This window comes from Cupressus sempervirens, chromosome 7 (genome assembly GCF_028749045.1).
Source record: "Cupressus sempervirens isolate cs-2001-9-10 chromosome 7, ASM2874904v1, whole genome shotgun sequence".
NCBI classification, from domain to species: domain Eukaryota; kingdom Viridiplantae; phylum Streptophyta; class Pinopsida; order Cupressales; family Cupressaceae; genus Cupressus; species Cupressus sempervirens.
In genome coordinates, this window is record NC_143124.1 from 814,692,235 (window position 1) to 814,980,592 (window position 288,358).

The 288,358-nt window shown below is 34.4% G+C and overlaps 1 protein-coding gene across 1 annotated transcript; it reads right to left on the reverse strand.

Annotated features, from left to right (window-relative positions):
• Positions 1-11,602: 11,602 nt before the first annotated feature.
• On the reverse strand, positions 11,603-141,184 carry LOC149549891 (fatty acid amide hydrolase-like). Its single transcript, XM_089794977.1, has 20 exons — positions 140,841-141,184; positions 104,533-104,642; positions 85,744-85,804; positions 85,466-85,653; positions 85,141-85,270; positions 82,874-82,951; positions 82,615-82,762; positions 82,278-82,390; positions 65,268-65,343; positions 65,062-65,133; positions 64,905-64,956; positions 61,486-61,557; positions 61,003-61,083; positions 60,639-60,742; positions 60,415-60,507; positions 40,788-40,856; positions 39,960-40,024; positions 39,699-39,760; positions 39,458-39,553; positions 11,603-12,085 (listed from the first exon to the last, which is right to left on the reverse strand). Exons 1-20 carry the CDS (start codon positions 140,941-140,943, stop codon positions 12,029-12,031), a joined length of 1,830 nt encoding a protein of 609 aa, XP_089651103.1. The 5' UTR covers positions 140,944-141,184; the 3' UTR covers positions 11,603-12,028.
• Positions 141,185-288,358: the final 147,174 nt, after the last annotated feature.

Consider the following 288,358-nt stretch of genomic DNA (forward strand, 5'->3'; position numbering starts at 1 on the left):
TGTTCAAAAAGAAGATCCCAGGCACTACAATTTTTATTCTGAAGTTTTTTAATATTTAATTTTTGAATGACTCAAATTTTGGCATCAATTGATAAAATATTTCAAAACAGGAAAAACACTTCCACTTTTTGGCCAAAAGTGAGACCCAACTTCTTGCACTGACCCATAGGGTTAGAGTTAGAGTTAGGATTAGAATTAGGGTTGGGGTTAGGATTAGAATTAGGATTAGAGTTAGAGTTATATATAGTGTTAGGGTTAGGGTTAGGGTTAGAGCTAGAGTTAGGGTTACAATTAGAGTTATAGTTATAGTTAGGGTTAGAGTTAGAGTTATAGTTAGGGTTAGAATTAGGGGTAGGGTTAGGGTTAAAATTTAAGATAGAGTTAGAGTTAGGGATAGAGTTAGAATTAGGGTTAAAATTAGGGTTAGGGTTAGGGTTAGACTCAGCGCTATAGTTAGAATTAGAGTTAGAATTAGGGTTAGAATTAGTGTTAGGGTTAGGCTTAGGGTGAGCATTATAGTTAGAGTTAGATTTAGAGTTAGGGTTACAATTAGAGTTATAGTCTAGGGTTAGGGTTAGGATTAGGGCTAGAATTTGGGATAGGGTTAGAATTAAGATTAGATTTAGGGTCATATAGGGTTATGGTTAGGGTTAGGATTAGGGTTAAGGTTAGGGTTAGGGGTAAAATTAGAGTTAGAGTGAGAGTTAGGGTTAGAATTAGGGTTAGGGTTGCAATTAGAGTTAGAGTGATTTTGAGTTAGAAATAGAGTTAGAGTTATGGTTTGTGTTATTATTGTAGTTAAGCTTATTTTTCGGATTACTCATCATATTATAGTTGACGTTAGTGCTATTATTACACTTTATCTTAGTGTTAGGGTAATTGTTAGGTTAAATTTTTATGTGGGTTAGTCCTATTATAATGCCCATTACTAGTGCTATTATGACACATGTTATTTAATCTCTCTCTCTCTCTCTCTCTCTCTCTCTCTCTCTCTCTCTCTCTCTCTCTCTCTCTCTCTCTCTCTCTCTGTGTGTGTGTGTGTGTGCGTGTGTGTGTGTGTGTGTGTGTGTGTGTGTGTTCATATTCTTACTTATAAAAAATATAATATTATTTATAGTTAGTAGTACATATGGTTAGGATAAGGTATATAATTTACTAAATCCTTAGTATAGTCACATATTGAGTAAGCATTAGATTTAGAATCCAAGGTTTACAATTTTATTTATATGACACTTATTGTTATGGTTAGGGTTAATAAATGGTTAAATGTTACACTAAAATAAGGGACATGGTTAAGGAAAGTATGAGATTTAGGTGTAGTGTTGGAGTATTTGGAGTACAACTATGATCAAATTTGGGATATATGTTTTAATTGACTAGTATAATGGAAAAAATTTAATTGTGTCTTGTTTATGAAAGGGAAATTATAAGTCCCAACACAACTATTTAGATGATGTAAAAAGTGTGAAAGAATAGATAAGAACCAATTTTATGGAAATTGTTTCTCCATGATGATGTAAGAACATTATATATTGTTGAATTTTTAATAATGCTAATGCAAGTTTTATTGCAATGATCAAGAAATATAATGAATAATATGTCTGTCATTAAGGACATATACTTAGACTTATGATTTTCTTTCTTAATTAACATATTTAGTAACCACGTCCATTGAAGAAATCTTTTGTACAAAAATAAATTTATTTTTTCTTGTTCTCTTCTTCATGAACATAGAACAATGGGGAAACAAAACTCCCAATACAACTAATTAGAAGTAAAATTCTGAAATCAAAGAAAAGAATGAACTGTATAAAAAAAATTCTTTGTAATGATTTAAATACATGTCACATTCTTCAATGATTAGGATTCCTTTGCGACCTTTATTTGAACAATTATTGTGAAAGACTTATTTCATCATTGAGGGAAACCCGTCCATGTTTGCAGATGTGTCACACATTAATTTATCTTCATCTTTCATCTGCATTACTTCCATTTCCTCAACACAGTCAATTGGTAATAAAGCATTCTCCACAACTTTAATTATAGTTGTACACGACCCTTTAATTATGTGTAGGAATTTGTCAAACTTAGTCTAAAAGAAATCATTTTAGGTCATTCAAGTAGTCAGGGTAGTATCAATAATGTCTAATTCTCTGTTCGAGACATCCATAACTCAATAGTAACCTGCAAACTTATAAACAAATATCAATATATAGAAATAAATAATGTTCAAAACAAGATAAATAAAAATGAAAACTATATCAAATGAAACATTTAGATTGTAATGCTTGAAATATCATGGCATTGCCTTCCTTGAAAACATAAATATTAATAAAAATCTATATATTAACCTGTAAACTTATAAACAAACATCAATATCTGGAAATGCATAATGTTCAAAATAAGATAAATAAAAATAAAGACAATATTAATATATGGTAAAAATCTTAACACAATCGAATCCAGAAACATACCAGTACAAAAATAAAGACTATATCAAATGAAACATTTAGATTACATAATGTTTGAAATATGGTGGCATTGCCTTCCACTTTTCAAACCTTACAAACATAAATATTAATAAAAATATATACATACTATGAAAAATATTTAAATAAAACACATACATAATATAATTAAATAATGAAAAAATATAAACTAAATATATGATTTGTCTATTTTATGTTAATTATTAACTTTAGTAAATACAAATTTTATTGATATGGCGGCCTTGCCATCCACATTATTAATAATATTTAATTGTGAAACATGAAAATATAAAAATTATTACGAGACATACATCTAAAACATACAAACCAAAAGCATTTTCAAATATGCAAATCTAAAACTAATATGAAACATGCAAATCTAAAGCTAAATTGAAATATGCACATTAAAAATGTGCAAATGAAAAGCATTATCAAATATATGGATCAAATAGATTTTGAATGCAATTTGAATTCTAAATCTAAATCAAACATGCAAGACTAAACTATTGAATACAATTCTAAATGAATACAATTATAAACCATTTTCAATGCAATTCTAAATCTAAGATGAAACTAATTGAAATTGAAATCTAAATCAAAGTAGAATATTATACCTAATTTTGAAACTAAATCTACATCTAAATCTAAAAACATAACTAAATCTAAATGCAAAACTAAATAAAAAATAAAAAATAGAAATAGAAATGTCACTTGCAAAAAAATTACTCAAAAACTTTAATCTACTCCTCTTCAAAAACTCCAATCTACTCCAATAATCTCCACCTCTTCCTCCCTTAAAAAACACAAAATGAAAATGAAATGAGTATTTTTTTTGTAACCTATGAGAGGCTCCTCAAAATCCCCAAGTCTCTTGACATTCTATGAAATTGTTTCAAATTCCCCCACTGGCCATAAAAAATAAGCAAAAATATAGTTAACAAAAAGAATATGTTTCATATTTAAAATTTTAAAGAAATTATTTCAACCCTATTTTTTTCAGATCTTATTTTTTTGGGTCCTTTTTTTCGGCCCTATTTTTTCAGGTCTATTTTTAGGGCCCTATTATTTCAGCCTCCATTTTGCTTCCTATTATTAATTTAAGATAAACTTATATTATGTAGTTGTTAGTAGAAATAGTTTTGAATTTACTCTAAAATTAATTGGTGCTTCATTTAAAAGTAAAATCTTTATTTATAAAATATTTTTATTTTTAATCATTTAAACACTTTTACTAAATGCAAATCAATTAACATTTCTTATTAAATAAAATTTAAATTTTAAAATATTTGAATGAATCATCAAAAATCTTTAAAATAAATTTTAAACTAAAGTCTAGATTTCAATAGAATCTTTTTATATTTTTTCTAAATAGTTTATGAATATTTCTATTCTTGTTTTATAGTTTGCATACGAGACATTCTATTTTTTTCTAATCAAAGGAAAAAAAACTTATTTTCTCAATATTATAGAAAAACCATATTTTATTTCCATTCAATCTTTTATATAAAAAAAACATGCAACTGAAATTCCATATTACATATTATTATGCATAATAGTATCATTTAATGATATATATTATTTTATAACAATTACCTTTATGTAGTATTTATAACAATTAAGAATTTATTTATTTTTAATGTATTTCCAAGTTCTTTATTATTTTTTATTTTTTGGTATGGTCATTTGCCACCCTATTATTTCAGGGCCTATTATTTTGGGACGATCATGTGTCACCCTATTATTTTGGGGCCTATTATTTCAAAAATAAATTTATGTTTTATTATTTAAAAGGTGTCACATGGCAATGGCAAAATAAAATGCATTTATAAAATACTTTTTAATTAAATTAGTGTGTAAGTGTTCTCATTTCTTTTTTATTGAGGAAGAATCTTATTTGACATATTCCTGTGCTAGGATTTGCATTTGTGCTCCCATTGTATAGAATTCCTCTTGGCATAATCATTTCACAGACGACAAGCAAAAAGAAGAAGAAGAAGTCGCAAGTTTGACAACACCAGAGAAAGGGTAGGTTGTCCCGTGTATTCTTCAGAATTCCATTTCTTTATGGTTGTTTCATTTGTCTCTTTGCTGAAATTACTACTTTTCAATTTCAATTTGTTTAAGCTATTAATCCTCCTCGTGAAGGAATTTTTGTGTTGCTTATATTTTCAATAAAAAATACTCCTGTTATCTTTTGATGGTTGTCCATATCCATCTCTAGAGCCCCCTTTATGACACATATAGGAAGGATGTTTGACAAAAAGTTGTATAACTTGGCTTTATTCCTACTTGTAGTTTGAAACTTTTTCTGGAGCATTTTGAACAAATTCATTATGTGCAGATCACATTTAAATGAGTTATTTTGTCAAACATTTCACTTCCCTTATCTGTATTAAAGTTTGTAGCTACGATAGAGATCTTTATCTTTTGAAATCTGGACGCTATTACTGTTATTGTCATCTTCAGTTGAAAAGGATACTTAAGTTTAATTTTTAATATTAAATGAAAATGACATGTGTCGTTCGCATGCATTGAGGCATGACTATTTGAAGGGTTATAATTAATTATAGGAGTTATGAGAATCTTAAGAGACCTTTTGGTTATAATGTGAAGAGTCACTCCTATTGTTATATATTTGCATCAAGCAAAGGGTATTGTACACTTGAACATTTCATTATCAATAAAGATATTTTTGTGTTGTGTTGCTGGGTTTTTCCCTTCATTCTTGAAGGGTTTTCCTAGGATATTTCTAGTGTTTTTGTTTCAATTTTACATCTTTCTTATTGCTAGTTATCTTCATGGATTTTTGGGCTAAAGATTTAACATGGTATTAGAGCCTAGTTCAGATAACAACATTAAAAGAGTTGAGAATGATATGGAAATGAAGGTAGTCTTGAATTTGTGTACAAAGATATCCACACTACATCTTGAGATGGAGGTCCAATGATTGAATTATAGTAGCAAGGTACATCGAGCGGATGGGGCTTTACAAGAGCTTGTTGATTTGATGCTATCAACAAAGTTGCTATTCTAGATTGTTGAAATTAGTCTCATCAAATCTCTTTTGTAGTCATCTTGTTGACCATAGATATCTACATGGAGTGTTGAATTTATTTTAAATATTTTTAGCTATTATGAAATCATATTTTGTCTAGACTAAAGTGTTGTTATTATATTATGAATGCTAACGAGGGTATTCAAGCTCCTTAAATTTTCTTTTTTTTTTTGGGCTAGGTAATAGTTGTCAAATCTTCATTGAAGAAGAATGAGTATTCTCTGCAATTATACTCTCTTCTAGCATGAAAGGTTACATGCACATACATTCTTTTCTCAATGGATTTTCTTCAAACGACAACGGTAAATCTTTATCGACAATGTGTCTCTTAGAAATTGGATCTCGCTCTCCATCTGTTTCAATCTTATTTATACGGCTCCCTCTTGGTGACAACAAGTGTTCTAATTTCATGCATTGTGAACTCTCCTCTCATTATCTCTGACAGATACATTCGACAAGCTTTAGTTATCATATTTATTCCAATCCTATTGTCACCTTTGTTAGTGTTCTTTATGATCTTAATTATTCTCGTCAATGAATCATTTTTATTTGTCAGTTACTTTGAAGCGGTAAAAGTATTTATTTAGAGAATGTAATTGACACCTGAGGGAGAAGCCAATCAGTTTTGAAAATGATCTTCAAGTAAGTGTAGGGGTCTGGTGTTGATACCTAAGGTGGAGGTTTAGCCACTTGAGAAAGGGAGTCAATATTCAAGAGAGTGCTCAAATAGTTGAATTTGTTTCCAGGAAAGGATGTTGCTTCATATTTCATTAGGATCATTATCTTCAACAATTTGGATTTATCATCCATCACTTTTATCAATTTATGTTTCCATCGATTAATTTTGTATGTTTTTATCTTTCAACAAGTGCATGTTCTTCATTACTATTTCATATTCCAGTGCCTGCAAGTTTTGAGCAATGAGTAGATTGATGGGACAATGATAAGACAAAAAAATCTTCATGGCTTTCTATCATTGAGTCCAACCTTCTGTACAACCTAAGTGATAGTGGATTCCTTTCTCGACATTCATATGGTGATTAGCAATGGGTCATTATGTGAATCAAGAAGACCAATGCTACCAACTATCTCTAATTGAGGCATTTCATATATGGACATGCTATGAGGAGTTGGATGCTACAATCACATGAAAAGTGATATAAGCATATCACAGTTCAACTTTGTTAGGGATGGCCATACGTGCTACCAGATTTCTTGCAAATTATAATTACTAAACGTGGACAACAATTTTGGTGCATCCAGGGATAAGTGCTATTTTGCTATGTCTATTGTGTATATTTTTCAAGAGATGAAATTATGTGTATTGTGTATATTTTTGATGAGATGAAATTATGTATATTGTGTAACTAGAATACTATTTAGAATTGATTTGTTTATTGAGAATAGTGAATGTTGTGTAATATTTTTTTATTCTTCCTAAAGCTATGAAAGTTGTCAGTAATAGAGGGAGGAAGATTTATGCTGAAGTGTCTTCTAGTTTGTAGCAAGAGGACTACAATGATTGTTGAATGGATCCTGTTTGACATCAACATAGAGATTATTATTACTCTTGTAGAGTTTATGATTTTTGTTTATATAACTGGAAATAATGTACTTATTGTATCAATATTTCTTATATGATAGATTGGTCTTAATCTCTCTTGGTTGCAGGATGCAACAAGATAGGGAATATAGCTCCAAAGGGATATGTTGAGTCTTAGAGGGAGATTCTAGCTTCAAAAGGAGGCATCATAATTAACAGGGAGTACTTATGGAATCCCCATCACTCTCATAGATGCTTGTGATGCTTGTGGTATTTATAAAATTTGAGACTTAAATAGAATCAAGTCATAGTTTGTTATTGTCTATTTTATTCTTGTGTGAATAAATGAGATTGTAAGATCAGTTATGATAACTCTTTCACTATGCGATAGTGAACATCATGTTGAGAGAGTCCATGATGTAGAACCTTTTATCTTCTTGATTTATTCATGTTATATATTATACATAACATACAATAAATTTCTATAATCAATGAGTTTGTATAATTTGTTCTCTATTTGACGGCACGTTTGAATTTTTTTATCAACATTTCAAATCACACCGTGGAGAGACCCAAATGATCAAACCATAGACATTTGCATTTTATCTATCAATTCCACAAAACATTTAAAAATAGATAATAATTTTTAAAAATAAAAGATATTAAGATTTGAAGATATATATACATTCTTCTCCTTCAGATTATAAATGATTTTATTTGAAAGTTTATAAAATTAACTTTTCTCATTTAAAATTAAATGCCATTATCATAGATTATTCAATGATATTTTCTTCATAATTATTAACTTTATAAATCAATTGACTTAATTAAACAAAATTTATTTTATTACTATACTTAAAAAAATTATAACAATATGAGTAACATAAATATTTGAAAATACAATATAAACATATTAGGTAATACAGTAAAAAAGTTTACGTAAATGAGATGACAGACGTATTGTGGGGACAATGAAGTGACTAGCATATTAACTGACATGGCAGAATGTGTCAGAAATGCATGGGGGCATGGGAAACAGACGGAAGGCCCACTGACAGAAAAGCTAAATGGCACGGTGCAAATAAGTTGCATTGTAGCTGGTGCCCGGTACACACATGGTGATGTTGTGGGAAGGACACACTCGACACATTTCATAATAATGTCAACAACAAAAAGGTAAGTAATGAATGATGCTAAATTTTGGGTTATTAAATCATTGTAAAGATATTATAACATAAGTTAATTAAAATAATATAAGATTAAAGGAGTAATCTCTTCTCCTTGAAATTAGGTTAAAAGGAATAAATATTTAAATTAAGGCAATTACTAAAGTAAGGATAATAATTCAAAAGAAAATAATAAAATAATGAGATCTCAAGATTATGTTAAATCAGTAAGAACTAGGTGGATAGGAGGGTAGGGTTGAGTCCTAAAACAAGAGAGGTAAATTTTGGCTCTTGAGTTTAGGTTTATCAAGCCATGGGACCCTACCACAATGTTCGAGTATTGAACTATGGTATAGCATCTAGGCACAGTGAGGGATGGGAAGCACCCATTTGAAAGTCGAGGACCAAGGTCTTGTCAAGTCTTTAATGTGGTTTACTTGTCCAATCCTTGGGTGACCTAGCCTACACATGCAATGTAGTAGATATGATATGAGTATATACATTAATGAAGGATTATTTTGATTAAAGAATGAAATGATAAAATTCTAAATTGATTCTTTGGGAAACAATAAAACAATATTATAGTAGGGACATTACATAATTTATTTCATCTTCATGTTCACTCTACTCAATTTACGTCTTACAAGATCCTGAGATTGGAATCAACCAACAATTCTCTTGTATTCACAATCGCACTATGGATGATGATGCAACTATAGTCATCTTTTCATGTCTTATTGTATACTAACCTATTCCTGTGGACACAATAAATTTGTTCGATAAATTCATTATGGTGAATTAGGGCACAACTCAATGCAACAATATTTTTTATGCATATCCTATCAAGCCACTAAGATGCACACATTTGAGTGGGGTATGAAACATTTATGTATATCCTATCCTACAGCAAATATTTGAGTTGTGTTTGAAACACGCATGGTTTTTAATAAGACCTCATTTCTTTGAGGTATTTTGTCAAACATATAAAATGCCTCAACTATGCTTCCACATTTTGCATTCATGTCTACCAAGTGTAGTTGCAACCACAACATTAAAAGAATTTTTGCTATCCTTCATACTTTTATTCACATCTACTCTCTATTGCAGAGCTTTGATTTCAACATAGGCTATGAGCATGAATAGAAACCCGTTCATTGTGTTTGGTAGGAAGGATTCCACTCTCCCACTTTTGTAATACATGTTTATTACTAGAGCATTCCCATTTATAATTTCTCATGTAAAATCCCTTCCACTATGGTTTGATGGATGCTAAGACCCTCTTCCAAAGCTCCCATTTTGTCAAAGGTAAACAAGAAGCTACAAAGATTGTTGAATTTGGCTTCCTAACAACCAATTGCATATGCTTGAAAGTTTCTAAAGTATTTTCAATGGTCCTATCATCTATATATTTTGTAATCAATATTCTGGGAGATAACATATCTTAGAGGACATACCTTGTTCTTGCATCAACATTTTGCACACACATCTACCAAGGTATATCCAATTGCAACAACCCCTTTCCTTTATGTTGTGATGGATATCCACACCCTTTCACATAACTCTCATTTTTGGCATAGGTGAGAAGTATGCTAGCAAAGATTGTTGAATATCCACTAGAATTTCCTTGATCGCCAAATACATGTGAAGCTTAAACATTTGATGACTTTATTATGAAAGTTACAAGTGTTGTGTATAATCCATGTGTGTAGACTATGCACTTAGGATCAGGACATGGCAATAGAAAATGGAAGATGCACCAATCCTATTGAGCACAATGAAATTGTTATCACAGAAATTGGCTTGACATCTATTGAATGGTATAGACTCTATGAAAGTGACATTAGGGTTGTAGGGGACAATATTGTTACAAACTGTCATGCAACTATCAAAGACCTTAGTCAAGTGTGCAAAGATGCACAAATCATTGAAAGTCACAATACTGGAGTGGTGCAAGAGTCTATGTACACATTGCAATCAACATATAGTGTATTGGAAGCCTATTATGAAACATTGTGATAGATACAATATGCACAATTGTACAAAGTGAGGTAACAATCAGAGCGAGAAATGTGAGATAACCCCCAAAATGCCCACAAATGATAAAAAGTGGACGGACTCACACACAACACTGGAGCATGTGCAAACCCTCACAACAATAGACTCGTACAAGCTTCCAATTATCAACACTTTTTACGAGTGCCTCCATATATATGTATGCAGGCAAACACGTCATCTAATTGAGTATACACATGATACAAGGATACCTCAACCACAAGAGGAAAAAAGGAACTTAAGAATCCAAGAACAAAAAACTAGATATTTTGCATTGTGGGAATCTCTTGGACTATTCATAATGGTACACAATCTAATGCCTCATCATACAGATAAGTCTAATTGTTAGCATAGAATTCCATTGACATTACCATTACACCTTAGTAGGTGCAAGCGCTCATTATATAGAATTTGATAGCAACAAAAAGTATTGTTAGTAATAAACTTATGTATAATGTTTGATATTTTTCTGTCCGGTGTTGGTATATACATTGGTACTATCTTTTGTTTTAAAAAAAAATCAGTTGATTGTTGTTGAGCACCTTTGTGGACTGATCTTATGATAGCTATTGTCTGTGCTACAAATTTTATTTGATCTTTGTACTTTTGGCCCTAAATCTCTTATATAAAAAAATGGAAAGTATTAGCTATTGCTGGACTTTTTCAATTACCAATGATGGAAAGTATTAGCTATTGCTGGACTTTTTCAATTGCCAATGATTCTACATGCGAACTCTTTGGTACTTTTTATTTGACAATCTACTCATATTCATTGAAAAGGTTATGTTAGTTAGACTCCATTGAAATTAATATATGGCACTTTGTGGGACTTGGACGATATAAATAATTCTCTATTAAACATGGGATTAAATATATAGTTTTCCTTGTGATACCTAGGAAGATACATAAATAATTAAATTGATGCATTTAGAAATGCAATCAACTTGTAGGTGCCACACTTTCTTAAATAATGGTCTTCAAACTCTACACTTAAAATCAGCAAGGATGATATTCAATAAAAGATACATTTTTTCTTCTATTGTGATATTTTTCAAAATTTTGACTAGAGAGCATAAAAACATTTATATTACAAATTAATTGTCTTTTACATGTATTTGTAATATAGGTGAAACTAGTCACAACAACCCTCATCTATTTTACAAATGGTCAATAATAAGTATATTTAGACAATTTATATTGTAAAGCTCAATAAAAGACTTGATCTCCTAAAAATTGCAATTTGTCTTCAACTTCTTTTCAAAATAGTAGTCAAATTATGCCAAACAATTGAAACAAGTTGAAAAAATAAAATATCACTTAATAATATATTCCATATCCCCAAAAAGGAGTTCAACAGTATTGGTTTGAGCTGCCTCAACCTTATCATATCTCCAATCAACTCATTAATAACTCTTGTTAGATAAGACCTTTCGTAATACCTCTAAATTGTTGTGAATACAATCTAAATAGCTTTTCCTTCATTGATAAATTTATTTTTCTTTCCAAATGCTTGGAAAACATGGAAACAATTAATACTGCAGCAGTGATTTCCAGTAAGACCTTTAATTTAATTCACATTTGAAGTGCAGTTCATCCATACATAGATGTTTGCAACAATGAAACTTGAGTCTATATCAACGTAGTCTCAACAGTACTATGAAAATGTGCAATAGAAAACTGATAAATATCAACGAAGACTAACAAGAATATCTAGTTTTTCTTTTTAATTAAGCAAATTGTAGAAGACTTGTGGCTTTCTCTGTTCTTGGTAGAAGAATCCCTGGAAACAAACATCAAATATGTTCATATCAAATATAGTTCGCCTCAAATGCTACTCTACATGAATAGCATTACAATGCTAAATCTACAACTAAAAACAAAGAGAATCCTTGATGTAAAATGAGTTTCTATGTTGATTTATTTTCTAATGGAATGTGAATGAATTGAATTAAAAGTGAGTAGATTAAAAAAATAAAATATACTTGAAATACATGTGCAAAATCTACAACTAAAAACAAAGAGAATCCTTTACGTAAAATGAGTTTCTCTGTTGATTTTTTTCTAAAGGAATATGAATGAATCAAATTAAAAGTGCGCAGATTAAAAAAAAAAGTATACTTGAAAAACATGTGCAAGAAAAAGCGTTTAACATGAGTTTGTGTCATTTGAACATATCGCGCAATGCTTAGTGCAGGGATTATTATCTAGAGAACATATACATCAATTTATTTAGAAAACTCAAAAACTATACACTCAAAATGTTGAGTTCATGTAAACAAGCTAAATTATAGAGATTACTGGAAGAAAAAAAAACCTAAGCAGCACCATTAAAGTTGTTCTTTGCCCTTTAAGAGGTGCAATATTTGAGCAGTGGAGTTTTAACTTCAGCCATGCATATTAATGTCAATGTTAGCACATTATGTATATGCCCTTGTTGGGCTATAAATCTTGTAAATAGGGAATGTTTGAGGATGGCCCCACTTTGTCATTCAACCTAATGGGTCAGGTTTAGCCCAGAACTCATGAGCTAAAATAAATAAATAACAAGTATATGTAGAGGAGAGGAGCCAATATACGCATGGGGTCCATTACATGTCCCATCAATGCACCTTAAACATGACTTGGTGTACACCTATTGGTCGTATCAGTTTTTGGGACTATTTTTGACACTGTCCATAAAATGCTTTCCTGTCTAGCATCATATTTGACCATTTTGACTCGAAATTTTGTTCTTAAATAGGTGACTTTACAAGTAAACTGCTATAAACAATTAACAGTAATTTGAAATTTCCACATAGGATTTTGAGCATTGCAAAGTTAGGGCAAGCATGTATTGGCTCCTCTCTCCAATACTTTAACAAAAAGTATACATGTACTTATTTGCGGCCATGGTTGACTAAAGCAGATAGTATCTGTGTCCACAATAGAAAAAGGTTGTGAAGGACTTCACAAAGAGAATGGAAATCTGAGAAAAATTGTGTTTTCTCCATTTTTCTTGAAAAAAGGCACACCAGGTTTGTTTCAAACCAAACTTATCCTCAATGTCTATGATGAATTTGTTCAGTAATCCTACCCCTTTAACAACAATACAGGGTCAAGAATAATCATGACTTTCCAACATGTCCCAAAAATGTCAAATATGGGTCATGAACAAACCTTAAATTGAATATGCATAAGGTCGTACATCAATTATATTTTACCTATTGAGTCAGGGTTTGGAGAATGTTGCATCAATTCCTCATTCAGTTGAATAGGAGAATTGAAGAACAATTGAACAATTGTTAAATCTGGTGTAACACAGGGACTTCTCCCCCTCCCCCCTTCACACACACATAAAACCCCCACACACTCAAGTCAAGGACTTGGAATTCCCAAGTTCCCCATGCACTCAGGTCAGGAACTTGGCTTTCCTGTAAAGTTTACTATTACACACAAACTACATATGCATATTTATGTATGTATAGACATGGTTTGACACTTGTTTTGATATCATGTTAATGTAGTCATCTTTATGATATTTTTATATTCATGTGGCCTCATGTTGCAATTTTGCAATGTTCAAGTATTTGGTATCATAGCTTATTAGTTCTTATACTATTATACATCATTTTATAACCAGCATTTCACATACTATATGTATAGTATATTTATATTACAACACCCCCAAGCCCTCACACCCTGACATCGCCCCCCTATTGTCCCCAGATTGAAGCTGTTTTTCCCCCATCCCAACATCTTGATGTCCCCAATGCTCGTGTTACACTGGTTAAATCTATATAGCAATCAATCAATGTAATTGTGTTAGCATTTTGGTTTGTCATTTTTGGGCCACAATCAGAACAAGGTGTTTCGAGGTAAAACCTCTCTTCTGAAACTCCTTTTATTCTTTAAAAAATCCTATTAACTACTAAAGTTGATTTCAGGTTTTTACTATAATTAAAAAAGCTGAACACTATTTTTTGAATTTCTGTGATAGGATTGAAGTAAAACAAGATTTCATTTCAACATACAAAGGATTTTTCTAATTTCCAAAATAAAAGTTACATGCATGAATTCCTGAAATTAGATTTATATTGTAATCCATTTTAGTACACAAGGTAGAAATCAGATCCCACTGAAACTGATTGCTCAAATAAAATGGATAACAAGATTTTGTGAGTTAAATATTGAAAGCCAAAGTAATGAGCAAAGAAGATTCAAAATGTGATAATTTCAGCACAAAACCCTTTAATCAGTACCAACTTTTATCTAACTTGCAAAACTTCCACACCAAACTTGGATCCAAAACTTGACTAATGAAAAGTTGCATAGTACATAACAAAGTTTTAAAAAAAATTAGAATTCCAATGCCATTCATAATCATTTTACAATTATTGCTTGGATACACAATTTATTGAAAAATGAAAGAAGACTTAAAAACACTCAAGTTGCATGCAAATATATCTTTCCTCCAAAAATAAATGTCTAAGACCAGCCTGATCTCATAAAACAATTGCGCATTTTGCCGTCACTTAACCTTTTTTCCTTAATCTCATTGGATTATTCATCATTTATTTGATTATTAAGATGTCTCCACTTTCTACAAATATTTTTTTTAAGGATAATGAAAATGTTATTAATGCCCTTGTTGATAAGCAAGCAATCCACACACCAGTCATCTTTTCCTTGTGGAAACCATTAGATGCAATCCAACTTCCTTAATTATTCTGTCAAATTCTTCTAATACTACATATATCATTTTCTCTTATGTTGTCATCATAATTCAAGCATGGTATAGACATGTTCAATATTGACTTCAACATCATAAGTTTCATAATATTGTCAATGTTGAAATTAAAAATCTTTCTTAATTGAAAGATATGGTCCTTTTTATCACATTTAAGAAAACCTACCTTGATCTACTCCTTAGTGTCTACAATGGACATATTGTGAAAATATGACCAGAAATGACTGTTGGTGGTTGCATTATCCAACATTTGATGCTTCAAATCCTTGATTGAGCTCCTTGCTAACCTTGATTTATTTAGAATTATGCAGGATTCATCAATGATGCATAGCTCTTGTTCATATAGTTTATTAAGCCAGACTGTAACAAATAAATTCCGCGGTGCATGGTGCCTTTTCTTTAGCTGAATCAAAATCTCTACCTAGGCTTCCACCAAATCCACTTGCCTTGTCACCACTCTTGGCCAAATTCCTAACCATGTGGATTGTTTTGACTTAGGACTCATGCTCATCATGAAGATGTCCGCATGGCACACATTCATCCCATGAATCTGCTGGCCCCACGAATTTGTAGTCTGACAGTGGTCATTAGAGGATAACATGTGTTGTTTTTGACAGTCTAAAGCCCCCTTCTATGACCTACCAATTTTGGTGTTCTTCCAAGCTTGCTTTATCTTCCTAAGTTGCTCCATTTTTGGTCCTCTTCACTTCTCTCACATCCTTTGGGCTGCTTTCTTGCTTCTCATTCATTCACAAAAGCTTCTAACTACTGATTTTCTCTATGTATTATTCACTGACTCACGCCTGTCACCATTAATTGAAGCTTTGTCTCTCCAAAGCACTCACACTTGCCTTCTTCCTTGTGACCTTCAACTCCTTCGCATTGACTGAGAGTTCTTTCCATGTTGCATCCATTCATTTTGATTAGTATTACTTCTTTTCTCATTTTTTTACACTCTTGTTATTGTGATATTGTGATATTTGTCGAGGTGGAAACACCAAAATGGTGATATGACCTCAACAGGCCTCTAAATCATAGCCCCCAAAAAAATTCCTTGATTGTCTCTTTACAAAGCTTATAGAAAGAGGAATTGAGAGCTCATCTAGTATGTTGAGTTATTATTTCTGATATTTCTCCCTAATAAAACCTTGTGTAGCTCTGAAAAATTAGACTTGGTCCATCTCATCTTTCCCAAGGACAAAATTGGTCTTGTAGAAGACTAGTTTCAGGAGTGAATATACAATGGCCGGTATTCGTTGGACATATCTTACAGGTATTTCATAATACATTTATAGTTTGGTTTTTTGAGTGCTACTCGAGTTTGAAAAGTTTTTTGAGACTTGTGTGTAGGTTTGGAGAGAATAATAGAATAGTGAGCTAGAGGCTTTCATTGACGATTGATTGTGAGAATATTTCTTCTTTTGTTGTCCTCATTAAATTTTTAATTGGTCTACTTCACCATACTCGTTGTCTTCATTTTATTTAGCATTCTAATGAAAATTTTCTGCAAATTTTGAACTTGAATCAGACGTAGATTGTACCTTTATTATGCTTGTTGTAGATAATCTTCAATGTTCAGTCTTGTTTAAATGAAGAAATATAATTCTGGAATTGCTTTTAATTTTTGCAAGTTGTCCTAAGGCAGTGTTGATTAAGGAGCAGACTTCTATGTTTTGTGTGTCTTTAAACCTTCAACAACACCCTACCTAAATACCATACCAAAGGGGCATTTCCCTAGAAGGGACATGACCCTATCTAGGTTGGCCTAGAATGTCTCCTTAAGATCGCTGCCTAGTCAAAGTAAATAACATGTAAACAAACTTAACTAAAACTTGTTAACATACTTAATTACTAGAAGGGACGTCAATCATGTCTAGAAGGAACAATATATATCCTAGGCATTTCATAAGGTATTTTAACAATGCCAAGGTCTGTGCGATCTGCACATTCAGACCAGTATGTGATTAGAGTTATAGTTTTGACACTCCCTCTTAACTTGACACTCATACTAGGAGATAACATATCTAGCATCATCAATTACGATGAATAAGCATAGAATGATACTTTATATCTATCTAAATCTTTTTCTTAGCATGTGGTATTATTGAACACATAATACAATGTCATATTACTAAACCTGTGATACGACATATCATTGATACTAGTAATACTAGTATTGCAAAAAATACAATACAAGATAAATTTGGAGAATAATTAAATCCTTCATTTATCCAAGTTGTGACTTATAGGTACTGGTATTCCTATATCACAACATGATCCTAAGTTAAGATCTACCAAAACACAAGATAAACTCCAAAGAACAATAAAATTCTTCTTTTATCCAAGTTGTGACTTATAGACATAGCAATGTCTACATCACAATGTGATCTTGAACTCATCCAGATCTTACATAGAAACTCTGTTGTTTAGCACATTATTTAAGAGATCATCATCTCTCATAATGCCTTTTATACTAGTACTCATTATCTTAGAGATCATCACCTCTTAAATAATGAATACAAATGGTGGAGCCCATAACAATCAATAGCTTGACAATAAATTATTTTATTAATAATTTAAAGAATACAAAATTTTATAATTCAACCATACCAAGTCTTTTCCTGAAGTGATCTATCTTCACTTGAGAGAGAGGTTTGGTAAGTATATCTGCTATCTGATTTGCAATACAAATGTATTCTAGTTTTATAGTATTCATGTCTACCATATCTCTAACATAATGGTAAGGAATTTCAATATGCTTGGACCTATCATGGAAAAATGGATTTACAGGAAGCTTGATGGCACTCTGATTATCACAATGAATAATTGTAGGATTCATGGCTTGACCAAATAATCCCACAAGTAACTTTTTAAGTCAAACTGCTTTCCGAGAGGTCGTCGTTGCTGCAATGTATTCGGCTTCTGTGGAACTCTGTGTTACTAAAGACTGCTTTCTACATATCCATGATATCATTGTTGATCCTAAACTGAAACAACATCCTGAAGTACTTTTTCTATCCTTAACACTTCCACCCCAATCTGAGTCTATGAATCCACGTAAATCTAAGTCAACTATCTCATATTTGAGCCCAAGGTTAAGAGTGTCTTTTAAGCATCTCATAATGTATTTGACTGCAACTAGGTGAATCTTCTTTGGCTCACACATAAACTGACTTAAGGCATTAACAGCATAGAAAATATCAAGTCTTGTATTTACCAAGTAGATAGAGGACCCAATCATCTGTTTGTAGGAAGTAGAATCTATGGAAGGTGATTCTGCTACTGCTTCTTTAAGTTTATGTAGATTAGTCTCCATTGGAGAAGACATAGACTTGCAATTCCACATTCTAAATCTCTTCAAGATAACTAGTGTATACTTCCCTTGATTAAGTATAAATTCTTGTCGTACTTCCAATCCTAGGAAGTAATGAAGGAGTCTCAAATCTTTCATCTCGAATTCTCTGATTAGATCTTCCATGCATTGATCCATGAGATAATCATCACCTATTATTAGTAAATCATCAACATACAATATCGAAATGACCATATCATCTTTATCTCTTTTATAATATAGATTTGGATTGGCTTCATTTTTGGAGAATCCAAAGCCAGTGAGATACTTATCAATTCTTTCATACCAAGCCCTTGGAGCTTGTTTAAGCCCATTAGGAGCTTTCTTGAGTCTGCAAACAAAAACTTTAGGATCATGAGTTTCAAATCCTTCAGGTTGTTCCAAATATACCTCTTTTGTAATCTTTCCATTCAGGAATGTTGTTTTTACATCCATCTAATGTACTTTCCATCCCTTTGATGTTGCAATTGTTAGGACTGCTCTTACAGAGGTGTATCAAACAACATGAGCAAAGGTTTCTTCATAATCAATCCCTTCTTTCTGAGAGAATCCCCTGGATATAAATTTGGCTTTATATTTTTCAATGCTATTGTCAACAGCATGCTTTATTTTAAATATCCACTTGAAATAGACAACATATTTTTCTTCAGGTCTAGGAACAATTTCCCAAACATCTTTTTTCATAATGGATTGGTATTCTTCCATCATAGCACCCTTCCAAGATGTATGTTTAATAGCATCTGAAACATTGGTTGGTTTTGATTTAGACAAATCATTCATTTTTGTTATATAACTAGAAAATTTTTGGGGTCTTTTGCTTTCTCTGATTGTTTCGGATGGTGCAGCAAAGTCTTGTGCTTCCTCTACTATCTTAATGGCCCAAAGTGGTCTTTTCTTAAAATTTTGAGTTTCTTCAAGATTAAGATTTTGAATTTCATCTTCAATTTCTTCAATGTTCTCCCTCTGAGACTCAAATTCAATATTTCTTATAGAACAAGGTAAGGGAGAAGGTTCTTCAGAACTTAGGACTCTTTTGAATGCCAAATCTTCTTCAAAAATTACATCCCTACTAAGTTCAATATTTTTCTGACTAGGTATGAAAATCCTATATGCTTTAGATGTTTCACTATACCCTACAAAAATACCTTTCCTCCCTGAGGGTTCTAACTTAGTTCTCTTTTCTTTTGAATCATGTATATATACTGGGCACCCAAAAATCTTAAGATGACTTATATTGGGTTTAACCTTAGTAAAGACTTCTTCAGGAGATTTATCTCTAAGGTAGGAGTGAGGACTCTGTTTTGAATATAAACAGCAGTACAAGAGGCTTTTACCCAAAGATAATATTCTAGATTTTGATCAAATATCATAACTCTTGCAACTTTTATAATTGTTCTATTCTTCCTTTCTGCTACCCCGTTTTGTTGCAGGTTATAAGGAACAATATACTCCCTCTTAATTCTTGTTTGTTTACAAAACCTTTTAAACAAATTTGAGGTGTATTCCCCTCCATTATCAATCCTAAGAGTTTTAATTTTGTCCTAATAAGTTTTTAGTTAAGGTTTTAAATTCTTTAAATCTCTTTAGGATTTTTTCTAATTCTTTTCATTTTAAGAAGTAAATCCAAGTTTCCCTAGAGAAGTCATCTATATAAAAGTATATAGTACCAAAATCCTCCAAGAGAAGGAACAGACATAGGTCCACATAAATCTAAGTGGATTAATTCCAAAACATTGTTAGTTTTTTTAGTGCTATCATGAAAGGGACTTTTAGTGTTCTTACCCAAAGTGCATCCTTTGCATATGCTTGAGTGATCTTTATTCAGTTTAGGGAAACCAGTAACCATCTTCTCCATAGTTGATAAGGTTTTGAAATTTAGATGTACTAACCATAGATGGAACACTTGCTAAGAACTCGGCAAGTTAAAACACTCCCCGAGTTAAAACACTCCCCGAGATTTTAAGCTCAGCGAGCTTTTCCCGATTTAACTCGCAGGAACAAAAACATGCCAGACTTGCAAAAAATTGTCAATTAATCGTCGATTACTCGACGAGTAATCGACGAGTTTTTCATTAAAACTTGCGGTTCATGTAACCCATGTGCTGTGATGGCATAATAGGGGAAAAAACACATTTCTTGCATTGTTTATTGCATTTGTGTTCTCTAGAGCCTTAAGGTGTGGAAAGAAGAAGGTTTGGAGGCATTCTTAGTTGATTGCAAGTGATTCAAGGTAGATTTGAGTGGATTTTAGAGGATTCTAACCGATTTTAGAAGACAAATCTCTTTCCAAGTATGTTCCTTTTATCATTGTTGAAAAACTTTTTATAGTTTTAACAAATGTTCTACTGTTTTTGTTGTTGTTTGTAAATGAATTCAAAACATTTAAAAGCATTTTAACTCTATGTTTGAATCATTTGCAAGCCATTTAGCTCTACGTTTCACAAATTTTTTTGAAGAATATGTAAGATTTTCTAAAAACAAACCCTAGTTGTTCTAAGTTCTAACTTTGTTTATTTCTTTTTCTATAAATTGTGTAGGGCAGTGGTCAAGCATTAAAAAAATTACAAATCTGCAAGAAGAGTGGCCACAAACACCATGCCCATCTAGATATATAGGTACTCGGCCTAAAAAAGGCATGGCAATATGCCTATGAAGCTCCAAAAGATGTTGGGAAGGTTATATGCATTCCATGTGAGAGACTTATTTTTGGAGGCATAAACCGCTTCAAATACCACCTTGCAAGCATAAAGAAACATAATTGAAATCCTTGTCTCAAAGTAACTAAAGAAGAAAAAAGATTCATCAATGTCCTAATTGCAGTTGTTGAAGAGAAAAAATTGAATAGGGAGAGGGCGAAATTAGCTATGAGGGCAGCCATTGCTGAATCTCAAGGAGCTCCTTTTGATATGCAAGAAGAAGAAGCACTTGAGAACATACAAGGATCTCTTCGTGGCCAACGGATCCGCAAACAAAATGCCTCTTTTTCCAGTTCCACTTCTTCTACATTTCCTAATTCTTCATCACCACCTGCATCAAGGATAGGGAGTTATTTTGTGCCCAAGAACACAGCTGGATCACAGCCATCATTAGAGGGCACTAGATGGTTCAAGGAGGTGCATGAGCAAACTAATATTGCAATAGCTGATTTTTGGTTTTTCAACAATATCTCAATGTATGCGGCTGATAGTCCCTGTTGGTTGAAGTTGGTGAATGCAATGTCAATATCAAGCAAAAGGTGCAAGCCGCTTACTCACAAGGATTTGAGTGGAAGGTTAGTATTTTACTATTTAGTAACTATAAATAATTGTGATTCACTTCAGTTCATTGTTATATTTTAAATCTTAATTGTTATTTCCTATTTTTTACTAGCACTTTGTTACACCTAAATTTTGTAGGTTGCTTGACCATGCGGTTGGTAGAGCAAGAGTATTGATAGAAGACCAAAAGAAAGAGTGGAAGAAATATGGTTGCACCATTTTCTCTGATCGATGGACAAATGGAAGAAGTAGAACCATTATTAATTTCTTGGTTTCTTGCAAAGATGATGTGGTGTTTTGGAAATCTATTGACACCTCCAACAAAGTGAAAAATGCACACACGTTGGCTTTAATGTTGGAGAATGTTGTCATGGAGGTGGGAGTAGAGAATATGGCACAAATCATCATAGATAATGTAGCAGCATATGTGGCAGCCGGTAAATTTAATTTTTTATGTTCAATAGGAATCATGAATGTAATGCTATGGTATTATTCAATTTAGATGTTTTACTAATCTTTTAGGTAGAATCCTCTAAGAGAGGCATCCAACACTTTTTTGGTCACCTTGTGCAACACGTCCTTGACCTTCTTTTGGAGGACATAGGAAAACTTGATTTGGTGAGTCCAGTTATGGGAGATGCTAGGCGAGTCACCAAATATATCTATAATCACCCAGGGGTTCTCAGTTTGATGAGAAAGACCACTAAAGGCAAATATTCAATGAGACCCGCTATGACAAGGTTTGCAACGGTGTTCTTGATATTGAAAAGTATTCTCGACCACATATTTGCTCTAAAACAAATGTTTGTGTGTGTTGATTGGTTTGCTTCATCTTACTCAAAGAAGACTGCCCGAAGGAGAAGCTGTGGCACAGATAGTCTTTGATGATAGTTTTTTTGCAAAGGCTAAGGAGATTGTGGAGGTAAGTTCAAGAATCAAAACATTATATTTTTAGTTGATTCAAGTTTCATTATTAATTCATAACTTACTATGTTATTAACTAATTTGTATTTTTCAAATTTCAAATGTAGATGTCTATGCCCGTGTTTAGAGTCTTGCGCATATGTGATGGGCAAAAATCCCCAATGGGAGGTCTTTATGAGGCTATGGATAAGGCCAACGAGGCTATTAGAAATTACGATCATGTGGACAGATTCAGATTTGACCCCATTTGGGAAATAATTGATAGGAGATGGAACAATATGCTTCACCAACCCATTCATGCAACAGGCTATTTCTTCAACCCCAAATTCAGGTATTATGATTGTCCTTGAAGTTGAGATTTTATTTTACTTTACTTTTTAAGGTTGTGTAGTTAGACTTGATATCATTTTCTATTTGTTTTAGGGTTGATGATTCCTACTCAGATCCTAATGGAGAGGTCATGGAAGGTCTCTCTAAATGCATTGAGAGAATGATATCCAATGAAGCAGAGAGAGACCTTGTTGTGACCAAACAACAAGTCTATGTGGAATAGAGGGGTAATTTGTTCTCTTCTATGCTAGCAAAGAAAGTAAGATCTACTCAAGCACCAGGTAAAAGCGTCAAACTTTAAAACTTTTGTAAATTGATAAGTTGTGTTTTCTAATTATCTTTTTTCATTGCTTTATAACTTTTTATATTTTGTTTTGCAGATGCTTGGTGGGCAAGTTGGGTGGAAATACCCCCAATTTAAAGAATTTTGCTCTCAGAGTCCTATGCCAACCTTGTAGCTCATCCCATTGTGAGCGCAATTGGAGCTTATTTGAGTCCATCCACACAAAGAAAAGAACCAGAATGACTCAAAAACGGCTTAATGACCTTGTTTATGTGCACTATAATCTTAAGTTGCACATAAAAAGGGCACAAAGTTCAGCACTACCTGGTCCACTTGATCTAGAAGAGATAGATCCTTATTCTCATTGGACAACACAGGAGCCAAGTCCATTGTTTTTACCAGATGAGATTGTTGATTTGGAGAAGCAAACCATGGAGGGGGATGCTGGATCAGATTTTCATGTCACAATGGATGACATTGAGGAAAAGGACAATGATGATTCAAGCTCAGAGGATGAGGCATTACCAGTGCCAAATATAGGAGGAGGTACATCCTCTTCTAAGACACCGAGCCAATCAATAGGGATGTCGAGCAAGGAGGCACAACCACAAACTTCATAGTCATGCAGTGCACGCCCTACCCAAGTGTGGGGCCCTTCTTCGAGGCCTAGACCCCCTTGCTTTTCTGCTAGTAGTAGTGCAGCTGGTAAGAGGAAGATGTAATTGTATTGAATCTTGATGTATTTAACTTTAGTATTTACTTCTAGTTTGACAGATTGAAACTATTTACTATTTTTTCTTCTCGCCATGAGCATTCTGCATGAGAATGCAATTTTATAGCGACTATGCATTTATATATATAAACTCTGCTTGTTTCTTTTGTGTTCTCTTTAATTAACTTATTAGATGCATCTTCTCATTAAATTTTGCAAAAAAATGTATTTTAAATTAAATTTCAGCCGTTTTTTTAGGTTCTCAAGTTTTTTTTTAAAATCACCGAGTTTTTCCTAATTAAACTTTTAGGGTGGTCCTAACCTTCTGTGCCATAATTGGTTTATATCAGCAGCTTCATGAATTAAGGCTTGAATAGGTCGACTAGGTTTTGAATTTAATCCATACAAACACCCTTTTCTTTGACCAATCAATTTTGCTTTCTTGAATGAGGAGTTCTTAGCCAAGGTTATGACTTTACCGTCCATGAATGCAACATTATGTCCATCATCTTCAAGTGTTGTAACCAAGATTAGATTCCTTTTTATTGCTGATACATAGAGTACTTTTTTGAGAAGAAGAGAACTACCTGACTTTAGTTTCAAGGTGCAATTTCCAATTCCTTTGACGGAATGTGTTCAATTATCACCAATGGTGACTTTTCCATTAACCTTTTCTTATATAGAGTCTAGTGCTTCTTTGTATCCTGTAATATGTCGAGATGATCCACTATCAATCACCCATGCTTTACTTGACACTTCATTTGATAGTGCCGAATACAATACATGATTCTCGGGATCATAGTTATCTTTTTCCCTAGTAATGTTTGTACAATTCACTTGTTTAGAATTCTTAGGGCAATTAGATCTGTAGTGTCCAAACTTTTCACAGTTGAAGCATTTTATTTTGGATAGATCTTTCTTAGGTTTGTCATTCTTTTGATTACCCCTTCTCTTCTTGTAATGCTTCTTCTTGCCTTTATAGGAATTTGTATTAAGAACATGAAGTTCTTCATCTTCCGTTTTCAATTTCCCTCCTCTCTTAAGTTTTATGGATTCTTCCTGAAGACAATCTCCCTTAAGTCTATTGAAGTCAGGAAGATTATCTCTGGCAATTACTCCTTGTGCGCATGTTTCCCATGAATTTGGTAATCCATCTATAGCCATCAGTGTTAGTTCTGTGTCATTAATGATGGTTCCTATACTTGCTAGTTCATCTCTTAGGTTGGCAACCCTTAGGAAGTAAGAATTCATCGATCCTCCCTTCTTTATTTGTATGTGATTTAGTTGCCTCTTTAGTGCGAGAACTCTAGTTGCATTGTTAACCTCATATGCATTTAGTAATGCATTCATCATATCAAATGTTGTTTGATATTTCGTTGGCATACTGTACCATTTTTCACTCCATCTAATATGATCTGAATGGCTTTCCTCTTTCCTTTACTTCAGATAGTTTTATGAGGTTCAACAGTAGGTTGTCTGGATGTTGAATCAACAAAATTGTTTTACATCATTTTCTTCAAGAATCATCATGATTCTTAATTTTCAATCGTCAAAGTGTTCTTTCCCATGAAACCTATCCTTGGGTCTGATTGTGTATGTGATTGAAGATAGGAGAATGATGCTAGATATCAAGTCTAATTATTTAATTTGCAGAGCTTAGGTTTGACTACCAGAGCTCAGATACCATGTAAAGTTTCTACAAATTCTGAACTTGAATCAGACTTAGATTGTACCTTTATTATGTTTGTTGTAGATAATCTTCAATGTTCAGTCTTGTTTTAGTGAAGAAATATAATTCTGGAATAGCTTTTAATTTCTGCAAGTTGTCTTAGGGTAGTGTTGATTAAGGAGCAGACTTCTATGTTTTGTGTGTCCTTAAACCTTCCACAACACCCTACCTAAATACCACACCAAAGGGGCATGTCCCTATCTAGGTCGGCCTAGAATGTCTCCTCAAGATTGTCGCAGTCAAGGTAAATAACATGTAAACAAACTTAGTTGAAACTAGTTAAGGTTAACATACTTAATTACTAGAAGGGACTCTGATCATCTCTAGAAGGAACAATGTATATTCTAGGCATTTCGTAAGTTATTTTAACAATGCCAAGGTATGTGGGATCTGCACATTCAGACCAGTATGTGATTAGAGTTATAGTTTTAACATCTAATTGTCTAGTTGTCCTTGTACCTTTTTGGTATAGTCTGTGTATTTCATTCGTATAGGTTATGTATACACTGTGCTATCAACCTAGACTCGCACATGGGACCTGGATAAAGAATGTGCCAAACTTGGTGATCTTGGCACGTCTCTAAATCTTATCCCCAAAGAAATGACTAGTGTGTTGCTTTTGAAAGAATAACAAATAATTGAGTTGGATGCTTCTATCAAAAGTCATTTGTCAGAATATTTCTTCCTCCTTTGTCTGCATTCCATAGTATATTGGCTTGTTTTATATTTCCTATTGTCATTTTTATTTCATTTATTATTTTGTCTACATGTCTAATCAACCTTGTACCGTTCTAGTTTAGTCTTTGTATCTTGCTCAAACGAGACATGCATAATGTGTTGTCATCCTTAATTTGCAGTACCACCTGTGACCTTACATTCACATCTGCATCTTGGACTAAGAGTATACAAAGTCTACTAGTCAGTCTTGATGACCTGCTAATTTGATTTATTTTTCAGTAAAATGTTTGTATCACTTCACATCTCTTAGTCTCTAGTATTTTCAAATTATCCGCATATAGTTAAACTATTTCTTCAAGTTTATTCTTCCTAGCTTACCAAAGCACTAGTTAATTGAGGTAGCGTTGGGCTATTTGCCTCTTCGGATAATATCCTCTCAAGAGCAACAAATACCTTTCTCTACATCTTGGTGAACCTGACGTGAAACAACCATTTCAATTTCGCAAGTTCCTCCTACATCGAGTAATTGTCCATACTTCAACATGGTCAACATCTCTCCAATCTCGCCTTTGAGCAAAAGGATTAAAAATATGGACATGACATGCACATCTCTAGCCTCACCATATTGCGTTGAGCCCTCACATATAGTCAACTATTTCTTCAAGTTTAATCTTCCTAGCTTACCAAAGTGCTAGTTAATTGAGGTTGCATTGGGCTATTTGCCTCTTGGGATAATATCCTCTCAAGAACAACAAATACCTTTCTCTACATTTTGGTGAATCTGACATGAAACAATGATTTCAATTTTGCAAATTCCTCCTACATCAAGTAATTGTCCATACTTCAACATGGTCAACATCTCTCCAATCTCACCTTTAGGCTAGAGGATTAAAAATATGGACATAACATACACACCTCTAGTCTCACCATATTGAGTTGAGCCCTCTCTTATGTACATCCTTGCTGAGGTCAATGGTAATGTTGTTAGAGGCGTTATGGTTGATCCTACATACAAAATCATTGTTATTAGAGAAGAGGCCCTCTTTATAAATGGATTATATCGAGTGAGATATGACAAGCGTTGGGCTACCATTTGCACGCATAATGGTCTTTCCATCCACCCTATGGAATCTATCACCTTAAAAGTCCTTGTGCAGCCAAGGAAAATTGCAACCATGTTTGTTATCATTCCCAAGTCAGATTTCTTTAGTGTGAAGCCAAGTGTTCTGTGGCTAGTTTCTATGGGATTAACCCCCTCAGTCATTCATAAGTGTTTGAAGTTCTCTTATGAGGGCAATGTGTACACTATCCAAGATACTAGGTACCAAGTCATGTGAATGCTTTCCCCTTATTCACTTCTAGCCTTCTTGTGTGAGGCCCTTGCCTCCCCATGAGAATCTACTATATAAGGCATATCCAAAAAATAAAACCACGAAATTAACAAATAAATCAATTCGACTTGTAGCACCTTTACCTACTCCTACTTCATAGCGTGTTTCAACTTTCACCCTCTTTGTTTTAGGAGTTAAGCATGTTCCCTAGTATAGCCCTCCATGTTGCCAAGGGCTGTGCAGTCTCCAATGTTGTCTTTTGTTTTCACATCTATGCTTGCCACAAACAAGGGACAGGCATTCGAGTTGCTGAAATCTAAGGCCCATCCTTCTTTTGAGTTGCCTATCCTTGCAAACATCCCTCACCCTACAATTTATGGCAAGGGTAAGTAGTCACTACGTGCTCACTCCTCTCCTTTGGTACTTATTTCTCAACCTTCAAGGGTACCTACAATTACTCTAATTGCTCCAAGTCCAAAATAAGGAAAATCATTTGTGGCTTAGTCTGCAATTACACTTCAATAGCACCTCCCAATTTCTTTCTTGGCTCTAGCTGCTAGTGAGATGCCTGAGCCTGCTTTAGCAGTTATCACTCTTTAGGCTCGCCCCCTCCCCCTATGATCAAGATTAGGAGGATGATAATATGATCATGGAAAAGCATTGAGAGAGTCCCTATTCTTATCATTAGATTAGAGCATGCATGTTTGTGTTTCCCACTGCTTGTTCTTCATATGTTGTGCTCTCCTAAAGGACCCAAGTTACTCTATAGGTACTTGGTTGCGAGGGATTTATCCATCCTACACTTCCTCTTTTTGTTTCATATTTCTTCTATTTGTTGTATCTTGCTTCTCAACATTCAAGGACAATGCAAAGTGTTGGCGTCATTTAGGCCTTCTTCTATGTAGACTTAAATTTCTATTTTATTTTTGTCTTCATTGCTCTTGTTCAAATCTAGAAACTTTACAACCATGATGAGTAACTCATCTATAGCTATACACCTTACCTAGTTTCACTACTATTGATTCTTCTAGCATTGAACAATCATATCCCCATATCCCATATGTGTTTTTGTTGATGTTGTAGTAATTATGTGCAATGATTAGTTGCAAGGTGGCATTCCATCAAAATATTTCATTATGTTGACATGTCATAGCATATCTTTCCTTATAAGGACTTGTGTTCCTCTATCGTGCAACACATTATATTGTGATGTAGGGCTGTCACATCTCCATTATCATAGATCTACATTTAAAATCTTATTTCATCTATTGCCCTTGTGGGTGCTAAACCACAATCATATTTTATATGTTGCCTTTGTTGGAGGCCAAACCACTACCCAAATCAAATCAAGCATGCATCTGGCTGTCCTACAACATGATTTATAGCAGCAATGTATTGCCCTATTGTATGGCTATCTAGCATAACAAAACTTGCTACCCATACTAGTGCAATCTTTAAATTTCAATGATTACTATCTCACAGTTTTGATGTGATGCCAATTGTTTTAAAAAAATTGTATCTAAATTTTTAATTTTCTCTTGTTCACCTAACATATTGTCATGACACAGCTTGGTGCTATCTTATGAAGCTTGGGTCTCTTCCTTTGGGACAACTCCACACGGATAGGGATTCAGCTTTCCCTTCATATCTCAGTATCATATTTTCTAACTCTTTTCTCTCTCTACTTTAATTTGCATCTCACATATGATATAGTCGCTGAAGTGAGAGCAACATGTAACGTCATAAATTCCACCTTGTGCAACTCCACATTTCATACACCTTCACTTTAGCTGAATCAAAGTCTCCACCTAAGTTTCCACCTCATCCACTTGTCTTGTCCCTTCTATCCAAATTCCTCACCATGTTGATTGTTCTGACTCAAGAGATATGCTCGGTGCAAAGACAACCACCTGGCATGTACACATAGCACAAGTCTGCAGTTCAAAGGTGGTCATTGAAGCATTGCACCTGTTGTTTTTGGCAGTGTAACACACCCTGTCACAATCCACTGACGTTGAAATTCTTACAAGCTTTCTTTATATTCGTCATTTTCTCCATTTTTTATCTTCGCTGCTCTCACATCCTCTTGACTGCTTTCTTGTATCTTTGTCATTCACACAGCTCCTTGCTACTTGTTTTATTTGTGTATCATTCATCAGCTCATCATGATTGCTATCCTTAGAGCTCCATCCCTCTGAAGCACTCACACTTGCCTTCTTTCCAGCAAGCTCAAACTTCTTAGCATCGAAGGGGAGTACTTTTCACCTTGCATGCATTTGTTTTAATTATCTTTGACATAGCACAACATTAGTATTGCTTCTTTTATCATTTATCTACAATTTTTTTATCAAACATCTATCCATCTTGGGTATTTGTGGAGGTGGAAACACCATAAAGGTGGTCTGATCTTGATAGGCCTCTAAATCACAGCCCCAACATTTTTTTCGTGAGAATATTTCTTCTTCCTTCCTCTTCAATGTTCATTAAATAGTATGTTGGTTTGTCTTATATTCTGTATTGTTGTCTTTATTTCATTCAGCATTCTGTCTAAGTGACTGATTGGCCTGGTACCTTTTTTTCTGGTCTTTGTACTTTGTCCATAGGGGACACATGAATGCCGCAATACCACTCTAAATCTGCATTGTTGTCGAAGACTCATGTGTGCATCTGAGGCAGACAATGTGCAGAGCCTACCAGCCAGTCTTGGGGGCCAGCTCTTTCAGTTTCTGTAGTTAAACCATTTTTATCACCTTGTATCTCTCAGCCTTTTAGAATTTTCAGTTTATACTCTTATCGTAAATGTTTTCTTCTCAGCTTTATCTTCCTAGTCATGAGTGCTAGTTAATTGAGGTAGCATTGAGCTATTTGCCCCTTGGGATTCTATCATCTCAAAGGCGGTGAATCCCCTTCTCAACACAGACTTTTTGTGACTTTTGCTACCATCAAATATCTGATATAGGCCTTTATTGCTTCCTTATCCTCATCATCTTTCTTGAATCATTCTTTTATTGTGCCTACGAAAATTGTAGTATATGTAAGTGTCCAATAAAATTTTGCTCCAATATCCACCAACAAAAGTAAAATTCACCAGCATCAACTAATTTTTTTCATCTTCTCATTTAAAAGGGATTACTCTTTCTGCATTCCTGAGCCTTGTTTGATTCTTGGGGGTTTTCCTAGAGGGTTCTTGAGTGAGCATAGAGATCACATTCCAACTCAGATAAAGCAGAAATTGAATATATTTATCCTATTATACTGGTCACTGAACCCTTGAGCATATTCATTTGATATGTTAGGAGTAAGTAGATTTTTTTTCATCTTCTCATTTAAAAAGAATTACTCTTTCTGCATTCCTGAGCCTTGTCTGCTTCTTGGGGTTTTTCCTAGAGGGTTATTGAGTGAGCACAGAGATCACATTAAAAATCAGATTTAAAGCAGAAATTGCATATATTTATCCTATTATACAGCTAACTGAACCCTTGGGCATATTCACTTGATATGTTAGGACTAAGTGGATTTCAAAGTCCCACTTCCAACCATCTATTATAATGAAGTGTGCTATTTTTTGGTGTTTTAAAACAACACAGTTTCAAATTACCCCAATGAGAACAAGGTACATCTAGGGGCAGCTACTTCCCATCTTCAACATACACTTTCAGACACCGGACCAACTATAAGGCCAAACCCTTCTTCTACTTCAGGCTTTGCAAAACCTAGGTGGATGTACCTCAAATTCACTTATATAGTACCAGTGCTAAAACATACACTTGAATCTTGATAAAGCAGATAAAAACCCTAAATCTTCTAACACTTATGTAGAGATCTCAAACATGAAATAGCTAATAACATGGCCAAAGAAATTGCTAAGCTAAGTGATGACATCCTTTTCAGTTCTTCAACATTAAAGGGAAAAACATTTGATTAATGATGTTGATTTCAGCAAAACATGTCATGAACAATATAACGCTCTAATCCTTCAAAATGATCAGTGCCTTATCTATTGGGCAGTCACACAAAATCCTTAACACACATCCCTGAAAGTCATTGACATATCCCATACATCAGGACTTCCTAATCTATCTATCCACCTTGTGAATCAGACATCTGCATCTTTCTAAATCTCATACTCGACCTATCCCTTCATGAGATCTGCAATCCTATGATGATAAATCAAGCATTTACATAACTCCTTGAGTCATAAGCAAAATAAACCAACATATACAACCAATAGATTTCAACTAAGTTTCATACACTTTGTCTACAAAACACAAAAGATCACAAACAACATGAATTGGAGACAAGATATCAGAATAAAGACTAACTCGCTGCTGCATTTTCATTCATTTCTTTGAAACAAATACAATAGGATGCATGAAAATGAAATGTAAAATAGCCTAACAGATCAGAACCATTTGTATGCTTATTTCTTGTTGTTCATTACAAGAGAAATTGCTGAAGAAAATGGTATCACTATCCTGAAACATATCAAAAACTAGAACCTATGGTCTCATAGTGAAAACTGCCAACCCTTACAATGGATGAGAAAGAGAAAGATATAGACCAGGAAAGAATTCTTGGATCTACTCTGCAACCGCCATGTGTCCACTTGGAAAACTTCTCCAAGAAATTAAAAACATCTATCTAATCTCTCCCAACAACTGGCAAATCAAATCCTCACTCATTTTGCTTCCAAAGTTGACAATATCTTCAGCACTTGATGGAAAATATAACTAATTTGGCAGGAAACAAGAATTACCAAATTTTCCACCAAATATACATCCAATTGCTAATTAGAAACCAAATACTTCAACTAGGATCAAAATATCACATACTGGAGCAATTAAACATGCCAAGTGTCACCACAACTAACATTTGCAACTGAAACACCGGTCAAAAACCATGGATTCATAGGAATTACAAATCCCACGGTAGCATGCACCAGTGACCACCCGTGCAAAAAAAAAACTCCAAAATCAAAAGTTCGTCTTTTGCCGATTCCAATGATACATTGGAGTCCATATTTTGGGCAAAAATTGCCCCCCTGATAGTCATTCAAAGTTTCAGGCTCCAACTACAGTTTTGCACATTACAATGCAAAATATTTTTAAAAATTTTAAAAACAAACACCGTAGTATAAACTATAGGTTTTACAATTATAACCTTGATTTTTAAATATGAATGCCCATTTCATTTTTTGAATAAAATATTAAAACAATTAATATTTCATTAACCCTAAGTCCACCTAAGTGCCAAATGTGTGCCACGTGGCACCATACTATTGGTCTGACCTCAACACCCCATCACCATGTGTCCTCGCCCGATTCACCCATGCTACCACATCAACGCCGAGTCAACATGCCACCTCAGTTGGTCGCCATGTCGCTATGCTTATCAGTCATGCATCTTCGTTTGGTGACATAATGACCATCATCCGATGGGGCCACGTGTCACCACCCTATTCCTCGGATTCCACGTCTTTCCTTGATTATCCTGCTCGTTCAAAATTTATCTGGTCTCCATCTCCGGTCGGCCACAGGTGGGGCCCCTGTGCATGAGCCTTGCCTTATAAAAAGCCCTGTCTTGTTAGACATTAAGTCTATTGTGTGGTTTTGTATTTAAATGCATAAAAACTAACCAGCACGGGCAATGTGGGAGTAAAGGCTTAGAAGAAACTCTTCTCCTCTCAGCGAATGTTCAGACGCTTCCTGTAGCTCATGTTTTCCCGCCTTGCGCAATGTGTGCTTACCTTTTGAAAAGGCACCTCACCTTTTATAGCAACATTTGTGATCTCCCCTGTAACGTCTTGAGGAGAAGGAAAAAGATTAGAGGTAGAGGCACCTTGTTGTCTGAGCAACAGAGAAATTATGACCAACGCCCCTCTTTTATCTCACTAGGCTAGTCAAATTCCCAATCTGGTACATTGACATACCTAACTCCGAATTGGTTGAGGGATCACTTACGCCTACCTAATCAATCGTTTGAGCCCATGGTGAATTCAACCTAGCATTTATCTCCCTCAATCCCTACTATCAATGGCGCACTGGCCAGTCAAAACATCCTATTTCTACTTCACTTAATACACATGCCCCTGTCGCTGCCTTTTCTTATATTCTAAGGCGGCTTTTCTCCTTGCTGGCCTGCGAGCTCTCGGCATGATATCTTCAATACACTCAGTCCATCACTTGATCAACAACAGCAGGTGGAGGGAAGCATCACAAATGTGAGATCTGTTGTTTGTTTCTTTTTTATAAAAACCCCTACCATCACACTTGACATCGCCCTTTTATTGTGGACTAGAACGATGGAGGAGGGGAAGGCCAGGTCCGTTGGATATTCCTGAGAAAGCTGGCACACAATGGGAAGAGGAGGAAAAAAAAAGTTAAAAAGCAATCACTACTTCTGCGTTAGGCGTCCTTGGCAGTGGTGTCTCAAAGGGAAAGACCCTTTAACTTGCGCATTCAGATTGAAAAGGCCAATGCAAGGTGTTATTCATAGAACATTGCTCCTCCACACTACCAAAACGCAAAACACAAGGTCTTCTCGTACAAAACTTGGTAGCTCTACATTATTGTTGGATTGAAAGCTTGAGAAAATCCCTGGCTGCTGCCCACAAGTGTGTCTTGACCAACTCTTTTTTAATTAAAAACAAGAGTTCTTTTAAGAAGTCCCTATCATCATTGACAAAGAGACAGCTTCCATGTCATTGTTGCACAAGGAAAACAGAAAAAGTACAGAAACATCCTGTAGTTGTGGCTCTGCAATTTTAGCCAAATGCAAAAGGTTGCGAGGCATTGATCGCTGGAGCTTATTATTTTTCTGACATCATGAGAATCAGTAGGTGTCACCAAATTCAACAGGACCTTAGCTGAATTTTTTCTCAATATCAAAGAGCCAAAAGACCTTATAATTTCAATAACTGATTCCACTATCTCTTTGATCGGAATTGGTGTTCCATTTGCATCCACCAGAGAACTTTCCCAATGGTTACAGTTAAATCCGCTAAAAAAAACCACAGCGTTGCTCTTCACTTTTTGCTCTGACCTGTTCACAGAATCAATAACCCAAGGAACTGCACCAAATTCTACAAAGTACCTTTTGGCCTTGTTATGGAAATGAAAGGTTTTCAAAGCTTTAAGAGATGCAAGCCTTGATTCAAGTTGCCTCAATTTTAGGATATCAACTAAAGCCTCCATTACATGGGCATCAATTAATGACTCTCTACGATTGTCATCAAGATCAAATTTTGCTAAAGCTTGTGCCATTTCCAAGAAGTGTGGCTTCGACATTTAATTTGTCGGATAACTTTCTGGACTTAGGACATAATGATTGCTTCATAATAGCTTGTGTCACTCCTTTCATTTGTTATAATAATCCAAGCTACTATTTTGACCTATCAACCTGACTTTTGACTATCCATATCAGTGTTGATGTTTTCCCCCAATTCCACATGTTGATGACACATAAAATAATTCATTTGACCTTTTAATGATTGTGCTCATATACAAAAACATCAACCCGGAAAGAATCATTATAACATCTTTTCAAAAACACCTTTATTCCCCATTATCTTATCAATCTAGCGGAATTAGTCAAGCCCCAAAGTGGGTCCGGCTAAAAAAAAAATTCAAAGTCAAACATCTGATCCTTCAAATTGGCCTATTGAATTCATCATCTTGATTAAAATCAAAATTTACTGTTGAACGATCATTTAAAATTTATTTACCATTTCTCGTAAGCTAAAAATTTCGTGCCAAGAGGTTCTTCGACTCGCCTTAAAAACTAACAAAAACACCTAACTGGGCTTTGAAATCAGACGCAATGGTTCTCTCTTTCACATTCTTCCATACTACCAAATCTCGTCTTATGACGAAATCTCAGTCAAAAGATATTGACTATCAAAGTTGCCCTCTCAAAACTGCCTACAAGCAAACGTGTTAGAAAATCATAAAAAGCATTCGGATTTGGCTTTTAAAACAAGGCAAGCTGACACTTGGGAAAACGAAAACTGAGGCGTTGGTTCACTGTCACGAGGAGAGTATAAATCTGGGATTTGAGCTCATGACGAATAACTGGACGCATTTGGCAAATGGTCAAAGTGGGCTACTCAGAATTTGCAAATTAAAACACTGGCAGAAAAGCGATTATTGCAAATGGAATGGACCTAGGAAAGTGTGCAAACAGATTCATAAAGATTTGAAAATTGGCACACTTAAAGAATTTTCAGATTATAACGCAACGGTTCAATCCATTCGTTCTCACCTATCACGGATTCAAAGATATGACATCACAAACAGGGGTACCAACAAATCTGCAATTATTGACAACGGTAAAAACTTTATAAATTGCATTTGGAATCACATTCAAAAACTAACCAAATGGATTCTTCATAATCTCAAAATTGAAACATAGCAAGTCTCTGACCTCCAGAATGCAATGCAAAAAGAATTTTCTCATTTCGGTCAATTGGGTCAAATTGATAACAAGTCAAACAGGACCTCCCAGAATTCTAAACAATTTCATCAGCATGACAACAATAAATGACCAACTTTGGGGGATTCAAAACCTAGTCAAAACATGTCGAAATGACAGAAAATCTGAAACAGAGGTTCTCTGGTATGAATACTAAACACTCCCAAAACGGTGAGTCATAAAACATAACTAGGTGCGAGATATTCAATTGCAAACACGGCCTCCTGTCACTGTTTGACATGCAAAAATGTAGATTTGGACATTGCTCAAAATAGAACTTCACAGAATAGCTCGAAATGACAATTTATCTTCATGGGACGAGTGGATATACTAAATGCAAGGTGTTAGAAACATTAAACACCACTTAGGCCTCAAACAGACAATAGGGTACATATACATTAAAAAGCGCTTATTGGGCTTGATTTTCGAATGGTACTCAAAATCGGGGCTTCAATTTTGAGTCCCAACACTATTCACCATGAAAATACTAGTCAAGAACTGTTGTAATCTGAGGTAGGACCATGTGTTATTCTATGCAAGTCTCCAAATGTCATGGAATGAGATGCACCTCAAGTAGTTGGGGCTCACGTATAGGATGTGTAAAGAGTACATGTTGATTTTTACATATTGGGTCCTCAGATTTGGTCATTGTCAACTTGTGCAGTTAGGCAGGACCATGACTAACTTGGTTTGTCCTCTTGTGGAGCTGTTTAGTCCTATCTAGAAAAGGACATCATTTTTGAAGGGAAGTGCGTAGAACCTCTAGAAAGAATCTTGTGTGGTTCTCTTGTATGGTTTTGTAATACCACTTGGTGATCTTGTGCCTTTCTTAGTATACATAGGCATGCACATGGGTAGTACTGTTGTATAGAAGAATGCTGTCAGATTGGGTCCAAGATTGAATAGCATTTGATCTCTTATTGCTCTTTGTTGTGACTTTGTAATATGGCAAGGGATGTATAGGTGCCTGTGTTTGTGGTAAGTTTCCAGAGCACTGAGATGCTGTTTGATTAATCACAGATTGACGAGACTGTCATAGAGATGGCGATTTCCTCTTGTACAGCGTAACATAAAATTATCATTGTAATGTGAACATTTTTTTAATGTTAATATTCCAAATGGCACGTTAAAGGCTGAGATTTTTACCCAAGATATATTGGTCTCTAATTTTGTGGTATATACTTGTATTTCTTCTCTCTTTCATTTTCTATTACAGCCCTTTTTCCAAGTGTTCTTTACAAGTAATTATGCGGCTGAGATTTTGTTTGATCTGATCACCTGCAACACCTTCCTACTAGGATTACACTGGATAACATTTTTTTCTTACCATTTTCTGTCAAATCTTGTCTACTAGTTACCAAGTTCCTCTAAAAAAACCCTGCTACCTGTGTAAGTACAGTTCAGGTTTAGCTCTGGTTAAGGTTCCACTTTAGGTTTTCCCATGCCAATCTGCAAAGAACTCAAAATTTTATACACTTCACCAACTGATGCTGCACCAAATATGCCCATCATACCATACATCTTGCACTGCATATGATCTCACTTAGCATGAGGGTCATTTAATATTTAGCTCCTGATTATAACTACCAATGAAGTTATAAAACGGTCTCATATTTTGTTTATAAAAAAAAAACCGGATATCTCTTAGGTGCCCTTTACTATAAATTTGTCATAGAACAATGAACCCCATTGTACAGCTAAAAGTAACGAAGAAAGAAAAATTTAAAACCATGCACCACTCTCAGATTACATGGTGTGGTCATTTTGCCAAACAGGTCGCACCAATGTTCAAATTGTCAAGACATCATATGGTGGGTGTATGGTTTTCCTAGCAGATGACATCATTACTATAGTTGTAACTGTTGGGAGGTTGGTGCCTCCGTCCCCTCTAGGTGAAGGTACCGTTCAGCATAGACCGATGGATTTGTGACATGTGCTTAACCGCCTCTCGTGGATCTCTGTCTCTGGCTGTTGTGACGTTCATTGATAGCTTGAGCTTTTGGTGTAATGGAAACAGCGATTCCAACAAGTGGTATCAAAGTGCTTGGTTACGAGTTCAAATCCCTCAGGTCATGCTGAGGGGGGGTTTCTTGGGAGGTTGGTGCTTCCGTCCCCTCTAGGTGAAGGAACTGTTCAGCATAGACCGATGGATTTGTAATATTTTCTTAACTATCCCTCATGGGTTCTTGTCTCTGGCTGTTGTTGCATTCATTGACAGCTCAAGCTTTTGGTGTAACGGCAACGGTGATTCCAACAATAACATCTTCCTAGTAGACAACATCATTATCTTCATCTTATGATGTCAAGGAGCAACTTGTTTAGACTACAAAGAATGTCATTAGACACAATCACATGCTATCAATGATCTTGTTTATCACATACAACAATAACAATCTTCTTCATTGTACAATGTTGTCTCTCAGTGTACATCCTATTTGAAGTTTCACTGCACAACAATTCAGAAGGGGATCACTTTACATCATACAACCCCTATAAAGTTCTACCATATGAGCCCTCATCACCCAGAAAATTTGCAATCTGCTGCCATCAATCATCATACATCAACCTCCTTCCCTAGTCAATATCATACATTGATTGAACACTCCAAAGTCTCTATTTTCTGGTTGTGTCTGCATTTCTTTTTGCCTCTCAAGAAATAGCAAAATGATGTGTGCCATGAAGATCTGCTACTTCGTATCAAAATAGGGAGTGCAGCTAGGGTGCTGCTCTGAGATCTTGTGAGTGTCACTACACCAAATCCCTGCAGGGTGCTACGCCTTGATCCCCACAAACCCCCATTACACTCAATTTATTGGCCTAGCACACTTCAAGTCCAATATTGCAAGGTACACTTTCAAATTCATTAATTGCAAGGTACAATATTAATTGCTTGTATGAAATGTTTGTCAGTTTCAGGCAGTTACAAGTATCGGTTGTGTTCCTCTTGGCAATTGTCAGCTCCATTAAATAGATTGTGTATTGTCAAGGAAAGTAGGATTATCCAATCAGATCAACATTGATCCTCAGCAATCTATTCTGGTCTCCTTTTCTTAATAAGTCCATGTGTGAATTATATTTTACTTCATATCTGGTATGCATTGTTGTCTCTATTATCAATTCAATTAGTCATTTTATCAAATAAAACAGTAAACAATTGGATTCTATACTATAAATTCACAAAGGATCACATATAGAATTCAGGTGACTCCATGTTTCAATAATTCATAAGAGAATATGATATTAAAAATCCAACAAATGTTCCAGAAGACAAAAAAATTCAATTCCCCCTGCATTACATTCCTGTTTTTGCTCACTTCAAATTTGTGTTAAATTGAAAACATAGGAAAATAAACTAAAATACCTCCACTGCATTGGCTAGGTGAAGTAGAGTTGATTCAGACCATGGGCAACCAACAAATTGAAGACCAATAGGCATTCCATAATTGTCATATCCAACCTATATAGATGTCAAATTGAATTTCTCTGAGTGAAAAAGTCCTATTCAACAAGCTTAAATTTGAACTAGGACAGTTTAAGCCAGAACAATTTTAGTTCAATCCACTAAATACATGGAATCAAAGAAAAGGTTGTATTGAGCAAACCGGTACAGTAATTGCTGGAAGCCCAAGAAAATTTCCTGCTATCTGAAACCGTAACATTGCAGCTAGTTCCAGAAAAACAATGCATGAGAAGGTAATTTGATTGTCAATAGCCACATGGGCACAATGAGAAAATAATTATTTTTCAGGAATTAAGCAAGACTGAATACCAGTATAAAGCATTAAAACACAACAGTACAATCAAGTAGAAATATATCAGAGAACCTCCAAAGTAAAGTAAAAAAGGATTGACAGGTAATTTACCACCATTTTTATAATCCAATTCACCACATTTGTGGGTATCAGGTTGAACATGGTATGCAGTTACCCTGTGAGATAAACTCAAGAAACCATTAAAAAAAGTTCAGATCTTCAACCATGCAGAACATGCAATTTACTTAAAATCATTTTGTCAACTCATTGAACACAATAATATTTTACATGATTAATGACAAATTTTGAGAGTATTAACATGTTCAAAGAGAATGGTGCACTCGGTCCTCTTTCCTTGTCCATTTCTGTTTCCCTTGCTAATATTTCTGTTAGCAATTATCCAACTGAGGTACAGGATGAAGCTTCTCCAAGAATTTTAACTATAGGAGAGGGTAAAGGATTGGAGGCAAAGAAAACATGGAGAAAGAAACTATGGACATTACAATATAATATATATTTTAAATTGATACTTAATTTTGGAAGCATACAGCGAAGGGTTAGGGTTTTAAGTTTAAGTCAATATTGTTGGTTTTTTGCAGCTACAAACCCAATCACCTAGCTAAAACAACTAAAAATGCAAATAGAAAGATGATAAAGCAATTACAATCCTACCATTGCATGACAGGACCTATATAAAGAAGCATGGACAGGTAGATGCAACAAATCAGGTGAAGTCAACAAATATTGGTATGCAATAGAGATTTCCTTGCAAATAAATTGGCATTTACTGAGATCAAGTTTGATATGCAGCACAAAATGCTATAGATATATGTCATTCAGAGAAAGTATATAGCATAAAATTACCCAATGAAAAAGTTCAGGCTATATAAGGCAATATCCATCTAAAGAACAATATCAACATAAGCTTCAAGACTGTACCCAGTTGTAGGAGTGACAATCACATTTGCCCTTTTAAAAATCTCCATATGCATATACATTTGACGAAACCTGCAACAAAAGAAAATGGATGATATAAAAAAATGGTTATTTCAGAACATCCATACATACAAATTACAATCATTGGAAACAATGGGCTTTGGTCAATCTCTCCATTCAAAGCACAAATTGTACAGTATCCATTTGACTGCAATCTACTGATCTACTTCCGCAAGGGAGAAAAGGTGAACAGCTAGGATTATGCATTTTGTTGGGATTGTGCATTCAGTTTAAGCAATGTCACAACTGGAGTTTACAAGAGAGGATGATTCATAATTAGTGTGGATAGTGCACTATCTCATAGTTGAAAAAATCAAGGCTCAACAGTTACTCGGCTGCCCCAATATATTTAAAAATTTGAGACATGCCAAAAATTTAGATAAACATTCAGCAATAACTCACCAAATTTATCAAACATTAACAAAAACATAATGTTTTAAAAATATACTTAAACAACACACACCCATGAGTTTGTGCAAGAAATCCCTCATTTCCTTCATACATAGTCAAAAATAGAGTTAACTAAAAATCATATACAACTACTTAATGCAAACAAAAACTTATCGCAGATATAGAAAATGGGAGGTTGTAAAGCTAAACATAGACATAGAATGGAGGTCATAAAACGGTAAAAACTATTGCAAATATTGAACACAGTTTCAGACATGTGAAAATCCAAACAGAGCCCAAAAGGCATGCCCTACAATCCAATCAATCAATCTCAACTCATGCCACAACCATCCAATTAATAATTCTTTCTCACAATCTGCACGAAATGATTTTCACAACACCTTTTAAGCACTTAACCAGTTCAAGTTTTCTGCAAACATGAGCTCTGGTTATTTTTACAGGTCTTTGGTGATTTTCTTTAAAAAAATTGTGCTGAGTATTTTTCAAAAGTCATGACCAAGTCTTTCCCACAATTAAACATTTAGGGTTTCAACAGACAAGGACTCACAGGTTCTTCCATTTATGCACTACCTAATTGACCGACACTAATCCAACTCAATAGGAGCATCTATTTGTTGATAAAGTCCCCATATGCTTTCTTCAAAGTTTAAACTTTCAACCATAGCAATCTTTTGTCTGAACTGACCAATTTAGTTTGATTGCCACTTGTTTTGATTCGAAACTCTCTTTTGGTAGTTGAAATCTCCCTTGTCTAAATGAATTTCTAAGAAATAGGAGACATTGGAAATTTGATAATTGCAGGTGTACACTTGTTGGTTGCAGCATCTCCTTTTGAAATTGGTTTTGCATTGTACAACTTGATAAGTCACTCAAAACCTTCACCAATTCCAGTTAGTCAATCTTTCCTAGCAGCCACTTCCTCTTGCTAGATAACTTGTTTGAATCTCATTCTGATCAATGGACTAGATTAAATGCCTTGAATAAATAATAGCTTCAATAAATCTATACATTGCAAAGGTGCATAACTTTTCAGTCTACCAATTAGCATATGTTAACTACATTAAACATTGTGGAAACATAAAAACCCATTGATTGCATCCCCAAACACATACTAGATTAAGCCACTAATTGTTGTCTCTAATCAACCATCAAGAATTGTTTACCTTCAAGACCTACACTTTGGTAGACCAATAGATGCCAAAGATGCATGGTCTACTAATCAAGTAATCTACAAATATTGATAAGATTGTGACATGTTGAACCTTATGATTTATCTCAAAACAACCCAAAATGAAACAACATACTAAAACAGCTCTTCAAATTAGCAAGGGTGCAATGCCTTGCCCGGAGATCCTTGGAAACAAGGATAAACAAAGACACTTCTTTTTAAAAAGATAAAGCATAGATACATGCAACCAAACATAAGATCACAGGATCACAATGGAAGACTAAACACCAACCACCAAAGATCCCCAAGCGTTCATCACTTACAATGCATCCATTTTAAAACCCAAAACACAAATTCCTAAATGATTAAAACATACAAGTTCATTCCATTTAACATGAAGGAAAACCAAGGACCAAGTTCCCAAAAACACTACAAAGAGAACCTTCCTTTTGACCAAATGCTACTCCTAGGCCAAAACTATGAACAAGATCATTAATGGAGTTTTCAGTAGACGAAAATAACTAAAGTTAACTTGAGCTATCTTTTTGAGTTGCAAAGGTTGAGCACATGACCTAAAATCTTCTTAGCTCACAAATGAGGTTTTTGTGAAGAAATGCTTACAACTAAATAGAAGAAACTAAATCGCAAATGCTTATAATCCGGCTGAAAACAAAGACCCATAGATCCATACACATAAGAATGAATTAAGCAAAAATTCTCTAAAAATAAAACCACCCTCGAGGTTTAAGGAAAGCAAGTCCTCAGTAGCACATAAGATTACTTACTAAGATCATACTGTTCATATGAAGCTCAAAATTATTTTTGAAATTCAGATTTAAAATTTATACATGAAACCACATAGAAATTAAATTAATTACATGAATGTTTTTGGACATTTAGTGTTGCGGTAGAAACACTTCATTGGTAAGGCAGCCACCAACATTCAAATCCTTGTTGGGGCAATAATCACAGAGGCCTTGTGACCTTCATTGGACCAATGGGCTTAATGGTTTGAACAAGTGAAGTGTGGGGAACGATGGCTCCATAGAAATGACCTCATAGGAAGAGATCCTTCCTAAGTGCTCTCTCTAGGCTCAACCCAAGCTAAAAACTCAAGTTTTGCCAGTTAAAAAATCGATTATGGGATGACAATCTCCACAACATAAGCTTAATTTCAACTCCCAATCCCAATATCTTGTACCAAAGGCACTTATCTTTAGAATCTTAGATTAAACTGAATATTTTCACAATTTAAATAGATATAACCAGAATAAGTGGACATGTACTTTGATAGAAACCATACCTAATGCGAGTACTTCTATTAGGTTATCACTCTAAATTTGTTTCCTATTTTGAAACATGCAAAGTTTTGTACCTTTCAAAAGTCGATGGACTATGAGATGGAGTGCCAAAGTATGATTGAAATCTTATTTTTTCTTTGTAGTCATTTTGAGCATTAATAGCACCCTTCTATTAGGTTGCCTAGGGATAGGAAGAGCCTACAAAACCTGATGAAATTATAACTAAAGATTGCATGAGAACCATCAAGAGCCAGGATTCTTCCAATGTATTAATGATTACCTAGGTCTCCTTCATCTTCGACCATTGGAGTTGCATGTGTACTCAACACTCTTACAATGAACAACTATTTTTAGGCTAGAAAATCCCATTGGATTAGTTGCAGCACCAAATAAAATCATTAATAGAAACATGGGTCCTACAAGGAGGTACATAGGTTCTTAGGGATCAAGGATCTAGGACACGCCATACCTAGTGTCCAAACAAGAAAACAAAGGTATCATCACATCATATTGAGAACTTGGGATTGAGTTTACTAAGTAATTCATCCCACAAAGAATGTAAATAATGATAAGTCTAAACTAACAAAATTGACCAAATAACATAGTGCAAAACACCAACAATCAAGAGTTGAAGATACTTCAAAACCCATCCCAAAAGTACCACACTAGAGGTTTTCCTATATCAGCTCTAATTAAATATTTAGAAGGAAAAATCAAAAATTAGGATCAAAGACACCACAAAATTCATGCCATATAAAATAAAGGCAAATGAATAGCTCAAACTATGCCATCAAAAGGTAACTTAGCGAAAAGCTTCAGCTCTATTAGCCACAATTGGAAGTTGATTATTATTTGGTGATTGTGGCCATACAACACTCTCAGTTGCATCATAGAGACCATTTCTAATCGTGGTTACTTGTGAGTTGAATATGTATCTTTGATTGTTGGAACTTTGAAATAAATATATACGTTGATGTTTTTTGTATATTGAATTTGAATAAATTGCAACTAATTAAAGGGCAAGGCTTGAATAATGATATATCAGTATTTACAAGTTTCATCCTATAGTGTGACGGTTCAATTGTGGCATAGTTGTTTCCGCCAAAGTTCAAATCTCCACGAGGCCAATGTCATCATTAACTTTGGGCCTTGTTGATCCAATGTGCTTGCAAGTTTGATCCTGTAGATTGATGTTGCTGGTGTTCATGCTAAGTGACTTAGTGCTCCAAACTGTGCTCCAAGCCTTCGTTGGGCTACCCTACTTGCAAGCTCGGTGCCCTCGTTGACCTATTATGCTCATTGGTCTCAACTATTTGCGTTAATGTTGTGTATTCATGTTGCGGATAGGTTGCCAATTTGTGGTCCCATTTGGCTCGGGCCAAACTAAAAATCTTATTCTTACTGACCAATAAAAGTTGTATATGGGTATTTATCGTTGTTAAATGTTCCATTCTCGTCTTATTATTGCATAAGTTGGAATGACAAAAATAATAAAATTTGTAGGTTTTTACAAGGGGTTTAGCTTAGTAGGATGAAGCAACGAGTTGTCATTGTGGAGACAAATGGTTCAAATCCCAAGATGGACATCCTTGTGGAATTCTAAGTTATGACTCTTGGTCTTCCATTCATTGCATTTGTTGCATTGTACATGGTGAATTCTAAGTCGTGTTGGTCTTCCAATTGTTGTTTCTATTGTAGTCACTCGTAAGGAGCTTGAATAAGCCTGTATGTCTCATATTGTTGCTAGCTTGTAAGGAGCTTGAATAAGCTTGTAAGTCTCATATTGTTGCTAGAATGAGCACATGGTTTGGAAACGATCTTCTGTAAAAATCCCAATTGGGTTAGTGTTAAGAATGTTAGCATTTAGTGTATTGAAACCTCTACTGTTAATCTTAGTAGCTGTCATTCTATATATATATATATATATATATATATATATATATATATATATATATATATATACAAATCTATCTTTATAATGATACTGCAGATTTCCAGTTTCGTGAGTGTTTTATTCTCTATCCTTGCATGGTATCAATTTTATGTTAAAGATATTAAATCACTTCAAAGATATCTTGCTTCACCATTGATAACATCGGGTGTCATTGTCCTTCACCCCGATTGTTATCGGATGGCATTATAATTAACATTGATTGTCATTGGTTGTTATTCTGTTCATGTCGATTGGTAAATCGAAGTCTTCATCGGGTTTCTTACACACTGCTTGGTCATTAGTGTTTAGACTTGTGATTACCGATTAGTATCGAATGAAATTAATAATGAACAGACATTAGTATATATGGTAAGCATTACCACGTAGGAATGTGCGCCTACATGGTTATGTTTCAACATATATATACTTGCTTCATTTCCTAACTGTGGATCATATCAATCACATTGGCATATTGATCCCAGACTATATCAGAATACTACTTCAACAAACATATTTGAATTAAATAAATTCAAGACTGAAAAATATAGTTGCATAGTCTCTACCAATAAAGATCTATTAAGCTTTACATGGTATCAAAGCCTAATTGGTAGATAAACTTTCAAACTGAAACTTGAATCAAAGGAGGACAACATGTCAAATAATGTGAGTAGAGGACAAACTCGAAGGAGCAACAAATTTATTTTCTTAGAAAATTTGGATTATTACAATTCTTGAAGAATTAGAACTAGAATCTTTTATTGAATCAGACATTTCGATACCCTAAAGATGAGGCAGAAAAAGCCATTTTGGAAAGACGAAATAATAAAGCCAGGAAAATCATTGTGGATGTTGTAAAAGATCACATTCTTCCATCCATATCAAACCTAATAAAGGCATTTGAATTGAAGTATTCAAGACAATTAAGGATACGTTTGAAATCAACAACTCAAGTAGATTGATTACATTAAAAATCAACTAATGGATACTAAAATGAATAAAGGAGAAACAATCTCATCCTACTTTGGAAAGATCTCTGAAATTAAAAATCATCTATCTTCTATTGGAAGCAGAGTAGAAGACCAAGAACTATCGATAATAGCACTTAGAGGATTACCCTTATCTTAGATAGCATTCATCCAAGTCATTAGCAGACCTTCAATACCAGCTTTTGATCAACTAAACAATGATTGCACATCAGAAGAATCAAGACTAATCTTTAGAGGGATCATTTCAAATCAAGAGGAAGAAAATCAAGCTCTTTTCTCAATCTCTAATAACAAAGGGAAAAAGAGAAAATTCAAAGGAAAGAAATATGTCAAAAGGAAAGCAAATAATAATCATCAAAGAAATGAATTCTCCAAAGTTAAATGTTTTTTTTTTTTTGGCAAAACATTATATTTATATTAATAATAACTGGTTCAAAAAAGCTCTTGGAGAAAAGAACCAAAAAAGAAAAACTCCGATCATTGCCTGATACAAAAAGGGATGCAGAAGAAGAAATACTGCATCAAGAGAGAGTATCTATCAACACTAATAAATCTTGTCCTAGAGATTCCCAAATCGAGGATATAGTAATTACAAAGAGCCCAAAACTCATATCAATACAATTCATTGATTGGTGCCAGAGATGAGACCTAGAGCCCAGCCAAACAATATCACAGAGATTACCATCACTAATCTACATCCAAAACTTCAACTAAGACCATGATATTAGAAAGCCATATGATGCAAGTGTAATCCAAGACCTTGACCTGCATATAATATCTCAAAAGAACAAATGAGATCTAGAAAAGAAAAAACATGCGAAATCATAGAGAAGTCATGATTTACTATCAAATAAAATATGAGGACTCAACCTTACTCTAAACATATTCTTTTGTCATAATATTTACCAAGTTGGGGAGATCGAGGTTAAGTGGGGAAAGTAAAGAGTTAATATAAACCCCGTCAGTACCCAAATTAACCAGACAATCAGCTAAAAGATTGCCTTCTCTATAAGTATGCATGATGTAACATTCAAAGATTGAATCAAGAAGAGACCATACTTGATGTAATATATACTATATGTACCAATTATATACATGACGTTTAATACACGCATTAATAATAATGGATGAATCCCCTTGAACATGTAACTTAGATATAGAAAGTGATTTTGCAAGTTCCAAACCAAAAAGCAAAGCCAAAGCCTCAGCTTTGTTATTAGTACACTGAGGGAGAGAAGATGATTTTGTTGCAATCACATGACCTTTAAAATCTCTAATGACTATGCCATAGCCAGAGTTGCCCGGATTTCCTCTAAAGGCCCCATCAAAATTGAGTTTGAAATAACCCTCACTTGGAGGTATCCACTTCGAATGTGCTCGGATAAGAGGAATCTTGGATGGAAACAATGGAGCAGGAAGAAGAGGAAAAAGTAAACCCTTCCACCCTTGAATAACATAGCCATCCCAAGAAGAAAAAACATGTTTACCCTTATATTTACTTACTGAAGCATTAACAAGCTCAACAATTGATCTCTCTAATCCTTCCAAAAATTGAGGTATTGGAGATGACGTTTGTTTAAAAGTTCTCTTGTTTCTTTCCCACCAAATTGCACATACTACGGATGCAGGGAGGCACTTCCAAAGACATGAAAACGTTGATTTAGAGTATAAGATTGGTCATGCTTGGAATAAATCCCATAGAGAATTAGGTAATGGCATATGGAAATTAAGCTTATCGAGGACAAAATGCCAACAATCTTGGGCAAAAGGGCAGTTTAAGAGGAGGTGATCTGTTGTTTCTACAACTTGCTGACTGAGCACCCAATTAAAGGTTTCATTAATGTTCAATTTGTGAAGACGATCACTAGTTAAAATTCGGATCTTTAGTGCAAGCCATGTGAAGCATCCTACTTTTGGCAAAACTAAGCTATTCCAGCAACATTCAAAAGCACGATATGTGCCCTGATTATAACAGTTGTGTTGGAGAGCGAAGTATCCTAGTTTAATAGAGTATTTACCATTTTTAGTTGGAACCCAAAAGAGGCAATCTGGATGAGTAGAAATAAAGACATTCCTTTCAGCTAGTACTTGTTTGAAAGAAGCAGCCTGATTATGGGATGTAGGAAGAGATGACGGGTCTTGCCAAATGACTAGCCCTGTGAACCTATGAATATGTAGAAAAGGATGTCCCCCAAGCTTGAATCACTATGTTTGAAAAATCCTTAAGAGAATCAATAGTAGCAAGGAGGGGGAACTCATTCCATGAATCAAACCAAAAATTGACACTATCCCCGTTGTTCACTTGCCATGATATGAGTGAAGTAATAACTTCTCGAGAAGCCATCATGAAATCCCAAATGACAGACCCCTTTGGCGACTCTAGCAGAGTAAGAACTCTGGAAGGTTCCAAGTTATCTAAATATTTCTCTTGCAAAAGGCGACACCATTTGGCAGAGGATTTTTCATACATTTGCCAAACAAGTTTAGCACCAAAAGCCCTATTCCTATTGGTAATGTTGAGAAGTCCAACACCTCCTGTTCTATAAGAGGTTGACATGGCATTAATAGAAATTATCGATATTTTCTTCTAACCATCATATTATCTAACCAAACAAAGGTGCAGATTAAAGTTTCAATTTGAGAGATGATACCTTTGGGGGCTTGTAGAATGGAGAAGTAATAGTTAGGAATGGAAAAAGGAACAGTTTTGATAAGCAAAATTCTACCTAAGAGGGATAACCAGCGAACCTTCCAAGCACTAATTCTAGTATTGATCAATCACAGATTTCCAATAAGAGGGTTTGTTTAATCTCATAAAAAAGGGAACACCAAGATAAGCAGAAGGTAAATGATCAAGGGAAAAACCAAAAAGACGGATTATTCTTTGAGAAACCAATTGGGATGTATTAAAAGAATAAATTTTAGATTTAGTTGCATTGATACATTGACCTGAAACTTGTGTATATAGGTCACTGGATTTCTTCATACTATGTGCTTCTTGATATGTAGATGATCCAAAAAGTAATGTATCATCAATAAAAAGAGAATGGGTTATGGACAAAGATGTACCTACAATATTGATACCTTTCCGCAACCCTTTTTGGTTAAAAGAGTTAATAAGTCTGCTGAGGGCCTCTGCCATAATGATAAACAAGAATGGAGAAAGAAGGTCACCTTGACGAACTCCTTGGGAAGAGGCAAAGAAACCTGTTGGTGCACCATTAATGAGAATAGAAAAATGTGCACCAGAAATGCAAGCTTTAATCCATTTACACCACCTAGAAGAAAAACCAAACTAATGAAGGACTAGAAGAAGAAAAGACCAATTCAATTTATCGTAAGCCTTCATCATATCTAATTTGACAACAAAGGTTGAAATATTATGCTTTGATGGAATGAAGGGTCTCATGGGCTATTATAGCTCCCTTAGTTGTTTCTCGACCAGGAACAAAACCCCCTTGTTCTGTTGATATAGTTTTTGGAATAATGGGCTTAAGTCGCAAATAAATAGCCTTTGTGATAATCTTATAGATAGTGTTACATAAAGAAATAGGACGGAAATCAACAAAAGAATAGGGATCATTAACCTTTGGGATGAGAACAATATTGGTGGTATTGAAGTTCTTCAAAATGGAAACATTTTTTCTTGATTCTTTAAAAGCCTTAAGCAATTCAAAACAAAATACATCCCACCATTTTTGAAAAAATAATGCAATGAACCCATCAAGGCCTAGTGCCTTATCAGCAGGCATAGAAAATACTACACCATGAATCTCAAAAAGAGTGAAAGGGACCATAAGAATCAAATTGTCTCGTTGCGTAATCAAAGAAGGAATGAAATCCAAGATCTTATCCACAAAGTGGGAAGAGGGGGGATCCTCCGATGGAGGGGAAAGAAGATTAGAGAAGAACCTTACACTCTCAATCTGACTACCCTTAGAGTCAAAAATCAAACTCCCTAGATGGTCATGAATTTTAAAGATTGTGTTATTAGCCTTCTTTTGTTTGGTAGATGGATGAAAAAAATTAGTATTCTAGTCCCCTTGTTGAAGTCACAATTCTCTAGACTTTTGCCTCCAATACTCTTCTTCTCGCTTACATAATTCAGACCACTCCTCTTGCAAATTCTTTTTTCTTGAATGCATATCAGCATTTAAACCATGGAGTAAAATATGTTCATTAATCTCAGTTAGTTTTTCTTCTACAACCTTTTTCTCCTCAAAAATATTTTTAAAAACATGTTTATTCCAAATCTTGATAAGCCCTTTGACATACTGCATTTTCTTGTGAAACTGAAACATTTTGGTTCCTAGCTCTAGTGGAGCATCCTTTCACCATTGTTTTAAGAGGCCATCAAAGTGGGGATGACGATACCATACACTTTCAAACTTAAAAGATGGTCTAGAAAAACTAGTAAGAGGAGAATCTGATGGAAGAATGGACAACTGAATAGGGAAATGGTCAGATTCTGAATATGGTAGTATAATTCGCCAATTTCCAACATTGTGAACACAAAAATCTATCCAATCTAACTGCAATCCGATGGAACCCAACTCTTCTATTAGTCCAAGTGAACGATCCAGTTTGTGGGGGAACATCAAATAGAGCATTATTGTTAACAAAGTCAGTAAAGACAGCATTATTGTTAACGAAGTCAGTAAAGTCTAAGGTAGGTCTAGGTGGGGGAATAATACCTCCATACTTATCCCTAGGATGAAGAATGGCATTAAAGTCACCGGCAATAATAAATTTGGCACCTACTAATTGTTGGATAAAACCTGTAAGAGTAAGCCATAAACTTTGTTTATTAGACATAGGGCTAGGGCCATAAATATTAATCAAATGGAATGAAAGTTCATAGTGTTGAATGGATAACATTTGCCAATTAGTTCCTTGATGAAGATGGTGAGTCTTGATAGTCTTTGGATTCCATAATACAACAAGGCCCCCAGAAGCACCTAAGCTAGGAACATGTGAGGAATTCCATGTCAACCAACATCCAACAGATTTTTGAAAATTATTTGTTGATAACTTAGTCTCCTGAAGAAAGACTAGATCACATTGGATAGAATCAAGACACTACTTGATCCTATTACATTTGTCAGGGGCATTAATTCCCTTGACATTCCATGAGAGGATCTTCACAACTAACAAGGAGCACTCTTGGCACTCCTTGTCAATCGTTTAGAGGTAGGAAAATTATCGTATAAAGTTGACTGGATCCCTGCATCAACTTCTATTTTAGCTTTTTATGCTTTCAATGGTCTACCCCTAGGCTTAGAAGATTCCTTAGTTATAGGAGATGGTGAGAGGGGGGATTGAAGTTGTTGTAAGTGTGAGAAATTTGGACATGCTTTCAAAAATTGTTCAGAAAGGGAAAAAATCTTAGCTTCTTTAGCTAAAACAAATAAAGATGAAAACCTATTACTCTACTCCACCTTATCAAGTGAGATGATTTCAAATGAAAATGTGTGGATAATAGATAGTGGTGCTTCCCAACATATAACAAGATTCAGAAAAAAAATTGAAACTTTTGGAAATTACCTTTTTGAAGGAGTCACCATTGGAAACAACTCCACCCATCCAGTTAGAGGGATTGGGACCTATTCTATACAACTAAGGACTGTAGTTACATTAGAATTAAAAGATGTTCTTTTTGTACCAAGCATAAAAAGAAATCTAATTTCAATTTTTGGACTAGCTAATGAAGGATTTCAAGTCACCTTCAATGAAGACAAAGTTTTGTATTGGCCTAAAAACTCAAATCTAAAAATGCTATCACCGTAGGAACCAGAGATGGGACCTTATATAATCTATTCAATATTCAAAAGCAAGCTCTTAATCATGAAGTGACAAATTCTAATGAAGTATGGCATAGAAGACTTGGACTTATTGGATTTAGTTCACTTCCAAATATAGAGAAAATCACCTCTAGAACACTGAGCCTAAGTTCAAAACACATAAGCACTTGTAAAGGATGTTCCCTAGGAAAGAACATTAAAAAACCTTTTCCTCCTAGTGAACACAAGTCTAAATCAGATCTGGAACTAGTTCACTTTGACTTATGTGGACCCATGCCAACACTTTCTCTAGGGGGTTACTCTTACTACATAATATTCATTGATGATTACTCTAGGAAAACTTGGATTTATTTTCTCTCAGTCAAAGAATCAAATGAGGTTCTATCAAAATTTAAAGAATTCAAAGAAATTGTGGGAAATCAAACGTCAAAAAGAATTAAAACTCTAAGATCAAACAATGGGGGAGAATACACTTCTAAAAATTTCAAATCTTTTTGTACCTCTGTTGGGATTAAGAGGGAGTATACAGTACCTTATAATACTCAACAAAATGGGGTAGCAGAAAGAAAACATAGAACCATTTTTGAAACAACAAAAGCCATGCTTCATGATCAAAACCTACACTTCTCATTCTAGGCGGAAGTCACCAATACTGTTGTATACATTCAAAACAGATGTCCCCACTCTATACTAAAAAATATAACACCTAAAGAAGTCTTTAGAAGAACTAAACCTGGCTTAAGTCATCTTAGAATTTTTGGTTGCCCTGTTTATATTCACATACCTAAGGAAAGAAGAACTAGTTAGAACCATCTGGGAAGAAAGGGATATTTGTTGGGTACAGTGAAAACTCTAAAGGGTATTAGATTTTATGTCCCTGGACAAAGATCTGTTGAAGTAAGCAAAGATGTCAAACACTACGTTAAAACTATCTACAAATACAAACGATGAGCCCATTACAGATTTAGATGAAAAATTAAAACTATCTACAAATACAAAGCATGAACCCATTACAGACTTAGATGAAAATCTACAAACTGAAAGTCACAGGGGCAACATATCAGAAGAGAATGAACTATTACTAGATACAGAAGATAGAGACATCTCCAATATAAAGAAAAGGCCACTATGGGCAAGAAAAATGATCGAAGAAAATAATGTTGAACATGATGAAATTTCCAAGGGAAGCAAGAAAGCCAGAAACAAATCTTGTTATACTGCATTAGTAACTGAGCTTACTAAATCTTAACCATCAACTATTGAAGAAGCTCTGACTTGCCAAGCTTGAAAAGATGTTGTGGTTGAAGAATATCAATCCATACTACAAAATGATGTTTGGGATGTTGTACCTAGACCAAAAGACAAGTCAGTTGCTTCTTCAAAGTGAAAATATAAAATCAAATATGCATTGGATGGCAACATTGAGAAACACAAAGAAAGGTTTGTTGCTCAAGGGTTTTCCCAGAAGGAAGGCATTGATTATGAAGAAACTTTTGTTCCTATTGCTCGTTACACTTCCGTCAGAACAAGTATTTCAATTGCAACAGTTAAAGGATGGAAGATACATTAAATGGATGTAAAGATTGCATTCCTAAATGGGGTCATTAATGAAGAAGTATTTATTGAACAACCTAAAGGTTTTGCTATAAAAAATAAGAATCTATATGTGTGTAAACTCAAGAAAGCTCTTTATGGCCTCAAACAAGCACCTTGAACTTGGTATAAAGAATAGACAGCTACTCAAACAAATTAGGATACTCAAAGAATAAAGCTAATCCTAATATATATTTCAAAATCTCTAATGATGATATATTAATACTTGTTTTATATGTTGATGATCTATTGATAACAAGAAATGACCATCTAACTGAAAGATGCAAACAAGATCTAGTAGTTGAATTTGAAATGAAGGATCTAGGTCTACTACATTATTTTTTGGCTCTAGAAGTATGTCAAAAAAACGAACATATCTTTCTAAATCAAGGAAAATACACTCAGGACATCTTGACTAGATTTGGAATGATGGATAGCAAACCACTTGCAACTCCAATGGAAACTAATCTACACAAACTAAAGGAGGAAGCAGCACATTCAGAATCTATTGATCCTACTCTCTACAGACAAATCATTGGAACTCTCATGTATTTGGTAAATACTAGGCCCGGTATCTACTATGCCACAATTGTCTTAAGTCACTTTATCTGCAAGCCAAAGAAGAAACATTTAATGGCTATAAAACATATATTGAGATATCTACGTGGCACTATTGGTCTTGGATTAAAGTACATAAATGTTGAGATCAAACTTGATGGTTATACTGATTCTGATTGGGCTGGTTGTTCCATAAACCGCAAGAGTACAACAAGATGGTGTTTTAGTCTTGGGTCAGCAATGATATCATGGTTTAGTAGAAAATAACCTACAGTTGTTTTTGAGCTCAACCGAAGCTGAATACATGGTAGCCTCCATGGGAGCACGTGAAGCAGTATGGCTGAGAAAGCTATTATTTGGATTATTTGTACAGAGATTAGATCCCACAGTGATTCATTGCCATAACCAAAGTTGTATCAAGCTTTCCACTAATCCGATGTTTCACAATCGATCAAAGCACATCGAAACTCCATACCATCATATCAGAGACATGGTTGACAGGAGCGTGATCAAACTGATCTACATCAACACTAATGATCAAAATGTTGATATTTTTACCAAGCCTCTTGCAAGGATGAAAATAGAGTACTCCAGAGGTAAACTTGGTATGACAAATTTGTAATTATATTTGTAAAGTTATATATATTCCAGAATATTAAAAATTAGATTGTTTGCAAACTTTTAAAATGAAAGGTGGCTATCTTTCATGTGTTTAAGGTCACTATTCTAAGGTGATGATCTTATCAATAGTTGACCAACCTTCTGACACCAAAAGTGTTCAAGGAAAGTGTTATCATTGTTCTTTGGGCTGAATTTTGCCGGACACATTGATAACCATTATGGTTCTTCAAATCGGATTTTGCCGGACATCATAATTGTTAAGCCACAGTTGAGTGGTATTTAGATTTGTATATATAATTGTTTCAAACCCTCATTGCTAAAGAGGGAGTGTTAAGAATGTTAGCATTTAGCATATTGAAACATCTACAATGAATCTTAGTAGCTCTCTCTCTCTCTCTCTCTCTCTCTCTCTCTCTCTCTCTCTCTCTCAAACTATATATGTGTGTGTGTGTGTGTGTCTTTATAATGATAATGCAGATTTCCAGTTTCGTGAGTGCAGTTTCGTGAGTGTCTTATTCTCCATCCTTGCATAGTATCGATTTTATGTTAAAGATATTAAATCACTTCAAAAATGTCTTACTTCGCCACTAATAACAGGGGGTATCATTGTCCTTCATCCCAATTGTTATCGAGTGGCATTATAATTAAAAATGAACATTGATTACCATCGGTTTTTATTCTGTTCAGGCCAATTGGTAAATCAAAGTCTTCATCAGGTGTGTTACAAACTGCTTGGTCATTAGTGTTCAGACTTGTGATTACCAATTAGTATCAAGTGAAATTAATTATGAACAAACATTATATATGGTGAGGCATGACCACGTAGGGTCATGCCACTACATGGTTATGTTTATATATATATATATATACTTGCTTCATTTCCTAACTGCAGATCATATCAATCACATTGGCATATTGATCTCAGACTATATCAGAATACTACTTCAACAAACATATCTGAATTAAATAAACTCAAGAATGAAAATATAGTTTCTTAGTTTCCACCAATAAATATCTATTAAACTTTATAGGTACAACTTCATAACCTTCCCCATATTTCTTTACTAATCAATAATTTGGCATTTCGTCAAACATTCAACACACAACTCTTATACCACTCTAATTTATATTGTGATCTTGTGGACTTTACACATGGATGTTTTAGATATATGCAATAATAATATCCTAATTTTTGAAGTCCTTGCAAATATTATGCCAAGCAATAAGAATCACAAGAGTTGACTGAAAACCAAATTGTAACAATAACAAGTTTCATAAATATTATCACAATATTTACTGCACAATAAGAAAATATTATTTAATTCAAATTGTGAACCTGATAATGATCTCACGATGGGTGTCCAGCTACACCATTAATTGCAGCCTCCAAATGATGTTAATCTAGGCAGCCAGGCACTCAAATAACAGTTGCAAAATGTTGACCAATCATAGGAACTCTAAATGCCAACATGGAAGGTAGTTGCCACCTCCAATTGCAATGCAAAATTAGGTCCAATAGAAAACTCACGGCCTTGGAATTCTGATTTACAAATGCCACAAGATACAGAGACAAGTAACACCTCTAAAGGCTTCAGCAACTAGTCGTTCAATGCAGATTTAGCATACTGTAAATGCCAGATCAGAATCATACCCTATAGGAGAGCCCCAACTGTCAAGTTCAAGCCTAGCAGAGTCTCATGAACGCCTCCTGCTATGTTTTCTGCCCACTAATACCCAAACACTGCCATGTCAGATGACAAACAACATCCTAAAATGCCAAACGAGCTCTCAAATAGAAAAAACTGAGTGTCCAGAAATGCATGGCACCGCCTATAGACTCCTCACAACAAATTCAGATCAAACCCTTGCAACTTGCAAGCGGTTGTGTAATTAAATTTCCCAGAATAGATGTCTTCCATCCATAGGTCATACAGTAGGAAGAGTCCAAAAATCTCAAGCTTCCCAATTTTCACAATTTAATTCACCACAACTCCCAACAAAAAGACTTCTTCCAAAGCAACATAAGCACAGAAATGGAAGATTAATAAATCTTAGACTTCTAATTCACAATACCTCAATTATGAATTGCTACTTCTCAAAATTAACCCTTATACTTCAGCAAGGGCAACAAAATTCAAAACATCAGAAAAAGCCACAAAGGCAACAAAAGAAAATAAATATGTAAATTTGCTTTTTCAATGAAATGAGCTCATATTTATATTGCTTTGTTGGTAAAAGTTTCCAAAAGAACACAACTTCAAAAACTGGGCAAGTTTCCCAAAAGAACTTAGCTCTAGAAACTTTCCAACACATCACTTTAGATATTCAATACTTGGCTTAAGCATATAATAAATGGCCCCTTCTAATGATGACTCAACCCTCAAGTGAAATTATAACTATTGGTGTAAATAAGTATTTACTTATTACACTTACTTAAGTTTTACTTAGGTTAATGCATTAGTAAATTATTTTGCATTATTTTATTATTATTTTAGGTGAGACACTTAGGAGTTTGTGTACTCTCATTGAGTTACGCAACTCTAATTATGCACATGGTGTCTACAACACAAAAGTATGCATCATTCACTGAGTTGTCATGTTGACAACACAGTTATCCGCACTACTCATTTAGCACATGTTGTCTACACCACTGATTTGCGTGCTACACCATTGTAGGCTTATCCTCACATCATTGCACTTAATCCCATGCTCAATGGAGGATAATCCATATCTGGTGGACATGTGTCTAGTTGTATGACATATCATGATGCTGACTTCAATGCATTCTAGAAGCTCTCTCGAGGCCTTTATATACAAGCACTCCTAGTGTACTCTCAACCTGTTATTGAATGAATATCGTCATTCTGATCATACTCTATCTACTTTGGTCTACTGTGTGCTTGTGTTGAGTTCTTTAGTTATTGGGTGAATTCTGGCCTAAGCCAAATTCTTACAATAACTTTATAATAAGACATTTAAGGATTTCGTAATAATTTGGCTTCTAAAAATATAATAACTCCCAAAATAAATACTCATCATTTAAATATGCCATCTGAAATAGGAGTCACGCCTATTTTTTCCCCATGTGATAAAATGCACTTTGCAAAAATAGAAAGGGTCCATCTCAATCAACGCCAAACTTACCAAAAATAGTAAGTATGCAAAACTAAGCCCAAACAAAGTTCGATCTACGCAAAACGAAGACCAACCTGTAACTTACTGAATATCTAAGTAAGACAAGACCCTCCCAAGCCAAGCCACTACCTTAGAAGACCCTCTATTCACAATAATTAGCCTACGAGGATCACAATAATAGGCTAATCTCTCAAACTCCGATGTTGGCAAAACTGGGGACATTACATCTTCAATATGAGAACTTGTAGGTTTATGAAATTTTACAAAGGGATGTTACAAAAGTTTTCATTTTAGATGATAGGAAAATCTATAGTTGAAATCAGATGATACCCTAAATAAACTTGTATCCCTACAAATTCTATCATGGCACCTCTATCTTATAGACAAAGTATTATCTTTGTTTGTACCTACATAAATGATATCCCACTTGCACTTATTTCTTTTTTTTCAACTCTTATATATGACAGATGTGCATTATTAGGTACTCCCTTTCTATCATAGATGGTAGGAAAATATATGGTTGAAATCAGATGACATATTCCATAGACACTTGTATCCCTATAGATTCTACCTGGACATATTTATCTTCTAGACTAAAAAGCACATTTTATTCTACCTACATAAATGGCATCTCACATGTACTTCATTTTGTTTAACTCTTATTTACAAAAAAAAGGGTGTATTAGGCACCCCCTTTCTCATTCTCTTTTGCTTGTATCCTTCTGAACATCATATTCACCGCTTCTTGTCATCTGAAATCAGTATTATTTTTTATTTAAACTAGCTTAAGGCAAAAAAAAATTATGTATGAAGTGTCATTTATATTAGATTTAAATCATAACAGTTAAGATTGGTAAGAATCAAAGAGCACAATCACTACCTTCAAAAGCTTTATTATTTATAGCATAACTACATTAACAAGTACTTGCATCATAAACTTAAACAACTAAGAAATATCTGGATCTACCATTAAAACTTCATCTTCAAGACAAAATATTATATTTAGTTATATGTGCATAATTGGCATCTCAATTATTCTTGTTTTGTTATTCTTCATATTCTATATTATAGCACACATGCATCATCATTAATTTCATTTTACAATCTAATTGAAGTATAAATTGTAAGTTATAAACTATTACATTGCTTCACTTTCCAAAATGCCACAGAATGGATATTTAGGCAACCTTAAATTAGTTGGATGGAATTAGAAAGGCAACATATAAGGCATAAAATATCAGAGCTCATTAATCTACCTATAAATCTAGGATGAGTTGATGAAACAATCCCAAATCGCTAAATTCAGAAGTTTTTATTTATATGATTCATAAGAGAACTTGTATTAAAAGCTACTTAACTTTAAACAACTACAAAATGTCAAGTGATTCTACCATGACAGGTCTATCTTCTAGACCTAAAGTTATCTTTAGTTATATTTGCATAATGGGCATATCACTTACTCTTCTTCTTTATGGACATGCATAAGCTTGGGCATAAGTAGCAACTTAAGTCCAAACCATATTATAGGCATTATCTTTTTCAAATGTCTTGCAAAGGAAATCAATCCTACTTTAAATCATTTGTGTAAAACGAGAAAGGCCCCTGCTAAGTTATACACTAGAAATTTTCAGGGCATAGTATTCTACCCATAAAAGTAGGAAATATGTGTAGATGAAAACTAGAATTTGTATGTGTTAAGAATTCCGAGTAAATGGTGCCTTACCATTCAAGATGCAAAGCTATTTCCAAGGAAAGTACTACTTTCTCATTTCGGGGAAAATGATATTTTTTGACAAGTGGCCTTGATTTTACAAGCTAAACTTGAGTGGTTCTGAAAAGAGGTGCATTTTTTCCCACTAAAACAAAAGCCTAGATGCTCTCTTTCCTTGTCTCTGTAAAAAGAGATTTTCACTTCAATCCCAATTCTCATCCAACATAAATAGTCATTCTCTAAAAAAATATAAGACACATTTCTTCAAATAAGAAAATGATTGCTTTGTGGTGACAATATTATCAGTTCAATACATATAAATAACAAGACAAAATCCACATCTTAAACTCACCTAAGCCGTTGTGCATTAAGGAGTTCACGGCTAGTAAAGTTTTTGTACACATGGAATGCAAGTTCTGTGTCTCCACTCGATCTCCTCACTCCCCTAGTCAAAAGAATTATGTAAAAAATGATTATAATCTTGTTATAGCATCTATTCTCTATGCATTTTCCCTTTGACTCTATTCAAAAAATGGGTAACATATACATGAATGGAAAAGAATAAGAAATTTATACAATTTCTCGAAATCAAGACCAAATGAAGCATCACATTCAGAACCAATTGTTACATAATGGGCAAGGCGCATTTCCTCCAATTCTGGCAGAGTCACCTCCAAAATCTTTCAAGTAGCAATGAAATATATTGTCAAAAATCTTGATTACAAGGAAATTATGTCCTCGTAATATGAATTAAAACATCCTCTAAAATGTAAAGATTTTATTTGCATGATGTATCTGCAATCTGGAATACCTTTATTTCAATTTGATCATTCAGAACTACTCATGGATAATATGATTTTTCACTAAAACCAATAGAGTGGGGAATGAATAAGAATATGGCTATAGATTCTGAATTGGTATAACAAGTCTATTATAGTACCTGACAACCATAATTAGATTCAAGTTGATGTAATGCTCCATAACAAGCTTCCATTATAGCATCATCACAATGATCAAACCACTGCAAAACCAAAAGAAATAAAAGCAAACAAATATGTGCCATTTTATCCAATAAAATTATCTCAAGCAATACACATCTAAAATGGTTAGAAAGCAACAGTACTAGTTACCATTCAAGATCTTTAATTTCAATTCATGTTAATCTATTTGTTTTCCCAAATAACAACAAATAGCAAGTGCCAATAATTAAAGCTAGCATATAACCAAATCTAAAGAATTTTTATGACAAAAACAACTTTCAATAACAGTCACAAGTAGCCAAGGTGGTGTTTGAATATTGATGCTAAGAGTGTAATGATATTACACAACTTCAAATTCTTATAAATATAACATGTAATTATAAAGTCAAAAAATAATCAGTATTTTAAAAACAAAAATTAAATATAACTTTCTTAAAACCCACCTTGGTGTACTTCGCAAGCTTGAGATTAGTAATACTCTCGCTGTTTTGTAGCAAAGGTAAGTTTATGCAAGGCTGAAAAGTACAAGAAGATTAATCATATGCATAAATTTTAATTTTACAGAACACCATTACACATGATGAATACAACTTTATAGAAGATGAATGAATACAAACATGTGCATGTGGAAATTCTCAAATTTTACTATTCATAAATAGAATGTTAATGGGAAATTAAATCTATTTCAAAAGAATGCAGGGGCTTTTAATACATGCAAAGGACACTTAAGCTTTGAAATTTCAATTTTTTCTTCTTGCAGGTGTTACATAGTGGGTACTTGTATCCTTTGAACAAAAACTCTGAAAATGGCTTGAAGGTGGATAAAAATTAATAAATAAAGGAACTGTTATATTGTTGTTTGGAATAAGCCTACCAGGGACAAAGTAACGGAAGACAACAGGGATAACCATCTTATTAATGGCAAAAACAGATGTTGCATGCTGAGGAAGTAATATGAAGTGCCTTGCGTATAAGGCAGCAAAAGAAATAAAGGAGGTAGACAGATAATGAGGAGCACTGTTGGTTATAGAGAAAAGGAAGACTAGGATAAGTCTAAGAAGAATAAAAAAAAGGTAGGGGGGTTGGGGGGTTGAAGCTTTAGGGATAATAAAATAATGTGAGGCTATGTAGGAGTTTTCTTGAAATAATTTTGGGGTGTGCGCTTTCTTTTGTTTGTTTCAGAATGTGATTTTCAGTTCAGCTTTTGGTTTGCTTCGACTGTGTGTTCAGTTCAGATCTGAGAACAGAGCCCAATGTAAATTGGACTATAGCAATAAAATTGGTAATGAGATTGTAGAAACTTTATCTCACTCTTTAATTTGAATATATTGGAATTTAACATGCAGATTTTCTTTTCTATTTTAGAACAATTCGTTTGCTTTGTCTCTGTGAGAGGGTTTGTGTTTGATCTCTACTTCATCATATATACATTCAAATTGATAATAAAAGACTTAGCATTAAGGTAGGGTTTTGTCGGCAGGTAGATCATACCAAAGCATTGTTGTAAGAAGTTTGTGTTAGGATTATTATATTACATCTACATGCTAGTGTATTATTGAATGTAGTGTTAAAATGTATTTTGATTATTAATTAATTAGGTCATTTTTCATTCGAGCTCCAGGTCAATTAGTTCAATGGGTGTGTCTCAGGTTCTCATAAATTAATCAGTGCAGTCCTCTGGTGGAAAAAGTGCAAGGCTCAAGAAGTCAAGGAAAAGATAAAATCAGCTTTGGTCTAAGATGCTGAATCATCTAAAAGCCCAGTTTTTTCTCTCACAACTCCAGTAAAAATTGTTTAAATAATTATGAATTTTAAAATAAACTGAATAGTTAGTGCAGACTTATACCGAACTGCTTATGACTATGACTTCAAAATCAAATGGATATCCAGGAGAGGTAAGGACTAGCAGCAGCCCAGTATGTGAATGGGTTCATGTTTCAACTTCAAAATGAGCTTGCATTGGTAAAATTTCCTACTGTAAATGAGGCATATGAATATGCCTTAAAAGCTTAGGAGAAAATAAATTGGAAAAACAAAACAATGAGTAAAAGTAGAGAAACTTATCAAAGCAAATGGGAAGAGGTTGCCTTAGAACCTAACATGACTAAGGAGCTAGAAGGAGGCAAGAATAGGAAAGTTGATTTTAGAGGAAGGGGAAGATTTAGAAGTAGAGGATGTGGACAATTGTCAGTGGGAGAGCTGAGGTCCTTGAAATATTTTATTCGTGATGGAGCCCAGAAGGCTATAGATTGCCAACGAAACCCCAAAATGGTGACAGTAGCACAAGCAGAAGAGAAGCCTTGGTTAGAAGTTGAGGCTGAATCAAGACAGAATCTAATGTTGAGAAGAACCTTAATATCTGGGGAAAGGAAACTACTGAAATTGAGTGGTATAGTTAAAGTAAATCCGAATGAAATACAAATTTAAGGACAAGGTATGTAAGGTGATCATAAAAGGTGGATCTACTGGTAATTTGGTGCGTATAGAAATGATTGACAAATTACAACATGCTTTTGTTCAAAAGGCTAACCCCTACTATATTTCTTGGTTAAAATAGAATCGAAGTGTCCTTGTAGATATGAGTATGGAGTACTGTGTGGTGTCAGTTGCATGTCATTTGTTGTTGGGTAGGCCACAGTAATATGATTGGAATGTAATCCATTGGGGTACAGTAAATACCTATGAGGTGCAACATAAAAGAAGGAAAACTATCTTAAAACAATGAAACGAAAGGAGGAGCATAGTGGTAACCTTGTCTCTTCTAACCAAAAGCTAGATTTTGAGCTTGAACAAAAAGGTGAAAATTGGCCCAAAATGGAGTTCAAGAAAAAAGTCAAAGAAAAAGAGGAATTATTTAAAGAATGAAGTCAGACCATTATTTGAGGAAGAGCTGAAACAAAATTCAACCAAAAAATTGATTGGTGAACACTATAAGGAAGGGATACTGAAATTTTACATCATTGTAATATGGTTTAATGAAATAGAGAATTGTGGGGCTATGAGCATTATCATAAAAATATTCCTTGGATGTGACTGGAAATTCGGTAAAAAGTGACTATTTAACTTAGCATGACAACAGTGTTCAGCCATGTAACTGGAATAAAGGAAAAGATTTCCAGTCTATGAGTAATTCTTGTATGCATTCTACTTTAGGGACTCTGCATAGTTTTATTGGTTGAATTAAATTGTGGAATCAGAATTGGAATCCTCTCCAAAAAGAGTGCAGTTGTATTTTGGCAATGATCCAAATTTGCTTCAAAAATTGAAATCCATGATTACATGCCAACTGAAAGGTTTGTATTCCCAGATGGATGCATACGTAGTTGGATCTAATACACATCTCTGTATTTTCAATTATGGTATATCCGATGCTACTAATTTTCCTCATCTATGATTCCTTTAATCTTATTATGCAATTTGTCCAGTAAAACTTTTGTGCATTATTTTTGCTTTTTTAAAACCTATTAGTTGCGCACAGATGAATGATATCTGTTAAATACGGCTATTTTTCAAAACTTGCAACATATGTTACCCATATTATTTTGTTTTTCTTTAATTATATTTCACAGATGACAAATTTATTTGATGTGTGTTTCTATAGATATTTTGGGATGTTATTGTTGCTAGTTATAGAGGCATCTATATCATCTGATTACAAGGAATTATTAGTATGAAAATAAGTTTCGAGGTTTCCAACATCAATATTTCACAATTTTGGGTTGCACTTGCAATATGTTATGTACTGAAACTCCATCAATTATTTTTGCAAAGGACTGAAACCCTCATTTATAGAACTCACATATATTGTAAATATTGACTACATGCTGAAAAGAATTCACACTTCTATTTGAAGTAGACTTACCTGCAGTGAAGCCAACTGATTTGTTGGAAGATGACCAGCAATAGTTGAATATCTAGAAAGATATTAAAACCACCCTTAGTTACTTGGGTCTCTAAAGAAAAATGCAAGTGTTTGATGCTCATAAAGGTAAAGTGTCTAGGTATGAATAATTACTAACACGATGAGTGCATCCTCCACTGTTCCAGCAAGAACACCAACCATTCCAACTGTCCAATTTAAGGGAAGTACTCTGTGCCATTAAAAAAGGGGCCAATCGGTACATTCAAGCACTTCAAGGAATTTACATCATACATTATTTTTCCTCAACTGGTAAGCTTTAAATTGCACGGACTTCCAGAGGAGTTTATCAATGACTGAACTTACCCCAAATGGGGGATGCGTCCATAAGTGGGCTTAAAACCAACTACACCACACAGTGCTGCTGGCATTCGCACAGATCCTGTAAGTGGGCCAATGATATGGTTTACGCAGAGATATTCTCTTACACAAGAAAGGATGGAATCAATTCAAAAGGAAACAAGATTATCAAAAAGATCATCCAAAAAAACTAAAGTATATACCTTATGGTTATATGCAGACTATAAATTCACTTGTGAATATGTACTCTAGAATTCAGGTAAAAAGGAGTGAAAGCAACATCAAAATCCAGGTTTTACCTGAACCTATTGTATATCTTAAATCATACTCATCTCAATTGTGCTCTACTATAACAATCAGATTAAATACTGTTATACAACTGGAAATATTTGCTCCATTCAGTGTAGTAGTCCTGCACTTATCCTCATTATTCACAGGAACAACATAAAAGCTGAACATTTTTTGCATGTTTAGAAATTGATATGAAACTTAAACATGGAAATTATATCATTAGCTAGGTAATCTTTCTGGATTTTGACCATGTGAAAAATTTCATCATAACATTTCAGATTAACTCTAAGATTGTTTCAAAAGTGATTCCATAAATGTCAATGATAAATAATGTCTATAATGTCCCCTAATGTGGTTTCTTAGGGTTTCACATAAATTCTTACAATTCAGATTGCAAGAAACTTATTTCTATCTACAACTTGTACACAATTTGTTTATTTGCCAAAGATGGGAGTGTTGAATGTGATCTGTAAATGTGTATACTATCAATATCCTTATTCTATGAACTGGACAATGAAGAATTTGATCAATGCAAATGTCTACTACCTTCATATTGATGAAGACTAATTTGTTAGGGTTATATTGCTCAACAACAATTCTGATATGATTCTTAAGTTGATGATGGTATAACTTCTATATGATAGAAATTGTCTTTAATCAACAAATACTGACTTTATGTCCCAAATGCTTTATGCAAGATAAATGCTGATGAGACAAAATTTATCTGAATGTATATAAGATCATATATCCTCTATCAATCTGAATATGATAAGAGATCTATCAAAAATTGCTGATGTGAACAATGTGTGTGTGTGTGTCGATCGTATCTGTTATATCAATCTAAACATGAGGATTTGATATCAACCTTAATAGATGGATCAGTCTAAGACTTGTAAGAATATCTAACCTGTTCTGATATATTTATAGTCCTATATGAATCCAGAGAATTAGAATTATTATAGCAATTCGGAAATGAGTATCGCTGTTCCTGATCTTCTTTCTGGTGTGTGCAATGATAAAATTTCTGATTCAAACGATGGCTTTATAGAATCGCCTATCTGAATTTATTTATTGCTCTCTCTGATATGATGCTGATTGCTTATACAATGTTATGTTGCTGTCCCTCATTAAGCGATATGCTCATGGATTTGGTTCCTTATTTGGTTTCTTATCAATAGTTGATTACTTCCACTCAAATCCATAAGGTGTAAATAAAATGATCGGATTGAATGATGATTTTGGAAAGGTGTTGGTTATTTCTTTAATGTGCCATGAATAGATAGGAAATAAGGGGTTGCAACCTTTTCCTTTTCTTGATGAAGCAAACCACACCACTTACTTTTGGTAATTGCATCCCTGTGTTGATTGATGCTTAGTGCATTGTTGCTTGTCTCTTAACGATTCCCCTTAATGGCTGTTCAATAATGTTTGTTTGATAGATCACTGTTACCTCATATTATGTTCTTTTGGAGATATCAATATATGGTTTGCTTTAGGTAATATTTGTATTATTAATACATGGATCACCTACTTGTTGTTTCATAACTATATTGCATTTATGGCTTAGTCAAATTGACACAAGTCTTGAACACATGAATAGCTGCCTTGTCAGTTGGAGAAGTATATGATGTGTCTTCGTATTTCAAGTATAGTTGATCACTTGGTTTTCTGCATTGCCCCTACTGTGACTAAATTTGTTTTGCCCTATAAATCCAAACTAGGGTTTGGGTTCTACTTGTAAGTAGAAATTTAACTTAGTCTGTGTAATGTTCCTTAGTATGAGGCTACCAATTTTCAATTGATTAACATGCATCACTATCCATTTAAATCAGTCTAAATTTAGGAATAATTAATGATTTGTAATACATTTGAGTTTGATAGTTAAAACTTAACATACTTAAGCCACAATTCCTTACTTCTCCCCTAATCATCAACCCTTAGGAGGATGGGGAATTATTTTTCATAGGCCTCTAGGAAACTAATCTAAAAGTAGGCTTCCTCAAGGCTTCAAGAACCCGTCCATATCCCATGTTGGGATTCACCAAACTTGTAAGGAATTCACTCTACATCTCCCTAACAAAACCAACCTATCCTCTTATGAGGCAATAGCGAGTGATAAAGGATTTGGCTATGAATATTCAATATACTAATATCTCTATGTGTTATGAATAAAATATGACTGATATATTTATTCTGATTTCATTATTATTAACATATATATATATATAGAGAGAGAGAGAGAGAGGACCATATAATGGTTCTTTATCCCTAAAAGAATTCAGCTATAATAATTTATAATCACTATTAACAGATTTATAGCTTGCCAACAATACATATGCTTTATTTCCTTTATCATCTCTTCTTTCTCAAGAACATCAAATATCCCTTTATATTCTCTAATTCCTTCATCAGAAATAATTGTTTTTCTAATCCTCTGGATCATCTCAATCCATGATCATGAGTTCATTGAGTGAGATCCAACTTTTGTACCTTTTTAATTGAAAGGTTGGTGGTAACCTGTATTCTGATGTGTCACATCTTTCTTTGATTGAACCCTTAATAACATTTTTTTGTTTGTTGTTCAGACATCACTGATTGCCTATATTACCCAGAAACACATTTCTCCCCAAATGGGCAAGTTTTGGAAATGGAAACTATTTTAGGGACAGGGGGATGACCGAGGATGTTTTCAAGCCATCCCCAATTGGTCAAACAATTTGGAAAATGTTTCAGAACCCCAGAAACACTGTTGACCGTTCCTGACATTTGTTTAAACTTTAAAATAATTTATGATTTTTTTATAATTCAGCAAACTCAGTATAATGCAACCCTAATACTAATATATATTAAAATGTATTATAAGCTTATAACTCAAATATATGGTTACTGATTCATTTCTAATGTAACTTTTGTAATTCCCCCTTTCTAGCACTTGTTGCACATTGTTGTCATTAGCCTATTTCTCCATGGTCCCATTGGCTAACCAAAACATTTAAGGGATCTTGAGGCCATTTGGCCAAGGTAGTTTCCATTGCAGGGGAATCTGAGGTCTAATGGTGCAGTTTTGGCATATTTATAATTTATAATAAGTTGAACCAAGCTAAGATCATCAATGACAGAATCATGTCAATTGTAAATGTTCAATATTGACTTGAGATTTTAATATCATTTATAGGGTTTATTTATGTATTTATAAAGTGAAATTATTAAATTAAATATAAATATTTAATTTGATTAATGTGGAGACTATAGTCAGTGAGAAATATTTAAATATAGAAAGGTCCCCTTATTAAATATTATATCAGAAATTTAAATTGCAGTTATCCAACATTGGCGAGTTGAGTGAGTGAAATTCATGTGGGCATTATAAAAGAGTTTCAAGAGCTCATTTTCAGATATGTGGGATTTACTAGGAAATCTTTGAAATTGTTTGGAGAGTTCCACTTCAAGGGCTTGGAGGACAAAAGCCCTCTTTGCTAACAAGGGAAGACATGGGCTGGGGATTTGATTGAGCATCAAGGTAAGATCAATCATTGCGAAAGCCGTTACTTTCATTTGTCATTGTTGTAGTTAGCCAAGAAAGGTTCGAATTGAGAGCTTCAATTTGGGATTGAAGTGGGAGTCATCAAGCCTGATCTGCTTTGCAAGTTGTTCATTTCCATCAACCACAGTGAAACTAAGGTTGCCATACATGCCCAGAACTACATGTAGAATTACCAACATGATTGGACTTCCTAGCTAGGGTGTAGTACATGTTTGGTAGCTTCCGTACAGGTTTACATTTTTAGTTAGGGTGTTGTAGCAGTCTTAAACATAACAGAACTAAAACATACAAGGCTTTAGAAGATTATGGTCTCCCTTACCGGCATTGTGTGTTACGTGACAGTAGCTAAGAGTGTCGTACCAGCATTAGGAGTTGTTTTAAATGACCTAGAAGAAGGTTTCAAAGAATATACTTTGCTGCTGTTGTATTCAGGAGACCACACAGTGATTAGCACAGCAATATTTGGCATGCAAATTCTTAGTGAAACTACAATTTATTGTAATATCCCCATTTTAAGCAAGTTCCTGCAGTTGGCTTGGTCAGCTCACCATTGTGACCCTCGTGAGCTGACATTGGGATTTGAAGGTCTCAATTGTGGGGTTATAGGCTTTTCAGCAACCTATGGTGTGTTTTGGCTCCATTGGAGAGATTTGTTGAGATCAGTTTTGTACCACTACATAACATATAGCAATTGAATACTTGACATGGAATGTCAAACACGCAATCCCTCTCTTGAAAAGTAATACTCATGAAGACATGAGAAAAACTCCAATGTTCCTTACACCTATGGATACTAACTCAGTTATATCAATGTGATTTGCTAGTAATCACGTAGGCGGCCTTACATTGTTCATTTAAGGATAACTTGGACTTTTGGCGTGCTGGTGATGAATCTAGCTTTGTAAAGTATATGAGCACCAAATGATGGTGATGGTGCTGATGATGGGGGTGTGTCTACCAATGGTGTTTCTCCTTTTCTAACTTTCTAAGAATGAACTCCAATTATTAAACTACTTGCTGCTCTATTCCTACTCTTATAAATGGAAAGATTAGCAAAGCGATGGGGATCGAATCCGATGAAAGCTTACTAGCGGCTCTACCTCCATAGATGCAATGATTCAAGGTAAAAAAACTATATTACTATGCAAGGCTTCCTAACAAGCCACTAGGATCCTAAAGGCCTAGTTATAGATCCCTATCAAACATCCACTAATATCACCATGCAACTATCCATCTACTCTTACTCTTACTTAACAACTTTCTTGAAGTGAAATCTACTTCAACAACTTCAAAGAATCTAACTTTAACTATTGGAAGTAGAAACCATTCAATAACACCAAGTGTTTTTAATCACCATGAAAGTCACAACAATGATAAAGAGAAGCAATTTTGGTATTATCTTAGCGACAATTTTCTTCAACCCTTTACAAATGAGAGCAAATGGTCTTTTATAGAGGCCAAAATTACAACCAACGGTAGAGATTAAGAGGCAAAATTAAAGATCCAAATTGGATCCTACAAACTCTAATTAGGGTTGCTACCCGATCGGCGAATGAGAAGATGCCACCTCATCAATAGACCAATGAAAAAAAGGAAAAGTGGCAACCAATAAGAAGGCACCAAAATGGTAGCCAATTAGAATCAGACACCTATCCTATCCAAGAAGGAGAATTTGCCACTTGTGCTTACATCAAATGATCTTCTAATATAGTTCTACCCTTTTCTTTCATCTTTTTAGCCAAAGTGATGAACTTGGCTAACTTGTCATTGACTTCCTTCATGGGAGGGAAAAGCGTGTGCTTCATCTTGAGCTCAACTGAATTCATCATGTTGCTTGCTGCTTACAGTGTCTTCTCATGATCCTTCTCGCATTCTTTCGCATATCCGATAAAGTCATTGAGGGAGGCAAGGGTGCCCAAATGTTTCTTCTTGATGGAAACCTTCCCCAACTCATCCAATCTTTATCCAAATTTTGTCTCATTGACGTCCCCCTCTCTGATATCTTCAAAATCAAGTGCAACCCCAACATCACTCAACATGGTTGAAATGGAAGTGTCAATGCTTGGGCTGTGCTGTACAATCTCATTTTGTATCTCTTCAAGTATCCTCAATCTAATAGTCAAGGCAAGAAACCAAGATTCCACCATACTCATTCCTCCTTCATCTACCAACTTGGCCCTTTCCAAATATTTCTCCAGTAGCTTGATAAATGCCTGTAGCTTGGGAATGGCTAAGTCTTTGATTGGAATGAAATCTTTTTACTCACCTTCAAATGTTTTGAATTTATCTCTAATAGCCACTAATGACCTATATGTCGAGACAAAGGAAGGCAAGAAATTTCGCCCATCTTGAATTGCGTCATGGATCCAATCCTTGACTTTGTGCTATTGAGCCGATATCTCTTCTGTGTTGCTCCTACTATCTTGAGGAAGGTCTGCCTGGTGCAACTATTGGATAGGTTGGCAATCTCTCCAATACTTGTTTTCGGCCTCCAACTTTACAATCATTTCGTTTGCCTTCCTCAACCTTTCTCTAATTGAAACCATGCCTTCCTATATCTACTCACATTCTATGTCATCTGTGATTCTTCCCAAGTTATGCTCTACTATCTCATACTCCTGAGCCTACAATCTCATCCACTTCTTTGCTAACCTTTGGTATAGCAATCTGAACCTTTTGGTGACCATCATTGTAGCTCCTGATTACCTTTGCCACCGTTTTTGCAATTTCTTTCTAGTTCTCACTATCACCCTTTTCCACTAACCCTTGAATATCTTCAACTGTCTGGTCAGTCACCACCTTGCCTCTTGGCATAAGAATTTGCCTTAACCATAGTGGTGCAGTGCATCTCCCTAAATCTGGATTCGGTTCGACTAGCAAAGCATCACCAACGACCTCAAGCGCCTGGTTTATTTCCTCAATATCAATTGGCCTATCCTCTTCTTCACTAGTGACTGTCACATCATCTCCATATTGGTTCTCTGAGAGAGGAGAGTACTCGATATTGTTACTGTAACCACTTGATTCTGAATCAGAGCTCACCTCTATCGTGGCCCCTTGTCCACTTGTATTATCCTCTTGGCTTCTAGCCTCAATTATGCTCTCCTTTGACGGTGTTGCATTCTGTTTCTTTGCTAGAGGTTCTTGATGTTCTTTACTTTTTTGAACCTCCAAACTTCTCTTCTTGCTCTTAACTGTTCTTTGTTGCTGGCTACTGCCTTCACCTTTCTATCCGACTGACTCCGCTGTGTTGGCATTAAGTTATTATTGCCATTAGTGACAACACTTATCTGTATCAGTATAGCTACCGAGCTCATCACTCAGTCTACAATGTATATCGAGCATTCAATGGCTACCTTGTACATTCATCACTTAAGCAGTTTACACCGAGCTTCGCAGTTCACACCAAGCATTCTAGTGTTAACTGAGCTGAGTATAGTTACCGAATGAATGTGCAATCCAACAGTGCCTACCAAGTGATGGAAGCGCAATGCCTACCGAGTGATGGACGCACAGTGTTTACCGAGTGATGGAAGCGCAGTGTTTACCGAGTGATGAAAGCACAGTGTTTACCAAGTAATGAAAGTATAATGTTTACCGAGTGAAAGCAAGGTAAATGAAGGATTTAATTTTTACCGAGTGATACTATATCCACCGAGTCTCCAATGGTTACCGAGTTCAGAACTACGTCAGGTGATTAGTATGGACCGAGCCTTCACTTCTACCGAGTGCATGACGATGCCGAGTAATGCAGTGGACGCCGAGTATCAAAAGGTCATCGAGTCAGTTCAGTGAACCCGAGTTATTTACTGTTTGGCCGACTCAATAATATTTTGTTCACTTATGTTTTAGCCAACCTTGCAATTGTAATTATTGGAATGGTATATATGAAATGTATTATATCATTTGCAAGACATGTGATATGGATCAGAGTATCAAGAGAGACATGTAATGTTTTGAGAAGTATAAATGCAAATCAGCAGAAGAGCAGAATATTCAGCAAGGTCTACAAGGAGCAGTAAAAGATTTATCAGTCACAAGAGGTGATCTATACATCAAGAATCTAATCAACAAATCAAGTTTGTAAGTAGATCCACTGTTTCATCCTAACAGGTGAATCAATTTTGTAAATCTTTTAACAGGGTAGGCTTAACAGTCTTTGTATAAATCTCCTAATAGAGTGCATACTTCAGTGTATGTTTGTAAATCCTCTAACAAGGTGGACCTAGCAGTCCTTTGTGCTCCTAACAGGGTAGATCACCAGAAGTGATCAATGTAAGCCTTAACAGGCCAACTTCATACTGCAATAACAAAGTTTTGTGGGTATCATCCCCACCCCAGTTTTACTTTTTATTTGGAAGGTTTCTGGGTCACCAAATACTGTGTACATGTGTTATGGATGTTTGATTTCTCACATATGCAGTAGATTAGATGAATAAATGGTGAATATTTAAAATGCTGAATTGTTTAAAGTTTTAGGTTACTGATTCACCCCTCCCATCTCAGTAACCTATCATATCTTGAATATTTCCAACACGCTGAACCTTCTTCCTCCGATTTCATCTTCTCATAAGTAAGGCATACCTTCCAACTTTGTAATTGCATTAACTTCTCATTGTACCATGACTCGGTGTGTAGATCAATTGTCCTTGCAACTGCCTCTAAGGAAGGATCCTAGTGATCATCCCAATCTACTAGACTCAACTCTGTTCCATCCACTGTATCATAGTCTCCTTTCAGCACATTTTCATCATCTTCCAGTGGATCAAAAATATCAAGACCTCTCCATCTAATGGCCCTCATCATACTCACTGACAACCTTGAGAAAGCTAGCTTCCTCACATGAAAGTCATCCTGTGCATTGGCCCAAAAATCTTCTATAGTAGGAATATGTTTAAATGTATTTCCGTGAGATGCCTTTATAAGACCATTAGGATTGAATCCTTGTCTTGCTCTATACCACCTAGATGATACCATTCTAACTCTTTCTCCGCAACTGCAAAGGTGACAGGATTGGAGCAAGTATCATTGCCTGTTCCAAATGAGAAGGTAATCCCTATCTCACCTTTAAGTTTCATCATTTTGTCATAATGCTCAAGTTGCCTAGCCAACTCCATCAAAACTACCTTGTCAAGTGGGTACCTTGGAAGTCTCTTGGGACAAACTGTACTTCTTGCTACTCTAATATATGTGAATTGTAGAAATTGGATGAACCAACTCCCATACTTCTTAACTTTTGCTTCCGCTTCCGATGAGAGCCTCTTAGCAGGTGTCCCTTGTAATATCCTTACCGTTTTCATGGCAAAGGCATCATAAAATATCTTATAATCTTTGGTATTGTGCAAATGAAGCTATGGATAGCACTCATGCACCAAATATTGCCCCGGCCCATTGCCAATCACTCCTAAGGACTTAAGTCTAGGATTTTCATATAGTCTCGCAATCAAATAGAAAAGATAGGACCCTATATAAAATTTCTTTTGATTTTGTACTATCCTAAGTTGCAACTCTAAATTTTCGCTTATAATCCTAGCCCAATCAAATTTCTCTTTCCATTCTCAATTTCATCAATAAAGAAGTACATCCAGTTCTCGAATTACATACCTTGAACCACGGCCATGATTCAGTTGAGAAGCACAATGAGATCGCCGTGCTCTGATTTGAAATCTGACTTAGTGAGCCTTGACGACTTGGTAACTCCCTTCTTGCCTTCGTGTAACCAATTCTGCTTTAGATGAATTAAATAACCCTTCTGATTATCCTGAAATAACTTAGCTGCGTGATCCATCATTACAACTGTCATGCTTTTATACTAGAGAATATTAAATGCTTCTTCAACCACTTGTCTACCAATGTTGGCTAACACTCTCTTCCCTTCATCAAAAATGGACTTATTAACAACATCAAACTGGGATGCACACTCCATTACCAATTTTGGACAAGGCAAGGTAGGAGGGAAAGCTGTCGCATGAACAACTCCGCTCTTGTAGATCTTCTTTGCCATAGGGGATTGTCCTTCCTTCAATTGTATCATGTTCATTGTGCCAATATTGGTGTCACTTATTCGCCTCACTTTCGAAAAAAGGTGGTCTTAGGCATCATATCTTCTTTGTCCTTTTTGGTATTCGTTCCCTTTGGGTTCTTGTTTGCACTAACATCTACCATCCTAAACACTTATTTCTGCCCCTTTCGTTCTAAATGATATGGACTACACTTATCAATCTCCAACCTTCTTTCTATCGATGGAATCTAGCTTATTTCTGCCTCTCCAAGTCCTATCTCTACACTTATCAATCTCCAACCTTCAACCTAGGGGTGGGACTACCACTTATTTTTGCCTCTTCGTTACCTTAGGATGGACTACACTTATATTTTCCAACTTCAATCCCAAGGTGGTCTAGTTTATTTCTGACTCTCCAAGTGTCTTATCATGAAATCTAAACTTATATCTCTCAACTTCAGCCTATCAATGGCATGATGAAGTGGTGGATGATGAGTGCAAGAAGAAAATAAGCGAAACAAACCAAATAAGAATAAAGAAGAGAATCCGCCTTTAAACCAATCTTCACCTATAAAAATGAGTAGAATTTTACCTTAAATCTGCCTTTACCAATAACCGGGCCCTCATCAAATTTGGATCAGATTTCGGAAATTTCAACCTTCCTTGCAAATAATGATGCCGTAGCAAAAGTCAGAATTTTGACTGACTTGAAATCATCCACACATGCAAAAAAAAATCAGCCCTTAGACCATATAGCCTCTTCACCAAATAAAATCACCCAATTCTGAAATTCGCTGCCAAAAAAATGGAAAAATCTACCTTAACAAAATCTCCCTAGTTAGAAAAAATCAAAATTGCTCCAAAAATCACCCTAGGGCAGAAATTCACCCAAGCAAGGAGAAGAAAATGCCACCAAAAAAAGGAGAAAATCTGCTCCAAAAAGAAATCGCCCAAGCTGGAAATTGCCTTTAGAGGAAAATCGCTCACTCAAGGAGGAGGAAGAAGTACCTAGCACATAGTGAAATTAGCCCATTTAATTGCTAGTTTTAATCAAAAATTGCAAAATAAAAACAAGGTACGCCAAAGAGATGTCAAAATTTTCATTTAATAACTTTTTGGCAATTAAAATGTCATTAAAATTGAATTTAGCAAGCCAAAATCAATTTTCAATTTTTATTTACCAATTTCCTTTAACATTTTTTAAAATCTTCTAGGCAATATTTCAACCAAATTAATGCGATTTTGCAATTTAATTCAATTTTTATTTTACAATACAATTTCAATTTTTTAACCAAAATAAATCATTTTTCTAGCAGTCAAAATCAATTTTCCAATTTCAATTTCACTATCAAAAAGTTTCCCTTTTCACTAAAAAATTCAAGATTTTCCAAAACAATTAAATCTAAAATTCTTTCTGAAAATGTTCAAGTTAATACAATTATTTCAAATTTTCAAAAATCCATCTAAGTCCAAAAATTTGCAAATTTATCCTACCAAATATTGTTTTAACCATCGAAAAATGTTGTTTTTGAAATTTGTTTGGCCTAAGGATAAAATTACATGCTCCAAAAAATCAAGTTAACACCGGGTGATAAAAAAAGCACATCAAATCCCTCCTAGCCCGAAGGCATCCATGGTGCAAAATTTTCAAATCGAAAACCTCTAGACAACTTCGAAAAATTTGCCAAGGCAACCCAAAAAAGGAGGTCCCCAAATTTTTTCTAGAGGTGATGGTGTGAAAACCTCACAAAATGACTTACTATTTATAGTAAGTCAAACTATTGGTTCTGACGAGCTCAGTTGAGTTAGAGAAGTTGGGTGATGCTCTCAGTTTTTATTTTGGGCTTTTGGTTTGGACTCCCCTCAAATTCATTTAACATCTTTCATCTTCAGGATCACATTGGTGTTGTCAAATTTTGATTCTGATGCTACTTCAGCTGTTTTTACAAGACGGGTGAATTATTATTATTAATCTGTGAGGCCTCACCCCGACCCATCCTAGCACCTATGATACATTGTTATTTTGATACTCATGCTGACATGTCAGAACATTATTGGATACACTGAACATTGTTATGTTATTTTGCGATGTGTGATGCTTACTTCAGTTAGTTGATTTTTCCATTTAATGCTTATAAATATGTATAATGATGAAAGAAAATGTATGCAAGCTAACACATTTGGTTATGCAAGTCGAAAGGCTAGAAATATGAGTAGAACTAGATAAACAACTATTTAGTAAGAAGTGGATGCTTTAAATTATATATAATTTCCTTTAGCATGTTATTCACATTATGCACGTGATTTTTTGGACCTACTGATGTGTGCAATGAGTGTGCAGGAAAATCAGCCAAGATAATCCAATGGAAGAAACGGAGTTAAATTTCTTGTTAATTTTGTGCTAATCTTATATTGTAATTCTATAAAGGTTGTAATCTGATCTTACTATTCTACTAACTTTTAATTATTCCTAATAAGCCTTTAAAAGCTTAGAAGCATTAAATTTAAGTACCCCTATGGGTAAGGGTATGGGTGGGGGTACTTTCCAACCCATTAGCCTCCTAGGTTGACTCTTAGGGTCTCTTAAAAACCCTATTATAGGCTGATTTCGAAAATGGGGTTGCTCTTTACTTGGGTTAGTGAAACCAAACCTCCAGCTGGAGTTACTTGAAGCTTAGTGGGGTTAGAGACCATACTTAGAGGCCTTTTGGAGAAACTTGAGTTTTTTGTGTCACCCAATCCTCTAGTTTTGGAGGAAGCCTTGAAGATTGAAGAAAGAAAAAGGGAAGCTCTTCTCAAACCACCATTGCCATAACTCTTTTATGAAGGTAGGAGTTCTTCACTCCATGAATGGTTCTTTGTGTGTGTTCATGTTTTGAATCTTGTTGAATCATGTTGGAGACATTGTGTAGATATGCATTCCTTGCTTGTGTGTTGAGGGTGGTATTGGGAGGGATTTTATCTTGTCTCATTTTTTGGATGATATTCATATGCCCTTTTCTTTTTGGTGTGTTGATTGTTTTTGAAAGATTTCCATGGGGATGTATTTGGCAACACTCACCCTTGGATAGGGAAGAAATGGCCATGCTTGGGGAAAGGGCATCAGTTGGACCTCAATAGTGTAGAGTCTCCTCTCATGGAGAGAGGAGGGAGAAAGGGTAGGGTGTATGGGCCCCTACTTGTCATCCCATACCTTGTTGTTATTGAGAATTCTTGAATGTGGTAAAGAATGAAAATCCTTGTGGATATAGCCTCGAAAGGGCCTTGTGAAAGAATGGAAATTCTTGAAGTTTTAGCCCCGAAAGGGCTAAGTGTATGGTGATAGACTTCTCCTATTGAGAACATCCACCTTTCCCCTATATTGGTTCATTGTTGGACCTATTGTGCAACCGGGTGGGAATGTATGTTCATTTTGCTTACCTCTTTGTGTTGTTATCTCCATGATGCTTCTTGTATCTCCCATGTTTACCCTTGAGGCAATGAAGACATTTGATAAAAGTCTCTTGTGAAAATCTTGAAGAAAACTCAATGAATTGTAATATCAGGTAAATTGTAATTGAATTTGATGTAGTGGCAAAGATATCGAGTTTTCTTACTGGTTCTTTCCCGATGGAGCCTTGAACCAGGATGAATAATAGAGGAAAGAAAGGAATAAGAAATTCTTCTTGCATTGCTCTCATGTGGTTCCAAATTTTGCATATGTTGTGAGAAAATAGGTTGATAGATATTGACACTAAATTATAGACCTCCAAGTTTCCAATCATGTTATTACAATGCAATTTGAGATGTTGAAGTTTCAATATATGGTTAAGTAATTTGATGAATTAGAAATACTACATTGTGATCACCAAGCTAGTACTTCTTTTGTTCTGCTCCATTAGTAATGCAATTGAAATTGAAATAATTATTCATCACCTTTTTAATACTGGATATAGAATCATAATCCCTTGTTAAGGTTCATAAAGAATAAAATTAATTTTGATTAGGGGGATTATAATCCTTTGCATGCTTGTGTGTCAAATTGCTTTAGAGAAATGTAACTCCATTTTGCCTCTAGAAATGATTAACTCATCTTGGTTATAAAAAAAAAAAATGCACTTCCAAGCCTAAAAGACCTCTCTGGAAAATGTATGGGAAAGTTAATTTCCACTCCTTGACACAGAGAATATTCTATTAAGTATTCCCCTTGTCATGCAAACTAAGATCCTTGTCACTCCATTTAATAGTATAACTTAAAATGGATAGAAAATAAAACATTTAATTATATACGTTAACATTTTTAAAATCCATCCCTCAACTATAAAACTTTTTAGTATTTAATTCATAGGACTATGGTACTAGTCAAATCACTCGAGAGAGCTTAAAAAAAATTGACCCTCCAACCACCTGTCAGCAAGTACAGGGGTCGAATTCATCATAGGGAGGGGGCAGGAGAATGTTCAAACTTAATTTCTTAATTGCTAACCCTGCCATGTCTCTTGTCCTATTAATGTCGTTGACCCTGCAGTAACGTGTGGGGGCAAGTAAGGCAGCTGGGTCGACGAGACAGGAGGGCACGGCTCGTTAAGCCTTCACCGGCCCCCTGCGTACCTCCTTCCCCACGCGGTTCAGGGGATGGACCTGCCACGCGCAGGCCTTGGGCAGCGCGTGGGCAGGCCCTAAGGGGGGGGTCGGTTTTAGTCGTAGGGGGGTTGTGGGGTTTAGTTAGTAGGGTGGGGGGGTGTTAGTAAGGTTAAGTTTAGTTAGTGATAGGATTAGTATAGGGTTAGTCATTAATGCTTTTAGTTATTTATGTTTTAGTTAAATTTATTAATTGTAGTTTAGATTGTTTTTAATTTAAAGTTAGTAGTTAGTTGTTAGTTAGTAGGTATTAGGGTTGTAGTTAAGTAATATTAATCTTTGGTTGGTTTTTGTGTGGTAATTTTCTTTGTGTATGATTAAAATATTTCTTTATATATATCATCTAAGATTAGATTAAGTTGTTAAATCTTAAGTTTAGTTGGGATAATATTATTTAAAAATTGAATTTGATTTAAGTAAAGTTGGAATTAGTAATCAAGTTTCATCTAGTTAATATTTTATGTTTGCTAGTTGGAGAAGTATGTTAATTTAAAGCTGATTTAGTTGTTATTGTTATTTTGACCAGTAGTATTCTATGCTAATGTATCGGATGTTTAGATAAGTTATAGATTGTTATATTTTAAATTAAGTATGGCGTTATCTATAAACTAGATTAGAAATTTTGATGGCTTTAAGAATTAATGTATTAATTGTTAAGTAACAATGTAATTACTAATTAGGGATTTGAATGTTAAAATATTAAATTCATTTCAATTTAAAAGTTTTGAATGTGAAATTTGAATATCTCCATTAGAACAATTTTTACGTTTCATTAAGTAGTTCTATACTCTTATGAGCTTTATAGATCAATCTTAATATGAGCTTAAATTTATGATAATTCCAATAAAGCTTAGATTAAAATATAGAGTCATTGAATTTACTCTTGTCATCAACTTTAATGGTAAACAATAAATGAATTATTAGATGATTATAAGAATGTTAGAGAACATTTAAGTTAAGTTAAATTTTGGATTAAAGTTTAACGAAGTTGAAAGAAGTTAATTCATGACACTAAACCTAGGGCAATGTATTAAAAATGTATCGACTATCAAGTTATTCATTTAGTAGTAGGGGCCTAACTAATTAGAACATCCTTAAGGTCATAGCAATTGAACATGACTAGTTCCATTAGAGTTAAACCCTAAAACTTTTTCGACCATGTTGTCTTGCTTAATCTTAGTTAACCACAAGAACATTATCTTTATTAGCAAAAAAAAAAAAAAAATTGTGTATTTTTGTCCTTATTTTTTTGGGCATGACATCATCTAAATACGCTGAAGTTGTTATTTTTGTTGGTGTTGTTTGTTGGTCACCTTAGTATCATAGCTCATTGGAACCAGGACAAAAAGTTTCAAATCGTGAGAACAAAAAACAATGGCCTTACATGTCAGAATATTAAGTTACGGTGTAAAAGGTCATTTTTGGAGCCAAAAACAATTAATAAATTAGATTATAATGGCACTTTATTATTTTTTAATGTTGTGTGTGGGAAGCTTCTTAAGTGAAGTTCATTTGGAAAACTTTGTGCCATTTGGAGATTATAAAAATAAGCCCATTTGATGAGTAAAGCATCCGATTATTTGTTTATCTCTTTTCTTTGTTGTCTTTGTGACAATTCTGAGTCTGTGGTTTTATGCCCTTGCTGAAGTAAAAGGGTTTTGGTTCTAAGTTGTGCATTGATTCCACAGCTGAAGTATTGTGGAAATAATTCTAAGAATTATTTATCTTCCTGTAGCTGGAAGAAATCAATTGGGGTTGTAGCTTCTTGGCTGTAGCGACTGTAATTAAGAAGCAGATTGGAGATTGATCAATTACTTCATTGCATGGCTAATGAGAACTGTGACTGGCTCTAATCATTCCTACCTACGATTTCATTTGGAAGATTACTGTGCATATCTGTGGCTGCCATCTACCTCCCTGTGGTAGCATTTGATATTATATGGGTTCTATGATTTTTTCTTGGTGGCTGGCATTATAATGTCCATTGGGCCTGCAAATTGTTCTTACAGGGATGACGTTGACTTATGGACTGTAAGAACCTACGTCTAGGCATACAGACCAGCATTTTGGGGGTCAAGACAGTCATATTGGTGGTGGACGCTGCATTGGCATGAAAGTTTACAGTTTGCTTCAAATCAGCCATAACCAGGCTAGGGTTATTACATTTGTTCTGAGACCAACAGATCGATTTACTGTTACATTTCCTAGTGTTAGAGGTGATAAAATTGGAAGATGCATGTACGTATTTGACTTCATATTGCTGAAGCTATAAGAAGGAAATTACTGTCAATGCATTTAGTTTGAAATACAAGTTTGTATTTGCTTTATTGCATTTGATAATACTGCAGTAGCAACTCCTGTTTGGCTGCATTTATATTATTTAGTATTTACACATAACTGTAAAGGCCAAAACAAGTGGTACGGCTAGGCATCTCTTTATAACTTTAAAGATAAATCATAATACAAATTTGTCTTGAAACAATTAATTATTGATGCACAATATTAAACAATATAGAAAACACTTGATATATGAGTTCATTTACAAGACATTATCTTTTACCTCCCCCATCAACACCAAGTGCAGCAGGGCATAATCCAGAAGATACAGCTGCAGAAGACCCACTGGAAGATCCCCCTGCAATCTTTTCAGCATCATATGGATTTCGTGTTGTCCTGTCAATTACAAGTCATAAATGTCCCTGTTCATTTTCTAACAACAATGAGAACTAAAATGAGTCAAATTTTGCAAAATTTGTAATTTGTTTAATGCTTGGACAATACAAGATTTCAGTGTTGATATCCAAGTACTATCCAAATGAATAAGGAAAAACTAAACAAAAGAGGATAAAAATTTTAATCAGCTTAATCTATCAACTCAATTTGTCGGAAATGCATACCCATGATTAGGGTTGATTCCACTGGTTCCAACTCCCAGCTCATGCATGTTTGTCTTCCCAACGAGCACTGCACCACATTCACGTAAGCGCTTGACACAAGTAGCATCATCTGTCACTGTGCGCTTCATGTGCAACCACTTGGTACCCCCTTCAAATATACACATTATTTTGTTCAAATGTCAGAGAGACAAGCGCACAAAGGAAATCATATTGTAAATAAATAAAGAACATAAGGATGAGAAATGTCCATAGTAAATACCTGTAGTGGGATACGGTAAACAATCTATTTCATCTTTCACTGCAATTGGTACTCCGTCAAGAATAGAAAACGGTTCGCCTGTGCATGCACTTACAAAAGAGAGATAAGACTGAATGAAAATTTTGAACATAGGCAACTTATTTTAGTTCTCTGCAAACCAAACCACTATGTTTCTTACTTCTACGTATAATTCAAATTGGGTTCTCATTGGCTAAGAAGCTATGCTAGAAGGTCATGTTGTGCAGTTTCCATACCATTTCCACATTGCAAATGGGGAACCCCTCTTTTCACTTTGCCAATAGGCTTGGGTGGTTGTAGAGTCTTAAAATAGAAAGAATTTCAAGTCTTTAGGCTATAGCAGGCGGCAAAATAGAATCATAGAGGTAGGGTTTGAAGTAAGAGTTAAAGTGAGGAATTTTAAAGCCATGACAAGAAGGTTTTGTCCATGTTAAGTCGGGTGGAACCCCACTGATTAGAGGAATACCGCCCATGAAAGTTCATCTCTCCCAATATGCCACCCGGCAGGAGGTTTTGGATTTCAATCTCTAAGTTAGAAGAACAGCAATGCATGATCAAAATCACAAAAGAATGAGGTTGGCGACAAGTTTTAGAGACAAAACTGGGAACATAATAACTGTTGGAATTCCTCCGATTAGATGAATTCCGTCAGTCATCATTGTCGTTCCTCAAGTCTTGAGATATTTACCTCTATAGCGATGAAGGATTTTGATCCAAACTCAATCACATGGTTGAAAGAAGAGGGAGCAAGAGGGAGCAATCAGTAGTAATTGAATGATGAAGTTTAAGGGGTGGAAACAATTTTTTTGAGACAAGTTGAATACCTTCCAAGGTATCAAATTCTCCAAAATTCTAATATTCTTGACATTTCAAAGTTTTCAAAACTCTTATGTTGAATAAGGCATTAAAGTTCAACTATCTTTGATACTCCTTTGAGGTCTTAGAGTTCAACCATCTCTGGTACCCCATAGGATCATTGGAGAATTCCATTCCTTTAACCCCCAAAATTTTGACAAAGACCCTTTAATTATTCTAATTTATGTATTACATCTTGTATCTAGTGTCCTCACTATTCGTTCAATTATATCAACTAAAATCATAAAAGTAAATATGAGAAATAAATTTGCTTCATTATTCAATGTTTTTGACCAAATTAAAATGTAAGACCCAAGCCTATAGCTTTATAAATAAACTCTTGAATGTCAGTGCACTCAATGCACTTCAATGAATAACTCAAGATTTGGTTGGTCCCAGTGAATCTAATCCTCTAACAGGGGCAATGTACCTATCCATATCCAAGTCAGATAAGAGAATGCAAACTCCATATAAACAAATACCTATCTCATATGAATAAATGCATGTCCCATATAGATAAATGCCCATCTTATATGAATAGAAGTGTCTGAATGTATAAATAAATGGATATATAATAACTCATAGTTAAATTATTATAAAAATTTGAAATAGAACTTGAGGAATCATGACTTTTACAAACTAAAAGTAGTTTACTTCATTGGTTCCAAAGGTGCTTTGTTGAAGCAGATTAAGTGGTACTCTTAACTTCTCGCCTGAATTCTACAGTTGTCCGTCAACCTCTATCGTTAGAGTGAGAACACTGAGAATCATTATTGTAGTAATCCTCATTTTCATGAAACAATCACACTCTTGTCATATCCTGTATGTACATTTGGCCTGGTTCACTAAGGCCCTTAATGCATAAAGATTTATTGACTGGGGTGTTAAACACGCCCAATTCTGGGAGAGTTTGCATGTCCTTGGCCTTGTACAATGAAGAATGTAGATCGTTGTCATCTGTTCTGTTTATTCGTGTGTTTTTCTACTATATGTTCCATGAAACGCATATTAGAAATACCCAGATAGGGGGATGTGGTAGCACTCGATATGATTACAAGAATGACTGTGACCACTTACCAACAAAAAGCATGGAAAACGATTAGCCAAATGGATCATAATTCACCAATTAACTACAATCTATAATACCAATTTATGAAGATATTGTATGATAGTTGTTGTCTGCTGAAAAAATTCGAAACAGTAAAACGTTTTACACTCGAAACTCATTATGCTTACTTGAAGGTAACGGGAATGACAGCATAGGCCTCGAATAGTCAATAACTCAAACGTGCTCACTTAACAAAACTGTACTCATGTTACACAATTTAAGTTTATATTCAATCAAAAGCAAACCACGGGTGGCTGTGAAAAATATACGTCTATCACTTACATACCTTTCTTAAACCGCAATGTTGACTCAGCGGCTTGCCTACGTATATCTTTACAATCATAGCTTATGAATATGTACATCCCTGGAGATTGTTTCGAGGATCTCTCAACTGCAGATAAAAAGCGCTCCATCACCTATCACGTAAACAAATAGTTCAGTCAATAACAGCACAAAATGGAGTGAAATTACATTTGTTCACAGCTACAAAAAGTTAACTTGCAGCATATTATAACAGAACAGAGGAAACCGGATGCAACTAAAATATAAATACCAACTTCACAAAAAACCAGGTTCATATCACTTGGGTCTGAGATTGGTATAGTGAATACCTCTGTAGGAGTAACCACCCCTGATCTGTAAGCCTTCGAAAAATCTTGAATTGTCCAACGTCTGAAAAACGGTTCATCCTTTGTTGGCTGACAAGATGAACTGTTGGAAATGCAGTTAAGCACTTGGGAGACCTTTTGGCATGCAGGCAAACTAGAATCAATTCTTAAGGATTGTGGCTCTTCGATCTCTGGAATGAATCACTTCAAGTTAGCTCTATTTTAAATCGGTGAAGGAAAGACGATTAAAATTTGTATTCGGGAATTTCAAACAGCAGTACCTTCCATCGGGTACACTGGATAATACATTGGAGGCTCTTTAATTCGTGCATTTGCAAACAGCTGCAGTAAATTTTATAAAAATGAAAATAAATTATCAGTAGCTTTAACACTTCAGGACAAAACGTGTTTAGAAAATACAATAATCGATGGAAACGGGCGTGTGGATCATGGATAGTAGGAGAGGATTAAAATTCCATTTCCATTTGTAACGTTGAAACGCGTTTTTCTTACGTTTTGAGTTATATTGATTATAAAAATGTTCATGTAATAAGTAGTGTATAAAACTGAAAAGCTATATTAATGTTAAGTAATTTATTTCTTAATTTTTAGTTGCATTTGTTTTTGGAGGTCGAGATGGGATTATCAATTTGTTGTTTCAAATCTAAATTTGTTATATTTATTAAAATAATTTCTTAAATAAGTAAGATTAAACTTTTTATTTTGAGGTCTTTAAGTTCATTGTGTTCTAGCTTAAAGTACAAAATAATTAAAGAACTAATCTAAAATCGTTTTAGACATTCCATATCAGCTAAATCAATTATAAAATGCTAGAGCTCTTTTCCTTTATCACACACATAATCAAGAACATCTTATTAGAAATGGCACAAACATCCAAGACATCTTCAATGTTTGAAAGTGTTGTCCCTAATCATATATCTAGTTGTTGGCTTGATCTATTTATAGGATTTTACACAAGGGATTGGATTAAGCCGGTTGCATGCAAACTATCACATACCAACAAAACTTATATGACTCAAAAACAAGTATTGATTAATTCCAAATCATTCATTTGATACGGTTTGAATTTTTGGTGAATTGCATTGTCGTCTATCATGGTTTTCAAACTCGGTAGATTTATTACTTCATTTATTTTCTAAAACATTGAGTCTACTTACATTTCTAATTTAATTACATCTAGGGTAGATCTTAAAAAGAAAATTAAAGTCTAGGGAAATTTATTCTTCCTTTCAATTTTTTGATGAGTGCCTCTCCTCTTTTGACCCATAAGGATTCTATTCTTCTTCTTTTTTCCTAAGTATTCACATATGAAAGGTACTCATTTTGCTAAGATTTTTCTTTCTATCTTCATCGTCACTTTCAAATTTGTTTATGCCACAAGCTACTGAAAGCTCGATATTCCTTAACAAAGGAATGTTCTTAATTGTAATATGACTAGCCACTAAAATAAAATAAACTCCTTTTTCGATATAAATGCTAATAATGTTTATATTGAAAGCCATATTGAAAATAGAAAGAATAGCAAGACCATGATCATGAATCTCATATTGAATCTCCTCAACAATTATATGATAATTTATATAGTGCATTTCCTTTAAAACATGAAGCAATAACTACAATTGCAATGAAAAGTAAGAACAATGGTTGTTGGTCATAACAACAATTTGCAACTTGATCAAGAAGTATCTTATAATAACAAAATGATGCATATACTTGATCAAGGATATGCAATAACTCGATGCATATCATAGACAAAATGAAGACAAGTTGTACCACTATGAAAACTCCAAATTATGCTCCCAAGAAAAAAATAAGTATTGTGCTAACTCCAAATCATCAATATTGACAGACATTAAAGTTCAAATGCATCCCCTAAGTGAGAACCACTCCTTTCGCCCACATGGTTTTCATTCTTTGGCTTGTAAGATCATTTGGTTTTTTGTCTTTCAATCTCCTAAATATTCATAAGGGTTTCCTTCCTCAAAAGAATGATTTTCAAAATAAAAACTAGAAATCTTTATACTTCATAACAAACACACATAAAACTCAAAGACTACATCAAATGGATTATACCTTGTGATTGGAATCATGCAACTCGCAATAACATCAAATGGATTATACCTTATAATACCCAACAATAACAATTTTCTTTGACTTGCACTTGGAATCATGCAACTTGCCAAAGGATGTTTTCAAGAAAGATAGAGAAAGGATTTCAGCAACCTCTACATCTATTGAGTTATTTAAAAAGGAGGCTACAAATTGGTTAGGTTTTGACATCTTAGATTGGGGTATGTGCTATTTAGGATGTCCCAACCCCTTTATTCAAGGATGTGTGCTATTTTAGAGGGTCCCAAAGGTTGTTTTGGCTTCACGGATGATATTAAAATATTTCATTTGTTCATCATTACAACCGGCAGGAGATCCATCAAGAATTCAAATCCAAACTACATTATAATGGTAATATTTGTCACAACTTCATTTGCATCACTGTGGATTGATTTAGGTTCACATCCCTATCATTGAATCATCCCTTTCTATCTACAAAATATTTTGGAAGGTAAATCATACAACAAAACATTAATGGTCATTTGAGTGTATGGGGCAGTAAGGTGAGCAACTAAGCATTACAAGCAATTTGACAATGCAAGGAGGTAGGCGATGTGACATGAGGTGAGGTAAATAATGGAAGAGGCAAGAATGTTGGAGTTTGAATATCAAAGGTACTCCATGACTTGTACAAAATACAAGGATTTCTACATCTACATGTACTCCGTTATTAAAAAAAAGCAACTACAAATTGGTTAAATTTTTGACGCATTAACCAATGAAAAGAGGCTAGAATTCTAGAATTTAATTGTCAAAGGTACTTCGTGACTTTTACAAGTAGAGGTCAATGTTCAGAAGGGAGGTATCCTTGTGAGAGGAAGCAACTGTCTAACAAAGTCTTGTGACAGAGTGGGGTTTGGCAAAGAGGGTTCAATGAAAATAAAGGGTATGCCATAAAGGGAAAAGTTGCAACCTCGATGACCTATACAACCTTAGAAATTTAAAGAAATTCTCATGCTTAGAGACTTTAGAAACCTTTGGCAAAGACATATGTGATAGAAATGAAGACAAAATACATAAAATTGGGTTGTGGGAGACACGAGAAATAGTAAAAACGCATTTTAATCATAACATACATTATTGAAAAAGGGGATATGATAGTATTCCCCCACTAGAGCTGGATGAACTAGATTATATAGTTCTTCAAGGAATTGTCTTTTCTTCCCACACTAGATTAGTTAATTCTCCAATGAAACCACTATTGTTGATGCACTACCATCATATTCTCTTAAAAATTATGCTTGCTAGGTCATGGTAGATGGGAAAAATAACGACTCCCTTTACCAAGAGTTTTGTTACATCCCAATTTTCGCTTAATTTGAAATTTACTCATATAGTTGTTAGTTTCATATGAAGTCAATTGACAGTTAGAATAAGTTATGATCATCTGAAATGATTAGATGGTCAATCGTAATGACTTCATGTGAAGATGACATGTTATTTAATCGTTATGATGTTATCTAGAAATATTGGAAAGTTGGTTTTTTTTTCATGAGAAGTGAAATAGTAGTTACTCATTAAGATGGTTTATGATCAATAACTTGTGATTGTAAACTATGATTATTTGAGGAATATGATATTATCGTGGAGAATTTCTTCTTGCAAGAGCATGTTCAAGGGGGGGGAAGTATTGACAAGAAAGGAATTGGGCAAGGGACACCACTTCACTTGTGAGTCAACAAGTATGGGCTCTAACCATTAAGGGTAAGGGGTAAAATGACTAGGCAAGAAAAAGTATACTAGGTACTAACATGAGCTACCCAGTCAAAATAAATATGCGTTATTAAAGAATATCACTAAACATTTAATTAAAATATGTTACCATTTGAATTTGATGATCTCAGAGCTTCACATAATATTGCAATGCCTTAGTACAATAATATCATATTATCTATGTATGCTTGATATATATATATATATATATACACATGTGTACATACATACACAAGTATAATTAGGTGGTGTATGATTTTATTATATGAAGGTAAATAACATGGGTTAATTTTATTCTCTTGCAATAGTTTACCTTTCATCTTGAGTGCCTATATTTCTCTAATGTCTTTCATCGACCTTATACCATTTTATTTGTGTGGCCACATTAGTATTTATTTTATTTTCCACATTCAACCGATGGCCTTGTATCTTGTAACTCTTGCCACCTTTGCAATCTTGCTTGTAACTGAGCATGCAACCGAGAAGGCTTAAGTCTTTTGTGCGGAAGCTCATTGACCATATACAATATTCTCATCTCTAGCAAAGGCATACCACTACGAACAAAGTTACTACCTTCTCTAGCTCTCTTTTCTCCTTCACAAATATCCCTAGGATCATTATACACCCTTCTACAGGCGTTGCTTCAATCATAATTACATATTGCTGTCCATAATTAGAGTTGGCCATTTCGAGCATCATTCAAGAGTTGTTCCTACTATGCAAGCCCGACCATCAATCATGCCATGTTATCATCTCTATCTTGCTTGTGTATACATGTTGAAATGAATCCTAAGGCTTAGTAGAAGTTATTTAGAAGGATCATGTAATGCTAATTATATCAAACATGAAATGAATCAATGTCCACTCTTTATGCACACATTATATGAATGTACCCGAACTGTGGCATCTCTCTTCTAAGAAAGTTTCTTTCAAAATCATAATTAAGAAGAGTGTAACTTATACAGAGGTATTTGAAATATACTCCCTGAGATAAGAAAACTCCACCTTGCGAAGCAAGATTGGTATATGTTTTTAAATTCAATACCATTGTATAATGGCACAGCTAGAATGACAGATGTAATGGCTGCAAATATAAGTACTTAGACATTTAAAAACTATCTTTACATTGCCGATGCCAAAATGGCAGATGTATTGACTATGCATATGGATGCTTAAAAATTCAGATATCTTTTGTACTGCCAACACCAGGATGATAGATGTATTGGTTGTGTATATGGATGCTTAAACATTCATATATATTTTGTAATGCCAACACCAAAATGGAAGATGTATAGGTTGTGCATATAAATACTTTAACATTTAGAACTCCTTTATAATGTCAAGGCCAATTCAGCAGATGCATTAGCAATGATTACAATTGTTCATACATCAACCCGATGAATCATTTAGGGAGACTAACATGGTCGAGATTAAGGGTGTGAAATAGAAATCATTGAACTATGGTTACTCTTGCATGACAAAAAGAAAAGAACCATCAGTAACTCAAGCAAGTAAATTGATTTGTTTAAAAGCCTATGTCAACTCATCATAGTCCTTAGTGTAGTCTTGTTGTCAAGTCGAGCTATGGGTGATTGAGTACATAGTGCCCTCACAAATCCTTCGCCAAGTTAGGTTAGTGGCACGCTTGTCGATATGATCACTAGAGTCAGAGTGCTAACGGTTGGCAAATAGGTGTATGGAAGGTATCCTAGGCCTAGTTAGTTGTTTAGTCGACGTTCTAACATCAAGATGCTTAGTGGCTGAACATTAGTGCCCCAAGCCTAATTTCCAAGGCAGGGAGGGCCTTTCTCGACAGATATTGTGTGGGGATACTTAAGGGTCCGCAATTGGGAGGTTAAGGCCATGGAAATGCTTCTCCTCTCCTCTGATAGCCAAGGCTTGCACAACTAAGGTCAAAGTCCTTATGCAATCATCTAAAATTCGGGTACTTTACTTTATTTTTATGTTCTACATTTTCAATTAGTATTTAGATAGATGATATGGTTAGTTTCTCCTTACATTGGATTAAAATAGCTATTTCAATTATTTCTTACTTGTTTATGTAGAATGGAAAGGAAACGAAAATCATGCATAGGTTGTTAAACTGTGTTTCATGTTTCTTTAAAAGAGATGTTATTTTTGGATATTTCCTATTCATTTAATTAATATGAAATTTTAGCTTGTTACATATGGTATCAGAGCATTGGGTTATTGAGCCTCGGGATCATCAATATCCTAGCTAGATAACAGAAAAATGCAGTGTTAATGGGAAAACAAGATGTATATCCAGACTACACCCGGAAAGAAACCTCGTTACCTAGTATTCTTTTACCTGATTAAGAACATGCCAAAAGTACAACTGATCTCTTTGTTTCGTACTCAAGGATTACGAGACATTAGCCCAAGCTCTACTCCAGATTAAGAGAAAGAGTCAAATTGACTCTTGCCAAGAAGGCAATCTTTAGAACCAAACTCATTGAGGTATTGAATGCCAAGAAAACAAATCTGCTCATGATTTACCATAAACCATGTAAAGGGCAGGATATGCCCAAAGATGGAAACATAAAGAATACTTAAGAATAGGGTGTCTCATTTTTTTTAAATATCTATATTGAGTTATATTTGATAGATCTTCATGAGAGGAATTTCGTAAATAAGATTGGTTGCAATTGTGACAAGAGAAATTGTTCTATATTATAATTTTAAAAATGGCATTTTGTATTTAAATTGATTAGGCAAATAATTAAATATTTTCTTTCTTCTTGAGCAAATGTATGAAAATATTATATTAATAAAAGAACTTACTACATGTTTCATGCAAACAAATATCATGGCAAACAACAAAAACAACATAGAGAATGATATATCCAGTGGGACCATTGCTCAAAATTATGTTCCACAGACCTCTTTTCTCCAAAATTCTGCACCTCCGAACCCCACAGACCTGTTGGTCCAAGTTGTACAAGAAGCACAAACTAGAATGGAAAAGATGGAGAAAAGTGCACTGGCAACTCAACTTGGGCAAGTTCAAGGAGACACCCACTCCTCTTCCCCTCCTACAACTAAGCAAGAGATATATGGTCACAATGAACATGAAACTAGAACTCCTAGAGCAAAGTCTAAAAAATAAAAGAAACGAGAGACAGTGAGTGATTTATCTGCTGACATTAAAAAGATAAAACCTCTTAGATTTTTTGGATTTGAGTTTGGTGAAGCCACAGAGGCTTGGTTAACCGAAATGGAGCAATACTTCAAGATCAAAAGTTTCTTCGAGACCTCAAACACAATTTGGGGAATTTATCACCTCTTGGGAGAAGCAACCACATGGTAGGGAAATACCAAGATAGAACTAAATCTTTAGACTACTGATGTCACCTAGGACAAGTTTGTCTCCATTTTTATGAACAAATGGCTACCTAAAACTTTGTATGACCAGAAATTATTAGACTTCCAGAATCTTAAACAAGGAGATATGACAATACACGGTTACTTGGAGAAGTTCACTCACCTCCTAAAGTATGTTCATCCATAGCAGCAAGATAGGAACCTGAAGGTTAGAATATTTGTCACGCGGTTAAACAATAGGATCGGGGAGTAGTTGATGTTCTTGCCCCACAATTAAAAGGGATGATTCCATCCATAATAACAAAAGGAAGGCAAATTGAAGTTCCAACGGTTCTCACTTCAGGTCACACAAGGAGAATTTCAAAAGCTTTAAGCCCAACAAACCTGACTACAAGGGAAACAATAATAAAGAGTATAAAGGTAACTCCAATAATGGCAGTGGTAACAAGGGAAGTGAGAGGAAAGGACCACCTAAAGGTTGTTTCACTTGTGTCAGAGACCATTATACCAACCAGTGTCCTAATAAGGGCATCTCTAACTAGCAACTACAACCTCCTTTACCTCCCCAACAAGTTGTTTTCCAACAAAAGATCCATGCAACCCCGGATAACCAAAAAACAGAGCAACGGTTGGGTCCTATAGAGACCTTGGTAAGATCTATGGAAACCCTATCTTTATTTTAATCGATACTGGAGCCAGTGAATGTTTCATCTCCACAAAATTATTAAGTAGATTTTCCAAGAGAACAAGATTTATAGCCTGACCTTGCACTTCTCAATATGCAAACCAATCAAAAGCCTGAGTAGATCAATGTATGATTAAAGCACATGTAGACTTTCAAAATTTCTCTATAGAGGTTAATTTGTACATAGCACTCCTAGGGTCCTACAATATCATCATGGGAATAAATCGGCTCAATGAGCACAAAACAAAGGTAGATTGCATTGCAAAGATAGTAAAGTGTCTAGAGGATCAAGGAAATCATGTGAGCATTCAAGGGATAATGAATGAAGTGAAATCTCGTTAGATCTCAACCATGCAACTTAAGAGATGCATAAGGAAGGGGAGTGAAATTTTTACAGTAAACATAGAAGACCTGAGAGAACCCCTAAAAGCCACTTATCAAGATGATTACATCTTTGAAGATGGGGAGATTAGAGAAAGATTAAAGGAATCTTTTGAAGAAAAATATCCATATCTCAAAAATTTCCAAGATGTATTTCCAGAGGAACTTCTCGACCTACCCCCTTCTAGGGTATTTGATTTCACCATAGACCTCGTACCCAAGGCAAAATCCATATTAAGAGCACTATATCACATGAACACAACAAACTGGTGGAATTACAAATTTAGTTATAGGATTTGCTAGACAAGAAACTAATTCAATCGAGTGTATCACCTTAGGGAGACCCGGTGCTATTTTTCGAGAAAAATGATGGAACCGTGAGGCTATGCATTGATTATAGAATGCTTAACAAAGTCACCATCAAGAACAGATATCTACTCCCTAGGATAAATGATTTATTTGATCAAATGAGGGGGGCAGCAGTATTTTAAAAAATTGACCTAAGATTAAATTATCACCAACTTCGAATTAAGGATGAGAATATTCATAAAACCGCCTTCAATACTCATTATGGGCACTATGAGTTCATAGTTTTACCCTTCGGATTAACTAACACCCCTTTTTCTTTTATGAGTCTTATGAATAATATATTCCAAGACCATTTAGACAAGTTTGTGCTAGTTGTTATCGATGATATTCTCCTATATTCCTGGAATGAGTAAGAGCACCAGAAACATTTTGAGGCAATATTGCAAAGATTACGTGAACACAAGTTGTACAGAAAGCTATCTAAGTGTTCCTTTTACCAGAAAGAAATCCAGTATTTAGGGCACATTATATCAACCAAGGGAATAGCAATAGACCTCGCCAAGGTCAAGGGAATAGCAATAGACCCCACCAAGATCAAGGAAATCAAGGAGTGGTCAATACATAGGATTGTGTCTGAAGTCACAAGCTGCATGGGTTTGGCAAGTTTTTGTAGGAAATTTGTTAGGGATTTCTCCACGATAGCAGATCTCATTACCACCCTACAAAGAAAAGGGAAGAAATTTATTTATATGGCCTAAAAAATGTCAAGAAACCTTTGAATATTTAAAAGATAAGTTGAACTCTATGCCGATACTTAGGGTACTAGATTATGAGGGCTAATTTGTAGTTATAACAAGTGCATTGCAAGGACTAGGGGGTGTCTTGATTCTAGAAGACCAAGTCATCGCTTATGAATCCAAAAAATTGAAAAACTATGAACAACATTACAGAAAAACTATGAACAAAATTATGCACCACACGACTTGGAGCTATCACCTATTGTCCATGCTCTAAAGATGTGGAGATATTACCTAATCGAAAAACTATTTGAGCTCAGGTCAGATCATCATAGATTAAAGTATCTATTCACCCAGCCCAACCTTAATGCTCATCAAAGAAGGTGGCTAGAATTCTTACCAAATTACCATTTTGAGATTAGTTATATCAAGGGTAAAGAGCATAAAGTAGTTGATGCCTTGAGTCGGCGAAGGCACATTTAAGCCATGCTAGCAATAAATATTGGGCTCAGGGAGCAGGTACTATAGTGTCTACCAAGAGATAACTTTTACAATGAGGTTCACCAAGCGCACCTTAGAGATCCTTAAGATCACTGGTATGATGGATACCAACTGGAAGGAGATAGACTCCTACGATATAAAAATAGGATGTATATACCTAAGGTTCCAAAGATTCCAAAGATGATTTTGTGAGAGATGCATGTCACCCCTTACACAGGACACTCGAGAGTAACCAAGATGTTGGTTGATATAAAACCTTTGTACTTTTGGAAAAGCATGAAGAAGGAAATAACATAATATGTGGCAAGATAACTCAAATGCTAGAGGCTTAAGGTAGAGCATTGAAACCAGGCCAAATTATTACAACCAAACGGAGTCCCCAAATGTAAATGACAAATAATCTCAATGAATTTTATCCAAGGGTTATCCATGACACGAAACATACATAATACCATTCTGGTAGTTGTGGATCAACTAACCAAGGTAGCACATTTAATCCTCAGAAATTAATAGATGGAGCGCTAAATATAGCTCATAAGTTTGTCATAGATTTTCTCACTTCATGGAGGCTCAAAAAAGATCATATTTAACAGAAATTCTAGGATGACATCCAGATCTTGGCCAACATTATTCTCACCTTTAGGAACAAAGCTAAACATTAGTTCAACCTACAAATCAGAGATGGATGGTCAGACAGAAAGGGTAAACCAAGTGTTAGAGGATCTTTTAAGAGTATATTGCATAGATTAACAATATCAGTGGGAGATGTATCTTCCCTTGGTTGAATTCACCTATAACAACTCATATCATTACGCTATTGTGATGAGATTTTTTGAGACCCTATATAGGCATAAATATGGACCCCTATAAGTTGGAATAAATTGAGGACCAAATCATCGTCGAGCCTGTAATGCTTCTAGAGATGTCGAATCCATCATAGGCTAAAAGAGGTGAATGACCAACATGAAAATCTATGCAGATGCAAAGAGGATACCTAGGGAATTCTCAATGGGAGAAAAGGTCCTCTTAAAGGTTAAACCAAAGAAGAGTACTATCATGTTTGGTAGGAATGCTAAATTAGCCACAAGATATGTGGGACCCTTTGAGGTGTTGGAAGTTGTAAACATTGTGGACTGCAAAATTGCTCTACCTGCAACCCTTATCAAAATGCACAATATATTTCATGTTTCTTATCTTAAGAAATATGTAACTAGATATGAACATGTTATTGACAAGAATCGCCTGTACGTGCAAGAGCCAGGGGTGATGGAAATAGAGTCACTTAGGATACTCGAGATGTGTAAGCTTTGCTTGCGGGATAAAGATATCACCTAATGCAAGGTCCAGTGGGACCAATATTTTGAAGAAAATGCCACTTGGGAAGATTATGATGAAATCTTCTAGAAGTTCCTTCATTTATTTCCAAAAACTTAAATTATAAACAAAATTTTGATTCAAAAACTAATATAATGATAAATATGATGTAAATGGGATAATTTTGCTAATCCCTTTGGGCAATTCATCAAGGATGATGGATCACAAGAGGGAGGGTATGTTACATCCCAATTTTTGCTTAATTTGAAAACTCTCATACAGTTGTATAGTTTCCTACGAAGTCAGTTGACAATTAAAATTAGTTATGATCATGTGAAATGAGTAGATGGTTAATCATTATAATTTCATGTGAAGATGACATGTTAGTTAATTTTTATGATGTTATCTAGAAATATTGGAAAGTTGTTTTTTTTTCATGAGAAGTGAAATTGTGGTTAGTTGTTATGATGTTTTATGATCAATAACTAGTGATAGTTAAATCATAATTATTTGAGGAATATGATATTATCATGGAGAATTTCTTCTTATAGGAGTAGTCGAAGGGGGAAGCATTGCCAAGAAAGGAATTGGGCAAGGGACACCACTTCACCTATGACTTGACAAGTCTAGGTTCTATACACCAAGGCCAAGGGGTAAAATGGCTAGGCAAGCAAGAGTATACTATGTACTACCATGAGCTACCTAGTCAAATAAATATGCATTATTAAATATCACTAAATATTTAATTAAAATATGTTACCTTATGAATTTGATGATCTCAAAGCTTGACATGATATTGCCATGCCTTAGTAAAATAATATCATATTATCTATGTATGCTTGCACACACACGCACATGCACATATTTATATAGGCGTGTGTGCATATGTATACATCCACTTAATATAAGATGTATACGTTAAATACATTTTTAAAATACCACACACACATAGATATGAGTTCCATTCCAAGTTCAAAGTTCGAGAACCAGTTCACAAATTCATCAAAATTTTGGAAAGGGGTTTGGGTTCATTAGTACAAAAACATATTGTGTGTTTGTGTGTGTGTGTGTGTGTGTGTGTGTGTGTGTGTGTGTGTGTGTGTGTGTGTGTGTGTGTGTGTGTGTGTGTGTGTAGCAGGAGTTAAAATTAGAATGTAGCACAACATAAAACTTGTAATCATAGTAATCATACCATCATATAGTTCAACATCAAAAATTCAAAACATTAAAATTAAATCATCCCATCAAGTTCAAACATCATTGTTTCATGTTCATTGTTCAACTAATGGAGTAAAAGTCTATTAATATTCTAAGTTCTTCAATATTCAACTTCTTCATCTTCTCCTTCTGCTTCATCTTCTTCTTCTTTGACATTAGTTGAGCTAAGGCCAATGGAATCAGCAACAACAATAACATTAGTTTTGTATGCAAAAATATCATTAAATTTTGTAAAAACATCTGATTTTCGCTGTCCACAAGGCCTAGCAAATAGGAAGGTTTGAACTTAGTTCGATTTTCCCGGCTTGGTCCACTTGGATTCAAACTTGTTTCAAATGCAACCCGCAGTAAAAAATCAACACCCTTCCTGAACCAAAGTTCAAATCGGACCAAAACTTTGAACCAATTTGAACATTTGTTCGTCTGAGGGGGAGAGACGAACCATGGTAACTTTATATATATAGGTCAGAGTGCTAACGATTGGCAGATAGGTGTATAGAAGATATCCTAAGCCTAATTGGTTGTTTAGTTAAGGTTCTAACACCAAGATGCTCAATGGCTAGACACTAATACCCCAATCCTAATTCCCAAGGTAGGGAAGGCCTTTCTCAGTAGCCACTGTGTGAAGGATACTTAAGAGTCCGCAGTTGGGAGGTTATGTCCATGACAATGCTTCTCCTCTCTTGTGATAGCCAAGGCTTGCCCAACTCAAGATCAAAGTATTTATGCAATCATCTAAAATTCAGGTACTTCACTCTATATTTATGTTCTTCATTTTCAATTAAGTATTTAGATAGATGATATGGTTAGTTTCTCCTTAGATTGGATTAAAGTAGTTATTTCAGTTATATCTTACATGTTTATGTATAATGAAAAGGAAACGATAATCATGCATACATTGTTATAACTGTCTTTCATTGTTCTTTGAAAAGAGATGTCATTTTTGGCTATTTCATATTCATTTAATTAGTATGAAATTTTAGATTTTTTAACAAGTGTTACAATTGAAAACAAAGATGGTCCTTTGTTTTCATCTTAGAGAAGCTTTATAATGTTTTAAGAATTCCACTTCCCCCACAAAATATGCAAACATCTTTTTTTTGAACAAGGAGTAAAGTTTTTGATTAAGGAAAACAAGTTTTAATGGGGCCCTGAAACCCTTACACTTCTAAAAGTAAAACAAAGATGAAATGCTCAAAGTATTAGACAAACTAAAAGAAACATTCTGAAACAACCCCCCCTAGGGAAAAGATATAAACCAGACAAAAAAAGGGGAGTAGAACAAAAAACTAGGAGAGGCCCAAAAGCCGGGAAGGCTGCTTAGGTGATTTCTCTGAGTATTTTCGCAGCTCGAATTTCCAACTTAGGCATTCTTCTAGCCGCGTCTTTCATGTCAGACGGATCTTTATCAGTTTCCTAGATATCCTTCTTTGTGTTGAATCTGGTTCTCTTCCTCGAGCCATCCTCAAGAGACCTATCTTTGGCATTGTTAGGAGAATGATCATCCTCTTTGCTGACCTTGTGTTCTTCAATTTTGTTGATGAGCACCTTTATGTTCTCATTAGCCTCTTTGAGGATATTGTAGCTTTGCTCAGCAATATTTTGCACAGAGCCCTCCATGGTTTGAACCCTACTCTTTACTTCCTCCACTCTATTATCCATGTCCTTTTCCTCCTGTATTTTCATGTTCTGCAAGCTGTAATTCTCCCTCTCCAAACTGCTCACTCTGTATTTGAGCTCTTGAATTTCGTGGAAAATCCATTTAGTGGTTCGATAGCTATCCACCGCACTATTTTTTGTGTTATTGAGCACATCCATTTGAGGGTTTTCCTTTGTGATATCACTTAATATCACAAGGGTCTGGTCAATCAGCTCCTCCATTTGAACATTGCCTCTTTTTTCTCCTTGACGATAGTTCTAATCACTTCTCTATTAATCCCCATCCTTGCAGAAACAATATCAAAATTCCTCCACACCACATTCCTATCTTTTCCCATAAACATGCATTTGTAATGGTTGGATCCCAATTCCTCATAATCCTGCTCGTGCTCTTCCCCACACCCCTATTTCTTATCATCCTCATCACTATCCTTCCCCACCTCCTGGTTTTTCTCATTGGATTCAAAATCTCTCCCTCTTTTCCCACCCTTGAAAGTCTTGTCCTCATAATCCTCCTCTTTGTTGGTCGGCATTTTAATGGTAATGTTTCTCTTACCACCCATCCTATTTTTGTCCTCCCCTTCTTTGAGATTGGTCTCCTCTTCTCCATCAACACTGTCACCCTCCATGTCCATGCCCTCAGCCCTCTCATTGTAGTCCCTATCAGATGAAATCTCAAAGCCCTATTTAGATTCAATATTCACTTTTTTCTCATTTCTCTCCATTTTGATACTTTGTTTACCAATATTGTACAGTGGGGTAGCATCCTCCTCTGTGTCTGAGTGCATCTCTTGGCTGTCCTTAGTATCTGAAGGAGTATAGTCCTCTCCAACTCATCTGAATCATCTCTACCCTTCTTCCCCACCTTCCTATTCTTAATTTGTTTCCCCATAGACCTAGACTTCAAAAGTTCGTAGATTAACAGCAAGAGCCCTTCATGGAAGGCTAGATTACTTGAGTGCTTCTCCTTATAGTCATTATTATTTTTATTAATAGACAAGTAAAGGAAAAAAGGAATAGATATCTTTGCCCCATCTCTGAAATGGTTAAGAAGCACAGAATGGTGGGTATAGAGGTGGTTGAATCTTGTGTTGAGGTAAATGTACTTGATTATAATCCTTAGCACAAACCTTGACAGCAGCTTAATAGAGCTCGACAAGTAGTAGGTACCTTTCTTCACTAAGGCCATTTCCTCCAAATCCTTGGTGAATTCATCCATGCCCTACCCAAAAATCTTTTTATCTCTATAGAATTTCTTTCCCATGATGGGTATGCCAGTCATCGCAAACACAACATCCTCTGTCACGAAGAAATCCAAATCATCAATCTTTACAATCCCCTCATTCCAGCTCTTAACCATGCTTCACATAATAGAGGGTTTCCATCCATGAAGTCGTTTAATGAAATTGGTAAGTTCGCCTTTTTTGAAAATGCTCCACACCTTAGAGCGTCTACGCCACTTCTTAGCTCTGTCCTCAGGTTCCCTCCTATGTCTTTTCCCCCACCATTATATCTTCCTCTTTGCAAACTTTTCTTCTAGTATTGATAATCTTCAAAGCCGGATTATCGTTAACACTAGTCGTTTTCGTGAAACTTCTTTTCACCTTGTGTATTTTATGCCCAAAATCAATCCTCAAAGTGAGATGATAGATATTATTGATGTGAAAAGTACAATTGCTTTCATATTTACACATCATATTTCTGCACATTCCCATAACTCATAAACTATCATAATGTGCCTTTTATGATTCTCAATCTACCCGAGATTCTTTCCCTTTCTATTAGATCAAGGATTTCCAGTGAAAAAGTATGCCCGTCTGTCCACTTTGCCACTTCATTATTCTTGATTGCCCAGTTGGCCAACCTATCAACCACTTGATTAGCTTCCATATACTCGTGAGCCACATAAGTATTATCAAAATTCTTAAGAAGTTGAATGTAGTCGTCAATTATATTCATGATCATCTACGTAGGCTCATTCTTCTCATTAAGACAATCTATAATATTCTTTGAGTCTCCTTCCAGCCAAAGATTTTTGACTCCCATGTCCCGAGCCAATTTGATTGTTTGATGAGCCACAATCGCCTCCGCATAATGGTTAGTTTGCATGCCCAAAGGAGTTGACACATCAACAATCTCTTTACCATGTGCATTTATGATTATACCTCCCAGTGCAGCCATTCCCAGGTTGCCTTTGGCTGCCCTATCAAAATTTTCTTTGTGCCAACCTCAAGCAAGAGAGTCGATCTGCATTCTTTCCTCTTATTAGCATCCATAACCTTTGGGCTGAGAAGGGGTTAAGACATTTAATGGTAGAGTATTTTTCTAACAAAGTGTTAAGGCTTTTGTGGAAGACAATTTTAGCATTTGATTCTTTCTCCCTAAAAATTTTGTTGTTTTGCTCTTTCCACACTCCCCAATAGACATGAGGCAAGGTCCATTTCCACAAGTCCTTCTTCCCATCCCCATACAACCCATGGTGCCATTGTTCAAAGAGATCACTAGTGTTGATAGGAAAACACCAGGTCATATTGAAAAAAAGATAGGAAATAAGACCAGATACCCCTAGTGAAGTGGCAATGGATAAAGATATGATCCACACTCTCACTATGATTTTTACACAGAATGCATCTATTGGGCATTATATTTCCCCTCTTGGTGAGGTTATCCGTCGTCAAAATACAATTTTGGAGCATAATCTAGAAAAAAAAATATTGATTTTGGGTATAAGACCTAGATACTAGGCATTGGCCCAAACAGGGGCAATTCTATTGTTTTGCATGGTCTCGTAGACAAAGGCTACATTGCAGTTGTCATTCTTTGCCTCCCCCCATATAATGGTGTCCTTGTTGTGGGACAAAGGTATATGCCTAACCATGTCCATCAGCGGCTTAAGTTTTGGGGTTATCTTGGTCAGATTAACCCACTCATTATTATCCCTGTAGTCACTTACTTTGCACCCAAATCTTTCCATACAAGAGTTTGTCCATCCATTAAATGGCTCTATATTCCATAATGGCCCTTGTCTTAGCCAATCATCGTGCCAAAAATTTATGTTTTCACCATTACCCAGTTTTCATTTTGCTTTCTCAAATGCTATACTCTTTGCCCTCATAATGCAATTCCAGATGTTAGATCCCCTAGGGTCAAGGTCCCTACTAATGAATTGTCTGAAATTGATAGTAGCGGCATACTTGTCCTTCAAAATATCCCTCCATTCCCCTGTGGTGTTGAAAATCCTCTATATCTGTTTAACTTGGAGGGCTCTATTGAACTATTTCAAATCCTTGATCCCCAGCCCCCTCTACTATTTAGGTCTACAGATGGTCTCCCAAGCCACCAACGGATACTTCTTATTGCCATCGGTACCAACCCACATGAAACTTCTCTGAATGGATTCCAAAGTATCAACCACCTTTGAAGGAATTGAGAAGAGGCTTAAAGCATAAGTTGGAAAGTTCTACAAAGTAGATTTGATCATAAGCACTTTGCCTGCCTCACTCAGGGTGATGCCTTTCCAACCTGCTATTGAATCTATTAATGAGATTATTCCAAAAGAAGTCAGAGGATTTGTTCCTCAAAGGAAGCCCCAAATAGGTGGAAGGGAGAGAACCAGTTTTACAACCCAAAATGCCTGCAATTTTCCTCTGTCTGTCCGCTGGGGTGTTTATAAAGAAGACCAAACTCTTGCTCCAGTTGATGAGTTGACTTGTGCCATTGGAATAAGTATTGAGAATGCTCCTCACATTTCTAGCTTCTTTCACCAAAGCCTCTCCCCCTAAAATGGTGTCATCCACAAATTGTTGGTGGGAGAAGATCAGGGGACCGGAGGAAGGTTTTAAGCTAACAATTTCCCCTCTTATCCTTTTGTCTTGAATAAGCCTACCTAGGCCTTCAGCTAGAATGATAAAGAGGATCGGTGAAAGAGGGTCACCTTGCCCAAGCCCCCTAGAAGATTTGAAGAAATCAGAGGGGGTCCCATTAATCATAATTGCAAAGGAAGGGGTGGAAATCAGTTAAGGAAAGGGGGTCCCATTGAACAAGGAGTAAAGTTGCTTACTCTTTAATTTAATTAAAAATAAATTAAAAAGTAATTATTTAATATAATATTAATTCAATTATAAATTTTAACATTAAAATATTATATTGAATTTTTTAGTCAATATAATTAAGTATAATTGGTAAGACTATTTGAATCTCATGTTACAGATTAAGGATTATTTCTCTCCTATGATATTTTAGCATTAGTAGGACATGTTGAAAAGATATTTGTATTCTAATAATAATGTGCAACACAATTAGAGTTTGTGTGTATTAGACATAAAAGTGAGCATGGAGTAAAGCAAGAAAGAATAAATAGCTTGACGCAAGATTAAAGTAGAAAATGTGTAAGCTATGATAGTGAGATTGAGAAGACAATACAAATAACTTGCAAAAGGATAAAGCAAGTAGGAGAGGCATTCAAGTTACAGTAGTCTTACATGACTGAATGTTTCTACAACATCGCACAGCGTTAAAAGCATTGACAAAAAAAACCAACAAAATTAATTGTATGTAATGTACATTCTATTAACAAACTCTCATAATTTAGAACTACAATGTGATTAAAAAAATCTACTAACAATTTCTCTACCTTTCTAAAATATTATTAATAAATATAAATTATTTTACAATGTTTTAGGGAATAGGTTTTAAATAGTTAATCTCTTGGATTTTCATTGTAGAGAACCAAATTTAATTCTCCATATGAACATTTGTAATAAAGTTTTAAGTTATGACTTAGTCTTCAATTAGAGGTGCTTTCTAAATAAAAGTGGATTTCTAAGTAGCAATTCTTGATTTTCAAGTGTTTTTAATGTGCTTTCTTTTGAGGGGCTCATGATGGTCTAATGTTAATGCTTGCATGAGAAAGATATTTGCAATATATACCTATCTATGTATTTATAATTGTAGAGTAAACAATACTAAAAATGATTCACGACTTAGAATTTTTTTAACTTATTTTAACACTTTTCAATAACAAAAATGCATTCAAATTTTGAAAAACTCACAAGTTAATAGAAGACAAAATTCAATACCTCAAAAATTAAATTTTGTGCTTTCAATATGCGCATTAGAAATGGACCAATAATCCATAGTCGTAATGTCCACACAAATATCCTTAGAAATAAACCTGTAGCTCGTGGTACTTTATCAAAAAAAACAAATTAAGTTTGTAGTTAGATATTTTCTCCAAAAGTAACTTGTGGAAATTTATCCTACTTTAACTATTTGTATGAAAAGGAAAAAATGATAAAATTAAATGAAATGTAAAGTTATCATTTATTGTTTATTAGAGTTTTATAATATGTACAACAAGAATTGAGTAAAATCATCTTTGCATGTAATAAAACTAGATTTGTATTGTAAAAGTTTCACTGTAAAATGAGAATTAACACTCCTTTTAGAATAATTTTAATTATTAAATTGGAGCTAGTAATAACACCTTAATTACAATGGGTATGTCAACGAGATGTCAAAGATAGATAAGGAAAATAATAGTCATTTTCCTGCATATAATTGTGGAGTACATAAGATCAATTGGTAGACCATTAGCTCATATGATGTTGATTGTGTGAAGTAATAACTTTTAATCAACTATGCATCCACATATGGTGTTCCACAAATGACTATTTAAATAAAACCTATGAATAAGGAAGATAATCAAACTCCATTACAAATAATGTCATGCTACATTACAATATGGAAAGATAATAGAATGAGGGAGAAATAGTGTAGAGTGTGTGTGTGTGTGCGCGCGCGCGAGTGCGCACTTGTGTACGAGTAGATCAGGAATATAGTCACACTCCATTACCAACAATGTTAAGCTAAGTATATAATAGGAAAAGATAATATAACGAATGAGAAATAGAGACGTTTATGCATGCATGTGTGTGTTTGTTTGTATGCACAAGGAGATATAGATAGGGATAGGGATAGAGATAGAGAGGAAGATAGAGATAGAGATAGATATGAGAAATATGGACAAAAAGTGATCCAGAATAGTCTAACATTGATATGGAGTTTCACAGGGGTGATTGGGAATTGTTGGGGAGTGATTCAAAAGAGTAGTCTATGGGTAGCTCTAAAGAGAAAAGAAATCTAAGGATGATCCAGAGCAATTTGGGTGTGATCTAAAACCATCCAAATCTAACTAACAAAATGAACAAGGATTGAAAATTCATAAATCGAATTTCTCATTATTTTCTATATTTTCTTTATCGATGTTTTTGAAGGATTGAAAATCCATAAATATAATTTCTCATTATTTTCTATATTTTCTTGATCGACATTTTTCAAGATCTTCAGAGCAAATTTTGGGGTGAAGGTGTTGTTTGTCTTTTAATTTGATAGCCAAAGGTATAGTTTTAAGGGGCTAAAACTAGATCTCTTCAAATATTGTTCAAATGATGCAAGCAAGTTTGAATTCCAAGCATCAAGCAAAACATCATGACCTCACCAAGTTGGAGTGTCGTATTTTGTAGCTTTCTAAAAATTTGTAATTTTACTTATTATTTTATTCTTCAAAACACTTTAGTTTGAAACTCTTGGGAATTATGAGACAAATAAGATTCCAAATACGTGTATAATACTTATTTGTAATAAGTTAAAGGAGAGTTTGTTACGCATAAAACTCAAGTTAAAATTTTGGTCCATTTCTTTCAACAATAGTTGTAGGTAGAAAAACTAAATTTTCTGTTTAATTCAAATTAGTAGGAGAAGAGATCAAGAGGTACAAAAACTCAAAAAGGAGAGAAGATATAACTATAAGGTAATTTCAAGGAGTGTGCAGAAGGAGGGTGAAATGAGAAAGGTAAAGATAAAAATTTATTACTCAAAGCACATTTTGTGTTTGGTAAACCTATTGAGATATTAACCCTCAATTTAAAACCTTTCATTTTTTTATTGAATATATTATAATGAATAGTTGCATTTAAGATTGATGTATTTGAAAATAACCATTCTCTAGGGCATTCTTTCACATAAATGGATATCAGAATCATTCATTTGAATTGAAGGATTATGTGTGACTTGGAAACACGTGGACTTCAAGTACATATTGTACAATTGTATTAGCACAAAGGAAAATAGTAAAATGTCATACAATTATAAGGCTTCTGGAAGTAAGACTAATGACACAACTAATTGAATACTTATAATTCAAAATGCATTGTTAGTGCCAAAGCAAGAACCTAACATAGTTATAAATGTGTAGCTTTGTTAGCCATATTTCACTTGTTTATGCAAACTTAAACCCATGTGATGAGAAAGTGAATATTGTTCTTACTCCTTTGGTTGTTCCATGCTTTTTAAAAGTCTGATTTAGTTTATTTTGTATTGATTTTGACCAATGGAGTATAATCTATATCAAGTGTTGGCCCATGTTGAAGCCCCAAAATGTGCATGTAAAGATGGAAAGAAGTTACATTGTGAATAGGATTTTGGTGTAGATGCTTGAAAACATCAAAGAATTAACAAAGTTTTCCATGACAACAAAGAACACTTGCAAACTATCCTCAATTTCCCAAATGAAAAAGATCATGTTGTGTGAGGGTTTCAAAGAAGTGGAACAGCCACACTACTATCATCCCTACTTTTACCCTAGCTGCACCGACCAAAAAGCTTAATGAAGTAGACAATAAGGATTATACCATGCATAGTGGACAAGACAAATGTATGTATTGAGGCTCAATGTGTTCCTTTTACTTTAAAGATGTTGATATGCCCATTACCTATTGACTTTGTATTGCCACACTATAGGATGCTTGATGGAAAGAGTGGCCCAAATTGGCATTTATACGATTACAACATGTTTTCATCACATATAATAATAATTTCTAGGCCAAAAGTATTTTGAATCAAATACATGTATTGAAGAATTATGCCATAGAGTGATTATTTCTTGTACCTTATGCATACATTCTTTTTTTCTATATTGGCCAAGGATTTCCTCCATTTTTCCAAGTGACGATAGATATATGAATTACAATTTCATTTTTTCTTACATGGACAAGGACCAGATGTGAATATTCATAATTATATTGTTAAATTCAAATCATTACATACCAACATACAGTATCACCTTCAAAAAAATGATTTATAAAGTATATATGTTAATGGAAAGTTGTCACTAATCTGAGATAGTGTGTATTTGAACAATACTTCATTTACTAGTTTATGTGCTTACATGAAAATTAGGGAATGGAATTGTTGACTTCAAGCTCAAAAATGATTGTCATCATTTGCATTATGCAAGCCCCTACCCCTACAATCATTTTTTCGTGTGTCATGTTGTTATCTTTATTGCATTGGATATCCTACTAAACCTAGTTGACTATTTGAATCCTTTTCTATTTCTAGGTTTCTATTTGCATTCTGTTGAGAGGTTTTCTAGGCTTTATTGGAACTTTTTAGGTTATCTAGGTTGTCATAGATCATTTGGGATTTTTCTAGGTTATCTTAGATCTTTTGAATGTTTTCTCAATTTATAACATTAAACCCTTACTCAACCCATCACTAGTCAATTAAGGAATTTGTAATGGGAATCCTTGTTGTTTTAGTGTTTTTCCTTCAATAGTTTAGACAACGACAAAATTAAGAAATAGAAGTATGATTTTTCAGCGCAGTCACCAAGCACTAAGTGAAATTTTTGTAGAAGTTGATAAAAGCCAACTTCACGGCTCACCAAGATCACCTACATGCAAATAACCTGTCGAAGGGAAACCAAAGAAGAAAGAGGTGAAGCTTGGAAAAACTAAACAAACTGAGAGAGAAGATATTGCAAACAAAGAAAAATGTATTGCTATACAATATGCCTTGAACATGAGATATGAGTTGAGAAATACAATGAGAGAACTCGAATATAAAGGCCTCAAAGAAGCTTGTAGAACAAGCTGGAAAGTGCTAGAAGATAAGGTTGACAACTAAGCATACATCCACAAAAGGTGGATTATCCTCGATCAAGGTGAGAAGATAAGTATGACTTAGATAGGAGCAAACTCCCGTGTTGTCAACAACTCCTAACTACAACTATTGAATAAATTCATTAACCTAAGTAAACTTAAGTAAAAGCGTAAATAATAATTATATACTCTAACACCCTGCCTTAAGTGCAACTTAGAGGAATGCCTTAAGCTCACAAAAACTAAGATGAAATGCAAAATGGGTCCTGGAAACGAGGCCATGTTAGGTACCCATGTACAATGCAAAGGAATGCAACCTTCGAAAACAAGGAAAGAGAGAAAACCTCAAGGGAAAAACCCTTCCCCAAAAAGATGTAAGAAAATCTAGTGAAGGACTTAAGAAGCCTCCAACTAGAGGAATGTCTCATAAAATAGGAACAAAGAGAAGATCATGAAGAGCATCACTGAAGCATGAAGAAGTCGCAAACTCTGTCAGAAAGAAACTGTTGATCTGGAGAACCTCCATGGAAAATAGAAGGCATGAACTAAGCATGTATATACGGTATATGATCCATCTCACCGAAATGCATAAGTAGTCAACCACTGCAATCGCCTAGTATATAGTGTCAAATACTAAATACATAGTTCACACTATCGAACCATCAAACCAAGGAAGCATTAGAACAACAGAATAACCCTCCTTTCATACAGATAGAGTGAGATGACAGGCAACTGAGAAAGTGGGTCAAAATCCTCTGCAGAAAGAACCAAGAATGACAAGAGAGTTGAAGAGGTACAAACACCTATAAAGACATGGTCATCGACTCTGCATGGGCCAAAAAAGGAAGAGGGCACAAAAGCGGCAAACAACTATCCCCCCATGGTGCTTTATAAAATAGTGCTAGTACAACTATCTCAAAACAATGTTCATGAACTCGATATGCAAGAGTGGCACTTTATCTCAGTGCGTTTGCATAAAGATGCTTACAAATGATAGCTACAATGATCAAAAAAGGAAACAAAAACTAATACAAAAGATAGTATAGCACAAAACAAAAGATCTCATGCCATGAAAACGATCCTCAGACCTGGAACACCCAAGATATCCACAATAGAGCAAAAATGCCAAAAACATGATAGAAAGAGCATGGTGTAGAATCTGAAAGAAATGATAGCATTTCTAAAAAGATGACAAAACCAGCTTTCCAAAAATATAACATTTTCAAAAAATAGATATGGGATGCAAAAGATATGCTTGTCGGAGTGAAAAATAGAACTTTGGACTTTGACTACAAACCAAGACAAAAAACTGCATCAAAACCACAAAATACCTCCACCAATGTCTCTGTCTCGGAACCAAATTTCTGGCACTTCTTTCGGATCGAAAAAATACCTTTGTATGCTCAAGTTATGGCCAAAAAATTGCAAGTAGGTCAGAAAGGACCCTAGAGAGGTTGTGGAAGGTGTTGATGCAATGCTGACATCAGCAAATCATGAGCTTAAAATTGATGGCCTCGGGGCCATCGCAACAAAAAATGAGGCCACATGGCAAGATGTTGATGTGTCTAGGTGACGTGGCAAGGGCCACGTGGTAGATGCCAACGTGGCACTCGTGCCACGTTGCACCCGAAAAATGTGCCATGTGTGCTAGAAAAAACACCATGTAAGCAGGAACCTTCGGTGGCCACAGGGGCGGCGAAACTCAGTGGAGGCAACAATGGAGCTACAAAACTGGGCCAAGGGCCGACAGAAGCAGCACCAAGGTGGTTGGTGGGAGGCACCAGGGTGGCCACGGAGCGACAGCAGCAGGTGGGCTACATCGCGGTGCTGCACCGACGGAGGAGGCCGCAGAGCAGCGCGAGGGTGGCACAAGGGCTCTGTTGCGGCGATGCTCCCTTTTTTTAAAAATTTTGTGCCAAAAATCTCTGTACAGTCCGTATGGCTAGCCTGGATAAAACAATTGCCTCCCGGATCAATTGTGTCCAAAATGGACAAATTTTATATAGATCATGATTGTAACAAGCCTTTTGAACTCAATGGCAGCATCCATTTAGGCCCAAAGTGCTCCAAAAAAATGCTCTTCCCCCGGATTGAAAAAAAAAATCACAAACAAACTAGTGTTTGTGTCTCTGAATCGCGGCTTCAAAAATCCTTCAGCCAAAAAGCAACAGGGAGGCTTTGATACCATGTAGAAGTTGATGAAAGCCAACTTTACAGCTCACCAAGATCACCTGCATGCAAATAACCTTTCGAAGGGAAACCAAAGAAGGAAGAGGTGGAGTTTGGAAAAACTAAACGGACTGAGAGAGAAGATATTGCAAACAAAGAAAAATGTATTGCTATACAATATGCCTTGAAAATGAGCTATGAGTTGAGAAATACAATGAGAGAGCTCGAATATAAAGACCTCAAAGAAGCTTGTAGAACAGGCTAGAAAGTGGTAGAAGATAAGGTTGACAACTAGGCATACATCCACAAAAGGTGGATTATCCTCGATCAAGGTGAGGAGATAAGTATGACTTAGATAGAAACAAACTCCCTTGTTGTCAACAACTCCTAACTACAACTATTAAATAAATTTATTAACCTAAGTAAACTTAAGTAAAAGCGTAAATAATAATTATTTACTCTAACAATTTTAAGATTTCAAACTTACCATCCAAACATGTTTCAGCTTACCTTTTCATTGAACACCTTTTCTTCCATTTAAAACAATTTCAAAATGTCATGATGTTTCTTACCTTCTTCCTTGTTAGGTATATAAAGTCTCAAAACTCCATGAACCCCTTTTCTTCCATTTAAAACAATATCAAAATGCCATGATGTTTCTTACCTTCTTCCTTGTTAGGTATTTAAAGTCTCAAAACTCCTTAAACCCCCTTTCTTCCATCTAAAATAATATCAAAATGTCATGATGTTTCTTACCTTCTTCCTTGTTAGGTATAGGAAGTCTCATAACTCCATCATTCAAACAAAGAAAAATACCTACCTCCTCATGCAAGCCAAGACACCGTTAATGGTCTCAAAATGACATGATTAGACATGAAAGATCTTCAAATGTCTCTTGGTAATTGTGAACACATAAAAGATGATTTATATAGAGGTACATGTTCAATGTTGATGTAAAAGGCATTGCTTCAAACCTATGGTTATGTACAAATAACGAAAGCAAACATATATGGTTGACCTATGTAATTGTTAATAATTTACTACTGTACAACCATGAACATATTTTTACACAATGTTGTATTATAGAAGGAATCCTTCTTAATTAATCAATCCAATGCTTACCAATTGAGACAATAATATTTTTCAAAGTAGGAATGATACAATGATAATACCAGTTAAATTGTTATGAATATTTGTGTTCATAAATACAACCAAATATAGTATCAGTGTGAAGCCCAGCACACTTATCATTGTTGTACCAATGCTACAAGTGCAACTTGAGGCTTCAAGGATCTCACATCAAGGGCTACATGTAAGGCAAGAAGGCAAAGACATGCTTGACTTGGCAATTTTAGTATTATTCAATCATAAAGAGAAAATGGAGTGTTATGTGTGAGTTTGATGTCGAACAAAGATTGAGGTGTCAATAAGGAAATCAAAGGGGAAATTATTACTTCAACAACATTTTTCATCCTTGATGGTAGTGCAAACAAGTTTGTGGTGATACTTTTATACAATGACTTATGCCTTAGTGACAATTGTTCTTTCCCTTGGTGTTATATCCTACTTACAATGTGGGAGCAACTAAAGAAATGGCTTATATGTTTATGGTTGTTGACATTAACTCCATGCAATTTTAGTAATCAATTTGAAGTGTGACTATTTTTCCCTATAATGGTGGATTATTTTTCCTTCAAGTAGTTGTATCAATTTGGCACATATGCCTTATGTAGGCATTTATTCCATTATTCTTTCTTGTATATTTCATTCTTCTACAATTGTCTTTTTTTGGCAACATTATTCCCTCTATCGTGATATGTGTCATTTCCATTTTTGGGTAGTCTCATCTATCTCATTTTTACTTGCATTTGTAGTATAGCCAAGAAAAATGATTTGAGAGAGAATTGTAATGTTGATAAGGTGATGAAAAAGGTGCATCATTAGAGAAAAGATAAGGCTCACTATTAGTAAGGCCTTAGAAACTATTTGGGTGTTCTTGACTTCCGAGACGGTTTCATTCCCTTTGCACATGCATTATTAGCATGCATGCTAGATATGTGAAGGTCAAGCCATGTAATCCCTAGATGTAGAATCAAAACATTATGCTCATAATTGGTAGAGTCAAAACATGTAGATTTGGTTCATGTATGAGCTTGAATCATACTTCCTTGTTAGACATATATGACTAAGTGGTAGAGGTAGAGGTAGAGGATGTTGATGGTAGATACAAGCATTTGTTGTAAGTGGAGAACAACTACTAGAGGAATATTATTACAATAAAGGTCTCACGTTGATCCATTGTGGATAAGGTAACAAGCTCTAAACTGCTACATATTGACCAAAAAACCTGTGCATGAAGGTAAAATTTCTTGATTTTTCATAATTGTGTAAAGCTGCAAATTATATTGATTAAGAACAATCTAAAAAGATATTGTAAGACCCCATGAAAACATGTAAAACTATGAATTAGCATTAGGAGAAGCATAACCAATCTTCCTCCTATTTTTTCACCCATTAGAAGGTTTCCCTGGAGTGTCATCTTCCATGTTATGTGTGTGAGATGCAATTTGTTTCTACATTACAAATATTTCTGTTAAAGTTCTTTATTGCATCAGTCATTGGTTGACACTAGAAGTGGCTAATGTGTAGTGCCTCTCGTGTTTGTAGTTTGTACCTTGTTATATTTTGATTCGAGAGATACTTGTTACTTTTATTATTTGTACTTTGAGATGACCTGAGGGGCAAATGTTATGCTTTGATTTCAGTACCATAGATGTTTTGCTACTATGTTGTTCAGTTTATCATATTTGCATGTTGATGCCATTTTGAGATGACAGTAGGTCTATGATGATAGCCGATTATTTAGTATTTGAACATATCTCTGATTTTGTTATGTGATGGATTTTATGCTATAGTTATTTACTTCATTCTTGTCTCTTAATGCTTTATGCGAACATGAGTGATGTAAATGGATTATTTTGGTATAACTGAATAAATGGTTAAATAAGTTATTTAATGCATTTATTGCTTCGGCTATGATATTATATGCAATTGCACTTGATTGTGTGTTTAGTGTGCAACATTTATATCTGTGGCAGTGGCACATGGAGTTAGTGATTCAATAATGTCATCCCTGTATGGTCAACATATCCTTATTTAATTTTTTAATTAATCCTTTTGAAGATTATTAAATCCAAACTCATTTGCATTATGTGATTAGACTAGTGAGCGTGTCTGTGCATTTAGAGGTTCACATTATCGCAAAATTTGTTAAGGAAATTTCTGTGATTTTGGGTTTTCGAGCTTTAATTTTTATTGAATTTAATTTTTGGCAACTTTTCCATAGATGAATTCCTATTTCTAGGAATAGTCTATTTCCGTTTGGGTGGATTCAGAGTTTCGCTAGTTTAACTGGTTATTTGCCCTAATCGATTATTCACTCAAAAACTAAATAAGTCTAAAAAGAGGAACATAATTCCTCACTTTTCAATTTTGTAATTTAGAAATTGAAGAACTTTTTTTGAAATCCTTCTCTGAAGGATTGGTCTTCTACTCGTTGTTAGAGCTCCGGGCGTGGGATCTTTGCGAGGATGGACTCATTGAATCCAACTCAAGGAGACCTTTCTTTGTCGTCGTTCTTGGCAGTATTTGCAGGTTATTTATTTTACCTGGTTGTTTTCCGTTTTAGCCCTTTTGGTTGCCAAGTAGGAATTTCCTGTTTTCTTGTGTCAACTTCATTTCAACTTTTGTCTTTAGTAGCAGTTTTTTAAGAAGCTGAGAACTAGCATTCCCCTCAATTTTTGTTTGTTGGTTCTGGCCAGTTGATTGGGCATGAACATTTTTCTTATTTTTGGGAATGAGGGTTTGGGGTTTCACACCGTTATGCTGGCTATTTTTGCATATGATGTCTGAACCCAAATTTTATTGGTTTTTTAAGGCTTTTGTGCCCTAAGACCAAATGGGTTTTAATTTTGAGTTTTTCCAATTTTGGAGTTTTTTACCTTGTTTTGTGTGTCACCCTATTTTCTCAGGTTTTCTTGGCATGATGTTGGTCGTGGACCTGGATCATCCGTTTGGATATTCGTCGAACCATTGTTGCACTTTTATGTTGCATTGGGATGCGTGTCACATCTATCCTCCCAAATTATTTCAATTGAATGATATTTTGCTTGTGTTCTCATCCAGTCCTTGTGTTATGATCTTCGTGATGGTTGTACGCCACACACGAGTACATGCATGTATATTTGTCAGGTGACTTGCAAGGTTCGATCTTCCATGGTACTTCCGAGAGTTATGGTCATTGGGGTTGGGTTGGGAATATGCATGCCTTCAGGTACTCATCGTTGAATGAGCATGGGTAGGATAGGGTAGTATATGGAGGGGGCTTCTTTTCCACATCTCGATGTCTATTTCCCGAGGGTTGGCGTACAAAAGTTTTAATCAAGTGATAACTAAAGAAAATACTAGGTGATAATAAAACTTAAGATAATAAAATTTATATACGAGAGCCTTCCGTTGAGGAGTTGAGCCGCATGATCCAAGCTCAGGCTTGTCGATGCCAAGTTACTCTCCATGATGTCAGCCCCTACTTAGTAACCCATTGAGTGTCTGACCAAGACTATAGTTTATGCATTGTTTCTGATCTTGGTTACAGTCCTTATATTGTATGTCGTAAGTGTTAGCCACGGATGTTTGCTTTATGTGTGTTTGTGGTTGGATCATTATCTCCATCAACATGGCAGCAGTGGACCTACGAGTTCTACGTGGTTGGGAGGCGTAGCTACCTTCACCACTGCTGAGGACCAGTGTACAAATCGGTTCTTTATTCTAGTATGACCATTGCTGGATGTTTTCACTTGGTACTTCAAGTTCCAGAGTATGCTTCCTTGTGATTTATGCTTTCATTGGAATGCTTGGTTATCATGTTAGATGATCTTAGTTTTAATTTATGCATTCCTATTTTATGATATTTAGCATATGTTAGATGATGAGTTTGATTTGTAGAATTATCTTATACTTTACTTCTAGCATGTTATATTTCCTTATTCTTATGTTGTAGTAGGTTTTAATAGTGACATCCTCATAGGATAGCTCCGACGATCTGGTCAGTAGTTTGGGATGTTACGCGCAAGAGATGGCTAGGACCCACAGGGTCTCGTGATGCTATTACAGTTGGGAGGAACCGTGTACTTAGTTTGGTTGTTCAGTTTATTGCAATGTTATTTGTGTACATTGCGATCTTGCTTTCAATTCTTTCCTTTCACTACTATGTTAGATGGTTAGATGCAGTTTCCGTCTTGTAGCTATTGTTTTGAGTGCCTTTGCCTCAACTATGGGTCTAGTATTCCCCAGTGTGGAGGTTTGATTTCTTATCCCTTGTTTTGGTGCTTGGAGTAATTCTTGCTTTCACTGGGCGACCATGGATCAGCATTGGGTGATACCTTAAAGTATTGCACGCTTAAAGGAGAATAATCATGCGATACTGGAAAGTATCACACGCTCTTGTAAACTCTATCATGCGACACTTTGTTGTATCGCATGCCTCTTGGAGAAAAGTCGTATGATGCTTGTGAAGTATTGCATGCCTTCACAAGAAATGTCACCCAAACCCTAACTGTATTGCATGCCTTGATTAGAAAGGTCATACGATACTGGAAAGTATCATACTGTGCTGATTTAAATTATCACCTGGGTTTTGGAAAAACCTATCCGGGTGGACAACGGGCACTTTTCAGTTTGAGTGGAAGTTTTTCGGAGGTGTTTTGGATACCATTTATGTTGTTCTCAAATACCTTGTTATTGCATTTCGAATTCGATATGTTTTCAAATTTGGAATCGTATGCGTCCATTTGTGGTTATTTATTTTGGTCAGTAGTAGCGTTTGGAGATCCATTGGTGGTTGGATGTGTTGGTGCTCAAAATTGCGTTCTCATTCTGAACATCTTTTTCAATTTTTGAGTCGATTCAAGCCATTTTATATGCCCATAAATGAGACTGTACCCAACTATACCTTTGAGGCCCCTAAGGTGTTTAATGTTTCTAACACCCTGCATTCAATGCGTCTAAGTCTTCTATAAGTTAAATCGCCATTCTGTGAAGTCTCATTTTGAGCAAATTTCAAATCTGCATTTTACCTGTAGTGTCAAACGGCGATAGGAGGCTGTGCTTGTCATTGAATATGTCGCACCCAAAAATGTTTCATGATTTGCTGCTTTGGGAGTGTTTAGTGTCCATACTTGAGAACCTACGTTTCAGATTTTGAGTCGTTTCAAGTCTGTTTGACTAGATTTTGAATCCCTCAAAGTTGGTAGTTTACTGTTTTCATGCTTTTGCAAAATATTCAGAACTCTGGGAAGCCCTGTTTGACGAGTTATAACTTTGACCCAGTTGACTAAAATGCTAAATTTCCTTTTGCGTTGCATTATAGATGTCAGAGACTTCTTATGTTTCAAGTTTCAGCTTATGACGAATCCGTTTGATCAGTTTTCAAATGCAATTTCTATCTTTTATTGGTGTCATAAAGTGCAGATTGATTGGAACCCCTGTTCGTGACGTTATAACTTGAGATCCATGATAGGTGAGATCAAATGGATTGTACCAATGTGTTGTCCACTGAAAATACTCTAAGTGCGCCAATTTGAAAGTCATGATGAATCCATTTGCACACTTTTCCAGATCCATTATGTTTGCAAAAAATGTTTTTTGTCAGTGTTTCTAGTTTGCAAAAATCCAAGTAGCCCAATTTGACTGCTTGCCATTTGCATCCAGTTATTCGTCATGAGCCCAAATCGCATATTTATAGTCTCCTCATGACAATGAACCAACGCCCCAGTTTTCATTTTCCTATGTGCTCATTTGCCCAGTTTTCCAAGCCAAATCTAAACCGAATTCATTACTTTCTGACATGTTTTCTTGCAGGTGATTCTGAAAGGGTCACTTTGACAACGAATATCTTTTGACTGAGAATTCGTCATGAGACGAGATTCGACGGGGTGCAAGCGTGCAGAGCAAAGAATCAGTATGTTTCATTTCAAAGCCCGATCTGGTGTTTTGGTCAGTTTTTAAGGCCAGTCAAAGGACCTTTTGGCACACATTTGACAGTTTGCAAGTTAATAGTAAAATAAGTTTTAATGGCAAAACAGTGATCGAATTTGAATCCAGTTAATGTCAAATGATTTAGTAGGCCACTTTGAGATGTCAATTGTTCGAAAACGAAACTTTTTTTAGCCGGACCCACTTTGGAGCCCAGCTAAATTCATCAGATGAACAAGACATCACAGAATAAAAGATCAGCAGAAAAGAACAAATCACATTTGTTTTTAGAGGAGAGGAGATCATTGTTCCTTAAAGATTGATGCAAGGTAAAAATATATATAATATGTTGCCCAAATATGTTCAACTCCAATCTTGAGAGGAGATTGCAAAAGATGAGTTGCCGACTAATTTTGAAGGCTGAACGTGTCATGAATTGCATTAAGCTACCAGTTTCTGATATAGGATGCAGAGAAGGCATATCTTCTACTGATTATGTTGCATGCGACTTCTTAGTATTAGGCTTTTTTTTTAAACCCAACAAGAGGAAAACGATAGGCATTTAAGTTTGCAAAGATAAAATACCCCAAGAGTACATATAGATGCCTTTGTTATTTAAAGAGAACATTGTCATCTAATTCGAAAAATGATACCATTACCTTAATTATTATGACTACTCTTCCTTTCATAGGGTATAGATGTGAACGTCCTCCTCAAAGTGTTGAAACAAGTCCAAAAGAATTCTTGTCATTCTATAAGGATTGAAAGTTAGAAGTGATGGATTTGTGGTGGTGAAAGATTTGTTAAGTCTGCGTGCACGGGATTTACATGGGGTATTTGGAGTTAATTAAAGAGTTCGAAGCCGAAAACATATGAATGAAAAGGGCAGTAGACTTGACAAACTTCAAAGAAGTGCGACACCATGATATGTGTTAACTCCGAAGACAAGTTGAGATGATGTTGTAATGTGGGCAGTGCGACGATTTACTTCAAGTCAGCTTTCAATGGGATTGATTCAAGTAGCAAGGGCAAACGGGTTGCAGGCCTGTAAGTTTGGAGATTCACTCGGCTAGGAAAGGAGGAAGAGTTTTATATAGCAATGCCCACGCCTTGTTAAAAGTAAGCAGCCTCAAGAGAAAGCCATGTTTTCTCTTAAACGTTTCGAAAACAACACGTGATTGAGAGGAAAAGCATTCAGAGGCACCCATCACCATTGAACCTGTAGCCCACGTGGAGGGGCAAAGACATAGGATTGCAGATTACACAGGTTAAAGACAGAAGAAATCTGCAAAACGTCTCAGTCAAAGGTAAAAGAACCCACGCATAGTTGGCAAGAGAAGAATAGTTGAGGAACATGGCTAGAGCCAGGGCAGTGTAAACACCAAAGACGTTGTTAGAAGGGTCGTCTATGACCAACATTAAGGAGGATACCCGCGTGAATAGAGGTATTGCATTAGAAGAATCGACTAGATGAGAATATGGACGGAATCAAGCTTTGGCAATGGCAACACCTCAGGATATGGAAAATCTTAAAAGTGAAAACATGGCATCTACAACATTAAGTGGCTTCGATGTAGTAGCTGAAGCTATACAGAAACATCCAAAGCAAGGCAGAGTATTATGCTAAAATGGAGAGACAAAGCAGAGGCACATGAGAAAAGAGATCCACGCCTCTTAAAAGGATGTCCATGTTGTTTTTAGAGGGAGCTTCATGTATATAGAAGTAGCCGGCTAGACACAACCCCACCATGTAAGAAAGAATCAAGCCACAGACCCAAAGGAGCTCAACGCGTTTGAAAAAGACAAGGATCCACGCAAGAGTTGAAGGGGGGCATTTTAAACCCTTTATCCCACATTGCCCATGTGATGGAAATTTTTGCTATTTAAATACAGTAGCACACAAGATGCATTGTGTATGAAGCTACGAACTTTTTGGAAGCCATGCTTGTGTGGGGCCCGACTTGGACGTCCAGCTGGCACGTGAACCAAAGGCAATTTTAAACGAAACAGCGATAATGATGACATGGCAAATTCAAATTCAGAGGCATCCAGATTTCAACACGTGGCAAGATCGACGACATCCGCAAGCTCACAAGATAGAGTTGCGCGAGGTTTAGATAATGCGAGTAAGCGGGCTGCCACCACGTGGCAGCGAGCCCGCCCAATAATGAGGTGGTAGACACATGCAGGTTCAAGTGCGGAGGCGTAAAATGCTGCCACGTGGCTGCATCAGAGGGCTGGCACATGCCGCTTGATAAAGATGCACACTAGTTAGATAATGCAGGCATGCGGGTGATTGACAAGTGGCAACTGGCCCAGGTCAAGAGATGATGTGGCAGGCTCCATCAACGTGCTAAGGTGGTGGTTGGGCAGTGAATGAAAGTGCCACATGGCAGAGGGGTGGTCAAACCTGTTTGACCTGAATTCATGGGGGTTAGGAAAAAAATTTAATTGTTTTCAAAATCTGCACGTGCAAATTCATTTTTAGATTCAAATGGGCCTATTTCTAAAGTTGGAACTCTAGGATATTTTAAATTTTTTTTTTTTTAAATTTAAGATTTCAAGTTGCAGACCTATGTTTCATATCAGAGGGGCGATTTTCAAATAAAGATTTAAAGTGTTTCCAGTAGGCTAACATAGCGATATTATATATCACCAGAATCGTGAGAATCTGAATTTTCTGATTATGTAGTTAGTTTTTGCACAGGAAGCAGTCTATTAAAGCTATAAGAGGTTTTCTCTCAGGTCCTCAATTTGCAACTACATTTAGGTAACAAGGTTCAGTTCTGATCTTTGGCATGGAAATGACCTGAATATCAGCAACATGCAATGAAAATGCAATTTAGGGTCGAATGTAACCACTTTCAAGTCAGTGGAATCAAGATTTCACCAACATTTCATGAGGCAGATCAAATATTTTGGCAAACAAAAGATTTCATCATTTGAACAAAAGATATTTTCAAATCAATTATAAGTAATCATGAAAACTAAATCAAATCAATGGGGTAGAGAGAAGAGAGAGGTGATTCAATTGCAAGAGATGGAATTTCATGTGGAAAGATGTCAGTTGCATATCAGATCCGAGAATTCATCTTCTTTTATATCTTTCTTTCTTTCTTTCATTGTAAGGGTTGGAAAATTTGGAAAGTTTCTCTGGAATGAACGTATTTAGTAGAACTGGCCCTGGAATTGATGAACTCTGAATGGAAGATCTAGGATGTGTTGGTTCCAGACCATGAAGTTTTACTTTGGTTGTGATACCCCCTTCCCATCCCATCAGTTTCTCATTCCCGCCATTTTCTCTCTTGTATGACAGCATTTTCTCATTGTATAGTCTGGTTTATTAGGTTGTTTAGGAGTCAATTTCATGCATTTTTATGTATTATTTCAAGGAAATCAATACAAGGAACAACAAGTGTTTAGTTTCAGTTTGAATCTTATCTCCTTTCTCAGTTGAGCTGTGATGTTTTATGATCTTTGAACAAAGAGCCTAGATCATAAGTGCAGTCCCTTAAGATTGTATGTTGCTTCATTGTTGCTTGTAATTCAAGGAATTATGTAAATGCTTCAGAGATTCAACAGGGTTGCAGGTTTATTGAGGAGATATCAGGTAAGAATGAGATTTAGTTGAACATTGATGTCTATTTATAAGGTGAATGGATAGATCATATATCTGAATATATGAATAAGTATCAGATATCCAAAATGCATGAGGGAGATTCATTAATTGCCCAATGGATCAAGGACTGATCAGCTACAGGATCATAAGTTTTTTGTTCATACTTAGTTTTCATCCACTTTCCCCACCCACATTAAATCAAAATCAAATTCAAATCATCTTTACATTTTATGTTGAAGAGCTAGAACAGTTTGACCCTCACTCAGCTTATAAGATTCATAGATTTGCATTTAGCTACTGTAGATCTGTGTCATTTCATGAGTTATTAGGAGATATAAGGGGTTTACATCCGCAGTAATTAGGTTTAGATTTATGTTTTAAATGCACTAGTACCATATCTCAGAACCTCAAGGTTAACCTGCCTAGGTCTTGTAAAGCCTAAAGTGAAGAAGGGTCATGCCTTATAGTTGGCCCGGTGTCTAACATGACATATTGAAAATGGGAGTTAGCTGCCCCTAGATATGTCATATTCTCATTGGGATAATTGAAAACACTCCAGCGTTTTCAAACACCAATAGGATGTTTGTTTAGTCTTCTGTTGCAATCGTTGTGATCCTTGTATGTTGCATGTCCTGTACATCCATACTTGTTTTAAAAAAAATTATCTTGCCTTATATTTATCCTTGTTTCCAAGGATCTCTGGGCGGGGCATTACATAATGCATTCAAATGTAATTGAGAGGATCTCATTTTAGAATCTATATGTGATGTATTGAAGTCAATATAACCACCTCAAGTTAATGAATTATGAAAGGAAGAAACTAAGAAACCATTCTTTGCTTTTATCTTGGAATTTTAAGAGCACAAAGATATAAGACCTTAAGCATGCTAAATGGCATACCATATACCTATATAACATGCAAGTTTAATATTTGTAAGCTTTTATATGGTATAAGAGATCCATGCCTTTTGTATATTTGAACTAAAAAAAGGAGAATTATAAATGAGAAATGTATTGCATTTGCACACCCTGATTTATAAAGATATATTCGTATGAAAATAGGTATATATTCTACTTCATAAAATTGGATCATGAAATTTTAACTAAACTACAGATTTTAAAATTGCTAACACAATTACATTCAAATAAGAAGAGATACAATATTTTCATATGGAGTCACAACCATAGAATTAGGAAAAATAGGTCGAGAAAGATAAATTAGAATTCCCTCCTCTTTCAATTATTGTGTGCTTAAATGTGTTTATTATGTTCAACAATCACTTGAGGGGTGTCATGTTTCCCTCCACGCCATTTATTGCTCACATGTTTTGCCATGTGTCTCTTCGAGCTATCTTACTCTAAGGGACCTCAAGGTTTCCCTATATCGTCATGTTCTTTCCTAAAGCGACATTGGGGTTAAATACTTCTTATCCTTACAATAGTATGTGTAACTTGTGGGAAAATTCATGTACCTTGATTATTGTCCCAAATATACTATTTTCACACCTAATGTATCTAAAATGACTTATTTATTTCTCACACGATTCATGTTTGAAACTTGTTCCTTTACATAAGTCACACTATAAAACTACTTTTAACTTTTTATATATTGATTTCCCTCTCCTCCAATCCTCACTCTTATGTTAAGATTGTAGACAACTAGAGATGCTTCAGTAGAGAGACTAGTCACCATGTTTCAATGAATCATGATCACATGACAAGGCAATGCCTAATATTCCATATCATCCTACTACTACACTATTCAAAGTATTACCACATCACCTTCAATATAGGTGGAATGGTCTAACATACTCTTGCCTTGTCTCAAATCTGTGAACAACATAACCAATTTTCAATAGTACTTGATGTTAATTGCATGACAAAAGTTTCTCATTTTAAGTCTTTTGCTATTTTGCAAGTTATTGTGGAGCACATGTCAAGGAGTAATACTATATGAAGAGATCAATGTGGGTTTATGTATATTTGTATGACTACATATTTTCTTTTTATGCATGATTATGAGTGATATTTTACTATAAAATACATGTTCATGCTTAGATTAACATGTAGCTTATTTGGTGAGATCAAAAATTAATAATGATATTTGATATCCATGTTGATTCTCGTTTAGTTTTGGGTCCATTTTGATGGAATAACTTAATAAATTTACATAATAACAAGCAATGCAATTTTTTGCAAAGTTGGAATCATTCCCAATCCTTTAACCATCTCCACTTACAAATAATACCATAAATGTGTCCTTATCTCATTCATATGCATTCATTAGTTTGAATGTTATTGCACCCATTTCAATGCATCTATTTCCCAGCTCAATATTTACACTTCCATGTCCAATGTAGATATCATGGCATACAATGTACATGTTCCTCTATGCAAGATAGGTATTATGTCATACAATGTACACTTCCCTCTGCAAGGCAAACCACCTTGCATACAATTCCTCCATGTTCAATGTAGATCCTAGAGCATACAAGTGCATTCTTGTTTACACACAAAATTGACCCCAAAAGTTTAACAAATCAAAAGCAAAAAATTTCAATTGATGCTTATTTCACTAGCTATTATAAGCAAAATTTAAATCATTTATTGCTACATTTTTATAGTTAAATCTATTTGGCATATATTCATTCATATCAAAAAAATCATTGAAAAATCTACACCTAACAAGAAGATTTCATTCTAGAAATACTTCATTTTGGAGCACTAAAATACTTGAGCAATCTAGACCAAATCATCAATAACCCTGCATGCTTAAATAGAATTATTTTCAATCTTGTTCATCAAATATGGAACCCATCTAATTGAGAGGATGAACTCATGAGAAAAATACCCTCATAATCATAACTCAATCACAGAGTTTCAACGTGTCATAGCAAATTATCACTTACTTTAAATATGACAATAATATATTTTTAACATGTTGAAATGTAATGATAAATAAAGATGTCCCCTACTCAAGGGGTTGCATAGAGTAGCATGTCTAGGTTGTCAAATGAAATCTTTCAAATGAAGGATGGTTAAAGATCAAATCCAATGCCACGATATGTGGCTATTGAGGGATGGTTCATGTAGGTTGTGTCATTAGTGGTGAAAAGGGTAGGAAGGGCAACTAGCAACAAAGTTGAATTCCAAGTGGTTTTTTTAGTATTAATGGGAGGAAGGAAACTAAATGTGAAAAAAATCATCTAGAAGGAGACTTGTAGATCACCCTGAATACAATTCAGACTGCACAAATGCCAAACTACAAGTTGTAGAATTGGCTTAGGCAAATTAAGGATGTTATTATGTTGTTTCACAAATTCACAATAACACAAATATAGCGAGAGAAAAATGAAATTGTTGACAATGTCCTTAAACAACAACAAACAAAATGTATGTTGAAGAATGTTGAGATAATGCCAATGGATGACTAAGATACTCACTTCCACCCATAAGATCATAGGCTCACTTCCACCCATAAGCAAGATTGATGGGACAAGAATCATTGTGGAACAATAAATTGGATTCAAGAAGGTACAATAGTTAACTTGCAAATAATAATACTTGCCCACTTAGTAGTTGTTATGTAACATGGATGCTAGCATTTGTGTGAAGCAAGCCCAATAATAATTAATTGTAAAGGGTTTTATTGTGTATAAAAAAAATGGTATTCTTTGTTGGAAAAAAACCGAATTTTCTACTTAGAAAAAATTGGTGTAAATTAATGAAATCAAGAAATATTAAGATTTATATATCGTGTGATAAAATAGATATGAATTATAGTTCAATTGTATTTATGTATTTTTTTAATTATGTGATATGATTGGTTAATGTAATTGTAAAATTGAATTAAATGGACGCATAATTGCATTTATTTAACTATGTCTATTTAGTTAAACTTATATAAATTTATAATTCTCATAACTTTATAAATATTATCATAGTTTTATGAAAATATCTATATATTATTAAATTATGTAAATAAAAATAAAACAATATATTTAATATATTTAAAGTGAGTAAATAATTTATTAGGATTACAAATTTAAAAAATTAAAAATAAATATTATACTAGTACATAAAATTTAATTTGTATAATATAAAATATATATTAGATACTAATTGTACTTGCTATAGGCAAGATACTATTGTATTCACCTGTGTACAATTAATGATTTGTTTTGAACAAATAAGAACTAAGTATTCTTAAGTGATTTTATTTTTTCTAATAATTTATTGGAGATGTGTTTGGTTGAATTCTTTTGGTCTTATAAGACTCTTTTTTCAGAACTAACAACAAATTTTCATAAGAAATGACTAGTAATTGTTTAGAAGTATATATGATGATTTATATATATGATTATTGTGCATATATTATGGATTTTCTTTATAGTTTTCAATTTTGAAGGAGTTGAATTGAGTTGATTCTGACTATTATCAATTTGAATTCCTAGATTTTATAGTTTCCATGTTTATTTGAAAAGTTTATAAATTGATTTGAATTTTTTAAAATAATCAAACTCCATCAACAAATGGTAATCATCTCAATTCTAATTTGAAAATAATAAAAATAAATAATCTCTTCTAATCTTTCTCATATTTTCTTAAAAATAAATATTGTAATTTTTTTCTAATCAAATTCATATTATCTATTACTTTTCTTTCTCAAAAAAAGTCATTTGTCTATCTTCTTTATCAAAAATAATTTACTTTTTATTATTAGTTATTATTAATTTGCAAAGCACCAAAAATAGAACACTCACATTATGAAAATGTAAAAAAATAATTTTAAAAAATATTCATTAAAAATATACAACCACAATCTAATATCATAATTTAAAAATAAATTTATTAAGTTAAAGTATAAAATAATGTGACTCAAACTCATATTATCGATTACCTTTCTTTATCAAAAAATATATCATTTGTCTATCTTCATTATAAAAAATAATCTAGTTATTATAATTTCTAGAACACCAATATAAAACACTCTAATAAAAAATATATATTAAAAATCAAAAAAATTTAAAATGTTATATATATTATTCTAATAATTTGTAACATGAACGTAATATGTATTAATAATAATAGTCAATGAACATCTGGTCTAATGGTGAAGTTGAATGGTTTGCAAAGAGCCTACTAAGGATCAAATTGCTACATCATAAGGGATGAGGTTGGGATAATACCTTGGGTGATTATTTTGAAATGTACAAGAAGTTTAACAATTGGTATCAAAGTGTAGGTGAGGAACTTAAAGCTCTTAAATTTAAGATCATGGAAGAATTCTGAAAGAGGACAATGATAGACAAGAGAGACAAGGTTGTAAAAGATCTGGTGCTAGAATAGTCTGAAGAGCATGCAAAATTCCTGGTAGGAGAAGATAAAGGACAGATGAAAAGTCTATTGCAATAGAAGATGAATGAACAAAAGATGTGTCTGGCATGATAGAAGACACAATTGAAAGATGTGTCTAGCTCAAGGCTGCACATAATCTAGAAGCCTTTGACAACTCTGAGAGTAAAGTTTTTGAAGACTATTGACTGTAGTCTCCCTTGTGAAGGAAGGTCAAGAGATCCATTGTCGTTCCTCTTGGAAATGCGGAGGCTCATTTGAAATGGAAGATGCCAAAGAGAGGGAAGCGTTAGATCTGACAAGCGGTTAGCGAATGAGAACTTGGACTTGTCTTTAAATATGGAAACAATGATTTTGACAGAAAAACAAAAGCAAACGAAGAGGTCGGCGAGAAACTTGAAAAGAAAATAATGAGCACTCCAAGACTAGCTTGTAATTTAGGTGTTTTATCTGGTTTTTCAAACGTAGATTGTTACCAAGCAGAAATAGAATAAACCTTAACTCTTACCGAGAACTCTCAATTCCATGTAGAGTCGAGCACATATGAGCTCAGAAATGGTAGTTTTGGTGGCAATCTTGATGTCACGGTCTGTGTTATAAGTACAAAACAACGCCTAATAATGAGTATGTCACAACTCTGTCAAGTGGATATACAACCTGAAATAGAGATAAAATATGTGTTCTCACTACATGATGTTATTATTGGGGATATCGTATACCACAATTTGTTACCTGCACAGGAAGGTTTTGTCAGTCTTCCTCTCGATGCCACAAACAAGGGAAATCTCGATTGCATTGATCTAGTGCAGGGGATAAATGCAGAGGATCAAGTGGTCGTAGATTCCATCAATTTTTTTTTCGGTATCAAGTGGCTGTTGGGGCAGTCCTTTTCTAATTTGACAGACATCCAGGGTTTAATACAAAATATTGATGCCAGCAATGGCACTGTTGGGTGTCCAAACCTTTGTGAGACAATTTTATGAGGTTGAAATGTCTGGCGTAAAACATGGTTGGAATGAAAATTCCAAGTATGAAGCCATTTTTTTTTTTTAAATCACATGCTCCAAAAAAGCTATGGGTGTGCCCAAAAATATGGGTTTCATAGTTTGTACAGTGGAGCAGTACAAGGTATATTGCTCCACTGTACAAATTGGGTATACTGCTCCACTGTATACATTGGGTATAGTGTTCCAAATGTACAAACTTCAAAAATATTTCAATTGTTTACAAATAATTGTTGTTGATTGGTGTAAATTAATTGAAAAGTGGGAGAAACTGAATACAATAGTACTATTGCACCAATACATCAACATAACTTCATTAAATTTCTAATCATAAATTATCATTTAAAAGTTTGTTCTTCATTTAAAATACTAAGATAACTTTAATAAACATTAAATACATCATAAACAAGAGCTCTATTAGAGCAAGAGTCCCTGCCTATTGTGAAAAGTGCAAGGACCAAAATTATTAAAATATTTTTTTAAATAAGAAAAAATAAAAATAAGAAAAAATATAAAATTATCGTGAATTTGAAATTATATATGAGACTGAATTAGCTTTTTTAATCTAATTACATACAAAAATAGGAACATTACACTTTGATGTAGCGAAGTAAATTGTCATGTGCATGCTATGTCAGTCATGCACCTGAAATGTTATCATCATGTAAAAATTAGTTTACACTTAAATGTCAAAAAGTTAAAGATAGTACTAACAAATACCACCTATTAAATTTTACACATTGTTACAAACATATATAATTACAAAGTTATAATAAACATGCACATATAAAATATAAATTATTAAATTTAAATTGATATTCTTTCATAAACAAAATTACTTATTTTTACTTTATTTTAAATATATATATACACACATAATAAATGACTATATAAACATATCATATTGATTTAATAGATTTATAAATGCAATTTGTATTATAAAAATAAATAATATACATATTAAATTATATTATTGTTGTGAGGTTTTCAAACCATCACTCCAAAATTTTGGGGACCCCCTTTTTTTTTAATCGCCTCGGAAAATTTGTTGATTGTCCAACAATTTTGAGAATTTTGAGCCTTGGACACTTTCGGGCCAATGGGAGAAGGTTAGATTTATTTTCATCCAGTTTCAACTTGATTTCCAGAGCCACCAATTCTATCCTTAGGCCAAACAAATTTCAAAGTTAATTCTAACTTGGCAGGATAAAATTGTAAATTTTGCACTTAGACATTTTCTTTTGGAAATTTGGATATAATTCTATAAATTTGGATAATTTTCGAAAAATGAAATTTTTGTTAAATTTGGTCTTTTGGAAAATTTTAGTTTTTTTTTTTTTTGGTGAAGAAAATTAATTTTTGTGATGGTGAAATAAAATTGCAAAATCAATTTTTTGCCCTAGAAGAAATTTTATTTTATTTTTGTCAAAAAAAAAAAATTATTGGCATAACTAAATCAATTTGGAGAGAAATTGCAAAAAAAATGGTTTTAATAGATTAAAATTGCCTTGAAAGCTTTTTACCTTTAATGAAATTGGTAATTTAATATTGAAAAATGGCTTTTGGTTAGCCAAAATCCAATTTTATGACGTATTAATTACTAAATCCTCATTAAATGGAAATATTTAACACCCTCAAGGCATTATTTAATTTCTTTTTGCAATTTAGAAAGTTAATTTTCATCATGGAAAAATTAATTTTGGTTAAGTATTTAATTGTGGGCCATAATTTTGCATTAATTATTTATTTTTCTTTCTCCCAGGGTCCAAGAAGAAAGTTGGGTACAAGAGGAGGCCTCTCTCCCATTTCTTCCTCACTTCTCACTTCTCCTTCTCAAGGTGTTGGTGATTTTGCAAGAGCAAATCTGCACTCTTCATGCTTAGCAAAATTTGTGGAAGGCGAAATTTGTGGGGGCCGAAATTTGTGGAGGGCGAAATTTGTGGGAGCCGAAATTGGTGGAAGATAAAATTCTGATTTTTTCAAGAGGCTACTATTTTTGCCCTAGGTTGGGTAATTTTATTTGGAGGTGAATTGCATGATAAATTTCTAATTTGCAAGGGATTTGAAGTTCTTAAAGCCAAGTCCTAATTTCGAAAAGTCACTGTAAGATTATTGGTTAAGGTGAATTTTCATCATCTAGAGTTGCAAGGGGTCCTTAAGTTGACATCCTTCTTTCGTTCTAGTCTAAGGATTGCTCCTCTTGGTTCTTCTTGCCTTCTGGTCCACTCTACCATCCCGTAATAGGGCAACGAGCATGGAGGATGTTAGTGCAAGTAAGAATCCCAAGCGAGCAAACACTAAAAAAGACAAAGAGGATATGATGCCCAAAACTCCCTTCTTCTCGAAAATGAAGAGAATAACTGACACCAATATTGCTACAGTGGACATGATATAGATGAAAGACAGACTAAAGGAAGGACAATCCCCCTTGGCTATAGGTAGAGGTAATTTCAAATCATTTAGAGTTGCAAGGGGTCCTTAAGCTGACATCCTTCTTTCGTTCTAGTCTAAGGATTGCTTCCCTTGGTTCTACTTGCCTTCCCGTCCACCACTCTACCATCCTGTAATAGGGCGACGAGCATGGAGGATGTTAGTGCAAGTAAAAATCCCAAGCGGGCAAACACTAAGAAAGACAAAGAGGATATGATGCCCAAAACTCCCTTCTTCTCGAAAATGAAGAGAATAATTGACACCAATATCGGTACAGTGGACATGATACGGATGAGGGAAAGACTGAAGGAAGGACAATCTCCCTTGGCAAAGAGGATATCAATGAGATAGATTTTGGATTGAGATTGGATGAGCTAAGAAAAGTTGCCATCAGGAAGAAGCATTTGGGCACCCTTTCCTCTCTCAATGCTTTTAATGGATTCGAGAAAGAATATGAGAAGGATCACGAAAGGATACTACAAGCAGCAAGTGGCGTGGCGAAGTCAGCGAAACTCAGGGCGTAGCACACACCTTGTTCTCCTATGGAAGAAGTTAATGAAAGGCTAGCTAAGTTCATTGCCTTAGCTAAGAAGATGAAAGAAAAGGGAAGATTTATATTAGAAGATCATTTGATGTAAGCCCAAGTGGCAATTTCCCTTTCTTCTAGAATAGGACAAGTGTCTATTTCTGATTGGCCACCATTTTGGTGCCTTCTCATTGGTTGCCACTTTTTGCACTTTTTTCATTGGTCCATTGATGAGGTGGCAGCTTCTCATTGGCCGATAGGGTGGCAACCCTAATTAGGGTTTTGAGGATCCAATCTGGATCATTGATCTTGTTTTGATCTCCATCGTCTGTTGTATTTCTGGCCCCTATAAAGACCATTTGCTCTCATTTGTAAAAAGGTCAAAGAAATTGTTGCAAAGAAAATACCAAAATTGCTCTCTTTTTCATTGTTGTGATTTGCATGTTGATTAAGAACATTGGATGTTATTGTATGTTTTCTACTTCCACTTAGATTTCTTTTCTACTTCCGCTCTAGTTTCGGAGGCGCTTTATCTTGCTTTGTTGATTCAGATGTACCAAAAATACAATTCACTAGAGCTCTATTATTCATCACCACAAGAAATAGCAACAAAGACGACGCTGTAATGGCAATCCCAAATGGCGATGCAGAAATCAAAGCCATCGGCATAGATGGTATAGTGTAGTTGCAGAAAGCGACGGACTTGGAGATGAGATGCGCTAATTTTCAGCTGCTCTTGGTCTAGACTACAAAGGCGAGTGTAAAACTGAAAGTTGTGAATTGAAGTAACCAAAGAAAGATAAAGGAGGCTCTCCCCTACCATTGCTTACAAATTGAATTCATTCCCTTGCTTTTATAGTGATGGTCTGCCCTATTGAAATACTGATCCCCTGCTTCCTTCTTCCAGTTGATCAGTCTATGGAAGCCACAACTAGCAATGTATCAGTCTATTGAAATACTGATCCCCTGCATAGAGAGGCTTGCCAGGGGCGATCATGCAGGGGCCACAACGATTATAGAGAGAGAGGACCAACCATACTGATGACGAAATTCATGGCTCTAGAAAGGTCAGGGCGAGGTGGGCAAGAAGAACTTGGTTGGTTTAGTCACCACTCACATATTACATCTGCTCCGCCTACAGTTGTTGCCTCTACTCAACACCTTCTTCTGCCAAGCAGTTAGCGAATGAGAACTTGGATTTGTCTTTAAATATGAAAACAATGATTTTGACAGAAAAACAAAAGCAAATGAAGAGGTTGGCGAGAAACTTGAAAAGAAAATAATGAGCACTCCAAGACTAGATTGTAATTTAGTTTTTTTATCTGGTTTTTCAAACATAGATTGTTACCACGCAAAAATAGAGTAAACCCTTAACTCTTACCGAGAACTCTCAATTCCACGTAGAGTCAAGCACATACGAGCTCAGAAATGGTAGTTTTGGTGGCAATCTTGATGTCGCAGTCTGTGCTATAAGTACAAAACAACGCCTAATAATGAGTATGTCACAACTCTGTCAAGTGGATATACAACCTGAAATAGAGATCAAATGTGTTCTCACTACATGATGTTATTGTTGGGGATATCGTATACCACAATTTGTTACCTGCACAGGAAGGTTTTTTCGGTTTTCCTCTCGATGCCACAAAAAAGGGAAATCTCAATTGCATTGATCTAGTGCAGGGGATAAATGCAGAGGATCAGGTGGTCGTAGATTCCATCAATGTTTCTTTTCGGTATCAAGTGGCTGTTGGGGCAGTCCTTTTCTAATTTGACAGACATCCAAGGTTTAATACAAAATATTGATGCCAGCAAAGGCACCCTTGGGTGTCCAAACCTTTGTGAGACAGTTTTATGAGGTTGAAATGTCTGGCGTAAAACATGGTTGGAATGAAAATTCCAAGTATGAAGCCATTCACATGCTGCAGAAAAACTATGGGTATGCCCAAAAATATGGGTTTCATAGTTTGTACAGTCCAAAAGTATAAGGTATACTGCTCCACTGTACAAATTGGGTATACTGCTCCACTGTACACATTGGGTATACTATTCCAAATGTACAAACTTTAGAAATATTTCAATTGTTCACAAATAATTGTTGTTGATTGGTGTAAATTAATTGAAAAGTGGGAGAAACTGAATATAATAGCACTATTGCATCAATACATCAACATAACTACATCAAATTTCTAATCATAAATTATCATTTAAAAGTTTGTTCTTCATTCAAAATACTAAGATAACTTTAATAAACATTAAATACATCATAAATAAAAACTAATTAAATTATAAAGCTTTGTTATTGATAAAAATAAAAATAAAAATATTAAATTATCTATAATATAAATATAAATAAAATAATTGAACAACATAATTTCATTAGAGGCATGAGCCTGCAACACAATGGTAAATTTATAAGTCTTGGGAAAGTCTTGGGTTCAAATCTACTTGAAATTAACATATACTAATAATTAATCTTAACAATAATAATAAATAATCTAGACTTGGACCAATTAATATTAATAATATTTTAATATCTAATTATATTTATTTATGTTTAAGTTTACAAAACTTCAATATTGTTTTATTTTATTTTTCAATATTTAAATTATATAGCTATATAGACAATAGCAAGGAGAAAATTAAAAATAACAATAACATTACAAATACTATTTCAATAATAAATTTTATATTTAGATTAATTTATAATAAATATTTGAAAAAATGAATATATTTTTTTAATTTAAAAATTGAATAGATACATTATAAACTCTTATTTAATATATTTAAAACTTTAAACCTTAATATTACATTTTGATTATTACATCAAATTAAAAAATTCGTATTAAAATAGAAAATAATAAATAAATATATTTATTTTTTAAGTTTACAAACCTTCAATATAATTTTAATTTATTTTTCAATATTTAAATTATATAGCTATATAGACAATAACAAAGAGAGAATTAAAAATAACAATAATATTAAAAATACTATTTCAATAATAAATTTTATATTTAGATTAATTTATAATAAATATATGAAAAAATAAATATAATTAATGTTGATAGACATTCTACAATGGTAGAATGGGTGGAGCGAGATGGTATGAGCGTGTTAATGTTAACTTTTATTCTTCTAGGTTAAATTTGACAACCATCAAGATGTCAAAAGTTTAAATCTTATTATAAATATAATATACTTTTTAAAATAATTTAATAAATACCACATAAAACATTAAAAAATTTGTTTAAATTATAATATTTGGAGATATAAATCATTTATTTTTTAAGAAATTAAAATAAAAAGCTTAAGTTAATAAAAAACTAAATAAATGGAGATAAAAGAAATATAAATAATTTTAGATGTAGTAAATTAAATTATTATTATTTTGTAGTGGATATCTATCGGCATTTCTTTAGATTGATTTATATAAGATATCTATACTAGTTTTTTAAATTTAAAAATTCAATACATACATTATAAACTCTTATTTAATATCTTTAAAACTTTAAACCTTAATATTACATTTTGATTATTACATCAAAATGTCAACTAATAGAAATAAAGAAATTTTAAAATAGAAAAAAAAAATTATTTTTACATTTTACTTATCTTACTTTTATCTTATTATTTTTGAAAAATATATTAATTTCTATAAATTAAATAATTAGGTTCAACTTAAAATTAGCTTTTAAAACTAAAACCAATCTTATAATAGAAGACTTTCATATGTATGTACAAGTATGTTTCATTGCAAATATATAACAGAAGGATTAATGGCATTGGTAGCGGGTGCATATATTTGGCTATTTAGCCAATGCCTAGCTTGAGGAGAAGATAAATGACCTACTGGCTATCAACGGGTGCATAGATTCAGCTATTTAGCCAATGCCAAGCTTGAGCAAGAGAAGATAAATGACCTACATAAATTGGAGGAGCTCATGAGGTGTCAATACTAGTAGAATTAGATTTCTAAATCATTTCAGTTGTAACTTTTTCTAATTGGTAGCTGGCAGGCCTTGGTCAGTTGCCTCACAGGTTTGAACTAATGTGAGCAATGTTTCTGAATTAGATTGTGTGAGTTTTTTTGGCAGGCCTTGGAATCATGTAGTATGATCCGAAACGTTGATGCTAAAAAAATTCACACAATCTAATCCAGAAACATTGCTCACATTATTAATGGATTGTGAAAATCTGATTATGTTAATTAGGTTTGAACTATTCAAATTAAAAAAAGAATAGAAATTAGAATAGAAATTTATAAAAATTAAAAAAGAAAAGCATAGAAAGACATTAAAGCCCAACTTGTCCAGCTGTAGAAATTCACGTGAAGAGAGGTACGTAAATTATACAAAGAAGGCATGAAAAAACACGTTGCAGCTTTCCAGAAACGGTCAGATGTACGCAAACAGAGAAGATCAATATGGTCTGCGTCAGCCGGGAATGTACCCTGACTGATCATTCATTCCAAATAATAAAACGCTTTAGGCACAATTAGAAAAAGGCGTACAATTCACAATGAGTAAACATTAGTATATTGATATCTTAAAACGAAAACAATTTGAATATAATATAATACGGGACTTCAAAAAAATTGAGTGGGGTAAGCTGAGAGAAACCCCGCAGAATGATACATGTGATCAACGGTACGAGCGTGCAGCAAGACGTCAATTAACGCTAGAGAGCAAATGCGTTCATGATTACTCTCCAACCAAGACATCAATGTAAAGAGAACGTGAATTAGTGCTTCACGACGACTGTGGTCCAAAGGGTTATAGTTAGGTGGCCTATAAATAGAGCGGCATTTTACCTTTAATCAAGGTGTCCGTATTAAGCAGGCTGGAGTGGAATAATTCCAATTGAATATTGACTATTCTTAAGTATTGAAAAGTACCCCGGCCACAGGTAGGAGTGTAAAATCCCACTGAGACCGACTGCGAAAACTGACAAGGCCTGGGCGTTATTCTTTGGCCCCACATTCCTCCAATTAAAAGCCACAATGCCACCAAAAACGATTTAATTTATATTAATTTTCATAACTTGAAGAAAAAAGCTAAAGTATGGTCCCTTCGACGTTTTTCGTGCCTCTGTAGCCGCTGCCACACAACCACAATAGCCATTTAAATGGTTATTATCAAACTCTATTTAATGATGATGTTGATGGATGACTATTGCTCATCGCATCTTCTTTCTGATTTTGACGTCTGTGTGTAGCCTTAAATGTTGGCCAGTTCACCACAAAAAGTTCCCGCAAACTTCAAGTAAGAAGATGATGTAAAAGATTAAGGCAATTGCTATCTAACATAAGATTTTTTTCCTGTACGAGGTAAAATATGATAGATGTCTTCCCTCACTAATGAGATGTTCCCAGGTTTCAACCTACCTATCAACCTGGAGTGTCTGCTTTTACACCTTGCGTTCGCTTATGCCCCTCGCTATGATAAGAGAAGTGGGTGAAAATTACTCGGTAGTCGCTTCTGTTTGTATTACCGTTATTTTTACTATTGTCTAATTATATTTCATAAAAAGTTTCAAAAAACAATAGCAGATGTACTATAGTTAATTACACGGTTGTTGAACGATCTATTTTTGCAAAAGTGATATTTCTAAGGTGAGCAGCTATTGGCTATTGGAAAGTCCAAAGATTTCTTCACTCACCTACCCAAAAAAAATTGACAAATATGACATACAAATTAGAAATTGTAGATGCACAAAGTCAACATAGTTAGAGATAGCATGGGCATGATGCTATTGGTGTATCCTAGACACTGGGGATAGTGTCCAACAATATAGTAGAAGCAATGGCTCTTTATTGGGGTCTAAATTTGGTGATAAGTGTGGGATGGATAAATGTGGAGATTGAAGATGATTCAAAAATCATTATAGAGACTATTAAAGGCAACACGAAGGAAGGGTGGCCTATTAAATGTGGGATAAAAGACATCAGACACTTATTAGTTATTTTAAATAGATTTGATTTGAATCATATTTTTTTAGAGGGAAATAAGGTGGCAGGTGGAATGACGGCTTTAGGCCTAAATGTGAAGGGACTAAGATGTTCGAAGGAATTTAAAGCCTTGCCAAATTTAGTAAGAGATTTAGTGAATAAAGAGATCGAGCATGATGAATCCTAGTTGGAGGATTGTTTTAAATTTTTGTGACCTGCTGTCGAGTTGGCAGATAGGACAAGTCATGATGGACAGATGGCAAGAGTGGTGGAAAAGGTACTTGCGATAATAAATTTGCATGGCCCGAAAAAGAAAGAATTTTGAAGTTTGAGATGAAAGGTTTTTTAATGATTTTTCTATGTGTGTTCTCGCACGCTGGGATGAGTAAAAGTTCAAATTTTAAATGGTTTGAGAGCATTGAGAATGATGGAAAAGATTGGAAGAGAGATAGAGGCGATCGATACATGACATTAATGTCTAGAAGGGACGCTGCTATTATTAACAATAAAGGCCTTTATGTTCGCTTAAGGGCTATTATTTTTCTGCCTAAGTGGGAATTCATTCTTAGTAATTGTCTCTTGGTTTGGAAGGAGAAGAGAGTTTTAGAGAGAATTGCAAAGATGGGTGGCAACCTTTTGCGAATTGAGCCTTCCATGATAGAGGAGAATGTTAGGAAGCCGCTGGTGTGGTACATGCTAAAGGAAGGTGGTTTCATCCTATTTATGGAGGCATTAAATGGGTATGATGAAAATTGTTCACCTATCGTTTGTCAATTCCTGGGAGGACCGAAGAGTCACGATTAATGGCATCTTGTTTCATATCTCTGAGGAAGTCATCTCTCTAGCGACGGGTTTGGCTATGAGGGGAAAGAAATGGCAAAAGGTGACAAGGGTGGCTGACGAAGCGAGTCTGCAGCGCTTCTTCTTGGAAGGGGAGGAACCTATTTGACACAAATGAGGATTTATGCGGGAGAAGCTCTCTGAGCCATGGAATGAGGTTTGTCTGATGCTGATGAAGTACCTAACTCTAGAAAGGAGGTATGGAGTATGTTATTACTATCACTTCCCTCTTCTAAACCATTTTCACCACCGTGACTTTATTTCCATTCTGTTCTTTTTGTTGCATGATTTAGTGGGTATGGTTACTAATGTTAAAGAAAAAATGAGGAAGGGTGTTAATTTTATCATTCTGCATCAAGGGTTGATGTTCCGGCTATATCAATTTCACCTTGCTTTGGTCCCCCCTAGGATTGTTAAGATTGATATTCCTACCCATCCCAACCCCCGAGCCCAATAGGTCCCCCTTAGGATCACGGGTCCCAAAGCCCCTACCCCATAGCCTTCGCTTAGCGGGTCCCTTGTTGAGTTGAAGGTCACCCCCTTGGGTAAAAAAAGGAAGTTGGATAAAGGGAAAGAGAAGGAACCAGAGGAGTAGGAGGACGAGGGGAGAGGTGGTAAGAGGAGGTTGGGGAGGATTGCGAAATCCAATGCCAAAAGGAAACTAAGATGTGGGGCCTTACAAGAGGAGTTAGATTCAAAAGATATGGGTCGTCCTAAACAAAGGATGAAAGAGAAGGCTTTGAATTTTGGTGAGGGGAACATAGAGGAGGAGGAGTAAAGGTTTTTGATTCCTCATGGTTTGGCTCGGGAGGTGGGATTAAGGAGAAGAAGGAGATGAAGCATGTTTCGGCCACCATTGGGTTGGGGTGTGTGGACTTAACCAGAGACCAATTCCCTGAAACTATGGATAGAGTGCTCTCCCCTATAATGATATCCTCTCCTGTTAGGGTTTCTTCCAAGGACAATGCTAACCCCCCAATTGTGCAGGATGTTACTAAGGTGCAGGCCGACGGCTATCTTTGCCATAGGCAGGAGGTCACCTTGGAGATCAAAAAGACAGCTGGCAATGAAGTGTGGGGAAGAATCCATGCTCTAGAAGAAAGAATGCACCTTTTGACAAAATTTACTGTCAAGGTGACACATGCAACTGCAACCACACTACAACTGCTTAAAGACTAGGAGGGTGATTTGCTAAAGAAGGACTCCAAAATATTATTTGACTTACTTGTGGAAGATTGGGATAATATCCTCCTAGGAAGGAAGGCGGCCAAGAAGCCTTAAGGGCTCTCTCCTTCTAATTTTTCATATTGTTTTCTGCTGGTTGTTGAACTTAGTTGTGTTTAAGACTGTTATGCCTTTGTTTTTATATTTCCATAGCCTTTTTAGTTTTAATATAGGCAGTATTTATGTTATCCCTATTGATACTATTTTAGTTAAGTTCCTGAACAATGTTTTTGTGTTTTAAGTGGTAGGGGGTAGTTTTTGGATGGTGGTAATCTGCTGGTGGTTCACCGATTTGACTGTTTAATGGGTCAGCCCCTAGTTTTGGCTGGTTTTAATTCAAAAACATAGTTAACATAGGCAGCTACTAGATCTTTGGGTTCTTACCCTATACCATACAAAACATGAAATGACATTTGAACCAAGCTAACAGTTGAGAAAAATGTGAGAAATATTAAAAATTAAATTCACAACTTTAGTATTTTCACTCGACACTCACTATTGCCGAGTGCCAGATTTACTCGGTACCTTAATAAACCGAGTGGCAGGAGAGTGCCGAGTGAGCTCGGCAAATGAACAACAACTCGGCACCAATGGATGTTGAGTGAGCTCGATAATGTGGGTGCCGAGTGAACTCGGTAGCCACAGGAGGGTGGAGCTCAGTAGAAGAAGGCACCGAGTGAGGTCGGTAGCCACTGCAGGGAGCTTGGTTTGAATTGCAGAAAATGACTTCTACCAAAGACAACACCGAGTGACAGAACTATAACGTAAACTTTTCTACCATTAAAACCAGAGAACCAAAAACTTGAAGCTTCTAAACAAACTTCACAAATGCAATGAATAGAAGAAGGACAATGGAATCAAGTATGCCTACTTGCTTTCTATTCAACTTTGATTATAAATATTACAAAATCTGGGAGCATTCGGCTTCAACCAGAAAACCCTAAAATAACCCTAAACTGGTAAAACTTGAACAACTTCAATACTTCAAAAACTTTAAACTTGCAGCTCTAATAGCTACTTACAATAATGTCTAGAGCAATCACTGTTTCAACAGGTCGAAACAAGCAAATAATAAACTTACAAAATGACCAGAGAAGAAACACGTGCATCTGCAGGCACAAAATGAACTTCCTTCTGTCTCTGCACTCTGACGACTGGATCTGTTGATCACTTCTTTCTTTTTCCTTCTCTGCAACTTCTGAGCGCTTCAACTTCAACTCTCTCTTTGATCTGCTCTGTTGAACATTGATCTATTGTAGTCGAATGAATCTGATCATTCATTTTGTCATCTACCACAAAAATTTCCCCCTCTTTTCCAAATTTCAAAAAACTCACCTACCAAGCAATAAATCCTTTTGATTGTTCTGCAAGCTGTCATGGAGGTAGGTGGGTGTTTGGCTCCAGGGGCAAACGGCCATTTTATTTAATATTCCAACAAAAAAAATGTTAAGTGGGCAGGTTTAAGTTTTTATTCATCTGAATGGATGAAAGTGATGAAAAAGAAATCAGAAACTATATAATTCACAAACATAATAATTTATTGATTTAAGATTGTAAAAATGTTTATATTATTAATTTCTACATTATCAAACAGATTTTATTCCCAGATTTAAATGGATATGTTTTTGTTCTTGATCTATGATCCGAATGTTAAAGAATTCAAAGTAAAAATAAAATCGGCCTCATTAAACGTGTAAATTTTAAAATATTTGCAAGATCCAATAATTTTTCCAAGAATAGGACTTACAAACATAAGAATTTTGAATTCAACAGCGCAATTTGTTATCAAATGATTATTCAGAAGAGAATAATGTTTTCATTCTAAGATGCCGAAACTTGCAGAACTTGCTTTAGCCATGAAGAACACAGAAAACGAACAAAATATTTTAACCTTTAAACAGCGCCGTACAGAATGAAAGATGTAAAACGAAAGGCGTACAGAAAAAAAGTATGCAATAGAAAATGATGTCTCAAATAAACTCATTTTACAGAAGCAAAATAACAGAGTACAGAACACAAGACACTCTACAGGACGAATGCTAAAAGTGTATAAGGCGTGTTATTTTTTAATGATCAAACAAACATAACTTTGACGAAAATAAAAGTGATGTCGCAATTTACAGAAAGAAAATAGCAGGATAATGACCACGACAGAGTCTGCATGACGATGCAAAGAAAGTGTACAGAGCTTGTTATGATTTACTGTTCAAACAACATTCATTTTAAATATCATCAAAAACTATCTCCTATTGGCCAGATCAGTACAAAAATATTAAAAGATCCTGTTGAAAGACTCACCGGAGACATCCGCGCGAATATACGTTTCCTTGCTTTGATCGCTAAGGTCCATTTCCTCCACGGGCTTGTACACGCGTCCTCTCCCCCATATTTTCCCCAACATGATTGCACAGACAAGAGAAAAAGACGACAGAAGCGAGCTCCGAACGCAACACGAGTCGACCTCGGGACCTCCCAGAAGCTTGCCGCGGTCAAAAATAACTGTGCCCTGTTTTAACTATTAAATTTTGAGCTTCCAGACAACGTACAGATTGGTGAGTCTTAAGTTAGCTTAATACATCTTTAGTACTGGCAAGCTTAAATTTCATTCAAAACAGGACCTGCAGTCTCCAGAAGAGAGGGGCGCTAAATAGTTAGTATTCAAGCTTATTCTAGAGAAAGGTAGGTTTAAGGACATTAAATGCGTGCAGAAGAAAAGTCATGAAATTAGAGTCGATTATGAATGTGATCACGAGGGCGATCTTTTATTTCAAGATCCCGCTTTTTCAAAGGTTAATTTCGCTGTTTCTTAGAGAAGAATAATGGCGAGAAAATGCCATTCCCGTCGTTAATAATAATAATAATAGCGAGTCGTGACTAAATGGTCCTGCTGACGATTAAAGCGGGATGTGGCCAATTTTTATTAAGGCTACGGTCTAGATACAGAAAAGTGTTATTTTCCCTCATTTAAGGCGGGTACTATCATGATTAGAGAGACTTGATTTATCGCCCACTCGATGCTGCCAGCTCATTGGTATTGCCATGTTAAACATGGCCATACGACGTGGACATAATTTCCAGAAAAAGTATTTCACCTATGAATTTATCATTAGCTATAATATGCTGCAAAGTTAGGCCAATGGCTATCAGATAACTTATATGCACCTTATGGAGTGTATGTTAATATTTCTACTGTAAAATAGTGCATTCTCGTAGCATGTAGACGGCGCCTAAAGTCAGCCTTTATGATGTGGATTTCCAAGCATAGGAGTTTGAGGGGTAGACCATTAACAAATTTGATCAATTGTTGAATTATGGTTACTAAATGCGGAAAAGTGTATTGAATAGGAAAAAGTTGACAATAACACAATTCTAACCATCAAAGATTTATCAAAGATTGTATAGTTAATGCTATCAAACCAAAGGTTAATGTTTTAGTTTCCAACAAGATTGTATTTGCAAAAGTCTTTGCAAAGGCGCCATAAGGAAGTGTGGTTTGATGGGAAATCTAAATATAAATAAATGTAAATACATTTATAGATATGACATATAAAAACTATATGTATAGAATTTAAATTGATCATTGAAATACTTATCATCATTAATACTTTAGGAAGGTTGTTCTAGTGTAATTGTTCATACCATAAGATAGTAATTTGTTAAGTACTCATTAATTGTTGTTAGAGATCTTAATGAACTACAATCACTCTTTTTTTAAAAGCTAAACATCATACCTACAACCTAAAAACTCATTCAAAAAATATTCAAAATATTATTATTTATAATATAAAATTTGACATTTATTATTTTTTCTCTAGAGTGTCATGGGTCTAGAGTAACAACTTGTCGAGCACTGATGATTAGCTCGTAACCATCGACTTCAAGAGTTTGCACGAGTTGAATGCCTGACTTGCACCTCGCCAAGCAAGCATGAATAGACTTGTGCGGAATACAAGCTCGATCGCTTAGACTATTGCAACCCAACAAAACACTTAGGTACTTGGCTTTGAAACTTCTCCCTGAGTTGTCCATGACAAGGTAGATTTGGGTCTAGGGTGGACTTGTAGTTACATGAGCCAATCTCATGGAAACCTCCTAAGTGCTTACATCCAATGTATCTCAATTTCAAATGTAGTTCTAAAATCAACTTAATTTCCACCATAAGCTCAACCAATGAGCCAAGTCATGATCTCTCATGGCAAGTCTTGGACTTTTAAGCCTAAACCACTTTGATTACTCCTCAAATCGTCTCTACACCTCACCCACCCAACACATAATATAACTCCAAGCCAAACTACAACCTAAGTTTACACCTCAAATCATGTCCCTGACAAGGCCCTACAACACAACTTTGCCAATACCCTACACAAGCTTAGTCTCAAGTTACACCTCGGATATGTCGCAGACAATGTCCTACACCACAGCTATGCTAGTGGTAACAATCACATAGCCCACAACCCCAAATTACACCTCGGCTTGACACACGACCTCGCCTACACCACAATTGTGAGCGACCAGCTCACCCAATAGTCCCAAGCTCGATCACAATTCTATGATAACCGATTAGCAGCTCCTCAATACTTCGATGGGACATCACAACTCCCTCTTTTTCATCTCTCTTTTTTAGAAAGGGTTTTTCCCATGAGATTTTCCTTCTTTCTCCACTTTATGGGATATCTTATTGGTTTTCTTTTGCATCTTGTATATTGGTACATGGCCTAGTAGTCGAGACCCATCGTGCATTTTAATATAGTTTTATAATCTTAATTGCATTTCCCTAAGTTGCACTTAAGGGAGGTGTTGGTGTAATTAAATATTACTAATTACACTTTACTTGATTTTACTTAGGATAATGTGTTTTCATATTAGTTGTCATGTAGACACATAGGATTTTGCACTTTATTTGATCACATTTTGTCTCACTCCTCTCTTTGTGTGATACACCTTTACGTTCTTATCCTCTCATTGTTGCACATACTTCATGCACTATGGAGGATAATCCACCTTTGGTGGACATGTGCTATATTGTTGTACATATCACTTGCATAACTCCTAGTTATCTTTCATTATCTTTTTTTTAGGCACATCTTCATGTATTGTAATTGATTATCTATTCATTTGATCAATATTGAGCTATTCACTTAATCATATCATTTGTATCTTTTGTGCTATCAATTTAGCTTCTAGATCTAAGCATTTTCATTCTTTTCCTTAGGGAAATTCTTTCATGGTATCATAGCTCGGGGAAAATTCTTACACTCAAGCCTTCAAAGAATCCTTCCTAGCATCACCACACAATAAAGTAAGACTTCTATGACTTATATTTCCCCAATAGTCTATTCGAGCTCGAGTCTCTAAATTTCCCCATGTTAACTAAGCCTTCATGACCATCAAGAATTGTGCACGAAATTTTTTTGGGTCAAATTGTGATAGTGATGTAATTTGTGGTCATTTTCATATTTTTTTGCAATTGTCCTTGACGTTGCCGCAATACCAATGTTGGCATCGTAATTGAGAAGCTCGCATGACTATTTAAAATATATATATATATATATATATATATATATATATATATATATATATATATATATATATATATATATATATATATATATATATATATATATATATATATATATATATATGACATAAAGCATTCCCCGTTTGTTTTGATTATGGAGAGTTGTGTGTGAGAGAGGGTGGAGAGCTCCAAACACAGGTGGAGAGCTCTAAACTTTGTCGTGCACTTGTCATGGGTGCATTTCATTGCTATGATCTTTGCATTTTGTTGTCATGCCCTTGCTCTGTGATTTTTTTGTTGTGTATCTCTGCATTTCATTGTTGTGCCCTTGCTCTACGATTTGGTTGTCACACTCTTGTGATCTCTGCATTTTATTGTCGTGGCCTTGCTGTGCAATTTTGTTGTCATGCCCTTGCTCTACAATTTTGTTGCCATTTCTTACCCTTGTGATCTCCATGCCCTTGCTCTACAATTTTGTTTTTGTGTCATGCCCTTTCTCTATGATTTCATTGATGTGCCCTAGCTTTGTGATTTTCTTCAAGGGAGCTATGTAAATGTTCATTTATTTTCCTTCTAAATAGGTCTCTCTTTGTATTTCCTTCTAAATATGTACATTTAGAGATCTTTTTTAAGTTGCTTATTACATCTTAGCACAATAGAAAAAATTGATCCAACTGCATACATATTCCAGAATCCAAATAATAATAAAATTAAGCTCACTCAACCTATGCTAAGTGACTTATCTCAAGATCCTCCACAAAAATAATGCAAACTAGGAAAAATGGGCAGAGTTCACAAGAAATTTTGCAAAAACATATCATAGCAGATATTTTTAGAAAGAAACTAGTCATAACCAAATTAAATGGGTCTAGCTGATGATTAGTTGGGTTGATTACAAATTCTTGTCAAATTAGGTACAATAAAATGAACAATTAGTTGTTCCTAGGTAGCAGGATCAAATGCAATTTTCCAAGGTGATAAAATTGCATATGCAAGGAATTAAAGAATAACTTCAGTGAAGAGTTGAGTGTAAGGAGTTGAAGAAGCAAGTTTTGTTAGTCTCATAATAGTTTTGACATTTGAGTGCCAACACACATAACCACTTTCTACATTGAAGCCAAGTACACTATGTATGCTGAGTCAAAATTCCAATAGGTGCTAAATGATCTTCAGGTGTCGAGCAATCTTTAAGTGTCGAGTGAAGATCAAGTGTTGAGTGACTACAAGTGCCGAGGAATATTTAGGTGCCAAGTCATAGATGATGCCGAGCAGGATAGAATCACTACAGGAGCCGAGTGAGTTAGTTTCTTATATGTGCCAAGCATCAGGAATTAGTAAGTGTAGAGTAACATAGAATGCGTATATGAGTTTGAAAAGGCACAAACTCATATGTAAACCATTTTTATGGCCAACATATGATGAATCTCGAAGGATCTCTAAGTGATAAGATCGAATCTTTTGTATTTCTTATGCAATCTACATGCAACCAATAAGAAAATTTGAGAAGGCATGCAACCAATAATAAAAGTGCAAGGAATGAGTGGGAAATAAAGATTCAATATGGATCATAGATCCATACCTAACCTTAAGTCTTCGAAAGCCTTTATAAGGAAGAAAAAATTTTATTGTGAAGTATGAAAAAAGAAAAATATGGAAAGCTATAGTGAAATTCAGAGCGAAGAGTGAAAAGACTTAGAGGAAAAGAGCAGCAATTAGATATTCAGTTGATCAGAACAAAGCAAGGAATACGAACAGATATCAGATTTCAGAGAATCAAGATCAGAGAGAGCATATCAAGTGCCTGAATTCAGCAATCAAGGATTGTAAGCTATCAAGTTTATTATACCTAATATTCTCTAACAATTGTATTAGAAAGGAAATCCTATGTTGATAGGTTAGCTTAATAGCTAGGTTGTAGATCCTTTGAAGAGCTGATTAAATCCTTTAACAGGGTGATACTTAATGAAAAGTGTTTGTAAATCCTTTAACTAGGTCACTATTGATACAGTGTAAAGCCTTTAACAGGGTAGGCCTTTCACAGGTCAGACCATTAGAAGTGGTCAAAACAATTATTGCTACAGTGATTTTGTGGGTATCATCCCCACCCCAATTTTACCTTCTTATTCCTGGAGGGTTTTTGGGTTACCAAAATCAAGTGTTATATGTTGTTGATGCATGTGTTTACTTCATGTTTATTTCATATGTTTACATGCATGTAATATACTTTTAGTTAAAAGTTTTAAATGAAAAAGTGTAATACTTCTGATTCACCCCCCCTCTCAGAAGCATTCTTCCCATTTGAATATTCTAACAATTGGTATAAAAGCAAAAGTTCTCACAAGGAAAAGCTTAACAACTTGGAGAAAAAGGTCAAAAGATGGAGGTCTTCAAACTTGGGAAGATAATAGAAAATCAAATGATTGATGTTCAACTCGCTCTACACAAATTGGAGGAAGCTAGAGAAGAATTACAAAAATCTTTGAAAAGAAGGAAGGATATAGCCATAGCTGAAAATGATATAAACTACAAGGAGATTGATACCACAAAAGTATTTTCCAATGGTGATACTAAAGAGTTTGATGCGGCAATAGCAAAACTGCTGGAAATGAATAAATCTCAAGTAGAACAAATCAAAATCTTGAAGATTGAACAAGAATCACAAGCCATAATGCTTTGTGAAGTGACTGAACAAAAGAAAAGGGCTATTGAACAAAAAGCCATGATAGAAGATGACAAGAGAAATATTACAAATAGATTGGAGGAGAAGACAGTTGAGTTTGAAAGAATCTCAAACATGCAGCTAGAAACCTTAAGCCAGATGATGAATGCACATCATGAGCTGAATATGAAAGACATTGAGATCTCTACACTGAAGATGCAAAATGAACAATTGCAGAATAATTTGAGAAAAGAAAAGGAAATTTTAGAGAGGTTCAACAAACCTAATGAAGCCATCAAGTACTTTGAGCAGTTACTAAAATCCCCAAGGTCTAGCAATGACACTCAAGGATTAGGATATACCAACACTAAAGAAGGAGAGTCATCCAAGACTGCAAAATAAAGGAACAACAAAGGTAAGAATACCAAACCTACCTGTCATTTCTGTGGTAAGAAAGGACACACTTCTAATGTGTGTAGGAGCAATAATGCCCATCAGCTTGATAACCCTAAGGGTGCAAGCTATTGTCATAAGTGCAAGAAGCAAGGACATCAAGCACATAAATGCAGAACTAGGATTATCAAGACACCAAGATTTGAAGGTCACTGCTATAATTGCAAGAAGTATGGACATAGAGCCTTTGAATGCAGATCAAAGCCCATGCGGACATTAAATCAACCAGCAAATACAAAAGGAAATGGAAATCAATACTGTTGGGATTACAACACCAGGTATAGCTGTCATTACTGTCAGGAATATGGACATGTTCCTAAAAATTGCATAAGGACACATTTTAGAGGAAACTATAACAGATGGTTGAGTCAAACCACATGTTTCAGTTGCTTGAAGACTGGTCATATCAGTAGGAATTGCCCAACAAGGTCCAAGGCACCAAGTTCTGAGTTCAACAAAGGGAAGGCAAAGGTAGGCATTGAACACATAAGAGAAGAGATGAATAAGACATGGAAGAAGAAAATTGAGTGCAGCACATCAAGTGAAAGGATCACTTCGCCCAATAGGTCAAGTGATCACACTTCATCAAACTAAGCATGAGAAAGGTGTATGGGACTAATATACAAAGTTATATCATACATCAATCCCAAGACAAAGAAGTATTGCAAAGAAGAAATCAGCATAAGCAAAGATGCCAAGTCAAAATTTGAAATTCTTGCAAATACTGTTGAGTCGTCCTCAGATGTCGAGTAAAGCCTCAATACATGTTGAGTTGCTAATAGCGACCAAATTGATGATTGATGCCGAGTTGAGAAATGTCAATTGATGTCGAGTCATGTTGAAACCTTCAAGTGTCGAGTTTACAGCTGTACAAGCACTAAGCATTTAATGCTATGTTTTGAAGGGTATAAGGTCAATTTTTGATCATTTCTTGCCATTCAAATGTAGAGCAAAGACAAGAAGAGCGCAGGAGAGATCAAAGAATTGCATCGAAGCCATTTGCACAAATTTCAATAGCGATTCAGCATAAAATTCGTTGATCAAAGGTATTTATCGAGTGCCGAGCTACACAGTGATTAAAAGTTTTTAATCTTTAAAACCCTAGATCAAAATAATGGCTTCTAGTTCTAAGAACCCCAAGGGAAAAGAAGGTCATGAGTTTCAACTGGTTAGTAATGAGGTTAAACAACCCGAATTTAGGCCAATTCCAGAAGTCGCCTACAGAAACAACCCTGCTAGTACATTATCCATTGTTCCATCCAAAGTAGTCATGGTGCAGGATGTACGGAAGTGTTATAAATGCAAAATTGGTGCCATAGGTGATCTTGAAATATTCCAATCCTATGACAAACTATGCAAGAACAAGATTGTGAAGGATGAATTCCAGCTAGTCGAGAGAAAGGGTTTGACCAATGCCCTAGTTTACCCTATAAAATTTAAAATTGAATGGATACGAATTATTTTAAGCAGAATTCACGATGGATGCTTTTAGCTGGAAAAAGGTCTAGTAAAGATTACAAAAAGGATAGTATATAGGGTTACGAGTTTTCCAACCCTAAATCGGACTAAGACCCTGCGCAATGATTCCAAAGAGATCATTGAAAAGAATACAAGTGCAAAATGGAATAAGAGGGGTATGACTATTGATACTATCACTGATCCTCTTCTAGATTTTGCTATGAGAATAATATCCCACAAATTCTATCAATCCAGCAGATTGAACAACATTCCACGCATAGCTGTTGATGTGGCCTACAAACTGGTAAAGAGAGATCACACATATGATCTGTCAGAACTTTTGCTGCAATAGATAAATGAAAACCTAGGAGCAATAAGGAGAACAAAAGGTGCTCAATGCAAATTCGGTTCAATTCTTATGTGTATATTCTTCTATATAATGGAAGAGTTTCCTTCTATAGGAAAGGTAAACTGGAATCCTAACAAAACTATAATTACACAAATTAATGAGTTTATTGATCAGATGGGTGACAATTTTGAAGCCCATATGACAAGCTATTTTGAGGATTTCAAGAAATCCATGAAGCAAAGGGTAAGAATACCAGTTTCCTTAGTGGAAAGACATATCAATGATATATGCTTCTTAGTTGATATTGATTTCACCTCTATCCAAGCAACAGTTCCAAGGGTGAGATGGCTAAGGCCATTTGGTTATGAACTAGATGTGGATGAATCATCAACAACAATCACTGCATTGCTTGCAGAAGAAATAGAGAAGTCTGCCAAGCCTTTTGGCACATATGATGTTGTTAAATCTAAAGTTGTAACAGAGTTAAAGACTACCTCCATAATGAAGAAGAAAGATAAATTGGTGAAGAAAATAAAGAAGAAATTTGGTGAAGGAATCGAGGCCGAAGCAGAAGAAGATGATGATGATGACGATGATGATGATGACGATAAACAAGGGCAAGGCCAAATGGAATTGACTCAAGGCCTACGTGAAGATAAGGAGGAAGGTGCTGAGGAAGAAGAAGTTGAGGAAGCACCAACCCAAGCCAAGCTAAAGAAAAGAAAGGCAACAGTATAGCCTCCAGCCCAGCCCAAAACAAAGAAGGGTGCTAAGCCAACTCAATCCAAGCCACAGATACCAGTCACAAGGGCTACCACAAGGGCATCTTCACAAAAGGCCAAGGAAAAAATCAAAGAGAAGAAGAAGGCTATTGAACAGACTGGTGAAGTGCCAAGAAAAAGAAGAAAATATGTAGCACAACCAGATTCTGATGAGGAGGAGAAAATACAATCAAAAGATATCAGCCAATTCAGAGTGGTAAGTCATCCTCCCAAATCAGACATAGATAAAATTTGTGAAAATATTAAGAATGTAGATTTTACTGATTTGAAAAGCATTGATTTCAACAAGCTAAGTAAAGAAGAGAAAAATAAAATAGAAGAATCAGTATATGCCATGATGGCTGAATTCAAGTATACGCCTCTAGAGCTAGACAATACCATGCCTAGAGAATTATATGAGATAATTGAAAACAAATGGCATTATTGTCTAAAAATTGAAAAGGAGATAAGAGAATCTACCTTAGCACAGGTGATTCCTGACCTAACAAGAGGTCAAATAACAAAGGCTAATAAGAAATATAGTGGCAATTTCACACCAAAGTATAGAGCCTTTGGTATCTTACAAAACAAGATTGAAGATGTTGTCAGTAAGTCAACAAAAATATGGAAGTTGATATATGGTTTGACTACTGTAAAGGATGAAGAAGAAGATCTCCTTGAGGGATAAAACACTAAACATGAAGATAAGGCAGAGCCTAGTGAGAAAGAGGAGGAAGAAGTAAAGGATACAAAAAAAGAAGAAGAAGGGAAGAAGGAAGAAGAAAAGAAAGATGGAGAGGAGAAAGAAAAAGGTGAGGAGGAGGAGACACAAAAACAAGATAAAACGACAACAGCTAAGCAAGAGTAGCAACAAGACTAGAGTGTGCAAGACACACAATTGCCACCTTCTAGCCCTCCTCATGTACCCATCACACCTGCAGACACTATAACTATAAAGGATGTTCCTGACACTTCTGCTCAGAACATCAATCCTTTAACTGTAGAGGATCTCAAAAGAATCCTTGACCAATCCACACAACAAGAAAAATTATGTACAGATCCAGTATTGGTCAATGTGGATGAATTACAAAAGTTAGAGATAAGGTGAATCCACAAGAACCAGTTTCCATCATCTCTACAACTACTAGTGGTCAACTTCAAATGCAAATATTTGTTTCATTAGGAATAGTTGAACCATAGTGCCGAAGCCGAGTGCAGCAAGAGACAAAGAAATAGAACAAACAGGACAGACTGTTACATCTGATCCTAGAGCACAAACACAAGGTGCACTTCTTCACATTTCTATAATTGATCAAGGTAGTAGATAGAAGAAGAAGGAAGCAAAGAAAACCCCTAAAGAGCAGGAAGCAATACAAACATTGATAAATTTGTCTACCTCGGGAACTCCTTCGAAATAGCCAAGCAATGATGCAATGCCATTGCAAATATCAACACCAGGATCAAGTACTGCAAAAGTTGCAAGGGTGCTTCACTATGAAGACCCTGAATTAGATAACGAGATAGCCATACCTAGTTATGACTCAAAAATAATAAGCATTGATCAAATCACTAAGGTGCAGGAAGCATTGAATAGAAGAAAGAGGCAGGAGATACTTAGGAAGGAGTATAAACAAAAGCAAACATTACATGAGATTAGGGACATCTTTATGGATGCCTTCAGTTTGCAATCACTAGATGAGACAAATCATATAATGGAACAATTATCAGATATTGTTGACTAGGTGACAAATGAAGACCAAGAAACTAATGTAAAACTTATGGAATGGTCTGAAAGGAAATTCCAAGGGAAAGTAAATGAGAAAATATCTAGTGAAATTGCACTTTCCTAGGTTGAATTGGAAAAGATGATTGACAAAGTCAAAAAGTTACTTGAGAATATATTCTCATTGTAGAAAAAGTTGTGTGACTTTTCATACTTCACACAGGAGACAAGCCAAAGAATAATGAGCCTGGAGAGGAATCTGATGATTTCAAGCATGCAACTACCAAAAGATCCAGCTCAAAGTGAGAAGCACTTTAATCAAACGCTTCACACCCAGAGAGAGGTAGTTGTGTTGACAGCAGAAGAAGCCACCATCAAGGCCAAACTAATACAGCTCCAATCTTCCATTACCCCACATTTGGAAGTACTCCATAAAGAACAGGCCTATGCTGAAACTGTTCTCAAGAAAGATCCTAATCTTTCTACTTTAGATGACTTGTTCACCTTGTTGTAGAGACTGCCATCCAGAAAAAGTCATTGGAAATTGCTTTGCATAATTGGGATGTAGCTCTCAAGATGATTATGGAGGTAAATAACACATTTTTGGCGAAATATGGTCTTAACCCTTAGTACCCATTGACATTTGTGTCAAAAAGGGGGAGATAAACAAAAAGAGGGAGATATAATAAGGGATATATAACAAAGGGGGAGATATATTGTATAAAAAAGGTATAGAGTATAGAAACAGGTAAAGAGTATCAGATTTATTAGAATTTTGGCACAATCAGTTCAAGGGGAGTTATAAGAACTTTAAGTTATATTGTTCCTTGCAAAACTTTTGAACAAGTTTTTGAGATTTTGTGCATACACTGAACATAATGAATTATGTACCTATAAGGTCAAAAAATTAATGCTTAGTTAAGTGTTTTTGACACTCATGTCAAAGGGGGAGATTGTTAGTCTCAAAATGGTTTGTACATTTGAGTGCCAACACACTTAACCACTTTCTACATTGAAGCCAAGTACACTATGTATGCCGAGTCAGAATTCCAACAGGTGTCGAATGATCTTCAGGTGCCGAGCAATCTTTAAGTACCAAGTGAAGATCAAGTGCTAAGTGACTACAAGTGCTGAGTAATATTTAGGTTCTGAGTCATAGATGGTTCCGAGCAAGATAGAATCACTACAGGAGCCAAGTGAGTTAGTTTCTTATATGTACTAAGCATCAAGAATTAGTAAGTGTCAAGTAACACAAAATGCGTATATGAGTTTGAAAAGGCACAAACTCAAATGTAAACCATTTTTATGGTCGACATATGATGAATCTCGAAGGATCTAAGTGATAAGATCGAATATTTTGTATTTCCTATGCAATCTACATGCAGCCAATAAGAAAAATATTGAAGGCATGCAACCAATAATAAAAGTGCAAGGAACGAGTGGGAAATAAAGATTCAATATGGATCGTAGATCCATACCTAACCTTAAGTCTTCGAAAGCCTTTATAAGGAAGACAAAATCTCATTGTGAAGTATGAGAAAAGAAAAATATGGAAAGCTATAGTGAAATTCAGAGCGAAGAGTGAAAAGACTTAGAGGAAAAGAGGAGCAATTAGATATTCAGTTGATCAAAACAAAGCAAGGAATATGAACAGATATCAGATTTTAGAGAATCAAGATCAGAGAGAGCAGATCAAGTACTTGAATTCAGCAATCAAGGATTGTAAGCTATCAAGTTTATTATACCTAATATTCTCTAGCAATTGTATTAGAAAGGAAATCCTATGTTGATAGGGTAGCTTAACAACTAGGTTGTAGATCCTTTGAAGAGGTGATTACATCCTTTAATAGGGTGTCACTTAATGAAAAGTGTTTGTAAATCTTTTAACCAGGTCACTATTGATACAGTGTAAAGCCTTTAACAATGTAGACCATCAGAAGTGGTCAAAACAATTATAGTTGCAATGATTTTGTGGGTATCATCCCCACCCTAGTTTTACCTTCTTATTCCTGGAGGGTTTCTAGGTTACCAAAATCTAGTGTTATGTATTGTTGATGCATGTGTTTAATTCATGTTTATTTCATATGTTTACATGCATGTAATATACTTTCAGTTAAAATTTTTAAATGAAAAAGTGCAATCCTTCTGATTCACCCCCCTCTCAGAAGCATTCTTCCCATTTGAATATTCTAACAAGTTTTGCTTATGTGTAAATGCCATAATCATGATGCTCATTTCCTTGCAAAAGCCTCTGCCACAATGACATTACCTCTAAACCATGCATGGGATGTTGAAGTGCTTCCCAACCTTGAAACACTCTTATAAGCATTTGATATTTGGACTATAAATTCTCAAAGACACTTACAAGTGATTCCAATGTCATAGTACCTACTGCAACACTTTCTTGGATTCTATCTGGTTGCTCCCATAATATCCTATATGTTGTCTAGTTATTGTTTCTACTATGCAGTCTCTTTCTAAAGCTGCTCCTTCTCCTTTTCTCTCGTGCCTTAAATTTTGATTATCGAACTTATGAATATCTGCCTCTATCTTATCTAAAATAAACTTCACATTGTGTTGTAACTCTGGCATAGGTGTTTGATCATTGATAGCTTTCATTTCAGCATTCAAGTTTTTGAGATTGGTCAACACCCTAACTTGTAGACCTCTCATGTCAAGCACTTTTTGTACTATTTCAACACCATGTTCTTGCTTCTGAGCTAATAGTTATTCAGGTGCATTTTCTTATAAAACATTAATTTTGTTGAACAATTTTAAACTCTTGGAAAGTGCATTATTGTTTTCATGTATGTATGTATATATAATAATGAATAATAATAATGTTTTCATATATGTCAAAATAATAACTAACATTACCATTGGATCATATAATAATGAAGTAATCAGCCTAGCTAATCAACAACTAGACCAATTTAATTGGTGTTTCCAATGTATTTGTACCTACTGCAACACTTTCCTAGATTCTATCCAGCGGCTTCCATAATATCTCTATGTTGTCTAGTTGTTGTTTATGTCATGCAATCTCTTTCTAAAGCCACTCCTCCTTCTCTTTCTAAAGTCGCTCCTTCTCCTTCGCTCTCGTGCCTTAAATTTGGATTATCAAAATTTTGAATATTTGCCTTTACCTTATCTAAAATCAACTTCAAAGTGTGTTGTACCTATGGCATAGGTGTTTTATTATTGATGGCTTTCATTTCAGCATTCAATTTTTCAAGATTGGTCAACACCCTCACTTGCAGACCTCTCATGTCAAGCACTTTATGCACTGTTTCAACACCATGTTCTTGCTTCTGAGTTAACAATTCTTCAAGTGCATTTTCTTAAACATTAATTTTGTTGAACAATTGTAAAGTATTAGAAAGTGTATTGTTGTTTTCATATATGTATTGTAGTGCCTCTCCCATTTGACTTTTGTAAGTCATCCTAATGGATACAACCTTGCTGATCTTTTGTTGTGATGGGAATCTTCATTGTGACCTTGAGTGGTCTACACCATTGAGGTCTTTAGATTTATGTTTCTTTATCAGCTACTTTGATTATGCTTTTGACTGATCTTTGAGATTATGATGTGATTTTTGGTTCACTGAGGTTTGTGCTAGTGGTTACCAAGATCGATGTGGTATCATGAGGTTGTTCCGTGATTACCCTGAGATGTGTGCAGAGATTACACTATGTCTTATTACCATGCTACACTGGACTAGGTTCCTGTAGTAGTGGTTAGCCATGTTTATGACTGTGTTTGCTTATGTGTTTTAAGTGCCTTTTTAATGCAAAGTAATCAATCATTATTAAATGCGTAAGTAATTATATGGATTGTTCAAGTGAGATTATTTGGTTATGTGCTGCGAATATTACCTTGTTATATTTTTTATTAGAGAGATAATTGTTACTCATGTTATGTTTACATTTGAGAGGACTTGAGGGTCAGATGTTACACCTTGATTCCAGTATCATAGATTTTAGACTACTATGCTATGCAGTTGAGCATATTGCATGACGATGCCTTTTTTTGAGATGACAGTGTGTTTTATGATGATATCTGGTTATCTGGTATTTGGACATACCTCTGATTTTGTTATGTGATGGAATTAATGCTATGGTTATTTACTTCATTCCTGCGTTGTTATGCTTTATGCGAACGTGAGTGATGTAAATAGATTATTTTAATATAATTAAATAAAAAGTTAAATTAGGTGATTTAACACATTATTGCTTCGGCTATGTTATTATATGCAATTGCACTTGATCGTGTTGTTTAGTGTGCAGGATTTATATCCTTGGCAGTGGCACATGGAGTTAGTGATTCATCCTTTCATATTTTACCAATGTTGTCCTGGTATGGTCGACGTATCCTTAATTAAGTGTTTAAATTAAACCTTTCGGTGATTATTAAATCTGAACTCATTTGCATTATGTGATTAGACCAGTAAGCGTGTTTGTGCATTTAGAGGTTCACATTGTCGCGAAAGTTGTTAAGGAGATTTATGTGTTTTTGGGTTTTTGAGCTTTTTAATTGATTTATTTTAATTTTTGGCAACTTTTCCATAGATGAATTCCTATTTATAGGAATACCCTATTTTCGTTTGGGTTGATTCAGGGTTTAACTAGATTGGCTGGTTATTTGTCCTAATCGATTATTCACTCGAAATGTGAATAAGTATCCAAAAAAGAATTTAATTCCTCACTTCTCACTTTCAAATTGGAAAGTTGGAGAGTAAAACCCAAAATCCTCTTCATTAGGATTGACTGTTTTGTTCGTTGTGGGAGCTACGGGAGTGGGATTGTCGTGAGGTTGGGCTCGTTGGATCCAGCTCAGGGAAACCTTGGATTGCCCTGTTTTTCAGCTACTTCTGCGAGATATTTATTTTATGGTTCAGATTCCCATTTTGCCCTTTTGGCTGTGAGGTAGGGCTTTCTTGTTTTATTGTTTCTTCTCTGTTTCTGCTTCTATTTTTGCTAGCCATTTGTTTGGAGGCTGAGAACTAGTTTTCCCCTCCGTTTTTGTATGCTAGTTCTACTCGGTTGAGCAGGTATGAACATTTCCTTGTTTTTGGGATGAGGGTTTGAGATTTTACACCATTATGTTGTCTATTTTTGGATACGGTGTCCGATTTCATTTATTTTTCGATTTTTGGAGTTTTTGAACCCAAAGGTCAAATGGGTTTTAATTTTGGAATTTTTCTAAAATTTGGAGTTTTTACTTTGTTTTGCGTGTCGCCCTATTTTCTTGAGTTTTCTTGGCACAATGTGGGTCGTGGACTTGGATGATCCATTTGGATATCAGTTAGACCACTTCTGCACTTTTATGTTGCATTGGGATGCGTGTTGCATCCGTACTCCCGACATTGTATTCGGTTGAGTGATTTTATACCTGTTGTTATTGTTTCTTTTGGACCTTTGCTTTTGTTTCGTGAACGCTAAGATTCATGTAGAATCCATACTCTCAGATTGAGGCCGGTTGAGCGAGTTCATGATGTTTGGTCTTGTTACATCATTGGGATTTGTGTAGAATCCATACTCTCGAATTGAGGCCGGTTGAGTGATTTCATGATGTATGATTTTATTGGCTTTGGGATTCGTGTAGAATCCATCCTTCCCATGTTGCTTTCAGTTGGGTGTTTTCTTTGCATTGTGTTCTCATTCCTGTCCTTGTGTTATGATCTTCGTGATGGTGGTGCGCCACACATAGGTACGTTCATGTACATTTCTCAAGTGACTTACGAGGCTCGATCTTTTGTGGTACTTCCGAAAGTTATGATCATTGGGGTTGGGATGGGAGTATGCATGCCTACAGGCACTTGTCGTAGGAGGAGCATGGGTAGGGTAGGGTAGCATATGGAGGGGCTTCTATCCTGCAACCTAGTGACTATTCCCTGGTTGACAGAAGAAGTTTTATATAAGTGATAATTAAATTAAAACATTGGGTGGTGATAAATATAAGATAATAAAATGTGTGGGTTGTGCACCTTCTGTTGAGAAGAGTAGTTGCCCTCGGTTGTGCGCCTTCCATCGTGAAGAGTTATTGCCCTAGGTTGTGCGCCTTCTATCGAGAAGAGTAGCTGCCTATACTAGCTTGGGCTTTTGGATGCCAAGCGACTCTCCATGATGTCAACCCCTACTTAGTAGCCTATTGAGTGTCTAACCAGGACTTGTACTCCTTGCATTGTCTTAGGTTCTTGGTTGCAACCATCATACTGTCTGGCGTGAGTGTTAGCCTTGGATGTTGTGCTTTATGTGTGTTTGTGGTTGGATCTTTATCTCCATCAGAATGGTGAGTGTGGACCTACGGGTGCCACGTGGTTGGAAGGTGTAGCTACCTTCACCACTGCTAGGGATCGGTGTATAGAGACGATCTTTTGTCCTAGTGCGACCATTGCTGGATGTCTTCACTTGGTACTTTGAGTTTCAAAGTATGCTTTCTTGTGATTTATGCTTTCATTGGGATGTTTGTATATCATGTTTAGATGATGTTATTTTATTTGACACATTCCCTTATTATGATGTTTACCATATGATTAGATGTTGTGAATTGTTGTATTAGCATATCTGTTGCTTATTGTTGTTTAGCATGTGATAGGTGATTTTATCTATTGTAGGATTATCTTATGCTTTTCTACTAGCATGTTAGATTTATTTATGCTTATATTTTTGCATGTTTTTAGTAGTGACGTCCCTATTATGACAGTACCGACAATCTGGTCAGTGGCTTGGGATGTTACGCGTGGGGGATGGCTAGGACCCACGATGGTCTTATGATGCTATTGACAAATGGGAGGAACCGTGTACTTAGTTTGGTTGTTTAGTTCACTACGATGTTTATTTCAGTGTATTCTTTGCTGTTGTAGTTTAGATGGATAGATGTTCTTCTTTTTGTGTTATTCTTGCACTCGAGTGTTCATTCCTTGAGCCTTTGTGGATGCGGTACTCCCTGGTGTGGAGGTTCTTTTCTCTATTTTTGGTCCTTTTTGCTTCTGGGAGTATTTTTGTGTTTCTATGGGCGACATTTTGTTAGCATTGTGCGACATAAAAATGTATCGCATGCCCATACAAACTGTGTCGTACGATATTGTAGAGTATCGCACGCCTTCTTGAGAAATGTCATACGACACTGAAAGAGTGTCACATGCCTTCTTGAGAAGTGTCGTACGATCCTATAAAGTATCGCACGCCTTCTTGAGAAATGTCGTACAACACTGGAAGAGTGTCGCACGCCTTAAGGAGAAGTGTCGCCCTCCCTTAGTAAAAAGTGTTGCACAGTTTTTGTAAAAATCCTATGCATGCCGTCAGCGGGCACTTTTTTTCATGATCCAAACTTTTTGAGAGTTGATTTGGATACCCTTGTGGACGTTCTTCGATCCTATGTTATTGCATTTTGAATTCTGTCAGTTTCTCTTGAAATCCAATTTTCGTGTTTCTGTTTTTGTCTCTTGAGGTTTAAAATATATCGTTTAAGTATAAGAAAAATTTCTTATACTTAAAATATATTTTAATATATGCGACGAAACTTTTGAGATAGGTTTCAGACCTCTCGGAGATAAGTTATCATTTCTATGAAATTTCAGGGCTTCAGAAATCCAGACTTAGCCAATTTTCAAGGCTTCAGAATTTCAAGCTTAGCCAAATTTTAGGTTTCTGCATTTTACCCGAGCTTGGTGTTTTTTTGATGAGTGGTTGTTTCTTGTGCCCTCATCATGTGCGTTGTCATTGTTGGCTTTGTTTGTGTGTGTCAGTTTGGTAGTGGCATTTGGAGATTCGTTGGTTGTTGGGATGGTGGTGAAGTCTTCCATTGTGATCGTTGTGATCCTTGTATGGTGTTGTCATGTGCATTCGTACTTGTAAAAAAAAAATTCTTGGCTTGTATTTCATCCTTGTTTCCAAGGATCTTCGGGAGGGGCATTACATGTATGTATGCATGTATATTATATATATGTATATATGCATGTATGTATATACATGTGTATATGTATATGTATGTATGTATATACATACATATAAATATGTATATGTATATATATGTGTGTATCTATATACATACATACACACATATCTGTGTGTCTATGTATGTATGTATATATACAAAGAGATCTTGCAGATTGTGGATTATAAACAAAAAAGAAAAGAAAACATGAATTTAATCATTCCCCATTTGTTTTGGTTGATTGTGGAGAGTTTCACATGAAAGAGGGTAGAGAGCTCCGAACAAGGGTGGAGATCAATGAAGATCTATAATTTTGTCATCATTCCCTTATGATCGATGCATTGTCGTGTCATGCCCTTGTGATCTTCGTGCCCTTTCTCTGTGATTTTATTCAAGGGGAGAAGAGGTACCTATGCAAATGTTCTTTTTTTCCGTTCTAAACATGTATCTCTTGTTCACATATAATAGCTTTGGTCAGATTCAAGGATAACTAATTATGATGATTGTATGAATATGTGCATGTATGTATATATATCAGTTCACTATGCGAACTATTTTACATGCGTACACACACTTGCATAGTAATTTTTCTAAATTAAATTAATCATTCGTGTCTTGAATTCACACAAGAAACTATCCTTGCATTCAATCAAAACTATTCATACCAAACTAAGCATGCAGAAATATGTACTTACAAATTATATTATCTCTTGGTGATTGAGTAAAGATGTCATGCATAATATCGTCCAGGTAATGATCAGATGCATTCACATTAATTCATGATAGGATTGAGTAGATGATCCATTTATGTTAGTTCATACTTGTTTTATTGAACATTTTGTTTAACACAATCAGTAACACTAGAATTATACAGCTACAACTAGTACTCTTGTTTATTTTATTTTATCATATATATTTAAGACTTCTTTTTTTAATAAATTAGACTATATATTTTTTATCACTAAAACACAAATATAGATCTCTGAAAGTTATCTTTTTTAATTTCAAGATCTTCATATTTAATGTGAAGAGTTTCCACTACTAGACAGTGGAATAGCCATAATGCGGAGACACAACTCGTGGTTTTTTCCAACAAATTATATTTTTATTATATTTTTGTCCTTCAAAAATATTATAGGTCAATTTTCTTCTAATTTTCCATACATTTGATAATTGGTCGCTTGTCAATTGAGGTAATTTCCTATTCTAAGATAGAGACATCTATCATAAGGATGGACATGCCAATTTTGATCATCCTTCTTTCAAAGTTGATTCCCTTATCAAATTAATGAAACTACTTGGAACTGACACCTTTATTTTCTGCAACTTGCATGACCAGCCATTCACACAACCATCTTCCTCCTACCCCACCATAACACGCAACCCTTGTTTGAGGTTTATATCTTAGTCCCTCTTGGGTTTTGAACCTCATTGAACCTATTTCAAAATGGCTCCATTGGTTCAAGGAGGTTCATATGTTTAATAAGTCCAATTTCCTAGGTATTTTAGTAGTTTCAATGTTCAGAAGGCTCATGGCTTAGATTAGAGTACTGAGATTCAAAGACTTCGTAATTTAGATTGAATGGTTCATATCAATTTGTGCAGATGCTTTAAGATGTCTCCAAGAACATTTAGATATATTTTGGTTCATAATAGTCCATGCACCACAAATCAAAATCAAATTTCACATTTCAAAAACCAAAGGTTTTGAACATGAAACTAGTGATTCAAAGTGTTGGTTCATCAATCTGAATGTACAGTTCAATGGTTCAAGTTTGACAATTCCAAGTAGCCCATACCATTTAGGAGACCAAGTCCAGTGATTTGTATCTAGCAATTTAATGATATAGAAATTCAATATAGAGGAGGATGTATTGACATCACAAATGAATCATCCCATATCCAAAAACAAAATCTAATCTCTTGTAAGTCTCTCTCCTCTAAAGATCTAATACATGGATCCATTATCATCATGAGTAGACTCACTCTCCTCAGACAAATTCAATGAAAACTATTCATACCAAACTAAGTATGTAGAAATATGTACTTATAGATTATATTATCTCTTGGTGACTGAGTAAAGATCAAATACAATTTTCCAAGGTGATAAAACTACATATGCAGATGTATGTATGCATGCATGCATGCATGTATCTATGCATGCATGCATGCATGTATGTATATATGTATCTATGCATCTCGTTGTCGTGCCCTTTTGATCTTTGTATATGTATGTATGCATATGTCTATGTATGTATGTATGTATGTATATAAATAGAGAGATCTCTATTTATATACATACATACATACATACATAGACACACACATATGTGTGTGTATGTATATACACATAAATATACATAAAGAGAAGCTTCTCTATATATACATACATATACATAAAGAGAAGCTTCTTTAATCACCTGTTGGGGGAAATATAAAGAGATACATGTTCAAAAGGAAAAGAAAAGAACATTTACATAGGTGCCTCTTCTCCCCTTGAAGAAAATTTAGAGCAAGCACTACTACATTTGGGTCCGAATACACCACAAATTACACTGCCATCACAAATTTCCATTGCAATTTGACCCCAAATGTTGTAGTGCAAAGGGAACAAAGATCACAAGGGCACATCACAACAACGAAATCATAGAGCAAGGGCATGAAGATCACAAGGGAATGACAAAAAAATGTAGAGATCACAAGGGCACAACAATGAAATGCAGCAATCATAAGGGCACGACAATGAAATCATAGATCTCCACTAATCTCCACAAAGGGCACTACAACAAAATGCAGAGATCATAAGGGCATGACAATGAAATGCAGCGATTACAAGGGCATGACAATAAAATTTCCACCAACATTCAAAGCTCTCCACCCCTGTTCAAAGCTCTCCACCCTCTTTTGTGTGCAACCCTCCACAATCAAAACAAATGGGGAATTATTTATGTCATTTTTTTTGTTTATATATAAAATCAACTTCACACTATGTTGTAACTTTGGCATGGGTGTTTGATCCTTGATAGCTTTCATTTTTGCATTTCAACATTCAAGTTTTCAAGTTTCCTCTTCATTATATAGTCCTTTCCACCCTAAAAACCACTCTGTTACTTTATTAAAATCAGGATTTGAACAAAGCCAATGATACAAAACTTGTTGCCACTTTAGAAAAAATGTTGCCTCCAACATTGCAACCATATGATAAATGGGAATAGCACATGCCTGAGCCATAACCCAGTTAAATTGGTCTACTTGTTGATTAGCTAGGTTGACTACAAATTCCTATAGAACTATTATCACATTAGGTATGATAAAACAAACTATCAAATGTTCCCAACTAGTAGGATCAAATACAGTTTTCCAAGGTGATAAAATTGCATATGCTAATACATCACTTGCAAGCTAGGCATGAAGCACATTCATCAATTTATAATTAATGGTTGGATATAAAGGCTCTATATGTTGGCCCAACAATAGAAGCCAATGATGTAACCATGTATGTATTGAAGTTAATTTGGGATTCTCTATATGATCCAAAATGTTATGACGTAATAAAGCTGGTAGTAACTTCTCCCATGTCTCCAGAAAATGCAGCATAGGTTTAGGGCCCTTAGCTCCCAAGAATTTGTAGCATAGGTTTAGGGTAGTAACTTCTTATGCTCAAATCTTCACTGAAGATATTCTATCTACCATAATGAAATTACCTATAAACCATGCAAAGGATGTTGAAGTGGTTCCCAACCTTGAAACACTCTTATAAGCAATGGCAAAGCTAATGCAGATGCAATACATGGCAAATCACACAACTTGTAGTCTTTATATATACAGAGAGATCTTTTTTAAGGTACTTATTATAAATTAGCACAATAGAAAAATTGATCCAGCTACATACATATTCCAAAATCCAAACAATAAAATAATAAAAATCACTCAACCCGTGCTAAGTGACTTAGCTCAAGATCCTAAACAAAAATAATCCATACTAGGAAAAATGGGCAAAGTTTGCAAGAAATTTTAGAAAAATTGATCATAGCATATATTATTAGAAAGAAACAAGCTATAAGCTAGTTAAATTGATCTAGTTGTCGATTAGCTAGGTTGATGACAAATTCCTATAGAACTATCATCAGATTAGGTACAATAAAACAAACATTTGGTTGTTCCCACCTAATAGGATCAAATACAATTTTCCAAGGTGATAAAATTGCATATGCAGATATATGTATGTATGTATGTATGTATGTATGTATATATGAATGTATCTATATATGTATGTATGTATATGTATATGTATCTATATATATATATATATATATATATATATATATATACAAACACACACACATACATGCACACACATATGTGTATGTCTAAGTATGCATGTATGAATATATATAGAGAGATCTTGTGGATTGTGAAGATCAATAGAGATCTAGGATTTTGTTGTCATGCCCTTATGATCTTTGTAAATGTAAATGTATATGTATATATGTGTGTATATGCATGTATATATGTATATATAAATAAAGAGGTCTTCACACAACAGAAAAACAATAAAATTCACTCAACAAGTAGCATGACCATAGACACAATGGCAACACCTATTGGTAAGTATATTCCTCTTTTTCTCTCTCATTTTTCATGTGTTTATTTGACTTGAACTATTATTTATTAGGGGCATTTTGTAATATTGGATTCATTTTATGTAGGAGGTGATGACATTTCTGGATGTACCTGTGTGATGAATTTCTTGTGAGCAATGAAGATGGACTTCCCCTGAGAGTAGCAGGAGGCAATGAGGACATTCTAGTTACTTTAAAGATTGATCCTTTCTTAAATATTTTAGATGTTAATAGGGAATTTAGATGTTGGGGGGCCGGGGTGGGGCCAAATAAGCTTCCACCTTCACATGGTTGACCCTAGTTAATAGAGAATATTAAGCTATTCTCGAAACCAAGTGAAGCTCAACATTAACCTATGATTGCATGACAAGTAACTATGTGAATCTCTTGGTTTCAAGCAATTCATAAGGATGTCATAGTTCAATATGCAATTTCAATTCATATGCATATGACACCAAGTGGAGTTGAAAAAACCCAATAGGTTTGCATAGACCTATTAAATAAATGTAAATGTGTTGGGTTTTTTCAGCTTAACATATTGTCCATGCATACAAAATGTAGTTGCACGTGTATCCTTGATTCAGAGTTGTAGAATCTTATTTTGGATTCGACAGAAAAATGGCATGCACAAGAAGATGGGAAAATGATGTTACTTTTGTAAGTTTGGAACCTTTTTTTGTACTTTAAAGATTGATCATTTCTTAAAGATTTTAGATCCTAATGGGGAATTTAGATGTTGGGGGGGGTGGGGCCAAATGAACTTCCACCTTCACATGGTTGACCTTGATTAGTATAAAATAATAAATTATTCTCAAAACCAAGTGAAGCTCAATATTAACCTATGATTGCATGAAAACTAATTGTGTGAATCTATGATTGCATGACAACTAACTCTGTGAATGTATGATTTCATGACAACCAACTCTGTGAATCTATTATGAACTATGAGACCATCATATCTAACTTTGAGCCAAAAAAAATTTATTAATACAACAAGTCGTCGTAATTACAATAGCCTAGTCCAACGACTAGCTGTCACTCTCACAGAATTACTGTCACATATCCGTCACTATTAAAAGAGAATATTCTGATGGCTAGTCGTTGCTCCTAAAACATTGTTGTCACTTTCACATTGCATGTGTGATAGTGGCCCTAATGGCTAGCCATCGCAATTGTGACAGTGTAAAGATGAACTCTTATTGTGGTTATGATAGCTTTATCCATCATAATTGTGATGGATGCCCTTTGCGTCGCAATTTGTGATAGCAAAAGTCCAACACTCATCTGACAAGAGCCAAATTATGATGGTGTCACTTGGGCGATGGGTGGTCATTGCAATTTCAGCCTATCATCACAATACAGGCCCAAATGTGGTAGTGGTGTATTGCGCCACACCTCAATGCATAAGTGTGAATTGCGTTCCAACTTATGATTCCATCATAATCAAAGAACCACCATTGATAAAAGGAGGGTTGAAAACTAGGGCCAAAGGCACACCCAACTATTCAAACCACCTACACAGAGTCAACATAGTGGAAATAGAATGCGACAACAATCCATAGGCATAATATCACATAGAACTTTATCGAAGTAATGTCCAATCTTGAATTTCATAATATATTTTTCACTTACCAATATCTTATGCTCATCTTTTATCCATGAAACATGATAGGGTTTAGGATGCTTCAGCCTCTACAACTACAACTTTGTAACCATCTCTTTTGATGCCAAATTTGTGGAACTTCCACTGTCAATGATTACTTTGCAACATTTTCTAGCCATCTTACATTTGGTTTTGAAAAGACTTCTCCTAAGGAAAGGTTCCTCATCACTTCCTTTATTACATAGGGCCCTTCTCACCATCAAATTCTCCCCAGCATCAGGTCCACTAGGTGAACCCTTATCATCTCCTTGAATCACAAAATTTCAATTACATTACCCTCTTTCAGAGGGTCTACATTCAAAAGATATATGTCCCTCTTTACTACATCTAAAATAGTTACCATGAAAACCACCTCTAGAATAATAATTACGTTTTCCTCAATAAGAATCACCACCTTTCCACTCGATCTTGCCTTTATCATCATTCTTCCATTTAGATTTTCCCTTATCTTGCACAAAACTGTCAAATCTTCCACTTTCTCCATAAGATCTACCTCTGTCAAGTTTTGATCTTCTCCTTTCCCCTCATTTTTCTATCAATTTGAAAATGCTCCAACCATAGTGAGGCATGTCCTTTCAACCTAGTAACTGCAATCTTCACCTTTCTATTATCATGAGTGTTTTCATACTCAAAGAACTTCTCCATTTCATAGATCCAATCTAACACAAAATTGGTATCCAATTTTCTATCATATGGAACAACTTCAACAATAGGTCTTGAATTTTCTTGAGATAATACTCTCAACAACCTTGCTTCATCTTAGTCTTCTTCAGGTTCTAGATCAGGGTTTGGTGCTACTGCTTCATCATCACTTACATCATCAAGATGTGCTCCTCTCCTTTGGGTTGTCTCTACATCATCAAATCTGGCTGCAATTTTTCTCAATGTATCTAGTATTACATTATCAACATTTCCTCTACCTCGAACCATATTTTCAATCAGGTTCCTACAAGATTGTAACCCTCTACAAGGTGTAGGTCAAATCCATAGATCTGCAATCCCACAACCCAAATTCACTTAGGGTTCTACATGATCCAATCTCCACAAGGACAAACCTCTGGCTCTGATACCACCTGATGTAGGGAGGGTCGAAGAACTAGGGCCAAAGGCACACCTAACTATTCAAACCACCTACACGGAGTCAACATAGTGAAAACCACAACAAATACAAACAACTAAGGAGATAGAGGAAGAAAATGCCTTCTTTCATATATTCATCCAATGATCAATTACATGCCTAGATGTAAGGCCTTCTAGGTTTTACACACACACACACACACACACACACACACACAAACATATATATGTGTGTGTGTGTGTGTGTGTGTGTGTGTGTGTGTGTGTGTGTGTGTGTGTGTGTACTCAATTACAATCTTCAATGATCAAAGTTTGCATCCTTTTTGCTCTTCCTCTAAGATTATTTCTATGACTCTAACCAAGATCTCATAAATACATGCATGACCACAAGTCAACCTATTGCAATACAACAAAAAAAACTCTCATATTAAATGCTAAGATAAGCTACAAGTCAGCTCACAATAGATATCTATCACAAAATTAAATGCAAAGGTCAGCCTCAATGGGAAATTGCACACAAACAACTTGGAAATCACACAAACTTGGCATCCGTACAAATTTGACATCCACTAGAACTCGACATTCACTAGAACTTGACAACTAAAGGAACTTGAAAATCAAATGAACTTGACAATCACATGAACTCAACATCCACACAAACTCAACATTCACATAAACTCAACAACCTCAAGAACTCAACATCCATGATACGCTCGACAACAATTGAGAACTCAACAATACAAGACATTGTAACTTGGCAAAAACTGAGAAAAGTGAAAACATGCAAGATAGCAGTGCAACCCAGGATGCTCCTGCATCAACCATTCAATATAATAGGATATCCACCATTCAAAGCATCCAATCCACTACACAATTGACTATTGAAATTAGAAGAGATGTCATAGACAAGTGAAATGGTTAGAAAATCCTTCCAACCTAGGGTCACATCTTAAGGGGTGTTAAATTGTCCCCCACCCAACTTGGACATCATTTTGAATGTCTATAACACCATACCTCTGCACAAGAAAACTTCTCTTTTTAAAATCTCTACATTCCATTTGGATCACTCTTAACTAGATTTTGTATTGCAAAAGAATATCCAACTTAAGATTCTATGCTTAGTCGAGTTCTAGATTTAGCACCAAGCCCAACTTATGTAGCAATCCTCACTTTAGGATCTTTGGATTACCTTGTCACTCAATATAATATTTTCAACCATATCAATCTTGGGATTGTGGTTAATGGACCCACCTAGATACCAACACTAAAAAAGAAAGAGTCACTCCAAACTCTTTATACAATAATCTCATTCAAATGGATTTAGTCCCTTGAGGTGATCTTGGGCATGTGGGTTTACTGAATCCATATCTTAGCTACCCTACCACATGAAGTGATTATAGAGTTATCTAAACTCGTGTAGTACCATTCATTCTCACTTCCAATCTAGGCAGTTTTGTTGTAATCCCTAGTCACTCAAGCTTCCAATTATTAGCTAGGTCCCTTTGGAAATTTTGTCTCAATCATACATATATCAATAAACCAATAATTTCATAACTCACTTTGGAACTTCTAATTTGTATTATACCAAAACAAAGACTTAGTCACCATCTGCACCTTTATTGTGCATCTTGGGACCCCTGCAGTAGTCTCGAGATGACCTAACACTAAGCAACATTCTCAAGTAGCTAATCTACGAATGTGTCGATAATAAAATATTCACTCAATAATCACATCCAATTTCAATTGACAACATTGTAAGAAACCACTTATTCAAATCTAATTTAAATTGTCGAATGACCCAAGTTGAACATCACTTATCACTATCTTGGGGTTTTGGATCGCACCAAAGACTCCACAAGACTGATCTCCAATTCATGGACCTATTTTATCTTGGATATATGTTACACTAGTAGCCAAGGTAATCTCAAGAATTGGCTCCGCCTTACTTTCCACTTACTCAAATCATCTTATCACATCTTGTTTCCAAGTTTTAGTCTTACTCTTAAAAGATTTTAGTTATTGGTATTTAAGCGAGTCAATGTTGTATGTGAAGTCTAAGCATTCGTTAGATTACTTACATCTCATCTTTCTTGATTACCTCATTTTCTCTTCTTTCTAGGTCTCCTAATCATGTCGTGTACAATTTCTATTTTTTCTAGTGTGCAAGACGTCTAGGTGATCTAGCCATGGTTGGGATGTGTCCTAGCATCTTCCTGATGACAAGTAAGTTATTCAAGTTTAACAATCTTTTATCTTGCACCAAGATCCTCTTTCATTTAGATTCTGAGCTTTCGAGATGATTTTTCCCTTGATTGAACTATATTTAGTGTGTATCTGAAGGATGAAGCTATAACAATGAATAAAAAGTTGTGAGTATGATTATGTCATGCTAGGAAGGCCTAAAAAGTTGTGGATCGAAACCAAATTAGATTCCATTCAAATTTATAGAGGTAAAATCAAGTGCTACGAGGGAACATAGGTCTATGTATTTTTTGTTGCATACTCATGAAAGCGAAGTTGTTTTGTTTTGTTCTTGAAGCTATATAAACTTGAGAAAATCTTAGTCCCAATGATCAAATAGTGTGAACATGATGTTGAATGAATCATTTACACTCATAATCTGTAAGGCATGCTCAAGATCTAGCTTTAAGGCCATTAGATTGAGGTAAAAGGAATGAAGTGTTGTTAGTTTTACCCTAGTTTTGGAATTGGTGTTGAGAAATGGGTTTTTTGTCCCAAGTTAATGAAAAGGTTACTTATCCAGAGGTTTTGGATAGAAACACAAGCAACTTTAAAGTATGCATATTCCTCGAAAATGCTTAAAAGATACTTTTGGAGAAGTCAGTAGTAGTAATGTGACCCCGATGTAAAGGACGTGCAGTGTTAAAAGATTTAGGCCGAAAGTGAAAGAATGAAGTGTGAAAGTGAAAAAAGGATCACCCCTCGTGTTGCAATTGCAAATAGAAGGAAGATGGTTTTGCGAAAAATTTAAGTCTCTCTCTCTATCCCACATGTGTTAATATTATAAAGTATATCTACATTCTGTATTTTGGAGCAAAGTAAGGCACTTCTCATAAAGCTAAAGCATTTGTATTGCTAAGTGATTTTTAGTCATATCACTTTACTTTAAGTCAAGTAATAGTACTTTTGGGAATTTAATATTTGACATGCAAATGAACAGAAAATTGAAATAGTCATTGATCATGGAATTAAATGTAAATCATGTCAAAATAATCATTGGTTGAACTTAATTTCATTTGTGTGGCGCCAATATTTGAATCCCTGCACCTATTTCATTAGCATTGCTTGAAATTCATTTCTTCAAGTATATTAAAATGACTATTTATTGAGAATTGCATCTTGTGCAATCATAGGGAACATTAATTAGAGTTGCAAGTTATGATAAATAGGTAGGCCTAGAGAGTGAATTAAAGAATCTTACAGACACATCATTCATATGTTATGATTTTGGTGATCTCCATAGAAGTCTAAATTCTTAGCTCATTCACCCAATCACTTAGAAGCTAAAAGATAGTATATTGGTAGAGGTAACTACTTTCCCCATGGTAGTACATGCATTAGAACTTGTAAGGGAGTGTATTGAGAGATACAACCTCGAAACAAATAAAATTCTCTTCTCGAACTAATCCATTCTTATTTCACTAAGCAAGGCTTTGATGCTGTCTACATTCAACATTCTTGTGAAGGAGCAGTATTGTAATGTTGATTTCATGACTTCCATGTCTATGTTCAATGAGAAGAAGACCCTCAAAAAGGGAAGACATGCAAAGGACATGGTTCTAGACTACTCACTCAAAGAAAAGAAAAATGCACAAGACCCTATTCAACACAAATTTGAAAAGGGAGATAGTGGATATCATCACTCTTCTCCTCAAACTAAATGGAAAACAAGAAGTCTTGGAGTTCATCGAGCACCATTTCTTCCTAGTACATGCAATGTGTATTGAGGATATGTAGATCAACTAAGCACAAATTATCAATGATAAGCTCACCTCATGGTTGAATTCGGCCAAAGGATTCAAGCAATTTTACATGTCCTCATATTTGACATATGCATTGGCTACTCACCATTTGTGGCCTAACCTCCCTAACATCCAAAATTATGATGAGCACACCAAAGTATATGAATTTTACCCACATGTATAGCTGCATAGAATCTATGAGGAGAATGTGATTATTAATGATGCCTACATAATAAGGCTATGCTAAGAATTATAAGGATGCCATGAAATGATATTTTAACCAAAAATAATATCAGCCATAAGCTAGTTCGGATGCTCATTCATCCAATTTTTGAGTTTCTCCTATTTGCAAATAGGAGCTTACAATTTCTTCCCTAAAAGGCTTCTAAGATATATACAAGATATGGTGGTTCTAGTCTAATTATGTCGATAGATCCTCGAAGTGAACACCTTGTGTTCTAATGTCAAGAAGATTGTCAAGATTCCTTTCCCTATAGTGGTTTGCCCCTACTCCCGTGCTTCTAGATCTGATGATCATAATTTGGTGAAGAGCTTTGAGAACAAGATTAAATTGGTAGATTATGAGGTACTCAGGCCTCAATATGATCTAGTCAGCTTTGTAAAGGATCATTTGAATTTAGGATATGCCTACAAAAATGTCCCAAAAATTGAGGACTTTTGGGTTGGGTGTTATGATGAATATCAAACTTAGCAAAAATTTTGGTCACAGTTAACAATCAGTGAGATTAAATTGTATAAGGATTCTGTTGATGTCTCTAACCTTGCAGATGATGGAGCCTATATGCATCCACCTCCTATGAAAAGAGTAAAGGCACCCCAATTTTTTCTACCCCACTTGTAGTTCCAATCATAGACACCATGGAGGTTCTTATGCATGGGATAATCAAAAGGATAGATAAATAGGTGGAGTGGATATGAGCGAGGAAGAAGAGGACCAGAAGCACTGGTTCTACTGGTGGAGTATATGTTGGAGCCGCCTAGTCAACCATAACAACAACCACCATAACAACTACATCAACATCTACAAGCCCATTATAATCCACTGGTCAAGGTGGTGACTAGCCCACAGAGAAGAATGTGCCAATCACTCCTACCTATGGAGATGACTCTCTTTCAAACACTGGGAAAGTTGGGAAGAACGAGGATGATAGTGATAAAGGGAAAGAACAAGAAAAATCGGTGTTCAAGCCATCTTCCCCTATCCAAGTCATCAATTTGGATGGCAACACCAATCCCATGGATTTTTAGGAACAAGTTACATCTCAACAAGCGGATACCTTAGCCCTTCCGATGACCAAGGTCACTGCCTTCCCTGTTGCTTCTTAGAGAAAGCAAATTCCCTTGATTCTGAGGAAGCTATTCGATCCCATTGCCTTGCAGTCAACTATAAATATGCTCTCTATAGAGTCATGGCTCAAAGAGACCATTGATAGGAAGAAGATGAGATATGAGGAAGCAACTCCATCGAAGGACTTTATCACACAATTCACCTCATCTCAACCATCCAAGAAGATAAAGAAACAAAAGACTATTGTTGCACTGCCTATGGATTCAACAACTATCCATATGCTAGTGGAGATTGTTGAGCCACAAAAGGAAGGAAAATTTCATGAGCTTTCAAAGGATGACTTCTAGATTAGAACACTAGATCTTAGTATCCTTGTTCATGACTCCGTGGTGAACATGTGGAAGTCTACCAACAAGAAAATTAAAGATAAGCTGGAAGAGCTTAGACTAGAAAAAGAAATCTTGAAGGCCTTGAACAGAGAATTGGTGGCTACATAAGGTTTGCACTTGGGAGTACTTCATCAAGTCAATTTGACCTGAATGTAGAGGATAAAAAAAATACTCCAAGAGCTGCAACAAGAAAGGGAATTTGGGCAAGTTGGTCAAGCATGGGTAGATTAGATGAAGGCTCAAGGTCCCCCATTAGTTGAAAACTTGGGAATCCTGGTGTTAGATTCTCACAAACTTAGGGACACAACTTCAATTCATTAAACTACCATACAAAAGGTAGCAAACAAGCTAACAAAGAAATTGTCCCTTCTACAAAAAGTAATTGACATGAAAATAGATGTTGTCAACATGGGATTCTCAAGATGGGCAATGAGTCATTGTTTCACTGGAAAATGTATTGCATAAAAATGTAAGAAGGGAATAAACAATAAGCAACTAAAGCTTATTCCTACATATTCATGCAAACCTCAAATATGAAAGACAACATGTAAATAATGATGACATGAAATAAAAAGAGCTTAAACCATTCAAAATAGCACTAATGCAGACCTCATAAAATCACCAAGTGGTTGATGATTTCATTGTTGTGGGATGTGGTTGCTCACAAATCCTCCAGCATAACAATAGGCTAGATAGTGCTTATGGAAATGAGAAGAGGACTCTCCTTTTATAGGAAATGAGATGAAATGGATGGTTCAGATTACATGCGAGATGAAGGGCTAGGATTTATCAGGATCAATTAGGTGTCCCTGAGGTGGAGGTCAAGTGGACTCCATGTGGATTAGGGTTTTTGACCATTCAAAGGAGGAAAGATGCTCACACATGTGTCAGAAACCTTTGATGTGATAGATCAATGATAGGTGTAAGAGGTGTGAGAAGCATGGTTTCTCACACATGTGTGAGACACCTTGATTCTCATGTGAAGGCGACAAATTTGTAAAGGTGTGGAAGGCATGAGGGTGTGGGAAGTGTGAGTGTTTCTCACACATGTGTGAGCACACACTTAGGATTAAAACAAGATTAGCAAGGTGATTAGGAAAAGGTAAGTGGGATTTAGGAAGTGGGTAGGTTTAGAAGGATCAGTTAGGTTAGGAAAGTGAGGTTGGTTGAGGGTTAAAGTAAGCAAAAATGCTAGAAAGGGGGATCATAGTCTAGATGACCATTTTAGGTGATTACATTTACCCCTCTTTGACTAATGTGTGATCGATTTGGGAACACATTATGTCAAAGAATAAAGACGTCAAGCAAGCAGTAGAAACCAACTTCAAAGAATGAAGTGCAAAGAGATAGAAAATCTTGAAAGCACAACTTGTTAGTTGTAGTGTTGGATGTTTGGAGAGAGAAGAGACAATATTAGTACCTGAGATGAGCACTAATATGTTGGGAAAAGAAAGAAGATAGATCAAGATAAAATAAATAGTTGTAATAGAAAGCAATTTGCAACAATAATAGAATATTCCTACCCCCTTGGGATTGAAATCAAAATGAGATAGAGGAGATACAAAAATAAGCTAGATTTGATCAAATCAGAACAAAGAAAAGTTCATGATGATAGATAAGAGTTTAAGATCAAAGAGTGACCACCAAGAATATGACCCTATTTGACTAGGTTTGACCAAGAAATATAAAGCATAAGAATTAGGTCAAAGAAAGAAGAAAGATGAAATGAGATGAAATAGAAATGAAAGCAAAGAGTGGAAGAGAGTAAAAATGATGAAGAAATGAAGAAATGATGATTTCCCCAACAAGATTCAAAGATTAATCCTCAATAGGTCAGCTAACTACATAGAAGAAGGAATAAATTTGACTAGCAAGATGAACTTGAATTGGATTTTGATCCCAAAAATGGATCTAGGATGTTGAGAATAGAAAAGATAGGTCAAAAGCATTGATGAGATGGTAAGATAGAAAAGAAGCTAGAAATAGGAAAGAAGAAATAATATAAGATTGAGAAGAGACAAGAGAAGGATGAACACAGTTAGCTGACATGTCCATGAAAGATAAAGAAGTGAGTTCTCTCAACATGCAAAATACAAAGCTAAGCTAGAATGAAACCTAGAATGAAAGCTAGTATGAAAAGGTGCAATTGCAAGGGTTACATAAGTAGGTCCTAGTTTTTATCATTGAGCCTTATTAGGGACATTAGAAGATCATAAAATCATCACTAGTATGACTATTAGAATATGAATATGATCTATATTAGATAAAAATGTGGGAACCCAACCTATGCATCAAAGACATGTAGGTCAAGATGACTACACAATTAGGTTCCCTAGCTTTAATGTAACAAGATTACACTTGTATCAAGGCATAAGCACCATGACAACCCCCAAGGGCAATCTTATGAAAACATAGAAGGATGATATGTTGTAGGTCCAAAGTGTCAAGTAGGACAAACATGAATGCTATAAACACCTTAGACTAACAAAGTACACCCACAAGCAGAAACCAAGAAAACATGCCTCATGCCCCCAATATTTTAGTCTAGGAAATCCTTGAAAGACTATTATGGAAGGAACACTCGAAAAAGAAATCATCGTAGACAATACACAAATAAGATAAAGTTCATCACAACTCAACAAGTTTGTTGTTTAAGTGCTTGTGTGTATGTCACATGGCCATTTCTTCAAGAATTGAATATGAGAGTGAGAAATATTGCAACATCCTAGGTTGTAGATAGAGTATCCAAAAAGTGTTGAGAAACACTCAATGTCAAGGAGGGTGTGTTGAGAAACATTATTTTACATGAGTTTCCAAAGAAACCTTAATGCACAAGAAGACCCTGATTAGATAAGCAGTTGTGCCCCTAAGACAAGGACAAATGTAGTTGTGAAATGGGTGAGTGTGAAGTGAGATTGATAGACATAGGCGCGAGGGTCTCAAGTAGCATTTGTTTCCAGATTTTCACCACTTGACATATTTTTTCAGGACTTTTTTTTTTCAATTTTTCAATTTTTTTGACTTTTTGATTTTTTTGGTGATACATCAAAGTGCCTATTGCTAGGTTTTCACTAAGATGATAATTTTTTTAGGATCAATAGATATGTACAAATAGCTAAGTTGTGAACCTTTAATCATAGAACTTTTTTAGGTGGTGAATATTGATAGGCTCCATAAGTTGATCCCCTTCTAGAGTAGAAAGTTGATAGGAACCTCATCCAAATGTTGCTATGATAATGTAAGGGCCCAACTAGTTAGGCTCAAATTTCCCTTTCTACTCTTTGTTCTATTGATTTTTAGGATTTTCTCTAAGCACAAGTTCACCCACTTAAAACTCATGGGGATGAATGTTCTTGTTATATGTAGTAGACATCCACTTTTGATAAACCTTCATGTGGTTGAAAGTAGCCTTGCGATGCTCATCAAGGCTTTCTAGCTCTTGTACTCTAATAGCCCTATGGTCTTCATCGGTTATCAAACCATGTAGGGAGACTCATAATGAGGGAATCTCAACTTCTAAGTGTAGGAAAACCTTAGAATCATAGACTAGAGAAAAGGATGTGACCCCTGTAGGAGTACATATGGTGGTTATGTAGGTCCATAGTGCCAGATTGATCTATAAGTGCCAGTGTTTGCCTGATTTGTAGACTATTTTGTGCAAGATTTTCAACAATGTCTTGTTAGAGGCCTCAACTTGGTCATTCCCTTGGGGATAGTAGATCAAGGACCAATGTTGTTTGATTTTGAATTTCTTACACAATTTTTTGAGGTCCTTGTTTTTTAATTTTCCTCTATTATTAGTAATGATGGAGGATGAGATGTCATAGCGACAGATAATGTGGCTGAGTATAAATAGGGAAACATGTTTTCTTGTAGTAGTAGATAATGGTACAACCTCAACCCATTTGGTGAAGTATTCAATCACTGTGATAATGAACTTATGGCCACTAGATGAACTTGGATGAATCTTCCCTACCAAGTCAAAGGCCCATTGCTAAAATGGCTAGTATGTAACATAAGTTATATGCTCATGTCTAGGAGCATGAATAAATTTACCATGGAGCTAACATTTCTTATAGGATTTAGCATAGAGAACATCAACTTGCATGGTAGGCCAATAATAACTCGCCCTAAGCAATTCTCAAACAAGTTCAAGGCCATTAGAGTGTGCCTTGCAAATGTCGTTGTGGACTTTAGCTAGTGTCTTTTCAGACTCTTCTAGCTCTAGACAACTAAGAAACATTTCATCTAAACCCTTCATAGACAAGTCACCAGAGACCAAGGTGTAATGTGAAGCATTGTGAAGGAGTTGGCATTTTTGGTTGTGCATGAGATTTTCAAGAATAATCTAATCACGTAGGTAGGATAAAATGAGAGCATAACAAGATGATTCATGACCAACAACAATACAAATCACATAGTTATCAGAGGAATCATAGGCAGGATAATGTAATTCTTCTACTAGGAACTAAAATCATGATTCATGTTGTTGTAACTAGAGCATAAATGCTAAGGTAATTGTAACATTTTCAACCTTGTTTTCTACTATAGGAATTTGCTGGAATGTTACACAAGTAAATTAGTTTCTTAGAGTATCAATCAACTTCTTGTAAGGTACCAAATTGTCATCTTTAGTTTGATATTCATTATTGACTTGGTTTATAACAAGTTGGGAATCTCCATAGATGTGTAACTCTGTGATTCTCTATTCTAAAGCCATTTTAATCCCATTTGTTAAAATCTCATACTTCACAATATTGTTAGTGCAAGGAAATAGGAGTTCGTAAGACTTTGGGATTGTGTAACCATGAGGTGTAACAAACAAGATGTCTGCCCCAACCCCATTCTGCATATGAGAACCATCAAAGGACATCTTCCAAGTTCTATCAGTAATGTACATGATTGAAGCATCTAGAAACTCAATCTCCATGGGTGTTGTATCTTCCAATGGAAAGTCAGCTAGTTGATCTGCTATGGCCTACCCCTTGATAGCTTTGCATTCGATGTACTGAATGTTAAATTCTAAAAGAATCATCATTTATCTAGCTAAGCAGTCTATAAGCACAACTTTACTCAACATTTAGGGGATCAATTTTAGCAATCAGGTGAACTACGTGGGCCAACATGTAATGTCTAAGCTTTTAGGAGGCAAACACCACTTCTAGGAAAGCCTTCTCAATATTGTTTTAGTTCATCTCATAGGCCACCAAAGTGCAACTGATGTAGTATATAGCACACTCTTATCTAGTCTCATCACTTTGTGCCAATAATGCTCCTAGGGAGGAATTTGAAGCTGAAATATATAAGATCAAAGGTTTTTCCAATATAGGTTGCATCAATACTGGAGGTTTAGATAAATATCCCTTGATTTGATCTAGGCTTTGTTGACAATCCTCATTCTAGATACAATTAGAGCCTTTATGAAAGTTTTTGTTGAAGGATTGAGCCTTATTAGCCAATTGAGAAATGAATCTTCTAATTGATTGTAGACATCCCTAAAGACTTATGAGTTGACTAATATTCCTAGGAGGAGGTATTTCCATGATGGCTTGCACAATTTTAGGGTCAACCTCAATGCCTTTTTCTAATACGATGTAGCCTAACAATTTTCCTGATTGGACATCAAAGACACTTTTTGGCATTTAGCCTAAGCTGAAATTGTTCCATACAGTTCAATATCAAATTAAGGTCATTAAGATGTGTGTCTCATTTCTTAGATTTGGCCAGTGTGTCATCAACATAATCTCCATGTTCTTGTGCATCATATTCTAATATCCACCAAGGGATTCAAAAGAACTAACCTAAAATTGTACTACATTTGCCAAACTTTTTTTTATTTTATTTATTATAGATAACATACAACAAAAATGATAAAATAGCAGAAGCTATAACATACAATCATACATAAGAAAACATAATAGATTAGTTTCCTTAAGGATCCCAAGACATTGAATCATATTTAAATTTAAATAATACTAAGTCCAATAAATAACACATCCATATAAAAGAATAACTACAAGTTCAAATCCAATTAAATAATATAAATTTGTTCTGAATTCCACTTGGAAATAATCAGAATGCACAATCATCCACTGTACATGTCATAGGGCATGAAAGACTAAAAGAATATACATTTATAAAATTGATTACATCATCCCTTTCAAGTCCATGAAACAAAGTACAATATAATAAGTAAAATCATCCATCATATAAATATAACCATCCATCATAATACACAAAGATAGAATGAAAGGAAATGCAGAGCAAGGAACTCCAACCATGACATCAACAGACAGATCTCAATGGTATAAGTAAAAGGCACTACCACCCGACCTAATGGTAACCCAAAAAGGTCCACTCCCACCATGTTGAGGAGATAGTCTCAAGTCCCAAACAAGATAACAATCCCAAAATAAAAAGTAATATCTAAGTCAAGGAAAACCCTAAAAGTAATCTAACTCAAACATTCCAAGATAAAACAACATCTAAACCTAGAGGCAAACAAAGCCACGTATGCTATCTATACTACTAGTGGGAAAGTGTCATCGCACAAACCAACTCTAGGGTTGCCCGACTAGTCTTTTAATCCTCTGGCGCCCTATTGACTCTATGTGGCACTAGTATCCTTTTGTATTAATAAGGCATACTAACAATGCATGGTCATAACCAAGCATCCTCTCTACTCCCATCCTAGTCTATACTAGCACTAGAGACATGGGCAAGGAAAAACAGGACTCTTATTTGGTTCATTTTACTCTCATTTAGTGTAGTGTTTTCACTTATTAACTACTTACAATGAGTTACATGTCAGCCTCTTTAGGGCCTCGGCCTCCATTACAAGCCATGTCCTAACTTAACATATAGATAACCTACCCTAAGCTTTACAAAGAAAAAATATCTTAAAAGACTAAAGGGATACATCAGTTCTCTAAACAAGCAGCTGACTAGTATAGAAATTACTTTGTCAAAGTACAACATTAGAAATACATTCATCCTAACAAGATTGATCCAAGAAGGTACACATAAGTCAAAAACATAACATCATATATAATCACCAAAATAATACTTCGCAGCCTCTGGTAAACATCCTAGGACTGGTCAACACTCTAGTCAACCCAAACCCAAAACATAAGACAACATACAGTTAACAGTGTAGCTTCATAGTTTTGTTTGATTTTAAGACACACAATCTAAGTTAACAGTAAGGTTTAAGTTTTTGTTTCAATGTAATTTTTCGAGTAGATGAGATTTACATTTTGCCTTTACAACTTAACCCATTTCTTGTATTTGAACATATTGCACAATTACCCTTATCTTATGAAATTACAAGGATTACAATTAAATATCATAAGACGATTTCAAAATAATTCCCTATATAAATTGTTAAAATAATAATTATTGATCATTAATCAAAATTACTATGATTCTATTAACAATCAAAATTATTAATTAATAATATCAATAAATAACTTAAACATTATTAAGTAATATTTTATTATTAATTAAAAAATTAATTAAACTAAATTAATTTAATTAATTTAATAATTATTTAAATTAATTTAATAACTATTTAAAATAAAACTTATATAAATAAATTATTAATCATTAATAAATTTATTAATAACAAAACCTATTACTAACATTTTTTAGGGAGGGTCCTCATTCTAAAGTTGGAACATGGATTAGCTACATTAATGTATTTGTTATACATGATTTTAGCCCATTTGTGTTCCCTTTCTACAAAAAGATGCCAAGTAAGTTTAGCCCCTAATGCTTCATTTTGCCAACTTAAGTTTTTTATGCCTAAACCACCTAATTCCTTAGGTTGACATACATTGTCCCATTTTATGAGGGCCAATTTTTTAGAGTCATCAATATCATCCCAAATAAAACTTCTAAGTTTTACCTCAAACTTCTTATTGATATGTTTAGATATAGGAAGGTTGGAGAGCAAATAAGTTGGGAGAGCAAACAACACTGCTCTAATCTTGATAACTTTACCAGCTTTTGTAAGCCATTTATCTTTCCTATCCTAGCATCCAATTTATCAAGAATAATATGCTGAGCCTTATTTGATTTACTACCTTTTTCTAGCTCTATTCCTAAGTATTTACATGAGAATGTACCTTTTTTATAACCCATGATATTACAGATCTAATTTTCCATTTCAAGCTTGGTGTTAATGAAAAAGATTTCAGATTTTGTTGCATTCACTTTTTGACCAAAAGCTTGCATATATTGTTGGATGATGGATTTGATATTTAGGGGCTCATTTGTTGTGCTTTCACTTAGTAGAATGGTGCTGTCTGCATACTGTTGGTGGGTAATATTGGGGATATTTCCAGTTACTGTAATTCCATTTATTTTCCCCTCTTTATGAGCTTTGGTTATTTCTCTCCCAAAGGCTTCTGCCATAATAATATTTAGGAATGGGGATAGTGGATCTCCTTATTTTATCCCTCTTGAGGTATCGAAGAAACCTTCAGGAGTTCCATTAATTAGGACTTAAATCTTAGTTTTAAAAATGCATTGATAGATGAGATTAATCCATTGGTGTGAGAATCCAAAGGCTTCTAAGGTTTTGCATAAAAACCTCCAATCAACCATGTCATAAGCTTTTTGGATATCCAATTTCATGAATATGCTTGCCAATTTATTCCTATTTGCTGAGTGTAGAGTTTCTTGTACAATGAGTATTCCTTTTGGAATTAATCTACTTGGAATGAAGCTGGTTTGTTCTTTTGATATAATCTTGGAGGAGAATCAGTTAAAGTCAATTTGCTAAAATTTTAGACAATATTTTATAAATGGTATTGCATAGAGCTATAGCTTTGAAATCACCTAGGTTTTTAGGATCGTCTTTTTGGGTATCAAGGTGAGAAAGATGTTATTAATTTCAGTTAATATTGATCCGCCATTTCTTGATGCTTCAATGGCTTTCCACAAATCAAAACCAATAATGTCCTAGCATTTTTGGTAGAAGAAAGCCTAGGATCTATCTAGACCTAGAGATTTGTCAGGATTCATGTTGAATAACACAAGTTTGACTTCTTCCAAGGTCATAGGGTTATTTAATGCTTTATTATCTTCTAACGAGAACACTCTAGGTATGGCTTCAAGCATTTTTGCTTGAGCTACCATATTCGAGTAATCATAGTTATTTAATATATTAACAAAGTGACTCACAAAAATCTCAGCTATTTTGTCAGGGTTATCTATGGTAGAGCTCAGTGGATCTTTGATTTTTATAATTTTGCTTTTGGCTATGTTATGTAGGGTGTTGTTATGTAAAAAATTTGTATTTCAATCTCCTTTTTCTAGCCATTTTTCTCTTGACTTTTATCTCCAAAAGACTTCTTCTTTTGCTAAAATGTTTTCCTGCTTGGCAAGTAATTACTTTTCTAAATTGAAGTTGTCATCATTCATCCCCTTTCTAATTACCTCTATGTTTAGTTCTTTTAATTTTTCTTTGATATCTATTTTTTCTTTAAATATATTATTGAAATGTTCTTTATTCCATTTAAGTATATTTTCTTTAATCATTTTCATTTTAGAGATAAAAATATACATTTTAGAGCCTTTAAAGTTGCCTTGATTCCACCATTTTCTAATAAGTTCCATAAAGTTTTTATCTAGAAACCACATTTTTTCACACTTAAAAGGATTTCTAATAGGTTTATTGGGTTCAAAAAATTCAATTCTAACAGGATAGTGATCTGATCCTGCTATTAGTAGAATTGAAGATTGGATATCGACATTTAATTCACTCAGTTCTCCTCTGAGAAAAAAGCTATCCAATTTCTCAACTATATAGGAAAAGTCCTTCCTTTTATTATTCCATGTGTACTTCCCATTATTGAAGGGGATGTTGATTAGGTTGTTAAGGTTTGACCATTTTAAAAAATCCTTGGATGCTTGGGAAGTTTGTTGGACACCTCCAAATTTTTCATCTATATTTAAGATTGTATTAAAATCACCTCCTATGAGAATAAGTTCATTGTTGTGGTTATTAATAAATATACTAATTTTTTCCCATAATAGTTTTTTATCAGTGTTAAAGATTGGACCATAAATGTTAACTAAGATGAACTGTAGGTTAGTTTTAATGCATTTGACTCTGCTACTCACCCAAATGTTATTTGAATATAAATATTTAGAATAACTTTCCTAGGATTCCAAATCAAGCCTAAACCTCCTGAAGCTCCTCTAGATTCATGTAGGTTAACGTTCCAACTATCCAATTTCTTTTCTAGCTTGATTCCTTCTTCCTTACTCAATTTTGTTTCTTGTAACATAATAATTTCATATTCAAATTGTTTTAAGTTATGCTTTAATAATCATTTCTTGCTAGGGGCATTTAGACCCCTAGAATTCCAAGTAGTGATCTTCATGCTACCTTGGGAAGGATCTTTCCCTTCCCTAGATTAAGTAATTGACTAATCTTTTGTTCTTTTGCCTTCCCATCAAGTTCTCTGAGTTCCTTAAGAGATTTCCTTCCTCTTTTAGCTTTCAATTTTCCATATTTGGGGGAATTTATCCCTTCTTGGTTCATCAAAATACCCAACTGATCTATGTTTTCCTATGCATTTAAAGCAATTTTAGATTGTTTTCCTTCTATTTCATCTTTATCTTCATTTTCCAATTCTTGCATTATTTGTTCTACAAGGGTTGTATGATCATTTAAAAGTCTATCATCTATTAAAGAGATCTTGCTATGACTGCCCTCCTCAAAACCTTCCCCTTGTACTATCATTGGATTATGTTCTGATATCTATAAGGCTTTATTGTTCTTTTCTTCATTCTCAAAGATTAGCAAATCTTTGTTTAAGTCTTCAAAGGTGTAGTTGTCTCCACCTAGTTTTAATACTCATTGCATTAGATCCTCTTTCTGTGTTTCACTGCTCTTATCTAAATTCTCATAGTCAAATACTTGGATCAATTCATCACATAATAGTTCTATGTTTTCCTTCTCATTCTCATTTAAAATTACCATTTCCAGGTGTTCATTCCTTTACATAACATTATTCAAGAAGTCCTGAAAATATTGTATTAAGGTTCCTTTTTCCTTTCTCTATTTGATTTTCTTTGCCTTGTGCTCATTGGAGTCAGGGGAATCTTTACTTGAAGAAGGTGTCTACCACAATCTGGTGAGCCTGTTTATTGGATTTTTGTTGGAGATTATGGATTCCCTAATAGATTCTTCTTATTTTTGCTATGAGGTCTCCATTTTTTCTTCTATATACTTAGGCTTTCCACATTCCAAAACTTCATCAGAAAATAGTTGATTATTTTCTATTTCTTCTATACTACTAATCATATTACCCATGGACTTTTTATCTTGGGCCTCGGCTCTATTTTTGATGATTTTTCTTCCCCATTAATCACTTTTGGATTCTTTCCCTTCTTTACTTTCTTTGATCTTTTTAAAAACTTTTTGCTGTTGATCACTATCCTTTGCTGCCTTAAATTAGCCATATCTTGAATAGTTTCATCTATTACTCTATTGAGACTTTTGAGGTCTTGGTTATCATGGGTAGTCTATATTTTCAAATTAGGACCGATTCCTTTAAAATTCTTCATGTTTAACACTCCAATAATTTCTTTACTATTATATAGTATTGGGAATTTCTCCTCTTTAGTCCTTTCGAATTTTTCCTTTTTATCTTTTTGTATTAGCTCTGATACTTTCATCTGATCTTTCTTGGAGATGGATGGTGGGCTACTACTCATCTTTGTAGTAAGACTTGATTTTGTTGTCATATCTTTTCTTACTGCTCCAATCTCCATTCTGAACCTACTTCTCCTAATGTAGCTTGGAAAGCCTTCAGGAGGCCTTGCTCACTTATGGAATCTCTTTGATAAACTCTTTGGTTTCTTATGTTCATCATAGGAAAGGTAACTTTAAGGTCTGTAGTTGGTTGCAGATTTTTGAAGATGATTTTTCTCTCATTATCTAATCTGATTATATCTGAGATTTTACCTTCACTTTTATGATAGTTTAAGTTATAAATAGATTTGTTTGTTATTACTTTGATAGGTTTTAATTCCATGTTATTTGCCTTACATTTTATCAAAAAGTTTGATGTTATTGCAATATTTAAAAGAGGCATCCATTCCAATCAAATCGCCAATTGACAAATCTATTTTCCTAATAATTTCTACTTGCATTAGTTCTAGAGGGATGGATTGAAGGGAAATCCAAGTTGGAATCAAGAAATCTAGCATTTCCTCCTTACAATCTAGATGCCACCTAAATAATTTAACAACATAACCCTTAAAGTAACAATCAAAAATATACAAGAAGTCTTTTTTGACATATTCATAACTACAATGGATGTACACTAATCTATTAGAATGATGAGAGATACTTAAGTAATTTTTTCAAAAATCCCTTAGCCAAATGATGAGATTGTTCATTTATGATTTTGGTACATTCTAGAATGTGAATACACCAACATTTTGGCACTATTTCCATCAATCTTTGCTATCCTAGTTGCTTATAATAAGGAACTTTCCCTCAGATTTGATTGGATTGTGTCTAGGAGCTGAGAGGGGCTGAATAATAGGATGAGCAGGAGATTTTATGACCAATTTCCTTTGATGGGGGGAAGGGGTGGGGGGGGGGGGGGTTGGGCGGGGAATATATGTTTTAGGAGTGGAAAGGCAATGATTAAGACTAGTATTCTCAGTTTTCCAAGGATGACACTTATGGAGATTCAAGGGATCCACATAAGAATTAGCTAAAAAATCTATCTGTTGAGTGAATAAAGGGTTTTTATTTTGGTCTGCATATTTAGTATGATTAAAGAAGTGGATTTTCTTATCAAGGCTTAAAGTGGAACAAATGATAGGGTGGAAACTATGCAAGCCCTAGGAATTGATTGAATTGAAGGAATCACTATCCACAATTTAGGGGCTTACGAGAGGTGGTAGAACCTGATTTGAGTTTCATTTGGCTTAGACACTTATATCTCCATTAGATTTTGTTAATGTCTAAAGCCCTATCCTCCCTGCACCTTTTGCCATAATCTCTACTAGGATGGCCCTCGATTTGTAATTGTTCCACTTTGCATTGAGTGGATCCAAATCATATGGCTCATCTAAGATCAAGAATTGATTCATTATTTTTATCGAATAGTTAAACTTTGTAGAAAGATTATTAATGGGAGGGAGGAGATCGGAGCAAATTTTCCTCACATTTTCCCATTTCTTGTTGGGGTTTTAGGATGTCAGCAATGGGTGTGACACTAACTAAGAATTTGCTAAGAGCCCTAGTTTTTTAGATTGCCATCTTTGATCTTTTTGTTGTTTGTTTTTAGTCTCATAATTCACATTTTTCATATTTTTGATATCTATTTTGACTACCATGATTTTCTTTGCTCTGACGATCAAGACGTTATTCTTATTCTTATTTCATTCTCCCTCTAATCATTAAAAAAAAAATTGGGGTACTAGGTTGAAGCCAATAATGTTCTTTAACCCTTGGTTGTAAGCACTATAAGCAAGAAACCCCACTATCACTCAATCCCAAAGATGGGAAGAAGTGGACATTCCCCTTAAACTCTGTTGGGACCCATCCTGTCTACCAAAGGCAGGTTTCCTTTTATAGCTGGCATTTTAGAATAGGATCCTAACCACCGAAAAAATTTGTACGTTTGGTATTGAGGATCCATCAAGATGTGTGCTATGCATGTATGATAGTGAAGACACTGACCACATCTTATATAAATTTCCATATACACAATTCTATTAGGAATGGCTTAGATTAATGCTCGGATGGATCACCCCCATACCAAAATCCCTTGTTGATCTCCTTAAGGGCTAGCTAACAGATAGTAGTAAAGGTGTATATTGTAAAATCTAGAATATGTGCCCATCTATCCTTATGTGGGAGGTATGGAAAGAAAGGAATAGAAGAATTTTTTATGACTAATATATGCAGTCAGATGAGATTATTAAAAAAATTGAGGCATGTATAGTGGAGATCTTAAACACTCACCTAAGGAAAACTTAGAAAGAGGAAGGGTCATTCTCTAGCTAGGATGGATTATTGAAAAAGAATTGGAAAAAATTCATTAATCCTTCGCTTACTTATAAAAAGAAGAATAAAGAGATGAGGGAGAATTGTAGATGGATCCCTCCACTGATGGGGTGGACCAAACTAAATTTTGATGGAGCCTCAAGCGGTAATCCCAGTTCTACTGGAATTAGATGTATCATTAATAATGAGTGGGGCAAGTGGATTTCTAGAAGGGCTAAACCCATAGATCAAACAAAAAATAATATTTCTAAACTAGAAGCTCTATAAGGTCTCCAAATTTTCCTAGATGTAGGCTTATCATAGATTATTATTGAAGGAGATTCACATATTTTCCTAAATACCATTAGGAAAAGATCGACGCCCAATCAGGTCTTAAATTCAAAACTAGAAGAAGTACTTAATATTCTAGACTGTTTTGTAGATACTTAGATTCTCCATATTTTTAGGGAAAGTAACAAAAAGGAAAATTAGTTGGAAAATAAGGGTGCTGATGGTGAAAATATTTTAATCTTTAATGACTAATAGCCCTTTTAGGAACCCTGGGCTTAAGTTTAGCCCTTGATATTTAACCGTTAGCAAACTGCTCAAAAACCAATAGCAACCCTAATTATAACTAGATAACTCAACTAAATTAGCCATGTAAAACAATTTAGGTAACATGGATACAAATTAAATAATACCTCCATCACTAGTGTATCCCCTCATCCTAGGATTACAACTCTTAAATATCATATATATTTACATATCTCTCTTTATAAACATGTAATCTCAATCTATACAACAAACATAGGGGAAGACAAAGAAAAATTAGAAAGGATCTTAAAAACAAAGAGATTTTAAATATTGTTTAAAATAAGAATATAAAAGGTGTCTCTAATATAATATAATATATTACAAATGATTATTCTGTTAGAATTGAGAGATATCATCCTCTATTTTGGATTGATTCTAGAAATGGTTAATCAATTTTTTTTAGAAATACCCTGCCAGGAATACAAGGATCCCTTAATCAAATGCTTTTAATTAACAGTAACATTCTTTTTAAGTTATATCACTGATCAATAGTTTAGCAAGGAGCTATCTTTTCATGAAGAGGTGCCTTCTAAGTATATAAAAAGTTGGTTGAATTTGTCACTTTCATCTCGGATGCAAAACTAGGAATGTTCAACATAGGGATTACCAAAGATTACAATATGTAGTAAAGGACTCTAGTATTTCTTTTTGTACTTGAAATAAATTTTGTAAAATGGAAACTAGGTTATGCCCCTTTCAATAATGTAATGATAAAGGACTATGGTCCCGAGCAAGATTGGAGGTTTTCTTCTTCATTCTTTCCTACCAGTGCCTGTTTGAATGGAGATACTTTGATATAATATTTTTAATTTTAATATAATCAAGGCTTCGGTCATTTACTGATAAAAAAATATTTTTTTAAATAAATAATAATTAAATTTATATAAGTAAAAATTAAAAAAAAACAATTTAAAAAAATGATATTGTTCATGTGGTTATGACCCACTGGCCTATCTGTGTTGTGCGACCATTAAAGGCTGCTAGCTACAGTAGCTTGCGGCACTGGCAGCAGCACAAAATACTTTTGTTGTTGTCATAGTCCTTACTGTGGGCAACCACAACTTTAAAATGTTGTTGGGAGGGGAGGTGGGTATGAAACCTGCCTCCCTCCCAATTTTTTTATTTAATTAATTATATATATATTTTAATAAACATTGTGAATTTAGTCAGATAGGGAAACCTAGATAAACCAATTGAATTTTCATTCTAAATTTTGATTTCATTTCAAAACTATTCCTGATTAAAATAACAATTATTCAATTTTATAGAACTAGGGTTTCCTAATCTTTCAATCCTCATATACAGATAGAATTTGATATGAATACTAGTAAATTCAAAATGAAAGATTGGAAGATTCATCACAAACAAAATTTGGAAAACAGATTCAACAAACACTATGTAGACAGAATTTTGAAGAACATAATTCATTTTGCGAATAAAACACAAGACTCTACCTAAATCTTATGCTAATATGCAGCCCCTTGAAGATTGTGAGAGAATTCTCTTTTCTCTCAAAACCTTCTCTCTGAAAATTCCTTCTCCGAAAATCCTTGATCCCTGTGAAATGAACTCCCAATCTTTGATAAGGAGTTCTCCCCAAAATTTGGGGCACTGATTGTGCGATCACGTGAGGGAACTCGTTGATCACAATATTTTAACTCTTTAATTACTTTTTGGATATTCATGCACACTTTGTGCAATTTAAAATATCTTTAATAAATTAATTTCTCTTTCTCTCTTTAATTAATTTTCGAAGCATTTTTTTGATAAAATATTTATTAACTTAAGTAATAATAATAATTATCATTTATTTAAAAATGATCTCCTAAATATATTATTAAATTAAATATATATTATTACACTCTAAAATTAAAACTGTAAATTTCTCTTTAAATTTAATTCTTTTATTTAATTAATTTCCCAATTAATTAGATATTGAAATCATCTTAATAATTTTCCATCAAATTAAATCATTAAATATCCTTTTAATTTGACTTAATTAACAAAAAAATCATCAAAAACCTAAAGATGAAATATGAAAACCCATCATAAAATACCACATATGAGATCAAACTCAAGGGTTATAATCACAAATTAATGTCACATGATGAATTCAAAAGGGTAATCATCTCAATACTTGTCCTAATTTTCTAGGACAATTGGTTTTAAGGTTAGGATTTTGACTCAAGAATTTATCTCCCCTCTCATACCATTGAGATATTGCAACAGGGTACGCTCATCCTGGCAATTTAGGTAAGTCGATACTCGGTACTTGTAATTTGCATAAAATTCACGCATGTACAAACACATATATTTTAAACTAAATAGGCAATGGTAGGAAGTGGTGGATCATGTAGATCTTGACTAGCAGGTGACTATGACTCGCTTCCTTGACCACATCAAAAACATCATACATAAAGAAAACATACACACACCATACACATGCAGTATGGGGTAAGTATCCATAGAAAACAAGAATAAATAATCCATCTAACTAACATCATTAAATAATTAAAATAACTATAAATAATCATCATCAAGGCATAATCATGCATACATAAAGTAACTAGTACCAAAGTAGTCTCATCATAAAATCAACTGTGCTATGGAAACAACATCCAATAATCTGGAAAACACTGTCACTAATCATCGAGCATAAATATAAACTCGCCTAAAGATTTCGGCAATAAAATTGGAAAAATTAACTAGGGGTAGGCACTACACATATCATGGAAGATAGTGGTCATAGCTCTTTGATAGGTGGCACCAACATTCTTGGGCCCAAAGAGCATGACATTCCAACAAAAGGTACCCCATGCACATGTGAAAGCTATTTTTTCTTGATTAGCAAGGGCAATTTTGATTTGGTTATACCTAGAGAAGTCATCCATTAAGGAGTACATTTCATAACTTGTAGTCATATCCACTATCATATCGATATTAGGTAGTGGAAAGTCATCATTAGGGCATGCCTTGTTTAAATTACTAAAATTAGTACAGACTCAGATGGACTTGTCATGTTTAGATACAAGTACAATATTAGAAATACACTCCACATAATCAATAGCTTTGATGAAATTTGCACTTAGGAGTTTTTCCAATTCTTGTTTAACTAAGAGGGGCATATGTGGGTGCATCTTTCTCAACTTTTTTTTAACAAATTTGACACCAGGAGAGATAGATAGATGGTACATAATGAGATCTATGTCAAGACTAGGCATATCTAAATAAGTCCATGCAAAATTAATTTTCTTTTCTTGGAGGAATTTGGCAAAACTCTCCTTTTCTTCAATTGATAATGACTGAGGCACATGGATAATTTTAGGATATTATTATGTACCCAAGTTGATAGGCTTCATGGGTTTAATGAGAACCGAAGACCTGTCCTATAAATAACTTGGTAGACTACCACATACCTCATACACAGACACCTCAAGGAGGTTTTCACCATTGGATACGTCTTATTTTTACTTTTTTGGGGTTTAGATACTGCCACAAAGTGGTTTTCACCATCTGAACATTCTTTCTTTATTTTAATTTTATGACTGAGGTATTTGATATCTTCTTCTATCATGTTAATTACGAGTTCACTAGTGGAAGAAAGGGTTTGATTGTGTTAAGGTAGCAAGCAATTCGATAGTCATTTTGAAAAGATGGTATTTTAGGTCTTTGATGTTGAGTTGACCAATCTATGAGATTAGGATCCATCAATAAAAAGGATCTAGAGGCTTCAAGGTTGATATGAACGGAGTCATCTCTAGTGACACAAGAAGTCAAGCCTATAGAGAAAGTTTCAAAAAATCCAGATCAGGAATGGTGATCCAAACTCATCTGACCCCAAACTAGACTCTTCAACTACATTTGAGTGGGTAGCATAGGTGTGAATAGCATCCACTCCTAATTCACAATATGCATTTGAGAGACTTCCCCATTCATACTCACTAGAATCTGTACTCAAGTTCCTTGCAATTAAGTAAGCAATATTTTCTTGAATCCTTCTTTTGTTTGGGTCTTCTTGGTCAGATTCATTTTTTTCATGTTGTCAAGAAGTAAAAGCCTTAGCATCATTGTGGGTAATTATTGGTTCTTCTTCCCAAAGAAGAGAAGTGAGATGCATGAAATCCTCATCTTGGAGATTGGTGGCAATAAAGAGTGGATCATCATCCTTTAAGTCACTAAAAATGGGTGCTCTTTTTCCAAATGTCGATAACTCATCTTCAAGCCCAAAACCTAGGCCAGTAGTATCTCATGTATTGCAACTCTTAGTATGACCTAAGGGCTCTACAAGAGTTTTTTTGTTACTAGTTAAGGACCCGTGGCCTTGATAGCCCACGTTTGTCAAAAATTTATACCCTTTTCCATAGTGTTTAGGAGAGATGGGAGTAGTGACCGTGACTTCCTCTATATCTTTGCCTTCCCTATATATCCAATCCTTCATTACTTGTTCTTCTTCTTTTGATTCTAAGGGGACTAGAGATTGAACAAAAGTTCCAAAAGCAATCATTGCAAAAGTTGAGGGATTTAATTTGGTAGATGGTTTCCCGTAAGATCTAGGGGAAACTAGTAAAGTGATAATAGAATCTAGAGTGTATTTTCCCATGCCTAGGTTCATCATTTATAGTTTTTATTCACACTCTGTAAAAGATGGTTTTAGCTCATGAGAAGAGAGATTATGAGGAACCAATATTTCTATAGCAAATAATGCATTTATAGACATTGAGTTGTCTCCAGGGACAACTATCTCAATACCGTTGAAAGGAAAATTGATACATTGATGATACATGAAAGGTGATGCTTGCATATCATGAATCCAAGGTCATCCCAACAACAAATTATGTGAGTGGTATGTTTAGGACTTGGAAGACCACATCTTTTTCAAGTAGACTAACTTGAATTGGAAGCACAATAAGACCTTTAAAGGGTCTTTCAACCTCATCATAGGCTTTGATAGTGATTTTATGCCTCAGGTCGATGACAAATTTAGACATGCCCAATTGTTGGATTACATTGAATTAAATAATGTCCAACCTTGCACCATTGTTTATCAGGACTTGGCGAACGTAAGTATGGAAGATCTAGACTTCAATGTGAAGGGCAAGATTATGGGGATGACTGAGAGATTTGTTATCTTCTTCAAAAAAAGTGAGATAGTGAGGTGAAGAAATGTTGCTCACCATAGGTTGGAATCACTTAGCATCAATATCTGTGGGGATGTTGGTGGAGCGCAAGGCTTTTTCGAGAATGTCCTTGTGCAAAGGGGACAATTTTAACAACTCAAAGATGGATATTTGGGCTGAAGTTCATTACAACTAACAAGGTCATAATTGGATGTTGCTGAGGTGGCTACATTTTTGGATGTTGAAGTATTTTTATGATTGTTAGCAACTTTAAGAACAACTTTGGCTTGCCCCCTAGTAACAATGTTAAACAGTTCACTCTATGAAGAGGAAGATTCTGCCACTCAAAGTACTATCTTAGGTCTAGTTTCCTCATGTTGGTGTTGGGTATTTTGCATCTTGAGGACAACCTTAGGTCTTTCATCCTTGGTGTCATAGTTGGGTTGTTTGTCAGGATTAGAACTCATCATGCAGAGATATTCAACGGGCTCGATCATGTTTATAACATTATCAGTGTTAATGTACACATAGTTGATCTTAGCGTCATGATTTTTCTTATTAGTCTTGGAAGATTCACCTTTCTCATACTCTAGAAATGGTTTTTTAAAATATTTGTGGTCAGAGTTTTTGACAAGACCATCCATAACAAATTTACTAACATCTATGAGGTCTTGGATGACATCCTTGAGTTTGTAGCAATGTTCAATATTGTGGCCTTTGCTTCTATTATAACTATAAATATGATCTTCTCTCCACCATGAGGGTCTAATAGATGGGTCATAGGGGTGGAATTTTCACTCAGAGTAACCAATTTATTTGCAATCGAGGTTTTCAAGACTAGTTCATAAGGCTCGACCATTAGTGTGTAAACATGCTTTTTCATGGAAAATTTAGTGTTCTTGCTAGATATTTGGGATTTTGAACCCTCTTGTTGTTTTGCAGTATAAATGGAATTGGAAAGGCTAAATGTAGACTCCTTTGTCTTAGGAGCATCCACTACTCCATTATTGACAACGTATTTGTTTTTTGTCCAAGGCTTGTTCTTGTCCTTGCTATTTCCATTGCCATTCTTGTAATTGTTCAGGACAATGTCACACTTCCTAAAAGAAACATTCTCAATACGATATGCACTCTCAACCATTGTGTTGAAGGATGTCAACAACTATTTTATCAAATAAAAGTAAAGCTCTAGCATAATTGTATTTAAAAAAAATCAATTCTCAGTCTCAAGAACTTGCTGAGGGTACCTAGAATATAGAGATCTCTATTACCAAAGATATGTTGCGAAGGGTTCTCCCTATTTTTGTTTGATGTTGCACAAATCCAACACCATAATATGATGTTGAATTTTTTAGGAGTATTATTGGATAAAATGTTGTGCCAGTTCATCAAATGTTTTAAGAGGGGGTGTCAATTTAGTGAACCACTCCATGACTTTTCCTCATAGCCTCCTAGGAAACAATCGCATAAGATAGGTATCTTCATGCATAAAATCCATGCTAATGGCATAGAAGTGCCTCACATGATCATGAGGGTCACCATTTCTATTGTATTTATCATACTTAGGAACCTCTATATCTCTAGGAAATGAGAACATGTAAAGATTCATATCAAAGTGAAGAGTACATATTGATGAAGCCTTAGGTTGTTATTTAGGGTTTTACAGTTGTGCAAGTTGTTTCCTAAGCTCTTGCATCTCTTCTCTCAAGATTTTAGCCTTGGTGGGCTCTCATTTTTTTAAAATTCTTTGTACATCAAAATCTTGAGGGAGTTTCCATCCCTTTGCTATCATATATTGAAAATATTGGTCCCCATTCTACTCCAAGGCTTTAAGCATTAACTTTTCAATGACCTCATCCTATTGAATCCTTATGAAGTCTTCACTAGTGATTTTATCATCACTTTCATGATGTGATTGTGATTGTCTAGGTGGTGATGACCATGCTCCCATGTTGACTCTAGGAGTCCTAGGAGACATGTTTTTTCCATCATTACCATCAAGGGGAACATTATCAAATGGGTTGTTCTAGTAACCCCTTCTATTTTTCTCATTGTGTGCACATGTATTAGGCTCTACTTTTTGATAAGTTTGTTCTCTCATGCATATGGCCTCTTTGAGTCCCTCATTTTCATGTTCTTGTTCTTCTAAGTGACATTTGATCTCCTCGGGATGCACGGTGATTAAGATGTTGTCTTCACCCATGGGTGTATCAAAAGGTTTACCAAACAAGTTTTCAAAGATATAGATCAAGTTATGGTAGATGTTCGCTATTTGTATTTGATTAGAGTTAGGATCTTACACACAAGGTTGTCTGCAAGGGTGCCTAGGTGGAGTTTCTAATTGTGCAAAAGTGGAGTGATGACTATCCTTAACTAATTGGAACAAATTTCTAGAAACCATTATTCTTGAGAATACCCATGAAAGAGGGCATCTCAAGAGGTGGTTTATAGCTCTCTATCTATGACATGAAATGGCTATAAGATGGTGGCTCCCAAATGAACCAAACTATGAAACCCTTGTAAGGTGAACCATAGAATGAGAGATTCAAAGATGGGAGCAAGAATGCTAGAATCAAATAATTTAGAATAAAATGCAATGCAAATGTAAGCTACTCTAAATGAAATGCAAGCTAACAAAGAGAACTAAGCTAAAGCATAAACAAAACTAAGCTAAAATGTATGCCATAATGTAAGTAGAATGAGAGCTAAGCTAAAATGTAAAAATGGAAGAATGCTCCAAGTCTCCAAAATCACCAAGGAAACTTGCAACATAACAATAACATGAGAGACAAAGATTTTTGAATGAGGAGAGAGTCCTCCCTTTTAAAGAAAAATGGATGGTAGATTTTAAGAGGAAAAAGAGGTATAATCAAGGGAGGAGAATGCATCTTGAGTGATCCATGTGCACAAGCATCTCCACCAATCACAATCAATAGTTGAATTTTGATAGGGAAATAAGTGTGTGGAGGAGAACTGAATTTATTTTAAAAATAGAAGATTCCTCTTACATAGAAAATTGTGCATTCATGTGTAGACAGAAATGCCTTTTTATTTATTTTTAAAATAATAATAATGCTTTATGTGTGCACACTTAGGATAAGTAGGAAGTGAATATTTTTATTTAATTAAAATAGAGCATGTTCTTTTAATTAAATAAGAGACTTGGGATAAAGTGGTCACACCATAGGTTATAATCGAATAAATAGATTTTTGAGAATTTGATCAAAGATAACCAGTAGATAAATTAAGTTAAAATTCCAAAAAGGGGGATCATAGTCTTGATTACCATTTATAGGTGATTACATAGTGAGGGGTAATATTGTACCTTGATATTTGGGTCAAAGTTGACTTGACCTCAGAAGGACAAAAGTTTTCTAGGTTTTCTTTGTCTTGACATTTCTAATCTGGAGCAAGTTGTAGAATTCCTTGAAACTATGCATAGACATCATAAATCCGCATTTTCTAGATTTTCCCTACTTTGAGGTTAGTATTTGTTTTCTATTCATTCAAGATTTCAAGTACATACTTTCTATAGTAGATTATGGGATTTTCTCCTTTCTTCATATTCTCCATCATTTGATTCATTTGTGCATTAATCACTTCTTTGTGATCAATCAATTTGGATCTTTCCTTTTGGTACTTTGGGTTAAGGATAGGTCCTATATTCTCCCTCTTACATCATACACACATATTTTTACCTCTATTTGGTTGAAATGTTCAATATAATGGACATCAACAAATTACACTTTCTCTTTCCTAGTGGCGTGACAATCATCCCTATAGTTTCTATGACTTAAATTATGAATTCTTTTATGCCTAGAGGTAGTTTTTCTCTCCCACCCTAACCCGCTTCCATTCAAGGGTTGAGGAAGCATGTTCTATATATTAAATCTCCTACTGTGGAATTCTAAATTGATTAGAACTATCTATAAAATTTATTTTGTTTAAGTTTAAACTGAATATAATAAATAATATGTTATTCTTCAGATGGCCTTTCAAATAAATTTATCACAAATTAATGGTCCATGTTATTGATTGTGATTTATTTATGGACTCAACTGTGTAAGAATTTTCAACTTTTTAGGTCATAGTCCACGATCCATCATAAAAGGACAAGTGCATTAGATAGTATTGTGGTTTTACAAAACACACCCTATTTCTCCTAAAAATAGGGACCCCTAGTAAAATTTTTGTTTCCCAAGCCCCTAGTCTAGGGCTTGAGTCTTTTTTCGAAGTCCACCTAGAGTCTGGGTCAAGCCCTAGTCCTTTAACTAAGAAACCCAAATGTTAAAATAGAGATTTTTTTTGAAGAGAAGGGTGATTTTTAGTGTTAAAGGGCACACTAGCACACCTAGCGCACATGCACACCCATCCAAGGTGCATAGATGCACTATATGCGCAAGTGTGCACTCTAGTCCTTTGGAGATACGCACCCATGCACATGCACACCTCTAAAGGGTGCGCACCCCCTCCCCCCTCTCTTGCTTACACAATGCACAGATGCACATGTACGTAGTTGTGCACATGCACACCATGTGCACCTTGTCAAGGTGTGCATGTGTGCTAGTGTACAACTGTGCAATTTTCCAAATTTTCAAGCCAAAGTAGTGCACTAGCGCACATTCCAAGGTGTGCTAATGTGCAAAAACTAACTTTTTTGAGGGAAAATTAACTATTTTGACTTGACCCAATTTTTTCTATATGAGTCCTAGGGAGTCCTCTTTTGGGTTTTTCAACACAAGATAATTAATGTTTGCCTCTTTGTGCAGATAACAAGGCGTCCTTAACTTGTCGGGGTTATAACTTTTGACCTAGAGCTCAGAATTTAAAATTGTTTACACTGTTGGAAAGAAGAACTAGAAATCTAATTTTAGTCCCTAAAACAATGAGCCTTTAGTTACCTAGTCTTAAGGACCGATGAAAGTTTCAACTTGAAATTTTGAGTAGAAGACCTCCGAAAAAGCTAGTTAAAAATGCCTAGAAAATCTTGTTTAAAAAATATGAAAAAGTTTCAAACATTTGATCGTTGGATAATCTTGATCACTCGATCTTTGTCCAAGAAGGATCGAGCAGTCAGAGAGAAGAAAAAATCAAGGGATAGACTTCATAGTGCACGAAGGTGTGTATAACACTAAGGTATGCAAGTGTGCATAACATGAAGGTGTGGCACATAACACACAAGTGCACAAATTATCATAGCATCTTTGTTATCAACATCAATAGAGATCTCACCTAAGCTAGCAACTTTCACCTTCAAAGGAGTCACACGAAAGTTTTGATTCATGGATTTATACTAAAGATCAAAGATACAGAGGTTGGACACATGAACCAACACAAGTTCCTCATCTTATGAAACTATTAATGATAAGATTCAACGCATGTACTTTGGGATTTCAGATAGAAGAAGCAAAAGGATTTCAAATTTATTAAAGTGTTTGGCTATAAGGATGGTATAAATCATCAAAGAGGGCAAAATAAGTACACTAGAGTGCTCCTAGACCTTGTTTGAGAAAAACTCAAAAACCATTTTCAAAACTGAGAACTTTGATTTTTTGGTGAATTAAGCATCTTACACAAATTTCATCAAGGTGTGTAGGTGCACAAGGTGTGCTACTCCAAAGGTGCACTACTCCAAAGGTGCATCAATTTTTTTGAAGAAGTTAGAGGTGTGTTGATACTTAACTGCCAGTTCCTAATTTAGAGCTTTTTGTACACCAAAAATTCATTTTGATGATAGTTTAACTCTTAGAAACATTTATTAAAGGCCAAGCTTTCATATTTAGAGGTTCTAGTGACTCCCAGACCCTCTTGTAGCTTCTTTCTTCTTATCTACTCACTCTTTCTTTCTTTGTTTTAAGACATGTAAAGGCTCATGCACCCATTAATTGATATAAACAAGGGTGGACTCCTACTTAGCACCATTCAGAGAGTTAGGTTGTATATAATAAGATTTGTTTTATTAGTCTTAAGAATATATTTGCATGAAGAGATCTCTCACTCTCAACACAAATTTAGGAGATGATTTTATATAAATTCAAGAATGTAATATGTATTCCAGACTATGATTTTGATGCTATAATATATGCTTTGGGTGCTCTCTTTCAGAATGTAGTTATTCTTGCTGGAGTGTGTTATTTTTGTGGATTCTTCTTCATGATAATAATGGAGCCAATAGTTTTGTTGTGTTGATTTGATTGTGTGGTATTTTATTTCTAGTGTTTTCCACATGTTGAAGAATTCTATTGATGTACAAAGTTGGAGGAGAGATTACCCATTTTGTTCCTACATAGCTTTGTCTCACATGAGTGCACTTTCTATGGCCTTGCAATTTGATAAGGTTTTACTAAGTTTCCATTGACGATTGCATTAGTGGATTTGAGGAAGCACTGCTCCTACTTTTATTGGTTTCCTATGTGATCTTTTCAAAAATTTAACTCGCAAACATGTTTCTATTGTGGTTTATGTTAGTTAGGAATTTCCCTTTTATGTTATTTAATTTCATCTCTCAGCACCTTATCTTTGTTATTTGTTTTGCTAACCCTTGGTTAAATTGGAATTCATACAGTTGCATTGTTAGATTGCATTCATAAATTTTTTTTTTTAATACCAAAAAACATATCTTTTCTTTATGTGGTTGATTTTGAAATAGTGAGAAAATTTATCATCTTATCTGAAATTGGTTCAAATGAACAAAGGCCTCTTTGTGAAAAAAATCATTTATCTTAAACTGAGTGGATTCCAATAGGTTGCAAGATCACCCAGAACCTTGGAGTTGGTCCTAGATCTACTTCTCAAGAGAGGAGTTTGAAAGGATTCCTATCATTAAGCATTGTGCAAAATAAAAAATCAATAGATAGCTCTTCAATGTTAGTTGAGAGGCAGTATTGAATATAATTATTTAGTAAATGAAATAAATATTTAAGAGAAATATGCTAGCTATCTGGTTCTTGATGTGGATGATTGGATCCCTGACAATCAAATTCTATTTATAAACAAAAAAAAATATTTAACTTTCTTTTTGGAATACTAGACATACCATAGCTCCATGCTAAAGGCACATGAAATAAGTTCCAATGTTAGTAAATATGGAACTTTTATAGCAACTAAATCTAAAGGATTTTCCACTGTCAAATTGGCCGCTAGATCTTCTACTCCTCAAACTATTATTTTGAGTACTCTCTTTGGTAATTCTAACTCTGTTATTAGATAAGGATGTTGGTCTTTTTCTTCATAAGTTGGGTCTTATTCTTTTATTATACTATGTATCTGTCCCCATCTCTACTTCAACTACCCTTAAAGCTACTAGCTTTGCCACTGTGGCATCTTTTTACTTGATAGACACCTTCCAATATTCAAGGTTTGTGTCTCTTCACCCTAGGTGCTAGGACATTACCTTCGCTCCTAGAATTTACTCACACATTATCCTATTATTGGTCTTATAATGGTTTTAACATTTTGAGTGTCAACAGACTTAACCACTTTCTACATTGAAGCCGAGTACACTATGTATGCCGAGCCACAGTATGTGCCAAGTTAGAATTCCAATAGGTGCCAAGTGACTTTAGGCGTTGAGCATTATACAGGTGCTGAGTGATATATAGGTGCCAAGTCATAGTTGATGTCGAGCAAGTCAGAATGCTACATATGCCAAGTAAGCCAGAGTCATACATGTGCCGAGCAAGACAAAATGCAATAGATGCCAAGCAAAGAAGGATAGTATATGTGTCAAACACCAGTAGTCTAGTATGTATTGAGTAACTCATAATCAACATATGAGTTTGTGCCCTCACAAACTCAGATGTAAACCATTTTTTGAGCCAACATAGAAGGATTTCAAAGGATGATAAGGATAAGAATGAATCTTTTATATTTTCTATGAAACAACATGCAACCAATCAAAAAAATGGAGAAGGCATGCAACCAATGAGAAAAATGCAAGGAATGAGAGGGAATTCAAGATTCAATATGGATCATAGATCCATACCTAACCCTAAGTGTACGAAGTCTTTATAAGAAGGCTTGGACCCCACGATTTTATGCTGCTAAAAAGGGAAGTCAAGGAAGTTGCTAAGCAAATAGGAAATTGTAGAAGAAGAGCAATAATTACACATCCAGTTGATCATAATAGAACAAGGGATACAAAAAGATATCAGATCAAGCAAGGATCACATCAAAGTGAGTATATCAAGTGCTTGAAATTAGCAATTGAAGATTGTAAGCAATTAGGTCAAAATATTTCTAATACTCTCTTACCATTGTATTAGATAGTGAAAACCCTATGTTGATAGGTTAGCTTAACAACTATTTTGTAAATCCTTTTAAGAGGTAACTAAATACTTTAACAGGCTAACACTTCATGTAAAGTGTTTGTAAATCCTTTAACCAGGCCACTATTGACATAGTGTAAAACCTTTAATAGGGCAGGCCTTTCATAGGGTAGATCATCATAAGTGGTCAAACAATTATTACTGCAATAATTTTTGTGGGTATCATCCCCACCCTAGTTTTACCTTCTTATTCTTGAAGGGTTTTTGGCTTACCAAATCTGGTGTTATGTGTGTTAATGCATGTGTTTGCTTTATGTTTATTTAATATGTTTATATGCATGCAATTTACTTTCAGTTATTTGTTTTAAAAGAGTTGAGAAGGCTAAAGTGTGGTACTTCTGATTCACCCCCCCTTTTAGAAGTACTCTTCCCATTTTGAATATTTCAACAATTGGTATTAGAGCACAAGTTCTCACAAGGAGAAGCCTAACAACTTAAAGAAAAGGTCTGAAGATGGAAGTCTTCAAACTTGGGAAGATCATAGACAATCAAGTGATTGATGTGCACCTCACTCTACACAAATTGGAAGAAGCCAGAGAAGAATTGAGAAAGTCCTTAAAAAGAAGGAAGGATATAGCCATAGCTGAAAATGACATACACTACAAGGAGATTGATAACACACAAGTGTTTTTCAATGGAGATTCCAAGAAATTTGATGTAGCAATCACTGAATTGATGGAGAAAAATAGAGCACATGTTGAAGAAATTAGAATACTCAAGCTTGAACAAGAATCACAAGCCATAATGCTTTGTGAAGTAACTGAACAAAAGAAGAGAGCCATTGAAGACAAGGTCATGATAGAAGATGACAAGAGAAATCTTACCAATAGACTGGAGGAGAAGACAATTGAGTTTGAAAGAATCTCAAACATGCAGCTAGACACCTTAAGTCAGATGATGAATGCTCATCATGAGCTAAACACAAAGGACATTGAGATTTCCACCTTGAGAATGCAAAATGAGCAATTGCAGAATGAATTGAAAAGAGAGTAGGAGATAGCATAAAGCTTCAACAAACCCAATGAGGCTATCAAGTAATTTGAGCAACTACTAAAATCACCAAGGGCTAGTAATGATACTTTAGGACTTGATTACACCAAAACTGAGCAAGGAGAATCATCCAAGATTGCAGAAGAAAGGAGTAACAAAGGTAAGAACACTAAACCTACTTTTCATTTCTATGGTAACACGGGACATACCTCTAATGTACACAGGATCAAGAACAATCATGAGCATGATAAGCCTACAAATGCAAGCATTTGTCACAAGTGCAAAAAGTAAGGACATCAAGCACATGAATGTAGAACCAAGACCATGAGGACACCAAGATTTGAAGTTCACTGCTACAATTGCAAAAAGTATGGACATAAAGCATTTGAATGCAGATTAAAGCCTATGTGGACACCTAATCAATCTGGAAAAGGAAACAACCATGGTCATCACTACAACTGGGATTACAACACCAAGTATAGATGTCACTATTGTCAGGAGTATGGACATATTCCTGAAAATTGCTTAAGGACAAATTTTAGAGGGAATTATAATAGATGGTTAAGTCAAACTACATGTTTCAATTGCTTGAAAACTAGTCATATCAGCAGGAATTGCCCAACAAAGTCAAAAGCACCTAAGACTGAAGTCAACAAAGGAAAAGAGAAGGTTAATGTTGAACAAATAAGAGGACAAATGAACAAGACTTGGAAGAAGAAAGATGAGTGCAACACATCAAATGGAGAGATCACTTAACCTAAGAGGTCAAGTGATCACATCTCATCCAACTAAGCAAGAATAGGTGTATGGGACTGATATACAAAGTTATATCATACATCCGTTCCAAGACAAAGAAGTACTGCAAGGAAGAAATCTGCATGAGCAAAGATGCCAAGTCAAAATTTGAAGTTTTTGCAAATACTGCTGAACTATCCTCAGATGCCAAGTAAAGTTCCAATGGATGTCAAGTTTCTAATAGCGACCAAGTTGATAGTTAAAGCTGAGTGAAGTAGAAAACTAGTGGAAGTTGAGTAAACAAAATACAATGGGAGCCAGGTCATGGTGAAACCTTCAAGTGTCAAGTTTATAGTTGTATGCACCAAGCATTTAATACTAGGTTTTAACATGTATAAGGTCAAATTTTGATCATTTTCATGCCATTGAAACATAGATCAAAGATGAAAAGGAGCGCAGAAGCAATCATACAACAACCTTGAAGCCATTTGCATCGATCTCAACAGCAATTCAGCATACATTTCAATGATCTAAAGTATTTATCAAGTGTCAAGCTATGTAGTGTTAAAGTTTTTAATATATTAAAACCCTAGTTCAGTATAATGGCTTCTAGTTCAAGAAACCCCAAAGGAAAGGAAGGTCATGAGGTCTAGTTAGTTAGTAATGAGGTAATACAACCCGAGTTTAGGCCAATCCTTGAAGTCACCTACAAAAATGATCCAGCTGGCGCATTGTCCATCATTCCACCAAAAGTTGTCATGGTACAAGATGTGACAAAGTGTTATAACTGTAAGATAGGTGTAGTAGGTGATCTTGAGATTCCAAGCCTATGAAAAATTGTGTAAAAACAAAATTCTAAAGGATGAATTCCAAATAGTCAAGAAAAAGGGTTTGACCAATTCCCTAGTTTACCCTACAGGTTTCAAAACTGAATGGATATAGATTGTCCTTAGCAAAATTCATAATGGATGTTTGTGGTTGGAAACATGACCAGTAAAGATTACAAAAAGGATAGTGTATTGGGTTACAGGTTTCCCAACCCTAGATCGGCCTAAGACCCTACGCAATGATTCCAAAGAGATCATTGAAAGGAATACAGGAGCCAAATGGAATAAGAGGGGTATGACTATTGATACTGTAACTGATCTTCTTCTAGATTTTGTAGTGAGAGTGATTTCTCATAAATTCTATCAATCCAGTAGATTGAACAGTGTGCCATGTATAGTTGTTGATGTAGCGTACAAACTAGTAAAGAAAGATCACACATATGATCTGTCAGAACAAATGTTGCAACAAATAAATGAAAACCTAGGAGCAATAAGGAGATCAAAAGGTGCTCAATGCAAATTTGGTTTAGTTCTTATGTGTATATTCTTTTATGTTATGGAAGAGTTTCCTTCTATTGGAAAGGTGAATTGGAACTCTAACAAAACTGCAGTTACACAAATCAATGAGTTCATTGATTAGATGGGTGAAAATTTTGAGGCCCAAATGACAATCAATTTTGAGGATTTTAAGAAATCCATGAAGCGAAGGGTGAGAATACCATTTTCCCTAGTGGAAAAACACATCAATGACATATGCTTTTTGGTTGATATTGATTATACCTACATCTAGGCAGCAATACCAAGAGTAAGATAGCTAAGGCCATTGGGATATGAGCTTGATATAGATGAAGCATCAACAACAATCACAAAATTTCTTGCAAAAGAGATAGATAAGGAGACTGCTCACTTTGGCACATATGATGTTGTCAAATCCAAAGTTGAAACTGAATTGAAGACAACCTCTGTTATTAAGAGGAAAGATAAATTAGTAAAGAAGATAAAGAAGAAATTTGGAACAAATATTGAAGGAGAAGCAGGTGGTGAAGAAGAAGAAGAAGAAGAAGAATAAGAAGGAGAAAGTGAAGAAGAAGAAGAGTAAGGGCAAGGCCCAATGGAGTTGACTCAAGGTTTAGGAGAAGACAAGGAAGAAGGTGCCAAGGAAGAAGAAGCCAAGGAAGCACCTACACTAGCTGAACAAAAGAAAAGAAAGGCTAAAACTCAGCCTCCAGCTTAGCCCAAGCCCAAAAAGGTCACTAAGCTTGCACAAGCCAAGCTAGCACCAGCAACAAGAGCTACCACAAGGGCATCCACACAAAAGGCCAAAGGGGCAACAAAAGAGAAAAAGAAGGCCATTGAATAGCCTGATGAAGTTCCAAAGAAGAGAAGAAAGTATGTGGCATAGCCATACACAGATGATGAGGAAAGAACAAAGTCAAAGGATATCAACCAATTTAGAGTGGTAAGTCATCCTCCCAAATCTTCCTTAAACAAAATTTGTGAGAATGTTAGGAATGCAGATTTAAATCATCTAAAAAGTCTTGATTTCAACAAGTAGAGAAGAACAAAATAGAATAGAGGAATCAGTATATGCCATGATGGCTAAACTTAAGAATACACCTCTAGAGCTAGACAATACCATGCCTACAGAGCTATATGAGATAATTGAAAATAAATGGCATTATTGTTTGAAAATGGAAAAGGAGATTAGAGAATCTACCTTAGAACAAGTGATGCCTGACTTGACAAGAGGTCAAATAACAAAGGCTAAGGCTAATAAGAAACATGGTGGCAAATTTACACCTAAATATAGAGCCTTCAACATCCTACAAAACAAGATTGAGGATGTAGTAAATAAATCCACACAATTGTGAAAAACAATTTTTAAAATAACTGATGACAAGGAAGAGGAAGCAAATAAAGTAGAGGCCAATACCAAGGAAAAGAAAACAAAAGAAAAGAAAGGAGAGGAAGAGAAGGAAGCAACAACAAAAGTAGATGAAGAAAAGAAGAAATAAGAGGAAGATAAGAAAGTTAAGGAGAACAAAGAAAAAGGTGAGGAGGAAGAAACACAAAAGGAAGAAGATATGGCAACAACTGAACAAAAACAAGAAGAGGAACAGAGTGTGCAAGACACACAAATGCCACCTCCTAACCCTCCTAATGTAACCATCACACTTGTAGACACAGTAACTATTAAGGATGTTCCTGACAATTCAACTTAGGACATCAATCCCCTAACTGTAGAGGATCTCTCCAAGATCCTTCACCAATCCACTCTATAGGTATAGTTATGCATAAATCCTGTATTGGTGAGTGTAGATGAGCTACAAAGGTAGTGGTAGAACCAAAATGAGACAAGGTGAAACAACAAGAACCACCTTTCACCTATATAGCTACTAGCACTAAAATTTTGATGCTTCCACCACTTACAGTAGCAGGTGATACTTTACAGAAGCCAAGCACAGAAGAAGGGAAGTCTAATGAGAAGGAGGATATATCAAAGGAAAAGGAGTAGGTTGCTATTCAAATATTGGTAGAACTACCAAAGATAGGCACTCCTACAAAGACCCTTCAAAAATCGAGCACTGAAGGTATACCTTTGCAAATCTCAAGACCAGGCTCGAGCTCAACTAGAGTGGCCAGGGTACTTCACTATGGAGACACTGAGCTAGATGAAGACATAGTAATACTTGCCTATGACTCAAAGACCATCACCATGGATCAGATCATAGAAATGCAAGATGCTTTAAATAGAAGGAAGAGGCAAGAAATACTCAGAAAAGAGTATAAACACAAGCAAGCACTACATGAGATTAAGGACATCTTTATGGATGCCTTCAGCTTGCAGTCACTAGATGAAGCAAAGCCCATAATAGAACAACTATCACATATAGTTGACCACGTGACTAGTGAAGACCAAGATACAAATGTTAAACTTATGGAATGGTCTAAAAGGAAATTTTAGGGGAAGGTGAATGAGAAAATATCAAGTGGTATAACACTTGAATAGGTAGAATTGGCCAAGAAAACTGACAAGGTCAAAGTTGTACTTGAGAACATTTTTTCATTATACAAAAACCTGTGTGATTTCTCCAACTTCACACAAGAGATAAATCAAAGGATATTGATCTTGGAGAGAAATTTTAAGATTTCTAGCATGCAACTGCCAAGGGATCCAGCTCAAAGTGAGAAGAATTTTTCCTAATCGCTTCACACTCAAAGAGAGTTAGCTGTATTAGCAAGTGAAGAGGCCAATATAAAGGCCAAATTAATGTAGATTCAATCTTCCATAACCCCACATTTGGAGGTCCTCCATAAAGAGAAAGTTTATGCTAAAATTTTCTTAAAGAAAGATCCTAATCTTTCTACATTAGATGGACTTGTACATCTTGCTACAAAGACTGCCATCTAGCACAAGTCACTAGACATTGCTTTGGAGAATTGGGATGCAGCTCTGAATATAATAATGGAGGTAAACAACACATTTTTGGAAAAATATGGTATTACTCCTTAGAGCCCTTTGATATAAGTGTCAAAAAGGGGAAGAAATAATAAGGAAGATAGGGGGAGAAATAACAATAAGGAAGATATATCTAAGGGGAAGAATACTAAGTTTTGATTACATTCTTTCATGGGGAGAAATAATGTTTTGAGGGAAATATGAATAAAACTAGAAAGTATTGTTAGAGTCGACAAAGTTGCTCAACACATAGGTACAGGGTAAAGACAAAGAGCATTAGGCACATCTAGCACAAAATTTTGAGGTACAAGAATGAAATGGCACAATCAGTCAAGGGAGCTATAAGGTATTTTTGAACAAATTTTGAAATTTTGTACATATGCAGAATAGATTGGAAAGGGTACTCATAAGGACAAATTAGTAATGTTTAGTTAAGTGTTTTTGACGCTCATGTGAAAGGGGGAGATTGTTGGTCTTAGAATGGTTTTGACATTTTGAGTGTCAACACACTTACCCACTTTCTACATTGAAGCCAAGTACACTATGTATGCTGAGCCATAGTATGTATCGAGTCAAAATTCCAACAGATGCCGAGTGACTTTAGGTGTTGATCATTATACAAGTGCCGAGTGATATATAGGTTTCGAGTCACAGTTGATGTCGAGCAAGTTAGAACACTACATATGCCAAGTAAGCCAGAGTCATACATGTGCCGAGCAAGACAGTATGCAATAGATGCTGAGCAAAGCAGGATAGTATATGCGCCAAGCATCAGTAGTCCAGTATGTGCCAAGTAACACAGAATCAACATATGAGTTTGTGCCCTCACAAACTCAGATGTAAACCATTTTTTGATCCAACATAGAAGGATGATAAGGATAAGAGAGAATCTTTTATATTTCCTATGCAATCAACATGCAACCAATCAAAAAAATGGAGAAGGCATGTAACCAATGAGAAAAATGCTAGGAATGAGAGGGAATTCAAGATTTAATATGGATCGTAGATCCATACCTAACCCTAAGTCTATGAAGTCTTTATAAGAAGGCTTAGACCCCATGATTTTATGTTTCTAAAAAGGGAAGTCAAGGAAGTTACTAAGCAAATAGAAAATTGCAGAACAAGAGTAAACAATAGGGGTATCACAGACTTAGTGAATTGAGAAACAATTACACATCTAGTTGATTAGAATACAATAAGGGATACAAATAGATATCAGATCAAGCAAGGATCACATCAGAGTGAGTAGATCAAGTGCCTAAAATTAGCAATTGAAGATTGTAAGCAATTAAGTCAAAAGATTTCTAATACTCTCTTACAGTTGTATTAGATAGTGAAAACCCTATGATGATAGGTTAGCTTAATAACTATTTTGTAAATCCTTTGAAGAGGTAACTAAATCCCTTAACAAGGTGACACTTCATGTAAAGTGTTTGTAAAACCTTTAACCAAGTCACTATTGATACAGTGTAAAGCCTTTAGTAGGGCAGACCATCAGAAGTGGTCAAACAATTATTGCTACAATAATTTTTGTGGGTATCATCCCCACCCCAGTTTTACCTTCTTATTCCTGGAGGGTTTCTGGGTTACCAAATCTAGTGTTATGTGTGTTAATTCATGTGTTTGCTTTATGTTTATTTAATATGTTTATATGCATGTAGTTTCCTTTCAGTTATTTGTTTTAAAAGAGTTGAGAAGGCTAAACTGTGGTGCTTCTAGTTCACCCCCCATCTTAGAAGTACTCTTCCCATTTTGAATATTTCAATACCTACATCTTCAATCCATTCTCCAAAATACTATCCTACCAATAAATGATCAATGCTCTTGTTCCTATCTTATGATGATAGTTTCCTTTTTAAGTGTCTCAATCAATATACTTTCCCTACCCTAGGACTTCTGATCCTGTCAATCATTTTAGAAACCTTAGACACTTTCTTCACTATTCTTCTCAAGGCCTTTATGGCCATTCCTTTTCTTAAATCTAGTGGATAGAGTCTAAACCTTCATACTGTTACAATCAACTTTCTCTATGATTTATCATAGTTTCTTCTATGGTTCCAAACATGTGCCAAATTTCTACATGGTACTCTACAATCCTTCAAAACATAAACTACAATACATTTCCTTCAATATTTGATACATTTGAGGGTTTATTGCATGTGTAACATAAAAGAGACTACATTTTTTGTGCCCTCAAAATGCCCTAGAAAAGGGTTTCCACGGTTCAGATTCAAACTTAATTTTCTCACCCAATACTGATTAGAATAAATTGCTTCAAAATTCAAAATAGAGGGAATTTAGTGCTCATCATCAACAATTAATGGATCTTCAAAACATTAACAACTCTATTGTGAAAAAAGATACTATCAGCAACTGTTCAAAATGTCAGCTCAAAATGTGCAAAGAAAATTTCAACTTTTATTAATATTAATATTCTTACCCTAACTAAATCCCCATGTTTAGGCTTACATGCCTTGATAATATTTTTCAAAAGCCTTAAAAGGCTAATACCACCTGCCCAAACCAGCTAACTACTTGATAAACCTTTAAAACTAATTGCAACTCCAACAAAAATAATTGTGTTCATAAGGTCTTCTTCTTTATTCATGTCTTTCTCAAGAAAGTTAGATTCCTATGTAGGTGAATGTAATAAGCTATCCCATAATACAAGACTTGACTGGAAACTCTATTTCAATTGAAAACACTATTTTCTCTCAAATTAAAAAAAAATTTACATTGGAAAGGTTGGTTCAAGCACAAATCTTATTATGTAGAGAGTTGAATTTGTCCAAGAGGTTGATAAGAAAATCCACCTGATGAATCTTGTTGATGCTCAAAAAGCTAATAGAACTCATGGAAAGGTAGATGTAATGATCACAAGTTAAGGGAGTTCTCACAATTACCATTCAACTTATCCTTTCATTTCCTTTGAGCACTCACATCTTTGATTACCTTTATGGGTATTGGTAATGATCACAAGCTAAGGGAACTCTTAAAGCACTTAAGCATCTCATACTCTCTAGAGTCCATCCAAAATCCTAGATCCCTAACATGGTGTGTGGATATATTTGCATATATGAAGGAAATTTGGTGAAGCTTGTGGTCCAGGACATAGTTAACAAGTTAAATAATGTGTCATTAGATGTTGTAGAATTTGTTGTTGGAATAGAAGAGCAGATGATTGAGGTGATCCAAATGATTGGTATTGATTTAGAAGATAGATTGAGAAAATTTGGAATTTGTGGTATGGGAGGTGTGGGGAAAACTAGCCTTGCAAAGGTGATATATAATGATATTTACCTCAAATTTGAAGTTGGACATTTTATGTCTAATGTTCACCCCAAATCACAACAAGTTAATGGCATAAGTCAATTGCAAGGTCAGGTACTAAAAGATTTTTTGAAGGTATAATTCCAAGTAAATGACGTTGCTTGTGGAAAAACTCTCATCAAAGACCATTTAAGATATCTATTCTCCCTTGTCATTCTTGATGATGTTGATAACTCTATACAATTGAATGAAATTAGAGGAGATTGGTTTGGGTTGGGTAGTAACCTTATTTTCACAACTTGTGATAAAGATGTTTTGATTGGTAAAAGAGATGATAAAAAATTTGACTTGAAGGGAGTTCTTAACAATCAAGCTCTTCAATTATTCAATTGGCACAATTTTCTATAGTAAAGACTTGATAAAGCATTTGAAGATATTTCTCTCATGGTTGTAAAATATTGTGATGGATTATCACTTTCACTAGAGGTAATTAGGGGCCTCTTGTATGGCAAGTGAGAGCGAAGCCTTTGGCTTGAAATAGTGAAGCAACTGGAGAGCACCATGTATGAAAGAATCTATGGAAGGATCAAAATTAGCTACAAAGGTCTTAATTCTAATGAGAATGAAATATTCCTAGACATAGCCTATATATTTATTAGTAAAGAGACTAAAACAACAATCTCATTTTGGGGAGCTTCAGACTTGGCAACAAACATACATGTGATGAATTTGGTACTCAAGTCCCTTGTTAGAATAAGTACTGATAGAAAATTCATGATGCATGATCACCTACGTGACATGGAAAAAGTTATTTTTGCAAATAAATCCATAGATATAGGTAATCACAGTTGCCTATGGAAGCTACATGAAGTGCAAAAAATGCTAAAGAGTCGTTAGGTAAAGAAAAGTACTTGGATAATTATGATTATTTATATTTAAGGGAATAATTGAGTATGAGTTTTCTTGTGCTAATCCTATTTAAATAATTGGTCAAGAAAAAAAGAGTGTCAGGTATCTTATATTAGATGGAGAATTAGACGGGGAAGATCTTGTCTTGGACACAAAATGTTTGGAATCAATGCATAATCTACAACTACTATGGTTAATTGGAATGATAGTTTGTGGTGGCTCCAAAAAATTATCTTCCCATTTAAGATGGTTGAAAATGAAATTTTTTACTAGCTTGGATCACCTAAACATGGACTAGATTCATGATGATAGCTCATTTGCCAGTAGAAATCACAAAGTTGGTCTCTCTAAAAGAATTAGTGATGAATAATTGTTGGAGCCTAATGGGACTTCCTCAAATGGGAGGCCTTGTACACTTGGAATATCTACTTTTGAATGGTTTTAGCAAGCTATAGAATTTTCCATTGGATATTGGTGAGCTCAAATCTTTGATGTTTTTGGACTTGGGGCATTGCAGTAGTTTGACAAGTTTGCCTAGGTCAATAGGTGAGCTAAAAACTTCACTCTCTCTGGACATGCATAAGTGCATATATATAGAGAAACTGCTAGAAGAACTCTATAAAATTTCAACTTTGGAGAACCTTAAACTTGATAAATGCTATAAATTGGTCCATGTCCTTGAAGCGAACTTAAAGTAACTCCAAATAATTGCTTGATTTCTTGTTTACATAGATGTATTTTGATCTGACTGCATAATTTTTGTTTTAGTTTGATTATTATGAACACTTTTTGAAACTATAGGATGCATGTTTAATCATGTTGGCATTATCAACTCATAAAATCCACTTTTCAATTTTAAGAGAGGTCACGGTTTGTCATTTATTTGGAAATGAATCCATTGTAATGTTCTATCTTTGTTGGAAATGATTGAAAAGATCATGAATGAAGAGTAATGGAACTAGTAAAGAATGTCTTCAATCATTGTTTTGTCATTGATGTCAAACTTGCTACTTGCAGGAATGACAATTGCTTAAGTGATCCAAATACTATCAATTGGTTGATTGACAAGGAGGTGGAAATCAATAAGATGTAACTAAAGTACATAAGAAAGGTTGAAGTTGTGATGTTGTAATGAAGTATGAGGATCAGATAAGCCATTGATGAAATAGTGTATTGATGACATACTCTAAGACACAAAGGATGGACACACTGAGACACATCAAAGATGTAAGGATTAACTAAGTTCATTGGAGAGAGCTGAGCTAGCTAGTTAGGGCCGAACAAATTCTCAGTTGAAGCTGAGCAAGTTCAACTTAGTATGTGTCGAGCAAGATATAGGAGCCGAGTGATATTTAAGTGTCGAGTCTTCAAGTGCTAAGCAACATAGAGTTTCTTTAGGTGTCGAGCGCCCAAAAATAATAATAGAAGCTAAGTAACATAGAAGGAGTTGAGCTTCAATAAATTAATGATGTCGAGTTGCTACATTATTTGTTAAGTCAAAGATTCACCAGATCAGCAGTGATAAGTTTGTTACATTGAATTTTGTCAATTAGTTGGATGATAAGTATGATGAGTAGATGTCACAGAATTTTATGTAAACCATGCAAACCAATTCAAGGTGAATGCTAATGGATTTATCATGAAGTTTCTAGAAGAAAAAATTTGGAGGGAAAACAATACTATTTTCTCAAGGTCAAATTAAGATTTGAGCGGGAAATGAAGAACAAAACTTCTTTGTAAGGAGTTACAGGTCAGAGATCAAATGCACATGTGAGAGAGGGAGTTGGTCTTAAGTGTGTTCATGTGAAGAAACCAAGAGGAGTAAGAATAGGGCATCAAGACTCTGAGTTGATCAAATGATCATGGAGTGCATTGGCATAATGAGTGGAAGAACTCAAGGAGACAGATCTTGAAGGGTGAACAAGTTGTCAGCACTACAAGGGAGGAAAGCCAAGCAAAGAAAAGGATTGAAGAGCGATCTAAAATCTGCAAGGTTGAAGTTGCAATCTGTATCAAGTCAAAACCCTTCTAATACTTTCTTACCATTGTATTAGATTTTGAAATCCTACATTGCTAGGTTAGCTTAACAACTAGGTGGATAAGCCTCAGGAAAAGGATAAAGAGATCCCCAGGAGAAGGATAAAGAGATCCTCAGGAGAAGGATAAAGAGATCCTTAGGAGAAGGATAAGAGATCCTTAGGAGGAGGATAGGAGATCCTTAGAGAGGGATGAAAGATTCTTTTGAGAAGGTGACTGTAAATCCCATGGACTTGGGTGAGCCTAACAGCTCTATGTAAATCCTTTAACAGGGTGGCATTCCAAGTTGAATGTTCTTAAGTCCTCTAATAGGGCACACTCCTAATAGGGTGTATAAATCCTTTAACAGGGTCACATTTAACAGTGTGATGTAGCCTTTAACAGGGCAGACCATCAGAAGTGGTTGAAATCGATTGGGCAGTTATTCAGTGGGTATCATCCCCACCCCAGTTTTACCTTCTTATTCTCGAAGGGTTTCTAGGTCATCAAAATCCTTAGTGTTATGGTGTGATGCATGTTTACTTTTCATGATTGTTTAATGTTCAATTGCATGCCTGATAATTTCAGTTATGTGCCATTAAGGATTAGAAGAAAAAGTTGTATTGGACATCATTGGACCTTGGATAATTGATTCACCCCCCCCCCCCCCCCCCCCCCTCCCCCCTTTCAATTATTCTAAATAATTCTAACAATATTTGTATGGTAAAGAATAATATATGGATAACCTTGGATGATTGTATGAATTTAGTGATTTAGGTTGTCACTTTTCCTGGTCAACAAGATAAATTGTTCCTTTGTGGTCAAATTGGGCATTTGGCACCTAAATGTGAGGGAATGTTAGATCTAAAACTAGGAGAATTGGTCGAAGATGGCACTAAGAAAAGTTCCATTTCTAAGAAGCCCTATCAGGTTTTGGAAAAGTTTGAGAAGTAGATTTTTTTTGTTATAATATTTACTTTAAGTGCTAGGTATATGTATACACATCTTTTGAAATGTTATATCTTGTTTCTTTTTTATCTTAATTACCAAGTTGATATTTTTATCTATAGCTTTAGAATTGGTGTTGATTGACGTATTATTTAAATAAATATGCTAGTTGTTCTAACTTCTTTGCAGTATTTGTAGTGCAACCAATATGATGATTGACCTTAAAATTATATAATTTTTTTGTTAGATGTTTTGATGTTCAGTGGAAACTGGTGTTTGGTTCTTTTATATTCAAGTAGTTCTTCAATATCTAGATCTTGTGAGAGTACTTAGAGTATGACCTAAAGGTTCCAAACCCTCTCTTCGAGTTAAAGTTTGAGTGGTTGGTAGGTGATTTTGTTTTCATGTGTTTCTTTGTGGGAAATGATTTTCTCTCACACATGCCAATATTTGAAATTTGTGAGGTCTATATTTCTTGTATTCTGCATTCCCACTAAAATTGTTATTTGAAAATACTAAAGAAAGTACTATAATTCTTCAACACTACCCATTGTTATAGAAGCATTATTATTTTGTCATTGTATCCTTGTGACTGGAATGATCTTTTGTTGTTTTGTCTCATCGACATTGTATGCATGATAGTTATCCACATCATCTAAAAAAGAGAATTATTGGTGTTCTTCTTAAGATGTTAGCATGGAATAATCAACACACTTAATTGTAAGTTGTGCCAATCAAATTTTTGTACCATTTGTAGACTAATTCCAATTATTTTGACAGGGTGCAATCAACTTGTTGATGCGTATATACAAAAAATAATTTTGTCAAATGGGTGGTTATTTCATAGATGTTGGTGAGGTAAAGACTATGTCATCTAGCTTCTATGCTTCTTGTTGTACTAAAGTACATCAAATAAGGGTCATGTGCAAACATAAAAAAATTTATGATGCTTCTATTTGAGTTGTAAAAAAATAGGGTATATAATTATTTTTTTCCTTTTTGAAGATTCATTTTAAACTCTCTATAAAGATTGAAAGGAAGCAGTCTTATGCGTAGCATGTATAGTTTCATAAGTGAACCTTTTCTTTTTCCCCTTTGTACAAAGGTGGAGTTCTACTTTAATAATATTTTTACTTTTTACTATACCTTTTATGCTGGCATTGATTTACTCTTGATATCTTTTTCCCATTAATTAAAGTACTCTTTCATACATCGCCAGATATTCACTGCCTTCACTTCTTGCAAATGCATACTACATAAGCCATGCATTTGGAAGTTTAGTTTATGATTTGTTACTTGTCAACATTTTAGAATTACAATTCTTTGTAAGTGAAATGATGGTCTTTGGCTTTATATATGTCACTATTATTATGTTCTATAAAAGTATTGAAAATGGGAGTATAATATCCATGATCAAGTACAATGCAAAATGAGAAAGACATGAACCAAAGACTTGTTTTTCCACTCACAAGCCATGGTTAAATGTATTCCCAAATAATTGATGATGTTGAAACTTCTTTACAATATTTAATCTACTCGTCTTATGTTATGTACATGACTTTTCTCTTCATAACTTCATGTACATTACAATTATGTTTCTTAATTTTTGTTTTCAATCCACTGATGTACATACTATGCATACATACATGTAATTATCCCAATATCCTCATTATTTAATCATCCAAAAGAAATTTTTTCATTTGCACAATTGTCATCACTACCACTACATAAGTTTTCAAATCCAGGGGCAGCCATAATCCATACCCGAATTTGGTTTTGAAAAATTTGATAAGATCCAAATTTCTTATAAATGGAAAATATGTAGAAATATTATAGAACAGAATAAATCAGACAACTTCAGATACATAATTGGTGTCAAGATTCCCTAATATTTCTAATGGGCTCTTTTCCAATGCCCTAGTTGTTTTCCTAAATTTCAATTCCAACTAAAGCAAGGAATGAGATAGAGTTAGCAATATCATTTACCAATTGTGGAATAAGATAGATCCTAGTTGAGACCTTACAATTACGTTACGTAATCTTTGAAACATAATCCATAAAACATATCTTTCTCATTAGGGTTTTGAATATATAACCAATGTCATTGTGGAGTTCCTTAGAAGAGCATATAAGGCTAGGAGCTTTGAATGACACTTACCATTCAGCCTCCTAGTCCCTATCAGGTCACAACTACTCAAATGGAACCTAGGTGTTACTTGCATCCATTATATGTATTCCACCATAATATGTAGGAGAAATTCCCTTAAGACCTTCCTTAATAACCCATCCACATCATGAAGTACCTTGGGGGATCACACAAGGTGCATCAAGCCTATTCATCAAGCTTAGGAGCACAAGATGACACTCACCATTCATCCTCTCAGCCCTCTTTTGTCACCACCACTTGAATGGATCTTATGCTACTTGCATTCCTTGTATGTACACTAACCTCCTTCCTTATTGGGAAATTTAATTGATGTAGGTCTTAAAGAAACTTTCATTATTACTAATTAAGCACACATTCCTGCTTCTTATCAAACTGAAGACATGATAATCAATAAGCCATATCATATTGCTCTAAGCACCATAGTCATACCTTAAACAATATATTAATTGATGTCTACTTTATTAACCACAAGACTGTAGATCTCTTCCTCAGTTGCTCTTGTTTACCTCAAGAGATGCAATATTTGGAGGTATTTGCCTTTCCATAAGGATCCATTCTTTGGATCTGACTATTAGTGATGCCTCTTCATAACTATTATTCATAAACATATGATTTTTGAACATACTTGAATGACTGGAGTGGAGTTGTTCTTTTTCTTCCATATAACCTTTAGGATTTTCCTCAAAGGAATGCCCTAAACTTTCTTGAAGGCTTCTTTAAGGTCTACTCTACTTTTGCCTTATATCTATTCACAGTTCTACTCAAACTCTGTATTAAAATCGGATTATAAATTTTCTCTTAGATCTACTAGATGTATTCACATTGATCTACATTTATTAATCTTTCTCCTCTACACAAGTTTGTTTTTGTTTCCATAATATCTCCCTTTATTCTTCTTCTCAAATGAAACCTTATTCCCTTTATATCCTCTAATGTAAAGGGGAGGTCACAACTCTTCATTATATTTTTCTTTTGGCAAGAGACGAGCTTTCATAGTTAACATCCTTTAGAAGTGTGACCCTTCATAATTTCTACCCTTTAAAATAGTCACTTTCTCATTTACTTCTCATTGCTTTGTTAATTCTTCCTAGAATCCCTTGCTTCATTCTTTCTTACTTCTCTTTCTTCCCCTCAAATGAATTTCTCTTCTCTCCCTTTAATATCATGTTTGAGGGAGAGACAACTTTTTAGTTCATGCCTTCTGATCATTCATTAAATATGTTTAACTAAGTTGCATATACTTTACTGAAAGGAAACTAAGTGTCTAAATTAAATATGTTTAACTAAAATAAAAATAACTAACAAGACAAAAATCCTATCAATGTCATTCTCTTTCAAATCTTCATGCTACTACAGGACTTTGATACTTGAAGTATTCAGATTTGGTGTAGGCACTTTGTTCAAGAACACCAACTTTGATCTTTGACTAAATCCCAACCCATCTTCTTGTATGCAATAGTATGAGTTCTTTAAGGAAATTATCTTTGTGAAGTCAAGGTAAGAACCCCAAAGAGTCAGAACATCATCATCTATAATACTTTGAGAGTTATTTTCACATTGATGCAAGTACCTACTTGGCTATTACTCTTCGAAGAGATGAAGCATATGAGGACTTCAATCTTATCAAGAGTGTGGATCCTTTAATGCTTCTCATAAATCTTCCCAATGAAGAGGAGAGGGTGAACCATGTCCACACAATTCTATGTAATGGTCTGAGAAAATATCATGTCGTTAATTGATTTTATGGCCAATTTTATATTGGAAATTATTGATTATTGATAAGTACAATATTTTGTTTATTAATGTTGGTATTTTTGCAAGTTACTAGCTACCTTATCATGTTGAGCATTTTTTTTGCCTTATTCTTTTCATTTTGCTATGCCAACCTGGCTAGATTACTTAGATTAAGACATCTTTATGGTTATCTCTCTAATCTTCAGACATCAATGCAGATAATTTTCAAATATTGCTACTAAGTGTTAAGTGATCTGTTAAAGTTGATGTCCTAATTAAGAGTTTGATTCTTTAGTGATGGGCTTATTTATGAATTTCTCACCGCTTGGTTCTAGTTTTTCTCAATATTCTCTTTGTATTACATTCAAGTGACATTTAGTTTCTTGGTAGTTGTTTATCTTATTTCTCAAACATTTTGGATATATGCAAATCAAAAACAAAGACATGTCAGAGGAGTAAAATTATGGTGTGGTAGCTTTATTGAGATGCAGTTGGGACTTTTCAATTTTTTAAATATCATTTGTTCTTTTAACAATAATTAGTTATTATTCTTCACTGTGTAACAATGTGCAGATGCATCCACTATCTGGAAAGAATTCACAACCCTAGATGGAAGAAAGTAGTAATCTAATCCTCGCATAAAATGCTCTTAATTTTTGGACAATTTTAATTGTCTTCAGCTCTACTATTATCAAATATCTAACTATTTGGATTATTTTTGTTTGCTTTACATATATTATTACAATAAGGTTACAAAACTTTCCAAGTGGACAATTCCAAATGATCTAAGTGTTTGTAGAGCTATTTTATTCCATCTGCAAAAAATTCAAGTATAGCTCTTTCCTTATAATTTGTTTTTGCAGAATAATATAGGCAGTTTTTACTATGAAAAATGTTGATGTCATGCTTAAGTGATTTGTCCTATGAGAAGGAATTTTCTATAGTAGTTTTTATTGCCTAATTATGAAATGTGTCATTGTGAGATAATATAGATTATTTATTAGTTAGGTTTTAAATTTGATCTTGGCTATCTTCTGAACATGATTATTCATGTTATAGGAATTAGCCTATGCTACTTTCCCAAATAATCCAGAGAAGAAAAGGATTTCAACTATATTTTTAACAATGTGTATAGAACATGCTTGTCCAAGATGATCTTTACTTGCAAACCTTAGTGCAACACAAAAATATGCACTCAATGCTGGCACTTGGTATTACCTCACAAAAGTGGTTAATAGAGATACAATATACATACTTTATGGCTTACCATTTTTTTAGTTGAAAAGAAATCACAATTAACTCATAACTAACTCATAACCTATCTTGTCTTATGCCCCAGATGGAAAAAATAGTACATGAGTAACAATTATATCCTAGGGATAGGACTACACATTAAAATGTGAAAACTGAGTTCATAAAAAGTTATTCTTAGTTATACAACACCCTACAAAGAAAAGTACAAGCAGCTTTGGAAATTAACAATTTATTAGTTTTCTTTAGCATTAAATAAAAATGGAGTCAATATTTGTTCCCTTCCTTGAAAAAATAGGGTAGATGAGAAAGGTATCTCCTTATGGAACTCTACCATTCCTTGTTTTACAATTCAAGTATATTTTTATTTACAACTCCATTTTATAGAGAATATAGTAGCATTATTGGTTATAAAAAATGTCTTGTGAGAATAAGAGGTATAACTGTTAAGCATGATCATCATGTGTGAAAACTTCACATATACCACTTGTGTCCACTCACTAATACATTTTGACTCATTTTTTGACAAAAATTGGTCAAATTTTTGACTCATGTTGATCAAATTTTTGACAAATTGTTTTGTCGCTATTTTTGTCATCAAAACTTTGACAAATTCTCGCCAGTGTCAAAATATTGATGATGCATTTGGTCAAAAATTGCCTCCCTTGTTAATGAGAACATTGGTCGATGTGTTGGTCAAAAACTCAACTAAGTTTGGTCAAAATTGCAACCAATTCTTATCCCTGATCAACTAGGATGCCAAACCCATGATGACATCATGGTCTTCTATATTGGTAGAAAGAAATGTAGTAGCTCGAAGGACACATTCAAGTATGTCTATATCAACACCACCTCCTATAGCGTATAATCTATCTTCTCCAAAGCTTCCCCCTCCCTCTCCTCTTAATCCTAAACTTCAACTAGCCAGGTTAGAGAATACACATTCCAACTTGTGTCCTTTTTTTGATAATATTGATACCAATGGTTGACCTCCATCAGTAACTCTAGATTAGTCAAATATAAAAAGGCTTCCCCACTTACGGTCTTGAGAAGAAAGAAATGAAAATAATGCTATGTCAAGAGGCATTCTACACTGAATTTTTTTTTGATGCAAATGTTTTGCTTTTGGTCTAACATGTAGACTTTACCAAACTGATGCCTTGAGAAATGTGCTTTGAAGGCAATATGACACCTCTTGGAACTTTGGATGGTATCAGAGAGAGAATGAAAAGTATATAGGCAACAGTTGTTGCTAGTGTAAATGTAAAAAATGTACCACTGATGTCCTACTCAAATGGAACCCTTCCCCTATATTCTCAAACTATTATATCTCATCAAACATAATTTCATTTTAAAAAAATGCTTCCTCAGTCTAGGAGTGTTCCTCTAATGGATGAAAAAGATTTGTTTGGTTTACAAGCTTGAATGGAAAGGCTTAAGAGTGGGGCAATTGAACATTGAAAAAAATAATGTAGGTTCTTTTACTATGATCAAGATTTACGAAGCAAAAATATGTTATGAATGTTTCTTGTAAGAAGCCTTCAAAACCTTTCAAGTGTTGTCATGGTAATGGAAATGAGTTCATTATAGTGTATACATGTTGTACACTTTAAAAACGTAAATACTTAGTAATAAAATTTAAATCTCACTCTATATTGGGGGGTTTTGGCTAAAAAAATTTAATCAGTGGGAGCACTAGGAATGATACTTATTTGTAAGCTGAGTGATTTGATAGTCCCATGTGTTTCCAATGCAATCTATAGATCAACATTTTTTTATTACCATCCACCTTAGAGTTTTGATTAAAATATCATGGCAACATGCCTACGGGGTTGGGAAGGTTGTATAACACAGATAATGGTTGAGTTAGAACCTTATGGAAGGTGTATAATTTTTAATTTGATTTAAGTAAAGACTTTCATGAATTTTCACATTAACAATTGTAGATGACTTTTGAGACTTATTTTTGTAAATATTTGTTAGTTGTTGAGGAAATTTTCTAATTGCACTTATAATTTTTTCTTTAAAAAAAAAAAATTGGTTCAAGTAAGCCTTACTTTTATTTTCACATTATCAATTTTACATGACTTTTGAGGCTTATTTTCATGTTCAAAATGTCAATAAGTAGTTATATTTTGACCCCAAAACTTATATCACAAAAAACTAAATGTCATGATAGTTCAAATCTTAACAACTTCTACAATGACCAAGGATTCTTCTCATTCAAAGATACAATCATATACATGGAAGTAGTCATTTGAATTCGCATTATATTTATTTTCTTACCATCTTAAAATTATGAGGATTAAGGTCAAATCAATCGTTCATGGTTGACTTTCATACTATTCAAATTTTAAAACTCATGGACCTAAACTAATCTTAGTACATCACCAAAGGGTTGCACCAAGCATAGAAGGTCAAAAGAAACCATGTGAAGGATTCGAGCCTACCCCCCGTTCTCTACAAACCAATGCTTGCTCCAACATTTTTTTATCACATTATGATTCTTAAGATAGAAAGGGAAATCTTAATCCTAGGATCAAACTAACAACAATATATGAGCCCAGGCACAATGATATGTTCACCATAACACCCTTAGAGGTAGAGGTTATGCATAACCATATTAAGGACCAAATATTTTTCCATGTTCTTTACAAATATGAAGTACTTTCTCCATAACAATGCAACTAGGATGATAATATTGAAAAATTTGACTAGTACTCCATCGATCGTAGACTTCCAAAAATGACACTTCAAAGAGTAAACCTAACACAAAACTAGCAAAGCTTAGCTATTCACAAAGCATCAATGCCTCATGAAGCGAAGGGAAGGAGGGCCAAAGTTAACAATTGAGTTTCTTTGAATGTTGAAATCAAGGTGCAAGACACCCCCAATAGGACTATTATGACACCCAATGTGCATCAAACTTGATAGAGATGGACCATCAGAAATCTTTACAACAATTGATTGAGGTAGTTGTTTAACTATGATTCTAGGATCTTTCCTTGTAAATCTCTAATTTAAGTGGATAGTTGGAGGAGGATGTTTTCTAGAAAGTCTGTGCAAGAGGAGATCATAGCAGCTATAGTCGATGATGACTCTAGTTTTTAATAAAAATGATACTATTAATGAGTCATAGCCCCATCTTTCCTCAATCAAGATTTCCCAAAAAATGTTTCTAGCAATAATATGTTTAGGACAATAGGATTCCCCCTGGTAACCAAGTTAAAGCCAATCTATAGATAAAATGGACACTACGAATAAGCACATCTCTCACTAATGCAAAGATTCTAGAGACAAATTGATTTGATAAAACCCTTGCCAAATAAATTATGCGATAAGAAAAGTTGTAGATTTTGACCATTTAGAGATACACTCGAAAGGACCTAAGTTGAAATCCTAGGTGGTTTTCTCTCTGTGACATAAGAGAATGACTACAAATATCAATGTTTACTTGTAGCCTATAAGCTTCAAGAATGCAAGTAAGTTGTGTAATGTGTTTAACTTCTAATATAATATATCATCTAAGGTTTCATGATATCAAACTAGAAATGAGATGTGGAGTACTTTGACAACATTTCTGGAGTGATACATGACTAATGCTTTGAACCATAATTTTTCTATTCTTCTCCCAAAAATTATTTGTCAAATTTTTCATGAACATTTTGATTTATATTTACAATTGGATTTTGGTACCAACTCTAAAAATTCCATATGCCTCGTTGACACTTGATCATTTTCCAAGACTCATTTGGCATAAACATTTATTTACTACATTATATAGATCAGCTCTGCAAACAAAAGGATCAAAAAATGTGTGCCACTCTAACATCCATATAATAAACCAATAAAATTTGGTGCATATACCTTCAAGATGATAGATTGAGGTAGTTTCAAAGTACCCGATATTACCATAATGTTAGGTCTAACATTTGTGAAAATAAAAAACTAAAGCAACCAAGGGCCTTCATCAATGGCTTATGCCATGTTGATCATAACATGCAATATTGGGACTTTATATTATAAAGTCAATGCATTGCAAACACAAAATATTATCATTAATGATTCAACATATTAAATAAGGGTAGCATGTCCTAGACTATGTCATCTTAACTTGCTTAGTATTAAGAATAGGAAATAGTTATGATTTTATGTTCTTGTATTCATGATGCAAATCATGCAAGAACCAATTTTTTTTACAATATTCCAAAGAATCTAAAATCAAATAGGAAATGCAAACTCAAACTTACCAAGTTTTGTACAGCTTAGCTAAAAACTATAGATATAATAGTCATTACTTGTATTGTAGATAAACAATCATTGATACTGCACAATAATTTCACCAACAAGTATCTGCTATGCTAAAGATTAGAAACTATGCTTAGATAACATTAATTACTAGCAATAGAACCAAGGGAGATTGGTATTATAAAAAAAACTCTTTGATCTGCCTCATTAGCTCCCTATGAGGCCTTGGGGAAGGGTTTGGTAGCTAATGTTATTCCACATAATGAGTATGGGTATAAACCCTATGATAGAATTGGGGTGCCCTAATTTTCTATGGCTGTCAATATTGCCCTATCTACCAAGTGTGGACCTTATGATCATGGGAAAAGACTTTCCTTGGGGTGAGGTGTTTTGCCAAAGGAGAAGGAGGGAGATAAACCATTAACCTTGACCCCAAGCAAGTCTTTCAATTGAACCAACAATGAAGGAAGCCCAATCAAGCTTCATTCAGTATTTTGACATCTTCTCCCTTCCCCACCATATTAGTAAAAGTTGCAAAATTCATGGCATTAACCTACTAGAGGTTGCCATCCCCCATGATGTTTAAGTGGTCAATTCCTTTATGAGAATTTTTATATAAATAACATGTCAAATATCTGCTCATAGATTTCTTCCAAATGTGGACACTAAATCTCCAATGGAAACTCAAAATGCAAATGTAAACAACTGTATAAGGGGATCAATCGATGCAAAATGCTAGATCTTACCTCAAATGGATCCCACACACACAAACCGCATCTAACCAACTCCTCTGGCCAAAAAAAAATTGATGCCACTTTTTTTCTTTTTTGACTATGAAACTAATTTGGTCAAAATTTTGACCAACTTGGGCATTAATTTTTTTTTTAAAAATTATTCAACAAGCCAATTAAGGGCTTGGTCGAAATAAAAGTTAAAAAATTGATCTATAATGTACTAGTGACTTTCTGGATAATTTGTTAGCCATATTAATTTTTCAAAATTGATCTCAGCTAATTTTGAAGAAGTTGATGCACTAAGAACATCAATGTTTTTCTTTATTTAGTGTTGTATAAATAGTCTCACTATATTTTAGTGTTACATTTAAGTTTTTAGAAATTGTTATTTGTGTGCATTGAGAATATTATTCAATTGCATTATTTACTATGGTGTAAAAATTCTCATTGCATTATTAGTGTTCTAAGTTTGTAGAAATTGTTAGAGGTGGCTAACCACAAAAATGAGACACAAGCAAACATTCTTGTATTGACAGACACATCGATGGTATGGATTATGAAGAATTTAGTGTAGCTCATCTATTTATGATTGATGGCTTTTCATCTATTAGTAGTGTCATGCCAATCGCTAGTGCAAAGTGTCATTAAGGCAATGACATTGTATCTAGTACAGAGTGTCTATATTTGGATGACACACTTGAAGTAATCCTCTAGTCACTACATGCACTTCTACATTGTTAGTAACAAGTTGGACACCATTTTTGAATTTAAATCCATTACCCTAGCTCCCTTTTTCTTTGGTTGATTTAAGTTTGACAAACTGGAATTATTTTTTGAAATAAAAGGATTCTTTAAACTATTAGCTTGTTTAGATGTTGCCTTGTTGCCCCCATTTCAAGAAATACATGTCCATAACCTTTTTAGGTGCTATATTGATAATGGAATGAAACAAATAATAATTTATTATGTATTCTTTAAAGGGTGTTAGATCAATGGAAGAGCACCTGCTTTACAAGCAGGAGGATGGTGGTTCGATTTCATTGTGCCTTATTATGACCAAGTACACTACCAAATATGTGACTAAATATGCTATTGAATATGGTACTAAATATGTGACCAAATATACTATTATATATGCTACTAAATACACTAACAAATATGAAAGTAAATATACTAAATATGTGATTAAATATGCTACTAAATATACCACTAAATATGTAACTAAATCAACTATCAAATATATGACTAAATACATGATTAAATATACTACGAATTATACCACTAAATATGTGACTAAATTGATGATCAAAATTAGTTATCAAATAAGTGATTAAAATTGTTTAGTAGTAAATTTAGTAGAGTTATAAATGACTAGATATTAACTACTATTAGTCACATGACTGATTTCAGTCACATATATACAAAATTTAGTGGTTCTCTTAGACACATATTGTTGTCTTTGTACTAGTGTATGCATTTTTGTGTTTAACTATTCTCAATTTATAAGTTTTGTTGGTTTTCAATACAAAAATGATGGTTTTTTAAATGGTTTAATAAGCTTTTTGTATTACGTATTGAGAATGAACATAAATTGTTGCACAAACGTTGGGGTTGAAGGGTTTAATAAGTCTTTATGTGTCATTTATTTTGTATGGCAATGGCATTTGTAGCCTTACTAGTGTTCACTTATCATGTTTTTTAGGTTTTCATACTTTGCAATAAGCTATTTATTTTGGTTCTTCTATTTGTCTACTTAAATTTCAAACTTGTTGTTAAGGGTTTTAAGTTTTAATTCTAATATTGTGGGTTAATAGTTTAATAAGTTATTTTCTTGGTGGTCCTGATATGATTGTTCATTTTTTTTGACTTCATTTCATTTTATTATTTTTAGTCTCAAATCTATTGAGAAAGGTTTGCAATTTCATTTCCACTTGTAGGGATTTAAGCTTTCACGAGTTGTAGGTTTTTGAAATCAATTTCACTTATAAGGGATATAGAAAGCATTTCAATTATTTCATCATTGGGTTTTAAATTTAGTGTTTAGGGTCTTTAGTTTACTTAGATTCGTTGTTGGGGATTATGGGTTTAATAAGTTATTGCTTGAAATGTCATTGTTTATGCTTTCTGAAATCATTTCATTTTATCAGTTTTAGGTTCTCTATTTTGTTGTGAAAGGTTTGTAATCTCAATTCCACTTTTAGGGATGAACACTTTGATAATTGTTAAGGGACTTCAATTTTAATTAATTTGTTGTAGGTGTAATACCCCAAAATTGGCACATTGCCATATTAACCAACTTTGGTTTATTCAACTATTCCTAAGTCCTATTTTCCTAGGCAATTCTAAGTCTAATAATCGCTACTTGACCTAGGTGTCAAATGCAGAAAACCATAATTTGCATTAATCATATTATTTATTTAATTCTTAAATATTGACTCAAATTAGCTACACAAACCCATCAATTTAATTAATTTAATTATAAGTGTTCTACTTTAATTAAATTAAAATTACCTCTTTAGCTAACATAGAAAGGAATTAAATACATTTAATTTAATAAGATATCTCCTCTTTTTAATTATTGAATTTAATTATTAAATTAGTTAAAGTTATCCATTTATGAGGTCATATTCTATTTTATTAAATTAAATATTAACTCAAAAAGGCAGTTAGTCAACTCCTTTATCACTCAAAAGGTAGTTAGTTAGCTCCTTTTATCACTCAAAAGGCACTTAGTTAACTCCTTTTATCACTCAAAAGGCACTCAATTAACTCCTTTTATCACTCAAAAAGGACTTAGTTAACTCCTTTTATCACTCAAAAAGGACTCAATTAACTCCTTTTATCACTCAAAAAGGATTCAGTTAACTCCTTTTATCACTCAAAGGCAACCAATTAACTCCCTTTTCATGAGGAAGTTACCTTTATGACTGGCTCTCCTCTTCAATCTTGACCATCCATTTTGGTTAATCTTGATCGTCAATCACCTCTTGGATTCTATAAAAGAAGCTCTACATTCCTCATTATGGAGGATAATTTTTGGAATTTGCATTGAATTTATGTTGAAATTTTTACTCACTTTGCTCACATTTGCATAGCTTTATTTCTTTCATTGTAATATCATTTAGATTTTAAATATGCATTGATTTAGCATACTATGTTTCTTCATTTCTTAGATTAATAATTGCATCTCTCATCTAGATTAATTACACCTTCATTTAGCTGCATAAATCCTTCGTTCTAGAGGTCTGGTTGCCCGCTTCTCATTCTGAGAGCAAAGGCATAATCCTTCTAGTTAGAAGGCAACAAGTCGCTCTATTAGACTTTTTGAATGAATAATAAAATGTTTACTTTGGGATGATCTCATAGGTAATGACCATGTTGAAGTGTATGTGAGGATTAGAGGCCCCCAATTTCTCATATACAGTAGGGTTTCAAATTTACTATCAAGGGTTTTCGGTTATGATTCTATTGGTGGGGATTAAGGGTTTCATAAGTTATATGGCTAACTCTTAAGAGTTTTTATTTGAATTCCAATATTAAAAATTGAGAGTTTATAAATTTATTTGGTTAATGGTTTCCATGTGATTGGTAATGCTTTATGACTTCATTTTCTTTCATCATGTTTAGGCTCTCTATTTTACCATAATAGACATTTTCAATCTTAATTACGATATTAGGAAACAAGGGTTTAATTAAGTCATCTATATTGTGAAAATAAATTGAATAAATTTCAATTTATTAGTTGGAGGGTTTTAAATGTAGTGGTAAGGGTTTTTAATTTTATTTTCAATGCTAAAGATCAAGGGTTTAATAAGTTATGTGCTTGTTGGTTTGAATGTGATTGTTAAGGCTTTCCAAGTTCATTTCATTTTATCTCTTAGTATAATAGAGATAGACATTTCCAATTCCAATGTATACAATTAAGGGGTCAATGTGATTATTAATGCTTTCCAATTTTAGTTTAATTTATCAATTTTAGGTTGTCACTTTTAGTCTAGTAGATGTTTTCAATTTCATTTCCAATGTTAGGAATTAAAGGTTTAATAAGTTATATGTTTTTAAAATCAATTTCACTCTAATGGGGGTATATAGTTCATTTTAATTTATTGGTTGAGGGGTTTCAAATTTAGTGCTAAAGTGTTTTTGATTTGGTGTGATTGTGGTGTACGTAGGAGTTTTGCCTTGTGTGCAGCCTAGAGTTTCAATGTAATTGTCAACACTTTTGAATTCATTTCAATTTATTACTTTTAGGTTCTCACTTTTAGCGTGGTGGATGTTTTCAATTTAGATTCCAAATTTTAAAATTAATGGTTTCATAAGTCAACTTTACTCCCAAAGGATATAGAATTCAATTCAATTATTGCTTGTAGGGTTTCAGATTTAGTGTTAATTTTTCAATTACAATTACACTTCTAGCTTTGGGGTTCAATGGTTAACTTATATGCTTGATGGTCTCAATGTGATTGTTAATGCTTTATGAATCCATTCCAATTTCCTTATTTTAGGTTCTCACTTTTAGTGTGCTAGATGTTTTTAATTTCAATTCCAAAATTTGGAAACTAAGGGTTTTAAGAGTTGCTTGTTTTTTTATTTCAACTGCATACATATGGATATAGAATTCAATTCAAATTATTGGTTGTAGGGTTTTAGAAAAAAAAATGTTAAGAGTTATTGATTTTAATTTCACCTCCAACATGGAGGCTCAATAGTTTAATAAATTATCTGCTTGATGGTTTCAATGCGATTATTACTGATTGGTTTAGATTCCATGCCCAATAGTTTTTTCTCGACCATAACTAGCCAATTTGACAACCCAAATCAAAAGATAAGTCTATTTGGAATTAATTTTCCATGAAGGCTTTCATTTTAATTTACCAAGTAAAGCATTTATTAGTTGCATTTTTTTTTTTTTTATAAGGTTTTTGTTGGATTTCCATCACTTCCACCACCTTCATACCACTATAGATTTCATTTCAACATATTGATCTTATATATTGATTCCTTCATGTTCATTTCTAGTTCATATCATTGCATGTTTTCAAACTTACCTTTTTTTAAAAATTATTTCCTTCATGTTCACTTCAATTATTACTTTCTATACCCTCACTATTTTCATTTATGTTTGGGTAGTCTCATTTAACGAATTGAAAGAGCCTGTTACATCAGGATTTCGTAAAATACTTTTAGAGTAGAATGAGTTAAAAGCCACTACTTTTCATACAAACACTATTATAAATTGATGTTTCAATTTTAGAGCTCCTTGGATGATTATAATTTATGAAAATCAACACAAGTGATGTTGACATGAACAAAATTGAGGATATGGTACTAGTGACTTAGAATTCCTTATATTTTATAGAAATTTTATAACATCCTTAATTATGAGTGGATTTCAATATTTTTTTAGGATTGCAATGCATATTTGATTTAGGATTGTGATGCTCTTTGTATAGTTGTGGACACTTTTACAACTATAATGCACCTTTAATTTTTCCTAAAATAGGTGTGAAGAATTCATATCACAAATAAGTATTGTAATAGTAGTTGAATATTCATTTGTCTTATTCAGATATAATGTTTTCAATCCTACTCTTACAAAAACAAATTTGTGAATCTGGGTTCTTTGCATCTACATGAATTGAACCACTATTTTTAATTTCAAGGTATACAACTTTAGTTTTATAGGACTCTAATGTACTTTGAATTGTATTCCTTTAGTTCTTCACTAAATTATATGTAATGGTAAAAATATCAAGCCAACAATTTCCATTTATCTTTCCTCAATTTCATTAAAGGCATCAAAAGTACCCTACAATTAGAATGTCATCATGTTTACTTCAAATGAAGTTCACACTAACACAATTGAAGATACAAAAGTAATGCCTTATAATATTTTCTACTTACATGTAAGTTTGCAACATGCCAAGTATACAATGCTTTGGAAGCCTTTCTAGGAGTGCAATGCACATTTGGCATATTCCTTAATCCTTTTTTATAAGACCAATAAGAAAATGACTTAATAAACCCTTGATCCCTAACATTGGAAATGAAATTGTAAACCCTTATTACTAATTTAGAAATCCTAAAACTGATAAATTGAAATAAATTCTGAATTTCTTAACATGAGAAGTGTTATTGAAACCCCACAAACATTAAAATATGATTTTATTTTTTAATCTTAGATTAGTTTTGACATATGAGTGTCTATACACTTAAGTCATTTACAAGTTGGAACTCAGTTCATGTCAAACAAGTAATCCATGTCGAGCATAACATGTCAGATTGTGCATGCCAAGTGAGATACCTAGTATATATCGAGTAAACAATTAGTGTCGAGTCACTCAAGTGCCAAGAAGACATCTGATTTTGAGTAACCAATGGATGCCAAGTTGTTCAGATGTCAAGTTTTAGCATTGAATTTGTAGTTGATGTCAACCATCAAGGACTTCAAGTGTCAGGTAATATAGTTTTGACATAGTTGTTTGTAATGGCACAAACTACTATTTAAACCATTTTGAAGCTAACTTGAGGATTATTTTATGATCCTAGATGATAAGAATGAGTCTTAATTGAGAATCCCTATGCATTACATGCAACGAATAAAAAACAATGGAAGGATTAAGCGACAATATGGGTGAATTATTATTGTTGATTCATACCTTATCCTAGGTCACCTAGGTCTTCTTAAGGAGGACAAACCCTAAAATTTTGAGAAGTGTGGAAGGAGTGAAGAGAGAAGTTTGCATGCACAAATAGATCATTCTATTGAAGAAGGAGATTGTTGAAAATAGATGGATACAAGTATGATAAATGTGTTTCAATCATTATTTTGTCTCTAATGTCAAATTGGCTATTTTGTTGGTAAGACAACTGCTTATATGATCTAAGTACTATTACTTATTTGATTGACAAAGAAGATTTGATCAAAAGATTTAACAATAGCACCTAGAGGAAAGGTTGAGTTATTATATAAAAAGGAGTACAATAATTAGCTAAGATAGTGATATCATAGTGCATTGATAATCTACTTAAGGTTGCAAAGGTTGGTTACACTAAGAAAGTTTAGAAGAATAAGTTAAAAAAAGTTTCTATGCCAAGCTTGACCAAATGGAAAGTAGGTGCCAAGAAAAGTCAGTGCAAGCCAAGCAAAAAATCAATTGGAGCCAAGCAAAAGTCTATTTTAGTGTATATTGAGCAAAGCAGTGGATGTTGAGTAAAGTTTAGTTGATGTTGAGCACTAGTAAACTTTAGTTTGTGCTAAGTGATTTTATAGAAGATTCCAAACAACGCAGTATGTGTCAAGCATCAGAAGCAAGTTAATGCCAAGTGTCAGCATTATTAGAAAGATCATGAATTTGATAGATCTGAGCCAAAAAAATCTATTTTCTTGGATTGTGTGAACCAGGTGAGAGATAAGATTGATGAGTTGGTGGCACAAAATTCATGGTAAACTATTTTGAGGTGAATTCGACGAGAATTAAAGGAGAAGTTTTTATAAGTGATATGAAATAAGGGGTAGATTCATTGAATCCTACCTAATCTACCCTAACCCTAAATTGGATGATGGAGAATGAATGACAAAAGATCTTAATTCTCTATTTAAAGGGATGGCTAGTCAGAAGCAAGGGTTGTCATGTGCGAGACCCTAAGAAAGACAAGGAGTCAAGGGTATTACTTTATTCAGTGACCTAATTGAGAGCTTGCATTGGTATGTTAAGCAACAAACATAGACATCTTAAAATCTGGTTTCATTTCATTTACAAAAACCTTACATAAAGCATCTTGACCTCCAAATATGATATCATCAACAAAAATTTCAGATAACAAAATATCTTTTCCTTTCTCTGCCTTCATGTACAGATTGTTGTTATCATTAGTCCTTTCAAATCCAATCTTCACAAAATAATTACAAAGTCTCTCATACTATGCTCTTGGTGCTTGTTTCAAACCATATAAAACTTTATGTAATTTACATACCATGTTCTTATTATTAACATCAACAAATCCTTCTGGCTATTCTATGTAAACTTCTTCCTCTAATATGCCATTCAGAAATTGATGCAAGGGACTCCCCTTAATACCATAAACTCATAACAAAAAAAAAGAAACAATAGCAAATGCGAGAAACAAAATATGGATTTCTTATTATCGGCACAAATGTGGAATTACAGAATTCTCAATTACAATATGCTAACCCAAATGGGTGCCTTCATTACAAAAATCTACAAGACAATGTTGCAAACTACCACTCAGAGCTGTCCTCGACAATCTTCGGGCCTTTCTTAAATAGGAAATTTTATGCCACTCAAGAAGGTTTTAGATGCTTAAACTTAATACTTAGGGCCGATAGACCCTAACAATATACATAGAGTCAACCAAATACATTTTTGAAAAATTATTCTAGAAATTTTGGTAGCCCAACTTCTAAAGGCCATAACTCATGAACCGTTGCTCTGATTGGCTATTATAGCCACTTTTTGGAAATGCAAACTCCTGATCTACAAGCCCTAAACTACACTGTCACCTTTCTATCGAGTTTTTGGACCTCATTCGGGCACTCTAAGGCCTCGAACGGTGAGCCTAAAGATTTTTCTGCAAATTTTTCCACCAAAAATCTGCAATAACTTCTCTAATGCTAATGCTTAAGCAATGAAATTTTTATGGTACGCTTATAACTATAAAATGAACCTTCCTATAGAAAATGAGAACATTTTGAGTTAGTACGACAAACTTACTAAAAATAGTAAGTTCCTATAAATAGTAACCACTTTGTCTACTAGTCCTTCTTAAAATAGAAAAGGCTGAAAATAATATATGTTTTGGTGATGCAAGATGGCCCTTACACCTAAGATGCTTCTGCATCAAAAATGTAGATTTAACATCCATTTGATAAACTTTGAGACCTTAATATGCAAAATAAGCAAGCAGAGTTCTTACTCCTTCCAATCTAGCAACAGGAGCAAATGTTTCTCTATAGTCAATTCCTTCATCTTGTGCATATCCTTTGGAGACTAATCTTTCCTTGTTCCTTATGACTTCACCATTTTTATCTAGTTTATTTTTGTATACCCACTTGGTGCCAATCACATTTTTGTCTTCTGGTCTAGGAACTAGAGTCCATGTCTTGTTTTTCTCTAGTTGTTCAGTATCTTCTTCCATAACTTTACTCTAGTCCCCATATTCTAAGGCATCTTTCAATGTTTTGGGTTCCTTCACGCTCAACAAACATGTATTTCTCAACTTGTTTCTTGTCATTAGTCCAACATCTTTATCTCCAATGATTTGTTTAGTAAGATGATGCCTCTTGACATATTTGGACAAACTTGATTCAACTCTGGTTTCTTCATTTGGTCTATCTACTTCAGAGTCACTATGTACATCTTTGTCAGGTAATCCAACATCTCTCTCATGTATACAAATTTTAGAATTAGAATGTGCCTTAACTTCATTCTGTAACTTGGCATCTGAATTTATCTTAGTTCTTGAATGCAAGTCGATATTCATAGTATGTGACTCGGTAGTCACCGAAACTTTCTATTGATTAGTAGCTTGATTTGTAGCATCTTCTTTAGTAGGCATACCTTCATAAAAATATACAAATGATTTGTATTCTTTTGGTTCTTTCATAGATTTAGCCTCATATACTTTTGTATGTCCATCAAATTTCATATTTTCACTTTCCACTACTTTTTTAGTTTTAGTATTTAAACAATTATAAGCTTTACTTCTTGTGGAATAACATATGAATATACCTTCTTCACTTTTTGCATCTAGTTTTCCATTTTTGACATCTTTGAGAATAAAGAATTTGCTTTGAAATACCTTAAAATATTTTACATATGGTGAGTATCCATACCATAGTTCAAAAGGTGTTGAATGAGTACCTTTCTTGACTAGTACATGGTTCAAGGTATGAACAATTCTACTTACAACTTCTCTCCAGTATTCAAAAGCAATATTTTTCTCCATCATGAGTGTCCTAGTATGGTCCATTACATACCTACTCCTTTCAACAATTCTATTTTGTGGAGGGGTTCTAGGAGCAGATGTCTATCTTTTGATTCCTTTGTCATTACAGAACATCTCAAACTCATTTGACGTAAATTCTCCTCCTCTGTCAAATCTCAAACATTTTAGACTTTTACCCATTTCCCTCTCAAATCTTGCTAAGTACCACTTAAAAATTTGGAAAGCATCAAATTTTTGTTTTAGAAACATAACTGTCATCATTCTAGAATAATCATCAACAAGCAACATAATGTACTTATCTCCTTTGTTGCTTTGCACTTCAATTGGTCCACACAAGTCAATATGAACAATCTCTAGTATTCCTTTAGAGGTATGAGCTTTTCTCTTAAAACTTGACTTTGTCATTTTGCCTAACTGAAATTATTTACACATTATATTATCAAACTTCTTCAACTTAGGTAAACCTCTAACTTTTCTCATGTTACTAATACTAACCAAGATATCAAAATTAACATGACATAACCTTTTGTTCCATAGCCACAACACATCAAATTTTACAACTAGACAAGTAGCATCCTCTATATCAAGGTAGAATAGATTACTCCTAGTTTGATCACCCTTTCCAATCAATTTTCCATCAGTATCATATATCTTAGCAATCTTGTTTTCAAATTCAACTGGTAAGACAACTTCTTATATTATTTAAGTACTATCACTTATTTAATTGATGAAGATGATTTGATCAAAAGATGTAACAATAGCACCTAGAGGAAAGGTTGAGTTATGATATAAAAAGGAGTACAAGAATCAACTAAGACAGTGATATCATAGTGCATTGATAATATACTTAAGGTTTCAAAGGTTGGTTACACTAAGTAAGTTTAGAAGAATAAGTAAAACAAAGTTTGTCTGCCAAGCTTGACCGAATGGATAGTAGGTGCAGAGAAAAGTCAGTGCAAGATGAGCAATAAATTAGTTAGATCCAAGCAAAAGTCTATTTTAGTGTATGCCAAGCAAAACAACAGATACCAAGTAAAGTTTAGTTGATGTTAAGCACCACTAAACTTTAGTTCGTGCTAAGTGATTTACAGAGGATGTTGAGAAATGTAGTATTTGTCGAGCATCATAACAAAGTTAATGTCGAGTGTTAGCATTGTTAGAAAGGCCATGAATTCAATGGATCTGAGCCAAAAAAAATGTTTTCTTTTATTGTGTGAACTAGGTGGAAGATAAGATTGATGAGCTAGTGGTACATAATTTATGGTAAATTGTTTTGAGGTGAATTCAAAGAGAATTGAAGGAGAACCTTCTAGAAGTGATATGAAATGAGGGGTAGATTCATTGAATCCTACCTAATCTGCCCTAACCCTAAATTTGATGATGGAGAATGAACAAAAAAAATCTTAATTCTCTATTTAAAGGGATGGCTAGTTAGAAGCAAGGGTTGTCATGTGGGAGAATCTAAGAAAGACATGGACTCACGGGTATTGCTTCATTCAGTGACTTGATTAAGAGTCTGCATTGGCATGTTAAGAAAGAAGGTTTAAGGGTATGGATGCTTGAAGGATGAACAAGCTATCCGAGTTGAAATGTGTGAAAGCCAAGAAGAATGGAGGAATGAAACAAAGATCTGTAATCTGTAAATGGAGTTGTAAGTTTTTATCAGATCAAGCCTTACTGTTACTCTCTGACAATTGTATCAATCTAGGGTAAATCTTTTGGATTAAGTTTGACCTAATAGTCATTTGTAAATCCTTTAACCAGGTGACATTCCAAATGAATGGTCTAAAGTCCTCTAACAAGGCTCACTCCTAATAGGGTGATCAAAATCCTTTAACAGGGTCACATTTAACAGTGTGTATTGTAACCTTTAACAAGGTTGGCCTTTCATAGGGCATCACTTAAGAAGAGTGAAAAAGAGTAGCATGTTGCTGACAGTTTTTTCCAAATTGGGTTTCCACGTAAATAATTGTGTCAAGTGTGTTGCTGAATTTGTCATGTTTCATGTTTACATTTTTAAAAATTGATTTGGTATATAGTAACCTACAAGTTTTAAGTGATTACATAATCCTATGGATGCATGCATGAGGATAAATGTTTTATGGGTTCACTAAGTTGTGAAAAGTTTTATTTATACATCTGGACCTTGGATAACTAATTCACCCCCCCCCCCCCCCCCCCCCTCTATTATTCTAAATAATTCCAACACATTCATGGTGACTAAGGTATTGTGAATTGAGATACATTGCAGAACCAGTTAGAGGAGAACATAGGAAAGGAATTAGAGGACATAGTGATACATCTAATCAAAGAGGATCAAGTACACATCAACAAAGAGGTGATATGTTATCTAGCAATAGAGTGCTAATCGCAAGATCATTGCTAAGACATTCTAATAGGTGAATTAGTTGAATCTCTTAATAGAGTAGTCTTAACAGGCTATTGTAAATCCTTTAACAAGGTGCTTACTTCATTGTAAGTTAAAGTACTTTTTATTAGGCACACTTCTAACAGCGTGTTGAAATCCTTTAATAGGGTAAGATCTAACAATCTTGTAAGCCTTTAACAGGGAAGACCTTTCACAAAGTAGATCATGTTTCATGATCAAACATTGTAACCTTCATTAGATACACTTTATTACTGCAGTAGTGGAGATTCATGGGTGTCATCCCCACCATAGTTTTAACTTCTCATTGGAGGTTTTCTAGGTAACCAAATATCTTGTGTCATACATGTTTTGAATTTATTTTCTTTCATACTATGGATGAATATGTTTAGCTAGTTATTTCAGTTTACATGCAAATTGTGAAATGGATGTGTGGTGAATAATTTTTTGGTTAAAGTTTTGAAGGATTGATTCACCATCACCCCCTCCCCCCAAATTTTACTGTCCCTATTGTATTTCCAACATTTATTATCCACTAACATACATACATACATAAATTCATTTATACATATGTATGTATGTATACATGCATATGTGTAATCACACACACACACACACACACACACACATATGTATGTATGTATCCATGCATGCATGCATGCTCATATCTAGGAAAGTACGTGTATGGCATATGTGTGTATCTAAGTATGTCCATACATATATGTATTTGTGTATGTATATGTATATGTGTGTGTGTGTGTGTGGGCGCGCGTGTGCATGTATATATGTATATGTGCATGTATATATATACATATGTACACACACACGTACACACACATACATTGTGTGTGTATATATGTGCATGTATTTATGGATGTATCTGTATATATAGATATGTATGTGCATGTAATGTGATGATTGGAAAAAGGTGTGAACAAATAGAACAACCTCTAAATATTGAGTGGTTAGGGGTGAGGATTCATTAAGTGCTCGATGTCCAAAACATGTGATGTTATTGGAGATGATGCATATAGATTTAAAGGTTCACAAATCAGTGACTATGTTGCAATCAAACATTCACAAAAATATCTACACACAACACTACCAATATCAAATAGAATAAGGAAAAAATTCTATTTGATTCACAATGAAACCATCAAGTAGATAACTTATTAAACCCTTGATCCCCAATATTGGAATTGAAATAAAATATATATAATATAAAAAATTGCTCACACATTGGTTCATTCATCATATTATGGGTAGATTACATTTACATATCACTAAGATATGATAGAGTTGAAAACAAGATGAATTACAAATTATATAATCTTACTCTTAAAATCTTTGCTCCATCATCCTATTATATGTGACATCTCTATATTAACATATTAGTTAACAAAAAATAACATAGTAACAAGAATAAAATGCATAGGAATTCACTATAAACCAACAACCAAAATCATCCATATTTTAGGGAATATGAGTAGGCACAATTGACAGTGGTGAGATGGGTGATTGCCTTGATGTTGCAATGGGGAAATGTTCTCCTCCCCTAGTGATTCTTAAGATCTACTTGATCCAACATGTATTGGGTTGCAATATCTACCTTTACTAACAAATGGTGGAACCCCACCACTATAGTTATGAACAACAACTGACATAAAAGATGGTGAAATTGGTGCACAGTTATAAGTTATCAAATAGCTTGGGATGTGTTGAGCAGTCTTTTTACACAATGACAATGGCATAAATCCCTGTGAATTTCTCTCTTGAAAAGTTCATTAAGTTAACCAACTCCAAGGTTCCATAGGGTTATATAACCAACTCCAAGGTTCCAGATGGTTATTTTTCAACCTATTGGGTAGCTCAATTGAAGATAATTGTATTTGTTCACAAGAAGGCCATTGTTGGTACCGTAAATCCTGTAAAACTTTAAAATAAATGTGACCACAACCCGATATAATTTTTGTATTTTATGATTTTATGATGAATGCAAATTCTAACAATGCATCAATACTAATTCCTATTCTAACCACATGTTCCAAAGAAAATTACTTAGATAGGGTAATGAGAAATTAAAACGAATTGTTGAAAATAAACTTTAACCCAAAAATCACAGGAGGTTTTTAGAATAACTTGAAACTCAAACTTTTGACTTTAGGCTCAGAGTGTGTGCTTAGTGTCTTAATTCCATTCACGTAATCAGGTGCCTGTTGGTGTTTTTTACACTATCAAGTAATAAGATACCTAATATCAAGATGGTGAAGATCAAAATAACCTAAGGATTAGCTACTTCCAATGATCAGCTAGATGGTCTTCATATCTAGACCCAACCGCAACAAAACTATAAAGATTTTCTACTCTTTTGGCTCTGCAAAACCAAGGTGGGTGCACTTGAGGGAAAAAAAGATTTAAAGATTGATATTACCTTTACATTTCATTCATTCAATGACATTATATTACAATATTCATCCCTTATAAAAGATTGGTCATAATTCTTCTCAGATTTACAAGTAACTCTGGGTAACAACAACTAACTAAAACACAAAGATTTTATGCAAACAAGTATTGACCAGCTATGACACTCTTCATACAATTAAAGTAAATAGATTTTTATTTTAATATTTTGCTTGATGCTTATCCATGATATCTTCATATGCAAACTGAACTAATTTATTAGTGTCTCATCCATTGGGATTCAGAGTCAATCCAACTATTTTGAGCTAATTGCTTGCATTACAATCAATATCATCAACATTTTTCTCTAAAAATCATTCTTAAGCATATCCTTATTACTGCCTGGAGATCCTATCATTTCATTGAAGTATTTACTTAATTCATTGAATCAAACGCAATATTGAATTGACATACAACCTATCCTAGTTGCATTAAATTGCACAAGCTTTTCCCATTGAATCTTGAAATAACTAGTCAATAAAAATGGAGACAAGATTCAAAGAAAAAGATATGGGGACAATTCATCTTTGTATTAATTTGCTTTGAAAATTATATAACATTGGAATAGAACTCAAAACAAATCAAGACAAGACACCACAATCCTAGAAAATTAATGTATTCTTAGAATTGCAGAGAAAACACATCACAGAGTTGACATCAAGAAAACTAGACCCAAATAAACTAGCAAAACTGAAAGTTATACAATAGTTTAAGCCTCCTCTCTAGCCTCAAAATCTCACTTATATAATGTGAGATGCAACAAGCTTCAGGCTTAGAGAGTATTGACAACTATCCTTAAGACAAAAAATAAGGTTGCTCTCACAAAAGACAAAAATTAGTGCAACAGAATTATTTACATCATGAATATTCTTTAGTAGGGACCTCTTCTACTACACTTTTTTCTATTGAGAGGTTCATGATTGGCTTTATTATTGTAGTCCTTCCTCAGAATGTGTGACCATTAGACTTGCATGTGGTGGACCTAGTTTTGATGTTTGCAGACTTAATTTAACTCGAGGTTCTCCATCCACATCATCATGTACTGATAGGTTGACAACTACATTTGATTGTCCTATTGCCAAGTCATCTATTTGGGACCCTGTGCTCATAACTGCAATTGGTTTCTTGCCTTTGTCCTCTTCTGCTTTTAGTGATATGTTAATTATTTGCAAATCACCGTGTTCCATTTCATCATCATCAATTTCACCCAGTTCCAATTGCTTTGCGTGTACAAAATCTTCCATCCACTTGTCAAAAAGTGTGTCATCTGGCCAATTAAAACTCAAAACATTATGTTATTTCTTTAGAACATAATCTCCCAATTTATCTATCTCAATAAAATCTTCCCTTAAAGAATCATAAAATAATTGCACTTTTACAACTTCTTCAGTTGTATTTTCCCACCATGTATTTCCCTTCTCATTTATGACTCTATTCATCCTAAGACATAATAGGTCATCCAATTCCTTGACCCACTCTTCTTTATTTTTTAATTTTTCCTTTTTATCCAGGGCATGGGGGAAGAATCCAAAATGTTTACTCTTATATTTTGCAAGATAATTAATAATTCTCCTTTGTAATGCAGTTCTTTTATCATCAAACTTAGAGAGATCATTAGTCAAGTCATAAGTCTTTTCTATTTGTTCGCAAGATAAACTAATAACTAAAAATCATAAAAGAGTAACATCTTTGTCCCTTTTTTTTTTCCATTTATTGACAATTGGCTTTAGAGCATCATCAATTTCTTTTAGCTCATTCCATATATTTATTACGTTTGCTAATTGCTCATAAAATGTTGGCCAACCAATTTTATCTACTAAATACATAATTGCTTTCCTTAATCTATCCTCATACTAAATATCCAGTTCCACATGCAATACCCACAATTTACTCTTTTCTTCTTCAAAATCCTCTATAGTATAATACTGAGGTCTTTATGGTGTGTCTAGAATTTCAATTAGAGGAGTGGATTTCAAAGGCTCCATTGGTGGACGATGATAAATGATTTTTGGCTTGTTGGATTGTCCTTGGTGCCCCATCAACTTATTCTCAAGTTCTATCCTCTTCTGTACTTCTTTATTATAGGAAGCCAGAACTTTTTCATATTTTTCTTGTAGTTCTAATCTTTACCGTTTATCCCTTAGGGTTTTGGCTAGGGTGAGGTTGGTTGTTCCAACACCTATCTCTCCAGCTTCTTCACTTGGAGTATCCTCCACCCTTTTAAAAATCAAATTTCCTATCAAATTAGTATCAACAAGATGAGAGGGACTAGCTCTGGATCCTTTCCTCATTGACCGAATCACTAATGCAACATGATCTTCACTAAACTTGGCACCTTTTAGCTCCTTTTTGACCTTTTCATCTACATTTAATTTCTTGGTGATAGAATTAAAAATCATTGCATCAGCAATGTCCCAATTTGGTAGAAGCAAGACCCCAAATGATTTTATCATTTTCCTCCCCTCTTTAGGGGTCAAGCTCTTAAATTCTTGCATCATTTTCTCTTTTATTTTCTCTTTTTATGGAAGCCTCTTCCATCTTAGTATGCTCTATTTTTATCTTATTACATCTCTCTTTAGATAATCCAATATTTATCCTCCATGAAAACTGGCAAAAAGCCCTAGATTTGACAAAGTTATCATCAAAAAGAAATTCTTGACTGGCTTGTTCTACCATAGGGTCCAACTCCCTTCCTTTGTAGTTAGCAATAGTTAACTCAAGGCTTGGCATGGGAGGTTCTTGAGGATTCCCCTCTTCTAATTCTATAGTAGTAATAAAGAATGCCCCTTGGAATCCCAATTGCTCCATTTGCTCCTTAGTGATTTGTTCATATCCTATATGCAATGGGGACTAAGTGGGTGAGTACTCTTCTATTGGAGCACCTATTTCTATTATATATTTTTCCTCTTGGGCATTGGTTCATCAGGTCTTTCCTCCAAAATATTATGGATTGACCCAATTATTTGTTTTCCATTGTCAATTGTAGGCCTTTTATTCTGAATAATATTGTAGCCAGGTCTCCTTTGAATAACTAGTTGCTTTGATCCTACTATACGGGTAAAGGATAACCTTCTCATGACCTCTCTAGCCTTATCATGATAGGAATTAATTAAAAAATACTTTCTTTTCATTCATTTCCCCCATGATCTCTAGAGAAGTGATCATCAATTTATTTATTTTATCTGCATCTGTCTTTGCATCTTCTAGAGGCTTATAATCCTTATCAAAACAATTAATAAATTCCAAAACCTTGGAGTAAACTTTCCACTTATCTTGCTTAATCTCTTGTTCTTGAAGAGAAAATTCATTTCTAATTATGTCCTTAGGTAAGTAGGGTTGATTCTTCTTGGCACCAGTTTTGGCCCTCTGTCTAAATATATCAAAGAATCCCTTACTATCATTGAAATGAACATGAGAAATAACCATTTAATATTGATCTAAAAATATATATATAAATAACCAACCACCCTTGGTGATTATGAACTGGTAAGAAACTATGCAAGATGGGAAAATTGAGCCTCTAGACTGACCAGTCAATTGTGCTTCCTCTAATCCACCTATCTTCCATAGCATTTTAGCTATTCCCACCTTTAGAGGCACTTGGTAAGGAAGTACATGGGGATTCCCTTGTAATCTATACACTCTAAAAATTGTAGACATAGGGTAGGGTATGATATCTGCCAAATTATGGGACACCTTCAAATCAGCAAGGTTGTCCATAGGCTTGATAAAATCTAGCAGTGACTTCGGAATTCTAGGATTGTACCTAAATATGAGGTTTCTCAACCCAGATGTGAAGTACTATCAAATCTCACAAAGCTATCCTCTTCTACATCCTAGGTCATATTTGTACTCCATAACTAGACCGACAGTGCTTCTCCCTCATATTATTTGTTTAATACCATTTCCTTTTCAAAGTAAGTAACCCATTTAAACAAGAAAATATGCATCAATAAGGAATAATGGCCAAATGTTTTATCAACTTTTCTCTTTGCAATTCCAATCATACCTATGTGAATTACCTTTGCTAAATAAGATGCAAAATCAAAGATGATATCCACACCAAAAGAAGAGATCTGTGTCATCATATACATGAACTTTATTGGCATAAAATCATGTTCATCTTTGCCAAAAACCCTACATAAAGTCATGTAAATGTCTATGGCCCTAGTATTGAAAAATTGCTTCTTGGAAGGCTCTTTAGTTGACTCTATGACAAAGGTTGAATTTCCAATTGTAGCCAAGTGTCCTCTCAATGCACCTTGTCTAACTTGATCCTTTCTAGACAAATACTCCTCTTCCAGTCCCTAAAAGTCAATGATGTCGTGGTAATATGTGATTGGCTCCAACCCAAAAACCTCTCGAATCTCTTCTGGAGTAATTTTCATCAGACACTATCCATCTACTCTCCTCACCATCTTGGTTATTGGGTCATAATTTAGGGCTATAATTGTGAGAAGGTCTGAATCTATGAAAACCTTAGGGACTACTAGCTTTCCTAAATTAAAGTTCCAATTATTCCCATAGGGGGTAAACAATTTCCTCTCTAACAACCATTTCTTGAACAACTAGAGCCCTGTTTTAGAGTTTATGGCATCCCTAGTCCAATTCCCCTTATCATACAAACCATCTACAATCTAGAGCCTAAGGTTTATAGGAACTATCTTCTTAATCTGGGTTGACTCATTTGTGGATTCACTTAATTGTTTAAGGAAATCATCATGGATATTCCTACTAGCATACTCTATTTTCCTCAAGAAACCCTTCTTTGGAGGCATGTTTGATAAAAACGTAGAATACCAGAATGCTTTAAATTAATACATGGATTGAGATACTTACTTGGCTCTCTATTTTTTTCTTTCTAAATTCTATAGTGAATTGATGGTATAGAAAATTCTTCATGACTTAACCAGGTAGAAAATAGGTCTTCAACAGGTTCTTAGCTCTCAAAAAATTAGAAATATGTTTGCACGAAGAAAATCTTTGAATCCTGCACTATATCTTTGGTTTTATTTTACATTGGGAGGCTTAATTCTCATAAATGGATCATAGAGAAACAAGGTGGCACCACCTTTCAATTTTGAGAACAAGTTGTCAATTTTTGAAAAATCTGACAATTGAGGAATAAAACCTTTAATGACTTAGCTTCAACCCTCCAAGTTGGCAGTTTATCCAATTAAAGCTTTCCACATAAGCTTCTTCTTTCACTACTGGTGAGTTACATTGGACCCACTCATGCCTCTGGACATGTGTCATGCTCTCGCTATGTTGCCAAGGGTAAAAATTGAGCAACTGCTTTTGGTAACAAAGTGACCATCGTTGATGATCCTAGCATCAAACAGTAGAACTTTTATGATTATTTTATTGTAGACAATGTGAGCCCACAATATTTCCTCTTGGTCACTATGTCACCAAGGATAAAGTTCATGCAACTCCCCATGGCAACAAAGCAACCACTATCGATCTTGAGGAGATCTGATGGTGCTGATCAATAGTACATTTCCTTTAGTGCAACTCCTTTGTGGCATCTGACAATCTAACAAACTGACATGTTGACAAGGCTATTAATGACATGGAAAATATGATGCTACCTTTAAAGGTTGGTCCTGCCACATATCCACGTGGAAGGTAGCCGTTATGTCACCAAGGGTAAAAACCTTGCAGTTTCCAATGACTACAAAGCAACCACTATCAATCATAGGAAGATCTAACGATGTGGGCCATTCACTTTAAAACATTGTTCCTTTATTAACTGGATCTCGCAGGTGAAAATTACTTGGTTGCTATGTCACTAGTAATAAAAAACACATGATTTCTTATGGCAAAAAATTGACCACCATCGATCTTGAGGAGATTTGATGGTGCAGTATTTCCTTGATTTTTTAAAAATAGAAACATAAACCCACGAAAAAATAAAGATAAAAGCTTGGGTTAAAATTATTTTGGAAACTTTAGGAAATATTTAAACAATGTGAACAACCTTTTAAAAGGTTCCTAGAAATTTAAAATAATTTCTCTTGTGCATTTTAATTTGAAAAGGTACACAACCCAAAAGCTTTCTAGGGGAACATTTAGTGAAATGAAAATTAGGTTTATTATAGGGTTAACAAAACTAAAAGCACCAAACCCTAATTCTCACAAAAGAAACTTGGAACATTCACCTAGAGATAAATTTAGATAAACCTAAAATGAAAATAGGATCAACAGTGCCAACCAACATGAGTATTCAACAACTTAGAACAATTCATCCTTAACTGGCATGAGTTTTAGAAATTCTGTATAAATAAAATTTTGATCATTGTATGACTAGATGCAAGAATCCATTTAGAGGGTTCTTGATGAGACACCATTTTTGTATTTTCATGTTTCCACTTGATTCTTTTGTGAAGTTTCTTTTGTTTAGTGAGGAAACAATTATGGTGTGCTAGCATTTCCTAATAATTATGTTAATTGATGAAGTCACTTTTGTGACACCATTCGTCGTGTTCTCTTTCTTTTTAATTTTCCTTTTCTTATCCCTTGACTGTGATTAGACTATGCAATCAAGCTATGGTGTTCATTCTTTTTGGAATTTTATCATTTTTATGTCTCTTGCATTCCTCTTTTGGTGAACTTTTCAAAAACTCACATGCCAACAAGTGATCTAGGAAAGATCATGCAAAAAGCCTTCACTCAAAGTGGAGACTTTCAAACTACCCTCGGCTACCACCTACCTAATTTGAAAGCAACTTGGTCAGTTGTTTCCTTAAATGAGTAAAGCATTGAGACAAATCAACCTAGAATATGGGTTAGGAGTTGAGAGTCTCATATTGCCTACACATAATGCCAAAATTTAGTTCTCACAAGAAATAGATTTACTCAATTGCTTTGACAAAGAAAGACCTCTTCCTAGGAATTAGGGTTACTTGGATGGCTCACTTACCAAGGGAAATTACAAGTACACATTGGCTCCTAGCTCAAACTAAAACAAACAAAAATATAATGCACAACTTAAACAAATGAATCAAATTTTTTTAATAATTTGGGCTTTGAAATAATGTTCAAGGAATTGCCATTAACCAAAAATGAAATCCATTCCCTTTCAATTGTGCACATCATTAAAGTATTTTCTCTTGAGATCTCAATTATATTGTAGGGGCCAACCCATAGGCATTGGAACTTGGTGTGACTTCCTAGTTTCTCCTTGGCCTTATCCCACATGAGGAGGAGATAAAAGATTCTGCAAGCCTTTATTAAGGCTCTTTTATTGAACTAGTGCTTGATAATAGCTGGGTGCTTTGATGTGTCCTCTAGTATAGTTGTTCTTTTCTCATCTAACTCCAAGAGCTTCATTAATCTAACTTGGACCCTATCAGCATTCTCAACATATCCCCTCATCAACTTCAACACAAGAATCTTGAGGTTGAGGGAAAAAATAGGATCTTGACCATGGACAAAAAAATAAGGGGATGTGTCTAAAGAATTTTCAACTCTAATGTTGTCAGTCCATACGATATATTTCAATTGTGTATGCCAATCCCTTGGGTTTTATGATAGTTATCAAGGTTTTGTTTGTGGAACTCACAAAATCCATTACCTCGTGGATAGTAGTTAGATGAAAATTTGATTATTACTTGATTATTTAATGCCCATTATATGAGAAATATTGATTCAAAGGATGATCTATTATCATATACTAGAAAAAAGGGCATTCCAAACTTGGTGACGATGTTATCTTCAAGAACATTAGTAACCACTTGGGTAGTGCAATTTTGAAATCTTTCTGCCTCTATCCACCTTGTGTAGTAATCATTGGCTCTCAAGATGTATGTGTGAATGGTAGAGGATTAGAGGTTCATAGGCTTGCTAAAATCCATCCCCCACTTGGTGAAAGGGTATACCTTGAATACTGGTTGTAAAGGCATAACTAGGTTTCTTTCTCTATAGGCATTCATTTGCCAGACATGATAGGAATGAACATATTTGTGTGCATTCTTGAAAAGGGTTGGCCAATAATAGACTAACATGAAGATCTCATGAGATCTAGGTTCGGTCGACCCATGTTCAGTGTCGTATTTATCATGATATTGCTCCAACACCTCTTTGGATTCCCCATGATTCAATCACTTCAAGTATATTCCTTTGTAGTTTCATTTTCAGAGATTGGAGCATGTAGGAATCACATTCATCTTTAAAGATTTTCATTATGCATTGTTCATCGCTTGGAACATTGATTTTACAAGAACTAATACACAATGTATTGGTACCAAATATCTGATATGATTCCCTCACTTGTTTATGCACAATAAACTATGTCATGTTCATCATTGTCTACCATCCTCTTAGTTAATCCTTTTCCTCTCACTAACTTCATTATTTGAATTCCCAAGTCAAATTATTGTAAGGTAGCCATCCATTTTCTTCTCCTTTTACCTATCTCATTTTGCATTAGCAATGACTTTACCACAGGGTTGATTACTGTGGCATACACCTTGCTTCCTAATATATAATGGAAAAACTTCCCAATTACTTTTACTAGGGAAAATGATTTTTTATCCAAATTAGGATAATTTAATTCAAATTCTTCAAAGGGAAACTTGTGAATGTAATGGGCCTCTCATACTCACCATCTTTCTTCTATGTGAGAATGCCTATGCATGAATGTTTTGAGGAAAAATAGTAGACCTTGAATGGTAGTTAATAATCCAAAACTATAAGTACTAGGGTAGTAGAAATGGCCACCTTGATACCTTCAAAATATTTCTTTACCTTAGATCTTTGTTTGATCTTCACTTGTGTCTTTAGTAGATCATTAAGAGGGTGCATTGTCTTAGTGAAACCACTAATGAATATTTGTACAAGTAAATCTTTACAAAGAAAGACTTTAGTTCTTTATGGATGTTGAACAGAAATAATTTCAATATTTCTTCTACTCCTTTTGAGTCAATTGAAATATTAGCTTTAGAAATAATGTGTCATAGAAGCTTCCCTTTCGTAGCCTCAAATGAACACTTCTTGGGATTGAGGGATATGCTAAACTTCATGCATCAATTAATCACTTGTTTCAAATATGTAGTATGGTTGCTCCTATTTTTTGAGAAGACTATAAGGTCATCCATGTAGATGAAAATATAATTTTTTACTAACCCTTTTAAAGCTTTGTCCATTTTCATTGAAATTTGGTTCTAACATTGATTAGTCTGAAGGGCATCTGCCTATACACAAATGTTCTCCACTTTGGGGTGAATGTCATTTTCAATATATCCTCTTCATACACCATTCCCTGATTGTATCCTAAGTATCCATCTAGAAATGACATAATCTTAGACCCATTCACAATTTGTAATACTTTTTCGAGTGAAGGTAGTGGGTAATTGTCCTTCTGGGATGCTTGGTTCAAGTTCTTAAAATCTAAAAAGAGAAAAATCTCTGTGCTCTTCTTCCTCATAAGTACTAGATTGGTAATGCAAGTAGAGTTTTGACTAGGGAAAATAATCTTAGCATCCAACTTTCATTATTAACGGTTCAATGATTGGGTTCATGGGTATTTGCCTTTATTGAAAAGATTTGGTATCAGGCTTCTTAGGAATATTGTGCATAATGATGTTGGGATCATAATTCTTGAGTTCTTTACAGCTTCATGCAATAACACTATATTATATGGGGAGGCTTAATATTCATTTGTTCTTGGGAATTGCATGATTTCCCAATCTTGACCATTTTGAGATCATCTTATGTACCTAGATTGTAAAAATCACGATCGTCCTTTCCATCCTCTTCGAGGATTCTCTTATGGTGCATTGATTCATCTCAGTCAAAAATACACTCCAATTCTACCATCCCCTTGGGGATAGTGTCGATCTTTAGGTTTATGATGTCATATCAATCTTTTTCTTCTTCTTCATGTTCTTCTTTAGACTTGTCATCAATTATTTTTACTTCGAACAAACTGTTGCACATGAAAAATTCTAGAATGTGTTGGTCATCCTAGAAGACCTAAAAGTTGGTAATGTTATATGGGATGGATGGAGCAATTGAGATCTCAACAAAGAACCTTTTGAGCTTTGTCTTATCAATAGGTTGCAATGCACTAGCAGTGATAGCAAGTGCATCTACAATCACATTCCTCCTTCTTGGACTGTATTTTATGTTTAGCACCTCAAAGTCATCCATCAAATCCCAAACTCTCTTGTGGTAAGCCATCAACCTTTTATCATTGCCAGAGTAAATCACTATAACCTATTGTATTACCAACTATGAATCTACCATAAGTTCTTTGGTGCTCTTCTCAGGTGCAAAAAGAAGGCCTCATATGAGGGCCTCATGTTCTACCACATTGTTAGTGCATATGAATTACAGGCAGTAAGTGACATAGAAAGATTTACCTCTAGGTTTAATTAACTCAATTCTGGCTTTGACCCCTTGTTTGAATTTAGAATTTTCAAACTATAGAGTTCAGATTGTATCTTCTTTGGGTGCTATGAATTTGTGTTTATTTATTTTGATCTTTTCCTTTACTTCATATTTGAAAGACCTTTTCTTGGGAACCCATTCCATCTTCCCTTGAGTAGACCTAGGCATGTTGCTTGTAATTACATTTGATACAAGGATAGTTTGTCCATATTTTTTATCCTGCATTTCTTTAATCAACTCAGTGATCTTGAAAATCTAGGATTTAGGGTCTATGACTACCAAGACCTAGCCTTATCCTTTCATAAGTGTCGTTGCATGTCAACTATGACTAATCCCTTGGTGGAAGACAACAAGTCCCCTCCATCCAAGGATGTATCATTGTATAATGCATCAAGATCTTCTTTAGTTTCTTCTACGAAGGTGTCACCTTCCATGTTGGGATTCTCTTGGTGAACCACAACACTATCAACATTTTGGTTCCTTGTAAAATTCCTAAGAGTGTTGTATGTTACTTCATTGTTTACCATTGAGAGGTTATCTAGTTTTATGTTTGTGGATTGAGACAATTAGATCAATACTCAAGTGAAAACATCTTGTCAACTTGAACATTTGAACTTGAAATGGCTAGCACAATGTAATATAAAAAATCCTGGGACTAGCAAGATACTTGGAGCACTCTCATACCCAAGATACTGCAAGTTGGCAACCATGTTGTCCATGAACTGAGTGAAAATTTAATCTTGTGGGGAGAATTCTTGCAATCCCATAGCGGGGTTTCCATCAAATATTTCTAGCCAAAGTACATCAAGTGTCATAACTCGATAGGAGCCCAAGTCCAACTAAAGAAATAATATCTCATTGGGGGCATCATATTTTGTAATCATTTTCTTTAGTTTAGGCTCGACATCAATCTTGATTTGGTTGTTGAATCCTTTCCATGGCAACCATAATTGAGTAAAAACCATAGAAAACCATTCTCTTAAGAACCTGTCCATTCTATACTTAGAAGCATGTTGTATGTTTCAGGGATGTCTACCACATGAATGTTAAGAAAATCCTAGATTCTAGGACATATCTTAGCACATCGATAAATTTCACCTTCGTCTTGTCAAGTTTTATCACCGCTCAATTGGTAGGTTGTGGAATGACTCCTAGCCTTTGAGATATTGAAAGTGGCATGATATTACATGAAGCACTTGAATTAATGAGAAAATTAAGAAGATTTATTCTAAATATTCAGATGCTTAATAAGAAGGGTGGTACCTCCACCTTATCTTTGAACATGGTGGGTATAGCTTCAACAACATTAACCTGAGGGGTGGATGCCTTTTGGGTGCTTGTGCCTATGGTTGCCTTAGTATGATCCAATGCCTTTAACAAGGATTTTCTTTGGCTTGGACAACTTTGTAGCATGTCATACATCAATATATTTTCCTTAGCCCTTTTCAAATCTTCTAGTGTGATGTACTTTTCTCTTGACCATGTTGGATTATTTTCCATGATGGGGTATTGCTTAGAGCTTGAGGTTTTTGTGTTTATAAAAGCACATGCATTGGCATAGGATTGTTACTTTTTTGTGGATCTGGGGGAGTAGGTTGTAGTCCTAGAGGAATTCTATCTATCAAAGGTTCTGTTTGGCTACACTAATTGTAAGTGTCCTGATTATCATTGCAAAAGGAAAACATTTTGGTTGGTTCAAGTTCTGCTTCTTGATTGAAGGAGAACACAAATTCTTTGTTGGCCAAATCTTCTTCCTCTATATGTAATAGAATATCATGTTGAATTGTAGGGAAAACATTTCATTAGCATTGTGCACATTTTGGCTTAGATCTTGATTCCCTCCAAAGAATATGATTTTTTTGTCATTTGGGACACTCTAGTTCAAGTCCATCTAATTAATTTCAACAAATTAAAAATTGTTGTTATTGTTTGTTAGGATGCTTCCATTATTGGGGTGAGTATTCCACTGTCATTTTTACATGGAAAGCCCATTGTTGCACTTAGATGTGTTGAAATTATTTTTTGTGGTGTTATTCCAATAGGAGATGAAGTTCTTTTTGCGATTTTTGCCAAAATTGTTGTTATTCAAGGCTACATTGGATCAGTAAAAAAATTTGTTCTGTCCTTGTGAAAACTGAAGATGAGTGAGCTCATTTTTTATTTGGGACACAATCTTCTTTATTTCTCCAATTTAGTTGTCATGTTGTTCTTTTCTTCAACTAGTGTTGTAATTTTTTGTTCAAAAAATGTTGTTTTTGGATGCTCATATCCTAGATAACTTATGATAGGGGTCGAGACATCAGACACCTATTACACCGGTAAAAGATTTAGTGGGGGAAATTGATTAGGCACTACCTATGCCCCCGTGGGATAAGGTGGGACCATTTTGGTGGTACTAGTTGGGATTACCATGCTTCCTTCACAATTGGGATTAGCTTGTTTGGTGAAGGAAACCACCTCTTTGAAGACTTTCTCTAATGTGTTGATATTTGTGGTCAATAGTTTTCATAGGAAAATATATGTGAGTTGATCCATGGACTTCAAATAGATCTGTATTGCATTTCCTAGAAATATTGTGTATGGGGTTCCAACCTTCAATATGTCATATCAAGATAATGATTAAACTGAGAGATGGTTTCTATTGGGTTCCTCTAAATAGACAAAAACTGGTGGCACAAGATAGTCAGGTTAAAGAATGTCTTAAACTGGTCCAAGAAGAAATTTTCAAATGTTGCCCAACTTGTTATGGAGACCAATGGTAGATTCACATACTAGTTGAATGTGACTTCTCCCAAAGTGTATGAGAATAAATGAAGAACCAAAATTGCATATTTATTTGAAAATATTGATGTGGTCTTTCACTATCTATGTTTCACCATAGATGAACTTTGGACAAAAAAAATCAAGATTCTTAGGAAGATCATGAATCAAACCTTGCAATTTAATTGGTGAATCCTCAGTGTTTGTAAATAAATTCATGGGTGGAAGTGGTTGTAGCTGATTTTGATGTTGCAAAGAGTTGTGTAGAGTGGGGTGGAGAGAGGTAGTAGAAGGTGAGAATGATTATGATGATGGAACTCTTTGCATGAATGAGAAATGTTTAGGTATCCCTTTTCATTGTGAGGCTTACAAAAATGGTTGAGTTATAGGAATTCATGTTTGTTAGGTGAAGACCTCAATGCTCACTGAAAGGGAGACAATGGATCAAGATTTTCTATTTTGTGCACCTTCAAAGTTGTGCACCTATGCACATGTGAACCTACACACTTGTACAATAACGAATCTTCAAAGTTGTAAAACTGTAGAACTAAGGGGCCCTCTTTCTAGTACCAATTTCGTTGAGTAGTCATTTTGCACGATGACAATGACAAAAATCCTTACAAATTTCTCTCTTAAAAAGTTGAATAAGTTAACCAAATCCAAGGTTTTAGATGGCTATTTTTCAACCTACTAGGTATCTCAATTAAAGATAAATGTGTCTCTTCACAAGGAGGACTTTGCTGATATTTGTAAATTGTGTAGAACTTGGAAAAAAATGCGACCACAAACCGATATAATTTTTGTATTTTCAGATTTTATGATGAATGCAAATTCTAATAATACAACTATGTGTATTCCTATTCTAACCACGTGTTCAAAAGAAAATTGCTAAGATAGGGTAACAAGAAATGAAAGAATTTTTTTAAAAATAAAATTCCTAATGGACATAAGTCATAGTAACAATGCTTCTGTAATTTAAACTTTCAAAAGTATCAAGAAGGAAACAAATTAAATTAGGATAAACATGTCCTTAACTCCACCAATTCAATCGCCAAAGGACCTAATGAAAGCCATATGATGTTTCATGATTTATCAAATCACGTAGCTATATAAAGTGTGTGCACACAAGACAAAATGCTATGCAAAAACTCGAAGGTGATCCTTTCTCTAATTTATCACAATGGAGGAATTAATATAGGATTTTGTTAACAAATATGATAAATAGAAAAACTAGTTAATCAAACAAGAATCAACATATAATAATTTTACAAAACTATTGGCTCCACCACTATTCATGAACATAAAATCCATAAAGGAAACACACATTCCAACAAGAAACACTACATAGAGAATGAGAGCACCAATAACATACTTGATTACATCAAAATATCGACCTTGAATACATATTACATCTCTACATTTATAAGAAACCCCATCCTTCATGTAATTTTTGGATTGAGGGATTTTCCTTGCTAGAAACACTAATTTTAAGCAAATTATGTACAAACAAATTCGAAACTAGGTGCCAAGTAGACTTGCACTCTTTATTTTATTAATTACATGGTGCATGGACCTTTACATGACTTAAAAACTAATAAAGAAGAAAGAGATAAGAAGAGAGAAGGAAATGGAGTCTCTGAGACTTCTACAAATGAGAAGTCAACCTTCTCTATGTGTCTCTACAAGTTAAACTACCATCAAAAAAGACAAAAACATATTTTTGGTGCATGTATACGTCCAAAACTTAGAATTGGCAGTTAACTATCAATGTCTCTGCAAGTCTTCATAAATCATTGCACATGTGCACCTACACACCTTTGGAAGTAAAATTTGTTCCTCCACCAAAAATTCAAAATGAGGACCTATGAACCTACGCACCTTTGAAGTTTCTAGGGTCAAAATTGGAAAATTTGTTCTAAGCCCCAAAATTTTATTTTTGAGCATTTGGCTCTTGTTGATCTTTGACCACAATGATGTCTGGATGAGTGGCCTTAAACATGTATGGTCATAGTGATTTTTGGGGTTCTAAAAAATATAAATCTTAGTACTTAGCCCTTACTTCCCCTGAAAATCTCAAACTTCCTATCTCATTTCAACAAAATCATCCATTTTGGAGTCCAACTCTTTTAGTGTCTCCTTAGCTTCAAATATATGTTGAGCATCATCCTTGGAGAAGACTACTTCAAAATATGCTTAGAATTGATGTACTAACACTTCCATTGAGCATAGGTGTGTTCTAGACTCATCCTTGAAATTCTTTAGATTGGTCATGCTAGAATACTTATCTACCTCCAAAATTTGGGCATGAATTCTACCCTACATATCTTGAATGTCCCTGTACATAGCTAACATGACCTTATTGCAAACATCTATCTTCTTGATCCAATCACATATCTTATCCAATTCTTCCCCTATAAATACATTACTATCAGTAATATCTTTTACTTTTTTCCTTTTATTATTTACAATGCCTCTAAATCATTATTCCAACTAGACACTTCACCCATCAACCCAAAATCTTGGTTAATTACCATAGCTAGTTTTTCAACATTCTTTTGTGTACTACGTAGTAAATACATGTTTGCCTTTATAATCTCTACTCCTTTTTCTTCAAAATTGAGGCATCATCTCTTACAAACATGAAAAAATGAATCATTTGATATGAGGGCCAAAGCTTAGTTTTTTGAGGGAAGCTTCTAGAGCAACCTCAAGATAATTTAAGTTAATGGGACCTGCTACATCTTTCACAAATCCTCGTAAGACATCATTTTGCCTTCTCAAAATTTGGAATTCTTCCTCTCCTTGGTCCAAATGATAGAATACCTGCTTGAGATCCAAGGTTGTCAATACTTTACCTATGTTCTTGGTAGGCTTTCCCAATATGACATATTGTAATTGATAATCTTGTAGTGTTATGGTTTCTAGATTGACATGGGGTGGAGGTATGACTGTATGTGCCACCATGTCATCTTGCATATTCCTTGTGATAAAGGCCAATTGATGTAGATCCTTCAAGGGGGACACTATAGTTCACACAACTTGTGTCAAAATTGGCAATCCTTCCTCTGAAGTTTGTATCCATCTTCTCCATCGAGTCTCTACTGCCCATGTCAACTAGGTTGGAATAGTACCCAATGGAGACATGTATTGTTTAGACAATGAAGTTGTCTTAACTGCTAGTCCCTCTTCTTTGTCTGTAGTCTTTAGCTCTCCTCTACTCCAGGTTGTTCCACACTTGGGGTGACCACTATTAATGTAAGAATGAAGGAAGATAGTTGCACTGTTGAGGGAGCCTATTCCTTAATTTTAGTTGCATGTCCCTTTGTCGAGGCTTCCTCTATTTGAACTACATGTGTCTCTCCCTCTGTAATACTCTGGATTTTCTCTTCTAGCACCTGAGGAGGTGTTGCCATGGTCTCTTATTCTAGCAGAGGTGGAGAAGGTGATTTTGGTCTTCCCAAAAATGATGGAGGTATCCCAACTAGATCGTGTGGAAGTGGAGGCAATGTATTCCAATCATCACCTAACGACTCATGGTGCAATATTTCCCTTGTCTCTCCTTCTAAATGTATCCCCACGAGTACCCAATCAAATTCAAATAAATCAAACACATATAATCCACTCCCTAGTGTAGAATCTGTCCATCCCTCTTACTCTTTATATGATATCTTCAATTTGGATGGGTTGATCTTATGTTGATGGGTGGTTTGTGTTGCACTTCTCCTCCTTTCTTCCTCATCTACCATGGTTGAATGTGTCTACCTATTCAATGGGAGATCATTTATTTCATCATTTTTCCCTTCTTTTGGGTCTCTAGGTATTATTTCAAGGGTAGAGGGTGCAACAATGCCCCTCTTCTTTAATCATCTCCCCTTCACCCCAGTGTTCATTGTCTATGTTCTACTCTTTTTTGGACTACGGGGGTGGCTTCAACTTGAGCCCAAGTTTTCTATAATTGTACCTCTTCCTCAACTACTATTTTCTTCCTTTTCTTCTTCCCACCTACTCTTCTCTATTAAAGTATACCACCTCTTGGTCATGCTTATATACCATTTCAAGTCTCACTAGAGATGTTGATTAGGGTTAATGAGATAGAAATAACTATTACATGCAAGTGTAACCAATATTAGAAAATAATAAATTGCACAAAAGAGAACACGACACTAAGATTTTACATGGTTCACCCAACCCTTGGGTGTTGTACCCTAGGAACCCACAAGCGATGTTTCTCCTTAATCCTTAGAGCTTGGGGACGTTGCTCCCAAACCTTCATAGCAAAATATGGGGGCAAACCATGCCAAATGAAGTTGAAAAAAATTAACCTTCGAGTCTAATTAGGCTCCACATCACAACAATCTCCCACTTGGAGACTAATCAAACTCTACAACAATAACCTCCCACTTGGAGATTGATCATAGCACCACTAAACTTGTAGCTCCCACTAGAATGTAAACCATATTGGACTCAATTGTTCCTTTATTTTGTTCACTCTAGAAGACCCACCAAAGCTGACGAGGAGTTCAAGTTCTCCCTTCTCATGATCTTGGTAAACATATATATTGGATTATCATATATGTGTGTGTGTGTATCTTGTCCAACTATATATATATATGTGTGTGTGTGTGTGTGTGTGTGTGTGTGTGTGTGTGTGTGTGTGTGTGTATCTTGTCCAACTTTAACTATCCATCATCCAAAACTAACTAAATGAAATGATACCATAACCATATGTGTTTTGCCTTTGAATGTAGAGAGAAATTCTTCACAAGATGAATGCAACTCTGCCTATCAATAAAAAAATCATTATCCCTTTGTAGGTCTCCCAATTATTCCATGAATAATAGAAGCCATGCCGTCTACTTGGATGTCTCTATAGTAGCAACATACTTTGCCTCTATAGTTGATAAAGCATTAACCTTTTGCAATCGAGAAATTCCAACTCACCACTATCCCACCAATAGTAAATACATAACTTAGGGTATTCTGCTTGGTATCAAGATCCCTTACCAAATTTGAGTCAACATAGCCTTGTAAATTAGTAGTAGAGCCCCCAAAATATAAATACTTACTAGATGTTTTTCTCAAATATCTAAAAATCCATTTGATTGCATTCCAATTATCAATCCCATGATGACTCACATACCTACTAACAACTCCCACTACATGTGTAATATCTGGCACAGTACATATCATGACATATAGCAAGCTCTCTATAGTTGAATAATAAGGTACCTTGGACTTCTTATCCTCATCTTCTTGTATCTTTTGACACATCTCTTTAGTAAATCTAAAATGACTAGGCAAAGGTGTGTTGACAACTTAGCATTCTCCATAGAGAAATATTGAAACACCTTCTCAATATAATCAACCTGAGATAATGTCAATTTTTTGTTCTTCCAATCTCTACAAATTTTCATACCAAGGATTTGTTTTGTTGCACCCAAATACTTCGCTGCAAATGATTGTTCTAATTGTTGTTTTAACCCCTTAATGTGATCCATGTTAAGCCCAAATACAAGCATATCATGAACATATAAATATAAAATAATATAGTTATCATCATCCAACCTTTTAAAATAAATAGAATGTTCTAAATGGCACTTAGTTTATCCATGCTTATACGTAAAACTATCAAATTTAAGATACCATTGCTGAGATGCTTGCTTTAAGCCATATATAAATTTCTTCAATTTGTGTGCTAAATTCTTCTTACCTTTGACCTCAAATATTTATGATTGTGCCATATACACACATACACACACTCACACACACACATACATATTATATGTATATGTATATGTATGTATATGCACATATATGCATATATATACACACATATACATACATATATACATACATATACATATACATATATATAAACATCTATACATATATATATCTACACACACACACACACACACACACAAACACACACACACACACACATATGTATGTTTATATGTTATAAATATTAATCTTTCCTTGGAAGTATTTAATTTGGGATATTCCAAAGATCCCTACATGTAGTTTGTCCTCTTGTACACATGTGGAGGACGTGTCATTTACTTGTCCTCTAGTCCACATGTGAGGACAACTCATTTTATAATTCTTTTTATAAAGAAAATTAGTTTATCCTCCTTAAGAGGATCTTGATAGTTTGCACACACTTATTATGAATGTTTCATTCATAGAAATGAGAGTTATACATGCAACCATATGCAACTCCTCTCTCTCTCTCTCTCTCTCTCTCTCTCTCTCTCTCTCTCTCTCTCTCTCTCTCTCTCTCTCTGGTTTTTTCCTTCATTCATAATACTCAAGGGGTTTTCTTTTCTTTCCCCTTTCAAAATTTGTGTCTCCTTTGTTTCTCTATATTGGTGAATGCTCTTGGAAGTTGTTTGTTTCATGGTAATATTTCTTCTCACTCAACTCTCTTGGATTATTTTCATTTTTCTTGATCTCATTTAATTTTCTTACATGGTATTAGAGGTTGGTTACTAATCCTTGTGTTGATTTTTAGTTTTGAAGGTTATTATTCATTAGGGCTCACCTTATTGAAGACTTTATTTAGAGAAGATTTTTTTGTGGCTCTAGCTCATTCTAACTCTTTGTGTGTAGATTTTATTATTTTAGTCTAACCCCCTTTGGAAGGCTTGCCACCAAAGGGTTGTTGCTTTCTTAAAAAAAAATTTCGCTCTTGTTTTGAAAGGCTTGCCACCAAAACAAGAGGAAATTAATATTTATCTTCTCATTACAAGATTTATTAAACTAATTGCTTGCACTAAAATTACTCTCGATTTTCTTTTAAATAGTATTGCTTGTTTTCAATATTAATTTACATCTAAAAGATGGTATCAGATTTACCTTCTACGTGTAGTGTTGTTTATAGTCATATTTAAATTTAGTCAAAATTTGATCTAACTACAAGTAAAGTAATTTAATTAATTTCCCTTTACTTTAGTTTTATATATGTGTTCATATATTTGGGTGCATATATATTTATTTATCGTTACCTTTTTTCTAAATCTTCATTTCAGCCTTTTGGTCATCACCCCTCTATCATTTACTTTATTTCTTTTTATAAATTTTTTACTTTATTTCTTTTTCCTATCTAGATATCTCCTTTATCTTGGTTCTAATCCTTTCCTGGTTGTTCCATATTGTTGTGGTTCATCAACTACTCTCTAACAACTTAGAGTCACCTATGTGTTGTTTTCTAGTTTATCAACATTCTTCTCTTGCCATTACCTTGCCCATTTGATACCTCTTGTTCACTCTATTTATTAGTAGATTCTATCTTATTCACCCTCATTTTATTTTCCTTGGTTTCTCTTGTTCTCAAGTGCTTTTTCCAAGCACTTTTCCTTCTTAATCTTTGCATTTTCTTTGCAAGTGTTCATCTGGACTGAATCCTATTCAAATCTAAAAGCTATTTTTTAAGCCTATATTTAGTGGAAAATAAATTCTCATTGAAAAAAGGCTTATTCAAAATATTATTTTTTGTTCTATAGCTTTGCTCTATATTTTAAGTTTCAAATTGTACGATATAGATGTATATTTCTAGTCTCGTGTGGAACTCTGACTCTTCATTGCTTGTTTCCAATCTACAACCTCATCTTCTTGTATGCAATTTCTTTGTATTCTAATTTATTGTTATCATATTTTAATTTTGTGTACCTCTCTGCTTGCGCCATGACAATATGCATTTTTTAATGTTGTATCTTCTCTCTTTGTGTTTCTTTTATCTTCGGCATTTTTATTATTATTTCTTTTTATCCTTTGTCCATTTTCTATAGATTATTCTTCTTTGTATATCTCCTATGACTTTCTAATTATTCTCCACATGATTTATATTTTAATGAAAGTTCTTCAAACAAAAACTACAATTATTCCTTAATCCTCTGAAAGTTCTTTTGGAAACTTTCATTTATTAAGAGTTTTAAAAATATATACTTATCTTTAATCAAATTCAATGTTATTGTTTATATTATTTAAAAAATATTACAAAAATAGTTTTTTTTTTTTAATGATTATTTTTGTTAGTGTAAATAATTAATAATTATTACACTTTACTTAAGTTTACTTAGGTTAATGCATTATTTTATTATTTATTAGGTTAGACACCTAGGATTATGCATACTCATATGAGTTGTCTTGTTGAAAACACAAGAGTTAACAACTCTATTTTAGTACATGTTGTCTACAACATGGAGTCTACATATTTATCTAAGTTGTCATGTAGACAACACAATTGTTTGCACTCTAATTAAGCACATGGTGTCTACAACATCTTTTTACATGACACACCTATGTAAGCTTATCCTCTCATCATTGCACTAACTTCTGTGCTCAATGGAGGATAATCCACTTTTGGTGGACATGTGCTTAGTTGTGGGTCTTATCATTTTGTTGACTCCTAGTCAGTCTAGAGGCCTTTATATATAGGCACTCCTAGTGTATATGTACATCAATTCAATTTCATATTGTTATTCTGATCATAGTTTATTGGTCCATATTGTGCTAGTGCTTGAGCTTCTTGATCTTGGGTGATTTTTTCTAAGGAAAATTCTTACGATTTTTAATTGAAACTAAATCAGTCGAGGGAATTATTTTTAACTATGTCAACTTTAATACCTGAAATCAAACTTTATAGTTGTAATTATCATTCATAGAAAATGCATATTTCCTTTATTTATTTTTTTAAACACATATTAGATGTTACAATGGATGCTATTGTTGAGCACATCGCAACAGCCACCTAAGATGAAAAAGATGCTTGGAAAATTGAAAATGAAGAAGCTTTAGGATTAATTGGCATTACTATTATACCTTATTTATATTTTAATTATATTTTTTTCTAAAACTCGTGAAGCATGGACTATTTTGTAAAATACATATGATAGTGTAGATGAATCCCACAAAATTCAATTGCAGGATCAACTTGAAGATCTCATGTATACATACTTCAAAACTATGGATGACTTTCTTTTAAAATTTGATGCTCTTAAAAGTTAATTGATTGGTTTAGGTTTTCAATTAGTTGATGTTTGATTGATTCATATTATTCTCAAAAAATATCTTCCTGGACAATTTCAACAATTCATAGCTAATATTCATGCTCAACTTTATATTCCTAGTTTATCTTCTCGGTTGACTTATGGTATTTTTCAAAACTTATTGCATCAAGAAGACACTAAACTAATTCAATTCAATACTCTTAGGTCAAGTGAATGTGCTTTTATGTCTAGGAATTCAAATAATAAATTTTGATCAAATAATGATAATCATAATCATAATAACTATAATCATAACCACAATAACTCTTATTATTCATATAATAAATCTAATGTCAAGCATAAGAATAATAATAATTGTAATAATTCTAACTATCATAAGAATAATAAAATGAATCATTCAAATTCCAAACCTCATCGTACTTATTGTGGCAAAGATGGTCATGTGCCAATAATTGTTTCAAAAAGCAAAATGATAAAAACCCATGAACAATAATAATCACCATAAAAATTAAATCATAAAAAAGGTAATTCTAACAGTTCTAATTCTCATCATGTTTTTACTTGTAGTTATAATATTTCTACACATTTATAATGGATTATGGATAGTGGTGCTTCTCAACATGTTACTTCTCATAAGGAAGTTTTTAATTCTTTGCAACCTTATTTAGCTAACATTCCAATTCAAATATCTAATAATCATACTTGTAAAGTTGAAGGTTTAGGTGATGTAAGTGTTCCTAATGGTAAATTGCATGATGTGCTTTATATTCCTAATTTGAAAGTAATCTTCTTTCCATTGAAAAGCTATGTCAAGACTATAAAGTTGAATTTAATACGGATATGTGTTATGTGATTGATCCTCAAACTAATCAAGTTGTTGATAATGCGAAATTGGATCATGATAATTTATTTAAATTTTATGAATCTTCTAGCTCAAGGTATTCTTTACATACCTCTATTGGTTTCAATATATGACAAGACTTGGCCATTTAAATTTTGATTATATTACTTTGATGCAAAAAACAAACCTAGTTGATAGATTGACTCAAATTATTCCTTCCAAAATTGTTTTTCATTGGTTATATGAGTGGTAAGATGCATAGGGAGAGCTTTCCAAGTGGTAAATCATGGAGGACAACTCATAAGTTGTTCCTAGTCCATAGTGACCTTGTGGGCCCCATGGAGAATAACTCCATCTAAGGTTTACGATATGCACTTACTTTTGTTGATGAGTTTTCAAGAAGAACTTGGATCTATTTTTTGCATAGCAAGGATCAAGTTCTTGATAATTTTATTGAATTTATTTATATGTTGAAAGGAAATCTGATCTTAAACTTAAGATTCTTAGAACTAATAATGGGAAGGAATATGTGAACAATGTTTTTCATTCTTATTTAAAATTATGTGGAATTAAAAATGAGCTTACTATTCCTTATACACCACAACAAAATGGTGTGGTGGAAAGAAAGCATAAGACCATTGTTGAAATGGCTAGATGCATGTTACATGCTGAAAAGATGCATTATAAGTTTTAGGTTGAAGCTATGTCCTATGTCACTTATCTTATTAATAGGACTCCTACCAAAGCTCTCAACGATATTACTCTTGAAGAGGCTTGGTCTTGTAGGAAGCCCAACTTATATCACTTGAGGATTTTTGGATCTATTGCTTATGTTCATACTCCTAAACAAAAATGGCATAAATTATATGCTAAGTCTTCTCCTTATATTTTTGTTGAGTATGATGAAAATACTAAGGGTTATAGAGTTGATGATTCTACTACTAACAAAGTGCAAATTGAAAGGGATGTTTTCATTATAGGAAATTGAGTTCATGATTTCTCTAGTGCATAAGATACAAAATTTAGTTGCACTAAAATAGTGCTAGTGGAGGACCTACCTCCTTCTCTAAACCCTACTCCTGCTCTTAACCCTCTTCCTCTTGAACCAATTTTTATTCCTTCTCCTTTATCTCATGCTAGTAATGATAATCATGTTGCTACTAATGATGCATTTAGACATAACAAATCTTCTTATAGTGATGATTTTATTACTACTAAGAGAAAACCTAAATGGGCTCAAGGATTACTTAATGAAAGTGATGATTATAGTATTAGATTTGGTGGACTTAAACCTAAGAGGATTAATTATTTCAATTATGCTTTGATGACTTCTATTATGAATTCTAATGATCCCAAGTCTTTTGATCAAGCTAACTCTCAACCTCATTGGCAAAAGGCCATGCAAGAGGAAAATGATTCTTTTATTGTTGATCAAATTTGAGATTTGGTTACTTTACCTTATGGTAAGAATTTAGTTTCATGCAAATGGTTATATAAAACCGAGTTGAATGCCAATAATGAAATTAGTAAGTTTAAAACTAGATTAGTTGGTAGAGGCTTTTCTCAAATTGAAGGATTTGATTATAATGAAAATTTTGCCCTTGTTGCTAAAATGTCTACTATCAAACTTGTCATTGCTTTATCTTCTAAAATGAATTAAAGCATTCATCAAATGGATGTTAAAAGTGCTTTCCTAAATGGTGATTTAGATGAAGAGATATATATGGCTTAACCCCTTAGTTTTATTTAAAAAGGTAGTGAAAATTTGGTTTACAAATTGAAAAAATCTCTTTATTGTCTCAAACAATCACCTAGGGAATGGTACTCTAAGATGAATTCCTTCTTTATTTCTCAAGGATTCTCTGAAGCAAGAATGATCCCAAGTTATACATTAAACATACTCAAGATGATATTTTCATTGTTATTCTTTTATGTGGATGATTTGATTCTTAATTCAAGTTCAAAAGCTATAATTTTTATATGAAGTTTCAACTTAACCAAAAATTTCAAATGACTAACTTAGGTATTTTACATTACTTCTTAGGCATGCAAATTTGGCAAACTCCTAAGGGCATTTTTCTTTCCCAAAAGAAGTATGCTCATGATCATTTGGAAAAATTTAAGATGAATGATTCTAATCATATTTTAATTCCATGTGAATTAGGAACAAAGTTAATGACTGATATAAATACTCCTTTTGTTGATAAAACTTTGTATAGGCAACTAGTAGGAAGTTTGAATTATTTAACTCTTACTAGACCCAATATTTCTTATAGCATTGGTTTAGTTCCAAGATTTATTTCTAAATGTCAAAAATACATTTCAAAGTTGTTAAAAGAATATTGAGATATATAAAAGGAACAATTAATATGAGATTATTTTATGATGTAAATTTTGATTTTACTTTACTAGGCTATACTAATTCTGATCTAGGTGGAGATCCCAATTATGGGAAATCTACTTGTAGGTATTGTTTCTTTGTTGGTTTAGGTGAAATTTCTTGGAAAAGTAAAAAAGAACATTCTATTTCTCTTTACTCAATTGAATTTAAATACAAAGGTTGTAATAATGCATGTAAGGAGGCTTTATGGCTTGGAAGGATTCTTGAAAATTTGGGTCTACCTCAACAAATACCTACTCCATTATATTGTGACAATCAAACCATCATTGAGTTAGCAAAAAATCCATTTTTTCATGCAAGGAACAAAAAATATTTCTCTCCAACTTCATTAGAGAACAAGTTTAAGACAAGCAAGTTACACTTCTTTATTGTAGGGGTGACAATCAAGTGGCTGATATTTTCACAAAGCCACTCTCTGAAGAGAGATTTCAATTTCATTGTAAAACTTTGGGTTTACAACCCCTTGATGTAAGCTACCCAAGTAAAGATTAAGGGGGCGAGGGGGAGGGTGTGTTAGAAACATTAATCTTTCCTTGGATGTATTTAATTTTGGATATTTCAAAGATCCCTACATGTAGTTTGTCCTCTTGTACACATGTGGAGAACACTCCATTTACTTGTCCTCTAGTCCACATGTGAGGACAACTCATTTTATAATTTATTTTATAAAGGAAATTCGTTTATCCTCCTTAAGCTAATCTTGACACTTTGCACACACTTATTATGAATGTGGCATTCATAGAAATGAGAGTTACACATGTGACCACATGCAACTCCTTTCTCATTTCCATAAAAGAGATGCTTCTTTTGCATTCTTCTTTACACATCACATTGATGTTATTGTAATGAGATATTTTGGTCCAACTCTCTCTCTTTCGATTTTTTCTTGATTCATAATACTCACAAGGAGTTTTCTTTTATTTCTCCTTTCAAAATATGTCTCCTTTTTTGCTCTATATTGGTGAATGCTCTTGGAAGTTTTTTATTTCATGGTAACATTTCTTCTCACTCAACTCTCTTGGATTATTTTATTTTTCCTTTCTCTCATTTACTTTTCTTACTACATACATACATACATACATACATACATATGCGTGTGTGTGTACACATACATACATATGTGTGTGTGTGTACACACACATATATTTATCCAAATCACCATGAAGAAAACTATTTTAACATCAAGTTGTTCTAAATGCCAATCATCAATAGTCATAATATTTTAAACAATGCAAATAGAAGTCATTTTTGTTGAAATCTGATTGAAAAGATCTCTATTCAAGAAGGAAGCTTGTTGAGAAGAAGGGATATTGTTGATAAAGAATGTTCTCAATCATTATTTTGTTACTGATCTCAAACCTGCTATTTGTTGGAGTGACAATTTCTTATAAGATCCAAGTACTATCACTTAGTTGATTGATGAAGAGGATTTGAAATATGATTGAAAAGATCACTATTCAAGAAGGGAGATTGTTGAGAAGAAGGGATATTGTTGATAAAGAATGTTTTCAATCATTGTTTTGTCATTGATGTCAAACCTACTATTTGTTGGAATGACAATTGCTTGTAAGATCCAAGTACTATCACTTAGTTGATTAATGAAGAGGATTTAATCAATGAGATGTAACAAAAGCATCTAAGGGAAAGGTTGAGTTATGGTTTTGTAATAAAGTATAAGGATCAGCTAAGACAATGGTAAAATGATGTATTGATAATACACTTGAAGATACAAAGGTTGGCTACACTTAGAAACTTTAGAAGAATAAGTTGTAACAAAACTGTCTGCAAAGCTTGACTAAATTCATTAGTGGGTGCCAAGCAAGTTAGTTCATGCCAAGCAGATTATCAGTAAGTGCCGAGAAAATGCAAAATCTAGTGTGAACCGAGTGAAATAGAAGGTGCCCAGAAATCTTAGGTGTTGAACAAGGTAGAATGTAATAGGTGTTGAGCAACAGTAAAACTTAGTTGATATCGATTGAATCCACTGTAGGTGACGAGTAACACAGTATGTGTTAAGCATAAGAAAATCAATAGTGTCGAGCTACTGCATTATTTGAAAAGTCAAAGATTCACCAGATCTAAGATGATAAGTTTGTTACCTTGAATTTTGTGAACCAGATGGAAGATAAGGATGATGAGCTGGTGGTACAGAATTCTAGGTAAACCATTTTTAAAAAAATATAGGTGGATTCTACAAGATGTTTCTAGAAGAAACAAGATTAAGGGTAGATTCATTGAATCTTGCCTAATCCATTCGAACTCAAAATAAGAGCGAGAAAATTAGAGTGGAAAGGTACTCCAAACTTCTATTTAAGGAGTTACAGGTCAAGAAGCAAGAGTGGTTGGTTGGAGAGAGTGTGAGGTGTCAAGGAGAAGGCATCAAGAGGAAAGAATAGAGCATAGAAACTGTGCTTCGATAGGTGACCGTAAAGGAGATTGCACTAGCACAATGAGCATGGAGACTCAAGGAGACAAAACTTGAAAGGAGGACAAGTTGTCATAGCTGTAGAGATTGAAAGCTAGGAAAATTTGTGAACTAAATTGAGATCTGAAATCTACAAGTTATGTTGTGAGTTATATCAAATCAAAAGCCCTTATTGTTACTCTCTAACAATTGTATCAGTTAGGGAAAAATCCTATGGACTTAGGTTGGTTTAACAACCATTTTGTAAATCCTTTAATAGGTTGATATTCCAAGTGAATGTTCTAAAGTCCATCAACCATGCCCACTTCTAACATGGTGGTTAAAATCCCTTAAACAAGTCACATTTAACAGTGTGTTTTGTAGCCTTTAACGGGGTAGACCTTTCACATGGCATCACTTTAGAAGAGTGGGAAAGGAGTAGCATGTTATTGGTGGTTTTTCCTAAATTGTGTTTCCACATAAATCACTATGTTATGTGTTGATTTTTCATGTCTTATTCTTGCATGTTGATTTATTAGTAACTTGCTAAGAAGAATGTTTAGCTTGGATGCATGGTTAGTTTAATGGGCTCACTATATTTAGTGAAAAAGTTTTATTAGTACATTTGGACCTTGAATAACTGATTCACCTGCCCCTCCCCGCCCCCCCCCCCCCCCCCCCCCCCCCTCTCCCTCTTAGTTATTATAAAGCATTTATAAAAATTGGTATTAAAGCTATCTGCTGATTTGGTATTAAAGATGTCTAAGAGAGAAGTTCCCAAGCTCAATAGAGATAACTTCAATGCATGGAAAATTTTAATGAAGCTACATCTTGGATCAATAGGTGATCATGCACAAACCTCAATTGAAGTAGAACATGTTGATCCAATAGGTGTCCCTACTGTAGAAGATATGAAGAAAAAGAAGGAGCACAATCAAGCAATGCTAGAGATTGCTTCTTCTCTCAACTATGTTAAATTTGATGACATCAAGGGATGTACCTCTACATTCAAGATGTAGAAATCCTTGATAGATATTAATGGACAAGATTAGAACATCCAAAGAGCAAAAAGAGAAAGCCTTAGAGTAAAGTTTGATGACATGAGAATGGAGGAAGGTGAGAACATTGCTCAATATGTCTCTAGAATAAAGGAAGTAGTAAGTGCAATAAGAAGTGCAATTGGTCATTTAGATGATGAAACTATTATCATCAAATTCCTAAGAACCTTGCTCCCCATCTATGTTATTAGAGTATCAGTCATCCAAGTGTTGAGATGCATACCAAGAAACAAACTAACTCTTGAAAGTATAGTAGGAAGACTTATTGCATTTGAGTTATCTAACTTTGACAACTTCAGAATTGAGAATCTTGAATCTGATTTCAAGGCCAAGCTATTGTTGAAAGACACTAAAGAGGTGAAACCAAACAAGAAGAAAATAAAGATAAAATATGCATCTAGTGACAACAGCACAAATGAAGAAGATGTGGAACAATTGGAAGCATTGCTAGCTAAAAGATTTCATAGAGACAAAGATAAATTCAAAGGTAAGCTAGCTATCATTTGTTTTAATTACAATGAAGTAGGACATATTGTTGCAAGGTGCACATAGAAAAAGAACTATAGAGAAGGAAACAAGCACAAGAATAGAAGAGAAGATGATAGTAGATATTACAAAAACAAAGGCAAAAAGTACTACATTGTTGAATAAGAGAATTCTGATGAAAATGATGATGAGGTAGTCTATGTAACTATGAAGGATGAGTCAGATGAAGATGAGGCTACAACATTGGTAACCTATGCAAACAAGAATGACAGATGGATCATAGACAGTGGATGCTCACATCACATGACAGAGACAAAAGTAAGTTTGTTACCTTAACTCAATATGATGGAAATAGTGTTAGATTTAGAAATAATGCTCCATGTCTAATCAAAGGAAAAAGTTTGATTAAACTTATAGAGAAAATCTCATGTGAGAATGCATGTTATGTTGAAGAATTGAACTACAATCTATTGAGTGTGTTACAGTTAGGCAATCTAGGATGCAAAGTAGAATTTGGAAAAAAAAGTGCCAAAATCTATGACATTGATGGAAATCTGATAGGAAAAGGAGACCAAACTAGTAGTAATTTGTTTTACCTAGATATAGAGGATGTTGCATGTCTTATTGTAAGATTTGATGATGTGTGGCTATGGCATAAAAGGCTATGTCATGTTAACTTTGATAATCTGATTAGCATCAACAAAATGAAAAAAGTTAGAGGATTTCCTAAACTAAAGAAGCTTGACAATATAATGTGCAAATAGTGTCAGCTAGGAAAGATGACCAAGTCAAGTTTTAAGAGCAAAACCTATACTTCCAAAGAAGTACTAGAGTTAGTCCATACTGATTTATGTGGCCCAATAGAAGTGCAAAGCTACAAAGGAGACATATATATAATGTTGTTTGTTGATGACTACTCTAGGATGATGAATGTCATGTTCTTAAAGAAAAAAATTGATGCATTTCAAATATTTAAGTGGTATTTGGCCAGGGTTGAGAAGGAAATAGGGAAGAGTATGAAGTTCCTAAGATCAGACAAAGGAGGAGAGTTTACATCAAAAAAATTTGAGAAATTTTGTAATGATAAAGGAATTAAGAGACAAACATCAGCACTTAGAACTACCCCACAAAATGGAATTGCAGAGAGGAGGAATAGATCAATGATGGACTATTCCAGAACATTAATGATGGAGAAGAATGTTTCTCTGAAGTATTGGAGAGAAGCCCCAAGTACAACAGTCTACACCCTGAATCAAGTACAAATCAAGAAAGGTTCAAATGCAACACATTTTGTATTATGGTATGGTCACTCACCCAATGTAAAATATTTCAAAGTGTTTGATTGTAAGTGTTATATTCTTAAAGATTCTAGAAATGTAAAATTTGATGCAAAGAGTGATGAAGTATATTTCTTGGATACTCCACTAGAAGTAAAGCATATAAGTGTTTACATATTAACACTAACAAAATTGTGAAAAGTGCAAATGTAAACTTTGATGAGCATACAAAAGTTCAAGTTGATGAATCCAAGAAACCAGAAGAGTACAAGTCCTTTGCATACTTCTCTAAAGGAATGCCTGCTGAAGAAGAAGTTGCCAATCAAATTGGGAATTAGCAACAAGTTTTAGTATTTGTTGAGGCACAACTAGTGAATGTTGAGTTGAATTTAGAAGCTAAGTTGCAGAATGAAGAAAATGCATATTCTGATTCTGAAATTAGTACACATGAAAGAGATGATGAGCTACATGAAAGAGATGTGCATAGTGACTCTGACGCTGAAAGACGAGACATGGAAATAAGGAAAGAACCAAGGCTATCCAAGTATGTGAAAAGACACCATTTTGTTGAACAAATCATTGTTGATAAGGAAGCCAAATCAATGACAAGAAAAAAACTATGAAATGAATCATGTTTGCTAAGCAAGATTGAACCCAAAATAGTGAAAGATGCACTGCAAGATGATAATTGGTGTAAAGCTATGGAAGAGGAGATTGAGCAGATAGAGAAGAACAAAACTTGGACCTTAGTTCCAAGACCAACTGATAAGAATGTTATTGGTACCAAATGGGTATTTAGGAACAAGCTAGATGAGAATGGTGAGATCACAAGAAATAAGGCTAGACTAGTCTGCAAAGGTTATGCACAAGAAGAAGGACTAGACTATGGGGAAACATGTGCCCCTATTGCAAGAATGGAAGGAGTAAGAACTCTACTTGCATATGTTGCTTACAAAGATTTTAAAACCTACCAAATGGGTGTAAAGTCTACTTTTTTGCATGGAATACTGGAAGAGGAAGTCTACATAGAACAACCAGAGGGATTTGTTGATGATAACAACATGGATATGGTTCGTAAACTACATAAAGCAATCTATGGTTTGAAGCAAGCACCTAGAGCGTGGTATGAGAGATTTCACAAATATCTTGTGAAGATAGTATTTGAAAGAACAGATGACAAAAACAACCTATATGTCAAGACAAAAAAAGGTAAAGACATTTTGATACCTAAAAACTTTGTTGATGATATAATATTTGGAAGAAAAGATACACTATTCAAAGATTTTGCTGATAAGATGAAACATGAGTTTGAGATGTCAATGTTTGGGGAAATCAGATTATTTGTTGATTTTGCAAGTACATCAACTAAAACATGGTATATTTGTGACTCAATCAAAATACATCAAGGAGATACTCAAAACATTTGGCTTAGAGGATTCAAAACCAGTCAGTACACCAATGGTAACAAGACACAACTTATCCAAGAATGATGAATTAGTTGAAGTAAATCACACAATGTACATATCAATGATTGAAAAGTTACAGTATGTTGTACATAGTAGACCAGACATTGCATTATCTATTGGAATAGTGGCAAGGTTTTCTAAAAATCCAAGAGAAAATCGTCTTATGGCAGTAAAAAGAATAATGAGGTACCTAAACGGAACAGATGACTTTGGTTTATGCTACAAGAGGACTAAAAATTTTGAGTTGATTGCTTACACTGATGTAGATTGGGGAGGTAATATAGATGACAAAAAAAAAACCAGTGGAGGAGCACTCTTCTTAGGTAAAAGATTAGTCACTTGGACTAGCAAAAAGCAAAGTTGTACCTCATAGTCCATAGCTAAAGTCAAGTATGTTGTTGTTGCCATCAACTACACCAATATTGTATGGATTAAGCATCTATTACAAGGTACGAAGGAAGAAATGATTGAACCTATGATACTCTATTGTGATAACACAAGTGCCATCAACATATCAAAGAATCCTATGATGCATGTAAAAACAAAGCACATTGAAATTAAGTATCACTATGTAAGAGAACTGGTGGAAGACAAACAAGTGAAAATGAAATATGTTAACTCAAAGGAACAAATTGTTGACATCTTCACAAAACCATTACCGAAAGATGCATTTGAGTATCTTAGAGGTAAGTTAGGGGTAATACCCTTATCCAAGGTTGTTTGAGTAATAACAAGACTACCCTATATCAAATGAGTCGATTGCTAAGATGATATAAATTGATGCAGAGGGTAGTTACTTTAGGTTTTACCTGAAGTAATTAAAATAATGAAATTCCAAATTAGTCACAAGCAAGGTGATAGAGGGAGAAATTGGAGTTCCTACAAATGCTACACTTGCATGATAAAATGTTGAAGTAATATGTCTTTGGCATTATTATCAAAGAGGGAGAAATAGCAAAAATTGATCAGATTTATAGGATCAAATGTGTATAGAGAGAAATAGTAGAAAGGAAGGAGGAAATAGTAGCTAAGAGAGAGAAAACAACAGAAACAAAAATCAATTAGGATGACAAGATCAAAAAGGGAGTTACTTATAGAATTCAAAGGGAGTCATAAGAAATTCAAAGTTTCTGATTGAATGAACAATTTTGGATTCAAAGTTTTTCTCTTTGGCATTTGACTTACTATTTTAACCTAGTTAGCATTTTGATAACTTGGTTGATCAGTTTGGTTTTCCATCAATGCCAAAGAGGGAGATTGTTGAAATTTGATTGAAAATATCAACATTCAAGAAGGGAGATTATTGAGAAGAAGGGATATTGTTGATAAAGAATGTTTTCAATCATTTTTTTGCCACTGATGTCTCACCTATTATTTGTTGGGATGACAGTTACTTATAAGATCCAAGTACTATCACTTAGTTAATTGATGAAGAGGATTTAATCAATAAGATGTAACAAAAGCACCTAAGGGAAAGGTTGAGTTATGGTTTTATAATGAAGTACAAGGATCAGCTAAGACAATGATAAAATGATGTATCAATAATACACTTGACGATACAAAGGTTGGCTACACTTAGAAACTTTAGAAGAATAAGTTGTAACAAAGCTATCTGCAAAGCTTGACTAAATTCATTAGTGGGTGCTGAGCAAGTTAGTTCATGCGGAGTAGATTATCAGTAAGTGCCAAGCAAATGCAAAATCTAGTGTATGCCGAGTGAAACAGAAGCTGTTGATCAAGCTTAGGTGCCAAGCAAGACAAAATGTAATAGGTGTCGAGCATCAATAAAACTTAGTTGATGCTAAGTGAATCCATAGTAAGTGCCAAGTAACATAGTATGTGTCGAGCATCAAAAAGTCAATAGTGTTGAGCTACTGCATTATTTGAAAAGTCAAAGATTCACCAGATCTAAGATGATAAGTTTGTTACCTTGAATTTTTTGAACCAAATGGAAGATAAAGATGATGAAGTGGGGGTACAAAATTCTAGGTAAACTATTTTTAGGCAAATACAGGTGGATTCTACATGATGTTTCTAGAAGAAACAAGATTAAAGGTAGATTCATTGAATCTTACCTAATACATTCAAACTTAAAATAAAAGTGAGAAAATTAGAGTGAAAAGGTACTCCCCAAACTTCTATTTAAGGAGTTATAGGTCAAGAAGCAAGAGTGGTTGGTTGGAGAGAGTGTGAGGTGTCAAGGAGAAGGCATTGAGAGAAAAGAATAGAGCACAAAGACTCTTTTTTAATAGGTAGCCATAGAGGAGATTGCACTAGCACAATGAGCATGGAGACTCAAGGAGAAAAAGCTTGAAAGAAGGACAAGCTGTCAGTGTTGCAGAGACTGAAAGCCAGGCAAATTTGTAAACTAAATTGAGATTTAAAATTTGAAAGTTATATCATGAGTTATATTAGAACAAAAGCCCTTATTGTTACCCTCTAGCAATTGTATTAGTTAGGGAAATATCCTATGGAATTAGGTTGGTTTAACAACCATTTTGTAAATCTTTTAACAGGGTGACATTCCAAGTGAATGTTCTAAAGTCCTTTAACCGGGCCCAGTTCTAATAAGGTGGTTGAAATCCCTCAACTAGGTCATATTTAGCAGTGTGTTTTGTAGCCTTTAACAAGACAGGCCTTTCATAGGGCATCACGTCGGAAGAGTGAGAAAGGAGTAGCATGTTATTGGTGGTTTTTCAAAAATTGGGTTTCCACATAAATCACTAGGTTACGTGTTGATTTTTCATCTCTTATTCTTGCATGTTGATTTATCAATAACTTGCTAAGAAGAATGTTTAGCTTGGATACATGGTTAGTTTAATGGCCTCACTATATTTAGTGAAAAAAAATTATTAGGACATTTAGACCTTGATTAATTGATTCACCCCACCCCCCCCCCCCCCCAGTTATTGTAAAGTATTTCTAACAATTTTAACAACATGAGAGAATATCTCATCAAAATCAATGCCCTTTTTATGTGAATCCTTTTACAACTAACCCAAATTTAAATATTTTCTTACCTTCAACCTCTTCTTTCAACTTGTAAACTCATTTATTCTGTAAAGCCCTTCTACCTATAGGGAACTTACATAAATCTCAAGTATGATTTTATCAACAAGGAGTCCATTTCTTCTATCATTGTAGACTCCCACTTAACCATCCTATCCACCTACACAACTTCATCATAACATTTAGGTTCACCAACATCTGTTAATAAAATATTATACAAAGAGGGAAAAATAAAATTGGAGATCTACTTAGCCTTGTTGACCATCTGACATTCATTGGGTTGTGTCATATTTGTTGTCGTGGTTGTTGTGGAGCATTAGGGACTATTGGAACATCATCCTTTTGAGTAAATCCAACACTACATAATCATTCTCTTTCTTGTCATGTTGCTGCAATAAAATCTTAATAAAACACTCTCTCATTGAATATGACATCCCTACTTCTTACAGTTTTATGATTTTCAAAATCCCAAAGTCTGTAACCAAATTCATCAATTCCATACCCAAAAATACACATTTCTTTGACTTAACTTCTAGCTTGATTCTATTTTCAAAATCTATATGTGAAAATGCTTCACAACTGAAGGTTTTAAGAAAAGAATAACTCACCTTCTTACCAGTCTATGATTCCTCTGGAATACCACAACTCAAAGGAGTAGTGGGACCTCTATTAATCAAATATACAAAAATATTGACAACCTTAGCCAAATGTTTTAAAGCAGTTCAACATGTGACCTTATGCTCCTTGCACACTCCATTATTGTCTAATTCATATGTTCAACCACTCCATTTTCCTATGGAGTTTGTGGAATAATTTTTTTGTCTATGAATACCATTAGTAGAAAAATAACCTTCAAAACCTTTGCTGCACTCATCAACATTACCAAATCCAAGTCATTTTAACCTTTTAGTAGTTTCATTCTCAACCAAGCATTTCTATCTATTTAAAGTTATAAATACATCATATTTTTGTCTAAGGAAATAAAACCAAACTTTTCTAGTTGCATCATCAATAAATATAATATAATAATGAGATCCACCAAGGGAAAATATCTAAGCTGGGCCCCATATATTAGTATGCACAAACTCTAATTTATCATCTTTCGTTTCCTTCCCACTCTTTAGAAAATTAACTCTCTCTTGTTTTTCATAAAAACAAATTTCACACAAATTCATATTAACACATTTTAGACCTAGTAAAAATTTCTTTGAATGAAGTAATTTCATATGTTTCTCACTCATGTTCCCAAGTCTATTGTTCCATGGTGTTATTTTAGAATCTACATCAATTGTTCATTCTCCCTGCTCAATTGCAGTAATAATTCCTAAATATTCATTTTTGTTTGAAATAATTAAAGTTGAAGAAATGATATGACATGTACAAAGATATAAGGTGTCTACTTCACATATTTTTCTACTTTTGAAACCTTCTTTTTTAATCATTAAAATTAATTGTGCAATCCTCATCACCCAGTTGCCCTACTAAAATTAAATTCCTACTCATCCTTGAAACATGTCTTACCTATTGTAGTAGTCAATGATTACTATTCTACAACTTAATCTAAATTCTTCCCTTCCAACAATTTGACAAGGTTCATTATCTCCCAAATAAACTAGCCTAAAATCCCATTGGACATAAGCAAGAAAATAACCTCTATGAGGAGTAGCATGAAATAAAGTGCCTGAGTCTAAATCAATGAATCATCAAAATTTTATAAATAAAGAAGCAAAGGATCCTCTTTAGATTTATTAAATTTATAGTTGCCTCCTTGTTTCCATCTTGTTTGTCTCCTTCATTATTCTTATGAGTCCAACAATCTTTCTTCTTGTACCCTAGTTTCCCATGGTACCAACAATCTCTTGGTCCCCTGGATCGAGATCTCTTTCCCTTTGATTTCTCTCTTGATATCCCATGATTTTCAGAATTACTTCTTCTCTCATTCATTGTCTCTTCTTTGTGCATTCAAAACACTTCTTGATGTAGACCCATCTAAGGTTTTTATATGAGTTTTATCCCTAAAAATAACACCAATCACATCATCAAATTTTATGATATTAGATCAAGAAATAGAAATACTTACAACCATTACCAATCCATTCCAACTTTTAGGCAGAGAGCACAAATCAAGAGAACCCTAATTTCTTCATCAAAATTAACATTTACAGAAGATAATTGATTGGTAACCATATTAAACTCATTTAAATGATCTATAATAGATCCATCTTCTCCCATCTTCATATTAAATAAGTGCTTCATGACAAATACCTTGTTTGAAGTGGGCAGCTTTTCATACAACCTTGCTAGGGTTTGCCTCAACTCTTCAATCATCTTTTCTTTTGTAATATTAAATGCCATCGATTATGCTAGGCATAAATGAATACTTTCAAGTGCCTTTCTATCAAAAATATTTTAGTCCTCATTTTCTATAGATGTTAGTTTCTTGAATTTTCCTTTCAATGGCCACAATAAATCCTTCTAATAAAGATAGTCCTCCATTTGCACTTTGCATAACCAAAATTTATGCCTATTAAACTTATCAACCTTTAGCTTACCCTAATCTTTCATTGCTCCCACTCAACCCCGAGACCTTCCTACAGAGGATAGCTTAAAAAAACCTTGCTCTAATACCACTTGTGAGTAGTAACAAGACATAAATAATAAATATATGCAAGTATTACCAATATAAGAAAATAATAAATCACATAGAAGAGAACACAAGACACAAAGATTTAACGTGGTTCACCCAATCCCTAACCTACATTCACCAAAGAATGAGTACAATATTCTTATTAATTATCTAGTGATTATAACCTAATTACTATGTATAATACCTTACAACTCAATATCACCACAAGAAGATACAATCTCATTATACATCATAAAATCCCTATCCTTAAGCCTTTGTATACAATATTTATCTACTTACAAAATTAAGAATAGAATAAGTTGACCAATAGAAAAATATAACTCATGGTTCCTTTTATAGTAATATCTATGTTGACCCTAGGACCTCACAAGGGGCATTGCTTCTTGACCCCACCTAGGGCCCTGCCTCAGGAACCTGCAAGGGGTGTTGCCCCTTGACCCCCAGAGGTTGAGGGAATTATGGGGGGGGAACTACATCAAATAAAGTGGGAAAAAAATAACCACTGAGTCTGATTAGGCTCCACATCACAACTTCTCCTTGTATGTGGGGATGTCAACCTTAGCCCTTCTCCCTTCTTGGATTTGGTTGGCAAATTTAGTGTAGGTATATTAGGTAAAGGGTTAAGAAGGAATGAATTTCATACCCAATTCTTAGTCATCTCAATAACATGTCAGGCCTAGTGCTAGATATCATCATTTTCTTCTCGATCTATTTTGACATTCATCATCTTACCCCTATTATAAACTAGACGTAGGATTTTTGGAGTGTCCTTATTCCATACTTTGAGGGGTATTTACAAATTCAAAGCCTTCTCTACTAATGGAAATACAATCTGGTAATAGTCCTTAATCTACACTTCATAGTCATCAACACAAATCAATTAATGATCTTTAATAGAGGCATTTGGAAACTCTTTATTCACAACATGTTTAAACATCCCTATGTTATCAAAATAAGGGCAAGCCATTGGGTAATCCACTAGAGTATATATCTCCCATTCCACCTCATAAATGAAAATTTCTTGCTTTTTTTTTACCTCATAAGACATGATGGTGATAGGCCACACCCATTTCTTCCTATGTTTCTTCTAAACTCTATCATATGCAGAGGATAGGTGGGAGATAATTTATAGAAGTACAAGCCTATCCAACAGATAGCATGGTAGCCTCTTTAGGTGAAGAAGGGTTCCAACTAGCTGAATATATGTAAAGGTATGGAACTATAAGAAGTACTCTCTGGCTTGGGTCACTTGGGTAGTATCTCTACTGATAATATCTTTGTGTAACTCCCCTCTATGAACTAGATTATAGCAAAGATGAAAGCATAATTGACTATTATGTAGTTTGGGTTGTCATCTCAAAGCTTTTTTTATACCAATTAAGGGTATAAAATATGGGACCATGCATTGGTATCCCCTATATTCCCTCTTCATGTAAGTCATGGATACACAAGTTCTCTTGCAGCCAACAAGTACACCACGTACAAGGTCATGTAGAAATGGGGATCATTCTAAACCAAGACCACCTACTCATGCAAGGAACCTATGATGATTGTCCCCCAATTAATCATTTTTTCCCTTGTTAGGATATTTTCAATGAAATGGACCATCCAGTTCTCCAAGTGATCGATCAAAGGGAGGCCTATTACTCTGCTTATGAGTACTATACAATAGTTGATATTGACGATCATGTATCCCCTAGTCACATCTACCTTAACATGATTTTTTTGTAGGGTTTGAGAAATCAGATATCTCTTTTGCACTATGTCATCAACTTCCCCTATGTGTTCCCTATACCACATGTTTACATCCTCATAAGAGAATCTATAGTATGTGTCTGCAACTGAAAGATGGAATACTTTCTCTCTATGTTGTTTGTGAAAATGTCAAAAAAAAATCTCCCCTGTAATGATTTTCATGACCTTCTCATCTGGTACATAATGCTAAGCTAGAATCATGATCAATTTTGATGATTTTCCTAAGACTGGGCGCAAGGTGCAATACATCAATCCATTCTATATGAGAGATGTAAACATCTTTGACTTCTGATGGGGCTTATTGAAAAGGAATAGAAATTAATTCCAGTCGATGTGTTTGATCTTTGTATCTCTAATTTTTCACATGTAAGTATATGAAATGTGACTTCTTAGGCACTCCTTGAAACTTAAAGGTGATAGGTTTGGGTGAAATCTTGGTTGGTGTGGGTGATGATGAAGCCATGATAACCTGCACAAAGAGAAAACTTCGGTGCACTATCACGTGAGAACTTAAAAGATGCTAAACGACATGAAAGAATTGATGAAAATTGGACTAAAATGAAAAAAAGCTTTAAAAAGGTAGGAAATGCACACTTGCACACTTTTGCACATGTACAACTGCATAAGGTGTACTATCTGGATAAGGGAGAAAACATTGAAGGGGGACTTGTACTTGTTACAGAGTTGTGCACCTATGTAGGTGCGTAACTGCATACCTTGGAGTTTGTCAAAAAGGGTTAAGGTGTGAATGTCTCATGCACATGTAGCACACCTATGCACTAGGCCTTTACCTTGGAGTTGTGCACTATAGGACTCAAAGTAAGTGGATATTGTAGACCTAGAAGGGTGCAATGGTGCATAATATCAAGTCTCATGGATAACAATGAGTGCAATAAAGGCGGGGGGGGGGGGGGGGGGGGGAGTGTGCACCTTACAAGGGTGCACAAGTTCATACTTGCACATTTATGAAGCTTGGGGATAAGGTGAAGCTACACACATTACATAGGTGGATAAGTATGCAAGGTGTGCACTTTTCCTTAGTGATCATAAGTACCTCTTTTGATTGCTAGATTCTAGCCAATGCTCATTTTGTCAACTCCTAAACCTAGGCTAAAGTAGTACCACTCTATTAGATGTCTCAGAAGATACCCTATTCTAAAAAGTAGGCCATAATGACTCAAAAGAAAAAAGTAGGTCCCCAATTTTTTAGTCAAAAATGGGGTGTATTTTGTGAAGCCATAGTAAGATGTTAGTGTTGATCATATCCCACATTACAAGGCAGCCTTCAGGAAACACTATGGATGGAGTAGATGGGTTGTATAACATCTTCTTTATTTCTAAATTCTACATCAACCCTCAATTCTCCCCACCTCAACCACATGTTCCTTTATTTTATTAACTCAATCTTATCTCTCCTCATTCTTATTTTATTATTTAGCCTTTCCTTTTCCTTGCACCAAATCTCATTTTCCTTTCTCTACTTCTGCTTGTTCTCCTTTACCAATTTGTGTGTAGCCTTATCAAACTATGATATTCTCTTTCTTCATCTCCTTTATTTCCTCTAGTTATTTCTTCCTTACCTTTTCTCCATCAATAATATCATGTAATCATCAAATGTTAATAGCCAAGATTGGTGACTCAAGTGAATCCATTTTTTAGTTGATATGCCCTGATTTTTGTTGACAATGTGAATGAAAAACTTTAAGAACTTTCTAAAAAATGATCCTTGTTGAGAACTGGCTATCTCAAATACTTGTGATAGTATGATATAATATTCCTCATTCCTGTCTTCACATGTTTATTGTATCATATATGTATCCACATCACTTTATGGTTTCTATCATTTTGCATAGTAATGTAGAATTTTAGGTACAAAAGTGGTAGTGGTGTAGGGAAACTAAAAAATGAATCTTATTTTGGGGCTTCCAAGTTCACACCTAGATTCTCAACCCCTCCTACCAAACATGTAAATTTTATTCATTTTAATGATAGTCCAAGGTTGTTTGTTTCATTCTCTATTGGTTAAACCAACTCTTCTTGTGAATTTGAATCACAGTTACAAAGTTGAACTATGTTTTTTTGTAATATCTTCATTTGGTACATTATTTGCAGATAGTCTTAGCATATTTTGCATTGTGAAACATCTTCACCACCATGAATTCCAAATTTTTTGTTAGGTTTTATGTCATCCTTCGGCGTATCATAATTGAGGGAACATATCCTTATCCTTTTGAATCCTACTACAATGTAAGAGACAATCAATGTCAGTGTGAAAGATTTACTATCAATCTTTGATATTTTTGCCCTTCTAATTTCAACATTGGGGAACCTATCCAACAATGAGATCTATTATATTTCAAAGAAAGTATTGAAAGGCGAAAACACACTCACATCAAGGGAATAGAGTTTATGAGATGTGTATTTCATTAATGTAAGTAGGTCAATTTCAAGCATTTGAGCCTCTTGGATTTTTGTTATGACAACATGGTTGTTGTGGCCATCAAATATCAACAACACCATATTTACTAGTGAAACCCCCTAGAACAAACAAGGAGAAGTGGTGTAACCATTTTAGGAATAGATCCTCTGTCATCCACACATGTTCTTGAGCTAGCCTACAATAACTCAATTCACATTTTGATAACTTATCCTTTCCTTTGGATGGGTAGAAATCTATAATGGCTTTTCTATAAGTCTTCATACAACAAAGAATGCTAATCCATTATGACTCTTGGGAATTATATAAGAAACATTGTGGATTTCTTTTCTAGTGACTACCCTAATAGTCCTAGTTTTGCCTACCTACACACCAATTTCATTAAAATTCCATATGTGACTAGGTCCATAAGGATTTACATCATATGATTTTGACAAAGTATTGTAGATAGATGCTCTTAGATTCACTACTCCAACTTTGATGAGGACTTTTATAATATGTAGTACCAAATATAGATGGTGGGCCTTAAAATCCGTCTAAAATATCTTACCAGTTATTATGTCCTTGAAAGGGGTGGTTTTCTCTCACATATATGAGTCACAATTGCTCTCAAGTTGATAATATTGATCTCATGACCTATTATAGCCATCTCTTTGCAATAATAGTCGATGATCAGGTCTTTTTTAAAGGTGATGATAGTGGGGGATATTTCTTGGAGGTGGTTGTAAGACCACCCAACCATTTATGAAGTTTAGTTTTGGTAATACCTTATTTATTTGACGTTTACCTTATCGACATGCTAGTATCCTCAATATCTTTGAGAGCCTCTTCCATATCAAGTTTATACCATTGCTTCTATTGCATCTTGACTTTAATTGCTCTTATTGTTGCAATATCTTACTCTGATGATGTAAGAGGGTTTTAATTGCTAACAACAAGAGGCAAAGTTGGGATTGTACACTGTAGAGGATTATAAACATTTATTATATGGCCATACAACCTTCTTTTTTCTATTTTTGGTATAAAAGGATCCTTCTCCTTCTCCTTCAAGTGATTTGACTTCTCCATAGGTCATATAATAAGAAAAATATGTGTAACACACAAAGATAAATTTGACTAGTGCACTACTAAAAATTATGATACTAAGAGAACAAAATATTTTTCTTCCATAAAATAAGAATAATATGTGTAATATAAAAAAGAAAACGTTGATCAAGATGATACTAAAATATGTCATATAAGAAGAAAAATATGTATTTTGCAACATGAAATCAAAATTACAATAGACCATACATTGGGTATCAATGAAATGTGATCGACTAACCATGTAATTATGTAGAGTGATGCTTAGAAAAGAATGTGAACAAACATGCTTGAGTGAAAAAATCTTCTACAGTTTCCAATTGTCTAATAGTATGCTTTAATGTGTTTGTGATGCTATACATGATTTATGATTTATTTGTCTCGTTTTAATATTGTTTGAAAGAAGCATATATTTTTTAGTTTATTAGAAAGATGTGAATTAAAATATTCTATAGATGATAATAGCAATGAGAGGATGAGATACATTTCAATTTCAATTTTGTATACCCTTGTATAACATTATCATAGTTTCTTTATATCCCTCAAAATGTATTTCGCTTTTAAGTTTTACTTTTATATCCTTTCTATATTCTCCTTGTTTGAAAATATTTTCTAAAATTTCTAATGTATCACTTATTTATGTTTTCAATTTGTAATACACTTCTATATTTTCATTCATATTCATTTCATTTCCACTTATCTATCTTATCTATCCTTGCTACTAATTTTTGTTTCCTTCATGTTCCACACACACACACACACACACACACAATTTGTTGAGCATTCTATGGAAGGTATCAAGCTGAAAAGTCTTGTCACTATTGTATTTTGCTATTATCATATGTGGAAACATCTTGAATTATTGATTCCCATCTTCTAGTGACTTAACCTTCCCATCTTTACCAAGAATCAAAAGAATACATGAGTGTTCCATAGTTGTTATTACCTTATATTTATCTTTGAGTTTCTTCTTTTCTTGATTTACGTAAGCTAAATTATTGAAAAATACATCAAGGAAATCAATATTATACTTGATTTGGGCAGGTACATCAAGATCTATTTTGGTGACTCTATATAATCTATTCAATTTGAACTTAGAAGGATTCCACTTCCTTTTAATTTCAGCCAACTTTTCAATTCCTTTAACAAATAAATCTAACAGATTTGAAATATTATTATATCCTTCAAAAACCTCATTGCATTTGTCTAAAACAATATTCACCCTATAGGAAAGGACTTCTTCTAATATGTTAAAATCACAATCATGGTGATCAACCTTTTCGAATAATTATGTACTTGGAACTTCCTCTTTGATAATAATAGGGGGCATCTGAATAATCATAGCACTGGAAGTCTAATTGGAACAATTTTCAGTTACTCTTATTCCAATTTTTGATTCTTCACATGCATCTTATTGATAATATAATTCATATCCATATCCCTTTGTTTTAATTCTTTGATCATTTCTTTCACATTCAAATCTTTTGTTGGTGTCATTCTTGAAGACTTCATTGGTTATAAAATCCTAAGTGGAAGGTTGGGCTTCCTACTTGATCAACACAAGGTCATGCACATTGTAATTCCTTAAGGATATCAAATTCCTAATTTTTTCACTAATGTGGAGCATTTTTTGAATCATTAGTTGTGACAATTCTTAGAAAAGGTTAGGTTTCTTTCTTGCATGAGTTTATAGTGCATATCCAAGTGGTGATGGATGCAGGATTCTTTGTGGAGTTATTGGTGTGTCAAGCTAGGACCTTTATTGGGAAAGGTTGTAGTCAGTGCCAAGTATCTTTAAGGTTTGGAAAAAAAATTCTAAGAGGAATAGATTTAAATTTGGTGTATGCACAATGTTAGAGCATGACTCTAAGATTTAGTGTAGTTTGTTCATGGATTCTTTATGTAGGTCGTTCTCTATCAGTGCATTGAGGATATAGAACTTAATGTGTAATTTTCTAGTTGGTGTGCCTAGGTAAGGGCCTCCTCATGATTTTAGATGGCATTATCAATGTTAATGTGGTGTAATCTTTCAAAGGGCCAGGGTTGAGATCTCAAGTCATGGCTTTAGGAAAGATCCTAAGCAACCTTTATGTTGTAAAACTTTCTTCCAAGATTTGTTATGTCACATGAGTGGCCTAGAGAGATGTGTTGGTTAATAGTGTGTCTTCTTTATCTTTTTGGGTTATAACTTGAATCTTAACTTTCCCAATGGATTATGGAGGACAAAGAAGTTAACAAAAAAATGTGTCAATGTAGTGATCTATCAAGGACCCTTGAATTAAAAGATACAACTCACTTTTGAATGCAAGATATGCAATGAATTTTGTTTTTTGGGTTTGGCAATATGCTCTTAACTAGAGAGCATAAGAGGCAAAAAACAAGTTGCTCGACACTATAAACAACTTAGGCAAGTGAAAGGGGGATCAACTCACAACATATAATCTACTGTAACCTAAATTTGATGAATGGAAACATGGATAACTAACTATAATAGCAGGAAGAGAGGAAGAGACGGTGAGATAAGTAATTGCTTGATTACACAATTAGCTGATGTTTCAACAATATCCAGGTTGTCTATGTCTCAGCTACTCGACACACCAATTTCTAACTTCCTTAGGCAACAAACTATATAAAACACACAAAAATAAATACGACATACAACACAGAGAATGAAATAGATGCTTAAACTGAAGAGAGTAAGACATACAATTTAATTGAACGAAGGAAAAAAAAAAAAAAAAAAAACCAAGTTCATTCACATTCATTAAATTCTCAACATTAGCACCTTCATTTGATACACTATGTTGAAACTAAATGAACAAAAAAACTAGAAATGGACTCAGAGTCACACACAGTAGTCCCAACTATAGGGGTTTTCCCAAAAGTAATTTTGCTGATCTGATTAACTTTTCAAAAGGTTACATTTATAGGCCTTCTCGAAATGGCTAGTTACACTAGATGATTGCTTCATAGAGCATCTCTAAATAGAATAAACTAAAAATAGCACAAGCTTGAATCATTTTCCATTATAGAGACTGACAAAATGCCATGGATGGCTACAAAAAGAAAGATAAGAGGGAAAATGAAAAGTCTCTAGAAAAGTGTTAGAACATCATGTCTTCTTAGGAGTAACTGATTTGGCTCTATAGCCTTTCATATTGTCAATTACTCTGTCCAATTCTTTGGCATTTGGAATGATGATATTGTTTTCTCGAACCATCCAACATTCATGCATCTCTATCATTTCATCCATTGTGGAAACCCTCAACTAAAACTTCTCTAATTCTCTCCTTATGATTGGATCTGCTACTAAGAGTTCCTTGATCTTGGACACTTGGAAGTTGAGTGGGTCAATGGCATCATCAACAAATGCCAAGAACTTTGATTGCATTCTCTCAATATTGACAAGCTTTCTATTATTGGACACAAAAGAATCTGTGTAAAATATTTTCAAGTATTGAAATAACTTATCAATGACCTTCTACACTAGGTAGTGTACATCCTTGACCTCATTTGTGAATATGATAGAGCTTTCTATAACAAACTCCAAGGATTTTTTTGTAGACACCTAAAATTGTCCAAATCCCCTTTTCATTACCAATTAAATAGATGTTTATTATTTATTTAATTACCTTAGATTTAATTAAATAAATTTACATTTGTTTAATTATATTCATCTTTCCTTGATTTAAATAAACTTAGCTTTATTTAAGTCCTAGCCTGTTTCCCCTCATCCAATTTACATCCTAACTTATTCACTTTAATTAAGTAAAGTACTTCATTTACTTAATTAATCCCTTTTAAGCCCACTTGGAATTAAATATTAAATTTAATCCTATTTGAGCACATGGATTCTAACTTTAACCCTCACCCAACCTCACTTTCCTAACCTAACTCATCCTTTCAAACCTACCCACTTCCTAAATCTCGCTTACCTTTTTTTAATCACCTTGCTAATCCCCTTTTAATCCTAAGTGTGTGCTCACACATGTATGAGGAACACTCACACTTCCCAAACCCCTCATTCCTTCCACACCTCTTACACATTTGTCCCCTTCACATGAGAGTCAAGATGTCTCACACATGTGTGAGAAATCATGCTTCTCACACCTCTTACACCTATCATTGACTTATCACATCAAAGATTGCTTACACGTGTGAGCATCTTTCCCCCTTTGAATGGTCAAAAACCTTAATCCACATGGAGTGCACTAGGCCTCCACCTCAGGGACACTTCATTGATCCTGAGAAATCCTAGCCCTTCACCTTGCATTGTATCTCAACCATCTGTTTCATCTCATTTCCTATAAAAGGAGAGCCCTCTCCTCACTTCCATAAGCACTATCTAGCCCATTGTTATGCTGCAAGATTTGTGAGCAACCACATCCCACAACAATGAAAGCATCAACCACTTAGTGATTTTATGAGGTTTGCATTAGTGCTATTTTGAATGGTTTAAGCTCTTTTGATTTCATTTCATCATTATTTACATGTTGTCTTTCATATTTGAGGTTTGCATGAATATGTAGGAATAGGCTTTAGTTGCTTATTATTTATTCCCTTGTAACATTTTTATGCAATACGTTTTGGCATGCCCAGTGGGACCCATGTCCCTGTTTTGCATTCAAAAATTCGTCAAGAATTCATAGTTTGTCACCAAAAAACCTCGCATTGTCATATGTGTTCTGTCATCTACGCAGACTAACATCTTCATAGACTAGCATCCACGCATACTAACATCTCTACACCTTTCTATTCTTATCCACCCACATTATATTTGAGAACCTAGTTTAAGCGTTTGTGTAGGTTATTTTTTCATCTACGTTGTGGGCAGGTTTTAAGTTTGAAAAATCATTCTATTGTTTGTGCATAACTTCTTATCGTCTATGTTTTTAGTGTCTCTGATCTTTAAATTGTCATTTTTGTCTGAAAAAAGTACTAGACTGTCAGTTGTACCTTTTTGTCTTCTGTCATCTTTGCATTTCAGAATCTCTGAGTTATGGCATCTACGTGCTTTGTTTTCTACACCTATGATTTGTCATATGTGATTTTTGGCAAAATCATTAAGTTTTAAACACATTTTTCACTAATTGGTGATTTGCAGGGATTACTAATGAGTTTTCATGTAGGAAACAAACCTTGGAAGACTTAAAACAAACCAATAGTGATTTTTATCACTTAGAAATTTTGTAGCGATTTTCATCACTTTACAATTAAAGGTTATTTGACTTGCATGGTATAACCACTTGTCTTTTGAATGCATAGTGCAATTTAATGAGTAAAATCCAAACACACTCTTGAATGTTTTAAAGGAAAACTTTACATCCAATATTGAATGCCTTAAAGGAATTTATTCATATTTCATTAGAAGGGATGTTTAGGTAGAAAACTCAATCTTGAATGCCCTTAAGAGAATGAACAATATTTTCATTGGAACGTATGTTTAGGGTAGCAAACATTTGGAATTGGTGCTTAAAATGAACTCATACACTCTTGAATGCCTTAAGGGAATGGAAATGCATGTCTAGGCTACCAAACATTTGGATTTGGTGCTTAAAATGAATTCACATACTTTTGAATGCCTTAAAGGAAATTGATTTCATTTTCAAAAATTTGCTTATATTCACGTGTGATTTACTTTCTTGTTGATGAATCTATACTTTTATTTATGTTGACAATGATTTCAAGTTGGAAAGAACATTGTATACTTTAAATACATGTGTCTTCAAAGTAGATTACAAAACTTAAAGCTTCATTGGGAAAGAACAAGTGTCTTTTAAACCCCAAGGCCACTTACGTATTCTCTTCCCTCGTGCCTTCGGGTGATCTTGGGTGCACAAGAAATAAGTGGTCTTGTTTTATTTTTTTTAGGAGGCCTACTTGGAGATTTCATCACCCCTTGGGATGATCTCAACTCCAGTGTTCTGGCAGAGTATAAGAATCGGGAGGTGAATCAAAAGACACCTCTCTTGGAAGTAAAATCTTGTCACTCTTAACTAAGCCCCAAAGAACTTTATATCTTTTGGAAGTGAAGGAGGAGATTTGGGTTACCATCTCCCCCTAGCTATGTAGCATTATTTTCTTTCATCTACAGGTTTGGGCCTCACTTATCTTGTGTATATTGAGGATGCCCATTAGATAAGCCTTATATATCCTAGTTACAGCCTTATTAGGATTGTTGGCATGTTCTATGTGCCTGTTTGTTTAAACATTCAAAAACCAACACCGAACATCAAACAAGTGCAAAACAAGTGATATTGTGAGCTAAACTTCAATAAGTGAAACAGTGGTAAGTGGGTCCTCTTAACTCACAGTTATCTTCAAAAGTCTTATATTGATCTGGCATTTGAAATTGATTGAGTCTAGTTATAGTTTGTGCTTGAAACTGAGTCTTGTTTTGTTCCTTCGATGACTAACAAAGTCAAACATACGAAGGTCAAATTGTCAAAACCATTTGTCTACAAAGAAAGGAAGAACCTAGCACACGATGATAAACAATTTTGATATGCTATCAAAGACATCCAAAAAGAAGAAGCTAAATAAGACCGCTATGATAGAATTGAGTACAATGCAAAACTTCAAAATTGGTCTACCTTCCCAGGAGTAAACCCTAGGTTTTTTTTCCTAGTAAGTGAGGATTGAGTTAACCGCACAAGTGACCACCACACCTTCATTTTTCCACATCAACCCTATTCTTCCAAACTTTTAGTCTTCCATTTGTAAA

Excerpts from the sequence above, each read along its gene's own strand:
- LOC149549891 (XM_089794977.1), bottom strand. The coding sequence starts at position 140,943 with ATGTTGGGGAAAATATGGGGGAGAGGACGCGTGTACAAGCCCGTGGAG. Across the intron at positions 82,952-85,140 it reads AACATTGCGGTTTAAGAAAG|GCGAACCGTTTTCTATTCTT; the intron begins GTATGTAAGTGA and ends GTGCATGCACAG. Across the intron at positions 60,743-61,002 it reads AATCTAATTATGGTTGTCAG|ATTTTGGAGGTGACTCTGCC; the intron begins GTACTATAATAG and ends GCTACTTGAAAG.